At 32.1% G+C, this 280,884-nt stretch overlaps 42 protein-coding genes, 2 long non-coding RNA genes, 2 other non-coding genes and 1 pseudogene across 58 annotated transcripts in view; 22 read left to right on the forward strand and 25 right to left on the reverse strand.

Annotated features, from left to right (window-relative positions):
- Positions 1–2,442, reverse strand: part of LOC126670313 (uncharacterized) — a 3,159-nt gene extending 717 nt beyond the window's left edge. Inside the window, exons 1-4 of one of the 4 annotated variants that reach the window (XM_050364016.2) lie at positions 2,256–2,442; positions 1,900–2,022; positions 496–755; positions 85–172 (exon numbers count right to left, since the gene is read on the reverse strand). In XM_050364016.2, the coding sequence (XP_050219973.1) occupies positions 85–172; positions 496–755; positions 1,900–1,955 (404 nt within the window). In that variant the 5' untranslated portion in view covers positions 1,956–2,022; positions 2,256–2,442. Of the gene's footprint in view, positions 1–84; positions 173–495; positions 761–1,225; positions 1,360–1,899; positions 2,025–2,197 lie in introns of those variants that run through there. The other 3 variants (XM_050364015.2, XM_050364017.2, XM_050364014.2) reach the window with 3 other exon arrangements.
- Positions 2,443–3,481: 1,039 nt separating this feature from the next.
- Positions 3,482–6,888, reverse strand: LOC126670333 (phospholipase D alpha 1-like). The gene is made up of 4 exons (XM_050364035.2): positions 6,657–6,888; positions 6,464–6,535; positions 4,202–6,047; positions 3,482–4,076 (listed from the first exon to the last, which is right to left on the reverse strand). The coding sequence occupies exons 1-4, from the start codon at positions 6,744–6,746 to the stop codon at positions 3,640–3,642; spliced, it is 2,445 nt and encodes an 814-aa protein (XP_050219992.1). The 5' UTR covers positions 6,747–6,888; the 3' UTR covers positions 3,482–3,639.
- A 3,906-nt stretch (positions 6,889–10,794) lies between these two features.
- Positions 10,795–12,309, forward strand: LOC126667114 (ethylene-responsive transcription factor SHINE 2-like). Its single transcript, XM_050360084.2, has 2 exons — positions 10,795–11,069; positions 11,309–12,309. The coding sequence occupies exons 1-2, from the start codon at positions 10,990–10,992 to the stop codon at positions 11,838–11,840; spliced, it is 612 nt and encodes a 203-aa protein (XP_050216041.1). The 5' UTR covers positions 10,795–10,989; the 3' UTR covers positions 11,841–12,309.
- A 1,588-nt stretch (positions 12,310–13,897) lies between these two features.
- On the reverse strand, positions 13,898–18,706 carry LOC126667722 (RNA-dependent RNA polymerase 6). Its single transcript, XM_050360775.2, has 3 exons — positions 18,462–18,706; positions 15,318–18,039; positions 13,898–14,968 (listed from the first exon to the last, which is right to left on the reverse strand). The coding sequence occupies exons 1-3, from the start codon at positions 18,479–18,481 to the stop codon at positions 14,090–14,092; spliced, it is 3,621 nt and encodes a 1,206-aa protein (XP_050216732.1). The 5' UTR covers positions 18,482–18,706; the 3' UTR covers positions 13,898–14,089.
- A 6,186-nt stretch (positions 18,707–24,892) lies between these two features.
- LOC126670748 (SPX domain-containing protein 1-like) lies at positions 24,893–26,946 on the forward strand. The gene is made up of 3 exons (XM_050364568.2): positions 24,893–25,294; positions 25,754–25,880; positions 26,358–26,946. Exons 1-3 carry the CDS (start codon positions 24,995–24,997, stop codon positions 26,783–26,785), a joined length of 855 nt encoding a protein of 284 aa, XP_050220525.1. The 5' UTR covers positions 24,893–24,994; the 3' UTR covers positions 26,786–26,946.
- A 3,060-nt stretch (positions 26,947–30,006) lies between these two features.
- LOC126669505 (uncharacterized) lies at positions 30,007–31,404 on the forward strand. 3 transcript variants are annotated; one of them, XR_007638499.2, is made up of 2 exons: positions 30,007–30,325; positions 31,088–31,404. XR_007638499.2 is itself a non-coding variant. In XM_050362991.2 (2 exons), the coding sequence occupies exons 1-2, from the start codon at positions 30,323–30,325 to the stop codon at positions 31,355–31,357; spliced, it is 309 nt and encodes a 102-aa protein (XP_050218948.1). In that variant the 5' UTR covers positions 30,009–30,322; the 3' UTR covers positions 31,358–31,404. The 3 variants fall into 3 exon arrangements, 2 of the variants coding, with proteins under 2 accessions (XP_050218948.1, XP_050218949.1); XM_050362991.2 differs by having other exon boundaries at positions 30,009–30,361; XM_050362992.2 differs by having other exon boundaries at positions 30,009–30,356.
- Positions 31,405–32,892: 1,488 nt separating this feature from the next.
- LOC126670032 (uncharacterized) lies at positions 32,893–40,281 on the reverse strand. Of its 2 annotated transcripts, none has more exons than XR_007638623.2 (7): positions 40,196–40,281; positions 40,016–40,057; positions 35,021–35,077; positions 34,871–34,934; positions 34,237–34,306; positions 33,908–34,004; positions 32,893–33,093 (listed from the first exon to the last, which is right to left on the reverse strand). It is a non-coding gene; the product is annotated as an uncharacterized LOC126670032 (long non-coding RNA). The 2 variants fall into 2 exon arrangements; XR_008790096.1 differs by having other exon boundaries at positions 33,424–34,004.
- Positions 35,745–35,817, forward strand: TRNAR-CCU (transfer RNA arginine (anticodon CCU)). Its single transcript has one exon. It is a non-coding gene; the product is annotated as a tRNA-Arg (tRNA).
- A 1,429-nt stretch (positions 40,282–41,710) lies between the features above and the next one.
- On the forward strand, positions 41,711–42,819 carry LOC126667502 (probable carboxylesterase 17). The gene is made up of 2 exons (XM_050360490.2): positions 41,711–42,553; positions 42,655–42,819. The coding sequence occupies exons 1-2, from the start codon at positions 41,778–41,780 to the stop codon at positions 42,731–42,733; spliced, it is 855 nt and encodes a 284-aa protein (XP_050216447.1). The 5' UTR covers positions 41,711–41,777; the 3' UTR covers positions 42,734–42,819.
- A 262-nt stretch (positions 42,820–43,081) lies between these two features.
- LOC126667503 (protein BUNDLE SHEATH DEFECTIVE 2, chloroplastic-like) lies at positions 43,082–44,335 on the reverse strand. Its single transcript, XM_050360491.2, has 5 exons — positions 44,257–44,335; positions 44,054–44,142; positions 43,890–43,959; positions 43,394–43,490; positions 43,082–43,311 (listed from the first exon to the last, which is right to left on the reverse strand). Exons 1-5 carry the CDS (start codon positions 44,300–44,302, stop codon positions 43,233–43,235), a joined length of 381 nt encoding a protein of 126 aa, XP_050216448.1. The 5' UTR covers positions 44,303–44,335; the 3' UTR covers positions 43,082–43,232.
- A 112-nt stretch (positions 44,336–44,447) lies between these two features.
- Positions 44,448–49,154, forward strand: LOC126667501 (DEAD-box ATP-dependent RNA helicase 15). 2 transcript variants are annotated; one of them, XM_050360489.2, is made up of 12 exons: positions 44,448–44,591; positions 44,853–44,975; positions 45,310–45,410; positions 45,953–46,125; positions 46,237–46,468; positions 46,586–46,773; positions 47,218–47,274; positions 47,348–47,532; positions 48,159–48,303; positions 48,388–48,471; positions 48,558–48,621; positions 48,826–49,154. In XM_050360489.2, the coding sequence occupies exons 2-12, from the start codon at positions 44,860–44,862 to the stop codon at positions 48,834–48,836; spliced, it is 1,356 nt and encodes a 451-aa protein (XP_050216446.1). In that variant the 5' UTR covers positions 44,448–44,591; positions 44,853–44,859; the 3' UTR covers positions 48,837–49,154. The 2 variants fall into 2 exon arrangements, with proteins under 2 accessions (XP_050216446.1, XP_050216445.1); XM_050360488.2 differs by having other exon boundaries at positions 46,586–46,704.
- Positions 49,155–51,528: 2,374 nt separating this feature from the next.
- On the forward strand, positions 51,529–55,471 carry LOC126670542 (probable polygalacturonase At3g15720). Its single transcript, XM_050364293.1, has 8 exons — positions 51,529–51,660; positions 52,114–52,251; positions 52,810–52,960; positions 53,921–54,145; positions 54,214–54,295; positions 54,743–54,851; positions 54,942–55,058; positions 55,232–55,471. Exons 1-8 carry the CDS (start codon positions 51,529–51,531, stop codon positions 55,466–55,468), a joined length of 1,191 nt encoding a protein of 396 aa, XP_050220250.1. The 3' UTR covers positions 55,469–55,471.
- A 2,250-nt stretch (positions 55,472–57,721) lies between these two features.
- Positions 57,722–62,500, forward strand: LOC126670024 (probable polygalacturonase At3g15720). The gene is made up of 10 exons (XM_050363674.2): positions 57,722–57,785; positions 58,621–58,749; positions 58,891–59,028; positions 59,252–59,401; positions 59,712–59,738; positions 60,211–60,418; positions 60,545–60,626; positions 60,731–60,839; positions 61,555–61,668; positions 62,126–62,500. The coding sequence occupies exons 1-10, from the start codon at positions 57,783–57,785 to the stop codon at positions 62,354–62,356; spliced, it is 1,191 nt and encodes a 396-aa protein (XP_050219631.1). The 5' UTR covers positions 57,722–57,782; the 3' UTR covers positions 62,357–62,500.
- Positions 62,501–64,315: 1,815 nt separating this feature from the next.
- Positions 64,316–67,295, forward strand: LOC126668688 (uncharacterized). Its single transcript, XM_050361871.1, has 2 exons — positions 64,316–65,129; positions 67,132–67,295. The coding sequence occupies exons 1-2, from the start codon at positions 64,316–64,318 to the stop codon at positions 67,293–67,295; spliced, it is 978 nt and encodes a 325-aa protein (XP_050217828.1).
- Positions 67,296–68,399: 1,104 nt separating this feature from the next.
- TRNAG-UCC (transfer RNA glycine (anticodon UCC)) lies at positions 68,400–68,471 on the reverse strand. The gene has a single exon. It is a non-coding gene; the product is annotated as a tRNA-Gly (tRNA).
- Positions 68,472–86,833: 18,362 nt separating this feature from the next.
- Positions 86,834–88,386, forward strand: LOC126669003 (probable sugar phosphate/phosphate translocator At4g32390). Its single transcript, XM_050362279.2, has one exon. The coding sequence runs from the start codon at positions 86,999–87,001 to the stop codon at positions 88,052–88,054; it is 1,056 nt and encodes a 351-aa protein (XP_050218236.1). The 5' UTR covers positions 86,834–86,998; the 3' UTR covers positions 88,055–88,386.
- A 5,628-nt stretch (positions 88,387–94,014) lies between these two features.
- Positions 94,015–98,447, reverse strand: LOC126667282 (uncharacterized). The gene is made up of 4 exons (XM_050360253.2): positions 98,365–98,447; positions 98,089–98,245; positions 95,590–97,730; positions 94,015–95,402 (listed from the first exon to the last, which is right to left on the reverse strand). Exons 2-4 carry the CDS (start codon positions 98,228–98,230, stop codon positions 94,107–94,109), a joined length of 3,579 nt encoding a protein of 1,192 aa, XP_050216210.1. The 5' UTR covers positions 98,231–98,245; positions 98,365–98,447; the 3' UTR covers positions 94,015–94,106.
- On the reverse strand, positions 98,240–100,449 carry LOC126668689 (pentatricopeptide repeat-containing protein At5g48910-like). The gene is made up of 3 exons (XM_050361872.1): positions 98,890–100,449; positions 98,365–98,427; positions 98,240–98,245 (listed from the first exon to the last, which is right to left on the reverse strand). The coding sequence occupies exons 1-3, from the start codon at positions 100,447–100,449 to the stop codon at positions 98,240–98,242; spliced, it is 1,629 nt and encodes a 542-aa protein (XP_050217829.1).
- Positions 100,450–100,637: 188 nt separating this feature from the next.
- LOC126667283 (uncharacterized) lies at positions 100,638–105,388 on the forward strand. The gene is made up of 13 exons (XM_050360254.2): positions 100,638–100,979; positions 101,065–101,216; positions 101,294–101,439; positions 101,581–101,660; positions 101,859–102,116; positions 102,434–102,544; positions 102,812–102,934; positions 103,125–103,246; positions 103,326–103,395; positions 104,075–104,167; positions 104,393–104,520; positions 104,719–104,860; positions 104,955–105,388. The coding sequence occupies exons 1-13, from the start codon at positions 100,755–100,757 to the stop codon at positions 105,072–105,074; spliced, it is 1,770 nt and encodes a 589-aa protein (XP_050216211.1). The 5' UTR covers positions 100,638–100,754; the 3' UTR covers positions 105,075–105,388.
- Positions 105,389–105,690: 302 nt separating this feature from the next.
- LOC126667284 (adenine nucleotide transporter BT1, chloroplastic/mitochondrial) lies at positions 105,691–108,502 on the forward strand. The gene is made up of 3 exons (XM_050360255.2): positions 105,691–106,593; positions 107,626–107,787; positions 107,862–108,502. The coding sequence occupies exons 1-3, from the start codon at positions 106,102–106,104 to the stop codon at positions 108,333–108,335; spliced, it is 1,128 nt and encodes a 375-aa protein (XP_050216212.1). The 5' UTR covers positions 105,691–106,101; the 3' UTR covers positions 108,336–108,502.
- Positions 108,503–109,107: 605 nt separating this feature from the next.
- Positions 109,108–111,021, reverse strand: LOC126666795 (uncharacterized protein At2g34160-like). The gene is made up of 5 exons (XM_050359668.2): positions 110,744–111,021; positions 110,518–110,566; positions 110,305–110,367; positions 110,156–110,220; positions 109,108–109,371 (listed from the first exon to the last, which is right to left on the reverse strand). Exons 1-5 carry the CDS (start codon positions 110,867–110,869, stop codon positions 109,267–109,269), a joined length of 408 nt encoding a protein of 135 aa, XP_050215625.1. The 5' UTR covers positions 110,870–111,021; the 3' UTR covers positions 109,108–109,266.
- A 2,713-nt stretch (positions 111,022–113,734) lies between these two features.
- LOC126669675 (cellulose synthase A catalytic subunit 1 [UDP-forming]) lies at positions 113,735–120,162 on the reverse strand. The gene is made up of 14 exons (XM_050363200.2): positions 119,807–120,162; positions 118,766–118,961; positions 118,500–118,678; positions 117,951–118,071; positions 117,679–117,865; positions 117,242–117,508; positions 116,818–117,163; positions 116,557–116,694; positions 116,340–116,465; positions 115,868–116,080; positions 115,511–115,766; positions 115,167–115,363; positions 114,745–115,095; positions 113,735–114,643 (listed from the first exon to the last, which is right to left on the reverse strand). Exons 1-14 carry the CDS (start codon positions 119,885–119,887, stop codon positions 114,056–114,058), a joined length of 3,246 nt encoding a protein of 1,081 aa, XP_050219157.1. The 5' UTR covers positions 119,888–120,162; the 3' UTR covers positions 113,735–114,055.
- Positions 120,163–123,453: 3,291 nt separating this feature from the next.
- Positions 123,454–126,159, reverse strand: LOC126669684 (transcription factor HY5). Its single transcript, XM_050363216.2, has 4 exons — positions 125,992–126,159; positions 125,291–125,477; positions 125,005–125,161; positions 123,454–123,990 (listed from the first exon to the last, which is right to left on the reverse strand). Exons 1-4 carry the CDS (start codon positions 126,086–126,088, stop codon positions 123,922–123,924), a joined length of 510 nt encoding a protein of 169 aa, XP_050219173.1. The 5' UTR covers positions 126,089–126,159; the 3' UTR covers positions 123,454–123,921.
- Positions 126,160–127,729: 1,570 nt separating this feature from the next.
- On the reverse strand, positions 127,730–140,197 carry LOC126669685 (transcription factor HY5-like; annotated as a pseudogene).
- An 8,514-nt stretch (positions 140,198–148,711) lies between these two features.
- Positions 148,712–151,925, reverse strand: LOC126669676 (protein OVEREXPRESSOR OF CATIONIC PEROXIDASE 3). Of its 2 annotated transcripts, none has more exons than XM_050363202.2 (5): positions 151,551–151,925; positions 151,122–151,472; positions 150,723–151,034; positions 149,577–149,695; positions 148,712–149,129 (listed from the first exon to the last, which is right to left on the reverse strand). In XM_050363202.2, exons 1-5 carry the CDS (start codon positions 151,923–151,925, stop codon positions 148,793–148,795), a joined length of 1,494 nt encoding a protein of 497 aa, XP_050219159.1. In that variant the 3' UTR covers positions 148,712–148,792. The 2 variants fall into 2 exon arrangements, with proteins under 2 accessions (XP_050219159.1, XP_050219163.1); XM_050363206.2 differs by lacking the exon at positions 148,712–149,129 and adding an exon at positions 149,365–149,410.
- A 54-nt stretch (positions 151,926–151,979) lies between these two features.
- LOC126669683 (uncharacterized) lies at positions 151,980–154,008 on the forward strand. The gene is made up of 3 exons (XM_050363215.1): positions 151,980–152,155; positions 152,377–152,608; positions 153,477–154,008. The coding sequence occupies exons 1-3, from the start codon at positions 151,980–151,982 to the stop codon at positions 153,771–153,773; spliced, it is 705 nt and encodes a 234-aa protein (XP_050219172.1). The 3' UTR covers positions 153,774–154,008.
- Positions 154,009–154,599: 591 nt separating this feature from the next.
- LOC126669681 (UPF0481 protein At3g47200) lies at positions 154,600–156,000 on the forward strand. Its single transcript, XM_050363212.1, has one exon. It carries the CDS (start codon positions 154,600–154,602, stop codon positions 155,908–155,910), a length of 1,311 nt encoding a protein of 436 aa, XP_050219169.1. The 3' UTR covers positions 155,911–156,000.
- A 484-nt stretch (positions 156,001–156,484) lies between these two features.
- LOC126669682 (uncharacterized) lies at positions 156,485–160,081 on the reverse strand. Of its 2 annotated transcripts, none has more exons than XR_008790049.1 (2): positions 158,273–160,078; positions 156,485–158,139 (listed from the first exon to the last, which is right to left on the reverse strand). XR_008790049.1 is itself a non-coding variant. In XM_056104456.1 (2 exons), exon 1 carries the CDS (start codon positions 159,804–159,806, stop codon positions 158,547–158,549), a length of 1,260 nt encoding a protein of 419 aa, XP_055960431.1. In that variant the 5' UTR covers positions 159,807–160,081; the 3' UTR covers positions 156,485–158,139; positions 158,539–158,546. The 2 variants fall into 2 exon arrangements, 1 of the variants encoding a protein (XP_055960431.1); XM_056104456.1 differs by having other exon boundaries at positions 158,539–160,081.
- On the forward strand, positions 156,566–158,023 carry LOC126669680 (putative UPF0481 protein At3g02645). Its single transcript, XM_050363211.1, has one exon. The coding sequence runs from the start codon at positions 156,566–156,568 to the stop codon at positions 157,940–157,942; it is 1,377 nt and encodes a 458-aa protein (XP_050219168.1). The 3' UTR covers positions 157,943–158,023.
- A 107-nt stretch (positions 160,082–160,188) lies between the features above and the next one.
- On the forward strand, positions 160,189–163,303 carry LOC126669678 (ferrochelatase-2, chloroplastic-like). The gene is made up of 9 exons (XM_050363209.2): positions 160,189–160,337; positions 160,452–160,806; positions 160,889–161,032; positions 161,116–161,217; positions 161,336–161,439; positions 161,521–161,647; positions 161,734–161,886; positions 162,399–162,499; positions 162,906–163,303. The coding sequence occupies exons 1-9, from the start codon at positions 160,282–160,284 to the stop codon at positions 163,219–163,221; spliced, it is 1,458 nt and encodes a 485-aa protein (XP_050219166.1). The 5' UTR covers positions 160,189–160,281; the 3' UTR covers positions 163,222–163,303.
- Positions 163,304–163,374: 71 nt separating this feature from the next.
- On the reverse strand, positions 163,375–166,948 carry LOC126669677 (vacuolar-processing enzyme). Its single transcript, XM_050363208.2, has 9 exons — positions 166,681–166,948; positions 166,075–166,239; positions 165,813–165,969; positions 165,567–165,652; positions 165,276–165,475; positions 165,081–165,129; positions 164,685–164,894; positions 163,852–164,058; positions 163,375–163,750 (listed from the first exon to the last, which is right to left on the reverse strand). The coding sequence occupies exons 1-9, from the start codon at positions 166,888–166,890 to the stop codon at positions 163,568–163,570; spliced, it is 1,467 nt and encodes a 488-aa protein (XP_050219165.1). The 5' UTR covers positions 166,891–166,948; the 3' UTR covers positions 163,375–163,567.
- Positions 166,949–168,099: 1,151 nt separating this feature from the next.
- LOC130015131 (uncharacterized) lies at positions 168,100–171,959 on the forward strand. The gene is made up of 6 exons (XM_056104704.1): positions 168,100–168,968; positions 170,128–170,961; positions 171,045–171,335; positions 171,419–171,568; positions 171,754–171,844; positions 171,955–171,959. The coding sequence occupies exons 1-6, from the start codon at positions 168,672–168,674 to the stop codon at positions 171,957–171,959; spliced, it is 1,668 nt and encodes a 555-aa protein (XP_055960679.1). The 5' UTR covers positions 168,100–168,671.
- Positions 171,415–172,700, forward strand: LOC130015186 (uncharacterized). Its single transcript, XM_056104894.1, has 4 exons — positions 171,415–171,568; positions 171,754–171,834; positions 171,955–172,167; positions 172,343–172,700. Exons 3-4 carry the CDS (start codon positions 172,006–172,008, stop codon positions 172,652–172,654), a joined length of 474 nt encoding a protein of 157 aa, XP_055960869.1. The 5' UTR covers positions 171,415–171,568; positions 171,754–171,834; positions 171,955–172,005; the 3' UTR covers positions 172,655–172,700.
- A 23-nt stretch (positions 172,701–172,723) lies between these two features.
- Positions 172,724–174,977, forward strand: LOC126667551 (uncharacterized). The gene is made up of 7 exons (XM_056104705.1): positions 172,724–172,732; positions 172,814–173,083; positions 173,160–173,261; positions 173,352–173,578; positions 173,666–173,789; positions 174,093–174,610; positions 174,708–174,977. The coding sequence occupies exons 1-7, from the start codon at positions 172,724–172,726 to the stop codon at positions 174,868–174,870; spliced, it is 1,413 nt and encodes a 470-aa protein (XP_055960680.1). The 3' UTR covers positions 174,871–174,977.
- Positions 174,978–176,034: 1,057 nt separating this feature from the next.
- LOC126668690 (uncharacterized) lies at positions 176,035–179,129 on the reverse strand. The gene is made up of 4 exons (XM_050361873.2): positions 178,449–179,129; positions 177,727–178,300; positions 176,751–177,364; positions 176,035–176,469 (listed from the first exon to the last, which is right to left on the reverse strand). Exons 1-4 carry the CDS (start codon positions 179,079–179,081, stop codon positions 176,035–176,037), a joined length of 2,256 nt encoding a protein of 751 aa, XP_050217830.1. The 5' UTR covers positions 179,082–179,129.
- A 7,839-nt stretch (positions 179,130–186,968) lies between these two features.
- Positions 186,969–192,659, reverse strand: LOC126670442 (uncharacterized). Its single transcript, XM_050364175.2, has 6 exons — positions 192,210–192,659; positions 191,783–192,072; positions 191,598–191,687; positions 191,453–191,524; positions 191,141–191,257; positions 186,969–188,267 (listed from the first exon to the last, which is right to left on the reverse strand). Exons 1-6 carry the CDS (start codon positions 192,562–192,564, stop codon positions 187,185–187,187), a joined length of 2,007 nt encoding a protein of 668 aa, XP_050220132.1. The 5' UTR covers positions 192,565–192,659; the 3' UTR covers positions 186,969–187,184.
- Positions 192,660–194,697: 2,038 nt separating this feature from the next.
- On the reverse strand, positions 194,698–196,993 carry LOC126670067 (NADH dehydrogenase [ubiquinone] iron-sulfur protein 7, mitochondrial). The gene is made up of 2 exons (XM_050363723.2): positions 196,465–196,993; positions 194,698–195,225 (listed from the first exon to the last, which is right to left on the reverse strand). The coding sequence occupies exons 1-2, from the start codon at positions 196,878–196,880 to the stop codon at positions 194,991–194,993; spliced, it is 651 nt and encodes a 216-aa protein (XP_050219680.1). The 5' UTR covers positions 196,881–196,993; the 3' UTR covers positions 194,698–194,990.
- A 4,692-nt stretch (positions 196,994–201,685) lies between these two features.
- Positions 201,686–202,432, forward strand: LOC126668691 (secreted RxLR effector protein 161-like). The gene has a single exon (XM_050361874.1). The coding sequence runs from the start codon at positions 201,686–201,688 to the stop codon at positions 202,430–202,432; it is 747 nt and encodes a 248-aa protein (XP_050217831.1).
- An 801-nt stretch (positions 202,433–203,233) lies between these two features.
- Positions 203,234–206,408, forward strand: LOC126670484 (uncharacterized). Its single transcript, XM_050364226.2, has 5 exons — positions 203,234–204,167; positions 204,260–204,312; positions 204,784–204,950; positions 205,031–205,182; positions 205,537–206,408. The coding sequence occupies exons 1-5, from the start codon at positions 203,411–203,413 to the stop codon at positions 205,995–205,997; spliced, it is 1,590 nt and encodes a 529-aa protein (XP_050220183.1). The 5' UTR covers positions 203,234–203,410; the 3' UTR covers positions 205,998–206,408.
- A 7,206-nt stretch (positions 206,409–213,614) lies between these two features.
- LOC126668821 (protein NDL2) lies at positions 213,615–217,333 on the forward strand. The gene is made up of 11 exons (XM_050362021.2): positions 213,615–213,913; positions 214,516–214,615; positions 214,914–215,011; positions 215,158–215,246; positions 215,460–215,520; positions 215,608–215,694; positions 215,777–215,854; positions 215,935–215,991; positions 216,403–216,458; positions 216,607–216,742; positions 216,834–217,333. Exons 1-11 carry the CDS (start codon positions 213,848–213,850, stop codon positions 217,053–217,055), a joined length of 1,050 nt encoding a protein of 349 aa, XP_050217978.1. The 5' UTR covers positions 213,615–213,847; the 3' UTR covers positions 217,056–217,333.
- Positions 217,334–217,859: 526 nt separating this feature from the next.
- LOC126668822 (thiamine phosphate phosphatase-like protein) lies at positions 217,860–220,756 on the reverse strand. Its single transcript, XM_050362022.2, has 4 exons — positions 220,565–220,756; positions 220,348–220,469; positions 219,307–219,508; positions 217,860–218,559 (listed from the first exon to the last, which is right to left on the reverse strand). Exons 1-4 carry the CDS (start codon positions 220,700–220,702, stop codon positions 218,206–218,208), a joined length of 816 nt encoding a protein of 271 aa, XP_050217979.1. The 5' UTR covers positions 220,703–220,756; the 3' UTR covers positions 217,860–218,205.
- Positions 220,757–221,903: 1,147 nt separating this feature from the next.
- LOC126666624 (homeobox protein ATH1) lies at positions 221,904–225,993 on the reverse strand. The gene is made up of 6 exons (XM_050359450.2): positions 225,675–225,993; positions 225,152–225,196; positions 223,826–224,984; positions 223,062–223,408; positions 222,911–222,971; positions 221,904–222,286 (listed from the first exon to the last, which is right to left on the reverse strand). Exons 3-6 carry the CDS (start codon positions 224,825–224,827, stop codon positions 222,116–222,118), a joined length of 1,581 nt encoding a protein of 526 aa, XP_050215407.1. The 5' UTR covers positions 224,828–224,984; positions 225,152–225,196; positions 225,675–225,993; the 3' UTR covers positions 221,904–222,115.
- A 9,324-nt stretch (positions 225,994–235,317) lies between these two features.
- LOC126667018 (abscisic acid receptor PYL2) lies at positions 235,318–236,689 on the reverse strand. The gene has a single exon (XM_050359961.1). It carries the CDS (start codon positions 236,593–236,595, stop codon positions 236,029–236,031), a length of 567 nt encoding a protein of 188 aa, XP_050215918.1. The 5' UTR covers positions 236,596–236,689; the 3' UTR covers positions 235,318–236,028.
- A 12,487-nt stretch (positions 236,690–249,176) lies between these two features.
- Positions 249,177–251,379, reverse strand: LOC126669912 (transcription factor KUA1-like). Its single transcript, XM_050363554.2, has 3 exons — positions 250,865–251,379; positions 250,546–250,739; positions 249,177–249,544 (listed from the first exon to the last, which is right to left on the reverse strand). Exons 1-3 carry the CDS (start codon positions 251,172–251,174, stop codon positions 249,266–249,268), a joined length of 783 nt encoding a protein of 260 aa, XP_050219511.1. The 5' UTR covers positions 251,175–251,379; the 3' UTR covers positions 249,177–249,265.
- A 1,218-nt stretch (positions 251,380–252,597) lies between these two features.
- Positions 252,598–257,622, reverse strand: LOC126668692 (uncharacterized). 2 transcript variants are annotated; one of them, XR_008790083.1, is made up of 6 exons: positions 257,218–257,622; positions 256,245–256,365; positions 254,027–254,090; positions 253,622–253,676; positions 253,218–253,269; positions 252,598–252,848 (listed from the first exon to the last, which is right to left on the reverse strand). It is a non-coding gene; the product is annotated as an uncharacterized LOC126668692 (long non-coding RNA). The 2 variants fall into 2 exon arrangements; XR_008790084.1 differs by lacking the exon at positions 257,218–257,622 and adding an exon at positions 256,624–256,839.
- A 6,104-nt stretch (positions 257,623–263,726) lies between these two features.
- On the reverse strand, positions 263,727–271,478 carry LOC126668916 (K(+) efflux antiporter 6). Its single transcript, XM_050362146.2, has 21 exons — positions 271,081–271,478; positions 270,755–270,798; positions 270,368–270,426; positions 270,158–270,236; positions 270,019–270,080; positions 269,852–269,927; positions 269,636–269,710; positions 268,880–268,951; positions 268,706–268,789; positions 268,057–268,125; positions 267,868–267,945; positions 267,626–267,714; positions 266,892–266,988; positions 266,730–266,783; positions 266,077–266,172; positions 265,682–265,870; positions 265,468–265,545; positions 265,235–265,279; positions 264,301–264,390; positions 264,116–264,195; positions 263,727–263,975 (listed from the first exon to the last, which is right to left on the reverse strand). The coding sequence occupies exons 1-21, from the start codon at positions 271,310–271,312 to the stop codon at positions 263,951–263,953; spliced, it is 1,773 nt and encodes a 590-aa protein (XP_050218103.1). The 5' UTR covers positions 271,313–271,478; the 3' UTR covers positions 263,727–263,950.
- A 2,559-nt stretch (positions 271,479–274,037) lies between these two features.
- On the reverse strand, positions 274,038–278,490 carry LOC126669704 (histone deacetylase 2). Of its 3 annotated transcripts, none has more exons than XM_050363245.2 (13): positions 278,358–278,488; positions 278,211–278,266; positions 277,983–278,100; positions 277,516–277,578; positions 277,229–277,297; positions 276,990–277,156; positions 276,804–276,868; positions 276,671–276,717; positions 276,426–276,470; positions 276,283–276,333; positions 275,857–275,943; positions 275,112–275,199; positions 274,038–274,364 (listed from the first exon to the last, which is right to left on the reverse strand). In XM_050363245.2, exons 1-13 carry the CDS (start codon positions 278,460–278,462, stop codon positions 274,267–274,269), a joined length of 1,059 nt encoding a protein of 352 aa, XP_050219202.1. In that variant the 5' UTR covers positions 278,463–278,488; the 3' UTR covers positions 274,038–274,266. The 3 variants fall into 3 exon arrangements, 2 of the variants coding, with proteins under 2 accessions (XP_050219202.1, XP_050219201.1); XR_007638534.2 differs by adding an exon at positions 274,542–274,656 and having other exon boundaries at positions 274,253–274,364; positions 276,990–277,297; positions 278,358–278,490; XM_050363244.2 differs by having other exon boundaries at positions 276,990–277,297.
- Between the last annotated feature and the right edge of the window lie 2,394 nt (positions 278,491–280,884).

A 280,884-nucleotide genomic window follows, 5' to 3' on the forward strand; every position in this document is an offset into this window, starting at 1 on the left:
AGGTTTCTAACAGCCTCCATGCTTAAATGTCAACTAAAATTTTACAGCACATCAATGTTAAAGGGTGTAAAGTAAATATTCCACCTTATCGTAGGTTCTCGAACTTGCGTCTTGTTTGGTAACTTCTTATTTGAAAGCCATTGCTGCCTGCTTTGCTTCCAGAGAAGAAGACCTGCATCCAACAAGGCTTATATTACTTACAGTCATTTCATAGATACATCAACAACGCAAGAGACAAGAAAAACGGAAAATGGCTTTCACTCTTAATGCTTCAAACATATGAGTGGGAGATACGAAACAATCATGGAATATCGTTAAAGGGGCAGCTAATGAACAAAACTGTGTAATGCTGCAATTAATCAGAAATAAGATCCTTAGAGAGAGCTAAAATGATAAATCAAAAATATAGGGAACTGACGGAAATGTAATACTTAAACTGAACACACGGACACTTAACATGATGTAATATGTTGAAGAAGTTAATAAAATACTTGCCATGATTTACAAATTCAGAAGGATTGCTTGTGCTGCCAACGTCAGTGCAAGCATCTAACGGCTGATTCAATGCGCTGAGTGATGAAATGCTTCTTTGGGATTGTACTCCACTATAATCCATCTCACCTGCACTGGTAGTCCAAAAATCGTCAGTGATGTTATTATGTTGCTTTGCTGTTTGATCTTGATTTCTCAGTTGCTTTGATGGGTGATCAGCGGTGATACTTGTCAAAGGTTTTGCACAGCATCCAAAACAACCTCTGCTCTGTTACAAATGAGGTTTCACCACAATGTGATTAGCATCGAGCATCAAAGCATTAAACCAATACAATTGATATACAAATAATGACCTCAATATAGGTTTCAGATTCCAAATACAAAGCTGGAAATTAGCAAACGAAAGAATAATATATGCAAGAAAAAAATATGGACTCTGGTTGATTACATTGGCGTGCATCCAGTAGGAATTGAACCTACGAATTCGCCAAACTTGAATTACTAACAAAGTAGAGACTTTTGTGCATAGCAAATTAAAATGGGTGGAGGACGGCATAGAGAAGACTAACACTAGCCGAAAAAAAATATGGACTCTGGTTGATTATAATCTAACATTACATATAACATCCAGAGATTAATTGCTCAAAACCCACAACTGAAAAAAGTTCAGTTCAAAATAGGCCAAAGAGTATAGAGCTAAATTTTAAAAGAAAACGACTTTAAGTCAACCAACATTGAAAAAGGTCTTGCACTTGTTCTTCAACGATTCCATAGAAACAGACACGAGAGCCCGGAAACAAGAACAAGAAAACAATACAAACGAACAGCAGGGTTTCTTCTCAAAGCATTTCTGTGTTTTTGTAGAGAAACAATACATATTTCTTACAGAATCCAATGCCAAAGAATAACCCCTATCTATAGCATACTAGATTAACCTTTAGTTCAAGGAAGGAATTTAAATGCACAACAGAAAAGACACAGCTTGTTTCTTTCTTCACTCCATTTAATTAAGCTTGCTTACAGAATAAGCAAACTTGAAAAATTAAGATTCCAAACCAAGTAAAACAAAAAGTAAACTTGAACCACCAAGAGCACCCAGACCAAACACAGCACTTGGATACAGACACGGCGGAATGGTGTTTTTTTACAATTTCCTATACTAAAAATGAAGTTTTGTGTCCAAAACGCCAAGTTTCTGACACGTTTCTGATTTCGGAAACGTCGATTGAATAAAGTGCATATGCTACTTTACTTAGCACATAACTATAGGTGATCGAAATAGCTCAAACAAACAAGCTACAACAGCAAAAGCAAACACAAAGCTTTTTTTCTTTTTCTTGACAACCAAACAGAAAGTAAAGCCAAAAAACACAAGCTAGTACAAAAATAAAGAACAGAAAAGCTCACCCCATGCATGCAACAAGATGACAGATCCAAGGAGGAAGAACCCTACAGAGATGCATTCAGAAGCGCCTCAACAAAGATGTTAGCTTTGAACCCTTAAATCCAACAAGGAGATCACTAATAACCCTGCAACACAAACCAACCAAAACCAATCAAACCCAAATCCTAAAAAACCAACCTTTTTAACAAAAATTAAATCTTTAACTCAACACTAATAAGACCCAGAAACACAAATCATTCAAAAAACAAAACCCATAATTTTTTTCTCAATTTAATTAAAAAAAGAAGACTTTAATGAGACCTTAAAAATGGCATGATTGAATACAGAAATTAAAAATGAGAAGTTAAAGTATAATCACTGCTCCTCTCCTTCATGAAACAAGTTAGGATGCCCTCTGATTCAAACCAAAGGGCTCTTGCTTTTTCCTGCTTTACTTTTTTTTTTCTTTATGATTGAATTTTTTTTAATTCTGTTTGAATTGCCAGCTTAATTAAAAAAGATTTTAGCTGTAAGCAGTGAAAATTTTATCCAAAATCTTCTGGTACACCTGTTTCCTACTTTGCAACTACCGGAACTTGTGGGTCCTATATTTTGGATGCTCATCTTTGTTTTACTGTCGCCGTTACTTTTCTTCTCTCTCTACAGTTTTTAATTTATTTTAATAAAAAAAATTAAGTTACAAAATTATGCCATGATAATTTGTTTATAGATAAAATTTAAACTTTTGTAATGAATTGTAATTTTATGATCATCTTTAAAAATTGACAGTATCATTTGTATTAATTTTTCATAATTTTAAATTTTGATTGATTTTTATTTATATAGTGTGAATATAGAGATAACTTAATGGCAATCAGACTATTACAACAGTATAAATTTACCATAATCGAAATGAATTATGAATGACAAACTGATTTTTATTATCTTAAATAAAAAGAAAATTTAATGTTTTGTAAGTAAAGGACAAATTTAGTCTTTAAATTTAAAATTTAGAGTGAAATAATTTGTTTTCATTCATTTTGATTAATTAAGGATACTAATTTTAATTATATACTAAATAGGAAAATACTCTTTAATATTAGACTATTAATAATAAAATTAAATAATTCTGATCTCTAAATTTTTCCATATTGTATAATTTTTTTAATTGACATAAAAAAATACTATCTTAATTGATCAAAATAATTGAGAGTGATTATTCTAATAGGCTAATCATACAACGCAACCATCGCGCCATGTTATTTGTATAACAAACCAATAGTGTGTTATTCATGTGAAATTTTTAATGACTAAAAAATAAATAACAGTTAAAAAATTTCTTATCGCAAATGATCATTAACTTGTTGTAAATAAAGATAAACACTCATTTTGATATCGCATCATAAGTTGAGGGATCAAAATGACAATTTACTCTTACTTTTATTTTTAAATTAGCTTACTAATTCCATCCTGGACAAATGTTTTCTATATATGTAGTAGTTTTTTTTAGTTATTTCTAAATAAAGCTTGACTGTAAAAACTAGCAGTCAACTTAGATTACAATTCAAAAACTAAAGAAAGAGATGGATACCCACAAAGCAATAATAAAGCTAAAATTATTGCTATAAATGAAATTGATAAAGTGACAATAATTGAACTCAATAATTCTCTTTTTCTTCTTCATTTGGGCAGTACTGATATAAACAATTAATTTAAATGACAAAGTTCAATAACCATTCATTTTTTTAATTTAAATATAGAAGCTAAGTGGTGAGGATCGGAGGAAGATACTCCGATTTCGTGCCAAGAACACGAGCTTTCGTGTCAGGAAAATACTCAGTTCCAGGCAAATTCATAACAGTTCCATCGCCAGTGACTTCGACTGGATAGCGGAGAAGATGACCCACGAAATCCTGATGAAATGTTTCAGCTGCATAACTCTCCCATAGATCATCGGCGAGTTGATTCAATCTGTGGATACATTGCAGGCTTTCCGGATGTTGAAATGAGGGTTCAAGAAAACCAAGATGTTCGTACCATAATGCCATTCTGAAACCATATATTTGTCCCTTTGCAGGATTTTCTTGAGCTGCTATATGATTTGGCTGAAATGCTCCCATTGCTATCTCGGAATCTCTGGCGCCGTCCATTGATCTCTGGTTTATGTTTGCTGATCCTATGATTATGTATTCATCGTCAACTGAACAAAAAATCATTGTGTTAGATAGTGTACATGTCTGAAGTTTAAATCCTGACAGTTTAAAAAAAATGGTTTAATCCCCATTTTTCGTTTTGGCGTTTCTGTTTCGGTGTTGAGTAACTTACCGATCATCATCTTGGAGTGAACGTAGATCATGAACCGACGAGCCTGTTGAGCTCTTGCGTAATCAGAATCAGCCTCAGGTGTCTCTTCAGGTTGATATTCACCAATCTTCTTCGTCTCCCTGTTTCCGAGGCAGAAAAACGATAAGTATTCTCGAGGATGTGCTTCAAGTCCGTTTCGTTTAATGGCTTCAGAAATGTCAGAATACATCATCTCCATTGTTCTTCTTTGCCAGTCTAGTATTGCCTGAACAGATGCACTTTCAGGTATACCTTCAGGCCACATTGGGATCACGATGTAGACACTAAACCTTTCCCCTGCATCAATTTTACTAACAATCTTTAGAGATAGCTCCTTAGGGATGAGATTCAAAGCATTTATATCCTCCGTCTTGATATCTTTCGATTTCCATCCGAATGAGCTTCCGAGGAAATACTGATTTTCGATGTAGATGAAATTTTTGGCTCGCCGGATTGCGGTGATGTAAGCATCCTGAATGCTTCTGTCGATTATGTTATCCTTCCCGCTAACGAGCCCAACTGCTGCTGCCTCCTTAGGATCCTTAGGAAACCCGAAAACAGCTCCATCGTCGATGGATCGGAATAACTGGACATTCCAGGCCTCACTGTCTGTCGAAGGCACTGGTTGGATAGTTATTGCTTGAAGCTCGTTTAGCGGTATCAGGAATTTTTCGCCAACTTGCTTCTTCCATCTCTGCTCGAAATTGTAGAGTACATCCCACGCGATAGGTCCTTCTAGCTTGCAATGGATATCATGCCAAGGCTCCCTCGGACCGCCTTTTTTGATCGAGGATCCCGGAAAGTTGGGTTGATGGAAATCCTGATGATGAATTGTATCTAAAGTCTTGAAAAGATGATGATCTTGTGTATCATATCGTCCATCGCATAGATCGATTCCTCCGACGAAGCTGACAATAGACCTTCTCTGTGATGAACTATCGGGAGTTTCGGAATCAACAATAACCGTCTTCTGATGATGTGTAAACATAGTCGAGATTTCAAATCCTTGAATGATGCTTCGTCCATCGTCAGGATTACGAGGGCACAATACGCAATGAACATTCGTATTTCTGAAGTATTGTTCGGTTTCTTGATCATGAGTTGCCATTAGTCCATCTTTCTTGAATTCAGGAACATATGTTCTGTCATCCCAAACCAAGATCAGAACCCTAACACCTTCCTCGGCTTTTTTCTTCAGGATCTCGCCAAGTTTAAGCTCGCCTCTGGGTTTAGGCCTGTCAGGATCTCGAACCAAAGTGATTTCAGTGTACACAGACCAGCCTGTTATATAAATAAAATGCTTGGCATTCATGATTGAATCAAAAACATCTTCCCAGCATCTCTGAGCTTGGTAGCTTTTTCCCTGGAGCGGGATTCGAGGAATAAAGTTGTCTGGAACGTGAGCATCCTGATAAAACGTAACCTGACAGCCTTTTCGCTGATTAAAAAACGCGTACGGAACACCTTCGTTGTTGGGAGTTTTAATCCCTTGTGACCAATTACTATCTTGAGCCACATTCTGAAACTGCAGCTTCACATGAACCTTGGAACCAATCGGATTATGCTGCTCGTCGAGGATCTCGACCCAGCGATCGATTATATAGCCGTTGATGACGTCCTCCACGGGTAAATACGCTCGTCCGATTAAGGATGCACCAAGAACTTGATCATCTTTGACGGTAAAGATGAGATGTGAGATCATGTGGGCACAGTATATATGGAAGGACTCATACCACTGAGGATTGTGTTGGTGGTGTTCTAACATTCTTGTTCTTCCTACTCTTGCCTTGTCAAGATCCACTGTTGCATACAGTCCTGACCCAACAATCTACATTTCAACAATAAAAATATTAATTGATATGAGATTTTGGTGCTGTTTAAATGTGATGCAGAACAATAATTTTTAGGGGTATATGAAAGAAAAAAACCTCACCTTTCATCTTTTTAGCGATTTATCTTTATTTTAAAAATTTGGCACCAAACTGATCAATTTTTCATTTTTTTCATTTCCGGCCTAGAAATATATTTTATTTACTAAACGATACCATTTTTTGCAAATTGTAATGAAACAAATAATGAGATTGAATTGCAAAATGTCAAGAAGTGAAAAGTTAGAGCGTTTTTTACCAAGTTTTAGAAAGCGTGTTTAAATCGCTAAACATATGAAATATATGGCTAAAACTTTTAACTGGATTGAAATTGCGTGATCAAAATATTATCAAATCGAAAAGAATAAATATGTACCTGAGGCCTGCAAAGAACCACTCTCTTGATCTGCGATAGAAATCTTTTTCCATAATTTTGCTGCCGGGTACCCTCCAGATTTCAAGAAAATAAAGACAACACACAAAGGTAAAATGAGTCAATACATTTTAAAATCAAGATTTAACTGAACTATATATTGAAAAACTGTTACAGCTTAGAATAAATAACTTACCTTGCTGAAGAAGTTAAATCCACAGCCATTTTGCAATCTATCAACCTCGAATATTGTCACAGACAAGACGCCGTGGAGTAATCGCGGCATTCTTCGAAATCAAACTACGAAAAAATTAGCAAAACAGCAGCAACATATCCGTTTCAAGAAATCGATGATAAACTAGAGTAAAAGAATGCAAAAGATTTTAATACTTTTAATTAGATAAATTTGGAGGTTGTGATGCTATTAAGAGATTCTAGACAGGTTTTATAGTTATAATATTATATATATATATAGATTAAGAAACAAAAAGAATATAGTGTATTTTTTGTAAGAAGGAAGAGATTGATTTATCAAAAGGAAATCAATTTAGAATCAATTCTTATGAATTTTTTTTTGTGCCAAAGGCATTCTGTGGTATTACTTGTGCTGCTTTGCTGGTCATACTCTATGTGTTTGTATGTTCATTTTTTGTTATTTTGGTACACATTGTATGTTCATTTCTTTGTTAAGAACTAGTTTCGCATTACGTGCTATGCACGTGGCTCGTAACGTAACTCGTCAATGTATATATTAGTAAATTTATGTACATATTAATAAATTTATTATAATTATATCAATTTTTTATTTATAATTAATATTAAATTAGTTAAGAATTTTTGTAAAAGTAAATATAAATATAATATATTCGGTTATTAAATTTTTTTTTCATACTGAATTTATTCTTTTTTTTGGTTTTATAATAACCATAATTAAATATTTAACTTAATTTTATTAATAATATCTTTAAAAATAATAAGATAGAAATTTAAATAATAATATATTGACCAAATATAATATTTTAATTTTATAGTTTAATCAAACTAAAAGATAGGTATTCCTATTATTTTGGAGACAATATAGTTATTTTTTACATACTAAAAACTAAATTGAGATAATTTAGCTATCTATTCTAATTAGAACTTTAATTACAATGGTGATTAATTAAATAACTAATTAGTTAATGACTATAAAACCTTTATTTAGTAATAAACTGAAAAGGATTATTCAGTAAATTTGTCTGCCCCCCCCCCCCATCCGTGCTTTTAGATATAGTATAGATATAGATATAGATTAAGGAGTGTTTATCCCATACAACCGTTGCGCCACGTCATTATTACATCAAGCCAATGAGCATTTGCGATAGGGAATCTTTTAATTATTACTTATTTTTTTTATCATTCAATTTTCCACATGGCTAACGCACAATTGGTTTGTTGCACGAATGACATGGCGCAACGGTTGTGTGCAATAATTTTTCTAGATTAAGAGCAATTGCCAAGAAAGTAACCTAGATCGTATCTTTGTGCGCTCAAACTTTACCCGCTTAATTTTTTTAATTTTTAATTTTGTTTTGTCGGCTACCATCAACGATAAAAAAAATTAATTTTAAAGTCTCAATTTCAGTACTTCTTTATCGTTATTTTTCTTTCCAATCGTGATGAAAATTGAATTGGTTTCACTTATTGAGTACAAATACTAATATTGAAGACTAGTAGAAATGTTTCAATAATAAAGAAAGAGTTGGTTGGTAATAGATGTATTTCATTTTTGCAATAATTTAATTTTCTTTATTTATATTTTGATTAATTAAAAAAACTTATGTTTTATCTTTCTTTAATAAATATTTAATTTACCTTCCTATGCAGAAGTTTATTTTATTTTCCTTAGTAGAAGTCTAAAAGTATTTAATTATACTAATTTAGTAGAACAATCATGTAATTTGAATTTTAACTTTATTAGGCGATATACGAATGATGTTGTGCATATGCTTTCTTCAAATATCACGTTTAATGTCAAGTCAACCGTACCCTCTTCTGTGCTTTTTCATGGCGTAAACGGAACAACAGGGTAGGAAAAACCCGACTGACCTACGGCCAAGGCGGTCCGAGGGATGTTTCCAACTACATATTTATGGTAAAATTATCTTTCTACTTTTATTTTTACTAAGGTTTGACCAAATTAGTTTTATAAAATTTCAATATGATTTTCAAAATAAATAAATTAATATTACAGTGTCACCTTAGGGTCCTCATAAATATATTTCTACCATCTGTAGTAACTGCATATGTTATAGATTAATAAAACAAAATATTATTTCAAGAAAAAAGTCACTGCCAAAGAAATAGGGTTTAAGATTGGGCTCATGTTTGGTGATTTAGTGCTGCTCCTTTTTTTCAACATTCGAAGCTAAGATTTCATTTATAGTTCTGATGGGCTTGGCATTAACAAGTGGGTTATTAGCTCGTGTGGTGTCCAATCTTTACCTTTAGTATCAATTTAAAATAAAAACTTCAATTCATTTTAATGTGGTATTATAATTTTTTTTATCAGAGATAAAACTATTCTATGTTAGGTGTTAGCTAGGATTAGCAGTAATTTCATTTTTTTAAATCAGACGAAATAACTGTCTGCGGAAAGTCAAAGTCGAACTCCTGACCTCCAAATGTACAGAGAGAGACTTAGCCACTAGGCTGGGCCTTCAAGTACTTGTAAATTTAATTTACATTTCAAACAATAGCATTTAGACAAATTCAACCAATGATGTTGCAATCAAAGATAAATATGTTTGTCCAATTATCATACGTTATGTCCACATAATCAATCTAAATTTATTCGAGAACTATCGCCTGAAATATTAAATAAATTTCCGATGCCACTTTAATATGCATCGAGAGTTCCAGAATTAAATTAAAATTAGGGACAAAAGTTTATTATCGTACGGCTAATAACCATCATTTTCATCAGACATTGGATTTTTTTTTACTTAGACCATATCCATAAATAATTTATGAATTCAACCAATCAAATGTTGGAAAAAAAAAATGATTAAATACACTTCAATTTATTTCTACAAGTTGAAGCAAAAAAAAAAGAGTAGTACTGATAAATGTGGTTAACCAAAAAGGTTGACATAGCCAATGCCATGCATGCAATTCCAAACAAGTTTCAGCCACACCAATTATTATTTTCATAGACTTGGTCCTCTTCCATTAACTTTTCTTACAAATAAGTTTACTTTTGGTCTGTATTTCTTTCTAAAGTCAATCAACCTCCAACTGAACTTCACCAATCTTTTTATTTATTCTCTTGGCATGGCTAGGCCAACTTAATAAATATCCTTAATTTTTCACATAATTTGTAACTCTAATTTATAATTGGATTGTGATATATTTGTGAATAAAATATGTCAAAAGAAATTCTATTTTTGTATGTAAAAGTCTTGTTGAATTTTAACAAGTAATGGGTCATAAATCTCATGCAAAGCTCGATCAAGTTTTTTTTGGAATGCTAGTGCATGTATTTTGCTGGACCAGTGAATTCAGAATTTATTTCTATTTAATTATTGAAAAAGACATCATGTGTAATTATTGAAACCATATATATCAAGTATTTGTATGTCGACTGTGTTATCTAATATTAAACATTTTTACATATGTAGTGATGTAGTTAGAAATTGGAATTAAGAGGACCAAAATATAATATTTTTTATGCAATATGTAAAGATTAGAATTTATTAAATTAAGAGGGTCAATGTGTATTATTTTATTAAATAGCATGTAGTATAAATTAACATTAACTTTACTTAGGATTTTCTTAAATAAAGGGGTGTTTGTCCCGTTCACTGTAATGTAGCTCCGCTGGTGACAATATGTCATTTGGCTTAAAAAATGTTAAAAAGGGACCGATCCGTGCCTTCAAAATTATATACTAAAGAGTTATGAATCTCGGGAGCAAAGAAAATAAGACGGACATGGCCTCCTAACTTCCAAAAATTATCTAAATTAATATAGAAAATTAATGCACATAGCCATCGAGCCTCTCAACTTTTAAAAATTACCTCCCTATATATAACGTACATTCCGATTTGATACCCTAATGAAGTACTAATTCTAAGAGGCGGCTAACCTCTCCGAAAGGAAAATCTAAGCATTTAAGCTAGGCTAGGAGGATCTAATAAAACCGTATTTTAATTTTAATAATGTATATGGAACATGTAATGATATTTAAATTAACTGTGGGCACAAATGCATATAAGTTATAAACATCATTAAATTGAGTTGTTACGGAGGCAATAGGCAAAGGGTTTTGTAAAACAAAAGTGTAGGTGAAATCTTAATTGCAAACTTTAGACTTTTCAATCCAATTCACCGACAAAATATCACATTATAACATTAATAAATCTCTCTTCACATAATTTAGTACTCTCTCATTCACCTTTTTCATTTCCTCATCTCTCTAATATCAATCACTTAATCAATAAATCTCTGCAATTTTCTCATTCCACCATTAACATTATATCAACAAAAAAATGGTACACTCAAAAAAATTCAGAGGAGTCAGGCAGCGCCAGTGGGGCTCTTGGGTTTCAGAAATTCGCCACCCTTTACTGTAAGCTCACCAACTCGCATTAATATTACTAACTTCGAAATAAATAGTACGAAAACTTATCGAGTCCTCAGTTTCAAAACAGTTTCAGAGAGGTTTCGGCATTTCTTTTCCGTCCTAAAAAACACTTCTGAAACTCAAAAACTTAACATTTCTTAACCTATTCTTATAGAATATATTGTTTTACCATTTCTCGTTTTTATTCTACGTTTCATTATTTCGTATTTATTTTGTTGGTATAGGAAGAGGAGGATATGGCTAGGTACATTTGAGACAGCAGAGTTAGCAGCAAGAGCATATGATCAAGCAGCTATACTCATGAGTGGCCAAAATGCTAAAACTAATTTTCCTAGGAGTGATCTTGAAGAGACGATTACTTCTGAAGATAATAACGAGTCTACATCACTGTCTTCTTCTAAAGCTTTGTCTGAATTACTTAATACTAAGCTTAAAAAATGTTGTAATAAAGACCCATCTCGTGCTTCACTCACTTGTTTAAGGCTCGATAATGACAATTCTCATATCGGGGTATGGCAGAAGCATTCCGGCTCTCGTTCGACCTCAAATTGGGTCATGAAAGTCGAGCTCGGGAACACGAAGAAGAAACAAGTGATGGAAGAGGAAGGATCCTCCTCGTCGATATTATCATCAATATCGTCACTCACATCAGTATCATCGCCAACAACAACAGTTGGAACTGAATCTAGGGATAGTACAAATGAAGAAGATAGAATTGCAATGCAAATGATAGAAGAACTACTTAACTGGAATTAACAAGTTATACCTACCCAGTCAATGTCATGGTAACATTTATAGACGGATTTTCTATCCGGCAGAATCCGTCGGTTATCTGTTGTTTTCTAAAAGCGACTCACTTCACACGTCATCAGGTTTGTTGGAGCCTAGGCAATAAAAAATTGTCACCTCGCAAATGATATCAAAAACTCATATATAATATATAGTTTTATTGGTCTCTCAAGTATATATATATATTTGTATATGTAGTCATGTATTGCCTAATCAAAGCAAGGAAAATCAGGAATTATACACAAGTATGGAGATGGTGTATGTGATCTGTCACTTGGAATCTAAGATTTTTGTGATGAAAGATGCTTTATTATTCTGTAAATAGGGTTTGGAGTTATTGATGAGGGTGATAGAATGCTATCTCTCTGTCCTTGATATTAATGTAATAGACGATGAATCTTCTTAATAAGAAAGAAAAATATCCTTCCTTTGTTAATGTTGCCTCTTCCATATGAATATATTGATATGACGTAAATTATTATAAGTATATTGTCATTATAAGCATATTTGTGTAAAAACTAAAAGTTTATTGTAATATGTGATTTGTAAATACGCTATCTTTTAACTATTCTATAACAAAGATCAGATCATATTTGTCTAAGAATGAGGTTTTCACTTTCACTTTCCAGCGGTGCTTTAAAAACCAGACCGAGCGATGGCTACATCAGTGTGGCCACCGGCTCATGGTGTGCAACTGGTTCAACCAGTTAAATAAAAAAATAATATATTTATACAACATATAATATATAATATGTACACTTTTTATATAACAAGTCTACATATGTAAAATTTAAACACATACATGAAATTATAACTAGTAAAGGAATTGAAAAAACTAGTTATTATATCATATTCTAACTAGTAAATAAAAAACTATATAATCTTTAAGTTTTAACCGATTTCATGGTTTTCAATGCAAAGAGGTTGAACACTATTTCTAGTTTTTATGGAAGAATCAAATCGGACTAGCCTCCGGTTTGCGATTGAACCAGTTGAACCGGCCGGTACGATTCAATTCTTAAAACAAAAATATTTGCAGCAAAAATTCTTTATTTGAAAGAGAAATCCAACTAATAGGATGTGTGTGCTACTCAATCAAGTTGATGACAAATGAGAATGCAGGAGACCAATTAAATCTTCTAATTAACTAATTTTGGAAAGAAAATGAAGAATATTAAGGAAGATAATGACACAAGAAAAGTTTAGAAAGTAGAAACAAAACAAAGACAGATTACAAATTAGACAATCATACTACATAATAGCATCTCTTGCACAATGAATAGTAAAATAAATAAACATCAATAAATAAAAGGCACAAAGCAAAGTAGTTGGATGATCATAAATGAAGAAGAAGTTCAATCTATCAAAGAAATGAGCAATGTAGCTCTGGCATCTAAAAGAAAGGACACGTTAGCTAGGGATTTTGATGTAATTGGTAGGTGAATTGCAGTGAAGCAATTAGTTTTTCTTGTTGTTTTCCACTTGTCATTACTGTTGAAAGTAGTGCATGTTTCTCTATCAATCCTTTTCAAAGTAGGTCCTATGGTGTTTATGAAACTAAAATAGAGCCTAGAATCACTATGGGGCCAATGAACTATAAATCCTAGACTATATGCTTATGACAATTCACTCTAGTAGTGCACTACTAGATTAAAGCAAGTGTTAAAGAAGCATGAGTAATGTATATAAAAGATTAAAGAGCAAAGGGTTACAGCGGTCACCGCGTCGGGGTCAATTAACTCACACTTAGCAATTTTAATCAATTAGGGACAATAATACCCTCTAGTTTCAGGTAAAATTAACCCAAAATTGTACAAAATGAACATGTGATGACCCCATTTGGGATTTTTTGACCTAAAATTAAAAAGTATTGTCCCTAATTGATTAAAATGAAAGTGTGAGTTGATTAACCTGACTTACAAATTCAGGGACCTCAATGACCCTTTCTTCAGAGATTAAATGAGGGATCATGTACCTGTATAAGTTACTGATTGTAAAGGCTGACAAGGTTAAACCACAGAAGCTAGCATAATTCAGTTCCCTTCATAAAGAAGAAATCATGCACATTCCACAAAAGTATTTATTACTTCATCGTAAAGCTACAAGCTTTGCCAGCTAATGCATTGCAACTTGCACACAATACTATCAAGCATAACAATGGCAGAGTGGACTTGCGGCCACAAAGTATAGCAAAATATGGAGGCTTCGGATTCTGGTTAGATCCGATCACATAGATACTTCACCAGAGAGTTGATGGGCTTAGCAGTGTCAACGCCGTCACTTCCTCTACGCCTAATCTTGATCCGAGCAAGATAATCAGCTGCAATCCAAGCAAAGCTTAACATGGCTACACTGTCACCATCATCAGGATCTTGCAATTCCAGGGACTCATTTACCCATTTAGGATGGTAAGCAACTTGGTACCATGCTGATGCCTTATGCTCATAGTGCATGCTTTTCTCGTCTTCTGTGAGTTGCTCAAAATCCACATCCATCTTCTCGAATACTTGTCTGAACTCTTTCTTGAGCGAACTATAAGATTGCTTAAGCCGCTCTTTCAGTTCCCCTTGTTTCCTACTGTTGTACTTTGGCATGGACCAAATGTGACCAGTTACCAGCTCTTCTTCTCTTTTCACTTTATATTGCCCTAGAAGGCCTTTCACTTGCCCATCATACGAGCATTTCTGATCCCAAGCATCACGAATGTAGTCAGAAGATCCGGGCACCTCCAGATCTTTATCATAAGGAATATCAGCAGGCGCGAATTTGAGCTCAGAAGATAAAGCCTCTTCATCGTCATCATAAGCATCTTTGACCTGCCGATAGAGTCTTCCTAAAAGTTTGTGTGACGTGTAGGACTGATACTCCTCCTTGCCCATATAATCTGGATATAGCTTGGGTTTTAGATGTGGTGGCAAGGTTACAAGCTTCCCAGTCTTGGGGAAGTCGACAGCTGTGGCTGCTAACTCTGCCAGTTTTATGCAGTTCTCATCCAAAGCTCCATATTGACTCAAGTCAGCGTGAACAACATGGGCATTACAGATTGCCCCCAAACTCTCATTCACCATGTTTTTGGCAAAAAAATCTATAATGTCCTGCAAATTATACACAGACAGCTCAGATATCTCTGAAGTATGACAGGAAATTGCATTTCATGATGCCAATGATGAAAAATGCAAATGATGAACAAAACTAAACAAAGGAAACTATATTTTCATTATTCCATATAATGTACAATGAAGCTGCTTACTCAGAAGACCATACTGGAAGTTTTTTCCCTCGTAAGATATTTGATCACACATCTTTTACCAAAAACTTTAATGGGGCAGATAACAGAGAAATTTCAAGTTTCAAAGAGAGGAGAAGTATATATTATAACCTCAGAACAAAAACAAAATTATCCCTTAAACATCAAAGATAATATCCAACGAAAAAGATAATTACCTGACTACTGACAGCACGATTTAGCTGTTTGGCTTCTGCGGTATCATACTGCATTGGAGTCCAGCTCCTCTTGCTTGGAGGAATAAGGTTTTCATCCCAAGTCACAAAGTAAAGATCCCCATCAAGATCACTTCCAGAAGCTTCATTAGTGTGAGGTCTGTCGCCCTTCTGTGGAAAGACTAGACAATCATGCAAATGGTGTAGTTCAGGAGCATCAACTGCTTCCAAGATCCTTACATCACCTGGATGAAGACAAGGATTCTTAGCTATCACAACAATACCCTTGACTACTTGTAGATTTTTCTTCCTTTCACTAAACCTCGAGCCATGCTTCCAGAAACACCTCTCCAATGAGGGGATGGACACTTGGATAAAACACTGGCCTTGTTCAAGTACCCCTAGCTCGTCCAAGCAGCCCATCAACCATCTCCCGGAAGGAACAAAGATTCTAGCTTTTTCCCTAAGGCCCCAAAGTTGTGCAGCTCTTATACAAGTTAGCATTCCACGTAAATGAGGCTCCTTTTTTGGTTTAAAACCTGCACTCAACATTATTGCTGCAGTGGTACCTTGCTCAGCGCAAGATGCAGTAATGACATCAAATGCTACATCAGCGTCCACAAGCATCTGATTTAGTTTGGAGACCATAACGATCTGCATTTTCCAGAATATATCATCCGGAACATCCAATGTGGAAAGCAGTGTGATTATCTGCCTATTTAAGAAACCGGCCTGATATCTAGTCCAAGAACAAATCTCCAGGGTGGTATGGTTTGATTGGAATTTGTTCATGCTGGGCCTCAAAGACAGTCGGATTCCATCCCCTTGTGCCGGCCAGCAAGCCACAACTCCTTTACATCCAGCATATCTTATCTGGTAAGCGCATGGAGGATTAGTGTCCAATTTCAGCTTTTCTGCCACTTCCTTGGCAAGATCTGGCGCTATCATGCCGATGCCATCAGAGAAAACATAACCATTTCTCGTGACATCTGGAAGGTCAAACCTAGCCTCTCTTGATGGAACATTTACAGTTGCATATGTAGAGGAGAAACATTGGCCCATCCTGGCTGCACATTTTGCAATATTCTTGTTGGTGAACTTCCCCATCCAGTTCCTGATTTCGTTAGCACTAACTTTTCCATTTTCAGCAAAAAACCATGCCGATCGATCTCTTAATTGATTGGAAGAGAAAGCCAAAAATGAATACTTTCGACCACACAAGTAAAATCCATCATTCAGAATACTCCTCACCCTTTTGAATATTCCTGTCTTCTGGGAAAAGGAGATAGAAGTGATGTCCTTAACAATGGGGGCAGCATAATAGTTGAGAATCATTGCGTTCATTGTCTGCAAACCCTCATCCATAAAGGTAACTCTTAGGAATCTATCAGCAATATCTTTATATCTTCTCAAAACTCTATTGGAGAGCTCTACTTCAGGTGGAAGGCAATAGGCTCTTGTTGGAGTGATAGCCAACCGCCTAATCTCTACTATATCATCAAGCTTTGGGGGGCTCTTAAAGAGTTTGGGATTCTTCAGCAACCATTCTTGGACCATTTTTAGCCTCTTATAAGCATCAAACACAGGGCGCTTATAAGAACATATGTGTTTTAGTGCAGCTATATTTAAATCCGGAGAATGGTTTCTTAATAAATCAAAAAAACTATCAGAGAGTTGATGTTGATTGAATATACCTTTATGCATGACCGCATTCACTAGAAACACTACATCAAAAGCTATCTTTTCTTTGTGATGCATACAAAAGAAAGCATCTGATAAAGGAATCCCATATTCTGGTTCGTCTACAACACTAAGGGGTCGCTTAAGGGAGTCTTCACGCACCCTCCGTTCTTTTAGAAATGTCAAAGCCCTCTTTAACTTTCCACCATGACGAGGGGGGATCGAAACTAGATACGAGTTACATCGACCAATGGCTCCACTCGGTGTAAAATCAGTGGTCCGGATCCAAGGATCGTCGTCATCTAGCAAGTCAAAATTAACCAACACTTCAATGTCATCATCGGCAGTTCTATACCAGACCCTAGGTGCAGAGGCCAGCTGCAACAGAATAACATGACCTGACGTGGTGTCTGCATATTGTTTTATCTCATTGATATCTCTTACCAGAAACTCCAATTTAAAATCACATCTGATGACAGCACGCTCAGTTGTGCCTTTAAAAGAGAAGGCAGTGTCCCTTTTAAAACAGAACTTGCACGTCGCATCAAAAGGATCAACAAGAAACTCAACACCTGTTAACGGTCCTCTCCAGCCAACGAGGAACTCATCACGACTAACCAAGGTTCCAATCTCAACACGCACATTAGGTAATTTAAATGGAGGTATCGTTCTCCTCCTCAGATTCAAATGAAATGGATTTTCAGGGCCCAGACTGGCCTTTAAAGCCCTGCCGTTAAAGAAAAGCTCACAGCGCCCCGCTGCATCCATTGCCCAGGTAGCTGAATGGGGTGAGGCAAAATGCACAAATGCATGTGGCTCCACCTTCCTATAGCCATCCGCTCTTTGAATGACTGCAGTGTCAGTTATCTGAAAATTAGGATAGGACTCCGGAGGGGTCCAAGATGTCTTCAATCTACATCGCCAAACTTGCCCTACCGCATCTTCCAAATACGACACAAGATCTTTAGCAGTGACATCAATGTCAAATCCACCAAGACTAACTTGACTCACAATTACTTCCTTCTCCCTCCTCTCTGTCTTCATCCTACATTGCAGTTCAAATATATTCAAAATCTCAAAATTACAAAAATTAACAGATGGTAATCATTCTATAAGGAACAAAACTTTTAAACTATCTAATCTAATTGAATCCTTTATTTTTCGCTTGTGGGAGGAATTGAACCTGCTAGAACGCTGCCTAGCGTTTATACATTCATACCAGTTGACCTATAGCTCATTGGTAATCTAATTGAATACTAATTACCTAAAAATCAAAACTTTTAAAGATTGTCTCAGTGAATACTAATTACTTAAAGTACCCACCAACAGAAAACTATATACATTAATTAAACAAAAAAAAAAGAATAACATTAACTAATTTTTCTTGATCAACAATTTTACCAATCAAAAATTCACCCAATGCATAATCAAAAACAGACAATTCAATCAAAAATTCACCCAACTAACCTTTGAATTTCCTCTTGCATGCGTTGATCAAAGCAAGAACTGGGACCAACTTAGAAATGGGTTTGTCGTTTTAAGAGAAAAATAGGGATTAAACGCGTGAATGTGAGAGAAAGAAGAAGGACTAAATTGCATGAAATTTATAAATGTTTGAATTGGAACATTTTGTAGAGTGAATAATATGGACACCGTCACTGACTTAGAAGAGAAGTTGTTTGTTCTTTTCAAAGAGTGGCAGTGACAGTGTTTGCGCCTTTAGTTTATGCCTATATATATTTGGACAGAATCTTGAATTCAACGGCTGTGATTGACATGATCACTACTTTGTAGAGCCCACTCTGTTCAACAACTTCGCCGTGAAGTAGTGGCCAAGTGTACATTTTAAACCTTCATATTAGTCTTGATTTTTAACTTGGACACTTATAAATTTCTTATTTAAAAATTTAAAAATTAAACGATGCACTATTTTTAATAAAAAAATATTTTACTATTATCTTGCTGATAAATATTTGATTTTTTTGAAAATTAAAATTGTAAAGAATACAGATCAGGCCGTTTACTAATGTCACGTGTTGTCCGCGTCAATATAAATAGCTGCAAAATAAAAATCCAGTAAAAAAAGATCTATTTTATTATTTTTAGTAACATTATACGCTATTTTGCCGATGTGGGCCTAGTCTGAATGGTTAAGGCGTCTCTAAGTGCAGTGAGAGGTTGTGGGTTCGAATCACGCCTCGGTAACTAAATAGTAAATACTAACATGAGACTTTAAAGAGTCGATTTCCACCTTTGATAAAAAAAATATGCTATTTTTGAAATAAAAAAAATAAGGTTGAAATTGAAATTAAGCTAGACATGAAGGTTCAAATTGTATATTTAGCCTTAAGTATAAAAAAGAGCAGATTACTCTAAGACCACTCACGTTTGTCATAATTCACAATTTGTACCCTTTATTTGAAAAACGATTTGATACCTCAATTTTAATTTTTTAAACTATAAAACTCTTCTGTTAGTTCCGTTAATTATTTGATATTTACATTCAAACGATTTGATAGTTCAATTTTAATTATGTAACTGTAATAGCGGCTGACAAATGAACGGCAGATATTCTTGGAGGTTGATAGTCATTTTCATCGTATATAGAATAGGAATCAGTCTTGGGTGGAAGGATTTGGTACCTCACTTTTAATTTTTTGAATAATTTGGTACCTCATTTTCAAACGATTTGCAAACGATTTGGTACCTCATGTTTCATTCCATTAACAATTTGGTACCTATATTTAATAGACTGATTTTATAGTTTAAAAAATCAAAATTGAGGCATCAAATCGTTTGATTTCCAAACAAAGGGTATCAAACTGTGAATTATGACAAATGTAAGGGGTCTTAGAGTAATTTTTACAAAAAAAAATAGTAGCAGCAGCAGTTGTGGACTTAACTCGTGATCATGGACCTGCTAATCCAATCCAACCCAAATTCTTTTCTTCGACCCGGCCTAACATATATAAATATTTTACTCAATTTTACAATAAACTAAATTTATGTTTGATTTAAAATTATGATCTAATTGCATAGAGAACAACTAGAATTTTCATAAAATATTTTTATAAGGATTTTGTTCATCACACCGTCCATAGACAAAATTTATAAATTATAATACAATAAGAGTAGGTAATACAATTAATTAGAATTTTTTATTATTTATTGACATGTTATAAATTAATAAAGGATGGACATAATTTATATAAGAAAAGTTAATTTTATTTCATATTATCCTTTTAACTCGCATGAATAAAAAGCATGAATCAGTGATTGAAGAATCAGACATGATTGATCGATTTGATCGATTAAATTAAAATCAACCAAATGGTCCAAGTAATTTCTAAAAATAAAAAATTTCGTTTGATCATAATGCAACATAAGAAAAAGGTAAACTCAGACTGAAATTAGAAAACCATATAACTTTTAAAAATCAGTGGAACTTGCCGATTTTTTAATAATACAAATTTACAATAAATTTAGCGATATCAAATAGATTAGCTTTATTTTTTTTGATATTGCAAACCGTAAAAATTCTTAGCGGCCACATATACGGTATAGATTAGGTTTTTTTAATATATATATATATATATATATATATATATATATATATATATATAAATAATTTACTTAACTGATTGAATCAGAAAACGATGCGGTTTATGTGAAGACTTTTTCATTGTTAGGAAGGAAATTATGATATATTTTTTTTAATAATTGCAAAGGAGGAACATTTATGGAAAAATTGAATCCACGAACTAATAGTTTGTTACTCAACGCTTATTACAATCTTGTTTGGCACGAAAAACTAAAAAAAATTGAAATCTCAGAAAAATTATTAAAGATGCATATACTCACAAAATGTAAAATCAATTATAGAAAAAAAAAGTCATGAATGTAATTGTACCTTTGGAGGCCGAGAAGGCAGAGGAAGTGGAGTTGTACATTGTTTATCTGGCATGCTTTAACCGGTTACTTGATGTGTGAACTGGTTTGCACCGCTAGCATTGTTTTTCGGACAAGGTTGTGTTAGGATACGTGCTGTGTACACGTACTACCCTAAATCCATAGTTGCAATCGAACAGTTTTGATTACACGATTATCTAAAGGTTTTCAATTTTTTGCGGAAAGACATGGAAACATTTTATGTTTTCAAAACGCGAAAAACTTTTACTGTTTTTCCTAGGCTTGCTACGGGTTTCGGAACAACTATTCCCATTCCCTATCGCCGGTCTCGGCACGAGTTTCTGGGTGGAAATCGGTGTGTGACAATTTTATCGTTTGTCTTTCTTTATGACAGTTTTATTTGTCATTTTTTTGTGAAGCATTATTTTATAAAAGTTTTTTCCTACGGTGGATGTCATGACTGTATGATATCAAAAATCGGTGTGCAGGTGATGAAAAGGTTCTGATTGAAGAGTGTATTTTTCCAGCGAAACAATGTGATAATTTATTTTTTGTTTCCTTAAATAGATCTACGAATTAGATATAACATATGTTAGTGTAAAATGTTTGTTATTTGTCACATAATAAGATTTGATTTTTAAATCTTTCTGGTTTTCTTTAAAATGTATGTGTTTTATATTATGGAATTTCGCGTGGATTTGATGTGTTTTACATTGTTATTTTGAGTTTGTTTTATGCATATCTTTGATTGTTGAAGACTTTTTATTGATTGATAAAATTTCAGATTTAAGATTTTTGAAAATTAAAGTTTTTTTTTTTAAATTTTGTCACGACCCAATCTCAGAGCCGAGACCGGCGCTAGGGAATGGGAGTGGTTGCTCCGAAACCCGTAGCAAGCCTAAAAACGTAAAATAATTTTTCGCGAAACATAAACGTCATGCATGACATAGATAAACACGTATCATGCAGAAGCACACATGCCAGGCACATATATCCTCTGGCAGTCACAATATAAATAACGCAGCAAGCGTAAACGTTTAAAACTTTAAAACGTTAAAGTTATATTTACAGAAAACTACCCATACAAGCTGACGTACAAAACACTTATCTACTGCAGCTCTAAAAGTAAAGTACTGTTTCTTTACATACTCAAAAATACAGACTTCTGAAAGTAGGATAGAAGTCCGTTGCTTCAAAGCGTCTTTATCCCGAAAGGAAATCTGTGAGGGGTCAGTATATTGGGATATACTGAGTGAGTTCATACATTTACTAGTAAGTATTCAAATAAAACATAAAATCGTAATCAATCATATGCAGCCAAGTACAGGATCCGATTGAAACCTTAATCCTCAAACATACTAATAATCAATCGATCAACCTAATCATAAATATCAATCGCGAGTCCAACTCGCAGGTGGCCCAGCCACTAGATACGGGGACTTCCAGACTACACCGTAGCCGAGTTCACTCTGCGTATCGAAATTATAACCCAATCGTAAATTTCATATTCATCATCAGCTCCCAGCTGAGTTATATCAAAACTGGTGATCACACAGTCCTATTGTCGCCCAATAGGTAGCACGTTCCATCGGATCAATACTGGTTTCAAATCCAGCATATGCAATTCGTATAAAAGTTTCACATATAAAACATGCGATTCAATTAATAAGCAATATAAAATAATTGCTTAAATAAATACTTTAAAAGCAAATCGTATAAACTCACAGAAAACGCTTATCCAAAAATACGTCGGGGCTTTAGAAACGTCAAGCTTCCCGAGCTCCTGGTCCAGCTCCTTCTTGCCTCGCTGGATCTAAAACAATATCAAAACATTTGACTCACATCAGAATCCTATTCTAAGATTGACTCTAGACTCGAGACTCGACACATTTTACTTTCATTAATCGTCGTGCTTCTCACGCATATCCCACTAAACGATACCAAACTCGTTTACGGATCGCAAATTACTTCCAATTCAATCTTCTTATAACCTCATTAGGTTAACTACTATTCGATTTCCGATTCAATACGCGTAATTAATTCAATCGAAGTACGAAGACTCAGGGTGCGAGAATCGAAGGGTGCACGCTCGTGCAGGGAGGTACACGTTCGTGTACCATATGATGGTACACGTTCGTGTACCTTAGTACACGTTCGTGTACCACAGTACACGATCGTGTACAGTCGTGCACGATCCCCCGGAATCGATTTCCGGGGTTTCCGACCTGCTATATACGTAAAAACGCTCCAAACTCAGCTAAAACGCGTATTCTAAGCTCAAAACGCTATATATCAATCCTAAACTCGATAAAACGATAAAATCGTTTCGTGGCCTAAAACTTTGAATCGATATAACTTAAAATATAATCAACGAAACGGTAAAACGTCAAGCTTACCGTGATTCTCCTCGAGAGTACGATCAATTCGAGCTATTAAACGTCGAAAATGGACGAGAAACGGAATCGAGCGATGGAATCGTTTGAAACGAGCGAGAGAATGAAAGAAGTGAAGGAAGAGAGAATGAAGTATCTGGATCCTTCATCTGAAGGAAATGTTATATATATAACGGCTAATTTGCACTTTGGTCCTTGAAACTTTTCAAAAGTTTCAATTTAGTCCAAAACCTATTCAAAACTTACAATTTAGCCCCAAAATGTATCCACATCCAAATTGTCAAAATTAATTCCTTTAATCCCGCTAATTGACTCATTAAATTTTATTGTTGAATTTCCGATATAATTAAATTAAATTCTCTTTATTAATTTATCGGAAATCACGACACGTGACACGACGTAATTATCTTAAAATATTTTGGGGTATTACAAATTTTGATTGAAGTATATTCGAATATGAAATTAAATGAATTTCACTATAGAAGAAACTAGTGCTCGATATATATTCTCGGTCTATTCTACGCCGTAATTATTTTCTCGTGTAATCTTATAATCTTCATATTATTTGCTTCACTTTTAGTCTTGTTGATTAAGTATTAAATTTAATTATCAATGAGCTATAGATTAAATAATATAAGCAATGAGCAACATTCTGCCAAGATTGTATGTTCAATTTTTTTAAAGAACGCTTTCCTCCTCAATCATAAAAAAAAGTATTGGGTTTAATTTGTTTTCTTTAACATTTACTTAATCGAATGTATTTGGTTTAATATACACCAATGTAGTAATTCAATTTTATGTCACTATAATTAATCTAAAAAGACTTAGAGTTTTTTTTGTCAAACATAAACCTATTTTATTTGTTAGTGGAGATTAGTAAAAGTTAATTGTGTTATTATATATATATTTTTTAAATCAGCCTACTGGCTACTGAGGTCTGTATCGAACCCAATTTTAGAAGAATGTTTTAGAAGTTTTACCAAGCAGATCAAAATTTCCAATCAAATTAGAGAAGTTAATATATATTTAAGCAAATTATTATGATACCCCTCACATTTGACATAATTTACAATTTAGTCTTTCTTTTTTGAAAATCAAACAACATGATCCCTCATTTTTGTTTTTGTCAATGATTTATTCCTTCCGTCCATTTTTAGTGTTAATCAACGAAACTATACGGTCCCCCCACTTTTATTTTTTTCAACTATTTGGTCCCTCACTTTTGTTTTTGTCAACGATTTCGTCCCTCACATTTGAAAATTAATTTACTATCAAGTCCTTTAACTTCGTTGACTAACACTAAAAAGTAAAAATGGACAGAGGGACTAAACTGTTGACGGAAAAAAAGTGAGAGTCAATTTTTAAACAAGAGGGACTAAAACGTGAATTATGTCAAATGTGAAGGGCCTTGTAGTAATTTGCTTTATATATTTTTAATACTTTATAACATCAATTTTGATTAAACATATATTTTAAATATTTAATATTTTGATGTTAAAAATTTACAAATTAAAATATTTGTAGATAAACAAATTATCCAATTATTTCGAAAGATGTGAAAAGTTTAGTATATGCCTAATAATATCCAAAAGAATATTCTCCTTGTATTTATCCTGCATTACATTTATCCATCTTCTTCTTTTTTCTCCATTTTTTTCTTCCGATCCATCAAATAACAGTTAATAATCAGGTACGGAAATGAAATTCTGGAAGAGTTTGAGTATACTGATAGAGGACACGCTACCTGATTGGAGAGACAAATTCTTATCATATAAAGATTTGAAGAAACAATTGAAGCTTATTTATCCCAAAGACGGAGATAAACCGTTGAATAAACGGCGTAGATTGGACCCAGATCATGGCGACGGAAAATTGGACGGTGAGGATGAGGTGGTGACGAAGGAAGTGATTGATTTTATTAGAGTTTTGGAAGATGAGATGGAGAAGTTTAATTCCTTTATTGTTGAAAAAGAAGAAGATTTTGTTATCAAATGGAAGGTAATTTTTTTTTTGAAAATTTATTAGATTTTTCTACGGTTAGTTTTTATTATTTTTGATGTTAGATTAGAATTCAGAATATATGAGAGTTTTGATTTGTGAATTATGGAAATTTGTGTTTGGTATTTTAATTTTATGTGAAACAGATCATAAATTAGAAGGTTTTTGATTTATTTGTTTGAATAATTGAGAAAGAATAGAAACTATTATGTTTAACGTCAATTAACTCCCAAATTAGATCATTGCGGTTGCGGTCCCTGAATTCGTTTATTTTATACAATTTGGGAGTTAATTGATTTGACAAAATAGCTAACCGTGATTTAATTGACCCGGCGTATAAGTTGAAGGACTAGAATGACCTTTTGTTCAAATTCAATTCTTATGAATTCTTACTGTTTTAGACTTTTCTTCAAGAATTGCAAAGTGATTTACCAATTATGATGTAATGTTGTAATTCAGGAGCTGCAAGACGGTGCGAAAAAGGCGAAGGATTCGAATGAAGAGCTGATGAGAATAGGGAGGGAGATAGTTGATTTTCATGGAGAGATGGTTTTGTTGGAGAATTACAGTGCTCTTAATTATACAGGTATGCATAAATAAACTATTCAAATATTAAAGAAAATAATTGGTTTTTCTACTGTTTGTTTCCGTGTCAATGAGCTTACATAATTAACTAATGCCTGCAATTGGCAAGAGGTGTACATTAACTGCATACCATATATGTTTAGATGATGTTAAAGCGACAACTTGTGTTGCACGGAAACTTCACAGGTTCTACATTTTGGCGTTTGTTTCCGTTTCTAGGAATGCTTATAAAATGTCGAAACTTGTTCTTACAAAAAATACTGTTAGTCCGTTTCTTGTTTCCGACGTTTTTCGTTTTGCCGTTTCCATTTGAGTGCTACATAGGTGAAAACTTAGGGTTACTTATGCAGAACAACTGTTGATCCTTCAGTTGAAGAAAAAAAATTGTATTTTACATCATATGTTTTGTCTCAATCTGTTTAGTTTATTTTGCTTGCATGACATGGATTCAATTCTAAACTGGACATTTTACGTGCAGGACTGGTGAAGATATTAAAGAAATACGACAAGCTAAGTGGAGCTCTTGTCCGTTTGCCTTTCATCGAAAAAGTTATGCAGCAGCCTTTTTATAAAACTCATGTGCTTAACAAGCTCGTGAAGCAGTGTGAGGTGACGCTCGATCAAATCTTCTCGAAAAACGAATTATGTACCGCACATGAAGCAACGGAGGAGGAGGAGGAGGTTGGAGGTAAGGAGATGCCGCTTAAAGTTCCGAAAGAACTTGTGGAGATTGAAAATATGGAGAGCATGTACATGAAGCTGACATTATCGGCATTACGCGTACTAAAGGAGATCCGGAGCGGAAGCTCCACGGTGAACATGTTCTCGTTGCCCCCTTTGCAAAGTAATAATGCCGCGAAGGAGGATTGGAATACAGTTCCCGTCTTAGAACAAGCTGCCAAATAGGAACATGTTCTATTCCAAACTTTACCTTTCTGTACAAAAGAATTACCATTGGAAGAATGTTAGCAACTCTTTTTTTAGTCTTCTCCCTAATAATTGTGTAACCATGTTATCTGCTTTAGTTGTAACACAGTATTAAAATAATCTGAGGCATTACAATTTTATGGCGGTGTTTATCAGTTTTTGCAGTATCTTATTCTGGGTGGGTTTTGCTAGGATTACTTTGTTTTTAAACAAAGTAACATACTTTGTTTTTTAATTCAATAAAAAAATTACATGTGGCTTGATTTTTTTAAAAGCAACTTGTTGACCTGTTTAATAGGTTTTGTACCGGTAAATAATCTATTTAGGTCACTCATTTTTCATATAAGATTTATTTATATTCTTAAATTTATTTTTAATAGTACAAAAGTTTAAATAAGTATATAATATAAAATTAAAATTTATGTAAGATGTTATCATAAATTATAATTTTATCATGCCATAAAATTAAAATCTTACATATAATGTCAAAAACACTATTTGCAAAATATAATCTAAATATTTATGTTAAAAAAATTAATTGGTTTTTTGTATTTAAATCCGATCGTCAAAAATTCCGGAAATATTATAACTTAGCTCATTTTAATAATTTTTTATATAAATTAAACATTCAATAGTAAAATCTAAAACTTTGGCTAACAAGTTAGGAAAAAATTAAATTTACGTGAAATATGTCCCAATTTACGTGAAATATGTCCCAATTTCCGTGAAATATACCATAATTTCTGTGAAGATGTTTTGTCAAAAAAACAGCGTTAATCCATTTTTCATATTTCAATCCGATCGTGAAAAATTGCTGAAATATTACAAACTTAGCTCTTTCTAATAATTTTTATGGAGTTAAGGCATTTAATAATGAAATTTTAAAGTTTGGGTAACGAATTAAAAAACAATTCAAATTTACGTGAAATCTGCCCCGATTTACGTGAAATATGCCCCAATTTACGTGAAATGTGCTATAATTTTCGTGAAGTCGATTTATGGAATCAGAAAGAACTCAATGCTTTGTAATGCGTTTTTTATATTTCAATATGATCGAATAGCAATGTGACAACTTAGACTTCGGGTAACTAAATAGGAAGTTTTTAAGTTTACGTGAAAAGTGCCCATATTTACGTGAAACGTGCCTATTTTTACGCGCAATATGCCTATTTTTACGCGCATTTGATTTTTCGCCAAAAAAAAACTCACGGTTTATAATAAATCATGAGAAATAGTGGAAATATTACTAAATAAAATCATTTTAATAATTTTTAAATAGTTAAAACATTCAATAATAAACATCTTAGACTCCGGATAACTAAATAGGAAGTTTTAAAGTTTACGTGAAAAGTGCACATATTTACGTGGAATATGTCTATTTTTACGCGAAATATGCCTATTTTTACGCGAATTTGATTTTTCGCCTAAAAAAACTCACGGTCTACAATAAATCATGAGCAATAGTGAAAATATTACTAAATAAAATAATTTTAATGATTTTTAAATAGTTAAAACATTCAATAATAAACATCTTAAACTTCGGATAACTAAATATGAAGTTTTAAAGTTTACGTGAAAAGTGCACATATTTACGTGGAATATGTCTATTTTTACGCGAAATATGCCTATTTTTACGCGAATTTGATTTTTCGCCTAAAAAAACTCACGGTCTATAATAAATCATGAGCAATAGTGGAAATATTAAAAAATAAAATTATTTTAATGATTTTTAAATATTTAAAACATTCAATTATAACAACTTAGATTTCGGGTAACTAAATAGGAAGTTTTTAAGTTTACGTGAAAAGTGCCCATATTTACGTGAAACATGCCTATTTTTACGCGCAATATGCCTATTTTTACGCGCATTTGATTTTTCGCCAAAAAAAATTCACGGTCTCGAATGAATCATGAGAAATAGCGGGAATATTATAAATAAAATAATTTTAATGATTTTTAAATAGTTAAAACATTCAATAATAAATATCTTAGACTCCGGATAACTAAATAGGAAGTTTTAAAGTTTACGTGAAAAATGCACATATTTACGTGGAATATGTCTATTTTTACGCGAAATATGCCTATTTTTACGCGAATTTGATTTTTTACCTAAAAACGCTCACGGTCTATAATAAATCATGAGCAATAGTGGAAATATTACTAAATAAAATTATTTTAATAATTTTTAAATATTTAAAACATTCAATTATAACAACTTAGATTTCGGGTAACTGAATAGGAAGTTTTTAAGTTTACGTGAAAAGTGCTCATATTTACGTGAAACATGCCTATTTTTACGCGCAATATGCCTATTTTTACGCGCATTTGATTTTTCGCCAAAAAAAACTCACGGTCTCGAATGAATCATGAGAAATAGCGGGAATATTGTAAATAAAATAATTTTAATGATTTTTAAATAGTTAAAACATTCAATAATAAACATCTTAGACTCCGGATAACTAAATAGGAAGTTTTAAAGTTTACGTGAAAAGTGCACATATTTACGTGGAATATGTCTATTTTTACGCGAATTTGATTTTTCGCCTAAAAAAACTCAAGGTCTATCATAAATCATGAGCAATAGTGGAAATATTAAAAAATAAAATTATTTTAATGATTTTTAAATATTTAAAATATTCAATTATAACAACTTAGATTTCGGGTAACTAAATATGAAATTTTTAAGTTTACGTGAAAAGTGCCCATATTTACGTGAAACATGTCTATTTTTACGCGCAATATGCCTATTTTTACGCGCATTTGATTTTTCGCCAAAAAAAACTCACGGTCTCGAATGAATCATGAGAAATAGCGGGAATATTGTAAAAAAAATAATTTTAATGATTTTTAAATAGGAAATTTTTTAGAATCCGGGTAACTAAATAGGAAATTTTTTAGTTTACGTGAAAAGTGAAACTTTTTTACGTGAAATATGCCTTTTATCTCGGAAAATATGCTTAATTTTACGCGAATTTGATTTTTTTACGTGAAATATGTCCCAATTAATTCCAATTTAGTTACTTTAGCTCTTCAAGAGATATATAGATTTTTCAACATAATCTGTGGTGATTTTTATTCTATTGTTATGCACAGATAATTCGTAAGTTTCACATCAAACCTAAATGCAAGACCTTCAATTAAGCTATTTTTAAAGGGCTTTTTATACCTTTTACGATTATTTTTGCAACTTTTACTTTATACAGTACCTTCTTAATCTTTACATACACTACAGATTTGTTTTTCTTTTTTAGACTTATTTTCTAAATTCTTTTCTTTCCTATCATTTTGCCTATTTTGTTTCTTCTTTGGCAGTTTCTTTTATGTTCTTCACGTTCTCTTCAAATCAATCAACATATTGGTTTTCACATAGCAGATCTGGATAAAAAGAAGCGCTGAAGCAGCGGAATGGTAACGACGGTGACATAACCATGTGGAAGAAGTAACGGTGGCGGCAGCAAAATGATGAGGCAAAAAAAATGGCGGTGGCGGAACGACGATGAAGGCGGTGGCTGAACGATGGTGACGATAAAAGCTTCTGATGTGTTTTATTGTAAAGTTAATTTAGTTGCCATGTCTCTTTGATTATCTCTCTTTGTTTTTAGCTGGGTTTTTTAATTGATTAGTTTGATTCTTGAATTATTGCAGTAGCTAAAGTTCAAGAACTGTGTGTTTATGAGATCAATGAAGGGGATCGTGGACTTTTGAATTCTTGTTTTCATCATTTTTGAAAAGTTCTGCATCATTATGTTTGTATGGTGTGATTTAGGAACCTGAAGCTAATGTGTTAAAATTTAAAATACAGGGGGTTGGCTTGTTTGCTGCAGATGGCTTCTGTTGAGATTAAATATATATCTAGCATCGGTGCTCTTCCTCAATAGAAATTAGTTAATCATTTGATTTTCATTTTCATTTTTTTTCAAAGACTAAAATAATTAGGATGGGTGGTTCAGGTCTAAACGTGATGCAAGAAAATGATTAGCTTTTTTCTATTTTGTATTTTACACGCGTGAGAATGAATATCTGATGTTCTTGCAATTGTTTTGTTTATAATGGGTTTCTAATTAAATTGTTTTTATCTTATTTAACATAAATGTATTAAGAGGTTCTTATCATTTTTGCCTTGAATAAATGTGAGACCTAAACTCTGTCTTGCAATTTCATACTGAGCTTCCATTAGTGGAAAGAAAGTGCCTAGTGGTCGAGCATACATACAGTTGCACGAAAACTTTTCAAGCTAACCTTTTCTGAAAAATTGAACCTTCCACATTGTTGGATGTGCAGGTGGGAAAAGGGGTAAAGGAAGGGCTGGAAATGGGCGAGGTGTCCGTGGAGTGGATTTTGGTCTTGGTATTGGCTATAGCCTATAATCCAGAATCGAATAGTACTCCATCTCATGTTGTTCCAAGTCGAGCTACTCCAGTTAACTCAGCAAAGAAAGGGATGATGGCGCAATTTAAGAATAGTTCTGCTGCAACATCAAACTCTCATTTTGTTTTTCACTTTTTGCTTTTTGACTATAACAATAAATGTAATGATATTATTTACAATTAGTCATTTTAAATATGAATTATTAAAATTTATGAATAGTTATAATGTTATAGTATTGATTTTATGTTAATTTTTTGTTGATCTTGTGTTCATATTTTATTGATATTCAGTTGATAATTTATTGATTTTAACATTGACTAAAAAGACAAAATTGTATGGAATACAAATTAAAAAAAATTAAATTAAATTGAGACCGGATAATAGTAATACTAATTTTGTTAATCTTAGTTTAATATTTGGTTGATTTTATGTTGATAATATTGGTGAAAAAGACAACAATAATTTTAAATCATGGTAAATTTTACGATGTTGTTATTGTGTTGATTTAGTGTTTATTTTTGGTTGATACTCTGTTGATTTTTAGCATTGTTGAAAAAGATAATAATAATGTTGAACTATTATAATGTTATAATGTTGATCTTATGTTGATATTTTGTTGATCTTATATTAATATTTGGGTGATTTTCACATTAGCGAAGGAGACCACATTGTAAGTGAAGTCGTGAAAATAAAAAATGAAAATTAAACTGAAACAATGTTGAAAAAATAAAAATTAATGAAAAAAAATTAAAAAAATTAAATTAATTAGTTTATTACATGTTGTTGATTTTGTGTTGATTTTATATTGATATTGTGTTTATTTTCTCAACATTGTTTCTATTTAATTTAATTTATTTTATATATAATGTGGTTTTTTTTTTCTTTAATGCTAAAATCAACCAAATATCAACACAAAATCAACACAAGATCAACAACATTTAATAAATTGAGTAATATTAATTTTAAATATTTTTTATTTTTTTTAATATTGTTTTATCTTTATTTTTTGCTCACAATTAATCAGCATTTGTTATTTACCATATATATTAATTTTATTTTATTTTTCAAATATCAACATAATATCAACACAAATCAACAACATTTAATAAACCGAATAATATTAATATTTAAATCTTTTTTATACTAATTTTTACGTTTGTATATTTTTTTACCTTTATTTTTTGCTCATAATTAATCGATATTTATTATTTACCAAATATTTAGTTTTAATTGTTTTTAAGATATCAACATAAAATCAACACAAAATCAACCAAAAATCAACATGTGATAAACTAACTAATTTTTTTTAAATAACACTAATTTTTATTTTTCCGGCATTATTTCAATTTAATTTTTAATTTTTTTTAATTTTATTTCACGTACAAGATCATTTTTTACCAATATTAAACTCACCCTAATATCAATCGAACATTAACACAAATCAACAAAATGTCAACACAATATCAACACTATAATATTACAATAATTTGACATTATTATAATCTTTTTCATCAGTACTAAAATCAACATAATATCAACAAAATATCAACACTATAATATTACAATAATTTAACATTATTAGTATATTTTTCATCAATGCTAAAATAAAATATGAACTTAAAATTAACACAAAAAATAACATATCATTATCCTTATAAATGAAAAATAAAACAAAACCGGCAGTTGCAACATCTCTTTAGCATTCATGAGGCTAGAAATTAAATTAAGATAAAAAATCACACTAGAAAAATTATACTACTTTACATCACACCATAAATTTCTAATTTTTTGTGCAAAAGTTGATGTCCTTCTCATTATATCTATTTTTCATAGTCATTAGACAATATTTAAGAGTGGTATGCCTCCATATAATCAACTTTGTTGTCCTCCTTTGGCTCTCTAGTCTTCTTCTTCTTCGACTGTAGCAAAAATCATTCAATACAAGCATTAAAAAAACAAGACCAAATCTACAAATGATGCCAAACAAATAATCATAAGTCACGCCAAATCAAAAATCAATTGAAATAATTGTCACACATCACTTGTTCCAATTATTAGTAAAATAACATTAATCACCAGCTAATTTTAAGAATCTGGTGATGAAATAGTGCAGAAAATATATGGTTCTAGGTCTTGTTAACACAATGTGAAAAATCAAAAGGATACGTCACCGTTTTTAGCTAGAGTTGTCAATATAAACATCTAAAACAAACAGTATTCAATCAAAGAGAGATAATTCTAACAATCACCGCCGTCACTATCATGTTGAACACCGCCATCGTTTGCCCAATAACCGCCGCCGTCAGCCACAACACAACCCGTCGTCGCACAACCACCAGGCGGAATGTCGTCGCACCACCAACCCAAACGCTACCATTCCACTGCCATTTCAGAGATTGAATAGCTTGAAATTGTTTCCGATGATAATCTATTTAACCTCCATAAAATTGGATATTGCAGAAAGACATAGGCGGATCGCAGACGAAGAAGAGAGGAGTAAGAAGAGATCGATAATTTTTGAGAGAGAAATTGAAGCAGAAATCAAATGAAAGAGTTGTGACATCTATTTTCTTTCTATTTATACCAAGGTTAAAAAAGATAATATTCACTCCGCGTAAAGTAGTTTTGTGATGTGAAATTATGCTCCGTATAAAAGATAACCAAATGAAAAAGTTGGTTGTTGTTGTAAAAAGCCCTTTTTTAAATTTTGACTCTGAATGTCTAAAAGCCCACCAAATCCAAGATCTTTAACATTCTTGATCTTGGCATCATCAAATTTTTCCACAATATTACAAAACTTGCGCACTGCACAACGTGTCTCCAAATAACCCTGAAATATTTTATAAGCACATTAAAATTTAATTGCTTATGATGTTATATTTTTATAAATTAATTATAATAAGAACAATAAAACAAACAACATCCAAACATAACAAATATTCATCAAAATTGATATAACAAAAAATAATATTTGAAAAACATTAAAAATTAAAAATATATACTATTTAGTTTACAAAAAAATTCAATTAAAAATATACATATTTAGTTCAAAATGAGTATACCTTGGATGATGTCATATGCTCCATCTTTGTTTTAGAAGTTAATTCAACGACTTCCTTATCAATCATTGTTCTGCGTAATAAATACATTCATAATTAACTCAGCAAATTAAAATTAATCAAATATATGTAAAAAATCTACACTTCCATCACCACATTATCAAAAAAAAATAATATGTCATAATAATAAAGTTTAAAAAAAAAACTAAATAATGATAAGTCATAATAATATGGTTTGAAAAAGCTTAGTACTATGATCCTATTACACATGAAAATCATGATTATCATGTGTTTTTGAATTTACTATTAGATAATGGATTAACAAATCTTATGAAATAAAATTCTTTTACAAATCTAACTAATAAAACTGCAGTAGTTTATACTCGAGGTAATGTTTCTAACTCGATGAGTGATGAATCTTACCTCGAGTACAAACATCTGCAGATATGTTCCTACTCGAGGTAACCAGTTTACTCGCAGAGTATTCCAGTTACTCGAGTAAAAACATATTTGTGTAAGTTTTTACTCGTGATAAGGTTACATACTCGTCGAGTGTTACAACTTACCTCAAGTACGAACCTCTATAGATAACTGAGAGACATTAAGATTTAACAACATAGTTACAGTAATAATGTACCTTAATTGAAGACCAAGAATTTTCAAAGCCAAATTTGAAATTTGTTTGATAAATTTCTGCAACTCTATGACATTGAATTTAAAGAAGAATAAGAAAAATTTAAAGTTTCAGCAATATGTTTTCAGTAATAAAAAATCAAAAAAAAATTACCTAGGCAACAAATAGAGGAGGGGAAAATTATGGTTGTCGGTAGAATCGGTGAAAAGGCTGAAAAGGATGGCGCATCAAAGCAAACAAATCAAATACATAATCTGAGAATTAGGTAATATAATATCCTTAGTGAACTTAAATAGCAAAAAAAGAAAACACAAATTAATCAAAATTTAATTATTAAAAACGTAGTGTATCAAACACTGAAATCCAATCAACAAAAGCAATGTTATCGCTCAAACGATTACTAGAAGATCCAGTTGTTGTAATTTTATTCAAAATACTGATATATGTATAGCTTTTTCTATGCAAAATATTTTTAATTATAATCACTTTGGTTGTAATTAAAAGCAATACCTGATGATTATATGAAACGTAGACTGATTAAATGTCAAGTTGCTGAGAATTGTTCATGATCAAATAAGAAGTAGTTGTTGAAATTTTTTGAAATGAAAAAGCTGAGTTGATTAAGAATGATATAGAGTTTTGATATCGTGATTAAATGGTTATTTAAATACCAGTTTAATAGGTAGTAGGTCATTTTTTTATTTTTATTTTAACGGTGCCGATTAGATTTGTTAGATCGATGGCTAATATTAAAAACAAGTAAGATACTTTGTTAAAAAACAAAGTATCTGTAGAAGTGGTTTTGCTAGATCTTTGTTTTAGAAGAAACATCCAGAAATACTAGTTTTATAATTGTGTTCCTGTTAAAGAACAAGAAGCGCCTGTAGCTCAGTGGATAGAGCGTCTGTTTCCTAAGCAGAAGGTCGTAGGTTCGACCCCTATCTGGCGCGTATTTTTTTTAATTTTAAAACTGACCCATTTTTGGCATCTTATCCCTTCTTTCAAGGTATAAACTAGCTGGGTTAATTGTGAATGACTCAATGTCGATTTGTAAAAATTCGAGATGAACTCAAAATTTTAAGTCGAGCTATAGCTATTCGAGTTTGTTTAGGGGATTAGCTCGAGTTTGAATATCAATTAAAAAGATTTGCCACACTTGTTAGTTTAAACGAACTTCTTATATATATTCACTATATTGATTTTCATACCTTAAATTTAGGTGTATATTATTTGAATTGGCCGAATATTATACTCTACTAGCGTTAGGCCCGCGCGTTGCACGGTTTTCGTTTAATTTTTTTATTAATATTAATTTTTTTATTAATTTTAATTTAAAAAGTCTAATTAATAATTATAAAAATTCTATTTAATCTATATAAATTTTTAAATACTACATATTTTATATATCTAGAGACACAAACATATCTATGTATTACAAATTTTCTACAATACAAACAGATAAAAAAAATTAATATTAAAATTGTATATTAAAATTCTAAAAAATCATGATTTATTAAATTATTTTTAATTATATATAATATACTATATTTTTTTTTCATATTATATTAAATATAGACATGTACTATTTTTTATTATTTTCTTTACCAATCATTCTCAATTTTTAATTTTTTTATTAGAAAATAATAAATATTATGCATAATTGTCAAATTTTATATAGATTTATAATATTTTTTATTGAATGATTGTAGATATTTTAAAAAGATTGATAAGAATTTTAATCTCTATCTTTATCAAATCTTAAGAAATCTAATGTTTATAAGTTACCTTCATTAATACACATTACAGTCTTTGAATTTTAACAAAAGAATAGAAAAAAGAATATTTTCTTTTACTTTTAGATATTTTTCTGTTTGCTTTTGATGGTTTTTTTTATCTTAGTTTCTGTTGTACGAAAGATAATATTCAAATTCAAGTTCTAAAAATATTTTTATCAGAAATAGCAAGTGATAGTGATAACTGATAAGAAAGGGTCAACATTATTAATTACTACAATAGTGGTTTATGGGCAATTCAAAAGAATTTTAACATTAATGACATATTAAAAATTCCTTTTATATTTCCAATAGTAATTAGTAGTAAACCTAATGAAAAAAATGGTTTAATTATAGCAATTACTATAAAATAATGAACTACGTAAAGGCTGTCATAAGCTAAAATTAATTTTCTTATTCCTTTGTATTTTGAATCTTATAAAAATAAAATTAATCAATCAAAAAATCTGAATAAGTAAAGTTATCAAATTAATTGTTAAGTAATTGTAAATTTGTAACCATATGTGTGAAATATTTAATATAAAGTCATAAATTATCAATAATTATGTCAAACCACATTTATTATCAATTATTTATTAATTTTTAAGCATATATTAAGTTATATTGAATAATATTTTTTATTAATTAGAATAATTTTTATTTTTATTTTTATTTTGGGTTTATTGTTGAATACCAAACAAAAAGAAACAATGTAACAATTATAAAGTACGAGAAATTCTTAGGTAGACTCAGTCCACCACGTCATCCGTGGACTAAACCTAGGCTTATTCACCAAAAAATGCCAAACCTTTGCGTTTTGAGTCAGATTTAGCCAAACCTTTAAAAACCACCAGATTTAGCCAAACCTTATGTGTTATGTGTCAGTTGTAGCCATTTTTGAATCGAACCGAAATTGTTGTCCACATGTCATCCATGTCACCTACAACTCAGTAAAATTTGCTGACATGGCACATTCACTAACCCAACTTAATCAAACCAAATAATAAATCCAAAAACATCAAACCCAAATAAATCAAATTAATTATTAATTAATTACTAAAACTCATATTTCAATAATCTCAACATTATAATATTAAAAAAAATTCACCGTCATTTTAATTAATTTTAATCAATCAAAAATCGGCCGCCACCGAGACGCATACGAAAAACCAACCGCCGGAATAATTTTTCAATATAATTTCTGAAAAAATTAAATATTTTTTTTAAATTTTTTTTACAAAAAATCAGATCCACCATGGTGGTGGGTCTGTCAAAAAATGACAGACCCACCACCGGTGGGTCTGTGAGAACAGACCACCATCACCGGTGGATCTGTCACAGACCCACCGGTGATGGTGGGTCTGTTCTCACAGACCCACCGGCAATGGTGGGTCTGTTCTCACAGACCCACCATGGGTCTGTTTGAGAACAGACCCACCGTGGGTCTGTTTGAGAACAGACCCACCGGCAATGGTGGGTCTGTTCTCAAACAGACCCACCGTGGTGGTGGGTCTGTGAGAACAGACCCACCGATAATGGTGGGTCTGTTCTCACAGACCCACGGTGGGTCTGTTTGAGAACAGACCCACCATTGCCGGTGGGTCTGTTCTCAAACAGACCCACCGTGGTGGTGGGTCTGTCATTTTTTGACAGATCCACCACCACGGTGGGTCTGAATTTCGATAAAAAAAATTATTTAATTTTTTTAAAGAATATTTAAGCATCGAAAATTTTAATAACATTATTTAAAAAAAAATTAGCGGTAATTAATTTTTTTTATATTAATTTTAGATGATTTATATTTTTTATTTAACTAATTAAATTTAACTAAATTTATTAGTCGGCGTGAATTTTAATCGGAATAAAATAAAATATTGAGATAATTAATATTTATTTTAATTAAATATAATTTAAAATAAAAATTGAATTGATTTGAATTAGTTGAATTTGATTTTGTTTGATTTAGTGTTTGGTTTGGTTAGGTTTGGATTAGTGATTTGGAATGCCATGTCAGCTAGTTTTGCTAAGTTTGCAGTGACATGGATGACATGTAGGCACAAAATTCGGTTCGATTCAAAAATGGCTAAAAAAAAAACACAACATATAAGGTTTGGCTAAATCTGGTGGTTTTTAAAGGTTTGGCTAAATCTGACTCGAAACGCAAATGTTTGGCATTTTTTGGTGAATAAGCCCTAAACCTATCACATTATGACACGTCATTAAAATAATGGCACTATCGTAATTTACTATTTAAAAGTGTAAATAAGTAATAAATAAAATTACGATAGTGCCATTATTTTAATGACGTGTCATAATATGATAGGTTAGTCCACGGATGATGTGGTAGAATGAGTCTATCTAAGAATCTCTCTATAAAGTACATATAATACAAAATTGGTTTAGAAAGTGACATTAATTACGATATTAATTTACTTTATTCAACATATCATTTTAAATACAATTACTCAATAATTATGATAGTTAATGATGGTAATTGTCCTTTCTTATTTTATATATGATTTTTTTTTGTTTCTCTATTTCTGAATTTTAGTCACCTTTTATTTTTCACAAAAAAAAAAAAGAATTTAGTACATAGCATAATTAATTAATTTAATATATTTTTTATTTTAATCCATAACTAAAAAATTTAGTGTTAATAATCGAAGCAACATCAAATAAGATACAAATAATTTTACTAAATTATATTTGCAAATCAACTACTATCATCTCATCATACAAACAGGAAGAAGCAATTTAGAAGAAAAAAATGTTATTCAATTAGATTAAAAAAAACTAATTAATGCATTAAATTTGCCAATTTTTACCACATCAATTAACAATAAATATTTTAGCATTTTAAAAAAAAAACTATTATCAAAATATTATAGCAGTTTAAAGAAAAAAAAACATCACAAAATTTGATTAGAAAACAATTAGTACTTAAAATTCACCAATTTTTCCATATTAATTAAAAAGAAATTGTTTAGTGATTTTTAAGAAACAAATGTTATCAAATATGATTAGAAAATTAATCGATATATTAAATTCTCTAATATTACCATGTAAATTAAAAATAAATGTATAGAAATTTAAGAGAGAGAATATTGCCAAATTAGATTAACTAATCAATTTAATCTAATCATACTCGTTTATAAATAAAAAAATTTAACATATATGAGATGATTGTGAGAGAATCAAGTGTCCAAAAAAATCGATCTTGCTATACTAATCTAAAAGAAACGGTATAAAAATATCAATAGATAAATAAATATATATGAGAATTGTAATAATGTCTAATGTGAATCAAAGAAAATACTAATTGATAACAAAAGATTAAAACATTAAAATTTTAAAGGACGAAAGATGATGATAAAACCTTATGATTTTATTCACTATATTGAGCAAGTCTTTTTAATATCTGCATAAAATTGTTAGTTAGGACATAATATTTGAATAATAGAACAAAGAAAACAATTAGAACTCAGAAAATGTAAAACTAAAAACAATTATAGTGAAGAGAAAACTTACACTCAAAAAAAAAAAAGAGAAAACTTACCTGAGATTGTTGTAGCTCTTAGCTGAAGAAAAAAAGTATGAATATATATAATGGTGATATGAGTGTATATTAAAAAAAAATTTAATATCAATGAATGCATTAAATATGATAATTACTCTTACGTTTTTTTTTTTATCAAAGGCATAACTCCTCCTATTTTTTTGTGAGCTATTCAATTTATTAACTTTTGAATTCTCTTGGTTTAAAGTCTCAGATCACTAAAATATTATTAATTTTTTTATATATAATTGAATAAATTGATTGTTACCTTACTTACTATCAACCTATTATAGAAATATATTTTTCAAATTTCTTTTGTTACCTAATGATTTTATTAGTGACGTTTTATTATACCCCTCCGTCCCGTTTAAGAAGGGACAAATGAGTTTTGCACAAAGATTAATAAAATAAGACAATATTTTATTTTGTCATGTCTACCCATATTAGTTAGTATATTTTCTCCTAATAATAGAATAAATGTATTGTAAATTGAGTTGCATTTAATGCATATTGAAATAAGTAAAGGGGTAAAAGTGGAAGTTCAATATAAATTGGCACAGAAAACACGATATGACCTTCTTAGATGGGACAAAATAAAATTGGATATGTCCCTCCTTAAACGGGACGGAGGGAGTAGTATTTTTTTTTACCATAATCATGTCAATAAAGTTAACGTAATAGTTGAGTTACCATATTTTTTTAGGTAATGGTTGAATGTTAATTTTCGTTATTAATAAATATAGATGAAATAATGTAAAAATAATGTAAAAATAAAAAATAATATGAATATAGATAAATAAGTAAACAACAATATTTCCTCAAAAAAAATTAAACAACAATATAATCATTAAGACAATTATGATGGTATGCACATATTTAATTTAATATTATTTGAAAATTATATAAATACTCTAGAATGTAAAAAAAACTATTTATGGAAAAACATTTAATTGAATCCGATATGCATATATTGCTTTTACATTTTCCATAGTAAAACATATCAATAATGAGAGCATTAATGTGAAAATTAGAAGTAAAAGAAATAAATTAAAAAGAATATATGTATGAAAGTTACCAAATAAATGATTAGCCTATTATTATTAATATTTTTATTTCTAAATCAAGCTACCAATTTATGATAAAGATTAATAAATCAATCAATGTATAATTATTAAATTGTGAGAATAATGACTAAAGCAATTAAAGTAATATATTTTTAGGACGAATAAAAATGTGCCAAATGTCAACGTATCAAACTATGGGAAAAAATATCCTGCTTTATATATATATAGTAGATAGATTGCTAAACAAATTTAAATGCATAAAATATAATAATTTTTTAACAAGTATGAAACTCATTTGAGCTCGATTTCAATGCCCTTTTTATTTTTCAACTGCTAATAGTGATTTATGCGTGTCTAATGTCATTTAGATGATTCACCAAACACTAATTCACCCACCCACCCACCCAAATTGTCTCATACTCTTCTCTAACTAATGCATTTATTTACAATTCTCACACATATGCATTTATTTACAATTCTCACACATTTTTTCCATAGCCATAATAACACCAAAGAAAATGTCTTTAGTTGCAGAAGCATCTGATTTCCTCCAAGTCTTCTCCGACGGAACTGTAAAACGCTTTGCACCAGACATAGTCACATCTGCAATGCAACCAAAAAATGCATACAAATTCAAAGACCTTGTAATCCACCCATCAAAGCCTATAACTGCAAGACTATTCCTCCCTGAATCTTCTGAGCCCAAGCCATTTCCTGTTCTGGTTTACTTTCACGGCGGTGGCTTCTGCATTGGCTCAACCACATGGCTCGGTTACCACCACTTTCTAGGAGACTTGTCAGTCACTTCTCAGTCTATCATCCTCTCGATTGACTACCGTTTAGCCCCGGAGAATCGCCTTCCTATAGCTTATGAGGATTGTTATTCTTCACTTGAGTGGCTATCTCTTCAGGTTGGTAACGAACCTTGGCTCAAGCAAGCTGATCTCTCGCGTGTTTTCCTCTCCGGTGACAGCGCGGGAGGGAACATTGCTCACCATGTCGGTATGAGGGCGATACGGTGCAGAGTTCCTTGTGTTACAATCAAGGGGTTGTTGTTGATACATCCGTATTTTGGAAGCGAAAAAAGGACTGAGAAAGAGATGAGCGACGGAGCAGCGAGTGATGTTGAGATGAATGATATGTTTTGGGGATTAAGCCTGCCAGAAGGAGCGAATCGCGATTACTACGGGTGCAATTTCGAGATGCATTATGTGTCTGCAGCGGAATGGAGCGAGTTTCCGGCTGCGGTTGTTTACGTGGCTGGTTTGGACTTTTTGAAGGAAAGGGGAGTAATGTATGCAGGATTTTTAGGCAAGCAAAAGGTGAAAGAAGTGGAAGTGGTGGAAGCTGCGGATGAATCTCATGTTTTTCATGTGTTTCGTCCTGAATCTGAAGCAACTCGCTTGCTCCAACAACATATGACCAACTTCATCAAGAACCATTAGTAATTGCTGCTGATGATTATCACCAATGATATCAGAGATCTCATTAGAATTTTCATTTTCATTGTGTTTTGGTAATAATACTAGACATGAATTTAAGCAATTCCAATTCCAATAACATTCAATGTGTTTTGCAAATATACAAAATGAACACATTCACGACCGTGATGATCTAATTTGAAGGATAATTGACTTAAAATTAAAAAGTATGGTCTCTCATTCATTAAAATGGCTAGTTAATTGACCTTGACACGCAAGTTTAAGAACCAGGGCAACGTCCTGTTCTTTTTTTCTATATTCATATTAATTTAGTACTTATGTTGCACAAAAACTTCACAAGACATAACATTTCGCCATTTTGTTTTAATTTTTAGAAACACTTTGATAACTTCAAAATTCTATATTTACTACAAATTCTTATAAATAAAATCATTTTACAATTTTCCGTTTCCGTGTTTCCCTTTTCAGGGTTTTCGTTTCCGTGTTACGTACTTTATGATCATATCATCTAACTAGTTTCTAGCTAGCTATCTACTCATCATAAGTGCTCAAAAAACCACCAACGAAGCCAGCTCCATTGCAATCCCCACATAACACATCATTTTTCCCTCTACAAGATCAAGATTATTAACATAATCCAAATGCTAAAACTCTATTGAACTTTGAAATAGATAGAGAGCGAGAGGGATTACCCACAAAGCCAACAGGAATCACCAACTTTAAATTGTCCATTGAAGAAATCAACAGAGTTCACACCACTTCCTTTACATTGTGAACACAAAACTGCACCTGCCAACATCAAATTCACTCAATGGAGTTAAAACTTCTCGCGATTACTAAATTATAGGTATTTTACATTTCGGTTACCATCGTTTTATTTCTAACATTTTGGTAATTCAATTTCAAATTTCCCAAACGGGAGGTTACTATTGCAATTCTGGCCGGCCAATGATGCCTTATATGGCAACATAAAAGTTGGTAGCCACGTAACTTTTCATTGGCTGCATACGTTGAGAAAATAGAAATTGAATTATCAAAATGTTGTAAAATATAAAACGATGGTAACCGAAATGTAAAAATCTAACAACAAATTTTTTTTGATCCTCACTCCATCATGATGTTCCTATCAAAAAATTTGATTAAATTTTAAATCCAATTGCAATTAATTATAAACAGTAATTAATTTACCATTTCCATCGCAGTTAGTACAGATAACACTTTTTGGATTTGGCTTTGGATTTGAATCACTCGGTGCCGCCTATGAACAAACACAACATAATTAACAACTAAACTTTGAATTAATTAATTAAAAACATTTGAGAATTACTTTACATAAGTTACAAAAATCTAACCCTAATTTTCTTGAAACAACGTCTAGAATCAGCAACATACGTACGGACAAGCATCTCCTGTTTACCAGAATTTCCTCCATTAAATATCCCTAAACATCATCATTAACAAGAGATCAGTGTGCAATACTAAGCAGTATTAATTAATTAACTAATTAACCGAATTTAACTAATTATTAATGACAGATCAACAGAAATAAATATACCTGAAGCTAGCTGTAGTATCTGTAAGTTTAAGCATGGAGCAGCCATAGCCAGTTGATAAACTGACCGTTGGTTGGTGAATTTACATACTATAACGGATTAGATGGTAAATGGGCCGTGTAACGGTAATCATTGTAGGGCCTAGTGGGCTGGGTTAGGCCCATAACTCATGGAGGGGCATTTACGGGAACTCGAAAAAAAAAATATCGTTGAGGTCGTCGTGTTAAATATCATATTTTAGTTTAACAAATTCGTCTCTGTTTAGCTAACCATTTTCCTTTGCAGTGTACGAACCCTAATTTCTAGTACGGAATTTCATCTTCTGTAAGCTTCTCAGGTATTATTTTATGCATCTCTGCTTCATTCTAATTTTATGCTTACGATTTGTTCCTTTTTTTTAATTCTTATCAATTTTGAAACCCTATTTTTTGTGTATTTGCTCAATTGAAATGTTTTATTCCTTAGTTTTTTAAGGAAGATCTATGTCCATTTGTAATAGAATTTGATAGAAACTTTAATTTTGTGATTGTGATTTGTATAGTTTTTGAAAAGAAAAACACTAGCTTAGATCTAGTTTTGATTTTGTTAAATTTGATAGAAATAACATGGGAGAAACAAGGGACACCGAGGCTTACGAGGAGGAGCTTCTCGATTATGAGGAGGAGGAAGAGAAAGTCCCTGATCTTGTTGCTGCTAGAGTCAATGGCGAGTCCGCCAAGAAGTGAGTGTTGTAATTTGTTTTTTATTAGTTAGATTTATTTAGCTTTTGGAAGTAAAAGAAAAATTAACAGTGTTTTTGTGTTAATAACGAGTTCGTTGTTTTTATTGTAGCTGTTACTTTAATCATATGTTATGATGTATTGACTTTTGAATGTAATCGTTCTTGTAGATCCTTAATTTGAAAAGAGTTTGCTGTTGTTGTTAATTAGAGATTTCATGGTCATAGATTTTTCAAAAATTCATTTAAGGGGATGTAGAAGTTTATTGTTTATTGAAAAGAGCTCTTCTGCTAGCTTCTTTTGTTAATGGTATTATTTTTTTCCATTTGTGTTTAGGGGCTATGTTGGCATACACAGTTCCGGATTCAGAGACTTCTTGTTGAAACCAGAGCTTCTCCGGGCCATCGTCGACTCGGGATTTGAGCATCCTTCTGAAGGCAGATATTTGACTCCTTTTTCTCATCGTCTTTTGGAATCATTTTACCAGTTATTTGTCTTGTCCTATATCATATTCCATATTTGCCCCTTATTTGCCTCTTTGAAGCTTCCAGTTTAGTGTAATAGCCATATCAATTTAAATTTGACGCTTGTGATGTTGTGGATGATGCAGTTCCACGCTTTTATAGATAATCAACCTCATTTGTCATTAATGCTTTCTTCAACACAGATGTGTTTTTTTTTCTTTTCAAATTTAAGTAAAAACTTAATAACACAATTTTTTGTGTTTTGCTGGTCTTCGAAATATATTTTGGTTACTGCATTATGCATTGTTGCTTGATCAATCATTTTTGTTACTCCTATTTCAAGCCAATAATTAGTTATCTTGGTTTCTTTAAATTTTCAGGTAATTTAGCACTATCATACTCTTGATTTTGGAGCAGTATTCTGGTTTCGTAAACCTTACAATTAAAGGATCAGCAAGGTTATGTTTTACTTACCAAAGGTTCCTTGGATACAATTTTCTTTGGCTCTTCAATAGTTCAACATGAATGCATCCCTCAAGCCATCTTGGGCATGGATGTCATCTGCCAAGCTAAATCTGGAATGGGGAAGACGGCGGTTTTTGTTTTATCTACACTACAGCAAATTGAACCTACTGCTGGCCAAGTTATTGCTCTTGTTCTATGTCATACTAGGGAGTTGGCATACCAGGTATAATGCACTTCTACTCAAATTTGCTCAATAGAAGCATCAGTTGTTTTAGGATTTTATTTGACTTGATTGCTGATCTTTTCCCTGATCTGCTTGTTCTTTATTTGATAGATTTGTCACGAGTTCGAGAGGTTCAGCACATATCTACCTGATACAAAGGTTGCTGTTTTTTATGGCGGTGTTAATATCAAGAATCACAAAGATTTGTTGAAAAATGAATGCCCACATATTGTCGTCGGCACACCTGGAAGGATACTGGCACTGGCAAGAGATAAAGACCTCTCTTTGAAGAATGTGAGGCATTTTATCCTTGATGAATGTGACAAGATGCTTGAATCACTTGGTATGTGTTGTCCAACCTGTGCTACACTTCTCCTGAATTCTTTTTGGCTAATTTTTTTGGTGCAGTAATCCATGAGATTTTTATTTTTATAGTGGTTTGTACTTGTTTGTTTTGCAGACATGAGGAGAGATGTCCAGGAGATCTTCAAGATGACTCCACATGATAAGCAAGTTATGATGTTTTCTGCAACACTCAGCAAAGATATCCGCCCGGTTTGCAAAAAATTTATGCAAGATGTAATGTCCTATGGCCAGTTCTACTTCAATTTAGAAGTCTTATCTATTAATATTGCCAAATTTCTTCAAGTCTTCTAGATGCTACTATCCAGTTATATGTCATGAGTTGCTCTAGCCTGTCAATTAGGGAGAATTTTGGTTTTATTGGGTTAGAAATTATAGTATCTGAATGTTGAGTATCTGAAAGGCACATGCGTCGTTTCTGCATCCCTTTTCTTATTGTTTACTTTTAAAGTCTTTTAAATTAGGGCTTCGGAGTTCGGTAATGGGGCATGGTTGGGGAGAGATTGAGGAGAAAATAAGGAGTTATGGTTGGGTCTGTAACAGTAAAGAGAGTTTGTATTGAGTGGTAATGACACATCTTAGCTGTATGACATGCATCTGCAAGGAGACAGTTCAGATGAACCGGAATCTCAGCTCAAGGGATGCGAATCCATCATTCATTTCCTTCTGGATTGCATTAGCTTGAGGTAGGCTGCTAATATGATTTACTATGACATTTGTTCCTTTCAGCCTATGGAAATTTACGTTGATGATGAAGCCAAGTTGACCCTCCATGGTCTCGTGCAGGTATATATTTATTTGTTCTTCTTAATCGAACTGGTTTCTTGGTATCTTCTTACTTTAAAAATTGAAATGACAGCACTACATCAAATTGACTGAGCTGGAAAAGAACAGAAAGTTGAATGATCTTCTCGATGCACTGGACTTTAATCAAGTTGTTATCTTTGTAAAAAGTGTGAACAGAACAGCTGAGCTGAACAAGTTGCTTGTAGAATGCAATTTTCCATCAATTTGCATTCATTCTGGCATCTCACAAGAGGAAAGGTTGATCCATTTTGCTTTTGCTAGCGTTTGTTACTGTTTTGATTAAAAAGTATTGCGCGAGAGTTGCAGGTTATCCCTTATGGTTCTTTTTATCCTTGTATGTTCATTTTTTCACCCAAGTTTTATAAGGGGCTCTCCCCTTACTCAGCTTAAGGAAATGAGTGCCATTCTGTTCTTTGGCTGTTTATTTTCAGTTTTTTTTTTAAATTTAATTCTGGGGTTGTGGTGAGGTACCTTTGAGATAATATGGATCATGAGTTTCTGTTTCATTGCAGTGGAGGAGTCATTTTTAATTCTCATAGCTGCATGTACTTGTTTTTATGTTATTGCGTCTGTTGAAGTTACAAAATTGTACTGTTTGTTCTTTTGAAAAGGTTCAAGTTCAGTTTGTGATGATTGCTCTTTAACGAAATGTTGTATTAGCAGTTAACTTAGTTCTGTAATCTGATTTTGAAATTGAAGATTTAACATTGATCTTTTCTCCATATTATAGATTAGGATTTCTATAGTTTTCTTCCCATATTAGTCGATTGCATATTATGAGTGAATTGTTATCTTATGGGTTGTTTCTGCAAAATCAGATTATGCGTGTGTGAGGCTGAAATATAATGATTATTTGGTTGTAGGCTGACACGCTACAAGGGATTCAAGGAGGGTCATAAAAGAATTCTTGTGGCCACAGATTTAGTTGGTCGGGGAATTGATATTGAGCGGGTCAATATTGTTATCAATTATGACATGCCGGATTCTGCCGATACTTATCTGCACAGAGTGGGTTTCGTTGATTGTCTATCGTTCCGTTGCTCTTCATAGGTAACCTGCCTTGACCAGTTGATCTTACTTCTGCACTGACAGGTCGGTAGAGCTGGTAGATTTGGCACCAAGGGGCTTGCAATTACGTTTGTTTCATCTGCTTCGGACTCTGATGTTCTAAATCAGGTTAGGCATTATATAGCCTCTGGAGTCTGGTCACATATTGTAGTTGGTTCATTTCAGCTTTAATAAACTTCTGGATGATTTTGCAGGTTCAGGAGAGGTTCGAGGTGGATATAAAGGAGCTTCCAGAGCAGATAGATACATCTACATACAGTAAGTTGTTCTCACACTTGATATTTTTTATCTGCAAATTAATATTTCTATGCAATCTATTGCTGTTTTCAAAAGACTAACTATTTTATAAACTGCAAAGAGAAACTTTTCAGAAGACTATTCGTAACTCGTGATTTGTAATTCTTTGCACTCTGATGTGGTGTTTTAGCTAATTGATCAACTCTTATGTTTAATGTTTTGCAGTGCCGTCGTAATAGAAGGGCTCAAGAAGCAACAACCTGAAGGTTTGGAGGCAAAAACTGTATTGGCGCTAGAGGCCGTTATAATGTATGTTATAATCTGTTGAAGTGATCGTGTAGCATGTGTATTGGTATTTAGAATGCAAACGCTCCATTTCATTAGTTTCCGGTTACTCGGATAAACGAGAACTCTTAGTTGCCCTGCACATGGGCAATAGAGTAGACTTAAATTTTAGTTTGAGTTTATAGTTGACATGGATTTGGTATAGATCCATTGAATTGAGTTGTCTTGGTTAATTTGAATTGAGATATTTAAATCAAATCCATTGTGTAGTCTGGTACTTTTGAAAAAGTTCGGACTTGTATACCTGTTTTCCAGTTGAAGATGGAAAATATGAGCTTTTAGTGTTGAAAATTTCCAAATTGAAAATTAAAGAATAATTTTAAATTTTCCTTTTTGTATGCATTCTAATATATGATCACTGATTACTGTCGAGTGTCGAGCCATGCATGCGAGGGAAATTGGGATGTTAAGCAATACTTCAATCATGAGCTTGCAATTTGATAATCTGCTTATGATATATATTTATGCATATTTTATTTTAATTTGTTTCATTTTGCATTTCTGTAATTTATATCTAAAATTTGGATTAGGATTCTCTCAATCGATTGAAGATTATTTAAGATGTAGATTAGTGAACATAATTTATATTTTTTATTCAGATCTGTTTATTCTATAAGAAAATATATAGATTTATTGAACATGCCATAAGTTTTTTAGGTTTACTGCGGAATAATTTACCTCTGTAGTACAACTTTAATCCTCTTTATCAATTGAAATCTGTTAAAAAATCCATACGAATTGTAAGAATAATTTGTCCTTTATCATATCATTAAATCTGTTACTGAAAATTTTGGCTTAAAAAAGACGAACTAAAAACATATTTATCATTAAATCTATCGTAAAATCGATAAATTCTAGCAGTAGTCAGAAATCCACATCTCAGACTGAAAAAACAATATGGAAAATGTATTTGTTTGATGGCAGAAATAGGAAGTGTGGATTTACAGTGTGATGGCAGATCCTTTACTATATTTTCCAGATACAATTTAGATTCCACACCATTACAATGTTCAATCTTAGGAATGTTAATTCCGATTATAGCATAATCTTACTTGTTATAAAAAAATGTTACCACAAAAATAATAATCGAATTTCCTTATCAGCAATATTTTTTATTATTTGATTTGGAAATGAACAAGCTAGAATCCAAACTTGAAATCTAATGCATATATTATAATATCTTCACTATTAGATTGAATTCTGCTGAAAATCGATATTTTTTTTTGGTTATACCTTACTTACGAATGATATTCAATTCGTATCACCACATAATAATGCCACGGTCCTTAAAATCTCAAGTTACGTTAAATAAACCCGTTTGCCTTCAATATAATGAAAGCCAGTTTAATTAATGATTAATTTGTATATTTTATCTAGAAATGAGTGACTTTTATTATTTGGTAGTTGTAAATAATCACGTAATGTGTCACACATTAGACGATTCATAATCCTATGTGGTGGATTTGGTTATAATCTAAATATTTCTTTAATATATATAGTTATTGTATAAAAACTAGAGGTGAGCATAGACCAATGAACCGGTCCATGAGCGTTAACCGGTCCATAATATTATGAGTTCTAAATTTAAAAATCTAAACCTAAGATTAAAAAAAAAGGTTAACCATTTAATTGGCTAACCATTTAAAGTGATTTGATTTTTCGGTTTTGCTGTTTTAATCATAAAACCATTTAATCAATTAGGATTTTTGTCTCTGTAGATTAGAACATGTATTTTATTTTAATATTATACACGATAAATCACTGCTGACTGCTCTGATCTAATATACACGGAAAAAAAATCATAACTGGTTAAATGTTCATATGGCTAAAAACAGCATATATATATATAGTCAGGTTTGTGAATTATGGTGTTGTCGATGTCCACTATTTACTATTATAAATCTATATATTTTTATTTGTATTAGGTAATATTTAAAGGAAAATAAATTTCTTTCAAAATATTTTTCACATATAAATTCTCCTAAAATATAAATATATTGCTAAAAAAATATCTTTTGCATATATTTTTATGTTTTGGATTTTTTATGTGTTGACTAAAAAAAGTATTTTATTTTAATCATTAAAAAAATATAGGATATTTTATTTATAAACCGGCTAATCAGTAAACTGTGGTTTATTTATAACTCCAAATTTTAAACCTAAACCATTAACCAAAAGAATTAAAAGTTAAAAACCTAAACCTAAACTCTTGGACGGCTTGACTACATTTTCATGTTCGATTTTCAGTTTTCAATTTGGTTAATCGGTTTGATCGATTTTTTGCCCACCCCTACTAAAAACAATTAAGCCTTCTAAATTTCTTTTGCCAACTATAACAATATCTAAAAAGAAAAGTTTATGGTATGTTTTGATTAATTATAAATGCATTGGCCATCAAATATGATATGCACAACAATATTGGATTCTAAGAATGAACCTTGCCTCTTTTGTTCCTATACACAATCATTTTCCACATCTATATAAGTGTGGGATCAAGTGCCTTTCATAACATATTAATTTTGATTATTTTCTATCTTGCAATAACTAAATTCTTTTTGGGGGTTAAATATGCAATTCTTTTTAATGCAGGAGGCATTCCTTGCTTTTTTCCTTTTCTTTATTGCTGTGCCTAGTTTAGTTACTGAAGGTGCACCATCTATCTTTCAAGTAGCTGATTTTGGTGCTAAAGGAGATGGCCAAACTGATGATTCCAAGGTGAAATCTATCTTTTGTAATTTTTATGGATAATCAAATTAAATCATGAATTTTGGTACGAACTGTCTTTTTTTTTTTTACAATTCGGAACAATGACAAATTATTTGGCAAAACAATGCTTGCGTACGAGCCGGAACAATTTACATTTTGATGACAACATCAACATTTTCTTACTAAAAAATTATACGGTATTTTGAATTCTAAAAAACTAACAGATCGTAATTAATTTACCGAAACTAAAAGTTTATATTAAAATTGTAAAATACAACTAAACTTGATGATTTTGTTTTACAATAAAACCTTTTCTTTTTTTACTTTAAGAATTTGTTTTGCGATGAAATATGAAATACATGTGAACTAGTTAAAAATAAATGCTGGATTTGTTTTTGAAAAAAATAAATAAATGTTGGTTTAAATATCTAAAATTGACTTCTACAATTTTCTGTAATACAGGCATTTCTACAAGCATGGAATGCTACATGTGGAGCTAAGGATGTTGATCCCATCCTCAATATACCTTCAGGAAAAACATTTTTGTTACAACCTCTCAAATTCTCGGGTCCTTGCGCCTCCGGCAGTGTTCTTGTTAAGGTAAATAAACAAAATGATCGATCATGATATATAAAAATATATATAAATTTTTTATGTTGCACAAAATTTAAAATATTAAATCTAAAAAAATTTACAAAAACATATTTTTATACTTGAATAAATTTAAAACTTTCAGAGAACTTGTTTAGACACATAATCGAAATATCAAAATAACTTCATAAATTTTGTGCTAGCATACAGCCTGCTAATAGTTTTTAGGGTTAACTGTAAAATAAATCATAAATTTTTAGCGTATGTTATACTAATTTTAACACGAATTTTTAATATTTGACAATTTTAATTAGGAATTTATTATCTTTTTGTAATGATGAACATCAAGAATTTTTTTAAGACATAATATTAATATAGACAGCGGAATATATACTTATTCAACGCTTTTTAACGGAAAATTATTCTATTGTTTCGACTTACAAAAATCTTATAGCTTGTGTTTTTAATTGTCAAAATTATACTAAAACACTATAAAATTCATATTTTTGTTTGGAATTAGCCCTAGCTTTTACTTTACGCATATGAAATTTGTGTTGACGGGAACAGGTTGGCGGGAACATAGTTGCACCAAAAACAGTTTCTGCATGGGAAAAGACGGCATCAAATAGCTGGTTATTCTTCTCAGGTGTACGCAATCTTAGCATTGTCGGTTCCGGCCAAATCGACGGTCAGGGATCAGCTTGGTGGACTAAAACTCAACAATACAACGATTCAAATGCACGTTTAATCTATTTATTCTCCTTCTTAATTAGACCTTCAAAATTAAAAAAAATTAATGATGATTTTTTTTTTCCAGGCAATTAACGGAGAGAGTTCCGATCGACCAACAGTACGTGATTACTTTCACTATTGATAACTTTCAGGATTAAATTTCTAACCTATAGTATTTTATAGAATGGTTTATATTTAGAACGGCTATGATTTTTGGTTTATATTATATGTTTACCCGGATAACGAAATATTAGCTATAATTTACATATTTTAAGATTTTCAAGCTATATATTTTATTTGAAAATAAATCTTAAATTTTAAACGACATGACAAAATTAGGAAGACGCACATTTTCTTGGCTACGTAAATAAGTTTTATTTTGAATTCATTTAGTGATCTACCATTGTTGGTAAAATTAAAATTTAATTACTAAAATAAAATAAAAAAATTGGAAATTGTTTTGTAAAATACACTAACCCTAAAGAAATACTAACACAAACTTCCAAAACCAAAATAGAAGGATTTGTTTTTTGATATGCTTCATATATTTGAAAAACTATTGTGATATTAATTAGAGCTGTAAAGTTCAGAATTTAATTTTCAGTAAAATCAATTTAGAAAATTAAATTTATCAAAAATACTTCCTCTGTCCTAACAGAATTATCCATTTTTTATTTTTTTATTTGAAAACTCTTATTTATTTTCTTGCAAATAATATTTTTTGTATTAGTTTCATTTAAAATTCACTTAGAAGCTAGTCTCATTTATTGTTGTGTATTGAAATATGCAAGTAAATGAAAATTAATGACTATATCAAATAAAAGTGTAGTAAAAAAAGTAAAAAACAAGTTATAAAAATATAAAATATTAATTATGTTTTCAAAACTGTATGATAATAAAATAAAATAAAAAATTCTATTAAAACGGGAAAAATATAATAATATTTGTAACTTTTATTTGCAGGCTCTGCTCCTGGGAGGATGTGAAAATTTAAGAGTAACAGGCTTAACTCATATGAACAGTCCAAGAAATCATATATCAATAGATAGTTGCACAGGTGTTATTATCTCTAATCTTACTATAATTGCACCAGAGGATAGCCCTAATACTGATGGAATTGATATTATTCGATCAACTTATGTTCAGATTCAAGACTCTAATATTTCTACTGGTAATTTTTTATTAATTACTCTAATTAATTAATTAATAAAGTAATTAACACATTAATTTAATATGCAGGTGATGATTGTGTAGCTATCAATGGCAATAACTCTCATATCAGAATTCTCAATGTTTTTTGCGGCCCTGGTCACGGCATCAGGTTTGTTTCAAGAAACAATTTATACATGTAAATCAGTAAAATTAAAAGGGACAAAATTTAATATTTTCTATTATAACATAGAGTAATTGGAACTCATTGAAATTAAGAGAGTCGGTATATAATATTTTTATATACGTATTCGGTAGTTTGGTTCCGTTCGATATTGAAAAGGTCAAAAATCAATAGGTTTTTGAAGAAAGTAAAATCCAAAACTGAATTTAAGAGAGAAGGTTTGTTGTGAGTTTTTATTTTACTGGAATATATAAAAGAAAAATAAACAATGAAGATATGATAAATTTAGAAACTAACGATTTTATAACATAACATTTTATAAACTTTTATAACATATTAAAAATTTAATTTTAAGAAAATCATACATAGTCCGAATTTGTTAATTTTTCGGCCGGTTCGGTTTACCTATGAATGATACATATATGTGGATGGCAGTGTGGGAAGTTTAGGTGGAAAAGGAAGAATTGATAATGTGGAAGATGTATACGTCCACAATTGTACTTTCAATGGAACTCAAAATGGAGCAAGAATCAAAACATGGGAGGTATAATTAAACAATTATGCAATTAATTTCTTTTTGATGAATAATTAAATTTATGATCTCATTAACTAACTAATTCATTAATTAATTCAGGGTGGCCAAGGATTTGCAAGGAATATTTCTTTCTCTCAAATTACACTAATTGCAACTCAAAATCCTATAATCATTGACCAACATTACTGCAATGGTGAACACAACTGCGTAAATGGGGTAAACCACACTGCATTTTTCAGTTATACTACCAATTATATGAATTTAAATTTTTTCCGACGGATATTTTAGCGACGAAAAATTAGACTAATGCGGGAGGAAGATGGAAAAACAATCGCGGCTAATTAATTCTTCTTTAAGTTTTTATTTATTTGATTGAAATTAATTTGCAGACAACGGCGATAGCAGTAAGCGATGTAACGTATAGTGATTTCCGAGGAACTTCGTCGAAAGAGGAAGCGATTAGATTGGATTGCAGCGACATAAACGGCTGCACCAACGTTGTAATGAACACTGTCCAGATAACCCCATCAGACCCATCGATTAATAAAACTACTGCCTATTGCAATCATGCCAAAGGAATTTATAATAATGTTACACCTAGTGTCGGTTGTCTAACAAGATCGTGATCAAATTTATTTAATTCTCTTTTATATACACATTATACAAATTTAATTAGCTTCTTTTTCGTAGCTCATTTGTAATTGAGTCATAAATTAATAAACTCTACAACAAATTGTATTTCGTCGTAGAAAGTATTTCGCCACTGTATTTTTTTTCCTTTTGCATGATAACTATTCAATGATAATAATATCTTTATTTAGTTGACTCGATTAGTCTTCAATAGGCCACTATTCAGTGACTGCCAAGTGAACAAAATTATACTTAATTTATTAAAAGAGAAAAAACAAATATTATTGAAATTGATTTTTCCAAATTAGGTCATAACTGATATACTTAGAAGGTTTTATTAATGTTGATAAAACGATAAATTATTGGAATTTTTGAGTCATTGAGCAAAATAAATCGATAAATCAATATTTCTACTAATTCACTTTTGTTTAATTGTCATTAAGATTTTAGAATAAATAAACATTTTAGATTGGAAAATAAAAATAAACTAAAGAGATACGCAATTAAAAATTAGCCGTCAAACGAATAAATAATCTCACTCCTAAAAGATAAATAAATTCAATGATTGTTAAGGAAGGACGATAAAGTCATATATGATTACAAAATATGAAAGTAGAGTGCAATTATAATAATTACTATTTCTTGTAAAGGCTAAAATTTCATTGAAAACGTGAAAAATACATTTGAGTAAGCCATTCAATAAGAGAATGATGAGTACTGCAAAAGCAGTCATTGACAAAGGTTTTTCTAGCCACCAAAAAGGCAACCAATTACATTTACGAATTACAAACTGAAATTTAATTTTCGGAAATTAGAAAACTAGATTTTTGTAACTATTTCAGCATTTTTGTCGTTGATAGAGGAGGAATTAGCAGTATTAATACCATTCAAAATTAAATCATTATATCTTGTGAGTAACACCCCCTCTATCGATATCCGAAACGCCAAAGAGTATCATAATCGGTACCACTACGCCAATATAGAGCCCCATCCAAGATAATATTACTTGCAAAATCACTAACTAATCCAAATAGATAAAATGAAGCCATTAAAAAACTATTAGAAAAAATAATGAGACATAAAATAAAATAATACGGAAAAAATAAATTGAACCTTCGAAATCTCAAATATCAATTAATTTGCTATTTGGTTATCAAGAAACAGAGAAAAATTCAAAATCTCAAATATCAATTAATTGTAAAATCCTTTGACAAAAAAATTGTCCAAACCAGATTGTTTCAAATTATGTTAACAAGGTAGAACATGTAAAATTCATGTTGAAAAGAAATAAACTAGAAACCAAAAACTTGGCCGGTCGTCAAGTTTTTTGTCATTAACATATAAGTTGGGATTTGACTTCACTTTGAAATTTTCTTATTCATCATCCAATGATCAACTTAACACTTTCTATCACAAATAAATTGGTATTAATAGCAGTTGCATGAAGAATTATCAGATTAACTAATACACAAATCATGGACCATAAACAATTCAATATGTTCAGGCACCAGTTTTAATTTATCACTTTCAGTTTACGAAGAATTATCAAACTAAAAGATTTACAATTCTAAAGTTTATTCACTCCAAAAAGGATAAGGATTTAGAAAAAGATTGAATTACGTACCTGGCTTCGGTGCTCTAACAAATTGGCGACGGTTGACTTGTTGGACGGGGAGCAGAAGTGAAGTTGCAAAAAATAAATCATCTATCCAAATTTTGAAATTTAGGTTTCTACTTTGTGTCCATCGGATTAAAATTGGTGACTTTGAAAAAACTAAAATTTATACACTTTTAAATTCATTGTTGGTAATTCATATAATTGATGGCATTTCAAAAATTAATTAATATCAGTTAATTGTATTTTTAGAAAAGTTTTGTAGAAGAAAACAATTACGGAGAAGAATATTGCCCATTGTTACTCCGCACAACAATTTGAAAAGAAGAAACATGCATGCACTTATGTGGGCAACAACAAATAAAGGGAAAGATGGTGATGATGGCGGCCATAGTTAGTTATCCAATACATAAACCTTGAATTATTTAAAATAATACGTAAATAAATAAGATTCTACAATTTAAGATTTTGAGTTATAATAAACTTTTAGTTTTCTTGCAACACTAATCAAATCTTATCGGAATCCTAATCCTAGTTTCATACAACTATCATATTGTGTAAGGAGTTAACATTAAATCAAACTCTATTAATATATATATATATACTTAGCGATTCTAATACCTGGATCATAATTGTAAGATTCTGAACAAAAAAAAAATAGCTGGAATCAAGTTTCTGAATAGCAAACAAGCCATATGGTACGTAATCATTAAATTTATAACATATCGAATCTCCAAACCTTTTGTTATCTTTTTCCTATGTTTTTCTCATCGACTATGTACACGCTAGGAATCACAACATGTTGAATCGACACACACTATACATGATAAAAGACAAGAAAGCAAATTATATTGATAAGTAAATTAAGAGCATTTAAATATGCTGTATATTACTCTTATATATTTCAACGTAAATTTCTCAACCACAAGCACATTAGATAGAGACTGCATGAGCAGATGAGCTACACTTCTAAACAAAATAGACAATATTAGCTGAAATTTTATCATATAAACCAGAAACAATCTAGCTGCTTAAATAAAAACTATCAAGCCACTTGTAGTATTTACAGCAATAATTTGAAAGGCCTACATGTAGTATTTACAGCAATAATTTGATATTCTGGATGTATAAAGTTTGATATAATTTGATATTTTGGATGTATAAAGAGTTTGGTTTAGTCTAGTAATCTCTGTGTTCTTTGAACTAATTAGAGAGTGATCTAATTGGTTTTGCGAGATTTGGGTTCGAGTCTCGTGATCTCGAGTTCGAGTCTCCACCCGACCACATTCATCTATTTATATGTACTTTTTTATGTTCCTATAATATATATTTGGGAGAGTTGAAGCTAAATCAGTTGTATTTTATTTGATATTGCAAATTATGTATATTGGCACAACAATGGTCAAACAATTAATCAATGTTCTTATTAGTTGTTGATTAAATAAAATAAATAGAATCTTATAAATATGTTTGTTATTATAAATATGTTTGTTATAAAGTAAATGAATTTATTTTCTGTGTTTATGTATACAGAAGAATATACTAGTACCAATTCTGGTATTTTTCATCGCGACATCTACTCTAATCATTGCTGACGCCCAGACGAACTTTAACGTGACGGATTTTGGTGCCATTGGAGATGGTCGAACTGATAATTCCAAAGTAATTTAATCTCAAACTTTACTCATTTTTTTACATAGTAAATATTTTAAATATAAACTTATTTATCATAATTATGATACGTAGAGTATTGTTATTACTTTAATTATTTATTGTGGTACGATTTTTTTTTTTTTTGGAAAGGCATTCCTAAAGGCATGGTCAGCTGTATGTACAATTGAAGACATCGGCACACCGACGCTTATAATACCAGCAGGAACTTTTTTACTCAATCCTACCACATTCAAAGGTCCTTGCAAGTCTGCCGAAATTCATGTTCAGGTAATAATTCTGTAATTAAATTTAAAGTCAGCCAGTTTTGTTGGTGAATTCCGTCTGTTAATTTTTGATGCTAACTTGAAGTCTAATTTGCCAACGAAATTCGTAGGATAATAGTTCATCTAGTCTTTAAAAGCCTGGGTTTGATTCATATGTTTTGGGTGGGATCGACAATTATTCTTTAATTTTCACTGTGTCACTAATTAATAAATTAATTTTTTTACAGGTTTCCGGAAAAATAGTAGCTCCCAACAAAATTAGTGAATGGCCAAACAGATGTAAAACTCGATTTTGGCTACTTTTTCAAGGAGTAAGCGGTTTGACAATAGACGGATCTGGTACAATTGACGGTCAAGGGTCAGATTGGTGGAATAATGTAATCTTAATCTCTACTTATTAATTAATTTCTTCCTTCAAATTTAAAATTAATTTTATAAGTTCCAATTTTATTAAGCCAACATAATTACAAATATGACAGCCACAGCTATAACAGAATCATTCTCAGTTTAACGAATAGCAGGCCAAATAACCATTGTCTATGTACAAAGGGAGCTGAGAGTTGTGAAAACTGATACGAAAACTATCAAATCCATCTCCCTTCTCTTTTACGAATTAATTGAATTTTATTATCTATAATTATATTTTTATTTTAGATTAACGCTAACCTGATTTCATTTTCTTTACAGGCACAGAAAAATTGCAAAAGACCAAGGGTAAATACATTACTCTTTCATCTTATTATTGAATAGGTTATTATACAAAAATTGAAATTCATTTTTTGGTGTTTTGCAATTTTAATATAATTTTTTAATTTTAAATATTTATGATACAAAGAACTACCATTTTTTTACAAGAATATAACACTGTTGATCAATTTTTGAGAAATCTGTTTTTTATCATGGACATTGAAATATATATTTTCATATCCTTGTTTCGACTTTAGTATTTTTGATCGGAAAATTATTTAGTGTTCCGAATTAGGAAAAAAATAGTAGTTCATATTGTCAATTGCCAAAGTTGAAAGTTGTTTTAAAATTGTAAAATGTGCTAGAATTTAAATTCATAATTTGTTTATGATTACTCTTATTAAATTAAGAAGATACGCTTAATTCATCTTTATGTGCTAATTAATTCAAATTCGTAATCCTTATTCTCAACTAATTAATTATAAAAATATGATTGCAGGCATTGCAATTTCATAATTGTAATAAGCTCAAATTAAGTGGACTGACTCATATGAACAGCCCTAGAGTTCATATCGGTGTAAACGGTTGTCGAGGTGTCTCCTTCTCTAATCTTCAAATTTCAGCTCCTGAGAATAGCCCTAATACTGATGGAATCGATATCTCTAGCTCAACCAACGTTGAAATCTCCAATTCTACAATCGGAACTGGTATTAGTTTCGACTATAATTTTATATAATATAGTTAATTTTAGTATTTTTACATTATTACATTATTACATATATTCATGGCAAGTTTGATGTTTATTTTTCGTTAAATAATACCTAATTTTATAGGTGATGATTGTATTGCTATCAATGGAGGTTGCTCGCATTTCAGCATCAACAATATTATTTGTGGACCTGGTCATGGCATTAGGTTTGTTACTAAAAATTTAAAATTATTTTATGTGATTTGTACAGTGATTAAATTGATTTTTTTACTATATAATTAACTACTATAACTAATAAATTATATGATAGTATTGGAAGCTTAGGAGATAAAGGTCAACACGATGTTGTGGAGGATGTGCACGTGCGAAATTGTACATTCATCAGAACAATGAATGGCGTCAGAATTAAGACATGGCCGGTAATGATATCATAATAATTATGACTTTTACTTGCTATAGTATTATCTACATTATAAAAGATTGTTATTTGTGACCTTAAATTAAAATCTGCCAAAAAAGCCATTATAAATTACTTTCTGTAATGAAATTTAATTGTCATCGGCATTGTCAATTTTTATTTATGACGGATTTAATTAGGGCATCATAATTCTTTTTGATGAGAATTATAATTCGTCACAAATTATTGACAGATTTTTAATAAAAAAATCATAGCAACAAAATTTATGATCGATTTGTTGCATGGAATTTTATAAAACTGAGCGGTTATCTCTCATTTGTGAAGGAATTTATGAATTTTTTCGTCACATCTGTCATAACACGTTCAGTGTAAGTTAATCTCAAAATCTTGAGACAACGTTGTCAGTTTGGTTTTGGAATTCATGACAGATGTGACGAAAAAATTCATTCTAATGGTGTTATTAATAATTATGGAATTAGATTTTGAAGGAACAAATTGTGGAATTAGATTTTAAGATTAACGTTCAGTGTAAATTTTCGTCAAATTTAAAATGATCATTGCTTGACCTTTTTTTGGGTGGTAATAATCTATTTCAATACTTCAATAAATTTTGATATGCTATCATAAAAATGAATGATCCTACTTCTAATAATTAGCTGCTATTATCTTATATATACACATATATTATCGTTAATAATATAAAGTATTCTTTTCAGGGTGGAACTGGATATGCTAGGAATATTTCATTTGCTGGAATTATACTTAAAGATGCTAAACACCCAATAATTATAGACCAACATTACTGTAATGGCCACAAATGTGCAGAAAAGGTCAGTTTCTTTCTATGTATATTCTACATTAATCATTGTATAGGGGTGAACAAAATGTCCGACCACCGGGACTGATAATTTTTAGTCGGTTTGATTTGATTAAAATTTAAATTGGCATTAGTTTGTAAGTTTTTTGAATTCGGTTTTGGTTTTTATTTGAAAAACTGAAATTAACCTAACAACTGAATATTTAATTTTCTTATTTTTATTTGTATTTTTGTCGGTTTTAACCGAACCGACTGACATTTCAAAAAAAATTGGCTTTCTGTTTAGTTTCAATTTTTTTTATCGATTCGGTTTCGGTTAAATTTGAACTTATGTCTATCGATTTTGATATGGTCAATTGTCGGTTTGGGGAATTTTGTTTGGTTAAAACCGAACCGACCGAATGATCACCTCTAACTATATATGATCATATGATTAATCTTTTATTTTTTTTATGGTCTTAATATTGCAGAAAAAGGCAGTACAAGTGAGTGAAATAAGTTATATAGGAGTAGAAGGAACATCAGCAAGCAGACAAGCAATTACATTAGACTGTGCTAAAATTGGATGCGGAAGCATAATAATGGATCAAATTAACATTACTTCATCAAACCCTAGTCAAGACATTCACGCCGTTTGTAATAATGCCAACGGAAGATCTACCTCTACTACACCTCTTGTTCCGTGCCTAACGACTACTTAGATAGGGCATACGTGATTTTGTTCCAATTTTTTGACTATACAGTGATCAATGTAATTATCAAAAGAATTTAGGCGTTTTTCTTGAGATTTTTTCTTAATTACTCATGATGGGTTAATTTTTTGTGTGGTTACTAAAATATACGTGTATTTTTAAAGGATAATACCAACTTTTACATTTTGATAGCCGGATTTTAGTTTTATCAATAACGGTCATTAGATAAAAATGTACTTATGTGGCTAATGAAAACACGATGTCTTCTTAATTTACTGGTGATATGTCATTGTTATAAAATTAAATTTGAGTACCAAAATGTAAAATTTAAAGTGACTGTAATTGTTATGCAAAAGTTTTATAGATTGTTGACCATAAAATTTTTTAATTACAAATTATACAAAACGTACGGTAGGCATTGTTTGGCTGTATGCTATTTAGATTGGTAGCATATATGCAGTTTCAAATGACAGAATATATTCAATTAATTAGGGTTTATCCGAGGAAAACAGAAAAATATAACGTGTCTTGCATGCATGTTAATGGAACAAACTACTGGTCTAAACAATCTCAGAATTAATGTCTCTGATTCGCATGATTACACAGTTCTTAACTATGAGTATGATTTAGGGCATTTGTTCTTCTTTTAGACTTTTAATAACGTCTTCGAGCTTCAAAATGCTACTATAAGTCAATTAGAAGTTAGCTTTTAATGATGAACTTGGATTTACCCTAAGCTAGAATCCAATGTAACCACCTAATTCACATGTTTATTCTTTTTATGTTTAGTATTGATTTAAGGAAAGAATTCAGTAGTTATATATGTTAATAACTAATACTAAAAGCCACGATAAGGTTCGAACACGAGACGTTTTATACCTCTAGTTACTTCATGAAGTCTCGGGTTCGAGTCTCATCTTTCTTACAGATAAATTTATGTATTAAATTAATCTTATCAGAAAACCAAAGGGTCCATCAATGTAACTAACTTCATGGTGATTATGGCAGTAAATCAAGAGCATATAGACTAAACAAGAAAGTACACAACATCACCAGTTGTATTTACTTGTCATTTTGTTGGATTAAAGTTTTCTCTAATTATTGGACTATATAATTTTTTTATATAATAGTCACCATTATTTTATTTTATTACTTAACCTTTTATTTTTACAACGGAAAGTTACCATAACAATTCAGACTAAAAATTACTTATGTGGCAATAGACACGTTAGATAAACATATAAATTTATTAGCCACATAAGCAATTTTTAACTTTAATTAACTTTGAGTTTACATAAAAATGAAGTTTTATAATCAAAATATGACAAATAAAATAAGAACAAAGGGTCAACGTAGTCTTCAAACTGATGTCCCGAAGTCAAACAAGTATATTTTTTTCTTTTTGGATCAATTAAATCAATAAATTTGTATTTTCGGAATCAAATAAATTCATTTTAACTTTTTGAATCAATTAGACCCAAGACTCTTAAATTAGGGCAACTAACTGCAAAATTATACATCTCAAATGTGGATTTATTTGATTTTGAAATATAAATTTGAAAGTCTAATTGACTCAAGTGACTCATTTGACCCCGGAAATACAAACTTTAGGTCTAATTGAATCAAAAAGTTAAAATGGACTTATTTAATTCCGATCGTGTAAAAAACTTATAATTCAGTAATTGCAAATTTTCTAACCCTCATTTTGTTCCTTTTCTAAAGAAAAACCAGTACAAGCCACAGCAAAATAAGAAAGTCTATCTCCTATAAGCTTACACTAATCATGATTCTTAACGTGGCATAACTTTTCTGCCATTCTTAATCTGGATTCTTAAGTTTAATTTGAAATTTCTATGTGATTTCTCAAGAATATCAAATTTTAAAAATTTCAAGTATATAATCACCATACCTATACCTGTAATTTTCCACACACACTCTACACTATAATTTTATTAAATTTCTACTCCAATGCCTACAATTACTCTCGAAGAGCTTCACACCTATCATGCAATCGATCGAGAAATATTTTCTCGACTGCTTATACCTTTGTCGCGAAATCCCGCCGAATCTTTATTAGTCATGGCTTTATGGCTATGGCTGGAAGAAAAAGGTTACCCAAATATGATAGTAAAAATGAGAAGTCTATCAAATCTTTTGTTGAATGCTTTAGCCGACGAAGCTGTTTTGTGTCTGAAATGTCTCAAAGCCAACACTTTTCCAATGTCGTCGCCTAATATCCAGTCGTCGTCTAATATCCCACTTACTGCGAGAATTTTGGAAAAAAATATTTCTTTAGAAATTTTTTACCATAACAAATTCGTTGCAATTAGTGGGATCAAGAATTTTCTCAACACTGTTTGTTCTAAAATATTTACTGACATTTTGCAGCTTGTTTTAGCAGCAGAAAATGGGCCGTCGCCATTTCTTGCGATTCCTGGTTTTCCTCATCCGATATTCGGTAATGTTACTATAATTCCAAGATCCTTGGATTATAATTTTCCGACAGGAGGGTTATGGGGTTGGCATCCGACAAACAATAATGTTTCCGAAGATGAGAGGACGATGTTTCTGACGTTTTCGAGAGGCTTTTCTGTGACGAAAGAAGAAGTTACTGAGCTTTTCACAAGGTTACATGGACCGAATAGTGTTGTTTGTGTTCAAATGCAAGAAAATATCGTCGCCTTAAATGAGCAGCCTTTGTTTGCTAAAATGATATTGGATTCAATTACTACTGTTGATAAAATCCTGAATGGACGACGCATCGCCAAGTTTCGGATTAATGGTAAGCATATTTGGGCTCGGAAGTACGAACGCAGAGAGTAGATTTTTTCCTTTAAACTATTAATAATTGTCTACTTAATATTTCTTGAAATAAAAAAAATGTATCCACATTGATCTCCACTCGCCACTCAATAACTGTACGGCTTGATTATTACTTATATATGCAACTATGCAAGTATCTTTCAGTTTTAATTTATTCTGTTCTTGTTATATTTATTTGTGGTTGTTTCTCTTTTGTTTGGCATCTGTGGTGACGAAATTATTTGGTTTCACGTTTTTATCTGGCGACAAAGTTTTGACTTTGGCGATTGTATCACTTTAGATTTATTTTAAAACTTCCATTCGAGACTCTCTTTGGAACAATTTTAATTGTCTAATGGAATTTATTTGTTTATATAAAATTCATTTACAAACGAATTCCGCCATTTAGAATGAAAGAATACAAATTATAAAATGAAAATAAATTTTATATTTTTATATTTGAAATAAATTTTTAAATTCAATTATTTTTAATTTTGTTTCCGAACTAATCTTATAAGCATATTTATTAAAGATACTCAAAGATAGAAGTAACCAACTGCGATTATTTTATATTACAGATTTATTAATACTATATTAAATAAAAAATTTGAAATTAATGATATTCAAGTCACTGCTACAATTTTGATTTCCTAACTCTTAAGTCGTAGCCTTAATTGTGCGTAAACTCTCGAGTTTTGGATTTTTTTGCCACATTATGTGGCTTTAATGTACACTCTAAATTCATTAAAAAAAGACACTGCTACAATAACTAAAATATATAAAAATAATGTTTACTAACTTTAAAAATTAAAATAGCATGAGAAAAGGTGGAGATAGGGGTGAGCAACGGTCGGTTCGCTCACTGAACCGCCCAAAAATTCAAAACCGTTCGGTTTTTAAAAATTTCGGTCACCGAACCGTATTAACCAAAATTATATCAAAACTGAATTAACCAAACCGAAATATTTTGGTTCGGTTTGGTTTGGTTCGCTCAAAAACCGTAATATTTTTTATGTGATTTTTAGAAAGAAAAAAAAACAATTTTTTTAAAAAAATAGAAAGAAAATAGAGAAATTTTACCTAGAGAGTACATGTGGTTTAAATTAAATCTATATTTATCGTTTTTTATTATAAAACTATAAAAATAAACGAGCTTAATATATAAATGTGTGTATATAAAAGCTTAAAACAACGTAGTTTTGAAATACGGTTGATTTGGTTATTACGGTTATTTTTTTGTCAAAACCGTAAACCAAACCGAATAGTCAAAATTTTAAAAATTCGGACCGTAACCAAACCGTATTTTCAAATTATATTTTAGTTTGATTAATTCAGTTTAATTCAGTTCGATTTCGATTTTAACCGTTTAATGCTCACCCCTAGGTGGAGATGAAAATTAAGAAGAAGATAAGAAAGATAAACAAAAAAAAGAATATCAATAATAAAAATAAAATTTACAAAAATAAGGATAATTTAGTCAAATAAAATTGTTGTTTTGAGTTTGTAGAATTCATATGCAAATTCCACTTATTTTAGTTGCATTTACAATTTCTCAAATTATAACTAAATTCAATTGTAGGATTTCAATTCCGAAAATTGTATTAACTCATTATTCATTTCAAAGTTCAAAACACAGAAATTCATATAATTTTAAAAATTCATTTATTTTAAAGGGGGGCCTAATATCGAATTATAGTTTTGTGGTGTATTAATTTTGGAGATATCTAAGGCATTACTGTTTTGTAATTTAATTATGGAAGGTGTTGTAGGACAAATCGTGGTGGAGCTCCACACTTACGCTAACAAATTGTGGTGGGATGCTGATGGAAACCATATACGGCGAGCAAAACAAACCCAGATACAGCCAAGAGTTTAAATGGCACAGGCATTGTTCTTGAATCGGGAAAGGAAATTCAAATTCAACTTGAAGTATCCGTAGCATATGCAGTTTATTCATTAATGGCCATTCTATTGATATGTAGAATTAATTAGAATTAGCAAAGAAAACTTGTTGGGTGCTGGTAGATTTGGAAGTGTTTACGATTTAGATCCACCCGGGATTGTAGCAGTCAAGAAAATGTTTGCAACCTTGAGATCATTTCACTGCAATGGCAATGTAGTAACGGTTTTAAAACTGTTGCAATAGTATATACAAGAGTAAAGGATGATCATCGCGAGTGTTCTCTCGAGTTCCATTGAACTTGTGCTTTAGAATATTGTTGAGGAATAAGGCACAAGAACATAGTAAATTAGTTCCAAGGTTGGTGTCATGAAAATCAGTACGAATACATGTCCAACGGAAGTCTTGATCGCTACATAGGGAATAGCAAGATTACTCCACAGCCATTCTGAATCAGTCACAACAATGGTTGCTGGTTACGACAGAATCCTATGTTTTTACAGCTTTGATATGGTTGTGATTGAAGTTGTTTAGGGGCGAAGATCGAAATGCGATTTGAAAGAAGATAGTTTAGTAGATTATACACGGAATTCACATGAAAAGAATGCAGTAATGGAAGGAATCAATGCAAGAACAAGTTAATAACTGGTTGGACTTGCTTGCTCGCATCTTGATTCTAACTCTTATCCGAAGATAAGAAAAGTTGAGCAGATATTTTTTGAACCCTAATGAGAGTTTAAGGGAGCTACCTCAATCAACGCCTAATCAGTGTACATACCATCGCTATGTTCTTCAAATTCAAGCTCTACTAATTTTGGTATTAATTCATTGTTGTATCTATCATTGTCAATGGAAAGACAATGATACAATAATCAAAAATTATATTCAACTCGCTCGACCGAGTTTGGGATCGGTAAAGAATTGAAAATTTAATTCAACTCGACTCAATTTATTATTTGTTTAAACAATTAATATTTAGTATGAAATAAGAATATTACTATCAATGTGTATAATTATCAAGAATATAGAGGTAAATTATGTTTTAATTAAGCTCGTGAATCCGTCTAGCAGAATATTCCGTATTTCATACTCAGTTCGATAATTTTAGTCGATTGAGTAACTCGGACTTGACTAGATGAACATCAAATAAATTTTAGTATTTTTTTAAGTAATTTCTTGCTTGATAGTTAGTTGGCTCTTGATTCCATGCCTAAGATAACAGAAGTCCAATGATAACTTGGTGTAATTAACTCATTTTTCTGTTATTTTTTTCCCTAAATAATACCAAAAAAAATTGGTGTAATACTGAACTCATTTCTCTCTTTTCACTCCTAAATAGGATACAAAAAATGCGTCTGCCGGGAGTCGAACCCGGGTCTATTGCTTGGAAGGCAATTATCCTAACCGTTGGACTACAAACGCTTTTTTGATTATCTTATCGATTTATTTATAGACTAACTAAAAATACAACCCAGGAAGAGAATTCTAACAGAGTTCAATTAAAATCAAGGTTATGGCTTTATGAATAAACACACTAAATTTAATATTTTAACTTATTCTATATTTTCAATTTCAAATAGTCAAATATTTTTTTACCAAACCGGCTTCAATTGTTTCTTGTCATCTCATATCAAAAGGTAAAACAAGCCGAAATATCAAGTTGAAGATATTCTTCGAAACTATGATTTTAGTTTTAATTGATTTTTTGTGCCGATTTTGGCAGATAAAATGAATTTTTGTCAAAAATAATTCTATTTTTTTTTCACAAATTACATACGATGTTCTACAAGGGTTTCTACCATGAAACGGTATCTTTAGCCCATCTACATTCGGACTAATCGATTTATCTTTTACGATAGGTAAAATTCTAATATAAAATTTCTATGTATACAAATACACTGTAATTTTATTTAAATTAGGAAATCACTTTACCAATCTAATAGAATTGCATTAATTAATTTAGCTGCTCATATATTGTATTGGATTATCAAATTTGAGATGATTTTGCTGGTGAGTTGATGAACCTATAATGCTAGTATGCTACCGATTTACTGGGCTAATTCATGTAATGAAAAGATGAAAATCAAGGCCTAATACCATTTGCTGCTTGATAAAAAGAGAGAATTAGCCTAAATATTGTATTGAGCATAATTAATCTCAATATTACTTTAACAAAAATCCATTTAACGAAATACGGTTATTAAATTTCAAATTTGATTTATCAACTATTTGTTTGCATAAATATACTTTTGAAATTGCAAAATAAAGAGTCATTATTGATAACCTCTCATAATTGATTTATATGTTTCCATATCTTTTAAATTTTTCATAGATTCTTTCTATCTATTATCCTATTAATCAAATTTTTCCATTTTATTTTAAATTTAGGTTGAAATGACTCTCACGACAATTCCGCTACCACCAGTTTCATCAGTTGCCATTATTCCCATCCGCCACTGGCCACACCACAACAGCTCCATCTTCTTTAAGTCTCGCTATCCTCAAATACAACTGCAACTCCTTCTTTCACTCCTAAAATTTTGTCATTTTACGACGGATTTTTCCGTAGCTAAATTACCAAAATCCGTCGCTAATACGTTTAGCGACGGAGACAGATTAAATCCGTTGCTAATTATTTTCACGATGGAAAAAAAATTAGCGACGGAATTATAAAAATTTAGCGATGGATTTGAATCTGTCGCTAAATTTTTTAAATTAAAAAATCTGGATGGATTTTAATAAAATCGTAAAAAAAATTGTAAAAAAAATTAAATATAACTAAAAATATTTAATAATAATAATTTACGATGGATTTTAATAAAATCGTAAAAAAAATTATATTATTTAATTTGACACCCACCGTCATCCACGCACCCACGCTAGGTTATCCCCCGTCATTACCCCATGATTTTTGCAAACTTCCCAGTAGGCCACCCACATCCCTCCATTACTCACACTCAATCCTCTTTAATCCTAAAGTTCCCTCACGCGTAGCTCCATCTTAACCACTCATATTTTTATTCTATATCTATCTACATTATAATTAAATATAACTAAAAATAACAAATATTTACTCTAGCATATTAGAATATTTTTTTATAAGAATTATTTTAAATAATTATTTTTAAAAATAAATTAATAATTCTTTTCAATATTTTCAAAAAAAAAATTGATAAACTTTTTTATTTTTATTTTTAATTAATAATTTTTTTGAATATTTTGTTTTAAAATAACTTTTGTAAAATAAATATTTTTTTAAATAAAAAGTTAATATTATTATATTAATATTTTTAAATAAATATTTATTTTAAAATTTAATATATTTTAATAAACATTTTTTTAATTAAAAACTAATTTTTTTAAGTTAAAATTATTTTAAATTATTTTTAAATTTTTTAAAATATTTTGTTTTAAGATAACTTTTTAAACAAATAATTTTTTAAAATAAAAAATTAATATATTTTTTATATTAATATTTTTTAAATAAATATTTTTTTTAGAAAAATTTATATATTTTAATAAATATTTTTTAAATAAAAAATTAATTTTTTTATATAATTTTTTTATAAATAATTATTTAGTGAAGGATTTAGAAATCCGTTGCTAAATCTCCATATTTAGCGACGGAATTCTGAATCCATCGCTAAATCTGTATATTTAGCGACGAATTTCTAAGTCCGTTAAAATCCGTCGCTAAAATTGGCGAGATAACTTACGCCAATTTTTCGACGAAATTAGCGACGGATTCAAAATCATCTTTTACGGTGCACATACATGGAACCTAAAACAATCCCAATATATGCCGCCGTTGTCGTTTCACCGCTTTATCTGGGTTAATTCGAACTCTTTTACTTACCATTCGGGTTGCTTCTGGTGAAGGACTAGTAGGACGGCAGGACTTGGAGAAAAGGAATGGAGCAGCAAAAGAAGAAGGGAAGAAGAGAGGTGGCGGCCGTGGTGAAGAAAAAACAGGTGAAGAAATAGGTCAAATGGACAAAAGGGAAAAAATGTTCCTAAAAATTAATTAATCAGAGATAATTAGTAAGAAGGGGTGAAATAATACTAAAAAAACTATAATTTTATAATTGGTAAATATTTTAGACATTAAGGCTATTTTTTAATCTTTTTCTATTGCCACGTCAGTAAATTAACAATAGTCCGTCAAAATCATTGACAGAAGGGTTTTTTTGTTCAATTTAAAAACAACGAGGGTTTTTTTGTATCCAAAAATAATTTAAGAGCTGATATGTATTTTTGAGAAAATTTAGAGAATTTTTTTATACCTTTTGCAATTTAAAATATAAAAAGGCTTTTGGGATAAGGTTATTGATCGTGAGGGTACTTAAAATATCATATTTTTATAATTTAATCACTAAATTTTTATTTGTTTTATTTTTGTGGAATATTGATAATATAAATCCTAATGTTTCAATTTTGTATATCACACAATTTTTAAATCTTACAAAATATATCATAATTTTAAATCTTGCCAATTTATTACACCACAATTTTTATTTGTTTCATTTCTGTAAGGGATGGCAAAATAAATTTTGTACATATAGACCTCATATCATCTCAAAACGATATGCGTATATTTAAAAAAAAAATCAAAAAGAGGCTGGACCAAAATAGCAAAAGCTAAAGATGGTAACATATTTGAGAAAAACACTAAAATTGTGGGTAAAAAGGTCGATTTCGCCAAAATTAAATTGTAAGCAAAACGTTGTGAAAAAATGGCGCATTTTTTAAAATGAGGAAACCACAGAGAAAAGGCTCATCTCCTCAACTCAAGGATGAAAAATGGAGCATTGTTCTGAAAAGGGCACCACCGTTATTACCAAATGTGTGTAATCATTGTGTTTACAGGTATGTGATCATCTGTTGATTGAAATGCCTTATTTATTTGATTGAATTGATAATTTAATTTAGTGATTAAAGTTATGTAATAGATTACCTAGTTTCGCAATTCAAAAAAGAAAACCGGTAATTAGGTTCAAGGAACAGAGATCCTACTAGTACTTACTGTTAAAATATTGCATAATTAAGCTTCTTTATATCACTGTTTTAATTTAACCTCGATGCATGAATAGTTTGGCAATTGTCCTTGATGTTAGACTTCACCATTTGGATTTCAAATAGGAGAGATTACACTACTATCCCACAAACACTTACTGTTAGAAATTTACAATCTTTATTGCATTCTATATCACTGTTTTAATGTCGATGCACGGATAGTTTGTTAATTCTGGTTTGAGTGTGATCAAGATGGTTGAGATTGAGAGAAATGACTAAGTGCAGGTAAACCTTGTGTTCTAGTATATATCTAGTGAAGCAATTCTATATTTTCCATTTAAGCTTATGGAATAGTTTCCCTTGAGAAAAAAATATTTTGTTACTTAACATAGAGTGGATGTGTGGAAATCTCTTTTCTTTAGAAGTCCGGTACAACTATGTCTCGAGAATAATATACATTGGATAAATGTGTCAAATTGAACTTGCTACTGTCAGTTCCTTGAGGAAATCTGATCTTGTAATGTATGGCTGAGAACTGGGCATTTCAGGCTTGTGATGAAAGAGTTGCCAGCAGCTGTTTGCCCTGTGTATAGAGTTGGGTGGCCTTTCTTTAGCGTGATTTGCAATTACAACATGGACTTATATTCTTGTTTTGCTATAAATGTATTTCATTTTTCGGTTATCTGGTTCATTATGACAATCTATGAGTCATTTTTCGGTTTTTGTTCAAAGTTATGTAAATGCTTAACTTCTGCTTCTTATGATTAAGTTACTGATTATGAATGTTTAATCAGGATCCATTAATTTCAAACAATATTATCTTCCCACCAACTTGGATGTTCTGAGGAGATCATTACTATTGGCCCATTGCTGTTGTTCTCTCCCTTAATGTAGCACATTCAGATCATTTACCTTTAGGTTTTTCTTCCTCTTGAATCTTATTACTTAGTGATGGAACACTAAAAACAGAAATTATTATTCGTAAAATGGTTGAGAAAAATTTTAGGTGTATTAAAGTGCATGGTTTTCGTCATGCAATCTGTGAATTAACCATATCTAAGGACCTATCTAATATCTTAGATTAACTTAACATCCAACATTTGTAATTGAAGTCTATTTGGGTTTCTGTTAGATCACAGAAGGAACTAGATGAAGCCAAGTTGAAATTTGTATGTCCCTGATTAATGTGTTTTATCTTTGATATTGGCCACTACCATGCCTTGAACATAATATCCTGAACCGTAATGATCCTGTTCTTAGACTGGATTTTACAATTTCTGCATCTTTTTTCATCTAGTTTATTCTAGTAATTGGAAATGCTATGGTTTCTAGCATCTCATATGGTGTGCTTTGCATGTGCATGCCATAGTGTCATTGTCAACTTCAATTTACTATTGAATGGATTGACTAAATAAGTCAAATTTGTTTTTCATTTGGCTAAATATTAACCGTCTTAGCTGTGCACATTTTATGTTTGTTTAATTTCTTTGTACTTGCAGGTCGATCATGTTTTTTCCATAAATATTTACTAAGGGTTTCTTCAACTGGAAAATCGCCGCAGAGGTGTCACAAGAACTTCGTAAATTACCAAACCATGGTGTGCATATGATTTTAATGATAATAAACTTTTGAACTATTTAAACTTCTGTTGGCTTTTGTGATTATGCTGCGGTCATTTAGCTGGGGCATTCCATTAGATTTATGTTAACTGGTTTATTCTGCAGAAAAAAGATATTGAAGTAAGCTCAGAAGAATTGCTCTGAGGATTGGGATAATCCATGTGAAAGAGATATTCCGGTGAGTGGTTCTACTGATTTAATTTTGGCTTGCCTATAAAGACAACTATGTTGAATGAATATTTAGAGTACATTGCTTAAAAAATCAAGTACAAACTGATTATTATGCAAATCAAAATAAATTATAGGGTAACAGAAAGTTACATAACAAGTAGTGCTTGTAAAATAAAAGACATAACTATTAACTAGGTTGAATCCAACAACTTCGACTCTGTTCCCAGACATTGGGTGAAAAATAATCCATTGATAAATCACTGCCGAAAGTATGATATTTACTTGTATCAAGTGAATAGAATATCATTCTGTCAAACTTGTCGAGTCTTGAAAAGTATATCTTGTTCTCCATTCCTGGAATTTTTGCCATCATAGAGAAGCATGATGAATTATTAATGAACAACATGTGATGTCCCAAACTTTTAACTTCGATCCAAGTCTTCTTACACTGATCCAACTGAAAAACTAGCACTTTTCTTCCCGATTGACCCACAAAAACGGAGAGAATCTCTTTATCAAATTTTAAAAGATAGTTACGCTCATAATCTAAGCAAGGGCTATGAGGTTTAATAAGAACCTTCCACTAACAATTATCTTCTTTTATTCTAAATGTGCCTAATCTTCCCTTTTTATCTAAAAAATAGAACAAGTCATTTTGAATAACTGGAGTGTTGTTGCTTGGAATAAATTTTTTACCTATGGGATGGCGATTCCATCTATTATCCACCATACAAAAATATAAGATAGAGTAGTCGTGTTCCAAGCGATCTGCAATGCCAACAAATGAGCACTGGGATGAAGTTGGTGAGTATGAAAAGCCCATGCTCTGCAAGAAACCGAATTCAGTTCTGTCAGGAAGTTGGTGAATAATCTTTTTGAAAGGATTATAGCAGAAAACATATACGCCTTTTGTCATAAACAGCCATCCATCCTTGGAGAAAACGATTGTGCTATCCGACAGTGAGTCTGGAATTGCATCTTCCATATAATATGTTTCTGCCCTCTTCATGTCGATGAGGTTGATAGTTCCACTTTTGAAAAACATGAAGCATGGATAAAACATTTGACTGCTTTGTAAACCTATATTATTGGATGTCCAGTGGAGCGGAGGAGTTACCGACAGAAAATTCTTGCAAACTCGACGGAAGCATATATAATCGAATAGGAAAAGGCGTTCCCAAACAAGTGTTAGCACATCCAATGGCAAATCAGTAATCATACTTTCTCTGTCTTCTTCTTCTGGTCTTTGCTCGATGACTGCATTTTCTTCTTCATAATCTGTATTAAGCTCCTCTTGTTCAACTCTAGTATGATGGAGAAGTACTTTGCGTCCCTGATCCAATCTGAGATCTTCCGGCATCATCCAACATTGTACAGATTGTTGCTTTATTATATCATTGCAATACACATAAGTTGATCTACGTTGTTTTTCCAAGTTATAGCAAAAGACCTTATCATTTATGATGTAGCAAATGCATCCTGCTTCAATTCCTTTAAGATCATCACTTACTGAACACGACGTCGAGTAGTCGGTGCTCAAAAATAAAGCTCTATCCTCTAAACTTTCCACCTCTAGCCACTCCATTTTAGAGAAATCCAATTTGAAAACCTCTACATCTTCAATCTCTTCCCAACTTTTTCCACGAAAGCACAAATTTACGTACAAAAGTTGATCACATGATTCGACCATGTAATCTGAAAAATGCAATATTTGGCGAGGTTTTGGTAGATTTAGTTCTAAATCTTGTAGAAAAAACTCATCTATATGATTTATCTCTATCATGAAGATCTTTTCGAACAAAGAAGTTGCAACATATAATATCTCGTCGCACATAGAAAAAAGTTGAAAACCATCCTCATTTTCAGGTTCGACCCCAAAATCATGTGTGGTCCAGCTATGATCTTGAGGTCCACATGACACTATGCGCCGATTATAAGAATAAAAAAGAACCAACTTACTTTTGGGATGAGTTGGCGGTAGAGTGAGAATGGCCTTGTGTAAATGTAAATCACGTTGAAGGAAGGGTAGGTTGATGGTTTCAAGAGAAACTGGATTCCACAAACTGTATTGATATTCCCTATTTTCCAATATTGACCAGCCGAAGTAACTCCCCAGGATGGTGTTATGGTACAATTCTGTAATATTTCGAGTGTAATTTGCGCTGGTTTCTAAATTGTAAAAGGTTTGAGTTTTTGATATCATAACAAGCCAAGGAGTTGATGTTGGCGAAGGAATTGGAACTTTTAAATTCTCAGTTATATCACAAACTTTCTTGTTATCAATTTTACTGCATCGTCCTACCATCTTAGGACGAATATTTTGTTGTGATAAAAGACAGACAAAAATTTGTAGATTTGTTATTATGAAGCAGCAGCTAGTATGTCCGTATTTATATAACACTAGTTTCAGTTTCAGTGTCCCAGTAGGATTTCCAGCCCTCCACTCTCAGGCTTTTAGTTTTAACCTGAAAATATTAAAATAAAGATTTAAGTATTTTATATGATTTGATTTTCTTTGTCACAAAAGTATTTTATTCGATTTGATCTTCCCAATCACAAGAGGAATCCAAATTATAGTTTCACATTTAGAGCATCCCTAATGGACTCTCTAAAATTGTCAAACTCTTTAAATTAAAGAGTTTGATAATAAATTAGGAGTACAATGAACTCTCTATTCTTTATATTTAGAGTAGAGAGTAAAAATGGCTCTCCACATATAGAGAGTCATTTTCACTCTCTACTTCATTTTTCAAATAGTAAAATTTTAAATTTTAAAAAATAAGATGGTTATTTTTACTTTTAAATATTATATTTTTATTTTTAGTCAAAAATTGAATAAATAAATAAATAGATAATTAAATAAATAAAAATAATTTTATTAATATTTTATATTTTATATGAAAATAAAATAAAATTTAATATTAGAGAGGCAATTAATTTAATATATTTAATACTTTTTATTTTATTATTAATTATTAAAATTATATTCAATAAAAAACTAATATTAAAGAGTCCATTGGAGTGAAATTTTAAGTATCACTCTTTATTTTTAAGATGCTCTTTATTTTACAAAAGATGCTCTTTATTTTAAAAATACCATTGGGGATACTCTTAGTTTTGTCTCTTTGTTTTGACGTAAAAATATATTAAAATAAAAATTTAAGTATTTGATTTGATTTTCCTAGTCACAAAAGGAGTTGAAATTATAGTTTTATTTTACTTCTATGCGAGACTGACTAGAAAATATTTTGCATTTAATGTCTTAAAAACACCCGACCTTTTATCACATTTTCAATCTTACCATGATATTGAAAATCAGTCAATTTTACCTTATTTGCATTTTTCATTTCAATTGTACCGTGAAGCATAAAATTAATCTTTTTTTATTTGGCTAAAGTTAAAAAAAATCTCTAAATTAACCATTTTTGCATTAGATTAACTTTTTATATTAAATTGACCATTTTTAAAAAAAAATTTTGAACTTTTATCATATAAATAAAGGTCAATTTTATGTCTCAGGATACAATGAAATGAAAAAATATAAAATAGGATAAAATTAACAAATTTTCCACGTCAAGGTAGGATTGAAAAGGGGATGAAAGGTAAAAATTTTTTAAGGCATTAAGCCGCGTTGTAGTTACACAATGTATTTTTAATTTTTTTTTTCTAGTGAATCAAATGGAGTAACATAATTTTGCTTATCGATCAAGATGGTGGTGTCAGTTTACTATCCTTTTAAATATTCTTCTCTTCGTTGAAACTCGCGATACTACTATTCTAGTTGGCGAGAACGATCTTTAAATTATAATTTTAGATAAAATATAGAGTTGAGTAATTTAAACATATAGATTTTTTTAACATAATAATATAAATTTATGTCTTTTGATATTTTATGGAAAGTTCAGGAGCAAAAAGACCATTTATTTTAAGACCATCAATTTGGCAACCGGCAATTTAAAGATGATATGTTACAAATAATTTTTGGTACTCTTCAGCAAATTTTTAAAGGTTAATGCATAATTTAATCTCTAAATTATAGCACTTTATTTTCTGAATTTTATGATTTATTTTTGTTTTCTATAGAATTTTCCAGTTTTGTTTTTTCTATTTAGCCCCTTAACTTTCACTTTTATCAATAGCCGATGCTGGACAACTTTCATCACAACTGTGACAACTAGCAGTTCATTTTAGAACCGGATAAGCTGAAGGAAAGCAGAGTGACTCCCCTAAGAGCAAGGTTGTGATTGCAAACAGTGGCGAACTCCCACTGTAATTTGCTCCTTTTGCTCTTGTTTTTAATGGAAATAATTAGATTTATGTTTTGCCTTTTCTTTTATGGGCAAGCGTTGTAAAGCGCGTAATAGGCACTGTAAGTTTAATGTAAATTTTGAAAATATTTATAGTCGAAAAAAATTGTTGGTTGATGTCCAATGATGATAGTTGAAAAAAATCGTCCTAACTTAAAATGAATGACTTTTTAAAAAAAATGGACTTAATTGAATGTTTTTAAAATTTTATAATCAATTTATAAATTTAAAAGTTGATTTGGTCTTTTTAAACAATTTAGGAGTCAAATTGCAATTTTGTGCACCTAATTGTAAATTTTTTTTGTAAATTCGGGTGAATTTGTAATTTTTTGGATTAAATTAAAAAAATTAAAATATTTTAGAGGTCAATTTTAAATAGTTCATTTTAATTATTTACTAAATATTATTTTATTAGTTAATTATTTAATTTAAATATGAATTAATAGATGCCTCTTTTTTTGTCTGAAAGATTTTTATATCTCTTGGCTTTGATGACAAAAAGAAGCCAAACTACCAAATGAAAACACGGTTCTTTGAGAATCAAGAGATCTCTAAACCAGGGGCTCTTCATTTCAGAGAAATAAATGCTTCCATAATTAGCTATTATATACAGACTAATTCTACTCCAGTAAAAAGGTGTGGCCGATTTGAAGATCCGGTATTTAATTATTTTTGTGCTGGCTAGTTGTTCATAATACTTCATATGTATTTTGTCAAATAATGCATGCATGAATCAAAGCTTTATGGGTCTCACTTTTGGAAAATATATGCAGATGCAGGCTAAAAAAATTTTGTTATAATGGTAGAGTAGTTTTTTTTTATTTGGTTCATTTAGGTTTTGTTCTTTTGGATGACGTTACTATGTTTCTTTTACTCTAGTTTTAGGATGTCTCTAGATTTATTGACCTTAAAATACAATTTACATTATTTTTTATTTTTTATTTTTATTAGTAAGAAGGGGCAGTGGCGGAATCAGAAATTGTTTCCAGTCCGAGCTAAACAACATGCAATTAATAATATATAAATCATTTATATCATTATATGTGACTCTTTGGTTGATAAGGTTTCCTTTAAGCACATATGCACGTCTCACTCCATCTCTAATATTAATTTCGTGTTGATCAATCGAAATCCGATTTGCGTGATCCGCAATTATGCTTATAAGAATCAAACTCAACATGTGCTCTTTTTTCTCCCAAATTGGTACTCAAATTATCTTCTCCATCACAAGATTTGACATTTTTTGTCGTTCTGATAACAAATTTATCCATAACCTAAATTATATTATTTTGAATTTTTGATTAATTTTCATCAAATTATTTTCTAAAATATTCACAAAATATAGCCAAAAAATAAAATTTATCAATTATTTATCAACAAAAATAAAATGACAATAATGAAAATTATTTGCTTGTTGTAGTCTAAACACTTTTTTGATTTTTCGGTGAATAAATCAAGTTAAAGAATCTACAAAAATCAAGTTAATATAATTATTTCACAATATTTAACATATATAAACTAAATTTATTTGTACAAATAACTTTAAAAAAATATTACTTAATATGAATATTGTTTAATTTTGGAAGCGAATTTGTAATTAGAAAAATTAGGTTAGAAATTTTAAAAATTAGATTATAGAATTTAGTTGAAAAATCTAAGGAGTATATAAAAATTTGATGGTTTAATGAAGGATTTTATGGGATAAATTAAGGGTTTGATTGTGTAGTGGAAATGTGGGATTGGTGAAAATAATTTATTTTTCAAAAAGTGAAGAACGGGATAAATGAAGTAGCAGCAAGGGGACAAACTTGAATATTAAGGCCAAACGACTTGTTGTTTTGGTCTCAAAAAAATTGAAAAAAAGGAACCAAACGACTTGTCGGTTTGCCTTTTTAAAAACCTTAAGAAAAAGAAAGAAGACATAACGTCTTCTTCTTCAATTCCTGCGCACAGTTGCTGGCAGCCATGGCTTAACCTTCAGATCCACCTCCGGCTTCATCCAAACCAGTCCCGGTCCTTCCTTCCACTCTCCGTCGGCAGCCCTGGCTCGAGCCTACCCGAGCCTAAGGGTGGTTCCGCCTAGGGGTGTGCATTCGGTTTTTCGGTTCGGTTCGGAAGTGGAATTATCAAAACCGATCGGTTTTTTAAGAATTTTAAAACCGGTCGGAACTTTGAACAAAAAAATCGGTTCGGTTCGGTTCGGTTTTACCGAAATAGGAAAATAATTCTTTTTTCTTTAAATTTTACCCATAAAAAATTAAAATTAAATAAAAAAATTAAAAAAATTAAATTTAAAATTCAAATGTAAATCAATTGTGATGTTTTACACACAATAACACTTAAATATTAAAGAAAATAGTATTATTTTTTAAAAATAATAGTAATATTTCTATAAAAAATTAATAAATTTTAAAATATCGGTTTTTTCGGTTTTTAAAAACTCAAAACCGAACCGAACCGAGATGTATTAAAAAATCTTAATTCTAAAACCGAACCGGCGATTTTCGGTTTCGGTTCGGTTCGGTTTCGGTTCGGTTTTGCACACCCCTAGTTCCGCCCCTGAGAAGGGGTGTAAAATATACTAAAAAACTATAATTTTATAATTGGTAAATATTTTAGACATTAAGGCTATTATGAACCTTTTTCTATTGCCACGTTAGTAAATTAAGTAGTCCGTCAAAATCATTGACAGAAGGGTTTTTTTGTTCAATTTAAAAATAACGAGGGTTTTTTTGTACCCAAAAACATTTAAGGGCTTATATGTACTTTTAAGAAAAGTTAAAGGATTTTTTGTATCTTTTGCCTAAAAACAAAGTTGGTAACTTTTTTTTAATTCTTTTTTTTTCTAGTAAAATTTAAAATATTTTAATACATGTTGGGTGTTTGTTAAAAAGACCTGATCCAAAATGTCATAATCTTAATTAACTCATCAAGGTAGATGCATTATTAATTATTTTCTCCGGTAATGTTTAGTAGTGTCTGATTAATTAGTGCCCCTCCAACCCCAAAGCGTAGATGAGTTGGTAAGGCGCTTTTCTAGCTTAAGTGAGATCGCGGATTCGAACCGTACCCATATATGCAGCCGTTTAAAATTTAGAGTCAGAGTCTGCCTTCCGCAAGGGACCTACACGGCTCCAATGGGAATTAGTCTGAATGTGAAAGGTTTAAAAGTGTTGTCTTATAGCTGAGATCTGTTCAGAAAACTTCATGGACCTTGTAAAATAAAATTAATGCCCTCGGTGGGGAGAAATTCTACTCAAACAATAACGAAAGTTTACTAGTTTCTACATTGAAAGGGATTAAGGTTATTTATATTTCACTTCAACAAAATATTTTTTTTTTCTTTTATTTACTTTTGAAAATATATATTCTCTTAAAATTTACTCGACAAGGCATGAAGTAGAATATGCTTCGAAAAAATTTTAAAAATAAAAGAATGGTTTAAAATGACAAGGAACAAGATAGCAGGGAGAAAATGACAAAGCGGAAGACTTAAGATTCAACAAGTTAAATATGTCACAATTATAAGGACCACAAAGCAAGATATTAAAGAGACTTCTTAAGGGTTATTTATTGAAGTCTAATCACCATCTTGTTATCCAAGGGAGGCTGCCAAACCCATATTCAATTTTCATAAAAGTCTATTTAAATCTAAGTAGTTTGACTCAAAATGCACCGTCCCCAATTTTAAGGTCTCCGATCACAAAAGTTCCTTAACTTAATTTTCGATCACAAACCTGAATTTCAATTTCAAAATCACAAGAATCCTCTTTGCCCATAAAATAACTAAAATACCCCCTCAACTCGTTTAATTAAAAAAAAATCTAATTCCGTACAACCAACAAAACCAAACCTAAAACCATTTATAATCAAATCTAAAACTATCTAACCAAATCCGCTGCCACACACCCATTGAAAACCACTTTCGATATCCCACCACCCACCCACCGTCCAATTTTTTCCTGAAGGTCCGAGGAGCAGATCTGCTCCTCGAACCTTCAGAAAAAAACATTGGGCGGTGGGTGGGTGGTGCGGATATCCGAGGTGGTTTTCGGAGGGCGGTTGGGTGAGTGTCGATTTTAGGTTTGGTTGGATGATTTTAAGTTTAACTAGTGGGTCTAGATTTGGGTTATATGAAATTAGATTTTTAAAAATTAAATTATTTGAGGGGTATTTTAGTCATTTTTTGAAGAAAAAAAAGGACTTTCATGATTTTAAAATCGTAGTTCAGAGAGTTTTGTGATCAAAAAATGAACTTAGAGACTTTCGTGATCGGGACCTTAAAGTCAGGGGCGGTGGAAGATTTTAAGCCAAGTATTATAAACAAATTAAATTTATAAAAGTTATAAAGTTATAAATATAAATATAAATATAAATATAAAAATTGATAAAATTATAAATTATATTTTTTAAAAATATTCTTATATGTAAATAAATTATTTAAAGTCCGAAAACTATAGATCCAAATAATTCAAATAGTAGCAAAGATAAAATGATTTTTTTATTACTTTATAATAAAAAGTAAGTTTAATTTCTTATATTATACTATTACTGAACTAATAATGTTAATTCTATTTCTCCAAAATAAATAAAATATATCTATGAGGTAAATTTGACCATTAAAGTATGCGTAAAAGCTACATTAGAATTTGTTGAATTTTTTGGAACCATAAATCTTTATTTATGAGTTGACTCTAACTTGAAGGCATATATTTTTGTAGTAATATTTACTTGGGTCAAATTTATCAATAATCATTGATAGCACAAAAAATGAATTAGTAATATTTGAATTTGTTTGGAGTTGATATTTTAATAGTATAGGAGTATCAAATTAAATAAGGCCTGCAAATTGTGTACTGTCAAAAACACTATTTTAAAACTGTATTCCAGATTAAATAGGCTTCACAAGAATTTACAGCTCGATATATTCAATCAGTTTAACTCTGACTTTTTTATTAATAATAATTAAATTAAAAATATGAATTATTATAATTTTATTAATAAAAAATATGATGATATATCTAAAAAAAATATTAAATATGTCATCATATTAGAAAGCAGATTAAGAAATGATAAATTGCAGAATATGGTCCAAAAAAAATACTATAATAGAAAACAGATTAAGAAATGATAAATTGCAGAATATGGCTTAAACATGGAAATAAAATATAATAAAAATGGTATCCACTATCTAGCCATGAAGTCTCCATCTCTCAACTAATGTGAAGGATTTCTTCTGTAAATTATTGACTAATTCAATTAAATTATTTTGGTTAGGTATTTTATTATGGAAATTTTTTCTTTATTTCTTGTCTTTTATGATCTCATTTTCAAATACAGTTTGCATCTTAATGATTAATTAGAAAATTCAACTCAATAATGTGTACAGGTTATTTAAAAAATAACATAAAATTTGTAAATTTACTTCACACGATATATATATGTGAATAATATATAATCTCACAACTCATAAGCACATCTAATATTCCAACTAATTATTCTTAATCATCTTCTAAGCATATATCTATATATTTCGTATCCCATTTGTTTACCTCCCATTTTGGGATGAAAATATGTGAGTGTTCATATGTCAATATTGGTCCGTCACAATTAATTTGTTGAAAATTTTATTTCTCTTTATTTCTATTTAGGAAACATAATTTTTAATATTGACTATGAATATATAATTTGTAACAATTAATTGGACAGTCTAATTAGTTAATTTATAAATTAAACAATTATATTCAAATTCTAATTAATTTAATTGAAAATTTGTAGTCATAGTTGAACCAATTAAATAAATTCATATGAGCAATTTACGTCAGACCAGTCTAGATATAATTTTTTTAATTTGTATAATATTATGCCAAATTTTTTTTATTGGTAAGCCCATCCGGTTTCCAAAACTTCGTCCTGACTAATCCGGATCCGACCCGCGTCGCGCACCTGGCATGGTGGGTGAGTCTGCCAGTGGGAATTTTCTGCATTCACAAGGACTCGAACTCGAGACCTTGCTTAAGTGATATCAAGCCGCTTACCACTTGCACCAACTCCCATTGATATTATGCCACAAATTTTAACATATCTATGTTTAATGTTTTGCAGTTTCCTTTTATATAATTTGAAAACATTTAAGTAAATGTAAGTGACTTTTCATTTAAACAAATATAAAGTATCAAAGTCAAATTCAATGTAATTAAATTTCAGCCAAAATGTTTTAAATCCAGGATGATATTGTACTCGTTTATTTTATAGCTAAATGCAAATTAAATTGTGACTTTTAATGTGATTTGCAATTACAATACAAACTTCTAAAATTTAGCAAAATCGGTGTATAATTTTTACATTTTTACAAATAGGCACATGCAATACTTGTTTTTTCCAAAAAAAAAAACTCTGATGCAAACACATAAGAAACATAATTTTGGAAGCCATATAGTCGATATATTTTTTGGATAATTTTTGATCGGCCATCACTTTTTTTTGATATTTTTGATTTATTTTCGTAACTATTGAATTTTTTTAATTTTATTTTACGGTCTTGAGCCTTTTTGATATTTTATACCAAATTCATAAGGTATTTGACAAAAGCGAAAGCCGAAGCAAACTGGCAAAGAGACGACTGACGAGAGCTTTGAAAGTTAAAATTGTTGAATAGGCCCGCTCGTCACGTTAATTGCAACAACGCTACCTAGCAACATCCAAATGTCTAATGCGGGTGCACATGACAATTGCAAGCTTACACATGAAAATTGAAATATTACATAAATAAGGTTAAAAGCTTTTTAGATAACTAAACTTTCAAGTAATTTAAAAAGGAATATCGAACTTCAAATTATTTTCAATTTTATTTCATATTACTTTATTTATACGGCCATCTAATCAAAATATTTATAATGTTGGTATACGTTATCAAATTGTATATTTTATTTAAAAATAAATACTAGTTTAAGTGAGGTGTAACTATATTGTTGGTCATAATATTATAACTCGAACAACAACATTATTAAAATTAGGTCAGCAAGATTTAAAATTTGACAACTTTAAAAACTAAATTAAAATACGATATTCTTTTTAACATGATTAAAAAGTACAATCACATCTAGCAATTTTTTCGTAGAAATGGTCTTTATGTTAAGGTTGGAAAAAAATTAATTTTAAAAATTGTTACTTTAAAAAAACTAAATGTGTTTTTCTTATGAAAAATCATTTTTAGAAAATTAATATTATAATTTTGAAAAATAATTTAAACTAAATAATAAATTAATTGAAAATATAAAAGCGTTGTTTTTAATATAACCAATTAAGTTATAAAAAAGGTTATTAATCATAAAATAAAAACCAATTTTCATTACTGTCACTATAGGAGATAATAACTTTAGAAAAAACGGGAAGGAGCATTTTTTAGAAGCATAAGTTGGCTTAAAGGCCAAGATAACTTAATTGTGGAGTCGGATGCAATGGAGGTCATTTTGGAACTTCGCAATCCTAACCTCAAGGACTCGGAGATGTTAGTGGACGATTGTCTATTATTAGCTAAGCAGTTTCATAATCTTGTTTTTTCTTTTGTGAAGCGATCTGTGAATCAGGCTGCGCATGTAATGGTGCAAAATGCCCGTTCCATTTCAAGTTATCAGGAACGGTTTAACCATTTTTCAAAGTTTCTCGCTGATGTAACTGCTTATGATTTGATTTAATGAAATCAATTTCCCTTCCAAAAAAAACTTTAGAAAAACGAGAAGGAGCATTGTTGTTCAATCAAAATTTTAGTAACTTTAGATCATATTATATTTTAGTAGATAACGAGTATCTCATGAGATAAACTTGATATAGAATCGACATAATTATTTGATTGAAATCATCAAATATTTAACCCTTTGACGTTATAAAAAAATCAAGAAAATAATACTAATATAGTAAATAAATTATATGCTACTATTTTTCTTCAAGTTACCAAATCAATCTCCACAGATGCATCCATCACTTTAAAAAGGGAAAATTCCATAATTATATTCTCCGAATATACACTGCAACTACTTTATACTTAAACGACCAAGTAAATAATTAGATTAAATATTTGAAATAATTACATAGACGTATAATTTTAAACAATAATATACGAGCAAAGAGCTAACACGGTCTTTTAATTTGTGACTCAAGATCAAATAACTCACTTTCGAGTATTTTGATCAACTAAAGACAACATTTTTAATTTTCAAATTTATTTAGTATCCTTGTTTTTAGACCAATTAAGGATAAAGTTAGATAATTTTGAACCATGAACTTGCTCATATTGTATATTTTATCCGTAAAAAAATAAAAATAGAATTCTTAATTGATCAAAATGACTGAAAACGATATTTCATCATGCGTCACGAAGTTAAGGGATAATATTGACTTTTTTACTCAATAATATACATTATACACCTGGACCACCTAGAATGATAACTTTTCTGTCTTATTTTACCATGGATGCTTAGCGGGGATCCTCGTACATGGTGAATAACCAAATTCCAATTGATCACTTAAATATTTTTATTTAATAAATACGAATTTAATTTCCATTTAACTTTATAAATTGTATGAATATATAATTGGGGTAAAAAAGTAATTAAAGAGTTAAAAGAGGCCAAAGCAAAAACAAAGTAAAAAAAAAAACAAAGAAAGAGTCACAAGTCCGCTCAAACACCGCCACCTATCTCATCACTCCTAATTTAAAACATTTAATCACTCTCTTCTCCTCACAAACACAACGCCAAACCCTCTCCAATCTCAACCCTTTTCCTCTCCTCTCACCGCCGCCACAACCACCGTCACCACCCCCGCCTCCGCCGCCAAGATGGGCAAGGGTGGATCTTTAAGCGACAGCGTTTTGAAGAAGATCTTACTCTCCTACACCTATGTAGCAATCTGGATCTTCCTGTCATTCACAGTCATCGTCTACAACAAATACATCCTAGACAAAAAGATGTACAATTGGCCCTTCCCCATTTCTCTAACGATGATCCACATGTCGTTTTGTGCCACTTTAGCTGTCGTTCTTATCAAAGTTTTCAAAGTTGTGGAGCCGGTGACCATGTCTCGGGAGCTTTATTTATCCTCCGTTGTGCCCATTGGTGCCCTTTATTCTCTCAGTCTCTGGTTATCTAACTCTGCTTACATTTATTTATCTGTCTCTTTTATTCAGATGCTCAAAGCTTTGATGCCTGTGGCTGTGTATTCCATTGGGGTTTCTCTTAAAAGAGAGACTTTTAAGACTGATACCATGGTTAATATGTTGTCAATTTCTCTTGGTGTGGCTGTTGCTGCTTATGGGGAGGCTAGATTTGATTCGTGGGGTGTTTTTTTGCAATTGGGTGCTGTTGCTTTTGAAGCTACTAGGTTGGTTTTGATTCAAATCTTGCTCACTTCTAAGGGGATTACTCTTAATCCTATTACCTCTCTTTATTATGTTGCTCCTTGTTGTTTGGTTTTCTTGTTTATTCCTTGGATCTTTGTTGAGTACCCCATTTTGAAGGAGAGTTCGAGTTTCCATTTCGATTTTGTTGTTTTCGGGACCAATTCTTTCTGTGCTTTCGCTTTGAATCTTGCTGTGTTCTTGCTTGTTGGAAAGACCTCTGCTTTGACCATGAATGTGGCTGGTGTTGTTAAGGATTGGCTGTTGATTGCGTTTTCGTGGTCCGTTATTAAGGATACTGTTACCCCGATTAACCTCGTTGGATATGGACTTGCGTTTTTGGGTGTTGCGTACTACAATCATGCCAAATTGCAGGCATTGAAGGCTAAGGAGGCGCAGAAGAAGTCTCAACAGACCGACGAGGAGGAGGCTGGAAGATTGTTGGAGGAGAGGGAAGGAGAAGTAGTAGCGGGGAAGAGAAGCGAATCACAAGACTAAATCTTTACTTTAAGAGAGATAAATTTAGTTCTGATGTTGGATGGAGAGTATCGGAAAATAAGAGCAAAGGGAAGAAGATGCGGTGGTACTATGGTTCGGTCTTGGATGCAAAGGGAATGTAAGGCTGTCTCGGCTTTGATTTGCTCATTCGGTAATGATGTTTTATAGGTTTATGTTTGGTTATGCTAGTTATGGATGTTAGTAATGTTAGGGCTTTGAGATCCATATCTCAAATTCCCTGTATTTTTTCTTCTTTATTTTTGATCATTTATATTACTCTTGTTTATGTAGGAACCTTTATCATTTATGAACCTTTACTGCCTATTTATTCATATGTTATCATCTTACTCATGTAGATCTTTCACAATGTTATTGTGAATTTGCTATCTTCATTTCGTAGGTAAGCTATGAATCACATTTTGCATTGTTTTTAGTGTCTTCTTGTTTGTTTGTGCAAACTTTGGAAGTTGAAGGGTAAATAAAAAAGTGTCACTAATTTGGAAAGTTCAATGATGGTTTGGTAACAGAGTTACGGATATAAAGAATGCTGTTAGTGTGAAGGGAACTTTGCTAGTGGATAGCCGAGTTTATTAGGATGTAATTTGTGCACATTATTTGTTTGCTTCGACCTGTGGTTGAGAACTATGCATCTTATATGCTGCTGATGTTCATGTTGCTGAAGCTGAACATGGGCTAAGTGATGTGTTTGTGTGTGCGTATTCCTGCCCAATTTTTGACATGTTGTGAACGTTTATACTGTACAATCAATACATTTAGAGCATATTGAAGCAATAACTTCTAGTCGTAGATGATCTAAAGAGGTATGAATGTTTGATTTGTTTTAGTTTCGATGTCTCATGCCATAAGAGATGGACTTACAGAAGGTGCATCTTATAATTAGATTAGATAGCCAGAACAAAGATCGTTTTTTGAAATATGTATAATATTTCAGTGCTACCTATTCAGTCTTATGTTATTGTACCATTTGGTGATAATATGCTTTGGCATCATGATTATATGGCGACTCAAGTGGTTTCATAGCTTCACTTTCTTCTCCGGCAATGTGATTACCCTGTCCTAACAAGGCTCATTTGTTGACTTGGAAGAAATATATTGTAGGGGTGTCAAATTATACACCAATACGGGAAAATTATGGGTTAAAGTTGAAGTTAGACATGTTCTATTTAGGATACAACTTAAATATATCGTGTCGGGGTTGAATTGTGAAGCTGCAATCTAAAACGTATGTCGAATCATGTCAACCTGATTCAACACGCTATCAATAATTATGGGCTATTAATCAGCTATGGCACTCCAACTTAAGGTCCCCTATCACCAAACCCCCTGAACTTTCAAATCGGCCGCTAAACCCCCTAAACTTTACTTAATGATCAACTAAACCCCTTTTAGTCCAAAACCGCCCCAAAAAACCGCTCCAAGCCCCATATTTTCTCAAAAATGCCCAAAATGCCCCTAGAAAAACTAAGCCAACCCAATCCAACCAAGTCTAAAGTCACCCACCCAATTAAATCAAACATAATCCAACCAAATCATTAAATCACCAACCCACCCAAATCCAAACTCACCCACTCAACCAAATCAAAAAAATCCAACCAAAAATTAAATAAATTATTAATTTTTTTTACACATATTAAATAACTTTTTTAATAATAAATTATTAAATCCATCCAATGAAAAATTAAATAAAATATTATTTTCTATATCACATATTAATTTTTTTTTTAATAATAAAAATTTTAATCGGAAAAGACGAACGGGTAAACCGTTCGTCTTCTCCGGCAGTCCACCGGAGTGGACAGCCCCACCCACGAAGGTGGGTCTGTGATGAACAGACCCACCGTCGTGGTGGGTGTGTCACTGAACAGACCCACCACAACGGTGGGTCTGTGAACAGACCCACCATCGTGGTGGGTCTGTTCTTGAATAACAGACCCACCTCGTGGTGGGTCTGTTCCGTTTGGAACAGATCCACCACGAGGTGGATCTGTTCCGTTTGGAACAGACCCACCACGAAGGTGGATCTGTAAACGGAACAGATCCACCATGAAGGTGGATCTGTTCTTGAAGAACAGATCCACCTTCACCTTCGTGGTGGATCTGTTCCAAACAGAACAGACCCACCATGAAGGTGGGTCTGTTCTTGACAGACCCACCGCCGTGGTGGGTCTGTCCATTCCGGTGAACAGACCCACCGGTGGTCTGTTCACCGGATTAATAAATTTTAAATTTAAAAAAAAATCGAATTTTTTTTGTTAGTGGATGGGTAACGGTGGTTGGAAATTGTTGGTGGCGGCGGATAGCGCGTTCCGATGGAGTGGTATTTAATTGGATGCATTGCTCATTTTGGTTTGATTTGGTTGATTAAAAGGGTTATATTTAATTTGGTTGGATAAGTGGTTTTAGCCTTGATTAAATTGGGTGGGTTGGTTTGTTGGTTGAATGAATGGATTATCTTTAATTTGGTTGGATAAGTGATTTTAGGTTTGGTTAGATTGGGGTTGTCAGGTTTGTTTGTATTTTCTTATTGATCTGAAGGGTATTTTGGTCTATTTGGACTAAAAGGGGTTTAGTTGATCATTAAATAAAGTTTAGGGGGTTTAGCGGCCGATTTGAAAGTTCAGGGGGTTTGGTGATAGGGGACCTTAAGTTGGAGTGCCATAGTTGATTAATAGCCATAATTATGCTAAATACGTTGTGTTGCGTTTACTCATATTTGATCTACTTAAATAAATTGATTAAACACCTGTGTTTGTATGATCCATATTCGACCCATTTATAATAAATGAGTCGTGTCGCTATGACTCATAATTGGCTCACCATATTAAACTGACTGGCTCACCATATTAAACTGACTATAGGAATTGACATGCATAACCCATTTTTCGTGATGTGTTGGTGTTGACGCAATTACTAAATGTATTGCACTCGGTTGATTTTAATCATATTATTAGAGTGGATCGGTGCGATATAATAACCTTTTTTATTTTTCATTTTCTAGGAATACTATAATCGGATATATTTCAATTTATAAATAACAGAATTGTCCTTTTGCTAATGGAGAGGGTCGTGCTTCTAAAGTAGAGACAAAATGAGAGAAGATTGCTAGGCTGAACAAACCGACTTGACTTGCACCTTTCTTGTACGTTTAATATATAGCCGGCCATTTAGCACCTGTCAAAATTAAATTTATTCACCAGTTCAATAAATAACAAAATTGATCCTATCATTCATTCATTTACTAATGAACCAAGCCACACTACCAAGTTATGTTGTTCAACTAACCATTACTATAGTCATCAAATTGTACTGTGTCACCAGAAATCTTTACATGAACACACTCCATTCTTAAAATGGTGAAAACGGTTCCGGTCCCTCATTATTATTTCACGATTATAAATTTCGGAGATGAACTTGGAAGCATTGTGACAATCGCTGCAAACTCGCAAATTCTTCACAATTCTGATAGGGCTTCCAGGTGGAGTATTCAGAAGTGCAAAAGCAATAGCCAGTTTTTCGCTGTGTGTGTTCAATGTGTCTTCTTTATCTTCATCATCAGGCTAATAATCACCCACGGACCCTGACTTTAGGGGTACCTTACGCTAAACCAGAAAACATGTTGACTAAGGGCAGCGTTAAACATCATCTGCAGAACCAAGCTCCAACGATCGATATACCGAAATTTCCATCTTGATCAACCCGTCAGCAAAAAACTCTTGGTCGCTACTATCAAGAAGGAATCCTGTCAATGAACGGTAATACTTGTTGGTGTCTTGAAAATTCTTGGTAGAAGAATGAAACCTGTGCACTGACGATTCATCAAACTTCACTTCGATGTCATAAGGGCAGCTTCCGTTTGACAATGGGCCGAGACAAAACACTGTTATAATATTCCCATAAGAGCACTTCGTGTTGTTCAGAACAAACACAACGTCTGATTGTTCTTCTTGGAGAAGCAAACCCCTATCATGCATGTCCACAGAAACTGCAAATTTACGTCCAAAGTTAAATAGTGTGAGAATATCTTGATGCAACTCTTTGCAGTGAGCATAAATGGTTTCGGACGAGCCCTTCACATTGCACTCTGGAATCGGGCATGAACACTCTATAAAAGAGCAGTATTTCTCGTGATCTGTCTTCTCGTCGTAATTGAAGCTTTCTTGGCAACCATATACTCTGTTCTGGCAGTAAACCGTTAAAGACTCCACGACTGCTTCCATTATCCGACAGCGCATCGGTCCGATTGGCAAAGTGCAAGCATGACATTTACCCATCTTTACAGAGCAGGAGTTGCATGTTGCATGTCCATTCTGACACTGAAGAAAAGGAAAAGTTAGAAAATTAAGAATAACCTAAAGTGAATAAATATATAAATGATGTGGGGTCAAACCTGAATAATGGGAGGGCGTAGAGGTTCACAGCATACGGCACAGTCCATGAGTTCAAGATCAAACGAACGGACTCTATTTTCAGGCATTGCTGCGTTGTTTTGAAGATGAAGGCGAAAGTGGATCACTTTAAGTATGAATGATAAGTGTCTTTGTGTGTGTTAGTAAGTAAGCATGATTACATATTTAAAGAAGTTGGATAGATGTCTTTTCATATTCTTCACTTAAGCGGTGTGTTGTTTCCCAAGTGAGTGGATGTCATTAATGACGATTTTGGTTAATGAAAGGGTTCTTCTGAAGCCCCTTAAACAACATTAATGCTGATAAGACAAGTCAGTATGTATAATTAGCGATATTGGGCTGTAAAACATCATTAATAATTACTCTAGCATATTTAATTAATTGCTCTATCATAATTAAAAAAACACTGTCTGAAATTAAAAATTATTTAATTAAAATATGTAGCATTACAACCCATAATAATAATGAAGCAACATCATTTAATAATTATTCAATTTTTCCTCATGCAATGCAAGCCTACACTGCATCCTGCAACTGCACAAGCAGCACAAAAACCAAACTTCATGTTCCTGGTTGACCTCTCCAAGTCTGCACACTTGACCTCCATGTCCTTGATCTGGCCCTTCAGTATGTCTATCTCCATAAAAAGTAGACCGCTTTCCTCAAACAAGATTCCATTTTCATCGCGATACATCTCAATGGACTCCTTCAATCCCTGATTTTCGTCTATGTACATTTCATGGGACTCCTTCAATCCCTGGAACTCGTCCTTTTTAGCAGCAAGCAAACTTTTGGCCTCCTCCAGTTCAACAGTCATGACATGGAGGTCAAGTTTCAAGTTTCGGACCACCGACATTTGGTAAGGCATGTCATTCTCTAGCCAGGCAAAAAAATTACACTGATTCTGGACAAATTTAGTTCGAAAAAATAAAAGGCGAAGTAAGGTCAAAAAATTAATGTAAATTACTTACAGTTTGAATTTTTTTGTAAAGCACATGAATTACTTACAGTTCGCTTTGAACAAGCGTAAAATCTTCGAGTGGGGTTCCTATCCGTTGAAGAAATGTCTAGGCGACATGGGATTCCGCAATCGCAAACCACTTGTGCAGCTACTCCTTCCATTTTTGGTTGTAATTTTTGAGTTGAGTTGTAAGCGTTAAACACTGGATGAGTGGGGCTGGATGAGTTGTAGGCGGATATTTATGGGCCACACTGTGGGCCAAGGATGATTGGGTTGTTTTTCATAGGGGCTAGGTCTGTTATAATAATGAAATATTAGGGTCCATGATTGATCATATAAGAAAACAAAAGGGTCCATGATTGATTATTGCTAATACATGGAGGGCCGTAGGAGATATTATACTTTCACTCAAGCGTATGACAATAAAAGACAACCATAATCTGGCACAATTAAAGACAATCATAAACGAACTTCATTTACACAAATAAAAACCATTCAGAATAACATTTCCAACCATTTACATTTGCACATACACCACCGTACGCTTCTAAACACAACAAAGTTGGGGCATCTAGTAAAATATATCCATGTGTTGCCCAAAACAAAAAACGTTCCTTAACAAAAAGCACATGGTACAAAATATACATCCATCTGTTTTGTTGCACTACTTGTTCGTTGTTCGTTTCCTCAAACAGTCCCTGTATCGCGAAGGGACTTCTCGACCAGCAGGCCTCTTTCCTTTTCTCTTAGCAGCTCGAGCAGCTTGTGTAGAAGTGTCATGACTGGGTTCCCCTGCACCTTGCTGTTCAACCGAGGCTTGTTCTGTTGCAGAATAGGCTCCACTTAGGTGTACGCCAGACTCTCCTGTTGGGGCCTGCTCTCCAGTTCCAAACTCCCCACCTGGAACCTCCCCTGCATCTGGTGCTTCTCCCCCTGTTTCATCCCCTGCAGCTCTTGCTTCTGGCTGAGTGTCACCCCCACATGCAGCTTGGTCATTGTCCTTTTTGCACGTCCGTTTGTTGTGGCCAAATCGGTTACATTCACTGCATTTAACCTTCTGAAGCCCCTTACGTCCTAACTTTGCCCTCTTTGCATGGGCCTCCTGTACAGTCTGTTCATGTTGCTGCTCTAGCTCTTCCGCTTCCTTTCGTCTTACCGTCGATTTTCTACCCCGCTTCTTTGTTTGCACAGGCGAGGGAGGAACTATGATATGGAATGGATTTGGATCGGTTTCCCACATATCAGCCCCATTCAAAGGGTTGATAACATAGCTGTACACTTTTTGGTAGGTGGCTTTTGTGTAGCAGTCGTCCACATAGTTCTCTGGGACCTCATTGTTCTCATAAATACAGGGGCATGCGTGAACGCATGGAATCCCAGTGAGGTCCCAACGCCTACATGTGCAAGTCCTTTCATCCAAATTTACCACGAACTGACCTCCGGGACCTATAACTTGCACTTGAGGACTGCCGGCAGGGTGTGCGGTGTAATTCCAACCCTCTTCAATTATCTTGTCCAGTTTTTTCCTAATTTTAGGGCACAACCGCGAATTAATCTTGCTCCCAAAAATCTGTTTGTCATGGATCCGCCTCATCAGCTGAGTCCTAATCATTTCAAACATCGTCAAGATAGGTCTCGTCCTCGAAGTCAGTACATATTTATTGAAGGCCTCCGCTAAATTGTTCAGCAATATGTCACACTTGACTTGCGGCCTGAAATGTGCCCTGGACCAATGCTCCCTAGATCTCTCCTCAATCCAGTTGTAGCCCGCCGTATGAGTATTCTCCAAAACTTTCATGGCAGCATTCAATTTGGATGTGTAGGTTGCAATCCCAATGTTCCATATAAGCGGCTTTAAATGTTGCAAGTGGAAGGTGGTTCTGAAATTTGCCCACAGATGCCTCCAGCAATACCTGTGCTCTGAATGTGGAAAAAGCGCGTCCAGTGCATGTATGAGGCCCTGTAGAAGCACAAGTTAAAGACATTAACAAATGATCAACTGTGGACCCTAACGTTTAACAGATGATCAACTGTGGACCCTAACGTTTACTAAATGATCAACTATGGACCTTACTCATAAAAATGCACAACTATGGAAAGCAATTACCAGCTTATATAATGAATGTTCTGTTATGGAAAGCAATTACCTTCTGTTTGTCTGACATGAAGGTTGTCCTGTTGCCCAGATGCAAATCAGCCTTCAATAGCTCCAAAAACCACGTCCAGTTTTCAGTATTCTCAACCTTCACCCATGCCATAGCCAGAGGATACATGCAATCATTGGGGTCAATCCCAGTTGCAGATAGCAACTGACCCCCATACTTCCCCTTCAACCAGCAACCGTCCAGACAAACGATCTGCCTCAGCCCATTCCGGAAGGCATTCTTCATTCCAGCCAAGCACATGTACATACCCGCAAACTTTCCTCGAGGCTCTTTAAAATCCACTGTGCTCCCCGGATTGGTTCGAAGGACCTCCCTTCGGTAGTCATACAACTTAGCATACTGCCCATCCTCATCCCCCTCCAATTTTCTTACAGCCCTGAGTCGTGCTCTTCGTGCCGTCTGCACACTGATCTTCTGCTTCAGCTCCCGTGCAATCTTAGCAACAAACTGCTCAGGGTTGTAATCTGGATTGGCCCTAAACTCCTCCAAGAAACTCTCAGCCAGATAGGCACTGGTCATGTGGAAATTCGATCTTCTCTTCGGGCAAGTGTGTACCAAGTTCAGGGTCTTCACTAGGAATGTTTCATCATCCGGATCTGACATGTTTTGCTTGGATGCAAATATTTCAAACCGACACTTAGGTACATTGTCACTCTTGTCAAAGCACTTAGCCCTGACACGGGTCTTCTCGTTGACAGGAAAATGCAGTTGATACCTGTGTTTGATGCCCCACTGCCTACATGCTTTCTTGAATTGCTCTCTGTTCACGAATTGCAATCCATTCTTGAAGGTTGGATTTTCCATCTCTTTCTCCTCGTTGAACATCCTGAACTTCACCCGACCGTCACCGTCAGACTCGGAAGCCGTGTTGTTATCATCTGAAGCAATGTAGTCCGAGTCTACCTCCTCCTCCTGGTCGTCAGCTTCTGGATGTATAGTTCTATCAACGCCCCCCGGGCGAAATTCTGCCTGACTCTCTCCCCTTGGTCTCCCACCAGATCTCTGTGAAGATCCAACATCTACATCATCCTCATGTTGGGCATCTGGTCCCTCTTCAAAATATTGGCCCGTCGATCTAAGCTCCGTTATCAAATCGTCATCGTCGTCCCATATGTCGTAGTCTGGGTCGACGATGTAATCTTCGACATTTAGCTCGACGTCGTCAAGAGTTGGCTTCTCACCCTCATTCTTCCCCCTTTGACCGGAGTGTTCCTCTGCTTGAACCTCATTTTGGTCATCGTCATCAAACAGCCCCTCCATGCCCTCTAGCTCCTCAGCCATATCATCAAATAGACCCTGTGCCATCCTCTCTAGAGTTGAAGGGGGACAATCTGGCCCCCCTTCTGGCACCTCCCCCTCTTCAGTAACCTCTTCCAATCTGGCCTCAGACTCTTTCTCTGTCCCAACCACTTCTTCATGTTCATTTAAATTTAAACCCTCTGCCAGCCCCTCCTGCGCCTCATCCAGCCCCTCCTGAACCTCATCCAGCCCCTCCTGAACCTCATCCAGCCCCTCTTGCACCACATCTACAACTGCAGCCTGCACACCCTCTTCCAGCCCCGCTACTGCATCCTCCGGCTCTAATGCATCTATAACTGGTGCCTGCACATTGTTGCCGTGCCACTCAATCAACAAAACCCCCTCAATTTCTGGTAAAATCACAGGTGGCCCCTGATCTTGAACTGGTATATTCACCTCTACCCCTGGCCCAGCCTCCGGGTCCACAAGCTCCTCAATAACAACAGTACTAGGGGGGAGAGGAGGAGGCTCCAAGTCAAGCTTAATCTTTTCATGTAACTCTTTAATGTCCTTGACAGAATACTCCCTTACGTATACCTCAACAGACCCTGCCTTTAATCCTGTCACAGCCATTTCCCTGAAATCTTGTTCATGGTTTATCGCCTTTATCCCATCCCGGTATTCGATTCCCTTCGGACACCAATGGTAATCAACAATGGCTTTTCCGCCGTATAGCCTCCTACACCATGTGTCAAGGTTGGACATTTCAATCTCACCAATATGGTATATCCTTCTTTGAACTTCCCCACCATAATAGGCCAAGTCACCAAGATCCCCATGGTGATGTAAATTAATCTGGAATAATTTGCCCCCTCCTGGTGAAACTGCAAAAAGAGAAAATAACCAATGCATTCATTTCTAAAGCAAACCAACAAACCGCACAATTGGATACGCCCACCAACATAACAACGACAATAAATTCTCTATATCCTAAACAACCAACACAGCAACAATATTTAATTTTAAACAGGAACAGACCAACAATAAACTATTCATAAAACCAACACACCACAATAAAGTATTCACAAAGCCAACACAAAATCCAAATTTTCACCAAAAGCAAGCATATAAAGAAATATTATCACAAATGGACCCACAAAAATCATACTTCATTTTCAGCACACCAGTTCAACATAAGTGGTCCTAGAGGTTATGAGGTCAACATTTACACAAGTTTCGTACCTTCGACTACTTCTTGACTGCTTTCACTATCAGTATCATGGAGTTGTAAAGGGTTATCTCGACTATTTGACCCTTTTTCCCATCTCTTGTCTCTTTCACTTTGCCTTTCCCGCTCCCTTCGCTCTCGTTTTCTTTTCCCCATTTTTTCCCTTTACACCTGCCAACCACAAGGCTGTTAAAGTTATACATTACACGAACCAAATAACATAAACACAAACCCATTTTCAAAAATTCAAAAAAATTTCCATTTTCAAGAAATTATAAAATGTTACATACCCAGTTGCTAAGAAACGAAGAAAACCCAAGAAGACGATCAAGAAACCAAACCCTAACAGGAAACTAAGAAGGCGACGAAGAAACGATCAAGGCGAAGAAGAAACGAAGTAGGTACACGAAAAGAACAGAAAGGACGTTTTTTTTTGGGACAGAAATAAAATCAAATAAACTAAGGGAGAAGAAGAGGGAAAAGTTAAAAATGTTAGAGAGAGAAAGTGATTTTTAACCGAGCGGTAAAAATGATTTTTTTTTTTTTTTTTTTTTTTTGAAAAAAGTCAACCGACACAACCTTACACAGCCTTACACATTCTTACACATGTCTGACATGCATGCAGAGTGGCTTGCAGAGCCGTCAGTGAATATATCGTGCCACGTCATCATTTTGCCAAAATATCGGCGAGAAATGGGCTCAGGGGGTTTACGTGCAGCCGTCACAAAGAATAGGGGGTTTACTGATCGTTTTTTTTTATCAGGGGGTTTAGCGTAAGGTACCCCTAAAGTCAGGGTCCGTGGGTGATTATTAGCCTCATCATCAATATCAAGTAAAACCTCTGATGTAATTTGAACATACCCAGCCTGCTTCATCTTCCTTCCCATCTCATCTACCATTTCATATATTTCTTTGTTCTGCTCATGAGATTTATCTCCAACCACAAACTCGTAAATCTCATTGCCTAGCTCGATCATAGTGCTTCCGGGGATTTTCTTCATTCCTTTCTTGTCCATCAACTCTCTAATCTTCATCTTCTTTTCCCAATTGAACATTTTGGCATATATTTGAGAAAGTAATACATAGTTCGACTCATGCATAGGCTCATTTCTAATAAGCTCTCTAGTTATTGTTTCACCAAGCTTGAGTTTTCCGTGAGCACGACACCCGTTAATCAGCGTCCGACAGACAACCGCATTTGGCTCAATGGGCATTTTCCGAACAAATTCCAACGCCTCATTTACAAGCCCTGCCCTGCATAACATATCTACCATGCATCCATAATGCTCAATTTTAGGTTCAATACTAAAATTCTTTGTCATCAAATCAAAATACATTCTCCCCTTATCAACTAAACCCGAATGACTGCAAGCAGAGAGCAACCCGATAAACGCAACATCATCTGGCACCACCCCACTTTCTATCATCTCCTCAAACAATCCAACAGCTTCTAAACCACGACCGTGCATTGCGAAGCCAACGATCACGGAAGTCCAAGAAATAATGCTTCTCTCTTTCATATTCCTAAACAAATTAATAGCTTTATCAACTTCACCACACTTGGCAAACATATCAACCAATGCATTACAAAGCTCAACACTTTTTTGAACTCTCTCCATCTCAATATACAACTCTACCCACTTCCCTAACTCAAGAGCACCTAAATTACTACAAGCAGACAAAACAGCAACCATAGTAACCTCATCAGGCCGACAACCCCCTTCGACCTGCATCTCCCTAAACAATCCAATCGCGTCACTGCACATCCCCAAACGAGCATACCCACCAATCATCGCGCTCCACGACACACAATCTCTCTCACACATTTCATCAAACACCTTACGTGCAAATTCAACCCCATCAACCCCACAGCAATACACCCGCACCAGAGTATTCTTCACATGTCTATCATGATCAAGCCCAACTTTCAACACCAACCCATGAACAGACTTCCCTAAACTCAAGCACCCAACACCCGCACAAGCCTTAAGAACAAAAGGGTACGTGAATTTATTAGGTACAACATTAAATTCAAGCATAAGCTTATACATAGACACAGCTTTAACCTTGGAAAAATTACTCTGAGCATAAGCTCGAATAAATGTATTAAACAAAAATGTATCGTACAACCGGGTGTCGGAATCCGGCGAGAATATAAATGAAGAAGCATATTCAGTTGACTGGAGATCAGATGAAGCTGAAGTGAACCGAGTTAGAACTAATGGGTTGTTGGTCAGACCTAATTTAATGATTTGAGTTTGGATTTGAGTGAGTTTTGAAAAATTATTACAGTCATTGAGAAACACCAAACATTTTTGTTCTGCTTCTCTTGTATAATTATTACTCACTGTTACAGTTCGGACCAGCTTTTGCATTTCAAACGTAGAATTTCCTAGTGATGTGATTAACTAATAACAGTATTAACGGCTTCCCAGGATTAAGACAAACGACATCGTTTTGACAAGTGATTAGATTCTGATCCAACGGCTAGATATTAATCGACGTCAACAAATAAAGTATATATTCAAATACGTATCCACGTGGTGGGAAATTATAGAGCCACGTCAAATCAGTTTCGTCTTCTTCATTAATAAAGCTCACAGTTTTCTGTTCTCTGTATGTGATCTGATGCTGGTCGGTAATAAACTTAACAAAACGTCGCCGTTGTTATAGAAATAGAATGAGAAGAATCACCTCGATTTCTTCAATAATAATAAAATTAGGGTTTACGAAACCAAGAGTCCGATTTTACTCTCATGTTCCGTTAGGTCCATTGACACGCTACAAGAATTTGGTTGATGAAGGGCAGTTAAAGCATGATCCTTATCAAGAAAAAGTTGCATTTGAATTGGAAAAATTGCTGGGTAGATTGCAACAATATGAGAAAGATATGGAGGAGTATCATGTATTAATTTTGGATGTTTTTTATTTTAATTTAATATATGATGTACATTATGTACTTTGGTTAAATTTATGTAAATTTGGTGCAGGTGAAGCTTGCAAATTGGGAGAAAAATAGAGAGGATGAGAGGATGAAGCTTTTAATGGAAGAAGCTGAGCAGAAGCAGAAAGGAGGAGGGGATACTATGTGGACTTCATTCAAAAACCAAAGGAATAAACTTATTGAAAGATGGATGTTTAGGTATCTTTGATTATTTGTTATTGTCTTGAATTTTGTTTTTCTTTTTATTAATGGATTTTGGTTTCTTGAGTGATTAGGAAAAAGCCTTTAAATATGGAGGCTGGAGTAGGTAGATGGGTTTCATATTTAAATAGAGAAAGGAAATTGGACTCTGCTGTCGGTCGTCGTCCAATAGCTCCTCCAGCCCCGAAAGGACTTTACATATATGGCAATGTTGGGAGTGGTATGTTGCTAATCATATTTTGCCTCGGAATTATTGTTTGAGATTTTAAAGTGTTTGTCTTTAGATGTTTCTGCACTGTTAATTGGCATTTAGATATGTTCATTTGATCATATGCGTAAAATAGTAGCATGTGTATTGCAGGGAAGACTATGCTGATGGATATGTTTTATGCTGCCACTGAAGGCATTGTTAAACATCGACGAAGATACCACTTTCATGAGGTCAATCACTTATTTTCCCTCTTCATGCTGTGAAATTCATGGCAGGTGACAGAATACTGTATTGAAATATGAATGATATATTATTATTGTTAGTGTGATGCTATTATTGGTAATGGAAGCATAGTTACATGCTGTTTATTTACTTTCTATTTGAATGCGATTTGTGGAAGTGAGAATTAAAGTTTATGTTCCTTGTAGGCTATGCTGACTATAAATGAACGTATGCATAAGATATGGAAGAATCAAGTGGAGGAACAGTCTTTTCGGCCAAGTGCATCTAGCTGGATTATGAGTCTTCCATTTGATTCAAAAGTCAAGGAATGGCTAGCTGCAGAAGAAAAGTATAAGCGAGAAGTGCAGATGAAAAACATCCTTCCTGCTGTAGCAGATAAGTTTCTCGTAGACCGGCAAGCAGGTCAAAAGGGGGCTAGTATTCTTTGCTTTGATGAGATACAGGTACAAATAAATGCATCTTAAAAGGTCTATTTGTAGTTTGTCGTCAGTCGCAACACCTGATTCTGTTATCTTGCGTAATTTGTTTATTCCTCGGAAATCTTATCCTAGAAGTAGAAATTATATCAACCCAAACATGGTGTGCCACTGGTTGTTGATTGTTTTGCATATTCTCTTATCTTCTGTCTCTAATCTGTAGCAATAATTGCATGCTGGGAAGAGTTAGAAGTCATCATTACCTGCTAGCACTTGTTATGCAAAAGATAATAGATTTTGCAACTCATTTCAAATGACTTCAATTTTGTGATTGTATATTACAGACAGTTGATGTATTTGCTATTGTGGCCTTATCTGGAATTCTGAGCAGATTGTTGACTAATGGGACAGTTATTGTGGCCACGAGTAATCGAGCACCAGATGAGTTAAATCAGGTTGGTGGTTTGTGCTGCTAACTACTTAGCATCTTCTCAACCATTGATTTATTTACCACAAATTAGTCCCTCAACTTCCATTATCCGGGGAAATTACCAATGAAGATATATGTAGCTTAATCTGGCCTTTTAATAAAGTTTTGGATTAGAAACGCTTTTGGCGGGAACTCCATTGGCATTTACTTGCATATCAAAACAAGTACATTTTGGGTATGAAATTTGATGCTCAGCAAGTCTTCTTTTAATCTACATTTGTTGCAACTGTAGGATGGTATGCAGAGAGAGATCTTCCTGAAATTTGTCTCGAAATTGGAAGACCACTGTGAGATTGTTCTGATTGGAAGTGAGATTGATTATCGTCGCTTTATAGCTCAAAAATCTAAAACCCGGGTGAGATGCTAAGCAGCTTTACTCGGTTCCTTAGATATTCATGCATCATCTGCCTTGTCAAAGTAATGAATTGCCATAATTGGTTTTCAAACTTTCCAAAGTTAACGATAGAGTGGCATTGTGCAATCTCTCTCTTTATTTTGTGAATTTGTAACTAAATGGGTGCTTGAACTTATAACTGTATATGCAGGTTCACTATTACTGGCCATTGGAAAGTACTGCTGTGAAGGAGTTTGAGAAAATGTGGTATCATGTCACAGACCAGATTGGACAAGAAATCACCTCTGCTGCTATCCCAGTTATGTTTGGAAGGTACTTTTTAAACATTGTTGTTTATTTCTTATTAATTACATAATTGTTACTCAGTTTCAAAAAAAAAATCTGGAATTAGAAAGTTGGAGGTTCCTGAAAGCTGTAATGGTGTCGCAAAGTTCGGATTTGAGCATCTATGTGGACAGCCGGTATAGTACTCTTTCCATGAGTTTTATTATATTTTCTTCTGTTTTCTTTTTATCTCAATATGTGAGCAATGTGTTTAATTGTTTTAAAGTTATGCATGCTCATTAAAGATTGTCTTTATAATTTACCAAGCAAGTTTTTACTTTTGCCTTTTGAATAGACTTCTTGATATCCTGCAGGGACGAAGCCAGAAATTATTATAAAGGGGGCAAATTTTTATAGATTATAAATCTAGAATGACATCATGTATAATTATAAAAGTAAGGTGGGCAATACATGAATAAAAAATAATTAAATGTATAAGTTTATACTAGTTCGTATCTTTAGTAATAAGAAAAAAACAATTAAAGGTGGTAAATTGACCACCTAAAATAGAGAGTAGCTTCGCCCCTGATAGCATGTGAATTTTGTCTGAGAAAATATGATAGTAGCTTTATAATCCCAGTATCAAAGACTAAAATAAATCTAATTTCTCTAATAAAATTTGGACTTGAACATAAACTTTATCCTTGAAAAAAATATCTAGTTCCTCTTCTTCTATCAGCACTGTCATTTGAAATAAGATTACTATATGTTTCATCTTTTCTCTGTCAGTGGATGATTTATTCTGTTTATGTTTCATCTTTTCTCTGTCAGTGGATGATTTATTCCGTTGACTTGCATGTTTCTGATCAAATGCAGCTCGGTGCAGCAGATTATATTGCAGTTGCGAAAAATTATCACACTGTCTTCATATCTGAAATACCAATGATGAATATGGAAATCCGAGACAAGGTAAAAACTGTTTCCTTTTAAGCCATCTGAAGGAGGATACTGAATATGATGCCAAAATTTTATTCACACTGACCTCCGTCCCGTACATGCCTTCCCTTTCGATGATGTCGATCCACCCTGTTTTTCTTTAAACTTCAGATTGTCGAATTGTTTTCCTAGCTAAGACTGAAAATACTATATTTTATCCTTATTTTAACAATTATGTTTTTTTTTTTCACTTTTCAGGCACGTAGATTTATCACCCTCATAGATGAGTTATACAATCATCATTGCTGCCTATATTGTTCTGCAGCTTCTTCCATTGATGATCTATTTCAAGGAACTGAAGAGGGTAAACTCTTTGACTTAGAAAGGTATTAAAATCTAAAACAGATGGTCTTGATTAATCCAAATAGTTTATGATATCCAATCCTATCAGTCGTACGTAATTGAACATCCGAGTTTGCTAGTTTCTTTTTCTCTATTTAACTTGCATATGTCTACAATTATGTTAATCATTTTGAATAACAAGGTTTGTTATAATTTTGCTTGTTTACATTTTGGTGGCCCAGTTTTCAATTTGAAACAGAAATCGAAGGTGGAAAACTCCGCAGAGACGTTTTAGCAGAAGGAAGTGTGAGTTCTGGAGGTGCACCAACTGGCATAGTTTCCATGCTCTCAGGGCAAGAAGAAATGTTTGCATTCCGCCGAGCAGTAAGTCATGTTCCTGAATCCCGATCATGACTACTTAATTTACTACCCATTATTAGGATCCAAATTTTGTTAACAAACAAAAATGTCTCTGTAGGTTTCACGCTTGATCGAAATGCAGACGCCTTTATACCTCGAAGGAGTTAAACTACTTCATCCTTATTATCAAAGCGACCATCAAGGGTTGTCGTCTTTACAATCTCAAGCACTACTGTGAGCTGAACTCCAGCTCTAATCTTAAACTTGTACCGCAAGGTAACTATAAATCTGTATCCGAACTTAACAGTTCAGTTTCAGTATCACAGGCAGAGACAGGCTCATCAAAAGCTTGACTAAAAATGGGGAAGATGCGTCATCAAAGGCTATACATGTTACTCTTTTTCTTCATTTGTTTAATCAAAGCCAATAATAATTCTTACATTATTTATCATTGCAGTCAAATTGGGCAACTCCCAATTGAAAAAGTAATATTTATTTATTGTAAAGGAATTGCCTTTTCTATAGCTCATGACGAATCATACAAATTTTTTATTCCCTAAATCTCTAACAACAAATTCAAATCTTGTGGATGATTATCATGGTAATCTATTTGTTTTTATTATCTTAACATATTCCTTAAATTAACTAACAATTTAAATTTAAAAATAAATTCCAATTTTGGTAACGAGGTTAAACTAAATGGAAAATAAGATCACAAATGTGTTATATTCTTAAAATAGATGAAAAAAGCCTTTTAAAGAATATATTCCTAAATAAAAAGAAAATTGAGAATAAATTAGTAAAAAGGAAATAAAAAGAAATCTAAACAAGAAAGAGACAACCACCACCAATGACACTCTTCACTCACACACAGACTCCTTCAGCCCAAATGCAATAACCTAATTCTTCTACGCCTACCACCATTAAACTATTCTCTCTCTACCAATATTTAAACCCTGAACAAATGGAAAGGTAGAGAGAGAAACAAAACTCAGTCACCTACCCTCTAAACTTTCTCTCTCTAGATTGTTTTGTTGGTTTCTCAGAAAGTTTATACCTTTTTCATCTTCTCTTTGGTTTTCTCGTCCATTTTTTATTGAATTCTTCAATTACTCCCCTCCATTTCTCAAATTCTCCCCTGCCCATTTCACAAAAATGAATTTTCTGATGACCCATTTGTTAAAAATCTAATCTTTTCATTGATTGAGAGCTTATAAATTGTTCTATTTATAAGGTTTTTATTATTGGGTAGGCGAGAAATTCAGATGTTTGATGAAAATAGACCCGGGTTTCTCTCAATCTCTGGTTTGGATTCTCAATGGAGTTTCCAAGATGGGAGCTTTATTCCAGGTGGTGGGCTTTTTGCCAGTGTTAATCAGATGGGAATGGGATTCCCAAATCCAAGTGATAACAGCAGCTTGAAATCTTTATACAATGATTTGTTTGAAAAATATTTGTCTTTTGTTGGTGTTCAGGAGGAGGAGGGGACTGTGAAAAAGAAAAAGAATGGGCTGAAACTGAAGATTAAAGTTAAAAATCCTATGTTGAGACGGTTAGTTAGCGGCGGAATTGCTGGTGCTGTGTCTAGAACAGCTGTTGCTCCTTTGGAGACTATAAGGACTCATTTGATGGTGGGGAGTAGTGGCCATTCTAGTAGTGAAGTGTTTGATAATATCATGAAAACTGATGGATGGAAGGGTTTGTTTAGAGGCAATTTGGTTAATGTGATTCGGGTTGCGCCTAGTAAGGCCATTGAGGTAGTACATTTTCCTGATTATTTTGGTTTCTATTACTAATTAAGATGTTAATAGTTTTTAATGAACTGTGTGGTGGAAGTATATATTCTGCTGATTCATATTGTTGTTGGTGGAAATGATTTGAAAAGTATTTACCTTAATGAATTTTTGCTGTTTAGAATTGCCAAATTACATATTTAGTGGGAACATTTTGTATGTTCTGTTTCATTAATGTCATCCTTTGTTTGTTTCAGTTTAGTTGTTTGTTTTTTTCATAGTTTTAGAGAAGACAAAGAAGAGTGTCAACAATAGATGATGACTCATGAAACTGCTTAGGCTGTTTGTTTTTATTCTAATGTTGTTGCAAATTTGTGCAACATTGTAATTTTTTTTCTACTATTGAGCTGTGGTGGCTCTTTTATAATTATGTGAATGTTGTTTTATCCATTTCCATACTTCAGTTATTTAAAAACTTAATGTAAAGATGAATTTTATATTTTATGTGTGGATGTTGATATAAACATTCATAAATAGATTGTCGAGTGATAGTGCGTAGATGTACTTAGAGTGGCGTCTGGTTTTTTCATTCCTTTTAAGCTTGAATAATTAGCAGTCTTATAGAGTGAATTATAAATCTTGCTATCAATTGAAGTGGACAATGGATAAAAACAATGTTGAGTGGATCTATAGGGTTCATATTTAAGCATTTGATGCTTTTAAATTTGTTATTATCTGCTTGATGGCATTTCAACCGCGCAAACAACAAATTTTGTTATCACCAGCTTCAAACTACTAGAAGTGTTACCCTTCAGGTTCATAATAACTTTTAGCACTAAGTTTTTCTGAGCTAGGCTAAAAGCAAATAATTGATCACCAGTTATAGGAAAGTTATTGCTTTATGATATTCAGTAAACATTGTAAACTATGTGATACATGGCATAATGAAATTACTGTCTGTTTTCTTCAGTTAGATTAGAAATGGGCAACATTTAAAGCGAGTATCTAATTTCAGATGTTCATTATAATCTCACACTTAATTGGCTTTCATCTCAGCTGTTTGCATACGACACGGTTAATAAAGCTTTGTCGTCCAAACCTGGCGAGCAATCTAAACTCCCCCTTCCAGCCTCACTAATAGCTGGTGCTTGTGCTGGAGTGAGCTCAACTATCTGCACGTATCCGCTTGAATTGGTCAAGACGCGACTAACCATACAGGTAATGCACAAAACCCAGACTTAGAATTTAGATCTTTGAGCATGCATGTCGTTGAAGTCTTATGTTATATGCAGAGAGGGGTTTATGATGGTATAGTAGACGCATTCGTGAAAATACTGCGAGAAGAGGGTCCTGCTGAACTCTATCGAGGCTTAGCTCCTAGCCTCATTGGAGTTATTCCATATGCTGCAACAAATTACTTTGCTTACGACACATTACGGAAATCCTATCGGAAAATCTTTAAGCAGGAGAAGATTGGGAACATTGAAACCCTTTTAATCGGATCAGCAGCTGGAGCTATATCAAGTAGTGCAACTTTTCCGTTAGAGGTTGTTCGAAAGCACATGCAAGTTGGAGCTGTCAGCGGAAGACAGGTATACAAGAATGTATTTCATGCACTTGCAACCATTTTTGAGAAAGAAGGGATTCAGGGTTTGTATAAAGGGCTCGGTCCTAGCTGCATGAAGCTGGTACCTGCAGCTGGAATTGCTTTTATGTGCTATGAAGCGTGCAAGAAGATTCTTATCGAGGAAGATGAAGAGCAATAGTAGAGATAACAAAATAACATTTTCTGTTATGAAAACTGAGATGTTTTTTTTTGTTCACACACGAGAAGAAATGGTTTTGCAGTTTTTTAATTAGTTGATTTCTGCTTATGATTTCCCTTTTTGTTCAAAGAATAAACAGATCAAGTTTTGAAGAAGATTCAGCTAAATTGCAGTCTCCTCTCGTTTTTAATTATGTTACTGATATCATATTAAGGGATGGTTTGATAGGTAATTTTCACCAATGAACCCCCAATTATGCTCTCTTTTCTCCAACTGTCTCTAAAGTTCAAAACATAATCCAATCGTCCCTGTAAACTATACTTTTTTCTCTGACCTTCAAAGTTTAAAACATAATCCAACCGTCTCTGTATTTAGAATTTATATTCCCGACTGTCCATATCAATTTTTCTAATACTGCCAAGTTTTGCTGAAGTAGCATGCGTCTTGGTAGTCTGTATCATTAAAATATGTTGAATATCAAGCCACGAACCAAATCAGCAAAATTGAGTTTGTTAAAAATGAGGGCAAAATTGACTTTCTAAAAAATATGAGGGCAGGATGGTTGGGATATAATCTTTGGAAAAATGGGGTTTGGCATTAAGAAGTTTAACAAAAGAAAATGTTCTGTTAACATTTTTTTATTTTAGAATAAGTGGATATACAAAAATTGTAACAAAGGGTTTTAAAAAAATTGAAACAATTGGTATATACTTACAAACAAAATCAAGTCATAAAACTATCAAGACGATTAAAAAAATGGTCGGATATCAGATTGCGCAGAACTTGGAAATGAGACTTGATTTTTAAATGTGTTGCATAGCTTATACAAAACATCCTAGAAACATAATTATGAAACCTAATAATCTTGAAATCCACTCTAACAAAAGACTGTTATAGATGCCCAAAAATAAGAAAGCTGAAATTGGTATTCTCAAAGCTCGGCTCGGCTCTGTTCCTCGCCATCAACTCCTTCCTCTATAGCAGCAGCAGCCATCAACTCATCAAACTTCTCTGACTTCCCAAGCAAAATCTCAATCTACCAAGAGAAAAATCACATTGTAATTGTCTCACTCCCAAAGTAGAAAACATGGTGAGAAAATGAAAAGGAAATGGATGCTATTTATAAAACCGGCTAAATTGGTTTGCTCGGTACAAAATATATACACGCAATAATAAAGATGGAAAATAAAAACTAAAGGATATTTAAAAAACGGATACCTAACAATCAATTGATCTTTGGCTCTAATATCCAAATAACGTGAATGTTAATATACTTAGTAAAAACCAAAGCTTTACAACTGTTTCTTATATGCCAGGTTAGGTATCTCATGAATATGGAATATTAAGTGGAAATATTTTCCTAACAATGGCCAAAACATTTTATTTCAAAAACATTTTTAGATAATTAAGCTCTCCCCCTTCGCCATTGTCACTACTCGAACTTGACCCTGTTGGCTCCATAATTTTTGCATAAACATTAATCATATTTCGGCAATAATACAAGCAAATGGATGTTATTCCCACTAAAAGTTGAAATATTCCATTCTACTTGACATTATTTTTCAAGACTTTAAAGACAAAATAGTGCTCACAAAAGGGATTTTTTTTTTCATTTCAATCTCCTATATTTAAGTCGCCCCTAGATTTTTAAAATCCATCACTAAAGAAAACCCCAAGATACCATTTTAACCAAAACCACATTTTTAAAGTTAAAGCACCATCTCACAGAATTCTCTGCTACTATATGCTAGCATACTCATTTATCCAAAAGCCAAATCAAAGTTAACCGTAACTATATCATCTTTCGAGATTAGAACTACCTTAGCTTTTGGGACAGGTCGTCCTCCCGTTTCCTCTCTCATATCAACAGTGGAAGTCATGATCTCTGCAATATATCAAACAATACTAAGCTATGAAATTTTACATATTCAAAGTTTTTGCATGCTATGCTAGTAAAACGGAGTCTTACTCTTCTCAATAGCAAGACCATTATTCTTCAAAATCTCAGCAATTGTTACAACAGTTGCTATAGCTATAAAAACAAAATTCAAGTGTCAACACTAAACACTAAAATAACTCCAACAATAATAATACATTTTACAAATAATTCACTCTTTTGAGTATGCAAACTCATCCTGTTCAAGCAATATAAAAGAAAGCGAGCAAAATAAACGGAACATACCCATTCCAAGAGCAGAGAGTTCAACTTCAGTGTGTTGCTGCATGTATCTCTGCATAACAAATCAAAAAAATAAACTGAAATTCCTGAATAGATAAACCACTGATGCCCTAACATTTAATATGATAAGTAATAGTATAATCTAAAAAAATCATTGTAGTTCTCTTAATTGATTGACTCAGCACAATTTATACGCTACATAAAAACAAATGAAAGAAATGGATGATACCTTGGCGAGATTGACGTAGAAGAAGAGGGGTTTTTTGGTATTAGAGACTTGAATACGGTTCTTCTTGTTGTTTAACGATGCGTCATTAATGTTGATGTTAATTATTCCTTCTGTTATAACTTCCATTGCTCGATTACTCTACTCTTCTTCGTTGAGAATACTGTAATGAAACCCTAACTTTTCCTTACAAATCTCTGTAGAACAGGGAGGCTGCAATTCTAAAATTCGAATCAAATTCAATTTCAGCAAAATTAAATAGAAAACCCTGATTAGGGGTTTTTGCAACTGATTGTTGGTCGCAAACGACGACGTTTTCTCGATGGAAGTTATAATTTTTTATGTTTCTTCCAGTCACTCATTGTTGGATCGGGCCTCAATAGTTTGTGCTGATAAGCCCATGGACTACGGATGAGTCTGGCTGGTAACATCAAAAAATTACATTTTTCAGTTTATTTGAGGAATCAAAAAGGCAAAAGTATAAAAAAAACCTCTTGATTTCCAAATATATTCTTTAAGACGAAATATTTATGTTTATTTTTATCTAAAAAAGCGTTCACCTTTTATGCTTTACTAGCAAAAATGGTCGAGCGTTGCTTTGACTCTTTCCGACTAATCAAATAATTAAAATTGAATTAATATATTATGTTTTAAGTAAATTCTTATTAATAAACATTTGAATTTTTAACACATTTTATTAAAAAAAAATACATCGTTAAGGGTTGCATTAATAAAAAATTATTAAATTAAAGTAAAAAAAAATTATGCATACTACAAAATCTATTTAAGAGTATCATGTTTAAAATTTCTAATTTAAATTACATATTAAAGAAGTTAAAATCATAAAAGTATTGTAAAATGTATATTATTATATTCACAAAATATTAATTAGTAAAAAATTATTAACTTGTAAAATTTTATACATTAAAAATGCATTACTTTTTGGAAAATAATATATTATTTGTTTATAATAATTTAATTATGGTGTTGAAATTTTTTTTAAATTGATATTTGATGTTACTATGTAGAGAATATTTATTTTATTTTAAATTCTTTTAACTAATATGAGAAATAAAGTTTCTAATATAAGAATTTATTTACATTTATTTTTGTGAAAAAAAAAATTTACATTTTAGCAGCAACATGTAATTTTTTTATTCTTTACTTGTCTAAATTAATATTTATATATTATAGAATGATATCAAATTGAACCATTTTGGTCACAGTTATTTTTTTTTCTATTCTTAATTTGTATTTAATTTAAATTGTACTTTAGTTTTTTATTTTTTGACAATTAAATAGTGATAGAAAACACTCATGAATTAAAAGAGCTTTAAAATTAACAAATTATGATAAAAATGAGCTGAAAAAGACAAATTACTGTGAAATTTTAATTTATAAGAAAAGGTAATGAAAACATTAGTCTCATTTGCCATTTTCATATGTTCCAAAATAATAGTCATATTTAACTTTTTGTTGTAATTATTCTTGTATTACCTTTATATTGCCCTTAGTTATGATATTATTTTTGTTGGAATATTGTTAAGTGAAATACTTGAAAAACATAATGCATTAAATAAAATATTTCAAAAACTCATTTTGTTGATTTTTTTAACTATAAAAATGGTTATAAATTATTGATATTGACAATTATTAATTTAATTTTGTACTTTTTAATAATTATTTAATATTTGAATTTTTGAAAATTGAAAAATTGCACCATTGTAAGTTAAAACTATAACAATCATATTTTTTAATATGTTTGTTTTTAAGAATAGGATTATTATTTTGGGACGGAGTATATGTCTAATACGTGTATCTTTTTTCTTATGTGTTTTTCCTAGTTATATTTGCACTTCCAATTTTATTATAATTTATACTTTTACTATTATTTTGAAAATATAAAATGCATGAAAAGTTCGTTAAGCCCGTTATTTGCCGAAATTATTTTAGTTACTTTCATCACTTTATCATAATTATATAATAAAAAAATTATAAAGTTCAAAATTAAAATTAAGTATTTTATAAATTTTAAGTTTTAAATTTACTGCTGCATTCATTTTCTATAATAATTATTTTATCATTCCACAGTAATAGAATTTATTTATTTGGTATTATATTACTAAGATTTTATAATATTAAGTAATTAATTTTCTAAAAATGAAATAATTAACAAATAGAATTTAAGAATTAAAATGTAACTTTTAATATATAAAAGAACCAAATATATTATTCTCCATCTAATTTGATTTATTAGGCATTATTAGTAGAGATAATATTATAATAATCATTATCTAGTGTGTTTTGTTGACTTTAGTACTAACTACGGTTACACTCTATAATTTGATTTATTCTACTTTCTACATCTACTCTTTGCCCAAGCCATTATCAATTTGATATTGCTATTTCAGCTTCTGCCGTTTGACTCTTCATGTCGTATTTGTACATGTATCGCAGATATATATCAAATATCTTAAAAATACATCAGAAATAGATTTTCAATGATAAAGCGTAAAAAATTTAAGGTATAAAATGGAAAAAAATTAGAGCTTACAAAAATGTTTTATCGGTCTAGAATCGTCATTTATGTAAAATGTTATTTAATTGAGTATATAGTAAGAATTAAAAAAAATCAAGTAAATCTGCATGTTCTTACTTCTCATATTATTAATAAATACAAAAATGAAAAATTCATTTATTTTTAATTTTAAATTAACCTTTAATTTGTCATAAATTTGAAATTTAATGAAGTGTATGATTGAAATTTAAATTCAAAACAAATAAGAAACTATACTTGATCTTGATATATATATATTGTAGATATTTATATCCTTTGTTTGTTGTTTGGTTGATTACTTGGCTTACCATTTTATTTTATTTCATAGGACCGTAGGATTGCAATACCTTAAGCACTTAAACACAGGCAGAGAACTTAACTTGAGTTAAAATTCAGAGAATAGTTCCACATTTCTGAAATTCAATTTGCAATGAAAATACAAATAAAAAGGCCACACTATTCATAACCTTTATCAAAGAATAACATGAATTTATCTGAATTTCAGTACAAAACAGGTATCTATAAATTACTCTTACAATAACAGACAAACCGACACAGACACAAGTACAACTACTCACATTTTGGGGTGAAGATGACAACAAAACATAAATATTTATGACATGGAAGGGAGTTTTAAACCTGTCTTCTTCTTTGATCTAACTCCCTTCCATATGAATATATATAAGTTAACAAGAAGTTTATAGCCACCACTCTATATACAACAAGGCCAAGGCAAAATGACGGTGCAAAAAAACCTTCTAGCAGTTGATGCCACATTGACCATTTGCAGAAATCTTTGTTGGATCCGACGTGAACGGGTCAATTCTGACCCATAACAATGAGAAAATCGAAGCGAGCAGAATCGACCAAACAATGACGATGGTCGGTGTACGATTTTGCCGACCGAGTAAACCCTTCAAGAATGGATATAAATGGGCTACCACCCATAGAGCGAAAAACAACTTGCCGAACAGTGGACCCCATGACTGATAGCCGCTGTTAATGGCGTATGAAACACCAGCCACAATGCCTACTATGTTTATTATGAGAACTGTGGTCGGCGGGATGAGGAGTGATGTCCACTTGAACACGTAGAGTTCCGCAAAGTCCCCGTCCTCATCGGAAGCTTTTGAGGTGACAGTAAAGTTGGTATCGATCCCTGCAAGAACCTTTAAAAGTCCTTGGAATACAGCAAAAAGATGAGCTGATGTGCCACCGATGACCCAAAATTGTTCATTCCTCCACAAGTCTTCGATGCTGACTCCACTCCACCTCAGCTCAAGTATAGCAGTAGTGAAAATGGAAACGAAGAGGAGAATGAACCACATGCTAGCAAAGTTGCTTATCTGAAGAAAAAAAGATTCATAAGCTCCCATGATCAATGATATGTCCCAAGTTCTAAACTCTAATTTAACAATTGGTGAAAGTGAAATAAAAATGCAATTACCTCAGGAATAATAAATTTATTAGTTAGAAGGCAAAATGCAGGAAGCGTGCAGTAAGCAAGCAGAGGGATAGAGGTGAGTGGGTAGACGATGGTGTTAATGTACGCCAGCCTCTCCAAGAGCTTCAATCTTCCACTGTAGCCATACCATATGGGGCAATGCCTGCTCAGCAAGATCTCAATTGACCCCAAGGCCCACCGAAGGACCTGATTCAACCGATCAGAAAGATTGATAGGAGCAGATCCCTTAAACGCTGGACGTGGAGGCATACAGTAAATTGATATCCAACCACGCGCATGCATTTTGAAGCCAGTTAGAATATCTTCTGTGACGGAACCATAGATCCATCCAATCTGTCGGAATACAAAAAGAAAATCAGCTAATTTACACGCAGTCAAGAGGTGAGGAAGAAGGATGAAGTTACCTCTTTGCCCCATTCAGTCTTGTCTTCGTATCCACAGCTAATAACATGGATGGCTTCCTTAAGAAGTGTTGCCGGATTAGTTGATGCCGGAATGCCTCCCTGTTCCATGAAGGTGGCTGCAATAAATACTGGTGACTGACCAAAGCGCTTCTCTAGACTCTTCTGAGACATAAGAAGTGACCTCTCTTCATCATATCCTGCAGAGCATAAAGATAGAATATTAGAAAGATTCTATCACCACAAGTTTCAACCACAATGCTTTTTTGTTGACAAATGAATGATTAAATTTAGACAGACTAAAACGAAAAAACGCGAGAAATAAGTATATTCCATAAAGAACAAACCTTCAACACCCTCTTCAACATCTTCCATATTGAAAATGGGAGTAGTGGATTCAGTTCTTTTTAATCTCTTCTTGTCGCTGTATTTCTTATTACTACCTTTCTTTCTTGAGCCACAACAACTCTTGACAATAATGTTTGGTTCCAAATCTTCATCAGTCAAAACTGGATCATAACCATATAGTGCTTGCCTGTTGAAACAACAACCAGTTCCCACATAGACTGGACCTTGGATGCCATCTAACCCTTTCAAATTGATCTATTAACAATAAATCACAACACAAGTACAAGTCACTTAAAAGAAAATATAAAAACAAGGTAAAGTTTGGCAAAAAGAATGGCAAATTAACTGGTACATACATCAAAGAACACAATATTGCGATTAGCATATCGATCGTGCAAATCGATGCCATCGAAACGTTGTGGGAATTGTATATAGCATGTTTTCTTGCCATACGCAGGATCCATCATGAAGCACATTGCCTCTTTAATAGCTTTGCTGTTATTGAAGTAGTGATCACAATCGACATTCAAAAGATACGCACCATTGGTCAAGACGGCTGAAACTCGAATCTGCAAGAAACACAGGAAAACCAAATTAGAAGAAAATTTCAATATAAACCTTGTACGCCTGCTCATTCCATCTGTAAATCATTCATGTTAGACCAAATTTAAGGTGGTGATATATCCTTTTGCAGAAAAGGTAAATGGCAATTAACCAAAGAAATTAGTCACGGGCATACATCCAAACCAGTACTGTTAATACCATAAGATGACTAATCAGAGATCTGAATGAAGAAACGATAGAATAAGAAGCATATAAAGGACAAACCAATGCATTCATTGCTCCTGCTTTCTTGTGATGTTGGAAGCCAGGTCTCTTCTCACGAGAAACATAAACAAGTCGAGGCAATTCATTTCCATCTGTATCTAGACTCCCATTGTGCCCTAAGAACACCTGTTTTCCGCATGTAAAATATAGGTAAAATTATTAGTAAAAAATATGTGGAGAGAGAGTCACGTCTAAAACATAGGAAGGATGACAGTACCTGGATCATTCCCGGATGGTCCCTCGGATTATTTCCGGGCCAAGGAGTCCCATCCTGCATTGTCCAACCTTCTTCAGGCATCTTCTGAGCTTTAGCAACAAGTGCATTAATTCGCACCTTGAATTCTTCATATTCTCTCTGTAATGCACATTTACACTCACTTAAATAACAATGCTGACAACATTTGGAATTACTAAAATCCTCTTCAAACAAATAAATATAGACACAATGTATAATATTCAGTAAGTTGCTTCATGAAACCTTCATTGCTCGACGCTCTTTCACAAAAGAAGGTTGTATCTTGTCCTTCAGATAATCAATCTTCTGGGCAAAATAAAATTCAGGTGCCCTAGGCTCAATACTGTGCTTCTTGCAAAATGGCACCCACTTCCTAGCGAACTCGGACGTTTCAGAAAGCGCTTCAAAAGTCAGCATTGCTGAACCATCATCAGAAACATAGCAAGATACTTTGTCCACAGGGTAATCAACAGCAAGTATGGACAAGACTGTGTTAGCAGTAACAATTGGCGGTTCTTTAAGAGGATCCACTGTACTAACAAAGATGTCAACAGGTGCCAACTGGGATGGTTCACCTTCGCGATCATACCTGTAACACATAACTGTGATTAATAAGGTAAAATATAAACATATCCCAGTTACTGAAACTAAAATACAGTTCACCAACCTCAAAGCAAGCCTGTCAAGGTAGGTCTCACGATTGATTGGGCACCATTTTGGAAACTGATCCAGAAGCCAAGATAAAGCAAACCAAATCTCACAGATCACTGATGTTAGCCACAACCCGTACGCATTTTTAACCGGGTGAGTTACACGATATTGCATGAAAAATCCCAAAATAATAAGCCGGAGTATGATCACAATACGATATGGGGTCAGGTGAGAGGAAGAAATAGGCACCACACGACTCAAAGGTTGTCGAGCATCATCAGCCCTGGGGATAAGAAGAAATACACATGCAAAATGACTAATCAATATGGCATGCATCAAAATTTAAATGATTCTTTGCTAAAGTTTACATGTAATTGCACAATGTATAAACTAATCTCATCCTTCGCTTTAATCTCAAAGCAATGAGACTAAATTTTTACAAAAGAAGCTTACATTTGAAGCTCTTCGCCATTAGAACCTGTGCCTTCTATGTCTCCCTTTCCTTCACTGTATCTATTGGTCATCTGCATCATATTTTTCTCTTGTTTGAGTTTCCAACCTTCAACCCTCTCCTTCCAGTCAACATTGCCAAGTCCATAAGAATTTAAGTCCTTTGATGGATCAATAATCCTAACAGGAACTGCATCAGCAAAACACATGTTCAAGCCAAATAGTACCATTGAAACCTTTTAGGAATTCTTAAGTTAATTAAGCATATTCAGTACCTGGCTGCCTTGGATCAACATAAGGAGATGAGCTAACATGCTTTTCTGAAGGACCCAAAGGACCAGACGTAGTTCGTACAGACTGATTGTCAGGTGTATTACACGGAATTTCACCAGAAACCTAGCAATATGACAAAACAGTCAGCACAGTACCACAAAACTCAATACCAGAAACCTAACAGTTAAAGGTTATATGCTCTAGAGAAAACACTTTTTCCATGCTGGATAAAAGTGGAATTACAACTGTCCTTGCAAACAAGAACGACACATCAGCTCAGAAAATTAATTACAACAATAAATCTGCATGATAACAGCTCTACTACGGGGCAAGATTAAGAATATTGAGTGTAGGAAGTAGATCCATAGAGTTCAGAAATATGCAAGTCATTACTAATTCCCAGTGAATTCAATCCGACTCATTTCCTGCTACTCTTACACAGCTTTAGAATATTGTGTTCTAGACGATGTAATCAAAAAATGATTCCATAGCAAATTCAGTACATGATACACGAAAAGAAAAACTGCATGTTCGGTAGATATTCTACTTACCGACTGCCCATTTGTAAGAAGTGGAATCGGTCGCTGAGATTCATGTCTCGAGGATCCTGACATGTCCATATCATCACTCTGCCATTTTCTTGTCTTGCTATTACCCGGGGCATAATTAAACTCATTCTCAATATCATCAACATCATCCTCATCCTCATCTCCCTCTACGCGAGCACTCCCTGATAACCAGACAAAACCACCGTCGATACATGACAAAAAAAAATATTTTAAAAAGATCCAAAATGAACAACATCAAAAAAGCTAACCTTTGTGTCTTCTGTATCTTGTTTTGCATTGGGGGCAACACTGAGTACCATCTTTCCGCTCATATTCATAACAAGGACGACAAACCGGGAAAGCACACTCATTACAAGCAACAAAAATGTCACCAGTCGGCATAAGTTCAATATCATCCTTGCAGATTTGACAGGTTTGGCCATTCAGACCCTTAAGGGGTTTGGGCTGCATTAGTAAAAGAACAATGGTATAGTCAGATATCTGAAACTAAATAATCAGCTTTAATGTAACTACAATAAGCATAAAAATCAACATTTCATTCTAATTTTGATCATAGAAAGAAATTCAACTTCACATGAGGACACTTCATTCAATCATCGTTTCCTGTCTAGAAACATGCCAGAAACTTGGCGTTTCGGACACGGAACTTCATTTTTAACATAGAAAACATTAAAATAACAGAATTTGCCCTCAAATAAGTAACCAAATGGATATGATTTTTTAGGCTGATCCCATATCAAAATCACATCAATAAGAGAATCATTAAACTTTCGGATAAAGGAACAGCAATAAAGTTGAGTGACAAACTTCAAACCCAAATCAAACACTAAATTTTGGCTGTACAAACCACAAAAGGTCAAACTTTTGAGTTAAAAAGTCACTCTCAACCAACAACTCTCAAAAAACAAAGCCAAAACCGCATTTAAAATAAGAAGTCACTATTATCAGATAAGTTTGTTAAAACGAAAACTAAACGGATTCAAACCAAGACACCAAAAATAACTAAAGATCTAACAAAAATCCATTACCAGACAGGTATTAAACTAGATCTAAAGTGTAAACATGAGAATGCACATCAACCAGTTAACACTCAATACTCAATCAGTGAGAAGTAATTAAGAGTTAAGACCCACCACCTACTTAACTCAAGAAATGAAAAAGACACAAAATTTGAGCTAACAAAAGGCAATTTTCAGATCCATTTTATTAATACACAATCAAACTCAATTACTGTCACAGACAAAAACTTCTAAATTACAAAAAATAACGGATAAGAAAAAAAGACAAACCCCACTGTCGGAATCATGACGAATCCGGACTAGCTCATTTCTCCGGTAAGATCCGGCCACCATGCCAGCAGTTGCTTCCATGGTATGGGAAATTGAAGAAGAATCTTGATTCTTATTCAAAACAGCTGTAGATTTTTTTATCCGTTTGAATAGAGATAAACAGATCTAAAGAATGGAAATGCAAGTGAAATCCTGATCAATACGGCATCCGTCTCTCTCGTTGGAATATTTTAACAGTTTTAGAGAGAGAGAGTTTTTAGAGAGAGAAGTAGCAGCTGGGAGTTGTTCTTACAGCTATCTATCTAATGTATCTAAGAGATCTACTCTCTGTCTCTCACTCTCTCAGTCTTAAACTTAAGCTAACGATGCTTCCTGTCATTTTATTGTATTTTCTTTTGTGTAAATATTTTTTATAAATACATTTTGTTTGTCTTTATTCGGATAATCATGTGTATTTACCGGCTTCACCGGTTGTTATTCTATCACTTTGGCGCAGCTAGCTTGGCTTTAGCCTCGTGTTGTTTACACTTTCCACATCAAAAAAAACAAACAAATTTTACCGGTCAATATTATTATTTCATGAGATTATGCCCAAACAATTATTTTTTTCCTGAATGTTTTTAAAATAATTGTCATTTTAACTATTTTTACACAAATTAAAAATAATAATAAATAACCACTAAATTGTAGCTCAAATGGTATAAACATTCAACAAGACAGCAAAATGTTAAGGTCGTGGATTCAATTTCTCCCATAAAACTCCTCCTCTCAATTATAAAAAATAACTAAATTTATAAATAAATTATAAAATTAGCTCATTCTTTAAACTTATTTACATTTATATGATAATTGTTCGTTGTAATTTTATATTCTTTCAATGAATTAATAGGAAAAATATATGAAAAATAGTAATAAATGCTTTTTTAATATTATTAAGTGACGGGAATTATAAAACAACAAAAATTCTCCAACACCACAACTATTTCAAAATGTAAAGAGTAGCATTTTACTAAATTTCTCAATCGTAAAGAAATTCAAAGTTATATAAAAAATATAGAGAAAATAGTCATTTATATCCTTAAGGTTTGCCTTCATGAGCAAACAACCCTTTCAACGTTCAGAAAGTTTCAAATATGCTCCTAACGTCTGAAAAAGTGAACAACCATGCCTCCATTTTGACTAGTAAATGAGACGTCAGAGGTCTGATTGTCGAAATTTGGAGGCTTGATTGTTCATTTTTCAAGACGTTAGGGGCATATTTAATTTTCGGACATTGAGGATTTACTTGATCATAAAGGTGAACATTAGAAGCATAAATGATCCTTTTTTCAAAAATATAATGATATCAACATAGTTGAAACAAACAAACTCTAAAAAGTCCAAAGTCAAGGCCTACTCTCCTTGAGGTCCAAAATTAAACCAAAAACCCAAACTAGGAATCCTATCGTTCATAACCAAGATCAGAGAACATCAACAACTAATATACACCCCAAACACCGATAATAGCTCGACATCCATAGCCGAGATAATTTTTACCACGAGATCTTTAAATTTAAATAACATCTGGCCGAAACAATCAGTCCCAACATCGAACATACCGACAAATCTCCTAACTCGAAAATTGTCTAACAATAAAGACATTTAAAAGGGGATGTCTCGTACAATACTCATGTGTATCTCACTGGTAGCACAGAGAAAAAACAAATATGGCACGTCATCATGAATAATAACAAACATCAGCTTATTTGTTACAAATTGTGCTACATCACCATCCTCTATAATAAAAGATGAGTGATCCTTTTCACTCTTAGTTCCTCTTACTTTTCTCTTTTATTTCTTGTACTAATTTGATCGTTGGAGCGGCGTTCCAGAATACACTTCCAGCTTTGTTCTCACAAAATTTTCTCTCATCTCATGTGGGCTTTGGAAGACTTTTACGACGCAGATCATCTCCAATAATTTATGAGTTATTATATACTCTCCCTGTCCCAATAGAGTTGTCCACTTTGCCTTTATCACACAGTTTAAGAAAATAATTATTGTTTATGGATTTTATAAAAAAAATTACTTTTCTTGTCATACCCCTATTTAATATAGGGTACACTTGTAATATACTTTCAATTCACTTATTAGTAGATTTTAAATAGGGGTAATAGAGGAAAATTGGGTGTAAAAGTTGGTTACTTTTTGAAGGTGGACAAGAGTTTTGGGACAATTTTTTTTTTTCAAAGTGGAGAACTTTATTGGGACGGAGGGAGTATATTTTAACATTAATAAAACCATACCTAAATTTATGAAAATAATTATCTATAAGAGATAGTAAATAATATTAATATCAATGAATAACGATGGATCGACTAATAAAATAACATTAAATTAATTTAGAATTGATTGTATGATTTTGTAAAATTTATATATCAAACTATATAATTTTTTAAAAAAACCTTTATTTTATTTTATGTTGCTTATTTTAATATAAATTTTGTAATTATTTTTTCCCATGTAAATATTTAATTTTTCTAACTAAAGCAACTTTATCTTTATAATTCACATATTTTTATTTTCTTAGTTTCCTAACACTTTAATATTCAATTCTATTAATATTAATATGATTTTATATATTATTGTGAGATTACAAGAACCAACAAATTTTATAATTTATTTATATAATTTATACAAATTATTTTATTTCAAATTCTGGATTAAAATGATTTTTTTTTTGAATAAGGATTTGAATGAATTGTTGAATTTTAGCCTAATACAATCTGTCGGCTCAAGCGAAAGTAAGCTGTAAGAAGCCCAATCCAAAACGGCTCAAAAGTTACTTACGTGTAAGAGATCTAGTGTCACCCCGAAGAAGTCATCTGACTTTTTGATCAATTATCCAATTATATAATGACACGTGTTCAGACGTCCCCCAAATTTAACTTGATGTGTACAGTTAAATATTTATAGTGCTGTTAACAGGCTGTAGCGCGAATTACCGGTAATTGTCGGTAGTTTCATTAGCCATCTCTACTGCCTGTCGGTGGACTTAGTTCTTATTTTTAGGAAAAATTTCTACAAAAATTACTGCTTTAAAGAATTTGATTAAATTGAATCCCAACCAACTTTAAATTAATAAAAATGTCCGGAATTACCAGGTATATGGATTTGTGGGCGGTCCATATTCCGAAGTCTGACAATGATATTGAGTTTCGACTCACTAGAGTAAGTCCTCGTCATAAAAAAAAATGTTGTAAAAGTTAATTTACCATTTGAATTTATAATAAATACTTCATTTGTTTTTAATTGAAACAAATTGATATGCACTATTTGAATTTTTTTATTCTAAATTATAAACACTTGATTATTACTTTATTACGTAATTGTCAAATATGCATTAGTTACAATGGTATCTTTATACAAATGAACTCATACTATCTAACTAATTACAACATTTTTGACACTCATATTTTTTCGACACTGCCTATCAATTTAAAATTAGTTGAATAAATATAAAACTGGATATTTTAACATTTAAGTCCTTTTATAAAACAAAAAAGAATGAACTGAAGCAAGAGGTTTCATTTCTTATAGAGATTTATAAATTCATGCCAAACAGTTAACACATATTGTTTAATGATTGGAATTAGAAAGAAAATTGATTAAATTAGTAGAAACAACAGTTAAATCTTTGAAAATTTCCCCAAGTACAAATATTCACCAAGAAGACTACTGCAGAAAAGAAAACACATGCCGACACTCATACAAGAAAATTACCAAAGATTTTATCATTTGTTTATTACAGACAGCATCCTTGCTAATCTTCCTGTATACATAAGAGACACCTCAACAACTTCTCAACAAATTGCATACAAAATTATGCTTAACTAGTATCTTCGCGTGACATCACATGCCGAAATTCCATCCTTGCCATCAAACATCTTGTAGGGCCGTCACAACGCCACAACAATAAGCACATGCCGAAATGCTATACAGATTTTAAAAGCCAGCCGATCGAAGAAGAAGCATGAATAATTCCGGTGGTGATTCACATGCATCAGGATCAAAGCTTCGAGTGTATTGTACAAAACTCGTATTCTTTCGCAAGATCTGTCCTCTAGTTTTGTTTCTTACAAAGAGCCATCTCCATTAGTACTGCTGCTGCCTCCTCTTCTGGTCGCTGTCGTATTCTTCAATATCTGCAACAGAGCACCACCCAATTTTAAATTATTGCAGCTTTGAAAGTATCTCATAATCCACTGCATTTATGTTTCAACTCAATTATGCCATTCTTGAGTGACAGAATACCTACTTAAAAGACATTTCAACTATATACAATTGTACTTAATCATACATGTCACTAAAGTTTTGCTTAATTTAGCTACCCGAAACTGAAAACAACTACTTAGCAAACTCAATTAGATAAATCTTTGACATTTCTGGGATTTCATGCTGTCCATAAAAGCCGATTCACAAAGAAAGTATCAATTTTTTTATGTAGGTTGTGGAAATACTCCACCGAATAAATCTTGAAAAGGAATTCACTAGTAAAACATTTATGAAACTCAATTGAGCAGTGTCATAGGCTAATATGCAACTAGTCTTACGGAAATTTTATAGCATATGAAAACCAGCCAAGTCCAACGCCCAGACCAAAATTTTGCTCGTCGCTGTATTGTGGTTGGTAACCAGCAAATTATCAGAAATGTGAGGTCTTTGGGAACATAAATGCTATATAGCATTTTGACAAAGATGATGAACAAATGCGGTATGTCCCATGCATTACATTGATAGCAATTGGACATCACCAACCGAATATCTATAAAACAAATTTAACTTTGGTCCAGTTTGTTTTCATTTATGCTGAACCTTAATGATCTTTATAGACAGTTACCAAAAAATTATCAAATGAAAAATGTCATGACAATACAATTGTATATATGGATATGATGTGGGGACTCACCTACATATCCCATCAATACTTTAGCCAATGACCTTTCATTTTCATTTTCTTCGAACCTCTAGAATTTAAACATCCGGGATGATAGCCAATTACAGTTTTCAATTATGCATATTGTTACTCATATGACTTAAAGTAACATGGAACATATGTTCATCAAATATGACTTAACATGAATCATGTCATACCCCAAATGCCCGTGTGATGAAAGACTATACAGAATGATGGTAATAGTGATGAGATATCGACATACATGTCTAAGCATCTGATTCTCATTTTGTAATGTGGAAAGCTTCTCTTCAAGCTCCGAGTTCTTCTTTTCCAAGTCTTTAACTCTCGTTTCCAACTCACTTAAGTATGCCTTTTTTCTTTCCCTTGCTTGCTGAGCTGAAACTCTATTCCTCAGTAACCTAAATTCCAAATATTATCCCCGGTAAGAACACACTACATTAGGTATCGACATTCTTATACTCGATAAGGAGTTCAGTTGACCCCGCCTAAACAGCTAGAATGGGGCTAAATCCGTAAATTACTCTTACCTCTTCAACCTCTTGTTTTCTTTATCAGCTGGAGTCCTTCCTCTCTTTCTCTGACTCTGACCTTCCCCTAGAGTTTGAACACTGTCAGCACCGCCTACTGACCCGGTCTCACGACCAGAGGTTGCAGTTCCCATAGGCTCACCACCGAACTCCGGCACTCTCCTAATTTCCTCATCGCTCTCCATACCTGAAATTGCATCAATTTTGATTAAACAAAACAAAGCCTTGCATATCCAATTGCAAAATAAAAAATTACAACAGAAATAAGATTATGAAAAGTATGAATCATTACAAACATTGTCCAAAATTCCAGATGGGCACTTTCAAGATGACACAACGAGATCATGAACAATTACAAGTATGACAGCAATTCTACACAGTTTAAAGAATCTCACGGTAAACAAAACTCATAATCAAATTCACAAACTTTCCAATATACTAATAGATTACTGAATCATTAAATGAAAAAAAAATGAAACTTTCATAATCTTACACTACACGAAAATCAAAACTTTCAAGAGAACAGATCAAAAATTCCAAAATGAAACTCACCCAGAACACAAAATCTTGCACTTTACAAAACCCAGAAACAAATTCTCGAAAGAATCAGATTAGTAATTCAAAAGAAGAAGTAAAAACTTATAAATTTAACTTAAACTTAATAAACTTCAAAAAATATAGGGATCAGAATGAAATTAAACCTTCTTTGAGTTCAAGTTGAAGAGCAGAACTAGAAGATCTTTCACTGCTAGAAGGAAAGGAATTAGCAGCAATTGAACTCGTTGCTTGTTCTTGCATTGTGTTGTTCCAAGACAAATATATTAAAATGAACAAATTTATTTTTTTTCTTTTTATTACAAGGGAGAGACAGGAAAAGAGCGGGATATTAATGTCGCAGTGAGGGAATTTGCAAAGGGAAGTGTGCAGAGTGATTAGGAGCCCTTAGATTTCTATTTCATCCGACGATGGAAAGAGGATGATCGTGGACGAATATGAGCCATGACGAATTAAGTAAATCAAAGGATAGTGGGAAGTAAGCGTGGAGGAATGTAATTCGTTAGATCGTTTTTAATCGGACGGATTATAATGAATTTGGGACAGACATGCACTGTAATGATGCAAGATTAGAAACCATACTGCTTGCTGGTAGTACTAGTGGGTTATTTGGGATAGTACTAGAATTTCCTAATTTGGTTTCTCACGTGGGTATCATATGTTTTATCTGGAATTAATCTTATAAATAAAAACTTTAGATTTTTACATTTTATTAAGAGAATTGACCTGTATCTATATCAAGTCAATAAACATTCATAATAGTTTGCTTGGCTAACCTATAATTGGTATTGCACGAATGATATAATCCAACGGTTGTATTGTATAATTTTTCTTTTTATAATTATAATATTAGGACTAATGTTTAGTTTTAGAAATCAATTTTTAATTTCTGGTAATTTAAACTATAAATTGATGTTTAAAATTGATGTCTGTGTGTGTATTTACTGATATAATATGGTCGTTAAATTTTTTATCTTTCGGATTCACATCAGCAAAATATATCAACAAATCAATAAGCATTGTGAATTGTCTGAAATTCAAAATTGTTGTTCAAAATTATTAAAATTAAAAAATTTATATAATTCATTCATTAAAATTGATATTATTTATAATTAGTCCTTTAGTCAGTCGGTACGCATATGTAAGTTCTTAGAAAATGGAAATGAGCAATGCATGATAATAACAATCTCTATTAAAAATATTTATTCGGATTTAATGAGGATGAAATTTACAAATAATGAATAATATGGTATGCAGATAACATAAAGAACAAATAGTTGAAAGCAGCAGCAGCAACATGCTAATGATTACAGAAGAAGATCACTAATTGTGACCGGAAAGTATGCCTAACAGCCGGTTTCTATTTCCCGACCGGGATTTCGGAATGGGTAAACCTGAACGGTTTTCGGTGGCAGAGCCTTTACAAGAAGTTTGCTTCATTGCCGGCGTTGACAAGCTGCGAGGACAAGAACTGGGTGCATCAATGGAGCTGCTGCTGCTACAGTCCATGTTCCTAATGTTCGAACCACTTTGACATGGTCTTAGCTCTCTGTAATCTATCTTATCATTTCCTAACAAAAAGCTTTCATCCCATATTTCACCCGATGAACCTTGCCTCCGGAAAACCTTATTCGACCTTTGCAAAGTCGCCATACTCTCGAGCCTGTCACCAGTGAGTCGGTCTCCCTTGTTTTTACAGTTTGTGAAGCCGTGTACAAAAATGAATACTCCAAGCATATATATATATATACAGAGAGGAAGACAGGAAAAATGCCGAGGGAAGGACTAAGGAAAAAGGTCATCATATGGAATATTATGATGTTTTTACATTTTCATTAGAGTTTACATAGGTTTTAAAATTTGGCATATGTCATGACTCATGAATATTACAAAAATAAAGTCCATATATTTTATACAGAATCTACCAAACCAAGATATTTTCATTGACAGGTACCTGAAATGTGAACAGAGAATTACGAGTGGAGCAAACTCAACCTAAAAGCCTGAATTTTGTGGCTTTAATTGAGTGCAAAAGTAGATACTAAAGAGCTTCGTCAAAAAAAAAACATTTAAGATGATCTAAGAACACGGTATATTATACGAGTTCTCCCAATTTCCACTATCTGATAAAGGACAAATACACAGATAATTTCAACTTGAAGAGAGCTTCAGGAGCAGATCTTTGATATGGGAGACGTGTTTCAGGAACCTCATCTTCGTTGCGTTTATCTTCAAACCATTTAACCACTTTTTTTCGAGGCAGATTTGTCACTTGAACAATGCTGCTAACCATTGCATTCTGCATTTTGGTAAGCACATAGACAAAATTAGATAACAAATACTCTTTTAATAGTAATTCAATGAGGTTCTTCGATAGACATCAGCATTTCATATTCTTGGTTTCATCTAGAAACAATAGTTCATTGAGGTTGGTATACCACACGCATGAAAAAGAAATTGTAGAAAGAGACAACAGTAAGTTCACAACAGCTTAGTTTATGAAGAATGGCTTCTATTGTTAACGATTTGGAAATCCATATAGAACACACAATTCCAGAACCTTATTTGTTCGAAATTGAAGAAATCTAACAGTTTTCCAAGGATCGACATGAATTTATGTAATGTTAACCACACTAACTTTTGCCTAGCAAATCATTTAATATAGGCATACATTCCAATAAGAAATAGTATTATGTTGTAACACTTACAGTGGGTCTCTTTGTTCTTCTCTATACTCTTTCAAGAGTTTCAAGATGCACTTTCTTAATTCTTTTGTGAGCAGACCAGTCTCCCTCATAACATGAACTGGCAATTTTTTGTCCACATCAGCCTTCACATCCTCCACTGTTGTTACTTCCACCGGAGTGATTTCAATCGGTTTAGCTTCCGGCAACAGCGGCGCTGGTTCAGGTTCATCACGCAAACCAGCACTTAACATAACAAGATTTGGAGGTGGATCACGAAGCAACACAAGAACAACAGCCCTATCAAGACAAAGCTCAGCTGAAATGCCATTCCATCATCAAACAAACATCTTGTAGGGCCATCCTCGCTCCACAATAAGCACGTGCCGAAATGCTATACAGATTTTAAAAGCCAGCCGATCGAAGAACAAGCATGATATACAATTCGGGTGGTGATTCACATGCATCAGGATCAAAGCTTCGAGTTTATTGTACAAAACTCGTATTCTTTCGCAAGAACTGTACTCTAGTTTTGTTTCTCACAAAGAGCCATCTCCATTTGTACTGCTGCTGCCTCCTCTCCCGGTCGCTGTCGTATTCTTCAATATCTGCAATAGAATACCGCCCAATTTTAAGTTATCGCAGCTTTAAAAGTATCTCATAATTCACTGCATTTATGTTTCAACTCAATTATGTCATTCTTGAGTAACAGCATACCTACTTAAATGACATTTCAACTATATACAGTTTTAATTAATCATACATTTCGCTACCTGAAACTGTAAACAATTACCAAGCAAACTCACTTAGCTAAATCTTTGACATTTCTGGGATTCCATGCAGTTCATAAAAGGCAATTCACATAGAAAGTATCAGTTTTCTATGTAGGTTGTAGAAATACTCCACCGAATAAATCTTGCAAAGGAATCCGCTAGTAAAAAAATTTAGGAGACTCAGTTGTGCAGTATCATAGGCTAATATGTAACTAGTATTGTGGAAATTTTATAGCATATGAAAACCAGCCAAGTCCGAGGCTCAGACAAAAATATTGACAAAGATGATGAAGATGAACATATGCGGTATGCCCCATACATTACACTGATAGCAATTGGACATCACCAACAGAATATTTATAAACCAAATTAAATTTTGGTCCAGTTTGTTTTCATTTACGCCGAAGCTTTCTGATCTTCATAGACAGTTACCAAAATAATTATCAAATGAAAAATGTCATGACAATACAATTGCATATATGGATGATGTGGGGACTCACCTACATATCCCATCAATTTTTAGCCCATGACCATTCATTTTCATTTCTTTGAACCTCTAAAATTTAAACATGCGGGATGATAGCCAGTTACAGTTTTCGATTATGCACACGGTTACTCATACGACTTAAAGTAACACGAAACGTAAATTCATCATATACGACTTAACATGAAACCTGCCACACCTAAAGTGCACGTATTATGAAAGACGATATAGATAATGATGGTAATAGCGATGAAAAATCAACATACATGTCTAAGCATGTGAGTCTCATTTTGTAATGTGGAAAGCTTCTCTTCAAGCTCCGAGTTCCAACTCACCTAAGTATGCCTTTTTCCTTTCCCTTGCTTGCTGAGCTGAAACTCTATTCCTCAGTAACCTAAACTCCAAATATTATCCCGGGTAAGAACACGCTATGCTGGCCCCGCCAGAAACGGCTAGAAAGGGGTCAAATCCGTAAATTACTCTTACCTCTTTAGCCTCTTGTTTTCTTTATCAGCTGGAGTCCTTCCTCTCTCCGACTCTGACCTTCCCCTAGAGCTTGAACACTGTCAGCACCGCCTCACGAACAGTCCCGACAGGTTCACCACCGAATTCCGGCACTCTCCGAATTTCCTCATCACTCTCCTTACCTGAAATTACATCAATTTTGATTAAACAATAGAAATTTTTGCACATCCAATTGCAAAATAAAAAAATTTCAACAGAAATAAGAATATGAAAAAGATGAATCTTTACAAACATTGTCGATGGGCACTTTCAAGACCATGTAAAATTACAAGTATGACAACAATTCTACACAGTTTAAACAATCTTACAGTAACCAAAACTCATAATTAAATTCACAAACTTTCCAATATAACAGATGGATTTTATTTAAAAATCATTTAAAAATGAATTCTTGTGTTTGGTTTTTTATTAAATAAAATAAAATAAATTAAATATTGTGTTTTGAATGCAAATATAAATTTAAATTGTAAAAATTCAGTTGAACCAAGCACATATTCCGTAGAAATTCAATTAAATTCCATACAAATCGTGAAATTCATTTGAACCAAACAGTCCCTAAACCAATAAATAACTACACGATATTCAAAATTGAAACTCACCCAATATAGATCATTTAACTAAGGGAAAAGGGTCAGATACACCCCTAACGTTTGGCGTATAGGTCAAGTAAACCTCCAACGTTTGAAAAGGTGCAATTAGACCCCTCACGTTTTGAAAACGTTTCAATTTACCCCTTCACGCTAACACCGTTTCATTTGCCGTCTCTTTTTGCCAGCGTGTAAACTTGCCTGCTGACATGGATTAATCTCTTTGGCCAAATGACTGCTGACATGGCATATTTTGATAGAATCCCTAAAAAAATCCCTAACCTCCTTCTTCTTCTTCATTTTATTCCCAAATAATAACCCTAAATTGAAGAAACAGAGAAAATAATAAAAACAAAAATGCTATAAATGACATTAGAAAACTAATCTCTGCCTCAGCAAGGCTATGATGATATGCCGTTTGTGACTTGAAGAGAATTCCATTATTAATAATCCGTTTCTTGGCCTTCCTTGAAAGGATTGCAGCTGTGATTACAAGCCGAGAAAGGTATGCTTATAGTTATGCCTTCATACTAAAGGCATCATTGATATTTTTGAGAAGTTAGTTTAAGAATGAGGCTTTGGTGAGTTGGGAACAGTTTCTAAGGGTGGTTGACTTCCCATCTCTAATTGTTAGCGAAGCTAATGATTTCATTCCTACCATTTATATTACCAACAACCCTTTCAGAGAACAAACAAACAAACAAAACAAAACAATAAGCAAAAAATAAATTACGGATGCGTCAGCAGCTAGTGATTTAGCACTCTGTTTAGTATAAAAGGAAGAGGCTTTGCTCTCAGAGAATGGGATGGGTGTTCTTGCAGAGTGGTTGCCTCCCTTCTCCGAACTATTGTCGGAGCCGTTGATTTCATAATGTCCCATGTGTTCTTTTATATTCATGTCTGATTATTTAGGGTTATGATTTGGGGATAAAATGAGGAAGAAGAAGGTTAGGGATATTTTCAGTGATTCTATGAGTTTATGCCATGTCAGCAGTCGTTTGGCCAAAATTAATTCCATGTCAGCAGGCAAATTTACACGCTGGCAAAAAGAGACGACAAACGAAACGGTGTTAGCGTGAAGGGGTAAATTGAAACGTTTTCAAAACGTGAGGGGTCTAGTTGCACCTTTCCGAATGTTGGGGGCCTACTTGACCCATAGGCCAAACGTTAGGGGTGTATCTGACCCTTTTCCCTTTAACTAATTAACTACATCACTTATGGAAAAAAAAAGTCAGCCAAATGACTAAAAAAGGCCAAGTTTTATTGAAAGTTTCACAGAAGTCCAAATCTTTCAATTTTATCAAATTTGTCCTGAAATGCAAGATTTCGTTTCAATTATATCCAACTACTCAATTAGAAAAATCGCGTAACTAGACATAATTAAAATAAAATCCCGCGTTTCAGGACAAAATGGATAAATTTGAAAGGGTTGGACTTTTGTGAAATTTTCTTCAAAATTTTGACTTTTTTGTTATTTAAACAAAAAGTCCAATCTTTGGAACTATAAAATAAATACCCATTAAAAAAAATAGTTATTGATATACGAATAAAGGATCCTAACATGAAGATAATATAGTCTTTCTTCACCATCGTCAGCCTCATCGAACCACCGTCAAATCCATCAGAAACTGCCGCAGTTCTTTACTATATGTTGGAGGATTCACGGAGACGTCAACGATCACCCCACTTCTCTTGCATGTGACATATCGGTAATTGAATCGGAAAACACCGGCGAGTGATCAAACTAGTGGTGGTTCTGGCAAGAGAGAGAATCTGAAACCTCTGCTTCGGTTGATGTTGGATCGCAAATTTAGTACCCAAGTTTCATGGACAATATCTCATTAATCTCATACAACATATATCAAAATCAAAATAACCACCGCCAACCAACCCTTACCAAGTTCAGACAATTTGTTTGCTTTTATCGTTCAACTGCTTGTTATGGCGCGGTGACAGACAATAAGACGGTTGTTATTTTGATGGTGATTATGGCAGTTTTTGCGATTTTTCCACTTGATACGATTATGTTTCGGCCTCTGGTAAGCCGCTTTCTATGGCGAGTCCGGTTATGGATGTGGATGGTCGTGTTGATAAAGACGCTCTGGTGATTACGTGACCGGAATGAATAATTAAAAGTTACGCTGTGAACTATTGTGTGTTCTTGTTTGCCGGAAGAGAGAACCAAAATTTTGATTAAGGCATTCCTTTCACTTCAAGAGTCGGAACCAGTAACTTATTCCAATCAAACTATCAAAGGTCCGCTGATCATCTGTCTCGTTTTCGTTGGTAAGCCTGGTAAATGCTTCTTATTTACTTCTTTTCTAAATCAATGTATTATGGTGCTGTCATCTGTATCTTTTAACCATCATAATGATTTCAATTAACGCTAGAATAATGATACTGTTAATTGCCGATCACTTTAAAAATACCCTCAACAACCGGCTGCCTTGGTGCATGTAACCCTTAGAAAGGACATTATCCTCAAATTAAATACATGAATTAATAAAATCTCTACAGATACAAAGTTTTTACTTTAATTTCGAGGATTTTCTTATTAAATTTTCAGTCATTTAAACAACTTTTCCCTCTAGTCCATGAATTAAAAAAAATCATTGTTTTAGTTTTTTGATCATCATTCAATTGGATTCAAATACAAAATTTGTTTTTTCTTTGATTTCTGCATTGCATAACTTGGCAATGAAGTGTTGATGGGTATAGTTTTGATTATTTGTTGTACAACATTTTTTTATATCAATTTCATATGTTAAGAATCAAAACTAGTTTTAAATTTATAGTAATTGATAATTATTCCTAAAATTATAATTCGTTCTAAACTTTGGGTCATATGTTTGGTATTTTTGGTGGGTTTTAATTCTTTTATTAAGGTTAGATCACAATTTTTTATTAAATCATTATTTAGATTTTCTATTTAGTGTTTATGCCTTAAATCTACAATTGTTTATGATGATTGGTAAGTGAACTTGAATGCTAGTTTCCAGTGAAAGAGGGTGCCCCTCAGAACTACACCTACTTGATATCAATCGTAGAAGAAGATGCAGCAAATCCTATTAAGAATCAATTAATTAGTGGATTTGGAAGAGTAGGTGGGTATGGTTGTCGACCTTTTTTGTGTAAATTTGATTAGGGATTTGACAATAGTTTGTTTTTACATAATTATTGTACTCCTTGTGAGGTTATTGTATTTCATGTGAGGTTAAAATACTCCTTATGAGATTTTGTACTCATTGTGAGATTAAGATATTCTTGTGAGGTTTTGTACTCATTGTGAGGTTAAAGTAATCTTTGTGAGGTTAAAGTCCTCCTTATAAAGTTAAAGTATTCTTTATGAGATTAATATGTTTTATATTAGATTATTTCCTCTAATTCATAAGTTATGTATATGTATATAAATAAAGTTGTTCATAACCTAATTTTATAAAAATCAGTTTCAAAACAACATTATGTTTATATGGTTAGTATTATTTATACATATTATTTGAATTTTATTATCTATTGGTTTTTAGGTATTACATCGCTTGAATTTAGCACTGTAATCAATGAAGGTTATTGCTCAAATGTGATCTCTGCAATACAAATTAAGAAGAAACGACTGGCAGTAATAAAAGTCATAATTATTGATATTGTTCGCTTATTATTGTCCACATGTTAAGAGAGTGTGTAATTGGATAGCCTATGAAATGACTAATAAGTCCTTATATCCTCCTTTTTAGGAGTTGTTCAATAAATTCTGTAAATATACAGCATTTACTGCTGAGAAACATTATGTACTTCTATTTTCCCAAATCAATATAATTGTTAGTTTGACATTAAAAAAACTAATTAACTTCATCTGCAAATAAACGATCATTCCGCTACTTGTATCAATAGGAAGAGAGCTTATAAACTATTAGTTTACATGATTTAAGTTCTCCTACTGAAATTGATAATATTAAGAATGAAAAAAAACTCAAACCTGAAGCATTACTATGTGATTCATAACCAGCATGTTCATGAACGCTATTAGCTAAAGCTTGTTATGGCATCGGAAGCACAAAATTGCTACCTGCAACAACAGTTACTAAAAAAAACACCAAATTTTCATGTTATTGTCTTGAAGTGTAGAAAATTAAAAACTACAATACAAGTAAGAACTCACCTGAAGCAGCGTCTACCACACACGATGTATGCTGAGATCCCATTCATTTAAGTAATCTCTATACTTACTTGGTCAATCAGCCATGCTAGCCCGACTCTAGATTTTTTATGATCAAATGTAATTAAGCTCCGCAGCTTCAATTCATTTACTATACTAATTCCAAATTGTTCAGGTCTTAAGTCAGGGCGATGATAAGCTAAATAGTTCGGTCCAATTAGGATTATTCGAGAATAAAATATCCTCGAGGGTGTATTTATATTGTCACAATCAAAATATGACCTTCATTTGATCTACAAACATTAAAAAGCTACGAGTTCTAAATAGTCCTCTGCATCTTTTCAATCAAATCATTGCATTCTTACATGTACCTCTTTGATGGCCTCCTCCAACACCTTTTTAAAATCGATACTAATATATCTATGCTTAAGTGGTGCATGCAAAATTTGTGACCACTCAATTAAGAATGGGACCTACTGAGGCAACTCAATCGGAACCTCCTGAGAGGACCATAAAAGTGTGGATTTCAAAGAAGGCAAGTGCTCCATTAACAACTAGGCATCATAAAAATAGGTTAGTTGTTAAAGTTCAAGTAAAGAACAAGTTATTTGAAAATTTGAACAAATGGAAAAACAATTAAAAAATTAGTAGAGGAAAAAAATTACTTGAAGCAACCAAAAAGTTCCATGCTAAAAAAAAATTATTCTCAATTCTTGCATTTCTTATCAAACTAAGAAGTTGAGCTAGTAATGTAACTCCCCAAGCATATTCATCGAATTCATCGACTTTCTCTAAGAATAGTAGATAATTGTTGCTATTGTTGTACTTGATGTACTTGGAAAAATGAAAAAGCCCATAAAAGTAGATAATATAGACCGTAACGTAAAGTAAAAAAACTTCATCATCATATCCGATGTTTTTAAAAACATTTTTTAATTTACTTAGAAGCTAATTATAATCAATAAAAGTTACTTTAGGACTTACACACCCCAATAGTTTTGTATACGCATCATTTAAATCAGTTTTCTCAAAAATCATAACTAGCTTTCCATCAATTGGGAGGCCTGATGTATAATGAACATCCTAAAATCTGAGGGTTAGAATATTTTCCCCTATGGTGAGCAAATATTATCATCGTCACAAACAAATATTAAACAAACTTGAAACTGTAGCTTTTGGGAAGTATTAAAAAAATGTTTACAATTTTGAAAATGCTCAAATATTGTATTCTATCAACCCTTTTATTTAGGATTTAAAAATCTGGATAAGAAAAGTGGGCATGAGATCTTTAAAAAAACATATAAAAATAATTTGCATTTGAAACACAGAAACATTTAGAGGAGGAAGAAAGTAGGAAATGTAGAACTTGAATTGGACTTGGAGTGTTGATTTTAAAGTTTAAATTTTTCAACTAAATTTTGATACTGAAGAGATGATTAAGAACTTTTGATGTCCAAAAATTCGTTGTGGGCATGATATTGAAGAACGTAAGGTTCTATTGTCCATCGCCGGTTCCATAATGTTGCTGTGACGTTCCCAGCCATCGTTTCAAACGCAGCAGTTGTTCGTCTATCACAAGTTCCATCCTTTGCTGTTAATATGTCTTGATCATTTCTTGGTCCTAGCTATGCAATTGTTGTTGATGGTGCGCGTTGTGAATTGCAGGAATTGAATTTACATTTACCGGTGGCGAACTAGTCTAATTAGGTTTTAAAGTATTATGTTAATTAATTAATTAGGGTGCCATGTTGAGGGGGTATTTTTTACGGATGTTTCTAATTTTAGACCGATTTTTGTGTCAAGTTGAGGAGGTGAATTGATCGTTTTTTTTCCAAAAACATCACTTATATATCTCATGCCAGTGTTTTATTTTCATACCATTTATAGTTGTGCTTCCACCCTCATAACAACGAGGCTACAATGGTATGAAAATAGAACCTTACATTTTTTAATATCAGGCCCCGCAACCAATTCTTGGACATCAAAAGTTCTTAATCCTCTTTTCAGTATCGAAATTTAGTTGAAAAAATAAACTCTAAAATCAACACTCCAATTCTAATTCCAATTCTACTTTCCTACTTTCTTTCTCCTCTAAACGTCTCTGTGTTTCAAATACAAATTATTTTTATATATTTTTTAATACTCTATATATTTTTTCTTCGGTTTACGCAGATAAGATCCCATGCCCATTTTTCTTATCCGGATCGTTGAATCCCAGATAAAAAGGTTGCTAATAGAATATAACATTTGAGCATTTCTAAACTTGGCAACGTTTCGTTTTTTAATATTTTCCCAAAACTGTTGTTTTAAGTTTGTTCAACCTTCGTTTATGACGATGATAATATTTTTTTAACCAAAGGGAAAATGTTCTAACCCTCACACTTGAGGATGTTCATTATATATCAGGCCACCCAATTGATGGAAAACCAGTTGTGATTTCTGAAAAAACTTATTTAAATGATGCGTGTATAAAACTATTGAACTGTGTAAGTCCTAAAGGAACTTTTATTGATATAATTGGTCTCAAAGTAAATTAGAAAATGCTCCGAAAAACATCATATAATGATGATGAAGTGCTTTTACATTATGTTACGGCCTACATTATTTACTTTATGAACTATTTCATTTTTCCAAGTTCATCAAGTACAACAATAGCAACAATTTATCTACTATTCTTAGAGAAAATCGATGAATTCGATAAATATTATGCTTGGGAAGCTACATCGCTGGCTCAACTTCTTAGTTTGATAAGAAGTACAAGACTTGAAAAGAATTTTTTTTAGAATGAAGTTTGGTTGCTTAAAAAAAAAATTATCTTCTAATTCTTTAATTGTTTTTTTATTTGTTCAAATTTTCAACTAACTTGTTCTTTACTTGAACTTAACAACTAGCCTATTTATGATGCACTAGTTGTTTTTGATGGAGCGCTTGTCTTATCTGGCATCCACACTCTTATGTCCTCTCAGAAGATTCCAATTAAGTTGTCTCAACAGGTTCCGTTCTTAATTGAGTGGTCACAAATTTAAGCACATATATATTGGTATCGATTTTAAAAAGGTGTTAGAGGAGGCTATCGAAGAAGTACATAAATGCAATGATTTGATTGAAAAGGTACAAAAAACTATTTAGAACTCGCAACTTTTTAATGTTTGTAGATCAAATGGAGGTCATATTTTGATCGTAACGATACAAATGCACCCTTAAAAATGTTCGATTCTCGAACAATTCTAATTGGACTGAACTACTTAGTTTATCATCGTCTTAACTTATGTCCTCAACAATTTGAAATTAGTACAGTAGATGAATCAAAGCTGCGGAACTTGATTACATTTGATCATAAACCATCTAGAGCCGGGGCTAGCAAGCCTGATTGGCCAAATAAATATAGAGATTACTTAAATAAATGGGATCTCAGGCATACATCGTGTGTGGTAGATGCTGCTCTAGGTGAATTCTTGCCTGTTATCGTAGTTTTTAATCTTTCTACACTTCAAGACAATAACACTAAATTTGCTACTTCATTTTTTGGGTAAATGGTGTTGCAGGTAGTAGTTTTGTACTTCCACCGACCACAACAAGTTTCATTTATTGGCGTTCATGAACATGTTGGTTATGAATCACATAGTAATACTTCAAGTTTGAGTTTTTTTTTCATTATTAATACTATTATTAATATTATCAATTTCAGTAGGAGAATAATTGACTTAAATTATTTAACTAATAGTTTTTAAGCTATCTTCCTACTAATTCGAAAAACGGAATGATCTTTTAATTGTAAATGAAGTTAATTTTTTTTATGTCAAACTAACAATTCTATTGATTTGAAAAAATAGAAATACATAATGTTTCTCAGCGATAGATGTTGTAGTTAACAGAATTTACTAAATAACTCTTAAAAAGGAGGATATAAAGAGTTATTAGCCACTTTATGGGTTATTCAATTACATACTCGCTTAATAAGTGGACTATAATAAGCGAACGATATCAATAATTATGTCTTTTATTATTAAGAGTCTCCTTTTTACTATGTGTTGCATAGATCACTTTTAAGCAATCACCTTCCATGATTATATTGCTAAATCCAAGCGATGTAATACTTAATTATTTTTTACATAATTTTTTTTCTAATTTATAAGTTATGTACAGTACAGGTATATCAATGAATGTGTTTATCACTTGATTTGATAAAAATTAAATTTAAAAAACATTCAATCTTAATCATCGTATTTATGTGATAAAAATTATTTATGTATATTATTTTGAATTTTATTATTTATTATTGTATTTATTGGTTTTCAGTTATAAAATCGCTTGATATTAGGGAGCTAAAGAAAAGTTATATCGTCAGAGAAAATTCATATTGTTATATCATATGCCATTCGCTTATAATTGTTTTTAATTTTTGTTAAGCGAATGTATAGTTGAATGACCCACAAAATAGTTAAAATATCCGTATATTTTTTTATTAATCTTTCATTAATTAAAGCTTTGGCGGACAATTTTTTTCATAACAATGTAAGTTTGCTGCTTTAGTATAATTTTTATTTGACAAAAAAAAAAAACCTCACCCAAAACACAAAATTATGCAATTTACTAAACCCAGAACCAAATTCTTAAAAAGAACCAAATTCTTAGAAAGAACCATTTCAAAAGCACAAATCAAAGTTTAAAATCTAACAAAAAATTAAGACAAGAAAGAGAAAATAGAGGGATCAAATTGAAATTAAACCTTGTTTGACTTTAAGATGAAGAGCTGGAAGATCTTTCACTGCTAGAAGGGATTGAATTGGTTGCTTGTTCTTCTTGCATTGTATTATTATTTTGTTCGAAGACAAAAAATAATTAAAATTAACAGAAAATATTTTTTTTTGTGAGAAAATATAAATTTTATAGAAGGATATTATGTTGTAGTGAGAGATTTTTTTTAGCCGATGATAATATATAAATAAACGAACAACAACAATGTATTATAAAAATTATAAATGGAAATTACGTAGTAGCGACTAAAGTGATATAAGTGTTACCTTGATTTTGTAAAGCGCAGAACTAAAGTGTCGAGATAATTCAGAACAAGACGCAACAGCTCATACTTGATAATTTAAATTAAATAATAATATAAAGATCCAGTTTAATCTTATCTGATAGTAGAAAAGTACCACTAATTGACGATGAAGAGTAAAAAAAATATTAACAATTATAATTTAAATTAATATTATTTTTTAATATTTAGACTGATTTAGAAACACTCATAAAAGGAAACAAGGATGAAAGACATTTAAAAAATTGTCTTCAATCGCATTTTCATAATTTTGAAATATCCATAAAAATAAAAAAAATTGTAAGACACCATAAAAAATATTTATATAAAACTAAAAAACACAAACTTAAAACTATAAATTTTAATAATTTATTCTATAATTACAGTCATACAATTTCGAAAACTATTGCTATAATTACAATTTCGTACTTCTTAAAAATATGGTTATTGTACATTATTGAACGAATAACTATGATAATTCTGTAAATAATTGTTGAAGAGAGGTGGCAGGAATTTCCACGATATAGTTAGTGAATCATGCAATTCAATGTTACTGTAAACATATGATGGTGGTGGCGTTTCATGCAAACATGGGGTAAATAATATGGTGGTGGCGGTACGGTGACTGTGCTGGATAACTGCTCTCTTATCTCTATATATTTTCCATCACCATCAATTTATCTTACCAAACCTACTATTTCATGCAATTCAATGTTATGAGATATGTAAACATATTATTTTTCTAATAGAATCGGTCTCTATGTAGACAGTTACTTGCACTGTGCAAAACCGTTGTTTGCCTTTGACATGCAAACATGCGTGAGAATTAATCAAAGATGTTAATGAACTTTAGATAACCAAATTCGCAGTGATGTTGATTATCAGTCCACAGACAATTCAATAATCTTAAACTAATACTACACAAATATTATTGATAACACAAAATTTAAGTTAAAAAGGAGAAAAAAACAAATAAAAGTACTTATCTTTATGTTGCTTCCTTCTTAAAGATATTATTTTAACTGTTGAAGAAAACGGTTACTGAATTTCTCCATGGTTGATAGCAAAACATTCATGGTCCATCCATGGATGATTCCATCGTCTCTGCAACATTTGTTTTCATTGTGTGGAGACTCAAAAAATTTCGGTTACTTTGGGCTCAATTAGGGTTAAGACACAAAAAGAAAGAAACTAAAATCTTTAGAGTCAGGGAAAAGACACAACAGACTGACACGAATCAGTTATTTGCGGCAACATGCACTTATGTTGGCGACAGCAAATAAAGGGAAAGACGGTGATGACGGCGGCCACAGTTAATTTCAGAGACCGTGCATTTTTTGGCGATGTAGTCAGAGAATTTGCAAAGGGAAGTGTGCAAAGAAGTTAAGAGCCATTGGATTTGTGTTTCATCTGACGGTGAGAAGAGGGTGATCGTGGAGGAATACGAGCATAAATCGAAGGACAGCGGGAAATAAGCGTGGATAGATAATACATCGTTATCGTGAGGTCATGGATTGAAATATTTTTAAAAACATAGCGTGTTTATAATTATAATAGAAAAAATAACAAAATAACCAACAAAACACATGTCTTTTTCATCAAATACAAAATAACTTATAGACTTCACATCTGTACAATTATTTTAACATTAATACCAAAATTCTCTATTTGTTTTCACCCATACCATCTTACTCCTAATCTTACACGTGTCCCACCTTATTTCTTTAAGTGCACCAATATATTACCTCATTCCTCTTTTACTATCTCTACCCTCAGCTCCCCACGTGGCTTCTTCTTTTACCTAATTAACCAAACATAATTTCTACCCTGTGTCTAATCCTTGATAATGTTCTCATATACAACAAACATCACCGGGAGCAACAAACCGCACCACCACCATACGGCATATTCAATGGTAGACAATAAAAAGAGGCAACGACAACAGTCGTTGAAGAAAAAATGGCAGATTTAGAGGAGACGACGAAGGTTGCTCGTAAACGACGATGACAGATCTGGGTATGAGAGCGCTGGAGATCAGAGGTGGTTATTGCATTTTGGAAAAAAATGCTGCGCTATAAAAATAAGAATATATGTTTTAGCAAGATCATATAAGAAAAAAGATCATTGTTTGATCCAATAATACAAATGATAAAAAAGAAAAAAGAAAGGAATTTAATTCTTACAAATTATGATTAATGGAAGCAGAGAGTTTCAACTGATTAGGAACAGAAGCAGCGAAAAATATGGCCACCTAGTTTTGATTCTTCTATAATATATATAAAATTGGAACAGATACTTAAAGCCAGTCAAGAAAATTTGAAAAGTGTTTAGTTAATTTGTTTGTTTTGATTTTTATAATACAACAAAATTAGAAAGAAAGAAAAAAGAACGAAAGAGGAATTAGTTAGAAAGTCAACATATAATTTACACAAATGCAGCACCGATCATATACGATACATCTCCGATACATATACGATACATATCCGATACATATCAAAAATTGGTCCATCTTCAAATATTTGAAGTTAAAAATAAAAACACCCATAATACCAAAATTTGAACTTTTCTTCTATATTTCCATAATTATCTCAGCAGCCAAGCAACGCCCATGTTTTTTTTTTTTTGGACTTTAATTATAATCTGATTCTTTTTATTTATATAATGGATACATCTCCGATACATATTTGATACATCTTCAATATACATCTTTGATTCATTTTCGATAAATATTTTATTCATCTTCGACACATGATATATATTCGATCGTTCAAACACTTTTTCTTGTGTTTAGTTATTAGGTCACTTTTAGTTAAAATTCAATATTTTTATTGAAAATAACTTTTAATTTGCTAGTGAATATGAGAATGGCGATGTTACTTTTTTTATTCTTATTTTTTTTACGACTGTAGTGAAATTTGCGATACATATTTGGATTCATATTCGATACATCTCCGATACATATATGATGCATCTCTGATATATAATTTAGATCGTTCAGACAATTTTTTTTATTTTTTTATCGATTTAATTAAATCAACTGACTAATTCAATCGTTTTGTTATTATATTTTTAAAAATGGATACATCTCCGATACATTTTTTATTGAATTCTAATCGACTATAGTTAATTGTAATTCGAATATATTTTTAATACATCTCTAATACACAATTTATATATGATTGATACATATTTGATACATTAATTGAATGAACTAACTAATTTGATTGGCTCGTTTCTAAATTTAAAAAAGCTTATAATTAGTATTATTATATTTATTGTTTTATATTATTTAATCGGTTTGTTTCCATGATTTGACTGGAAATCCAAGGTGGAAGAAAGAAAAAAAAACGAGTATAAGTGTAAAATATTCGATAAATATTTGATACATCTCCGATATATATTTGATGCATCTCGGATACATAAGTAATACATTTTCGATACATAATTTATACGTGATATTTATTAAAAAATATATTAAACATGATAGATAAATTTTTTAAATGTACTTAATAGATACATCGTTGATACATAATTTATACACGATAGATATATTTTTAAATATTTTTAAATATACATAATAGCTACATTCTTACTAAATTTATACACGATATATATTTAAATAGATACATGATAGATACAGTTTTATTACATTTATTTTTTATACATATTTGATACATTTTGCGACGTATCAAATTTTTATTACATGTATTACATATGTATTTTAATATATATTTAATACGTATTCGATACATAATTTATACATGAGAAGTATATTATTCATGTATTAGACCCGTGTTCGGTATGTATGAACAATATTCGATAAATAATTAATAAAATCATTTTTAATACATATTTGATAAATCACATCTGTATTCGGTATTTATTAATAATATATTTGATAATTAAAAAATTATATCATCTGTATATTTTCATATTTTAAAATAATTTTTTAAAATTAAATTTAATAATTTTAAATTAAATTAAAATATTTTATTTTAAAAAAAAAAATGAAAGGACGGATCAGTCCTAAAATGAGCAGGTGTCTTTGGTGCACCTGCTAACTTCCTTGTGTGAGCATGTGCAAGTGCACATGTTCACCTACTTGCATAGTGCACCTGCTCACTCCCGTGTCAACAGGTGCATCAAGTGCACCTGCTGACTTGCTAATATCAACACATGGTGTTGATGAAACAATTCTAAAAAAATGGTGTTGATGAAAAGATTCTAATTTTTTGGTAAAGTGTGAAAATGGTAATTAGTTTTATGGTATTTTTGTTAGATTTTCATTATAATATACTCCCTCCGTCCCATTTAAAAAGAGACATATCCCATTTTTATTTGTCCTATTTAAAAAGGCCACATTGTATTTTTTGTGCCAATTTATATGAATTTTTCTTTTTTACCTCCTTTTCTCTTTCCATAATTAATGACTATAAGCTTATACACAAAATACAACACTATCATAAATAGAGATAAAATAAGAAAACACTATATTAATTAATGCTTTCTTAATATATGTGAAAAAGTCATTTGTCCCTTCTTAAACGGGACGGAGGGAGTACTATTTACTCCATCCCAATAAAATTGCCTTATCCTCCGTTCCAATATAATTGTCTATTTTATCTTATCGTACAGTTTAAAAAAAACAATCATTGTTTATAAATTTTATTTTTATTTTTTTTAATATCTTTATTTAATATAGAATTCACTTACAATTTATTTTTAATTTACTCATCAGTGGATTTTAAATAGTGATAATATAAAAAAATTGAGTGTACAAATTATTACTTTTAAAAATGGACAAGAATTTTAAGATAAAAAAAATTCTCAAAATGGACAATTCTATTGGAACGGAGGGAGCAATTTCTAATTTTTTCAATCCCAAATGTTAATTTGTAATATCTAGCTATCTATAACTATCTTATATGTGGAAAGAGGGGACATGTAAAATTACGATAATAGTTTTCATTAAGGATAAAATAAGTAAATAGAAATTTAAGTAATAAAGATAATATAAATAAATATATGATATATCAATAAAGAGTTTAACTCCAATTTATATTAAACAACGCCAAATCAGAGTTTAATTTGGGTAATATAATATAAAATATTGACGTAAGAATCTGACTAATATTGAATAGAAGTTTAATATCGAATAGAAGTCTAATATTGAATTAGAATATAAAATTGTAAGAATCTAATATTGAAAAAAAGTTTAATATTAAAGTTAATATAATAGGAGACTTAGGCTGTAATCGCTAGATAATTGAAATATCAATGTAAAATATTATGTTTTTGAAAATAGTGAAAACTGAAAAGAAAATGATTATCTTTTAATTAAAAAAGAAGAAGTTTTAATAGTAGTATTTGTTATTAGCTTAACAATACATATGATTTCAATATAACACGAGTCGGAGTGATTTGTTAGAAAGTTACATCTGATTAGGAATCACATTAATTTTGTTTCTTCCGAAATGTAGTTAAAGCCATATGGAAAAAAAATTCTAAATTCACAACAAATAATTAAAATAATAATAATTAATTAATGAAAAGGTTTAAACCTAAGCTAAAGAAACCATTATAATATTATAATTTTATTTATTTAATCCACACCAAAAAAAACATGTTTGATATTCACATAAATATGAAATTAAAATGGACAATACAATAAATCACAATAATATATAAATAATACTTATACAATGAATTTTTTAAAAAAATCAACTAATAAAATAATTTATAATAACTTGTTTAAAATTAATATTATATTTATAGTTTAATTGATATATTATATATAACGGGTCATATAAATATTGCTCATGTGCATAGCACGTAACTAAAAACTAAAATATATCATATTTAAAATTAATATATCGTATTTTATATATTAACGGGTTATAAAACTATAACTCACGTGCTACCGTTTTAAATTAAATAAAAAATAATTTATTAAAAACTAAATTATAATATTTACTAATTTTATTAATATTTAATATATATATCGGGACATTTATTCGCTCACGTGCGTAGCACGTGACGAATCGCTAGTACCAGTGTTTTAAAAACCGGACCGAACCGGCCGGCCGGTCGGACCGGTTGAATCGCGAACCAGCCAGTGGTCCGGTCTGAAACTTTGAAAAAACGGATCTTTTGGTTGGACTGGGTTGGATCGGTTGAACCGGAATGAACCGATAAAAAACCGGATGTTGAACCGGATCGGACCGGATTGAACCGGTATAAAACCGGTGAATCAGATTTTTTTTAAATTTTTTAAACCGGTTGAACCGGTCATTGAACCAGTTCAATCGGTTGAACCGGAAACCGGTGGCGTCACCGATTCGGCCACCGGTTCGGTTTTTAAAACACTGGCTAGTACTATATATAAGAGAACTGATTTGGGGGGAGGGGGGGCTCTTCTTAATATATTACTAAACTAGCGTTTCGCCACGTGCTACGCACGTGAGCGACATTTATATGACCAGTTATGTATATTAAATAAATTATTTAATTTTTATTTGATATTTAAATTTTCTAATATTTTTTAATTAGATTATATTTAAAAAATTATTCATATTTCTATACTAAAATTTAACCCTACCATTCTATGTGACGTGATTGATACCTATATGACTCGTTATATATATATATATATATATATATATATATATATATATATATATATATATATATATATATATATATATATATATATATATATATATATATATATATATGGCGACATTTATATGACCAGTTATGTATATTAAATGAATTATTTAATTTTTATTTGATATTTAAATTTTCTAATATTTTTTAATTAGATTATATTTAAAAAATTATTCATATTTCTATACTAAAATTAAACCCTACCATTCTATGTGACGTGATTGATACCTATATGACTCGTTATATATATATATATATATATATATATATATATATATATATATATATATATATATATATATATACAACAATTAAGTAATTGAATATAATAAATGATTATTATTTAATTTATTAAAGATTTTCAAGTTTTTAAAAACTTATAATTAAATTATCAATACTATAATAGTATTCTTTAATAAATTACTAATATGTTGTTAAAAGTATTTTTAAAAAAGTCTATTTTTAGAAAACAAATTATTTAAATATCATGAAATTGGAAATATATTTGGTCTTTTGGATTCTACAAATATTTGACAACTTGTACATTTGTGTTTATCAACTACATATCTATATATTATAACTGTATTTTGTTTTTTGGCTCGGCAATAATAAAAAGAAAAAAGTGTATAGTCAATTATTCAAATTTACTGCTTAACAAATGATAATATGACTGTAACTTAATGCAATTATTGAAAAAAACATCTTATTGTTTTTTTATTGTTAGAGTTATACTTAACATCTATTTTATATATATTTAATTCTGAAGTAGTTAAATTTGCTTTTCCTATTTAAATTAAATTTTTAATTAATTACTTTTATAATTTATTTTTTTATTTAAATTAATAGTATAATACATAATATATGACCCGCTATATATATTAAATATTATTTAGATTATTGAATATAATATTTTAAAAAATAACTTTTAAATTTTTTGTTTAAGTTAAAATTATAGTACGTTAGGATTATTTAAATGACTCGTTATTATATAATCTTTTCATTTTATATTAAAGTATTATAGTTTTTATTATTAAAATTAAAATTATTGTAAATAAGAAAAAGCGATCCTAACCTAACCCAATTATGCTTCTATTAGGAAAAAAAGACAATCCTAACCAGCAATGATTCAATTACTACGGTCAGTCTTACTTTTTATATTGAAATTGTTGTTTTTTTATTAAATTAAATTTGTACTTAATTACAATTCATTTTATTATTTTCTTAATAATTATACCCTTAATGAAACCTAATATCGTTAAATTTCTTAATTTATGGGTTAAAAAGTTTTATATTGTTGAACTACAGGCTTTTAACACTTCGGTTTCGTTCATTTTGTCTTTTATACTTTCATAACCCAATTTTTATTTTCAACAATGGAAGGTTACTCATTAAATACTAAAACATAATAAAATTAACATTTAATCATCTATAATTCTAATTAAAATAAATTACTTCTAATAAATTACTAATTTAATTATTATTTAATATTTTTTTATTTAAAATCTCTATAAAGATAAACTATTCCTAATTAACTATTATTTTAATAATCATTTGATATTTTATATTTAAATACAATTTGCAATTATAGAAATAATTATTAATTAAATATAAATATAATTTTTTAAATTCAATATAAATATAATTATTTGACGAGTCAAACTACGAGTCACGTGTAAAACACGTAAAGCGACACTAGTATTAGTAAAATTATATACACATGTTATTTATAATTTAAACTATTAAAAATCAAAAATTGACATTTGGACTGATAAAATTAAAAATTAGTATTATAATTATAAAAATACTAATATTATTATATTTATAATTATTCCTTTTATCAATGGTATGTATGGATATGAGAAAATGCATAATAATAATAATAATAAAAATAATAATAATAATAATAATAATCTCTATCAAAATTATTTATTCAGATTAAGTTTAATAAAAACTGGATAATAAAAAAAGTATGAAATAAATAAATGAAAGCAGCAGCAGCAACAACAACAACATGCCTATGATTACAGAATAAAATCACTACTTGTGACCGGAAAGTATCCCTAAAAGCAGATTTCTACTTCCCGACCGGGATTTCAGAATGGGTAAACCCGAATGGTTTTCGATGGCAGAGCCTTTACAAGAAGTTTGCTTCATTGCCGGCGTTGACAAGCTGCGAGGACAAGAACTTGGTGCAGCAATGGAGCTGCTGCTACAATCCATGTTTCTAATGTTCGAACCGCTTTGGCATGGTCTTAGCTCTTTGTAATCTGTCTTATCATCTCCTAACGAAAAACTTCCGTCCCATATTTCTCCCGATGAACCTTGCCTCCGGAAAACCTTACTCGACCTTTGCAAAGTTGCCATGCTCTTGAGCCTGTCACGAGTGAGTCGGTCTCCCTCGTTTTAACGGTTTGTAAAGCTGTGTACAAAAATGAATGCCCCAAGCATATATATATACAGAGAGGAAGACAGGAAAAATGCCTGAGGGAAGGACTAAGGAAAAAGGTCATCATATGGAATATTATTATGTTTTAACATCTTCATTAGAGTTTCCATAGGTTTTAAAATTTGGCATATGTCATGAATATTACAAAAATTAAGTCAATATATTTAATAAAGGATCTACCAAATCCAAGAAATTTTCATTGACGGTACCTGAAATGTGTACAGAGAAGTAGATACTAAAGAGCTTCGTCAAAAAGAAAACATTTAACTCATCTAAGAACACGGAATATTATACGAGTTCTCCCAGTTTCCACCATCTGATAAACGACAAATATACAGATAATTTCAACATGAAGAGACAGCTTCAGGATCAGACCTTTGATATGGGAGATGTGTTTCAGGAACCTCATCTTCATTGCGTTTATCTTCGAACCATTTAACCACTTTTTTCCGAGGCAGATTTGTCACTTGAACAATGCTGCTAACCATTGCATTCTGCATTTTGGTAAGCACATAGACAAAATTAGATAACAAATACTCTTTTAATAGTAATTCAATGAGCTTGTTCAATACACATCAAAACTTCAGATCCTTGGTTTCACATAGCAACAATAGTTCATCGAGGTTGGTATACCACATGCATGAAAAAAAAATTGTAGAAAGAAACAAGGGAAATTTAGCAAATACCTAAAAAACTAAAAATATTTGCAAAATTTAACTCATAAACTGAAAGTTTGCAAACGTACTTAAAAAATTTAAATATTTATTTTTTTACTCCACAGTTTCAAACCGTTTGAAACCCTAGTATAATTGTACAGTCGACCCTCTGATAATTAATATACATGGTGGACTGAAAATTTATTAATTATTAGAATTATTAATTTATAGAATACTTTATAAGACGTAATATTCAAATTGGTTCCCTAAATTTTTATTAATTATTAGAATTATTAATTTATAGAATATTAATTATTAGAGGGTTTACTGTATTCGAAAAATAACTTGAAACCGTTTTAAAATACAGTTTCAAATAGAGTTTCAAACGGTTTCAAAAAGTTTATAATTGACATTTTTGAACAGTAGTTTTAAAAAAAAAAGAGTATTTTTACAAATTCAGAGTAAAAAAATAAATTTTCGAAAAAAAGGTAAAAAAATAAATTTTCAAAAATGGAGTATTTTTACAAATATTTTAAAAAAACGGAGTATTTTCTGCAATTTCCCAAGAAACAACAGTAAGTTCACAACAGCTTAGTGATTTGGAAACCCATAGAAAACACACAAACCCCAGAACCTTATTTGTTCGAAATTGAAGAAATCTAACAGTTTTCCAAGGATCGGCATGAATTCGTGTAATTAACATGGTCAGCTAATGAAATCTGTTTATGATACTAAGTACTAACTTTTGCCAAACAAATCATTTAATGAAAGCACACATTGCAATAAGAACATACAACTAAGATTCACACTTTCCTATCATAAAAGCTGTTATATAAGTATAACAAAATGTTGTACTAACACTTACAGTGGGTCTCTTTGATCTTCTATATACTCTTTCAAGAGTTTCAAGATGTACTTTCTTAATTCTTTTATGAGCAGACCAGCTCTCCCTCATAACATGAACTGGCAATTTTTTGTCACCATCAGACTTCACATCCTCCACTGTCGTTATCTCCACCGGAGTAATTTCAATCGGTTTAGCTTCCGGCAATAGCGGCGCTGGTTCTGGCTCATCACGCAAACCAGCACTCAACATAACAAGATTCGGAGGGGGATCGCGAAGCAACTCAAGAACAACAGCCCTATCAAGACAAAGCTCAGCAGCAAGACTCTTAATCTACAACACCAAAAATAAATCAAATTCAGAAACTTTACTATTTCTCAAACTTTCATTAATTAAGGATAAGAGATGTAAGAAGCTCACACTAGTTTTCCGGCGACCATTCTTTAAAACACGAGCTAACCTTCGCATTTGCCAGTTCTTCAGCTTTACTGGTACTTCCTCCTCCTCCTCATCCACGTCATCGTCATCGTTATCGTGTTTCGTATCAGTTGCGTCCGAGCTCTGTAATTCAACATCCACGACATCGTCATCATCCTCACCAATTCCTAGCACAGCCTCTAACTCGCGTTGAAGTTGTTCGAAATCCTCTTCACTTATGTCTTCGTCATCTTCATCACTTCCGAATGATTTATCATTTTTTAGGTCTTCTTCCAGCATGTTGAAGAGCGCCTCAAATGCATCCTCATCTTCATCCTCCTTACTTGAATTTTTCTGCCATAATTCAATTACATAATTAATTTCATTTCTCTTGCTTCAAAATTAAGCCAAAATCACTTAATTCCTGCCTACCTTTTTTTTCTTCTTCGAATCAGAAGACGGAGAGACGTCAGAGTTCCGACTTCGCCGGCGAGAGAAAGCGAGTAGAGAAGTAGAAAGAGAGTGACGTGGGAGCAATAGACTGTACGGCCTTAGGTTTCCGGCGACGAATCGATTAGTTTGAAAAGACGGCCAGCTCTGTGGAGAGGCGAAAGCTTTCAGCGACGATGATAAAGCCAACGCCATTTTTTCTCCGATAATTCTACAGAGAACAGGGTTTATGCAAGAAAAAACAAAAACATCTTCGCCTCGTCTAAAACGGCAGCGTTTTAGTTTTGGTGATCTAAACAAAAATATAATAATTGGCAATAATAATAATAATGAGGAGAAGTTGCAGCAAGCATTCATAAATCAAATAAGCACCAGATCCATACTTTTTTGTCGTTGTGAATAATTCGATTAATGGCGACGAGAGCAACAGCAACAGCAACAGCGACGAAATCGGCGGCAACATCAGCGAGAACGGCAGCAACAGCACCGAGAACGGCAGCGTCGTCGAGAGGATGGGTGACAAATCTGCCATCAATAGCTTCTCGAATCTATTTCTTCCTCATCATTCTTCAGGTCCCTCTTTTCAGGTATACTAGAATTTTCATCATTTAATTTAACTCTTCTATTACCCAACTGTAGAATTAACGACCACTAATTTTATTTTCAAGTTACTTAAGTACTGAACCTTGTTAATTTTATTTATCAAGTAACTCAAGTTATAGTTCTTGCCTCTGAATTTTGTGGCAATAGCATTAGCAATGGAATTATAACTGTCAAACTGATCGATTTTCGATTTGTGAATATGCAGGATCCCTTGTAGATCTGGCATGTGCTCGACACCAATTCATGTCACATCTTCTCAATTGATTGCAAGTGATATCTTCCCTGTCCCTGTAGTCAAAGCTCTTCTTTACCCCGGAGCCGTCGTAAACGGACTTGTCAGAAACATGACTGTTCCGAGCTGGGATAACCTCTTGGATGTCTATAACTTGACCAATGCTACAGAAGCCCCTGCTGTAACCGATCTCCAGCGCTTAGAGGTTCTTTATTCTCTTCGACTTATGATATCTTTTTCTTAATGATCTCAAAAGTATGTTTTGTTTATTCTGAGAATGCAATTGTAACTTCTTGATGGCTTTATGTTCTGGTTATCTGATTATTTTTGTCTTTAAAGAGTGCTTGAAAGCTTATGGAAACTCATATTCTTGTTTATTCAGGGTGAAGTCAAGAAACTGAGAGTCTTAAATTACTCGGTTGATTTTCAAACATAAGCTCTAACACAATCTTGAATTTATTTGAAGAATGAAGTTTTGACTTCTTGATGGCTTTAAATTCAAGATATCTAATTATTGTAAGGGAAACTCATTTCCTTATTTTTTTCAGGGTAAAGTCAAGAAAATGCATTAGTTGATCTTTGAACATAAGTTCTAAACAATCTTAAATATATTTCAAGAATGCAATTTTGGCTTCTTGGTGGCTTTATATTCTAGTTTTCTGATTATCGTCTTTAAAGAATGCTTCAAAGCTTAGTGGAAATTATTTTCTTAAAGTCAAGAAACTGAAAATTTTAGAAGTAATCAGTTGATTGTCAAACGTAAGTTCTAAAGAATCTGAAAACAGATGACACCAGACCTACTTTTATTGAAGTCCTTGCATTTTTGTAAACTGCTCTTATGGAAAAGCTTGATCCTAAACTTCAAAATGCAGCAGTTACTTGTTGTTAAGGGGCAAATTCATCCTTCTGTTTAGTCTTGGTATAGTTGGTATTTGGTAATACGGTTTTCAGCACGAGTTGAATGGCCTCTTAATATGCCCGTGAGTTTTTATATGTTTAGACTATTATTCTGGCCAGCTTCTTCTGTTGATTTTATCAGTTTCTCTTATGTACCTCCGTCACTCTTTATTCAGGTCCTTGCAGGAAGCTATTTTTCTGTAGCAGGAGCACTCGTGGGCATTCTAAAACCTGGGAGGATGAGCATGTTTGGAACGCTTTTGGTAATTTGGGGCCTTGTCAAGGAAGGTATTTTAGGAAAGCCGGCGAATACAGACCCTTCTAAAGCTGTCTATGTTTACCCAACGATTGCGCTTGCTGTGATCTGTGCATTCTCATCTGTAAAGTATAACGTGAACAAAGTTACCAGAAAACCTCCTCCTCAACCTGTTGCAAAGCCTCTGAAGAGCTCCTCAAAATCTAAGCTGAAATGAGCTGATCACCTTTGGTACGGAATAGTTTTGCTTGTTTGTCAGGACTTCTCATTGTTGTTGAGTTCGAAGATAAAATTTGTACGTGTTTTTGCGCTATTATTTTGCAAGGGTAGTTAGTAGGCTCCCTGATGTATTGATCGGGTAAAATAGATTTCGATGGAGATGCTTTTTTTAATCTTTTTGGAAATGTTGAAGAGAAGGAATGAAAAATTTATGATATGAGTTGATTATCCAATGGCTACTGGATTTCAAAATTTGCATTCGTTTCGTTCATTTCAAGAAACAGATGATTACAAATGTAGATTCACATTAACGAAAATGTATCTAAAATCCTAAAATCTTTTCCAATTATAACAAAAATAAAATAAAATATATTAGTTTAGTTGACATTGTGTTAGTTATCATAATATTTTATATCAAGTACTTAACTAATTACTGCGAAATCGAACCATAAGAATACTTCAGCTAGTGATTCATTGGAACAAGTTCTGAAGCTTATTTATTTCTTGATTTGCCAAATTCAATATGTAAATCGCGGTTCCAACAACTTGTCATTTAATAAGACAAAACACCAGCTATTAGAAAAAGACTTCATAAAATGATTGGGCTCAATAGCATTGACTTGGGAGACTTATTCATGTTTCCATAGGCATTTTAGAGACGGAAAAATGCTAGGATCAGAGCACAAACCTTGAGATCTTCTCTGCAAAGCTAACTGGTTTCGGTCTACGTCCGCCTGTCTCGTCTCATCTACTTCCTTCTGTTTTCATCTTCCATCTCGCGTTCTAGACTAAGTCAACTCTTGCTGCATTCTGATCTGGTTCTGATGGAGATTCCAACAGAAGCGACCAATGGTGATGGCGTGTCAATTGATATTGACAATCCAACTGCGAGTCTTTTGTTAACCTCTATGAAAGGCAGGTTGGAAAATCTATCTCCTGTATCTTCAGAACGCTGTATTTACAGAGTTCCCAAAAGAATCCGAGATGTAAATGAGTATGCCTACACACCTCGACTAGTTTCAATTGGTCCTTTTCACCATGGCAAGGCTGACTTGAAAGCTATGGAAGAGCATAAATGGAGGCATTTGCAGAATTTTCTGAAGCAGACGAAGGTCAACTTGGATGAACTGGTAAAATTCATAACAGATCGCGAGGAAAGGGCGCGGAACTGTTATGCTGAGACCATTGAGATGACCAGCGATGAATTTGTGCAGATAATGATCGTTGACGCTACCTTCATCATTGACATATTGTTGGGAAGAGCTTTTCCTGAGTTAACATTCGCTATTGAATCAATTTATGATAGATCCAGCCTTATGTTTGACATATATCGCGACATGTTGTTGATTGAAAATCAGCTTCCCTACTTTATTCTTGGAGATGTCTTGGACTTTGCCAAAACCAAAGCTCCTTCTAGTTCAAGCCGGTGGCCTTCCATTCTTGACCTAACTTATGCCTACTTCGGTTGCTATGTGCAACTAGAATATGCTCCCCAATCTACGAAAAGCTCGGAAGTAAAGCATTTTGTTGACTTCCTCAGACTCTGGCATCGACCCATAAAACCAAGACAGCAACCAAAAGAGAGACAAAAATTTGAAGTGACTAGAAGCTTAACTGAGCTGCGTGAAGCTGGAGTCAAATTTAAGGTAGCATCAACAAGACACTTACTGGACATACAATTCATTGATGGCGTACTGGAAATACCCTTCATAAGGGTGAGTGAGATAACCGATGCACTTTTCCGGAATCTTATTGCATTAGAGCAGTGCCATTGTGAAGTTTCATACATAAGTGACTACATTGTGATCATGGATAGCCTTATAAACACTCCTCAGGATGTGGAATTACTGGTTAAGTACGGAATTATGAAGATCATGCTGGCTGACAATGCAGAAGCTTCAATGCTTTTCAACAACCTTGCCAAAGAAATACTATATGATTCCGAAGTGTTCTACTATTCTCGCCTCTGCGAAGACCTTAATGACTACTGCAAAGTCCGTTGGCATAAGTGGAAGGCGACACTGAAACATAATTACTTCAATACTCCATGGGCGGCCATTTCTGTCATTGCAGCAGTTATCCTTCTTGTGCTCACTTTCATACAGGCTGTGTGTTCCATTTTACAAGTCAAGTAATGTATCGTTCCACTTGCTTTCGTGTGTTCATATGAATCATATGTTACCATCATTTAACTCTCAGCCAATCTTTGATCACCATTTTCCCTCTGTTGCAAGCTTTGTTTGTTTGTTTCCTTTACGAGTGATTGTTTTTTGTATTTTTCCCATACGACTGTTACCATGTAGAATCTACTCGGTTCTAATGTCGCCATACAGCTGCATCCACATATGAAAAAGGGAGAAACAAAGATAACAGTTAATACAGTTTAACTTGCAAATAACTAATATGACAAAATCCATTAAAGAAAGATGAATTGTTCGTTTTCTTAGCAGATCAATTGTTCGTTTTTTTTTGATTTTTTCTTTGTTTCAATTGATGTACACTGTACTTTAGATTTTGAAACCCAAAAAAAGGTGAAGAGAATCATTTTTTAGAAAAAGAAAAAGAGAGACAGTGTTGCAAACATTTCTTTACAGAGTATTTATTATTGAGAATACTTTATTAAAGTACAGTGTTGTGTGTAATTTCATCGTCAATAAATGGCCAGAAAAAACTAAAGTTGAGAATTATTTGGGTAAGTAGACCCAGAAAAAAGAAAAGAAAATGCTAGAATCAGATTTAAACAGAAGCATAAAAGCTTGAGAACAGGTTCATTTCAATCTGTCTCATCTCATGTACTTCCTTCAGTCTCATATCCTATCTCGCCGAACTCAACTCTTGCTGCATTCTGATCTGGATCTGATGGAGGAGGTTACAAGAGAAATGGCCAACAATGTCTCAAGTGATTTTGAATATCCACAAGCCAGTCTGTTGCTAACCTCTATGAAAAGCAGGTTGGAAAATTTATCTGTTGTATCCTCAGAACGCTGTATTTATAGAGTTCCCAAAAAATTCCGAGATGTAAATGAGTACGCGTACACCCCTCGACTAGTTTCAATTGGTCCTTTTCACCATGGCAAGGGTGACTTGAAAGCTATGGAAGAGCACAAATGGAGGCATTTGCAGAATTTTCTGAAGCAGACCAATGTCAACTTGGATGATCTGGTACAAATCATAAAAGACAGCGAAGAAATGGCACGAAACTGTTATGCTGATACCATTGAGATGACCAGCGATGAATTTGTGCAGATAATGATTGTCGATGCCACCTTCATCATTGATATTTTATTGGGAACAGCTTTTCCTAAGTTAACATGTGCTATTGAATCAATATACAATAGATCCAACCTTATGTTTGACATATATCGCGACATGTTGTTGATTGAAAATCAGCTTCCCTACTTTATTCTTGGACATGTCTTGGACTTTGCCAATAGCAAAGCTCCTTCTAGTTCAATTCGGTGGCCTTCCATTCTTGACCTAACCCATGCCTACTTCGAATGCTATGTGCGACTAAAACGTGCTCCCCAATCTGTGGAAAGCTCAGAAGTAAAGCATTTTGTAGACTTCCTCAGACTCCGGCTTAGACCCATAAAACCAAGGCAGCTATCGAAATGGGGAGTGAAGTTTGAAGTGACTAGAAGCTTAACTGAGCTGCATGAAGCTGGAGTCAAATTTAAGGTAGCATCAACAGCACACTTACTGGACATACAATTTTCTGATGGCGTTCTGGAAATACCCTTCATAAGGGTGACTGAGATAACAGAAGTCCTTTTCCGGAATCTTATCGCACTTGAGCAGTGCCATTGTGAAGTTTCATACATTAGTGACTACATTGTGTTCATGGATACCCTTATAAACACTCCTAATGATGTGGAATTACTGGTTAAGTACGGAATTATGAAAATCATGCTGGCTGACAATGCAGAAGCTTCAATGCTTTTTAACAACCTTGCCAAAGAACTACTATATGATTCCGAAGTGTTCTACTATTCTCGCCTCTGCGGAGACCTTAATGACTACTGCAAAGTCCGTTGGCATAAGTGGAAGGCGACACTAAAACATAATTACTTCAATACTCCATGGGCGGCCATTTCTGTCATTGCAGCAGTTATTCTTCTTGTGCTCACTTTCATACAGGCTGTGTGTTCCATTTTACAGGTCAAGTAATGTATCATTCCACTTGCTTTCTTGTATTCATATGAATCTTATGGTACCATTATTTATCTCTCAGCCAATCTTTGATCACCATTTTTCCTCTATGCAAGCTTCGTTTATTTGTTTCCTTTACGAGTGATTGATTTTTGTATTTTTCCCATGCTACTGTTACCATGTAGAATCTACTCAGTTATAACGTCGCCATAGAGCTGCGTTCACATATGAAAAAGGGGGAAACAAACAATGATAACATTAATACAGTTTAACTTGCAAATAACTAATATAATAGTCAATTAAAGAAAGTTGAAGTGGAATCAACAAAACTCTCCTTATTTAACCTACTTTTAGTTGCAGAAGCTCATGTGATTTATGCAAAGCTTTATGACATGTTTGGAAACCATCTAACAAAGCAAGAGCAGAACATCCTTGTACAATGAACAGGCTTTTCATTTTAAGCAATACATAGAGATGAGTGCTCTGGAATTAAGGATTGATCTGTATTAAAAAGTTCGATAGAAAAGTAATAATAATGGGAACAACTCTATAACTTTCAGCTTGGAGCGATATGATCAATTCACGAACTTGAAACTGGTTTAGTTCTTTATTACCATTTTTGTCATAAACTGATACCATGAACAAAGAATAAGTTTCCTTTGTATGTGAGTGTCCTCTCCTTAGCCCCAACACACCACAGATGGCCTTGCAATTCCAGAACCCCTTTCATCCCTGACGTTTCCCATATAAACTTGTATAGTCCAAGAGCTCTGTCCAACTGCTTAAGCCCACTCCTAACCATATTCTCTTCATCCAAAGTCAAAATCCTTCCCATACACAAACAAAATTGAGTCCCATCACCACCACCATAAATTCCACCACATAAGTCAATTTCAATGTCCCTAACATATCCATATAGGTAATACGATAAAAGTGTGAACAAACAACGTGAGGAGTGACCGAGCGTCTTGGAAAGCTGCTTCTGCACCAGTCCTTCTTGATACCGTACCTCCTTAAATCCAATACCCTTATCAACCAGCAAATCCTTAATCTGAGACAAACCTTCTTTCATTACCTCAAGTTTCCCAAAATGATAAAGTAATTCTTGCTTACTTGCCAAACAACGGATGAGATCATTAAACATTTCAAGAAGATCTTCCCACTTACCAGAACAATGAGATTCAACACTTTTAGAGGTTCTGATACGCGTCCATGAAGTGCAGCCATGTTCTGAATTGTCAACATCAGCTAAGAACTTCAAACAGCTAGAAACTATCTGCTGCGCTATGTTATCATTCTCTTTTCCGGAATGTTTATAGCACAAGGAGTCCATATCCGACTTCAAACCATTCAGTGTCTCCTTAAGCGCACCCGTCCATATCCGATGCTGAGTTACCTGAGGGCATATCGTATGGCGAACCACCTTCCTCTGTTGCGCAGATACATTGAGGAAATTACTAATCTTGGTGAGTGAATTCACAACTATAGGCTCTCTTTCGCTTAATTCACGAAAACAATCAACCGGGTTGGCTGACAATGGTTTCATACTTTCCCTTAGATTTCTCTGAACCACCGGGGATCCAATAAAAACTCGTGCAAGCGACTTCAACGCGTGCATTTTTTCCGCAACACAATCATCCATAACGACAGAGCCATCATTAACATTAACCATCCTCCCATCAATCAAATCCACATTCTGTAACTCATGAGTCAATTTCACAATAGTTGGGTATGCTTTCTCATACCATTTTAAAGGCAAAGCTTCTCCATGGGAGTGATAATGACAACAAAACATCAAATGCAACGGGACGGCTCCATTAATCTCGGACAAATGGTAATAATTTGAACCAACCAGAAACTTATGGATGCGCCTATAGATCATAATTAAGTAACATAAAACCTAGACAGTATAATTACATTTCAGTGCGGCATTTCATCAAACAAGTAGCGGACGCACAGCACGAAACATTTACTTTACTTACAGATTTGTAAAGCGCCGCTCGATAAGACAGCAGCGGTGTATATTTTCTTTGTTGGGGCCGATCGGAAAATGAAGAACTGGGCAAGTCAAAGACAACGACTGTTCAGCTGCGTGTACTTTTATATTTTCTTTTAGGGGGTTTTTTTTGTCGTCACTGTTTCTATATTGGTCGCTAAAAGGAAAAATAAATAAAACTTACCAAATATGGTGGAGGAACTACTACGCTATACCCACCAACTTTGAACACGTATTATATATTTGACTTTCTAACTAATTCCAAACAAACAATTAAAAATCACATCTTCTTCTCCAGTTTTATTTCAATTTTTTCTTGACTTTGCCTTTCAATTTTATATATTAAAGAAGAATCGAAACCATGGTGGCCGCTTCGGTTCCTCATCAGTTGAATCTCTCTGCTTCCAATCATAAATTGTAAGCTTTGAATTTATTTGATTTTTTATTTTAATTTTCATTTGGATTCTTGGATCAATCGATGATGTTTTTTCTTATATGATCTCGTTAAAATATATACTCTTGTTTTTATAGGGCAAAATCTCCGTCCAGGCTCATCCCATCTGTATCTTGCCGCCGTTCCTCTGGGGAATTACAGAATCTTGATAAACAAGTTTCACGATCAGTTTTGTTTTCAAGTTGTAATTCAACTGCTAAATCCATTTCCATCAATGGAGCATCAAATCCACTCAGTTCAGCTCAAAAAAGAGATCACAACCCACAAATATTTTATGCCGCCTCAGCTGGAGTGTTGCCAATTACTGAGGAATTTGGTGAATCTCATTCACAAGCAATGGAAGAAAAAATTGGTGTGCTGCTTTTGAATCTTGGAGGGCCAGAAACACTTCATGATGTGCAGCCATTTTTGTTCAATTTGTTTGCTGATCCTGTATGCTAGTTCTCCCCTATTTGATTCTGTTTTGATCAATTTTTAGTTTTGTTTGGCGTTGTACTAATAGTATTTATAACAGGATATCATAAGACTTCCGAGGCTGTTTCGGTTTCTTCAGCGGCCTTTGGCGCAGTTAATTTCTGTTCTTCGTGCTCCTAAGAGTAAAGAAGGGTATGCTGCGATTGGAGGGGGATCGCCTTTGCGTAAAATAACCGACGAGCAGGTAAAATGCAAGTTGCTGAAATGTTTTTTTAGTTATGTTATTCGTTCAGCCCAGTTGATGTTCTGTTGTCGTTGTTGGCGCAGGCTAATGCGATTAAAATGGCCTTGGAAGCAAAGGGTATGTCTACAAATGTTTATGTAGGAATGCGGTATTGGTACCCATTTACTGAGGAGGCAATTCATCAGGTGAGACTTTTAAACATCTACTGAATTGGCATGTCTTTTAAAGTACATTGTGAATTTCATGAGCTGGTTTTATTATCTTGCAAATTTATAGTTTTTTTTATGTTGTTGTATCGGGAAGATCAAGAAGGACAGGATAACCAAGCTTGTCGTGCTGCCACTTTATCCACAGTTCTCCATCTCCACAACAGGGTCAAGCCTCCGTGTTCTTGAAGATATGTTCAGGTATTATATCCGAGTAAAATTAGCCAATTGTTATTTCATTCTTGACATTTTTCAACTCTCTTGATGTGAGTGATCTTGCAGAAAAGACACATATCTATCAAGAATGCCTGTTTGCATTATACGGTCATGGTATCAGAGAGAAGGTTACGTTAATTCTATGGCTGACTTGATCGGAACAGAGTTAAAGCAGTTTTCTAATCCAGAAGAGGTTAATATAACTGTTGCAGAGGTTTATTTTGCATGTTTTAATTTTGACTATGGAGATAAATCTTTTTTTCGTATGTGAAATTTCAGGTCACGATATTCTTCAGTGCACATGGAGTGCCAGTGAGTTATGTGGAGAATGCAGGAGATCCGTACAGAGATCAGATGGAGGACTGTATCGACCTAATCATGCAGGAACTAAAAGCTAGAGGATTTGACAATGACCATACTCTTGCTTATCAGGTTGGTTGCGTTATTTAAGTTCATAGCTTATGGCTTCTAGTTTTGTTCACTTTTGATAATGATAACCTTGTCCTATGGCAATTTTAATTTGGCTTAATGGCGTAATCATAAACTTTAGCGTGTTTTGCAAATTTAACATAAACTTTCAATTTTGGCAAATTAATACACAAACTTTAGATTTTTTGCAATTTTAGCACCGATCAATTTTCCTTCAAATAAATAGAGAAAAATGCTGATGTGGACGCCGGAACAGTGGTTATTCCGGTGTACACATCAGCATTTTTTTCACGAAAAATTGATCGTTGCTAAAATTGCCAAAAATCAAAAGTTTGTGTATTAGTTTGCCAAAATTGAAAGTTTATGTTAAATTTGCAAAACACGCTAAAGTTTGTGATTTTTTATGCAATCAATCCTTTTAATTTTGTATTCTTTTTTCTTGTCCGCATTACCGTGATTATTTTTATAGGTCTGCTTTAACTTTTTATCCGCTTTCCCATTTCTGTTATTTCCAGAGCCGAGTCGGGCCTGTACAATGGCTGAAACCCTACACTGATGAGGTTCTGGTTGAGCTTGGCCAGAAAGGTGTGAAGAACCTGCTAGCTGTTCCAGTAAGGTAGGCAAATAGTAACTTTACTTTATGCAAATTATTTGATAGTTTCAATTTATGTTGCACAAAAATAAAAATGTTGAAACGGGAAACTTGGGAACCGGAAACGGAAAAACCAGGGGTGGACCCAACCAGCTGAAGTAGCGACCGCCCCCCTATATATGTTTTTTGAAAAATATGGTTATTAGCCCCCCAATTTTTTTTAACAAAACAACCCCCATTCTAGAATTCTAGTTCCACCCATGGACAAAATTATGTTTTTAACTATAATAGGTTGGATAAAAAAAAAATTGAGTTTCAGAAGCATTTACAAATCATAGGATTTAATAAGTTTCCGTGCCACATAGGTTGTAGTAATTGACCGATTGATGTCGGTTCAAATGTATTTCCACTAACTACTTTGAATCTCTAGCTTTGTGAGTGAGCACATAGAGACTCTTGAAGAAATCGACATGGAATACAAGGAATTAGCACTTGAATCCGGCATTGAGAATTGGGGACGTGTACCGGCTCTGGGTTGCACTTCATCCTTCATCACAGATCTTGCAGATGCAGTGATAGAAGCTCTACCTTCGGCAGAAGCCATAGTAACCTCAAAAAGCACCTCTGAAGAAGCTGATTATGATCCTTTTAGATATGCAATCAAACTGCTGTTTGGCTCAGTCTTGGCGTTTGTCTTGCTTTTATCCCCAAAAATGTTCTTTGCATTCAGAAACCACCTTCTTTGAAGACAACTAAAGATACTACTACAGGTTTTTTGTATAAGGATATCTTTATCAGATAATAAAATATGAGGATGATTCTTGGTGAGTTTATGTATACGAGGCAAAATGCGAAATGGTACAAAATTAGATTGTATTAAGGAACAAATAGATATATCATTTATAAAACAGGTCGGAACATACATTCTTATATTCAGAAGACATGTTTATGTTACAATGCAATCTGGTAGATGCGATTCTAATTCTTATTTACATGGAAGCAATGACGATGACAATCATCAAAATACAGTACAACTGTATCTAAAAGCAAAGTACTGAAATATTATTACTATAAATATCAGACTTTATTCAATCATGCACTAAACCCCTTGTGAAGAGAGCTCCATGTACCAGATGGAAATGTGGCACAAGTTTGTGCTGATGCTTCGGTCATCTGTTCCTCGCGAATTCCAGCGTTGCAAAGGTTTGCAAAAGAACGCATGTGTTTCATACCGTACTGGGATATGGATCCGCAATGTGTCTCAAAGGTCCTTACCTGCACAATCAACAAAGGGGAAACAGTTTCTCAGAATTCAGAAAGAAAATTGTAATTGTCGTCAAATCTGCCATTGACGGGATATGACTTAGGAGCATTACCAAATTTTTAAGGCAATCCCAGTCATCAACAAGTGGTTTCCCAGCAGGACGAACAGCGCTCAGCACCTCTGATGCCTTTTTAAGTCCGAATAGGAGCTTCCCGATCAGTTTCACGCTGTGGTCTACATGCATTCGGTGAGACATTGCTTCAACAACCTGCTTCTGTGCTTCAACCTTCCTAGGAGAGCCCTCTGGGGCTTTGCGGTACTGCAGAAAGCATAAAGGGAATTTTATAGATTATTATGGATAAAATGCACAAGAGTTGATTGCTTTTGAAACCAATAAGGGTTCATTTCGTCCCTCCAACTTGGCACAAAAGATCAAAAGGGTCCAAGTTCGGAGTTTTGACAAACACCTTATCAATTTCAGGTCAATTACACCCAAGCCTGTCAGTCTTCATGGTCAAAGGTGTCAATTGACCTAAATTTGACAGGTTGTGGGTGTTTATGCTTCTGAAACACAGCACAATCTTGAAGATCATGTCCTAATCTCTATGGTGCACAGCTGATGCATAATTTCCCAAAAAAAAAGCATTTATAGTTAAACTTCTTTAGCAAAGATTGAGAATTATAATAAATTCGTTTATAGATAAGAACATGCTGTGAAAGTCTATGATCTGAACTCCATCCTATCATTTAGCATAGCCTAGTGCTAGTACTTAGGTAAGCTACCTTATAAATAATTATATAAGCATTTCAAAGGTTGCAGCATTATTTGCTATGGAGGTGAAGAGGTCAATCGTCTTTATCTTTTAAACTCGTTTAACAGCTCCAACTTTGCCACAATAACTCATGGATTTTAGAAACAATACATTAAAAAGGCGAGAAATATACCTTATCCCAGAAATGAACAAGATCAGCATCACGCTGGTTAACAGCTTTTGCAGGTAGCCTCAAGGAGTTCTCATCCACAAAACTGGAGTTATCATTAGCTGGATTGGTGCCCATATACATGAAGAGTGATTCTTTGTTAAGTCCTACGTCACCAAATTGCATGACATGAGACCCATAAGCAGAATTATCTGGTAAGGTCCTCCTTTTAACCTGCACATGAAGTATAATAAAACCACATGATGTTGTAGGCAAGTAAAACACCACAACCATATAAAAAAAAGAAAAGTGGCGTCATTTAGAATGTCCCCACTAGTTACTTTGGAGAAAACAAATAAGTTTAATGCCATTGGACCTTATTCCACATAAATAAAGTAAAATGCAGCTAAATTTACTAACCAGTTCATATTGTTGGTGCAAAGATTCTGTCCGCAAATTGTGTACATCGCTGTTGAAAAGGTTTGAACATATATATAAGAAAACAGCCATTGGAAAAATGTTTCTATAAACTTAATTTATTTTTCAACCATCCACTCACTTGGTAAACATTTTTTTTGTGTGTATATTTAATTTCACAGATAACACTCTGCTTACCTATCCTCCATCCAAGCAATACTATACAGGTCACCCAAACAGGTTTCATATTCTGGGGGTGGACTAGGATTCTCTCCAGGGCAGTAAGTTCCCCAACTGCTCTCTACAGCGTTTGACGCTGTAGTTGCATAAATATTCAGGCCTTCAGGAAGAAGGCCCTCAAAAACACTCCCAGATTCACAAGCTTCAAGATAGAACACCTGCAGTTTTGCAAATATAACTACTCGTAAAGATGCATGAAAGAGGTAGACAAAAAATATCTTCAGTTATGATTTGAGAGAGTGATTTTACCAAGCTTTTATAGGTCCCAGAAGCATGCTTCTTTTTTAAGACGTCATTCAGATCATTAGCGTATAGGTAAGGATTGGTAGGCATCCCTGATAATCAAACAACAATACGAATGATAAATACCAATTTTCAGACACAGAAACTGTAAAATTCTCATAATCATTGAGAAACTCAATGAATACGTAAACACCCCATGATAAAATGAACATCGCAACATTTTATTAATAGATCACTTCAATTGCTACTGACCTAGCACTCCAGGACCTCCATGATCAGTGTAATATATGAAAATATGATCGTTGGGACCACTATCGACAACTTTCCCGCTGCCACCCGTAAGAGCCGTTTTGTTTCCAAGGATAGCAGCAAAAAAATTATTGACATTGACATCTTCGCCAGTGTAATCCTGCAGTTGAGAAAACAGACCCGCTTATAAGAGAGAGAGAGCCTATTGTAAGCATAGTAAAATCGAAACTCGCGTTAAAGATTTGAAACGAAAGAAAATAAATACCTTTGGAACACCTTTGTAAACATCTTCACCGTTGGGACTGTTAATGATGATTCCTTTCCTTGGATTCTCTTCATTATCAGCAATATCATCATACATGAAAACAATTATATTTTCATCCTTTAAACCGCCTTTCTTCAGGAGTTGATAGGCATGACAAACATCAGCCTGAGGAAAACAAACCCAAATCATATATATAATTAATGATAATAACCAATATCAAGACAAAAATATATAAGCAAGTGACTCCAAGCTAACAAAAATTAATTCGTCACACACACACAAATTTACACATAACCACGGATTATGGCACGGACTGGAAATTAACAAAAATACTGCATGGATTTTAAAATATGAGAAATTTCGTTAGCTTCGTACCACTCAAGAACAATTCACTCACACCAAAAATAAATTAAAAAGCTCAAACTTGTACGTCTAAATAAAATAAAAGTTAACTGTAATTTAAAAATAAATAAAAATTAATTACTAAAAACTTGATCATCAAAAAAATAAAAGCTCAGCTATGAACACCAAAATTCAAAATTGATATATATGATATGATCAAAACCTTACACTATAGAAAATTCAAATTCAAAGAGCAATTATAACCTGGTGCCGGTAATTCCAGTAACCGTTAGATCCAGCAATCAAAACCGCCCATCTAGTCCCGGTCGTAGAATCATCGTCATTATTTTTACGGAAGAATCTAGAAGCTTCCGACGGCAACCGGATAACATCGTCGCCGATATTTCGGCTACATGAAACGACGCAGCATAGAGCTAAGAGAAGAACAATTACTACGCCGGAGACAAATCGCATCGTCACGGTGAGTTTTCCGGTGGTTTGATTGGTTGGTGATTACAGTTTAGAATAATCAGTTGGTGAGGTTTTAATTTATTTATTTATAGAGCCAAAGGTATGTGGCTGGTAAATTTTTAAAAAGTAACGGTGATGACGTGTACTTTTTACACTAAAGGGGTCCACATTTTGAACGGTTGAGATGGATTTAATCTGGGTCAAAAATGATCTGGGCGTTTAGATATGATTGGAAGATTCGGTTAAAGTGAGATATGGTGCAGCGAATTATGAATCCAGTTTGCTTTCAAGAGTGGGAAACTATTGTGTGCTATCATGGGGCCCACCATGATTACCGTTTAGAAATTTGTCGTTTAATTCAGGGAAAAGGTTTAATTTTATCCTTAAAAATTATAGTGAAGTAAATTTATCTAAACTTGACCCTCCAAATTTTAGAAACTGACTCAATTACGCGAAGTGAGATAAAAAAAAATTTAAAAGTATTATTATAATGATTTTAAGAAAATATTCTATTTATATTAGAACATTAATATATTATACATAATTTGGAAATTTTATATTAAGAATCATATTGCTTATTTGCTATGTATAACTGCATAGTTTATAAAAACAATACAACTAAATAAAACTAAAATCTCTTGAATAAAATTTTATTTTATTCATAGGAAATAATTAAAATAAATGGTTTATGTAAACTAAATTAACTAAATTTAAATAAAATAAACATTGTGAAGTTTATATTAATTAGAAAAATATTAAAAATATTTATCAAAACAATAAATTAAAAATACCATTAAAATATATAGTTTTTAAAAATGAGATTTTATTAGAAGTTAACTAATAAATTACTGATATGAAAAAAATATTTTTACAGGACGGAGGTAGTAGTTTAATAGCTTCATTGAAAAAGAAGAAGATTAAAGTACAGAAGTAATAGTCATATAACAACAAGTAAATATATAGTCTTTTAAATATACTAATCTAATAAAAAATAGAGAAATTTAGGGAATATACTCCAATTTATAAAATATTTAGAAATCCTACCTCATGCTGGAAAAGATATTGAAAATACTCTTCACTTTATGGACATTTATGTCTTTACTCACCTGGGCAGTTTTAATTGTGTTTATGCCTTGACAGTTTATGTTTTTACTCTCAGCTTTCAAATATTTATTTTTTTACTTCATGAGCAGTTATATCTCATTCCCTCTCTTTATTTCATTCTCTCTCCTCTCGTTTCTTCGCATTCTCATATTCCTTGTTACTGTTCGTCATTTTTCTTCGTTTTTGGCTCTGCGATTTTCGTTTTCGTTGATTGAGCAGTGGTTATCGGTGTTCTTACTCTGTTATCTGCGTTAGTGAGTATTGCTTCCCACTGTTTTCAATTATTTTGGTATATAATCGTTTTTTATGTTGTTTTAGGTTTTATTTTGATTATGTATTTGTGTAATGCTTAATTATTTGTCAATGCATTTCGTTTTCCTGATATTTTGTTGTTTTTATTACTGATTATTGTTTTTCATCGATTTTTATTCTTTGATTTTCGTTTTCGTTGATTAAGAAGTGGTTATCGGTTTACTTACTCTGTTCTTTGCGTTTTTTAGTAATTTTCTCAATTTTTCTGGCATTGTTTTTAGTTTTTGTTTTGATTTTTTGTTTTTTAAGGTTTTATTTTGATTATGTATTGTAAAATGCTCTTTGTTTGTCCATGCATGTGTTTGTATTTGATTTTTTGTTGTTTTTAATGATTGATTTTGTGTTTTAATTTCAGTTGAATCGACAGTATGAGTGAATCTGATTTAAATAAAACTGTAACTCAAATCATAAGGCAAATGAGAAAGCCTGATGATAGTGATGATCAATTGGAGAATGTAGTTGTGACTCCTGTTCGGAAAAGTTTAAGAATCAAAATGTCAAAGCCAGATGTTGTGAGTAAGAATGAGGAAAAAGCAATTGTGAAGAGAAAAGCAGTAAAAAAGTCTTCATCTGGTAAAAGAAAAGCAGAACCTGTTATATTAAAAAGAGATATTAAGATGAGAAGGCTTGGCAGTGATAATTTGAATAAAGATGATTCTCTTCAGGTATTTTAATATTATTTTTATTTGGTGATAATGTTATGACAATGTTTTTATATGTTAGTTGATAGCATGATGATAGTATATAAGGCTGTTATACATCAGTTGAAAATATGGTGGTATTTATATGTTAGTTGATAATATGATGATACATTTGCTAATATGATAATATGATGATAATTTATATATTGTAATATGATTATAGTTGATATGATTAATGGTGCTGTCATGTGTTAGTTTATATTATGATAATATGCTGATAGTGTTTTTATATGTTAGTTGATAACATGATGATAATAGATGATTCTGTTATATTTTTATTTGAACAAAATGATGGTTTTTTTTATGTTAGTTGATAATATGATGATACAATGCTAACATGATAATATGATGATAATTTATAGTATGCTATATGATTATATATCAGTTGAAAATATGATGGTATTTATATGTTAGCTGATAATATGATGATACATTGCTAATATGATAATATGATGATAATATATATATTTTAATATGATTATATTGATATGATTAATGGTGTTGTCATGTGTTAGTTTATATTATGATAATATGCTGATAGTGTTTATGATAATGTTTTTATATGTTAGTTGATAACATGATGATAATAGATGATTCTGTTATATTTTTAGTTGAACAAAATGATGGTTTTTTTATATTAGTTGATAATATGATGATACAATGCTAACATGATAATATGATGATAATTTATAAGATGCCATATGATTATAATTGATATGATTTATGGTGTTGTCATTTGTTAGTTTATATTATTATAATATGCTCATAGTTTTATGATTTAGTTCTAGCTGGAATTATAATTTGATGGTAATTTGTATACTACTGTTAAGATAATATGATGATTTTGGTATATCTCATTATGATAATGGTAACTTTTTTGTTTGATAAATGCTGATATGATTATATTATTTTATGTACTTGTATGATTTTATTATGATAAGTGTATGATAATTAAATGATAATAGCTTTTTGAGACATTAACTTATGATTTTTAAGCATGATTATCTGATTACAAAAGATAGATACTGTGATGATAACGTTATGATAATGTTATGATAATGCATTTTATTTTTTGTATTTACTACTGTTTACATATTTTTAATACTATTACTTTTTATTGCAGAAATTTGATCTGTTAATTGCTCCTACTAGTCGGTTCGTGGGAAAAGTTGGCAAGGCTTGTTCGATTGATGTGATAACTAATATTAATTCCAAGCTCAGTCCTGATCAAATGTCTATATTCAAGAGCAGTAGGTTTGGTGTGTTTCTGGGATTAGGAAAGGATGTATTGAGTCTTAGGCTTATACATTCTATACTTCTTAGGGAAGTTCATTATCCAGATATGTCCGAGCTTTGGTTTAATTTTGGTTCGCGTAACATGCGCTTTAGTCTGTATGAGTTTGGATTGGTTAGTGGTCTTGTTTGCGGTGGGGATGAGTCTAGATTTTCAAATTACTGTGATGGTGGAATCTTTTATGGTAAATTCTTTGGCGATGATAATAGAATTACTCGTCAGGTTATAGAAGCTAAGTTTAATGATGCAGTTTGGGATAATGATGATGATGCTGTGAAGTTTGCAAAGCTGTATTTTGTGCAATGTTTTCTGTTGGGCAGTCTTGAAAGTACATTGGTTGACAGTCGTTTCATTCACTTGTTGGACTGTCCAGATTTTGATGATTTTCCGTGGGGAAAATATTCATTTCAGTTATTCGTCCAGTCTACAAAGAACAAGCTTTGGACATTTCTGCAGGCTTCAAAACAATCTACTTTTTATCGACTGTATGGCTTCCCCCATGCCATTCAATTTTGGTTTTATGAAACCTTGACTACAGTTCCTGATTTTTTGTGTTCGTTGAGCAATGCTGCTGCGTTTCCTCGGTTTTTGCGCTGGAGTCCAAAGAATATTAAAAAGATTCAGAACTTTGATTTTAAAGTTTATGATGATCCAACTGAAAAGGTATAAATATTTTGCTTTAATTTACTTTTTAATTGTTTTTGCATTTTTAATCATTATATTATATATTGTATATTATATTGTAGGTTAAAGCTGGTCCAAATATTAAAGCAACTGATTTTGAGTTAAGTCAGAATATTGTGACTGGACTCAGTCATCAACACTTCATTGCTGCTTCCAGTTCGGATGACGAAAGTATTTTGGAAGTTGCTAAGTCTGCTTGCTCTGATTTTGTGAATGAACTTAAAGATTTGGTGTTTGACAGTGGTGTTGAATATTCTGATTTGGAGTTAGATATTCGAAAGCAGATTTATGATTCTATTGTGAATTTTGAAAACAACAAATTAACTGATATTTTCAAGGATAATTCTGGAGAGGTATGTTATGTTTTTTTATGATAAATATATGATAATTTCTTTTTTTATAATATAATATGTTTTTTTATTTTTTGTGAATGTAGGATGAAAATGTAGAAGAACAGATATATTCTTCTGATAATGATGTTGGTGATAGTTCTTCTAAGGATAATGATAATTCTTACAAGGAAGAAACTGAAAATGAAGAGCAACAATTTAATGATGAGGATGTTACTGTTTTAGATGGTGGAGAGGTAAATTTTTACTTGTAGTTTTCATAAATATGTATACTAATTAATGATAAGTGTATGATAATAGTAATTTATGTTAGATGTTATTTAAAATATGTTGATAATAATAATATGATGATACTGTAATGATAATATGATGATACTGTTATTTTCTGATATTTTTTAATGAAAGTTTTTTCTGTCTATAGATTGATGCTGAAGTACATGATCAATCCATTGCTGAGAATGTTTCTGGTCCTGAGAATGTTTCTGGTCTTGATAGTGGAAAGGTAAATTTTTGTTTTTTTTATAAGTTCCTATTATATATGATAACGACATGATAATGTGATGATAATTGTGTGATAATTATTAATGATAATACAGTCACATATTTGTGTATTTCTTTTTAGATTGATGCTGATGCTGATGATAATGCTCAAGATATTACTGTTGATGTTGAGATGGATGGTGTAGTGAATTACAATTCTGATAACTATCATCAAGAGTCTTCCGAGGTAGATAAAGCTAATGAGAATGTTGATGTTAATGTTGGGGTACATGATCATGTTGATCCTGCTGATGATCAATCCATTGAGCAAGTTGCTGATTTTGATAATGCAAAGGTAAATTGTTTATTATATATGCTTTATTGTTTTTTTAATTGTTATTGTTATAGTTTTTGATAAGCATATGATAATGTCTTTATATATTGTACTATTTTTTATTTTAATGATAACATGATGATAAGTATATGATAATTTGATGATAATTTAATTTTATACTTATATCTGTGTTTAGATTGATGCTGAATCCAATGCTCCAATTATTACTGGTGAAGTTGCTGCTGATGTTAATATGGATGAGCGATATGAAGAAGTTGGTGTTGCGAGTGGGGCTGTTGAGAAGGATACTGGTGGTATGGTAGAAGTTAATATTGTTAATGAAAATGAAGTTTTGGGAATTGGAGAGGCTGCTGGAAAAGATGGAGGAATGGGAGAGCTTGTAAGTAATGTTAATGTGCGTAGAACTGAATGTTTTGGATTTGGTTTTGATGCTATCGGTTCTGGAAGGGAATTCTCACAAAAGAAATATGTAATTGAGGTAATATGATAACTGTTAAATGCATTATAATTTTATGATAATAATATGATAACTGTATCATAATTGTATGATAATCTTATGATAATTGTATGAATCATAGTAAATGTATGATAATTATATGATAATATTATGATAACTGTATCATAATTGTGTTTTTTGCTTTAACAGAATGTTAACAAGAATGCTAATGAAGACGGTGATTCAAATTTAAAAAAACTGATGCAAGATGAAGTTGATAAGCTTGGTGATATCTGCAGTGATGAGTTTATAGTAAATCCATCTGATGTTGCTGCTGAAAATGTTACTGTAGCTGTTCCTTCTGAAAAGGCATCATTAGAGAATGTTAACTCTCAATCGGATGAGATAGCTGACCTGGCTTCTTCTGAGGCAGATATATTGAAGATTGTTAATACAATTTCTGCTTTTATTCCTGTTGAGGTATTTATTAAACAAATTTAGAATTGAGTTTTTTTTTGTTACAAATATATATTTATTTGTGTACTTTTATTTGCAGAAACAGTTGACTGAACCGGCTGATTTAGGTGAAAAACTTGATTTACCTAATATCATAGCTAAAAATGATGAAATAGTTGCTGTTCCGAAAAGTAGACAAAAAGTAATATACTTTATCATTCTTTTACTAAGTATCCTGTTTTGTTTTGTTTTGTTTTTTCAATTTTTCTAATTTTTTATGTATTTGTAACAGCTTGTTTTTAAAAGGAAACAAACTCTGAATCAGGCAGCAGCTGGATATGCACTTCTTGAAAGAGTGAAGAATTTAGATGCGCCTGAAAAAGTTGCAGCCGTTGGGAATGCTTTCGTAAATCATTGTCCTTTGTTGATTGAAAGTGTTCACGATATGTGTAATCAGTTCTGGCTTTCTGAATTCAATGATTGGATTGAAACTAATACATATAAGAAACCACATCCATGGTAAGTTAGTTGTTATTTGATTATTTTTATAATTTTTTCTTGCTTATATTAATTGCTTTGAATACTAATTTTGCTTTAATTTTATAGCGGTGAAATTTACTATCCGAGAGAAAAGATTTTACGGCCAGGATTCAGACTTGGTGGTGAGGGTATAACTATAAAAGATTTCTTTCATAAGCTGAATACACCCGGTGGTTATTTGGAATCGAGTGTAAGTAACATTTTAAATTTATATTTTTTATTATGATAAATACATGATACTGTCATGATAAGTATATGATAATTATTTTTATTTTCATTAATATACTGTTAACATTATAAATATTTTTTTTTATTATGATAAATAAATGATACTGTCATGATAAGTATATGATTACAAGCTTTTAATTTATTTTTGTGAACTTGGTATGTATATTGTTATAGTGTTTTTTTATGATAAGTTTATGATAATATTATGATAAGTAAATGTTACTGTTATAGTCTTTTCTTACATTCAGTTTGTTTCTTTCTTCAGCATATTGACTGTCTGTTTGCATACCTGAGGAAGAAGTGTAAATTTCTGAACAATAATTACACGGTTTGTGGAAACTGGTTTGACCAGTATATTCAAAACGGGTATAAACTGTATTTGGAGACTCAGAATCTTATTGAATTACCACAGTTTGAAGCAATATACAATTTCATAGTTGGAGAGGATGGACTTTATAAGAGGGCCTGGGGTGATGTCAAGCATGTGTTATTTCCGATTCACCTTAAAGTTGACGGCGAAAATAAGGACCATTTTATTCTTGGAAGGTTAAGTTTTGATGACAGAAATTTTTATGTGTATAACTCTTTGAGAAATGACTTATATGACGAGTTTGCACGTAATGCTATTACTGCATATTCAACGTTGTTGCCATTAATATTGGAATGTGTTGGATTTTATGATCGTGCTGATATCAACTTCTACTCTGATCATTATATTGGAAAGAATAAAAGTGATCCCTTTTCTTTTTCGTTTGTAGAAGATGTTCCTGTTCAACAAGATTCGTAAGTATTTTTTGCTTATCATTAGTTGTTATATTGTTTTTATTTAGTAGTTTTAAATTTTAAATTTATATTAACATGTTATTTAAAACTTATGCAGTGATTGTGGTGTGTATGCTGCTGCTTTTGCTGAATATCTGATTGAAGGTGAACGTATTCCTAGGGCTCTGCGTATTAAGCAAATACGTAACAGATATGCAGTTAACCTTTACATGTATGGTAGGTGGAAGAACAAGACTGGTTATATTTCTGAAGAAGACTAGTTGGAATTTGTTTATTTTTGGTAAAATTTAGATGTTTTTGTAAATGTTTTTTTGAACAATTATTGTAAGACAATATTTTTTTTAATATGAATTGTTGATTTACAGAATCAGTTTTTTTATATATGATAATGATATGATAATCTGTATGATAATCATATGATTACTCTATGATAATCATATGATAATGTAATTACAGATGTGTATCAGACTTATAGAAGAACTAATTTAATTTGATAAGTATATGATAATTGGTCATTTTAAGTTTTTAATTGTGTTATACAGATAAATATATGCTAAGGATGTGATTGAAGAGATTGCGGTGTATCCTGGAGTATCTTCATTTTGATCATATGTAATAGATAACTGGTACATTGTTTTGATGAAAATTGTAATTGATAGCTGGTACATTGTTTTGATGGTTTTATTTTTGTATGATTAACATATGATAATTCAGTGAGAAATGTATGATAATCTGTATGAACCATTTATTGTTTTTATAATGACTCTTTTTGCAGACTATTATATGATAATTTTATGATAAGGTTATGATAATTGTATGATAATGAAGACAGAATGATAATTGTAAGTAACAATTGTTCAACTTTTATAATATTTTTTAATAGGATCTGATAAGTACATGATAATCTAATGATAATTGTATGATAGTGTTGTTTATTTCACCTGACCAACGATTCAGTTATGAATTTTCTTATGATAATAATATGATAATTCAGTGAGAAATGTATGATAATCTGTATGACAACCATTTATTGTTTTTATAATTGCTATTTTTACAGACTATTATATGATAAGGTTATGATAATTAAGACAGAATGATGATTGTAAATAACAATTGTTTAACTTTATAATATTCTTTTAATAGGATCTGATAAGTACATGATAATCCAGTGATAACTGTATGATAGTGTTATTCATTTTACATTATCAATTATTCAGTTGTGAACATTTTGTTATGATAATAATATGATAATATATGATAATTTATATGACAATATAATAATTGTATGACAAATAATACAGTGAATGATAAGAAATTTATTAATTGAAAAATAGTACAGTAAATGTTTGAATTGAACACATAACAGTTCTATGATTGAATTGAACACATAACAGTTCTATGATTGAATTGAACACATAACAGTTCTATGATTTTTTTGGTATACCTCTACATGTTTTACGGTTATGCCCATAAAAGCCACATCTGTTACACTTGTTTTGAGTCTTTGGTTCGACTGAACCTTTGATTCTTCTTTTTTTTGGCCTTCCTGCTTTTATTCTGCCAAGTGGAGGTAAGACAGTTATATCTTCAATATCTGAGGGGATATCCCATGTGTCTTCTTTACCAACTGGATATACAATTTCTTGATATGTAGCAAGCATTTCTTCATTTCTGAAGTACTTTGAGCAATATTCATGTGGGTCTTGGTGCTTCTCATAGCATACAGCTGTAGCATGTTTACAAGGAAGCATATCTATTTGAAATTTGTTGCATGTGCAAGTCCTTTCCTTCATGTTAACTGTATAAGTGTCTTCCAATTCAACTACACTGAAAATGAATTCATCTGTTGTCCCATCCACCTGATAACCAGAATATAATGTTCATATTAGAATAATAATATGTGTTATGATAAGTGAATGATAGGTTAATGATACTCATATGATAATGTAAAATATATTTTATTTGATTCATCTGATAATCTGAATATAGGATTCAATATAGTATCATGATTTTTATGATATCAGTATGACAACATGTGTGTATGATAACTGAATGATAATTAATGACAGTTTGATGATGATGCAAAATATAAATAATGATGATATAATCAGATTAATAAGTCAAAAAAATAAAGATTTACCTTGAGTTGTAGGGATTCCAAATAATTTTCTCTAAGAAGAGTTTCATATTTAGTAGACAATACTGTGAAAGTTCCTTTTGCAAGATTTTTGTTGTTGCAGCTCCATCTTTGAACAAGGCTTCTTAAGTATTCCATAATCATCGTAACTGGTAATTCTCTTGCTCTGTTAACTGCTGCATTGAATGATTCTGCTGTATTAGATGTCATAATATTGTACCTTTTGTTCAAAGAATGTGAAACTGCCCACTTTTTAAATTCTATCCCCTTGAGATATTCTGTAACTTTTGGATTTGTGTTGCTCAGATCTGTCATATGAATATCGAATTCAGTTTTTGTATATGCTCTTGCTGCTGCCACGAAGATATCTTTAATTTCTTTATGTTTTTTTTTGAATTTGTACTTCACATTTTGCAGTAAATGATAGATGCAAATGTCATGCTGAACTTTTCCTTCAAACACACTCTCTACTGCCTTTTTGATGCTGTCATGTCTGTCAGAAATTATACACATTTCTTCTCTTATCCCAAAAACAGTTTTGATGTTAGAAAAAAACCAATTCCATGATGCATCATTTTCTGAATCAGTAATTGCAAATGCAAGTGGGAATATTTTTCCTGCAATTAAGAATAAAAAAATTAATATTATGAAACAATTTAAGATAATGATAATGTTATGATCATCTGATGATAATGTTATGATAATAGAACGATAAACTGTAATATAATGATACAGTTTATGATGATGGAAAAAAAGAGAGTGACAATTATATGATCATTTGATGATAATAGGATTATACAATTTATGATAATATAATGATAAAGTTAATGATAATAATTTTATACAGTTTATGATAATGACAATTATATGATCATCTAATGATAATGGGATGATACAGTTAATGATTATACAATGATACATTTTCTGATAATGTTATGACACAACTAAGATAATATGATGATAAATATAGTATTCTTACCAGCTGCGTTATGAGTTGAAGCTGAAAAAAGAGTACCTCCATATGCACCTTTTAAAAATGTCCCATCAACAATCATAATAGGTATACAGTGACTCCATCCAGTTATTGAAGCTTTCAGTGACATGAATGCATAGAGAAATGTATCATCCACATCTGTTTTTATATTTACAAATGAACCTGGATTTGTTTGCTTTATCATGTGCAAGTATCTTGGCAGTTGAGCAAATGAATTTTCTGGTTTCCCTCTTAAAAGCTCCAGTGCAATTTCTCTACATTTCCATGCCTTCCAGTAATCCAACTTAATGCGATACCCATTTCTCATATCTCTGATTATGTCATTAGGTGTATAAATTGTCTTGATATCCAAAAGATTTGGCTTTATGATTTTGGCTATGGTCTTTGAGCTGACATACTTATTTTCTCCCATTCTTTCTGCCAAAGAACATGTATGAAAATTATTAAATTTTCGCACTTGAAACATTTTTGTATGTCCAACTCTTGATGCATAAAAATTCCAATCACAAGAGTCATCGATGCATTTTAGCCGGTACTGTCTTTTGCAGGATTTTATCACCTGTTATTTTATCAGTTACAGATAAGATGAGCATATTATTAGTGTTTGATAATCGTATGATAATAAAATATATGATAAGCTGATAATGATATATAAAATACTTTTTTTAAAAAAGATTGTGTAAAATAAAAGTTTATTTAATATTTACCTTGTATTGAAAATGTTCTGATAGTCCATACATACTCATATCTGTTATTAGTGTTTCTTTGTCTATGAATATACCCCCTTCTTCTATTTTCTGATTTGCTTGTATTTTTCCAACATTAATTTCTTCAACATCTTCTTCTTGAAGATTATCTTGAAGGTCGCAAAGAAGATTGGCATATTCAATCATATCCAAATTTGTGTTAGATATTTCCTTTGATACATAGGACTGTTCATGCAGCTGTGATATGTTGTCTTCATAAACCAGGCTTGAACTTTTTTCTTTATTTGCAGCTGATGATGATGATGATTCCAGTAACCTGTTATATTCTGCCTCATTAAAAATAACACAAATTGGATATTTTGTGAAATTATTTTCCTTCTTCTTTAATTCCATATAAAATCTGAGACTTGCATCATCTCTAATTTTTATTGGAGGATAATCTTCACTTATTAGATATTGTATATCTAACTGAATTATACTTTCTTGTAGTTGCAATCGTTGATAGATTGTTTCAGTAAAATCTTTGAAAGTGCAGTCTGTTTCCAACAAAAGTCCCAATATCATGAAGTCAATATACTTTCCAGCTTCAGTCCATTTTCCATTATATTGCATTATCACTTGAATATTGTCCATTTCTGCAATTATAAATAGATAAGATAAGTAACATGTTGTGATAATGAGTTGATAACATGTTGTGATAATGAGTTGATAACATGTTGTGATAATGAGTTGATAACATGTTAATACCTATCAAGACAGTGATAATGAGATGATAACATGTTGTGATAATTAGTTGATAACATATTAATACCTATCTACACAGTGCTTTGTTATCATGAGAGTATACTTTTGTATGAAACGTATCAACTCATTATCACTATCATTATATTATCAACGCATTATCATTTTATCAACACAGTGATAATGAGCTGATAACATGTTGTGATAATGAGTTGATAACATATCGATACCTTTATCAACGCATTATCATTTTATCAACACAGCGATAATGAGTTGATAACATGTGGTGATAATGAGTTGATAACATATTAATAACTATCTACACAGTGATAACGAGTTGATAACATGTGGTGATAATGAGTTGATAACATGTTGTGATAATGAGTTGATAACATGTTAATACCTATCAAGACAGAGATAATGAGATGATAACATGTTGTGATAATGAGTTGATAACATATTAATACCTATCTACACAGTGCTTTGTTATCATGAGAGTATACTTTTGTATGAAACGTATCAACTCATTATCACTATCATTATATTATCAACGCATTATCATTTTATCAACACAGTGATAATGAGCTGATAACATGTTGTGATAATGAGTTGATAACATATCGATACCTTTATCAACGCATTATCATTTTATCAACACAGTGATAATGAGTTGATAACATGTGGTGATAATGAGTTGATAACATGTGGTGATAATGAGTTGATAACATATTAATAACTATCTACACAGTGATAACGAGTTGATAACATGTGGTGATAATGAGTTGATAACATATTAATACCTTTATCAACTCATTATCATTTTATCAAGACAGTGATAACGAGTTGATAACACGTTGACATATAATGTGTTGATAACATATTAATACCTATCTACACAGTGATATTGAGTTGATAACATGTTGTGATAATGAGTTGATAACATGTCGATACCTTTCATTTAAAATTTAGGAGTGCTCTGTTATCATGAGAGTATACTTTTATATGAAAGGTATCAACTCATTATCACTATGGATGTATTATCAACGCATTATCATTTTATCAACACAGTGATAATGAGCTGATAACATGTGGTGATAATGAGTTGATAACATATTAATACCTATCTATACAGTGATAATGAGTTGATATCATGTTCAAATCTATCAACATGTTATCAACTCATCATCACAACATATACTCTCATGATAACAAAGAACTCCTACTTATACTTGAAATCTACAACATGTTATCAACTCATTATCACAACATATACTCTCATGATAACAGACTACTTCAACTTATACTTTAAGTCTATCAACATGTTATCAACTTATTATCACAACAAAATTTTCAATATGTTATCAACTCATTATCAAAATATACTATCATGATAACATAACAGAGAGCTCCGAATTTTTATATATCAACTGATTATCAAAATATACTCTAACAGACTACTCAAACTATACTTGAAATCTATCAACATATCATCAACTGATTATCATACAATTTAATATCACTCGCAGATACGACACAATTCTATGCACATATTCTGACAGTTATCAAAATATCTCAAAAATTAGAAAACAGTTAATTACCTTGAAGAATCTATGATTTTCGAATATATGAATTTTTGATGAAGTTCTACTTATTCTTGAGATTAATAATTGAATACTTCAGCAAAACAGAATCGCGATGAAAGAATTTTAAACAAAATCGCTTTGAAAGAATTTTAAACAAAATCGCGAGCTTGAAGACGAGCTGAAGGAGGAGCTTTTAGAGAGAGAAAATTAGGTACAGAGAAAAAGAGATCTCGATGTGAGTGAAAGTGTCAGCTGGGAAAATAAATTTCTTATATAGTAGGAGTAAATTCATAAATAATAACATGTGGAGAGTAAAAACTTAAAAACGGAATAATCGTGATGTATTTTTTTCAACTTTTCCGCGCTGAGGTAATTTATCCTATTATTTTACTAATTTAGGTAAATACCTAATTTTCCCTAAAAAATACAATCAAATAATAACAATCGAAAAGGATTATAAAAAGCCCATATTAAATTAAAAACTTATTAAAATGATAAAATTAAAATAAATTTTATTTACATTATCTTCTCTAAAGATATTATTGGAAGTTTATATGCATTATAAAATTATTAAAAAAATAAAATTAGAATAAATAATTTTTAAAAAGTAGGAACTCATGATAAGACCATATTATTAGTCATTTCAATTATATAAATATATAAATTATATTGACGAGAAAATAAAATGAAATTACATTACTTATTTTTTTAACATAAATTTAATTAGCTATGTAAAATTATAAATCACATGTTATATAATTAAAAATCAATTCATAATTATGAGTGGAAAATTAGATTCATACAACTACAAGTACCTATTCGCACATTATTCCAGGAAATGGAAAATATCAGTATACATAAAAAGATTCTTCTGATGACATGCTACTTATAAGAGAATCAAATTCTTATCTTATAAGATGGAGACTGTAATAGAATCTCCTAGAATCAACGTATGCAAATACAAAATTGAATATTAGAGATGGAATAAGATAAGAGATTGATATAGTAACATTTTTATTTTATTTCTTTATCAAATTGGCTTAATCGTTGATTATTGTTACCCTTTCCTTTATTATTATTATTATTATTATTATTATTATTATTATAAGATTATTGAAATTTTATATCTTTAGCGATTTAAACTTAACACTTAAAAATTAGCATCCACAAACTCAATTTAAAAACATTCAAACCACGACATAATTTTTTAGCAGTTTTTAATGAACTGGCTCTGAATTACTGTATGTAACCGAAAATGCTATAAAAATAAGAGATGGATATTGTCAAGTTTAAAATAATATGGTTAAATAGATAATTAATTAAAAGAAACTTTACCAATGAGTTATAACTCAAACAGTATAAGCGTTGAGCAGCAAACTGTTAGGTCGCGGTTTCTATTCTTTCTACAAGTGCTCCCCCTTCCCTAATTATCCAAAAAAAAAAGTTAAGAGAAACTTTAATATAAAAATAACCTGTATCATCAATGCATATGTAGAAATTCAAGGTCTTACATAAGGGTGTGCACTAGATTTTTTGGTTTGGTTCAAAAGTAAAATTATCAAAATCGATCGGTTTTTTAAGAAATTAAAACCGAACTTTGAGAAAAAAAATCAGTTATGGTTCTATTTGGTTTTTGGTTTAACCAAAATAAAAAAAATAATAATTGTTTTTAAAAAATTTACTTATAAGAGATCAAAATTAAATAACAAAACTAAAGATCTTAAATTTAAAAATCAAATCTGAGTCAGATTATAATATTTTATGCATTTTAGAATTTAGATAATAGTATTATTTTTCGAAAAATTGTAGTAGTAATCTTTTTTAAATAAATTAATAAATTTATTTTTTTTGGTTTTTTAAAACTTAAAACCGAACCGAACTGAAATATATAAAAAATTCATAGTATTAAAATCGAACCATCCATTTTCAATTCAATTCAGTTTGATATTTCGGTGCGGTTCACTTTCTGCACATATCAATTTTATACATGTAGCAGCAAAAGTTGAATTATCTAGACAACAACATTCTATAATTCACAAAGGAAAAAAAAAAGATATTTATCAATTATACTTGATAAAAAATTATTAGATTCAGAATAGTATATATATATTAAGTGTATGTGGTTGAATTTCATTCATTTACACAGAAACAAAGTTCTCGTCACATCAGAGCACCTAACATCTTTAATTATTTTCAATCTCACGCCTGACGTTTTCCTGCAAATAATTGCACTCTTTCACCATAAATAATCTAGCCAAATGTTTAAAAGTTCGCCGGTGACCGAACTGAGATGTGCTACCCATTTATAGTTTCATCGGTTCACTCGATTCATCGTCAATTCAATCAATTACATAAAAAAAATATACACAGTATATAATAGATTATGCATGCATATTTACAATATCAAAAACTTATTCGATAATTACATTTTAACTAATAAATAAAAAATCTAATGATTTTATAATTTAATCGGTTTAATGATTTTTTTATTAGTATAGTTTTTTCAGTTGAAAATTGTAATTACATAAAAATTGGAGCGGTTTATATTAAGTTCCTGGTTAGTCCCGGTCACTTCTTAGAACACTGAGCTAGTGGCCATTTAATTCGCCTCCATTAATTTTCATGCCAAACTTTTTCTTTCAAACACAGAAAAGATAAAAGCATTGAATTAAATGGACAAAGGATCAATTTACCCCTCAACTTGCTCGAAATATCAAAATGGCCCCTATTCACAAAATTGGATCATATACACCCTACAATCTCATCCGCGTTTGATACACTCTCCATAAAAAAACTGTAAAAAATTGAAATAGTCCTTCTGATTCTTCAAATTAACGCTTGAAGATTTTCAAATAAAAAATAACTCTTATAATTTTAAAAATTCAAATTAGTACTTCTTATACTTTATTATACTCTTTCCAACCCTCAAACTCACCGCCACCGACATCCGCCGAAATCTACTGCCATCTTCGCATCCGCCGCCTTCTAAAAAAAGTGATGCTCCTCCTCGCCGGAGAAGAAGTTCTCCTTCTCGCCTGAAAAGGAGCGATCTGCTCTTTTTCAAACGACGATGAATACGAAGGCGATGATTTTCAATGAGTGTCAGAGTCGACGGTTAATCATAATTAATTTGTATTAAATTAGAATTAATTAATTTTAAATTAAGCTCAAGGTCGGAGTGGAGAAAGGAGGGCAGCAGTCGGTATCGATGGTCTGCATGCAGCGGAGACGCAGTTATATTGGATGGGTGAATTAATCCCGTTTTTCATAGTAGGAGGGGTGATATCTCACTCTCTTTGAGTATTTTTGACCAATTTTATAGAAGTGTTAGTTTGTTTGATCCACTCTCACGACCATGAGCTATTTTGGTCTTTCGTATCAAGTACGGGAGGTAAATTGATTCTTTGTTCGTTCAAAAATAAAGAAAAACTACTAGTAACAAATAAAAAAACTAGTATAGATGCAGTTACGCTTATAGTTGTATTGAAATTACGTTTCAGCAGGCAATGAATTTCATGTGTTCGTTAAAAAAAATGAATTTCATGTCAATATCTTCTGGACTTATATGAAAATGCTTATCATGGTTGAGAAACTTTTAGATAAATTCAGTACACCACGTCATCCGTGTATTGAGCCAATAATATTATAATACTTTATTAAAATAGGGGTATTCTTGTAACTCCGTTTATTATTTTTTAAAACTTTTGAATAATGATATTATAAGAATACTTTCATTATAATGAGGTGTTATAATGTTATTGGCTCAGTTCATGGATAACGTGGTGGACTGAGTCTACCTAAAAAATTCTCGCTCTCGTTTCTATTTTATGAGTATATACTTTCGGGTGATGAAGATTTCAATTTAAATTGGCTTAATGACTTAAAAATTTATAAATATTAATGTGCTTTACTATTTTAATACTAATTTTTGTTTTTGGCAAATCGGATACCAATTTTTGAATTTTTACAATTTAAAATATTGAGCGACTTTTTGTCAAAAAATGCTAATGTGGATACCGGAACAATGCTCGTTCTTGTATCCACGTTGGCATTTTTTGAAGAAAAATGGTATTTAAACTAATAAAAAAATTCATATATTAAGTCAAAATTAAAAACTCATATTAAAAAATCACACTAAAATTCATAATTTTTAAAATTAAGTTATTTAAATTTAAAAATATTATTTTGGTTTTCGTTGTCGATGTTTTCTATTTAAATCAAGCGAAGTGATATATGTATAAAGATATAGATCACTATATTAAGATAAAAATGTGAAAACAGATAGAAAAAAGTTGCAATTTTTTGAGATCTTATGTTTTAATTGAGTAACATTTCTTAAACTTTTAAAAATGATTATAAAATAATGGTGAGACAATATTAAGGTGCAACTAGATTTCGTTTTCATATGAGAGATAAATATTCCACAATCAAGATAAATGTATAATAGACTTACAATTTTGTTTTCTTTTAAATGAGTAATAATTTAGATATTTGGATACCAAAAATTATTTAACCCTTATTAATTAATCTAAATATTTGAAGAATTAATTATATAGGTAGAAAATTTGAAGAACTAATTATATAAGTAGAAAATATAAGTGTTGGCTCTAAAAATTGCTGATATGAAAAATAATTTTTAAAAATTAATTAAATATATAACTAAAATTATTCATATCGATATCTATATATTTACAGTAAAAAAATTAATTTAAATTTAAAAATTAATAAAATATTTAACTAAAAATCATTCCACACCAAAACGTCGATATGTTTCACTTTCATAATAAAGTTGTACGCATGTATTTGGACAATGAATTAAAAAAGGAAATTTCACATAGATTCAACATACCCCACAATACCACATTTATTTGTCAAACAAACAACGAATCATTTAAAGGCTGTTATTTTTTCCATCTAACAAAAAAAAGATAAATATACATATATGGACGAAATCCGTCCACATCGATAGAGAACGAAAGATCAATTAATTAGTAATAATAGAAAATTAAATGAATTAACAAGCAAGTAAAGTTATGACAATCATGAACTCTCTTCCTAAATTTTAAATTTCTAAAAACTTCAATCAAATTAATATTAAAAACCATTGTATAATTTGTCTTCATTAAACTAATTTGCAAGTCTTAAGACATTGGAAAGTTCAAATATTCCTCATCGATGCTAATATCACATTATCAAATTATAGCAAGCAAAGACAATTGAAAACACGGTTCTTATAGTTTTTGGGTTTTTTTTAAAAGTTATGATTTTTTATAAAACAGTTACCAAATTATAAAAATTAAAATTAAAATATTACTCTATAATTTTTTTCATAAAACAGTTACCTAGTTATTATCTTTTTACTAATAGATTACCAATTTATTATCCAATTATATATTTTTTTTATCCACATTATCAAGATGGTAATCTATTATTTCTCTATAATAGTTCAGTAACCTTTTGTAGATAAATTATAATTCGATAGTTGTTTTACAACTTTTTATAGTTTGGAACTATCTTGTAGCAACCATTTTATAACTTTTTATAATTCGGTAACTATTTTATAAAGAAAATATAATTCAACAATCACAAAAATTTATAACCTCTAGGTTTTTCAATTAATTTCCAATCAACCTTCAAAACAACATTAAAAATGAAAACAATTTCAGAACACATAATTTTTTAAAATTTGAAGGTCATATGCAACTATTCAAAATTTGAACGAAGCTATGGGAAGGTAAAATAGCTAACTACAATCATGAAAAGTAGCCAGCACATATGTTTAGGTAGTTTTTTAAAAACTAGACCAGACCGGTCAAACCAGTTAAACCAGAAATCAGCCCATGATAGATCCAAACTGTAAAAACACCTGGATCTTTTAATTGAATCAGATTAGACCGAATTGAACCAAATCGGACCGGCAAAAAAAACAAATGTTGAACAAATAAAAAACTTGATAACCAATAAATAAAAATCAGTTTTAGAGAAGTACACAAAATTTATAAACCCAAACACATTCATATTACTTGTTAATCCTAGTATTCTCTTGATAGGATCTAGATTTCCTTCTGAAAAACTTTTATGTGAAGAGAGGCACCTGAAAGTTTGGCGACTCAGTCATATTAATAGGAACTCAGAAAATAGCTCGAGAGTCTCTGCATTAACTCAAAAGCTTGATAACCAGTTTGAAGACTGAATATTAAGTTGCAAGAGAACAAAATATGCATAGAATATTAAGATAGGCTGGCTGATATCTCCACCAACATATTTAAAAATAACAAATAAAAAAGGAAAAACAAAAAAAGCTAAATAAGACGGTCTTGACACTTGAACAATAAGCCTAACTACACCTAACAGCATGAATTACAAAATAGCTTACCAGATCATAAAACACGAACAGATCAAAAGAACCACATCAGCTTTGTGGAGATGTTTTGGCAACTCCACTCTGTTGAGTAGGCTGAGCTGCTGGAGGATTACCATCACTAGGATATACTGCCGCCGGCTGAGAATAAGCACCACCATAAGAAGCGCTGTAAGGTGGCATCCCCTGACCATAACCTGATTGACCTGCTGGAGTGGAACCATAAGGTGCACCATACCCACCCTGCGAACCTGTTGTACTGTACCCAGATGATGGAGCCCGCTGCGCACCTGAATCTGGTTGAGCATATCCCGATGATGGTGTCTGAGAATGTGGATAACCAGAAGCAGGTTGACCATAAGCTCCATGCGTGCTAGGTGATTGTTGTGTTTGTCCGTAAACTGGGGGAGTAGTTGGAGGTTTCTGTGCTTGAGGGGGTCCATAGTTGGAGGCGTATCCAGGTTGGCTCCCATAACCACTTTGGGAAGTTGGGGGCACAGCATATCCTGGCTGCGTTCCTTGCGTCGGATAACTTGCTGGGTTTGGGCTAGGCTGTCCAGCAGCATAACCTGGCTGACTCGGAGCTTGAGTAGAGTCTCCTTGGGCCCCATATGAGGGAGTGTGCCCCTCTTGAGTCGCATTGGCCACACTACCATAACCTGGAGCAGAGGTATAGCCTTGCTGTTGATCGTAAGTTGGTGCTTGACCATAACCTGATTGAGAATACCCACCATAACCATCCTGACCATAGCCCTGTACATTCTGATTATAACCAGAAGCCTGTGGCTGGCTGTAATTATAGCCACTGTTATCTGCCGGAGCTACAGGACCACCAGTAGTCGGTTGTTGCTGTGAAGAAGCCTGCTGCTGGCTATAATAATCATAACCCTGACTAGTCTGCTGATTGGCTGAGGCATTCGACTGATCCCATGTGGACTGGGAGGGAGGATACCCTCCATAAGATGGTTGCGACATATTATACTGCTGTGATTGGCCAGGGTAGGCTCCGGGCTGCATATATCCATAACCAGGTTGCTGCATTTGAGGAGCTCCATGTTGACCCCAGCTTGGTGGCCGTGCTTGATATCCTTGTTGAGGATATCCTCCAGCCATTGATGTATTCCTCGCACGATCCTGCACAAAATTGTGTTCCACATAACCCAAGAGGACTATTTTCACAGGTGCCAGTGTATATACATATATTGCAAAACAAAATTTTTATGTTTACGCATGAACAATTAGGCAACTAAAGAACAAGCAAGTCTACATAAACAGATAAGCAAGTCTATATATCAATATAAACAAATAAGGAAGTCTATATATCAGTATAAACAAATAAGCAAGTCTATATATCAGTATAAACAAATAAGCAAGTCTCATTAGGGATTAATGGATCTCATATTTTACCAGAAGGAGCTTGAACCTACATACCGTACTTAGTTGGTGGAACTATTGAGTTACTCCAGCAGAAGCCCATCCTCTCCCTACTAGAAGTGAATGGGTACAAAAAGAGCCAAAATACTATACAAGCTTTACCACAGAAGTAAAGAGATATATCTCACTGCCACGAGCTGGCAATGAGTTCACATTATATGAAGTGTATGATACAGTATTCAATTGATGAGTTGTACTTGTAGCCAACAGAAGCATCAATATAGCAATAATGGCATACTTGAAATTAACCTATGTAGTTCCTTGATAATGAATTCACCATACGAGGGAAGGCAGATGGAGATGTATATATGTACAATAATTTAAAGTTTGCAAATTATATTAAAAAAATAGCATCGACATATAGAATAGTGATATAATACCTATCTAAATAACAATAACCCACCTGGTTGACTTACCTATGAAGTCCATATGTTCCATAAAAAAGCAAAATCAAAAGAAAAAAGGTGTATACTCTTCAAGAACAAAAAATAATAACAGAACAACATGCAGACAGCATTAACCCACAAAGTAGAAGAGGGCAATATGAGAATATGACAACCTGTTCTTGTGCACAAGTGATTGCAATTGGATAAGGCAATACCTAAGTTAATAAATTTGACATTGATAATGGGGAAGTAAAGAAAATAAGCTACATTTAAGAAAGAGTATGTATAACAAGTGTACCATCAATTAACAACAGAAATAGTTAACAGATAGCGTAGGATCCCCCCATAACAGAAAACTGACATAAAAGCCCTAATACGCATTCATACGAAATATATGGACGTTATAATGTAGGAGAAAGATAGCAAAATTTCACTTCAAATTCAAAAAGACGTCAAAATAAGTTTATAGTAAGATAAGGTGAGATAAAAACTATTAGCAATAAGTACGACACTTTGTAAGAGATTTTATGGAAACTCAATTAAAAACTGTAGGTACCTCCAATGCTCGCTACAAAAAGATGATCCAATTTAATAAGAATATACTTTCATGAGTGCACTAGATACTTTTACGCATAACAATATTTGCTAAACATAAAAAAGGGATTCGGAAGCATACCAGAGCAGTGTCGAGGGAACACCAACACAAAGGAATCAATCCATGTTGGTGTCACCAAATGTCCAACACTAATCCTACAATACTTCCCAATAACAGTATATCACAGCACATGATCAATAAATACATGTGGTTGCAGAATACCAAAATTTACAGAAACTATTCACTTGGGAATGCAGCCAGAAACCGTTTCAATATTAGGGCTCAAAGAACCAGAAGAAAATCATATTGTCCTACCAGCTAAATGCCAAAAGTAATCACTTGTTCTAAGCTATAAGGATTTCCTCTATCTCCCGATTTAATTGTATACATAAAGACCACCATCTCAAAGTATATACTGGCAGACACCAAGAATAGACATATAGAAAATTGTTGCAGTTGGCAAAATAACATAATAAGGGTTATGGAATAACATGATATATTCAAATACATATTAGAATAACACATTATTATGCGATCCGAGACCTAATGAAAAACTATGTAGCACCAGATTTCAATTAATAATCCAGAATAATAAGTATTGCAACTCCCTTTTTTCCAGATATACGTTCTACAAAACAGCACAAAAAATCTCATTCAGCTAAACTGTATAAGCCTGGAGGATCGTCAACCATAGATATCTGCAACTTTCTGATACTCAATAGTCCAATAAAGAAAGAACATAATTTCATATATCTAACCGAATATAAATAGTGAAATATCTCGTTAAGAGATTAATATTTGGACACAAGCCCTAATATTCAGCACGGGTATAAAAAGAGGCGACGAATAAACAGAATGGAAAAATTAGCATTTATTTCCTGCAAAGGAAGGAGGGTAAGTATATAAATTCTAGCGTATGGAGATAACTGATATGTTATAAAAAAAATATCAGAACCATAAAATTTGAAAAGCCAACCCAACTAAACGGATTTAGGTAGATGCTTAATGGAAATATCTAGGACAAGAAACGGGAACCTTACAAGAACTACGAACATGGACTTCATTAAGACAAACCAGAAGGTTTTAGAACATTTAAGCATACAAAGAGAAAAATATATGCCCAAAAAAGAGAATTACTCATCTAAGTATACCAAAGCATAAACCCCTTTAGTTCTGCATTTAAATACAACAGAACCAGCAAACCTATCCAAATATTAAGTACAATATCAAAAAATGCAACACTATTGAAAAGATTTTTCACTAGTACACAATAACCTTACGTGTTAGTTTCAGATCATAACAAACCAGACCTTACGTGTTAGTTTCAGATCATAACAAACCAGCAATAATATTTAGAATACCAACAGTGTTAATGAGGCTAAAAACAAAGCATACACGAAACAGGCAGTCACAATCATATTAAAAATGGGTAAACTCACAGCAATCGGAGCAAGTATGGATAAACAAAAGAGATTAGAAAACATTATGATATTAATCATGTCTTCAAAATGTATGATTTCCCCTAATTCAACATAAAACCACCTAAGAGTTGTATCGGACCAACTCTGCATACTATCAACAGCCAAGCATACCTCACTAATAGCTTCATTAACCAACTGTTTTGCAAGTTCAATCTGCTCACTCGTGCCCTCTATATGCACATTCCTCTCTGAAGATACATCACCTGGAGGTAGATGCAAAGGTATCACCTGAAGAAGATCAAGAACAAAAAAAGCAAATGTCTTAGATTGAGTTACCAGGAAGAACTATAGGGCAAGAATAACAACTTAAGGTCTATACTGAAAGAATGATGAGTTTTGAGATTACTAGACCAGCCGTACAGATAAGTGATCATTTTAGGAGATTGTCAATTAAAAACACTATGCTAAATAAAGGATATAAACCTGAATACGAGCTCCAGTCCTTGCTTGCATGTTCTTGATTGAGTCGCCTCCTTTACCAATTACCAGACCAACCTGGAATCATGAGCATATCCTTCAGTATCCTGAATTAAGGATATAGCAACCAAATATAGCATCTTTATTGTACCTTGTTATTAGGGATTTTCAGCACTAAATGTTCAGAACCACCTTGTCCTGTAAACCTTCTGGAAACTGTACCTGAACCCCCTGCATCCGCCTGGGCCAAACATTTCATAGCATAAGTTAGAAATTTTATCAATTTAGCACTTGCTACTTCTTAAGATTAAACAAACAATGACGAGCATGCTCTACCTCTGACAGAACTTCATTTATCAGCTGCTCAGCTTTCGCAATTTGTTCAGGATTACCCATGAGCTCTACAATCCTTGTTGTCGAACTAGGATCGGAATCCATGTCTCGGGTGACCTGTATCTTTGCTCCAGACTGAATCTGAAGATATTTGATAGTTTCTCCACCTTTTCCAATAATAACACCAACCCTACCATTTGGAATTTCAATCTTCTTGCTGGAACTTCCCATGTATGATGAGCCATAAGAAACAGGAATAGCAGACGCAGCTGAATTTGATTGAGACTTATAATCTGCATTTAATCACGAGTTCATATAATCAAATAAGCATCTTCAATATCTAGTTCTAGTAGTCCAAATAAGCATAAAACAGTAATTTATACAGCACAAAATCTAAAAAACAGATCCAACAAAAATCGAGGGAGCAAACCATTATGAGGAACAGAGCTAAACCCCTTGTTATTATCATAAGAATCAAAACCAGAAGCGCCGTTATTATCAACCCTAGCACGTTTAACTTCACCACCGCCACCGTCAGCTGGAGGTGGTGCGCCACTTAATAAGCGAGCGGCAATCTCCTGAACTTTTTGCTTTGCCAGCTGGATCTGATCAACAGGTGGAGGCACGCTGTTGTAACTAGGCGGGGCTTGAGTTGCATTCGGGGATGAGAAACCAGTAGGGCGGCGAGCAACCGGCGGTGGAGGCGGTGTTTGGTCGTCGTATTTGCGTTTGTTTACGGCAGTTGCGGTGTCTGTGACTGAAGAGTAATGAGATTCGTCCGCCATCGAGAGAGAATTTGGAAGAAGAAACCCTAAGGACTGGGAGAGGTTTGATCGAAGGATGTAATAACGGAAGAAGGAGAGTACGGAGGAGATATTAGGGTTTTATATATATGGAGGTCAAGGTGAGCACGTGATTATGTGATAAGAAAGCCACACTTTGTGGCTGGTTAATTACTCATACATCCATAATGTTTTTTTGTATTCCATATTTGCACTCCTGCGTACTTTTTATAATAAACAAATTTAATTATCGACTAATAAACAAGTTGAGCTATTGGCGAGTTGTTTGATGTCATCTAAAATAAAATTCATGGATCGATTCGGACATTTGGAGTCGAACTTGGACTTTAAGTATTCGAATTTCATCTTAAACTGAATTTGGATATCAAATGAAAAACATATGTGAAATTCGTGAGTTTAAACAAACTTTTTATATATGTGAAAAAAATTAACTTTTTTATTTAAATTCAATAAAAAAAACAAATTTATCATATTAATTTTAAAATATTAAATTATACTAATTTATTTTTTTAAAGAATTAATTGTAAAAAAATCATTAATTTCAGGTGAAAATCTGTGCTTTGCAAACGCTTATCATGAAATTGGGTAGGCTATTTAAAGTGGTCTAATGAAATGGGTAATCCTAGGTGCCATCATCATTTTCAAATTATTTGATCAATTTTTGTAATTTTACTGCGGACACCTGGCAAATTCTAGAGAACTAACAAATATTGACTCACATGACAATAAAATGAGACATAAAAATATGCGCTCAATAAAGCTCAAAACATCTCAAAATTGGGTTAATGTTCCGTGATTCGCTATACATCCTGTTTAAATGCTCAGAAAATAAAATGTTCAACAATGTTCTTGTCAAGCTTTAATGCCCTAATTCACAACTGTCAACATAAATAAGCGTTTGCAAAGCACATATTTGACAACATCAGTCAACCCGTTTTTTTTTTTACAAGTCAGAACACCTGCCTATTTTATGTTAATGTTCATACCTGTATTTTTTCAATGGAAAATAAATCAGTATTTTAATTTGTTAATATAAAAAATCGATAATTGATTTACCAAATTTAAGTTAGAGTTTATATAATTAAAAAAAGGCCTAATCACTCAAAAACCCCTCACCTTTAAATTTTTTTTTCAATTCTACCCCGACGTTGAAAATTTGTCAATTTTACCCACTTTTGATATTTTCCGTTTTCAATTGTACCCCAATATTTTAATTTTTATTAATTTTTTTACTTAAATGATGAAATCATTCAATTAATTAAGTCTAAACATGAAATTAAATTCTTTTTTATTCAAAAAAGTACAAATAAGTCCTTTATTTTTAAAAACTAACTAAAAACCATAATCAAATTAACACTAATTTAAATTCTTAATTAATTTAACTAAATTTAAATAAATTTTAAAAATATACAATTAATATATGCGAGACATGTAGAATGTTTTAAACAAATTTCCAAACGCAAAAGACGTTAATTTAATTTGTCAGGGTACAATTGAAACACAAAAATGCAAAATAGGGTAAAATTGACAAATTTGCAACGTCAGGGTATGATTGAAAAGGGGCTAAAAGGTCGGGGTTTTTTAAGACATTAGGCCTTAAAAAAAAAAGGTTTAAGAGTTTATTTATAAATCACACTAGAGTTTATAATTTAATTTCTATATGCATACGACAATAAAATCTAACAAATGTAAAAACTATTTTTTTTAATATATAATAATAAATCAAATCAAATCAAATTTATCGATTTAGTTCAATAATACAATTTGATTTAATTTTTACGCACTCTTACCCTTATATGCAAACTATTGATTTTTACATCTTCACATTTTGTCAACCAATGTTCATTTGTTGCATTTTCTTCTAAGTTTGAACCTTTTTTTCTTTAAAAATCAAAAGATAATTATGAGATTGAAAAAATTAGAAGCTTGTCTCAATCTCATGATCGCTAAGTTCCTTTTCTTTCTCTGGTCTATATAAATATCTATTCCAATTTCCAATCAACCTCCACCGAAGGAAAATCTTCCTTGGCTCACATCAAACCAGAGACTATTAACCGGGAAACTCTCTCTATTAGCTGCTTCAGAAAAGGATGCAGCTAATAGCTATATACAGAGTACAATAAAATAGAACTAAAAATAAAAGCCGTTTATTTGATCCCATTACAAAAAACAAAGCAACTTTCGGACAATTACACAAGCAATAACAAGTTTGTTTTACAGCAGGATATGCAGCAACCATAAAAACTAGGATCTAGAGAAGCTTTTTTGCAAATGCCGGAAAGGGACTCATATGACTAGTCAGAAATTCAGAGACAGTTTCTCCTTTTACGGAGCGCTTAAACACGTAATTGTACTTATTCAACCATAAAATATATGCTTATCTCTGCCAATAGTAACATAATATGAGCTCATCTGGTCCACCAATGAAGGAAATCCTTGCGCCGGTTGATCTTCTTCTGAAGCTGGAGTAAACCATAGAGCAAGGCCTCCGCAGTCGGTGGGCACCCCGGGACATAAATGTCTACAGGCACAATCCTGTCACAACCTCGAACAACAGAGTAGGAGTAGTGATAATATCCACCGCCATTTGCACAGCTGCCCATAGAAATGACCCATCTTGGCTCGGGCATTTGGTCATAAACCCTGTGAATAATTTTCAGCACAAGAATTACTGGAATGCCAAGTAAATCAAATCTAAGTAGTATGCTGATTATGCTATCAAGCAAGCTCCAATCATTCAACTATATAATTAAAAGAGAGAAATCTAAAGCTAAATGTTTCTGTCGAAAAAGAAATTGAGTAGTAGCTCTAGCTCAAACACAAAAAATGGATGCTTGTAAAGAATTACCCATAAGTATTAGTAAGCGTTAGCAATTGTGAATATTGGCATAACTTTATTAAATAAAGCAATGCCGCATACAGCAGAAACCAACAAAGGTTTATTTCACCCCTCCAACTTGGCACAAAATATCAAAAGAGTACATGCGGTTTTGGACAAAAAATCCACTGCTTGTCAATTTACACCTTAATTTGACATCAGTATTGATGGTCAAAAGTGTAAATTGACCATAATTTGATTTTTTTCCCAAAACCACAAACTTCGACTCTTTTAATCTTCTGTACCAAGTTGGAGGGGCGAAATGAACCTTTGTTGAACAGAAAACATAAACTAGCAAGCCCCGTGCACTTATGGTTTCCTCATACACCACTCTTGATCACCATCTCTCCTTCACCCACAAGCAAACCAATCATAACCCTAGCAACTTTTCAATTACGTTTCATCAACAGATGAGTCTTTTGACCCCTTCTTCAATCAACACAGCAAAGGTCCAAGCTTCGCCTAGTTAAAACCCACCGTCCCACAATTTGATAACACCATTTTGGTTTATTAAACTAGTATTGAACCTGAATACACAATGCCAATGTCTAAAGGACGCCTGAGCTCAAATCTAGCATGGATGCTACTACATACCTGACTTATGAATATCATGCATAGTGCTAACTCATATATAACATAGAGAAAATCTGGTCAGCAATGGGCAAACCGGGCTCGAGCTGATTATTGCAAAAAAAAAATGCAGATTTTATGCTAAACACATAATTCAAGGTAGAATGAATAGAGGGAACACCATAGCAAACTACACAAACCAATGCAGAAAATAAAATTAATCACTAACCCAATCAACATAACAATCCAATAGACAAGAACAGCATAATTATTAACCCAATCACTATTTCAATCCAATAGATAATAAAAACACAATAAAATCCAGCCAAAAGCTAATTCAATTTCACAAACCCTAGCAATTCACAGACAAACAATCAAACCCTAAAAAATCAATAGAAGATAAATAGAAGAGAAGGGTAATGATCACAACATACTTGCGAAGAGCAGGCGCCATCTTATTGGTAAGAGTACCAGCAACAATCATACAATCAGATTGACGCGGACTAGGTCTAAAAATGATACCAAAACGATCCAGATCGTAACGGGCAGCACCCGTATGCATCATTTCAACGGCGCAACAAGCCAGACCAAAAGTCATGGGCCAGATGGACCCACGGCGAGCCCAGTTCATGAGATCATCGACCTTCGAAATCACGTACTCCGCGGGCTTTGAAAGACCAGTCGGCGAAGATGTCGAAGGAGGCGGTGCGCGTGGGTACGGTGTTGGAGACGTTGCCGCATCGGGAGAGAGGGAAGGGAGGGTTGTGTGGAGAGATAGGGCGGTGGCGCGTTGGTGGTGGGAGAGGAGAGTCGGGAGGCGAGAGGCGGTGCTCCGAGTTATCATGGCCATCGTTGCCTTTGTTCTAGGAGAAATGGGTTTTTAATTTTGTGCTGCGTTTGGTTTGCTTGTTGTTTCTGTTGACGTGGGCAGAAACTTTTTGGTTGGGTTGATGCGGTTTGAGTCGTTTGACACTTCAGAAGTGTGTCGCTGTATAAACCGCATGAAATAGAATGGCTTAATCATCTAAAAGTACCTCATTTTTTCAATTTGTTTATTTATAGTCCCATCTTTTAAAATTTATATTTTAGTCTATTTTTAGTTTTCAGTTTCAATTGTAGCCACTTGTTTAAATTTGAGTGAAAATTTATCGTTTAAATTGCTTCATATTATTGTGAATTGCATTTTTAATATAAAAAATTAAACATAAAGTAATATGTGGGGCAAAATTTGAACTTTTTTTCATTTCAATTTAAAAAAATTGTCTACAATTGAAACAAAAATTGAAAAATCGGCTAAAACTAAGGGTTTGAAAAAATGAGGCCGTAAATGAAAAAAAAAGTCAAAAAATAGGATATTTTTTCTGATTATTAAGTCAAATAACATTATATAAAAGTTTATACTTTACTAGAGGATAATCGAGGTTTCAGAGTAATTATTTTATTAATCACAATATGTAAATAATTAAAAGTTAAAGATAAAACAATGGCATTTATTAATTGAATTATACATTATTTGATACATTATATTAAGATTCATGCCATATATGAGTAGTTGTAGACCAGTAAATTTTAAAGAAAAATTATATGACCTACCTCTTTTTTGAAATTATTTTCAAAAATATCTTATCAACTTTTGCCTTTTCAAGCGTGCTTTTTAAAAAAATTATATTTTCACAAATACGCTCGTTTTATCACGAGCCGAAATCTCGAGTCATGACCGGCGCTAAAGATTCTAAACTGCATTTTTAAATCAAAATAAGAACTACTGATCCATAAATAGAAGAGATATCTAATTAATCTAGAATACCATACCACTTGTTTAAGGGATAACTGTGAAAGAATAAAGCAAAACAAAAGTTCAGTGTCAAATTTTTATCCTTTAATATTAATTGAACAATTCAAAATTAAAAATAGGATTTGATATACATATAATCATGAAAATATATTACTACAGAATGTGAAATGAAACAAGCATCATACGCTATGTTAAGATATTAATAGGTTTATATTGTAAGGGTAGTATAGTATTTTTCCTTTATGTTTAGCTTAGCTTATATAAAAGCTTCTTATTTTGTTTTAAAATTTTAAAGCTTTCTCTTCTATTTGTTAGCCTCCATTGCTTTGTATCTAAAACTTCTATTCAATTAATGGTTTTGGATTTCTCCATTAATGTTATCATGGTACCAGAGCCAATTTTTCTCTCTTACCATTAGTTTAATCTCGTCCACAACTTCGCGGATCCAATCTTTGGCGATTTTTGTGATTGCGCGGCTGTTGATGCTAGTGATTATTTGGTAATTCGGAACTGTTGGTGAATTAATTTTGGTTGTCTGTTTGTCTGATTGCTCGTCTTTTGGGTTTGTTTTATCTGATTCGTTAATTCAATTTGTTAGTTTTCTATTGATTTCTTTTTAATATGGCTGAAACTAGAGATGATTCGCTTCAAGCAGTTAGTCTTCAGTTAGATGGTAAAAAATATGTGTATTGGAGTTATGTGATGAAAAATTTTCCGAAGGGTAAACAAAAGTGGGGTTATATTTCCGGTGCTTTTGTCAAGCCTGACGACGGCACAGCTGCTGATTATGTGTCTTTATTAGATAAGTGGCAAGTTGCTAATTCCAAGATTATTACTTGGATCAATAATTCTGTTAAGCACTCGATAGATACTCAATTAGCAAATATGAGACAACTAAGGAGGTTTGGGAACATTTAGCTAGACTGTACACACAGTCTAACTTTGCAAAACAGTACCAGTTGGAGTCTGATATTCGTGCTCTGCAGCAGAAAAGCATGAGTATTCAGAAATTTTATGATGTTATGACAGATTTGTGGGATCAGCTGGCTCTCACAAAATCTGCTGAATTACGAGCCTTTGGGCCTTATATTGCACGAAGAGAGGAGCAGAGATTGGTACAGTTTTTAATGGCTCTTCGTGATGAGTTTGAAGGACTTCGTGGGTCCATTATACATCGTCATCTGCTGCCTTCTGTTGATTCTGTTGTTAGTGAACTTTTGGCTGAAGAAATTCTTCTTAAGCCTTCTGTTGCAAAGAAAGTTTCTACGGTCTCTACTCCATCAGTCTTCGCCATGCCTCCACGACCCAATTTCAATTCGCAAGCTAGGCCTTATGGAACTGTTGCTCGTGATGAATGTAGTTTTTGTAAACAGAAAGGTCATTGGAAATCACAATGTCCAAAGTTGGGTAGAGAAAAACAACAATTTGCTCATCAATAGCCCCATCAGCAGCCTCAGCAATGGAGTTATCGACCGCCGGCTCCTCATAATGAACCTCCTCTTCTTCCTCGCCCTCACAATGCACTTACCACTTCTTCTTTAGATCCATCAATGATTGAGCAATTTCAGCAGTTCTTTGCATCTCAGCCGCATGCCATGTCAGCTTCATCTCAAATAGGTTTGTCATCTAGTTCGTCAGGTATATCTTCTTCCTCCTAGATTTTAGATTCTGGTGCTTCGAATCATATGTCACCTAACTTGTCATCTTTTACTTCTTTGACCCCTAAAGTTTCTGTTCCTGTTATGAGTGCTAGTGGTACACCTATGCCCTTGCAAGGTGTTGGTTCAGTTATTACACCTTCTTTGTCCTTATCAAATGTTTATCACATTCCTAGTCTTACTTTAAATCTTGCTTCTGTTGGTCAAATTTGTGATAATGGTTGCTTAGTTTCCTTCTCTTCTTCTGCTTGTTATGTTTAGGATCCAAAGTCTCATGAAGTGATTGGGACCGGCCTTAGGGAAGGAGGACTTTATATATTGGATCAGCTCAAAACTCCTAAGATTGCAGCTGCTGTTCCTAGTGTGGATGTTTCGTCTTTTCGTTTGAGTCAATCTTCTTTTGTGTTTTATTTGTGGCATTCTCGCCTTGGTCATGTCTCTAGGTCTCGATTACAATTTTTAGCGTCTACGGGAGTTTTAGGAGATTTGAAAACTCATGATATTTCTGATTGCAGTGGTTGTAAACTTGTAAAGTTCTCTGCTTTGCCTTTTCTTAAAAGTAATACATTTTCTATTGCACCTTTTGATCTTTTTCATTCTGATGTTTGGGGACCCTCTCCTGTTTTTACAAAGGGAGGCTCTCGTTATTATGTCTTTTTTATTGATGACTGCACTCGTTATTGTTGGATTTATCTTATGAAACGTTGCTCAGATTTTTTAGGCATCTATAATGAGTTTCGATCTCTTGTGAAAACTCAACATGCAACTGTTATTAAATGTTTTAGATGTGATTTAGGAGGCGAATATACTTCTCATGCTTTTAAGGAACTTCTTGCTTTAGATGGAACAATTTACCAAACTTCTTGCACTGATACTCCTGAACAAAACGGGGTTGCTGAAAGGAAACATGGGCATATTCTTGAGACTGCTAGGTCACTTTTGTTGTCTACTAGTGTTCCTAGTGAATTTTGGGGTGAGGAAGCTCTTACTTCTGTTTATTTGATTAATAGGATTCCTACTTCTCATAATTCTGGCTTATCTCCTTATGAGAGATTGTATGGTTGTCTACCAGATTATTCTTCTCTTCGTGTTTTTGGTTCTACATGCTTTGTTCTTCTTCCTCATGTTCAACGGAGTAAGTTAACTTCACGGTCTGCTATATGTGTATTTCTTGGTTATGGTGCAGGACAAAAGGGGTATCGTTGTTTTGATCCAGTCAGTCATAAGTTATATGTCTCTCGTCATGTTGTCTTTCTTGAACATATTCCTTATTTTACTATTCTTGACCGCTTTCACAGTATATCTATCCCTGATCTTGTTTGCATTGATCCTTTTACTGCTGATGAAGATGAGCTACCTCCTGCTTAGAATCCTGACACTCCTATTGGCCCCTCAACTACCCAATCACCTTCTAAGACGGCGGATACTACTGAACATCGATATCCTGTCTGAAATCGTAGTCTACTTGACAACCTGATTTTGATTATTCTTGTCTTTCTAGTTCATTTTCTTCATTCCTTGCTTCTATTCATTGTCTTTCTGAGCCTTCATCTTTCAAAGAGGCAGTTCTTGATCCTCTTTGGCAGCGTGCTATGGCTGAGAAGCGAACTGCTCTTCATCAAACCCATATATACTTGGGATTTAGTGTCTCTTCATGCAGGAAAACGTGCTATTGGTTCTCGTTGGGTCTATAAGATTAAAACAAAGTCTGATGGGTCTATTGAAAGATATAAAGCTCGTTTGGTGGCTAAGGGTTATTCTCATGGATATGGTATGGATTATGAGGAGACTTTTGCTCCTGTTGCAAAAATGACTACAGTTCGAACTCTTATTGCAGTTGCTTCTGTTCGCCATTGGGATATCACTCAAATGGATGTTAAAAATGCCTTTTTCAATGGCGACCTTCATGAAGAAGTCTATATGGTTCCTCCTCCTGGTATTGATCATCAACCTGGTGAAGTGTGCAAACTTAGAAAGACTTTTTATGGTCTTAAACAGGCTCCTTGTGCCTGGTTTGAGAAATTCTCTACTGTGATTACTTCTCTTGGTTTTTGCCCGAGTAACCATGATTTTTCTTTATTTGTCAAGTGTACCTCGGCTGGTCGAATTTTGCTTTCTCTTTATGTTGATGATATGATTATTACAGATGATGATGTTGTTGGGATTAGCTTGTTAAAGTCTGAGTTGACTTGAAGTTTTGCTATGAAAGACTTGGGTCCCCTTCGTTACTTATTGGGTATTGAAGTTGCGTCTTCTCCAAAAGGGTATCTTCTTTCTCAATCTAAGTATATTTCTGATATTTTTGAGCGTGCTCGCCTCTCTGATAATAAGACTGTTGATACTTCGATTGAGCTCAATGCTCGGTATTCTATTTCTGATCGGTCCCCTCTGCCAGATCCGAGTCTATATAGGACAGTTGTTGGAAGTTTGGTTTATCTCACTATCACTCGTCCTGATATTGCATATGTTGTTCACATTGTCAGTCAGTTTGTTACTTCTCCTACTACAGTTCATTGGGCTGCTGTTCTTCGTATTTTGATATATCTTCGTGGAACTCAGTTTCAGACTCTCTTGCTTTCATCTACTTCATCTTTAGAGTCATGTGCTTACTCTGATGCTGATTGGGCGGGTGATCCTATTGACCGCAAATCCACTACTGGCTTCTTTATTTTTCTAGGCGATTCTCTTATCTCTTGGAAAAGTAAGAAGCATGATGTTATATCTCGGTCTTCAACTGAGGCCGAATATCGTGCTATGACTTATACTACTTGTGAAATAGTTTGGTTGCGATGGTTGCTTGCTGATATGGGTGTTTATTTGCGGCGACCAACTCCTTTACATTGTGATAATAAGAGTGCAATTCACATAACTCAATTTTTCATGAATGGATTAAGCATATTGAGATTGATTGTCATATTACTCGCCATCATCTTCAGAATGGCACATTGACGTTGCCCTTTGTCTCTTATTCCTTACAGCTTGCAGATTTGTTTACCATATCATTGTCCTCTTCGCGCTTTCGTTTTTTGACTGACAAACTCTCGATGCTTATAGCTATCGCATCATGAGTTCGAGGAGGGATGTTAAGATATTAATAGTTTTCTATTGTAAGGGTAGTATAGTATTTTGCTTTATGTTTAGCTTAGCCTATATAAAGGCTTCTTATTTTGTTTTAGGGTTTTAAGGCTTTCCCTTCTATTTGTTAGCCTCCATTGCTTTGTATTTAAAACTTCTATTCAATCAATGGTTTGGATTTCTCCATTAATGTTATCACGCTAGACCATCTCCTCTCTCTTTTGTTGATGCTAACAATTGAAATTAGGGTTTTCTTGTATAGTGATCGAACATCAAATAAAGCTCATGTAGAAAGTAACCTCAAAAGAAATACTAAGACTATATTTTTAAACAACCATATTATCATCGTCAAATTAATTGAGGTAAAAGAAATAGTCTGAATATTGAAGATTGTTTTTGAAAAAAAAAAACAAATGGCAAAATAGATAAATTTTTATAAACAGAAATGAAAAAACAGTAAATAAGGGTAAAAAATGATAAAACACGTTATAATTTTTAAAATAAAGAGTTTGTTTGGTTTTTTAGATGTAGAGAGCTAAAAAAACTCTCTATTTATATGTTTAAAAATAGAAAGTTCATTGGAACTACTTTTTATAATTATATTTTTTAATATAATTTTTTTTTAATTATAAAGAGTTTATAGTGGATGCTCCCATATGCAAATTCAAAATGCAAGTCATTTACCAAAAGGTCCTTATTTCCCTCCTCTCTTTCCCCCTCTCCTTTCAGAAAATTCCGCACATTTAGGGTTTCATAGTTCTCCCCACTAACCTTCTTCCCCCATTTCACTCACAGGATAATCAAAATTACTCTGTTCCCTTTTCAATTTCCTCTTCGGTTTTGGCGATAATCATGAACCAAATACCAAACCAAAGCCAAACCGACGAAGCTTTACAGTCCATGATCAAAGAATCAATTCACCGATTTTCAACCGAATACAGAAAAGGCACAACCGATTTTTCAAATTTTACCTCCATTTTCTCCCGTTTTCTAACTAATTTACCCGACCCACCACTCGAAATCATCTGGTTTTACTCCGGCTTAACTTTTCACTCTGCACAATTAACCACCCAAAACCCTTCAGTTTTAGTAACTGCTAAAGAATTATTTCAGCTACTAGTTTCTTGCACTTCTTCTTGCAATGCGGTTAAGAAAATCGCGGTACTCGCTCCGGTAATTTCCGAGCTGAATAATTTAGTTTGTATTAGGAAACAATGTGTACAAGAAATTGATATTTTGTTAGAAGTGATTGAGAATTATATTAGCATTTGTTGCTGTAGCTTGAATTTTGAGGATGTTAGCGATTTTAATTTTTGTTGTATTGATGTAGTGTGCATTTGGGTGATTGATAAAATTAGTGAGAATAGTCAGTTTAGTGAGGCTTTGAGAGTGTTTTTTCCATTGGTTAGTGATGGAATTCGCAAAGGGATTTATAACGAGGGACGTGAGGTTGGGATCGGGTATTTGGCCGGGATCGTTATGAGTGAAATATTCTTGTTGAGATTGTGCTTGAAGTTTCAGTTGGGCGTTTCTGGATTGAAGTTCGAGAAAGTATTGCGTGATTTGGCATTTCAAATGATGAGCGCATTTCGAAGTTATTACTATATTGGTGAGGAATATAACTGGCATTATGATTACTTAATTGCTTAAGTTTTAAGCTCAGTGATATTGTTAATAATTACTGATTTTGGAAAATGGCAGAAAGCATTCTAAGGATGCTGTTGGAGCCAGTATTGCCTGTAACGACCCTACTAGTTAGTATTTTCACTTTAGTTAAATATGCTTCTCTTTTATTCCATTTCAATTAAATGGTTTGTTTATGGTATAAAAGCTAGACTTGTTAAGGAATAGCCTTTTGCACAACTTCTACGCGTGTTGCAAATATCTTGGAAATATGTGATGCCCCAGTCATTTGAGGATAATTTGAGGATAATGCCATTTAGCTCTGCTTCATATGATATAAGCCGTAGTTGGTTAAGCATAAAATGATACACACAATCTTATTTCATACTTGATAATTGCAAAACTTATTAAATTTGATTATTAACTTGGATTGTAATTGTCGACTGGAATGAACTTCTAGTGAGGTATATGCAGGTCATGCCACAAAACATGGTGAATTATGCTACATCCTGTAATACGATGTTTATTTGTCCATAGTTTTCATTTAGTGATTAATCCCGTTGAGGAACTGAAGCTGTCCTGTTTTATTCTTTCTGTTTCAGAACTCCAAAGATGAAGTTAATTTGCGACAAATTCTGTATGATCTTGCAATCAAAATAAACCTTTTCTGTCTTGGTCCTCAAAAGGGGATTCATCTACCTGATGGGCGCTTGAAAGATCTTGCCATAATATGGTTGTTTGCTGCTGACAATGGCATACGCGTTTTGAGGTAAGGAGATTGAAGTTTGTGGCATACATGTTTATTGGATCATGTCATCTAATTCATCCTTTGATTTGATTGGAACATAGGGAAACTGGTGACAAAACCAGGGTCATTTCTTATCTACAAGCCTTCTCTGAATCTCGTCTACCATCTGAGTTGATTAACTGCATCACTGATATGCCTGGCGTACGGAATAAAACAAGTATACCAAAAGTTTCCACTCCTCTAGCTCTTATCAGTGAGTTCCTCTTTTATCTCTACCCTTTTGGTCTTACTACCTTCTCAGAGGTTTGGCACCTCTTGCAATGTCTTGTCTGGTTATGATTCTCAGAATGCATGTTATGGTATGGAGAAGCTTTTTCATATCATTGTTAAAGTGGAGGATTAAATTACTTGACGGGCTGTCTTTTGGGTACAATGTGACATCGCCTTCTATACTGAAAGACGTCGACTTTGATTGCTAAATGTACAACTTTGGTAGGAGCTAGTTAGAGAGGAGCTACCTTTTTTTTAACTCTTCATCATTTTCAGATGTTTTTAGTGCAGTTGTAATTGGTATTTATCTGATATAAGGAGAGTTCAAATTTTCCAGGGTGGCTACTAATTGTCGAGGATCACGGTGTAAAAGTATTTGATAATGATGCCTCAAAGATCTATGCAAAAACCATCATCTCTAAATCAAGAATAGAGTATGGTTTCTTCATAAACAAGCTGGGTGGTAAGAGTTTGGTTGAGAATAGCTTCTCTTGTGGTTGTAGAGTGGATAAAGAGGGCGATAAGGTTGATGGTGATCTACATATGGCTGATTCTGAGGGCAGTATGTGTTTTACTACTCCAGGTGTGTCTAAAGCTGCTGCAACTAATGAGATGAGGAAACGCAAAGAAGAGAGAAAAAGTGAAGGGGATAAACAAGTTAAGTTTCTCAAATGTCATCGTAATGACAACTCAATGACGGAGAAACTTTCTCCATTGGATGATTACGATGCTTTGAGCAGCGGGAGCGAAGTGGACGATTTAGTCTCCGATGATAACATGGTATGTATGGAGCAATAATATGGATGAATGTGAATATGCTAGTTTAGGAGCTAAATAAACAGTCCAAATAGTATATATGTAACAAGGAGGATTCTTATAGACAGTGTTCATTAAAAATTCATGGACATAATCAATCAAATGTTAGAAAATAAAAAATCAAATAGAAAAATATAAGAATTTCCTAAAATTTGATTGGTTGTGATCGTGCATTTTGAGTGTACTTAACTTAGATAAGAATTTTCCATGTAACCAAATCATCTTTGGTGGTTGTATTTTGGTAGATTTTATGCTTTTGGATTTTTAGAAGATGACAAATAGTTGCTTTCAGTAGATTTTACACTTCTTATTCTGAAAGTAAGAGCTTCTGATTCAATCTGGTACTGAAAAAGCCATTTTGACATCCAATGATGAGTTATTTAGTTATTGTCAGCATGGAATTTTACTAGAAAAGTTATGAATTTCAATTTGATATCCAACTCAAAATAAACTCATTGAAGTAATCATGTAGTGTTGGTAAGTTGAGCTATATTTGGGTTAGATTGGATCATGATGATATGATATCGATATTAGGTAATTTTGTTTACTGTCACTCAAAAAATTGGACTACAACTGTATAAAATAAGTTGAGCTAAAACAAAATTTTAACCTATGTTATTTATTTTTATCTATTCATATTGACTCTATGTATATACTTTAGTTTTAAATTGATAGATATTTTAGGATAAATATAGTTATTAATGTTTTTTTTAGTTAAACTGAGTTAATTTATAAATAGATATCAATCTTATCTTTTTTTAATAAAGTGATAATTATTTTTTTGTATCATTTAGTTTTCTTAATGTATTTCACTATCATTAATGAAGGGATACATGACAATTGTTTATTAAAGGAAAAATTTGAGTGACTACAATTTAAAATAAAAAAATTGAAATTGTGGCTATTAATATGAGACGAAAAGAGTACTTATCAAATGACTCATTAATATATATTCCATCCATTTTTCAATAACTATACAAAGAAATTTGTATCAATCAATAGATGACATTTTACTACTTTTAGATGATTTTTATAATTATATTTTAAATTCACCTTTCCTATTAAATTATTTCATTAATAATCAATTTAATTTGTAAAGTTAAACTCTTTACTATTAGCTTAATCAATATAGTTGTATTGTATTAACCTTCGTATAACCTAATTTTTTTTTGATGTATTAGCAATTTATTTTAGACGAGTAACTATAAAAGAACGGGATTATTTTTAAAATACCTCACTTTTCAAATATATTTACAATAAATTTGTCAATTTTTTCATAATTTTCCACTCTACACTAACAACAAACATATCTACAAAAATATCTACAAAAATATCTACTATATATAGAAGTATTATATCATTTTAAGTTAAAATTTTAAATAGCCACACTATCTTTTCTCTCTCCCAGTTGTTTTTCTGTTCGTCTCTTTCGTTTGTTTTTCCGTTCGTGCTTCCGTTCGTCTACTTCCGATGAGTTTCTCGTCTCTTTCGATGGCTTTTCCGTTCGTCTCTTCCATTCGCGCTATGAATTTCTCAACATCGTTTTTAAATTTTTTATAATTTTTTAGATTTTTTGTGATGATTTAAATATTTTGTAAATAAATTATTATAGATCTATGATTTTTTTGTTTATAAAATTATTTTATTATTAATATAATTATTTTGTTTTTCTCATATTCGTAGATTTGTTTATTTATTTTAATGCTACTGATTTTGTAAAGAACGAATTGATTTATATTTGCAGTGTTTTTATAATGTATTTACGTTATATTGTATTTTTGGTGTATTTATAGTGTATTTTTGGTGTTTTCAGTAAATTTATGTTTTTTTGATGTATTTCTGCCGCTTTATAGTTTATCTATACTGTATTTGCAGTGCTTATGGTGCATTTGCAGTATTTTTATGGTATACACCATAAAACACTACAAAATGCCATAAATACACTATATATACACTATAAAAACACTAAAAAAACACAATAAGTACATTACAATACACCTTTGTTATACTAAACGATATGATAAAAAGATAAAAATAAAATACCAGAAAAAAAAATCATTAAAAAGTGAAAGTAGGTATTTGTAAAATTTAAAAAAAAAGAAGGTATTTTTTAAAAAAAAATAGGAAAATAAAGTTAAAAAAAATAATATAAATTTTAAATAAAATAAAAAATAGTATAGCGTAAGAAATTCCCTCTAATAAAAAACGGAAGAAGTATATTTAATTATTTTAATAGTTATTGGTTTTACTATGGGTAACCATGTTCCGAATTTTTCTAGAAAAAATAACTGGATTGCTAAACACCGCCCTTTTTTACTTAGCACCGCACAACCACATTACATTTTTGCCCTTTTCACTTTTTGAATAGAAAACCAACTCATAAACAAAAAACATAAATCCTCTCAACTCATTCAACTCTATTCAAATTCATATTTTACGAAAATGTCGGATTCCGAACGAGATGAAAATCGCCATAATCTTCTAAATGAATCTGCAAAATATAAATACTTACGTTTAACAAATCGTAATAATATGTAATACAAAGTCGTAATAATATGCAATAAAAAATCACTGTAATTATTAAAAAAAAATCATTTTAACTTTTTTTTTTAAAAAAAAAAATTAATTTTTGGCCGCGACGTTTCGGTCGCGGCTGGAAAAGGGGGACGCCGGCGTCCTCTCCAGAAGAGTGGACGCCGGCGTTCGGCGTCCCCTCTAGAGGAGGGGACGCCAATTTTCGCCGAACGTCCTCTCCAGAAGAGGGGACGCCGAAAATTGGCGTCCCCTCCTCTAGAGGGGACATTGGTTTTCGGCGTCCCCTCTTCTGGAGAGGACGCCGAACGTCCTCTCTAGAAGAGAGGACGCCGAAAATTGGCGTCCCCTCCTTTAGAGGGGACGTTGGTTTTCACGTCCTCTCCTCTGGAGAGGACGCCGAATTCCAGCGTCCCTTCCTCTGGAGAGGACGTGAAACGCAATCGTCCCCCTTTAAAAATTTTAAATAAAAATTTAAAAAAACTATTTTTTATCTCGGAAAAGCCGGAAAAACTTGTTTCCGAACGTCGATATTCGTTTCCCGACGAATTATACTCGTTATCCGTCATTTTACTCGACTTTTTACGTAGTTGTTCGAGTGTGTTCGAATGAGTTAAGAGAACTTTTTTTTTGAAATTTTGCTAGAGGGGCAGAAATGTCTTTTGCCTGTGCGGTGCTAAGTAAAAGCGGGCGGCGAATAGCAATACCCAAAAATAAAATAAAAGAGCCCAGTTTTAATGTTATTCTTCTCTAAATAAATAAAAGAAGCAAAATTTTGAACAAAAGAACAGCATTAATAGTACATTGATGAGCTGGTGGCCTGAGAGAAGGCGTGAAATATCCTGCCGACACATATTGGTTGTTTTTTTTCCATTTACATCATCAATTAAATTTTTCTTTGAAAGCCTACACTTATTATTATTTAATTTTAGTTTTTATATTCATTTAATAAAGGTTAGTATAAAATAAATGTGATATAACGACATTTTTATCTATTTATATGGAATAGTTGTCGAAATCTTCCGGGAAAATTTTATTTATTTAAGGATTAGTAAACTCTAACTTAATTTTAAACTCAAATTGATTAATTTTTTTAAGCTTGTTGAAATTTAATTTGTTAATCACCGAAAATCTGATTGGAATCTTAATAAAATCTTAAAAAAGCTAATGCTTAACCTAAATACGAATGTAACATTATAAATGTGGAGTTGATATTTTGCTTATTAAGAGATGATAATGTGGTCTGTATTACAATTCTACATCAATTCTTTTGATAGATTGCATTGGTACCGACCAGTAACCAACAAATTAATTATTTTATTTAAAATATAGTATCATTTTCGAGTGTGTTTCTAAAATTGGATAAAAATTCAGTAATTTCATAACTTTTTAACTTTTTAAATAATTAAATTTTTTGGATATAGAAAAACTATACCCGAAAATACGGACAATAAAGAAAGTACTAAACAATGCCATTCCAACGAAAAAGAGTGCTATAAAAAATGACTTCAATCATCATCATCTCCAATCGATTTGCATTGCATTTCATGATTAAAAAAACTTTGGTTACGGAAAAGAAAAACAAACATAAATTAAAGAACCCAAAAATAAATAAATCACATTAAACAAATTTGGCTTAAGATAGCAAATGCTTCGTGGCATATCTACATAAGCCCATTTAACTTTGACGTGAGAGTCACGACAGCCCTAAAAGTAGGATACAAGCCATTGAAACCTCACCAACTCTTTCATCTTTTTTTTTGCTTACCTGGACATTAATGACACGTAGGCTTAGCCTTTGTGATCACTTTATTTCATTTAATATTAAATAAACCTAATTTTACAAAATATAATTATATGTATTTATAATTTCTGATTTTTTGTGATATAAGAAAATCCAATTGGATTTTGTACTTCAATAATTGCTAGGAAATAAATGAATATATTGAAAAGAAAAACTTAGGTTAGTACAATAGTTCTCATGTATGCTATGTTAACATGTCGGTGCCAATTATCATATTCTATTAATTGGCTAATATTGGCACTTTTTCAAAAAAAAAAATTAGTCATGGATTTTATAAATTGTAAGTTAATACAAATTTTACCGTCAATGAATATATATATATTAAGCTCATTTGAATAAATAAAACTTACATTTTTAGTCTTTTTTTAATTTTCTCATTTTTCATGGATTTGGACTTCACATATGGAGAGTAAATCAAGTAAAAATATTATAACCAATATGTTGTGTCATGATTATGACTTAAATAATGGATTAAAAACAAAAATAAACGTTAATACAAGTTTAAATTAAGAAATCACAAAAATAAGTGATTGTGTATGCGTTGTTGGTACAATGATAATGATGTCAATATGAAATTTGGAACTAATGAAGTGTATATTATTTAATATTCCTAGTCAAATGATTCCAAAATGTGTTGAGGAATATATTTTTATACATGTTATAATCCTTTCAAATTTTAATATTCAGAAATAAACCAAATATTATAATTTCAAGCAAAACACTCTCTAAAAAATCACAATAAATTAGCGACAAATTTTCCATCTCCGATGAATTGCATATTTAGCAACGGAAATAATAAAATTGGACGAAAAGTTATTATTGTGAAATTAGCTTTAAAATGATTGTCTGATAAATAAAACAATTGGAATTAGGAATTAATAAACTAATTTAGAGTCCGAATCATGAAGAGAATTTAATTATTTTTAGATGAAGTAATTGAAAGTTGAAACTAACACAATGGTGACCTTATATCTAAATGAGAATTAGCATCACACAACACGAGCAATTTTTTTTTTTATTTTTGTGTGGGTTAAGGTGGCAATTTCATTTCTTAATTTTAGAAAACGTTTTGTTTATTATTCAAAAATATTTTCAGAAACGTTTCCTAACAAAGACCTGAAAAGGCAAGCATTGATCAAGAGGAACTTGTCTGGTGAATGTTAATGACACATACCAACTCGGCTAATAATCACCTACAGCCCCTGATTTTAGGGGTATCTTACGACAAACCCCCTGATAAAAAAAAACGATCAGTAAACCCCCTAATCTTTCCATCCCGTTTCTGGATTTGTATGTTAAGTTTAATTAACTTATACTTTTATCATTTTAATCAATTAAAAAATATATTTTATATTTCATGTAAAACACGGATAAAATTGTACAAAATGAATAAACTTAAATATCGGAATAGCCCAGTTTTTATTAATTGACATAAAAAAAACATTATCCTTAATTAATATGAAAATAATTAAGAGTATCGTTCTTAATTAAACAAAATAAATCAATGTGAATTAATTGATTATGATGCACAAATTTAAAAACGGCAATAAACTTTTGGTTCTTTTATTATTCATTGAGCCCATATATCTTTATGATTTTTTTATTTACTAAAAAAAACTAAGTTTTTATCTAAAATAATAATAATAATAACTTTTCGTCTAAATATGATATGATCGCATAGAAATTTGAATTCAAAATCTTATACAATTTTCATAGAAAAATATGAATCTGATTATTCGCTGGTAAATCAAAATGATCACATTTTAATTTTTTAAAACATTTCATGCAATTAATGGACCCCTACTTTAATACTACTATTTCTATGATGTTTCAACTAAGAAGTAAGAACCCTGTGGCTGAAAGAGGGACTTTGTATCTCTCAAACAATTTTTTTTGCACTGCTTCCTTTTGAACAATGATTGTCAGGGCATATTTGAAATTAATGTTTAGAAAAAAATGTAAAAATTTTCCCATTTGTTTGTATTAATTAAATATTTTTTTATTTTTAAAAATGTTTTATTATTTATTTCTATTTGATTTTTTAAATTTGACCGTGCTAGATATTTTCTTTAATATAAGTCAGCATTAACTGTAATTTGTGTCTTGTATCAAATTGCATCATGAATATAACATATTTTGTCAAAGAAAAATCATGAATACACTCCAAATTGCCAACTCTACCATATAAATGAGTAATATGATATCCAAATTGCCATTTATACCCCAAACAACTGAACAAGTGAATGAACATGTTTAGAACTGAAAATCAGTCATTTATTTTAATAAAAAAAAATCTTCAGTTCATAATAACCAAATAATTATATATCTTTTCAGAGACTAAAAGAAATTAAAATCTAACCAAATAACTGATTTTTTTTAAATAGATGTTGAAAAGCTAACGACTGCATTAACCATAACAATATGCAATAAAGACAAATTAAACTAAACAGAATTTAATTTGTTTCATAAAATAAAATAAATGTAAAATCAATACAGGAAAATGCCAATATACAGAACAAGAATAGAGTCAAAAATCATATAACCAATTAAATCCAAGCTCTTTGCCATATTTGGTGAAAAAAAAACTAACAAGAGAATTCCAAAATGTTGCTAATTAGTCCTTTAAAATTTTATAATTAACTCTCTAATTGTACAAATAAAGGCTAGAATCTAACAATACTTTATGAACTCAAGTTTTAGGTAAGGCGCAATTTAATGCAACAATTAATTTTTTTGGATCATGTAACTAATCTAACCAACATATTAATGGTTAAAATTGTGTTTTCACCAAATAGTTATAAATACTCTTTTAAACTATGATTTTTTCATTTAAAATTTTACCTATAAATAGCTTTTATATGAACATTACTTTACATCTAATATTGTTTTTCTAATCAAATTACTTTGAAATTTTCTTCATGAAAATGAAACTTTTAAACAATACACAAAATTACGTCATACTTTTTATTTTCCACCATTAATTAGTCTTTAATTAAATAGTTTTTTCGCTTAGTATATACTATTGTTAACCAATAAGCATGCAAAATAGTCAATGAGTCAACAAATTTAAAAATAGAAAAAACAAAACAAAATTTTGAAATATAGATTTTGTTTTCTTTTATTCAAACAGGGGCAAAATGGTAAAATATGGAAAACTGTCGGCTCTATTTAATCATGGTTAAATATAACCAGAGTGAGAGGTTACCTTACCTTACCTCTATTATAGTACGGATCGCTCGTGACTCGTGAGTTGCTAATTCGAGCGTCGGTGACTCTGTTAAATTTAATTTCATTTTAAAGAGAGAAAAAAAAGATTAAATAGAAAGAGAAAATAAATACAGAGAAAGCGAGAGAGATAGAGATTTGATATATATAAAAAGGCTATGGAAGAAGAAGAAGCAAACGGCAACAACATTGCAACAAACGCATTTTTTCAGAATTGAATTTTTTTAGAGAGAGAAGGAAATTTTTAGAGAGAGAATTTGAAGAGATTAGAATGGGAGATTCAAGCGACTCGTCGTCTTCCTCTGTTTCTATTGACGTGGAAACTCTCTCCGGAAAGGTAATTAAGAACGAATTACATTCACATTGACGAAGCAAATGTGTTTTGATTGCGTGTTTGGTTGCTGAGAAAATTGTGCGGAAATGAAATGAAATGATAATTTGTTTTTTTCATAAATGCGAATAGCATTTTTTGAAATTGTTGCAGCTTTTTATTTAATGTCTTGTAACAAATATCATGTTTAGATAAGTTATCTTGTGCTTTATTATGCAGCAAATTGAATGAAATTATGAATGATATGTATTTTTTTAAAGCTAATTTGAGGTTTGTTAGTATAATTAACTGTACTGGCTAGTTGTTTCGAATTCGGAGTATAATAAAAATCTTATTGCGTAGATGATCAAAATTTGGTTAGGCTTCATGAGGAAGTAATTTTTGCACATGCAAATCATTCGGTTAGCATTGGCAGAATAATTATTTGATCAGTCAAGTTTTTAATACCGTTTATTTTTTCAAAATTAGTTCATAACAATCCTACACACTTGCTTTATGATAATTCTAATATTTGAAAAAAAATGAATTTCGGATATTTAGGTAAGGTGATAGCTGTTAAGTTGTGTTTATAATGGAGTGAAGAAATAATTTGGTGAATTTTCTTGCAGGAATTTTTTGTTAAGACTCGCTATGGATGTGTATCTGTTTCTGTATATGGAGACCAGGACAAGCCAGCTCTTATTACATATCCTGATTTAGCTTTAAATTGTGAGTATACCACTAGAAAGAATTATTGACCAAACGGTCACGTAATTGTGGAGAGATGTGGAAGTTTTGATTGTGTTATCATTAAAATTCTGGCTTCCAGATAGCTGTTGAATGCTAATTCTGGTTCTATCTAGAATTTCTAGTTTTGGATTAAAAGTTTCAAGGATATATATGGAAATTTCTTTGTTTGCTTGCTCTATTTATTGTTAATTTAGAGGGAAATATGATTGGCAATGATTGCTTTTTCCGGAAAGTACCAACTGGACTCCAACTTAAACTTTGTCTTTGTATGCAACAGATATGTCCTGCTTTCAAGGTTTATTTTTTTGTCCGGAAGCATACTCTTTGCTCCTTCACAATTTTTGCGTATACCACATTAATCCTCCTGGGCATGAGGTTTGTAGCTTGATCACTTCATTATAAAATCCGGTTGTAGTGCATTTTTTAACAAAAATGCCTGCGGCTGTTGTAATTATCTTTATTGGTGAATACTCCACCTCTATTTGTTTCTTATTTGGCACTTTCTTCAAGAACTATTGCAGTTAGGAGCTGCCGCAATTAGCCTTGACGAACCTGTGCTTTCTGTTGATGATTTGGCTGACCAAATACTAGAGATTCTCAATTATTTTGGGTAATCATGTTACTCACAAACTTAAACTTCTCTTTTAAATTTTGGCTGACTAGAAGTTTGCTATACAGCATTGTCTTCTGCTTCAGATGCATTGTGCAATAATTTTTCTCATTCCTCTTGAATATCCCCAATATCACGGCCTCTTTTAATTTGCTTATTTGGTGAATACAAGGAAACAATCTTATTTTGTTCATCCATCATTTCCCTTTTCAGACTTGGAGCGGTGATGTGTATGGGAGTCACAGCCGGAGCTTATGTTCTTACTCTTTTTGCTGTATGCTTCTTGACTTATTTGTTAATGATACTGAGTTATTTTTGACTCATGGATTCACCGATCTTGATTTTGTCTAACTTGCAACAGATGAAACACAGGCAGCGTGTTCTTGGTTTGATACTCATTTCTCCCCTTTGCCAAGAACCCTCATGGACAGAATGGTTATGTAATAAGGTTTCTTTTCCTGGACCTTTTTCGAATTGTTGATTGATATATGAGTAATCTTTTTCTAACACAATATATTTATCTATTGCAGGTGATTTCCAACTTATTGTACTATTATGGCATGTGTGGAGTGGTTAAAGAGTTGTTGCTGAAGCGGTATTTTAGCAAGGTACATTAGTCCTAGTTTATTCAAAGGTTATGTCAATACAGAATGAGTGTTTATTGATTAGTTCTAATTGGTGATACCAGGAAGCTCGTGGTAATGCTCAAGTACCAGAATCGGATCTAGTCCAGGCATGCAAAAGAGTTAGTCCTTTACCTCATTTATAAATGTATTTATTTATGATATTCCCTCCGAACTAAAAAGACAAAAGAATTCCATTTTAGGTGTGCCAGAAGATATAAAATTTTATTTTTCTGGTTGTTGGTTGGTGTTAGTTAAACTATAAACTATCAAAATACCCTTACTAATATATATATAATATGAGTGTCACCACATGATATTAAACTCTCACATCAACTTGTTGACTGGATTATTCGATTCATGTAAATTACACTATTATTAACTCGTAATAACACGATAAAGATATTTTTTAGGAAGAATATAGCAAGTCAACTAGGATAAACTAATTCCTTATTTTGTGTGTAAAACGGAGGGAACAATCTGCTAACTGACGAACAAAAAAAACCAACTCATATAGTTTTTTCTTTTGCTAGTTGCTGGACGAAAGGCAGAGTTCAAATGTTTGGAGGTTTCTTGAAGCATTGAACGGGTAATGGCTGTTCCTTATATACTTTTTTTTTCCCTTTCTAATTCGCAATATTGACACATGTAAATGTGTTCTTTTCCTAGAAATAGGGTCACAGGTTGTTGTGCCTTCATGTTTTGATTTGAAATTGTTAAAACTGCCTCTCTTGCAGGAGACCGGACATCAGTGAAGGACTGAGAAAGCTACATTGTCGTTCTCTTATATTTGTCGGGGAGAATTCCCCATTTCATTCCGAGGCTGTCCACATGACATCAAAACTAGACCGAAGATATAGCGCTTTAGTTGAGGTACGCAACAAAGTTTCTCTATATCCAAGTATTTAAGTTTTGCATGAACGTAAAATTGTTTTCTTTACACTGAAAACGTTGGGACCTTTAGGTTCAGGCATGCGGATCCATGGTTACCGAGGAGCAGCCCCACGCAATGTTAATACCATTGGAATACTTTCTCATGGGATACGGTATGTACAGACCACCTAAGTTAAGTGTCAGTCCCCGAAGTCCATTGAGTCCGCTGTGCATTTCTCCCGAGCTCCTATCTCCAGAAAGTATGGGGTTGAAGTTAAAACCGATAAAAACACGAATGAACTTGCAAGTCTGAAAATATTCGGATAGATGAAGAAAATAAACCTTTTTTGTAATCTATTTATTGTATTTTCTTCTACGGAACGGGTGATCGGGAAATGGTAGAAGAATGTAGATAGAGTAGAAAGAGGAAAAAGTACAGGTGATGATAGTAAAAAGAAGAAAGAAGAGATCGATATTCTTTCATTTGTAAACATGTGTTAGTTAAGGATTGAGTTACTTGTAATAATCTTTTTACATTGATAAGCAAGTGATAATAATAATAGTAGTAATAAAGAGTGGACGTTGTTGGCTTATGCTTTGTCAGAATGGCTTATTCGTCGTTAAAATTGCGCATTTTGCTTTTCTTACAAACCTTCACTTATTCTGCGACTTTTAGGTTTGATGATGTGTGTTGTTGGTGGGAATATTAGAATGTCTCTTTCTCTAATTCTTATTTAGTGATTAGATGAACCTTTGGTTGTTGACACTAAATTATTATATTGATTTGTGTAATACTTACGAATGTTTTGTTATAAAATACTTGTTATTTAATAAATTAAAGGAAGGTGTTTCTTTAATTTTTTTAAACTTGTTATTGAAGAATGGGTTCTGAACTTTTACATCGGATCAATTAATTTCCAGTTAGCCATTTTAGTCAACTAAAGACAATTTTCTTTAATTTTAGGCCAATTAAATCTCCAATTTTCTTTCCTAAAAAAAAATCTCCAAAATATATAAAATGAACGCGCTCACGAGATGTGATGATCCCATTTGGGAGTTAATTGATATAATATTAGTGAATATTATATCTAATTGATTAAAATAGCTAAGGCTTAAATGCATAAATTTAAGGACCATAATGGTTCTTTATTCATTTATTATTTATTTAATGTCACTTACAATGAACGATTCTATTTTTCAAGTCATATAATATAAAATACTTAGTCGATGCATTTTATCATATAAAATCACTTTCCATGAAAATCACCATCACTTTCTTATGAAAATTATTACAGTTGCAAATCAGACCCTAACACGACATCTTTCAGCATATTTAATATCTTCATTAGGGATGTACTTGAACCGAACAAAACCAAACTTTTAAAGAATTAATTCGATTTGGTTATTTCAGCTTAGCTTATATTAGAAGCTACGGTTTGGATTGATTTGGTTTTTGCACATCCTTAGCTACTAGTTCCAAGATTTATGGTATATGAATCATGGGTAGAGATTAAATTTGTCTGAGATTTACAGTCAACAACCGGTAAATCACTTGTTATATTGACTTTGGTGGTGATTAAATTGAGCAGTCTTGTGCCAAGTTCTTCACCATCACTCCATTCTTGGATATCAGCCTTAATAAGGGTTGTATTGTTAGAAATAAATTCACATAGTGGAAATTTCTCCCTTGGCATCACAAAATCTCCTTGTCCAAGCTTTAATGTTGCACAAATATCAGGAGTTCCATCACCAACATAAATCATGCATTTTCCTTCTCCATCAGAAATAGAAGCTCTAATTTTATCAATCACCAGGCCCTGTTCATTTAAAAACTTGTTTCATGAATTAATTGAGAGGATAATTTGCAAGTACAGTCCCTCAACTTTCTTCTTCTTATGTTATAGTGTTTTTTCTTTGATTTGTAATAATAAAATCTTTCAACTTTGATTTTATTGCAGTAAAAATCTCCAACTTTAGTAATTTTAAATAATAAATTTATTTTTCAATTTAAAACCACGTGGTTCTACATCAGTGCCACATCAATTATCCGTGATTGGATATTTTTTTATCATTGAAATATCCTAATATCAGGAACGTCTTATTGGTTTGTTGCACTAATAACGTACTGCTACGTAGAGTAATTATTCTAAAAGCAATTGGTGTAGTGAGATTAATTTCGAGGGATTTATCGTTAGAAATAAAAAAGAAAGACTACAATAAGTAGGTGTGTGCCCGAACTGAACTAGTCAAAAAATCAAATAAAAAATGGCCGGTTCGGTTCGTATTATAAAACTTTAAAATTTTTGGTTCGGCTTTAAATTTGTAAAAACCAAAAAACCAAAAATATTATTATTATATGTGCATTTAATACTAGAATATATAATACGTTACAAACTGACTTAGATTTGATTTCTAAATTTAATACCTTTTATATAAAATCAAACCGAACCAAATCGTATCATCTTAATTGAATTCTGCCTATTAAATCGAGTCGATTACCGGTTTGCCCACCCGTGATAATGAGCATGATGAATGAAATAGGTTAAGGAAAGAAATGGACTAGCCTTGCACATGTTAGGAGGGCAGATGGTGCAGCCATGAGAAAATGATTTAGAATGATGGTACTGTGAGATTCTAAGCCTGTTGTCTGCATCAACATAAGCTGGGTTTGTGTATATTTCAGAGAAGTAGGGCATAAGTCCATAATGTTCCAAAATTGTCTCGATAAAGAAAGTGTTTGCATCACTTACTATCCTCAAATCACTCCTGCAAATATATAAATAAGATCATATTGCACAATAAAGTATATAGATATAGACATGAGATGAACCTAATCTCGAGTATATTCATAAGCTATTCGAGATTAATTTGAAATTCAATGTTGATCGAGCCAAGTTTGAGTTTTAGTTGATCGAGTCCATTGTATAATCGAGTTCAAGCATCGATGGTTAAGTTTTTGAGTCTAATCGATTTTTTATTAATTTACTTTGTTATCCTTTATAATAATATATAAGTCCAATGAATCAAACAATTCAAACCTTTTTGATTTTTTTTAATACTAATTAAAGCTCTAAAACATTGTAATTTTAGTTTAGTTTCAAACGTTAGCAATTTTGTCAATTTGCTTATTGGACTAAAATCACATAAATTTAATGCTTTTGTTAGGATTGCAAAAGATCAGAACGAGTTCATAAATTCTATATCGGCATGATTTTTTAACAACATGAAGGCCACGTAAGATTAGGTACACGCTATTAGATCAATTGGACGAAATTGACTAGAATCACTACGAGTTTTAAAATTGGACTAAAATTATAAAATATTAAAGCTTTGATTAGAATCATAAAAATAAAAAAAGTTGAATTTTATGATTCGTTAGTTTTTATATATATTTACTATAACATCTTATTTTTTTTCTTTCTAAATTTTAATTCTTTTAACTATTTATACACAGTCGAGTTGAGTTTTAGTTATCCAATAAAACTCGAGCGTCTAAAATAATTAAAACTCGATCAAATTTGAGTTGAATTTCGACCTTTAAATCTGAAAATCAAGTTCCAATTTGACAGTATTTCGACTCGACTCTCCGTGTACTAATTACATACCCAGAAGCATGGGCAAATTGAATTGCAGAGATAATGTTGGGATGAATTGGAATTTGTTTCAAGCACTCAGAAATATCCTCAACTGTCTTGTTGCGGGAGTGAAGCTCCATCATCATTTGATCCTATAAATTAATAAACAAAAAACTGTAAATGACAATAAATTAGGTTAAACTGAATCAAAATGCAATAATAAATGAAAGAAATAAAAAAAGGAAACCATTAGAGAGTTCCAGGGCAAGGTAGGAAGAAGACGAAGAAAAGCGTCATTAACGCCGAGCTGTTCAACCACCCAATTATCGGAATCCCAATCAATGAGGGTCTTGTCGAAGTCAAAAACCAACACTAATCTTGCCATTAACAGAGCTAGTTTCTGTATACAGATTAAGTTTTAAGTGTAAATTTATGGCGAGGAAGATGAAGTATTTATATGGGGATTTTAGTGTGATTACAGCTTATAGATCACTAACAAACAAGGTGCATGTGCATGTACATGTACTAGTGGTCATTAGTGCTGAATCTTTCATAAAATAAGTTATAATGCACTTGCTTTTTTTAAAGTCAATAGCTATATTAATTTGAGACAATACTTATAAAAGATTTTAGAATTAGATTCTCTGGGTGCATTCGTACGATGATCTCTTGATTTAAGTGATGCCGCATGTTTAAACTCGACGAACAAAAACTAATTTGAACATGAAAGATTTAAACGGGACATCATGTAGTTGTTTAAAATATCTCATTGTTAAACTTGTAAAGAAAAAGATTATGTTAATTACACTACTAAAAAAACATTTTTTTACCAATTGATAATGACCCAAATCTGTCGATGATAAGGCTCACAATCGATAATCAACGGGAAAAAGGTACCACTGATCAATCGGTTCGGTACCCCCTCGTTGATAACTCTTTCCAAAATTGTTAACGGCCAAATTGTTGGTAGAGTATTGGAAAATTGTCGACAAACAAGTTGTAAGCGATCATCGGCTACACAAAATATTTACCAATAAAATACTCGTCAATAATCTTTCGATAATTAGTGTAAAATTTCCGATATATACTAAATAAATATTTTTAAGGTATTCAACATCATAGAATTATGAACTTTTTACGAATAGAGTGACATGTAATATAATTGATAAGAATCCAATCTATAAAAGATACTACGAACTTTGTGTTAATTATACAAAAAAATAACATTCTTATTCGGACATCAAAAAATATAAAAAATGACAAATAAAAGGCTAAACCCATTAATTTGAAAGTCCCTGTACTTTAAACTTATTTTCCGGAAATCCTTATACTTTAATTTTATATTATTTGGTCTCTCTATTTACCTATTTTTCGATTTTCAGGTCTTTTTATAGTTTTTTCCAATCCTTCTTACAATTTTTTTCCTTCAGTCACATAAAAGGACATAAAAATTGAAAAATAAGTAAGTACAAGGACCAAATAATATAAAATTGAAATATAAGGACCTCCAAAAAAAAAAATGCAAGGGAGGTTGAGGTATTGGAGTGCTTTCATCACTTATTAGTTTTACAAATTGACAGACAATGAGCAAACAAAATACAATCAGCATTGCATTTTAGATCAATTGTTCAATGAGACAGCTTAATTAAAAGATGATTTGACAATCCCTATCGAACTCCCAATCTTTATGGAAGTATTTATATACACTTTTGTATCCAACTTAATGGATTCCACCAAAATATTAAACTAATTAATAATGGTTTCTCCCATCACAATATTTTATATATTTTCTCAACCTTTAATTCATATTGAATCTTAAATTGCTGATGCTAATGTGATTTCTAAAATTGGTGATGCTTCCAACTCCCTCCTCATTCTGAAGAGCCTTTCTCTTGTTCATCTCGGCATACATTTCCTCGATCATCGGTTTCCATACCCGAACTCGTGCATTAATGAACCAGTTCGAAACCTGATCACATAATCAAACAATTGGGATACAAGTGATGATCTTAAGAAAAACTATAAATCACTAACTAATAGTACATATTGCAACCTATGTTACACGGAAACAGAAATGTCGAAATTTGATTTAGATGATTATATATGTTCTTATTTTTGACCAAAATGACAAATGTATCTTTCAAAAAAATTATGACACTTCGATATGTCAATTTTATAATTTTTGACAAATATATTTAATCTTCCATTAAACATATCCTCGAACATATAACCTTCATTATATACCCAAATAACTCTTTCTAAACTGAAATGAAAAACCAGTTATATAATAATCATTCATGGTATCAAAACTAAAATCTTCAACTATAAAAATAAATCCCAAAAATAGACCTTATTGTCACAAATTGAAAGTTAGATATAATTATCACAGATCCTAAAATCTGAAGGATCAGATTGTCACAATTTCTTTTGGGGAATATATTTGTAAAGATATGGATATATATGTAAAATTATTTTACCTACAGAGTTGACGAGTTTTAGAAGCAGTTTCGGAACAAAATGCAAAAACATAAAAAATCGACAAGTTTCCGTGCAACATAACTTGCAAGGTAACAGACAAGCCTTCATATTATACCTGGCTTCTAGTCAGCCCACTTTTTACTGCAAGCAAATGTTTCTCTGCATCTTTTGGATACCTGACAAACAAATATGTGTTCATGCCAATGCTTATAATGCAATCCATTACTGTTACTTTAATTCGGGCGAAAAATAAAATGCATGCTTACGGGTGAAGGAAGTTCTGAAACATCCATGTCCGTAGCACGGAGACGGATTTTTCGGGCAAGCCACGCTGGGGTCTCCAAAGCTGATGTTCTCTCTTCTTCAGTTGCTGCAGGGTCCATTGCTTTTGCAAATAGCAACTTTCAAGAGACCCTTCAGTTTCATGTGCACCTTCATGTGCTCCTATAGCAAGGATTTGATTGCTGATCCTCTCCCTGAGGCCTTTGTACAAGACGGAAATCGTTTGGAGAGCAAAACGAGTGTGTATCTGAGGGTCTAATTCGGTTGCAGCATGGAATGCAGAGACAACCGTGTGTACCTCATCCAAACATTGGCTGTATCGGTCATCAACCTGAGTGAAAAATTAGCATAGCAATTATGCAGGGTTAGCATACGCATAATATTAGTCCAACTGAAAAACAAAAAGACAGGTTTTAGCGAAATGGCAACCTATGTTGCATGGAGAACCATGAATCTACATTTTCTACAAGATTAGGTTGTAAATATAAAGATTCACAAGTTCTTTTAAAAATGGAAATGAAAGGCTGAAAAGCTAGACTCAACAAGTTTCCATGCAATATAGATGACAACACAATTAGCTCCAATAAGAGTTTAGATTTTTTTTTTTTTTTTGTATTTTCACTTTCGATGGAACTTGATTGATCCTGCATTGTAGCATACAATCCAGTTTCAGGAAAACAAAACATTATTGTCATCAACAACACAAGTTATAGCAACAAAATGGTTCACTAATACTTGATGAACATACCACTTGAAGTAGGGTAAGCAATTGTGTCTTTTTTGCTTCCATAGCTCGTTTTTGAAGTGCAGGATCAATTTGAGATTCAAATCCCTCATCCACATCATCGGAACCTATCAGACGCATCCCTCTCTCCATCGGGCGACTCGAAGAGAATGACATATTTGACCCCATCTTGATCCCGCCAGCTGAAAAGATCATTGGGTCAAAATTTTCCAGTGAAAATCTTGCAATTTGTGCAAGTATCTCCTGCATAACCTGAAGATATCTCGATCCGGAAATAACTTGCGAGAATTGACCAGCCCCATAGGAGCCACAACTTAGAGAAAGCTCCTTACTGTCTGAAGAACTTAGTTCTGATCCTACAATTGATTCCTTGAAGCAATGACGTGTTACGTCGGAGCAACTTATCTCCGAGCATTGATCAGGGATTTGAGTCCCGTTTATAGCAGAAGGTTGAGATGTTGCTAAACTTAAAGACAGCTCATTGCTAAAGTTGCAGCGACCATAAACATGATCATTAGCATTTACGTTACCAAATACTTCATCACAACCATAACGCATTGAGGAAGAAATCGAAGAATTCAAACCATTAGAAAAGTTGTAATTTCCGAAAACCTCCAAAGGATACATTGAAGGTTCTGCAATTGCTAAGCTGCTTAGATTTTCTTGAAGACCAATCCTTGATTCCACAAGAGTAGCTACTGCAGGACCACAATTCGGTGTTCCACCGACAAATTGCTCATGGAACTCGGATTCTCTTGCAACATTCCTCCCTAATGATGTAACTAACCCTTCTGCATTTGCAATTGCAGCTCGATCATCAGTATCAATAGGATGTCCTTGAAATGTAGAAAGCATTGCATATCCATTCAATGCGCGGTATTGGTTATTAAGATCAAAGGAATCAAAATGTACAAGCGAGTCTGAAGCTATCTGTGACCTAATTCCTTCAATGGTAAGTGAACTTTCTCCGCCGGCCATATCTAAAAACAAACGATTCTCCATCATACCATGTGATAAACAAAATCACACAATTTTCTTATGAATTGTTTGTCAACTTCTCAACACAGTTGTTTTTACTCCTCTAAACTCTTTCTTGAACAACAGAACACACTAATAGAGATCATTTGCATCATCTAAATAACTGTTGCACAATAAAATCCACCTGGAAATTTTTCAATAAAGTAGAAAGTTATAATCCAAACTTAATCCAGATCATTCACATCACACTCCAAATAATTAAAGCAAAATCTAATAACTTACAAACTGAAGCAGACAACCACATAAAAAAACTAAACAAAAGCTGAGTTAAAGACATTGAAGATGACCAACCTTCAAGAATTTCCATGTAGATTCATGGGATTTCCCAAAGCAGGCCTGAGAGGAGACAATAATCAAACACAAAGTAGACAAACTGATAAAAGTTCGTATCAAAGATGATTGACACTACTATATATAAACTACAGCAATGGCAAGCTGTTTTAATATAATATTATCTTGAAATCATTGGTTTTTCTTTCTCCATGAAAGAATATGATTAAAACACAGAGCAAACAGTACCAACTTTGGTTTCTTCTTTAAAACAATTAATAAATCAGCAGAGAGTCACACATTGTACATCCCAAAAAAGAGTAAAAAAAAAGTAAGTTAACTTGATCAGAAAAAAGTTAGTGTTTTTTCCCCTTCAATGAACCAAACCCCAAGAAACTCAGATTTTCAGAACCCATTTTAATAAAGCTTCAAAAAACACCAAAATGGTATTCAAAAATAAAAATAAAAAGAGTTTGGTGCAGTGAACTGTGGCATGCATGGACCCAGTTCATTAAAGAGTAAAAACAAGAAGAGAAAATTTAACTCTGTGGTGCAGCAATGCCACTTATTTTGCTCTGTTGCAGGCTTTAGAATTAAAGGGCCCATCATTTGTTTGTCGTCGTCTTCATCACCACCTCTCATTATCTGCTTCATCACTGCAATTATAATCATCACAATCAAAATATCTGGATTCTCTCTGTTCAAACTCCTGTTCATGCCAGGGTTTCTGATCACCTCCACCATTTTGAAGAACCCACAAAATAAAAATTAAAAATAAACTAAAAAGTTTGTTTGTTTTTTTTCCTTTTTTGTTTTAGCTATTTTAAGGCTTCACTACAAGCTAATGTTTTGATGAGAAAGATGAGTAAATTTAGTAAATAGAAAAGTACACTTTCTTTTCAGAATCTAACAATTATACCCTCAAACAAACCAAGTTTTTTTTTTTTTTAAACATTTATTTGGTTGAAGGTACATAAGATTTTTTTAAACGTATATTTATTATAAGATGATATCTTTAAAATTTTTACATTCAACTAATTTCCACTCAATTAGAAGGGAAATTCTTACCTGATCCATGGATTTTCCATGTACCTTCCAATGAGGTGTTAGAAAATTTAATATAATTTTCTCTCTCTTCTGATTATTTTCTCTTTCTTCTCATTTCTCTAACACCTTATTGGATAAATTTATGAATTTTTCATGAACCAGATTTAGGTAAGAACTTCCCCAATTAAAAATAATAAAATTCTAATTTTAAATTTTAAATAGATACATACATGATTACCGAACATACAAATTTATTTAAATAAAAAAAAGGTCTTATTAATTCACATGCATTTTGAAAACTTCCTTTCTTTTTGCTTTGCAAACAAAAAAAGAGAACTGTTTTGGCAGTGTACTTTATTTAGAATGATGCAAGCAAAAGCAAAAAATGATGAGAAAATCTTGTAGGTATAGAGAAAATCTTTGAATAAATTTTACAGAAGCAATTACGAGGCTAATCTATGCTACCACTGTTACGGGTGCTGTTCATCATACGGTTTATTAAATTTATTACAGAGGATGATCATAATTAAAGAAGAGATTTTGATGTAACAGTACTGTTTATATGTATCATCATGATCTGGTAGGTAATCTTTAATTATGATCATCTCTTATCTTATCTGTTGTTGGATCTTCATTTTTATTTTTTTGCTTTAATTAATTGAACAACTGCAGAATCTTGAAATACTTATGGGTAGGTGTTTTTAGGATCTATTATTTTTTTGAACTGTACAGCGTTGTTGTTGTAATAAATTACTAATAATTAGGGTTTGACAAAAAAATGAAAGCAAGTGTAGTGATTGATGTTACAAGCAATAGTTTATTTGGGATTTGCAGCAATGAGTTGCTCTTCTTGATCTAAAAACCTTACTGACTGACGGATTATTACTACTCGGTGTGTTCTTGGGGTTCTTTGGTAGAACTAAAAGATAGCAGTATAATTGGTTCTTAACTTTTTGTATTATGAAATTAAATTTAATTAATTAATTTTTTTTCAATTTCGATCATATAAATTTAAATGAATAAAAAAAATTGAAGCTGATTATTTACATTTGGCAAAAATACTGAAAACTCCCCCACCTTTGAACTTTTTTCCAATTCCACCACCATATAGGAGAGTTTTCAATTGCACCCTATTTAGGGTTTTCAATTTTCATTTGTACCCCAAAATAAAAAAAATTGACAATTTAATTAATTTAATGATAAAATTATTAAAACCAACTAAATAGAGGGATTGTATCATTATTTTTTCCATTTGAAAAAAAAACAAATAAATTAGTATATGAAGGATTAATTTAAACTTTTTTCTAAATAAAAAAAGGTTATTTTAGTCAATTGGGGTACAGACGAAAATTAAAAACCCTAAATAGGGTGTAATTGAAAATTTTTCTACGTGGTGGTGCAATTGAAAACAAAGTTAAAGGTGAGGGGTTTTTAAGTATTTTTGCCTTTACATTTATATTGGTAATGTAGTGATAACACATTATAGGGACGAAACAACCTCACCAGCATGTAATAAAGTTATATATTTTTTTTAAATATTAATAGGTGAAAGAAGATCTAATTGAATTTATTGTGCAAAATTATGGATCAAAATCATTAATCTCTAACACATAATTATCTTTTCATATCTTACCGGGAAAGTTGAATTTAAAATAAAAACGAAAGTGTTATGTGTGAAATGGATGAATGTGGAGAGTTTGTGGTTTTTACCGCATTGTTTAGAAAAACTCAATTTATTGAGTTTATAAATTTGGTCTTTTTCATTTAAGTTTGGACTCTAAAAAGTATTCGGCCGTTTTATAAATGGGTTAGGAGTTATATCCTTCTCAATTTACCATACACGATGTCACGAGTTTGGATTTTCTAACCAACGATCTGTAACTTCTCTCGAACAAGTTACTGGTCAGACTCTCTTGAAATGTTATGCACAATTTAAGTGGAAGTAATCGTAATATGGCTAAAAGTATGTGAGCTTCTATTTACTTGATGAAAGCCATGATTACAAAAAATTTGGATTTTGAGGATTTCCTGGATATTTTACAAATGAGGTTTTGAGGCTATATGTACTCCTCCACTTTCTCAATAAATGGTTCTTATTCTATCTTTTAGAACTATTTACATTATCTTATATAATGTAAGATGTATTATATAATACCTTATAGAGAATTCTAAAGCATTTTGGATTAGTCTAAAGAATTTTAGATAATTTCGGTATAGTCTCGTAAAGAAACTTCTAGAATGCTCTGGAGGATTTTAGAATGTCCCGGAGGATCCATTCCGGAAGATTCTAGAATATTCCGGAATATAATATTTCTAGAATATTCTGGAGGATTCTGGAACATGAGATCCAAGCGTGTTTCGGAGAAATTCAGGACATAACCTCCATCATGTGTGAAGAATTGTACGGCACATGACAGTGCGCGCCGGCCTGGTTGGTTCGGTTCAGGAACTTTATTTTTTGATTACTAAAATAGTTTTATTTATTAAATAAGAAACAACTTTTATTTTGAATCACGACACATCCACTACTAAAAAACAGCCAAAATCCGTCGCTAAATGGCTAAATTCCGTCGCTAAACTCGATTCCATCTTAAATCCAATTGGTATCAAGTGCAGGTGTCCAACTAACATATAAACACAAATCTATTCACACACACAAACAATATGGGATTTCCCACTTTAACACTCTCCCTCACGCGTAGCGTGTTCGGGACGAGCAACAAAATTCCCCCTCACGCGCATCCCACGTGGGGCGGGCCAAACTCAAATTGTGTAAATGGACAAGGCTCTTATACCATGTTATATTCCATCTTAAAATCAATTGGTGTTAAGTGGAGGTGCCCAACTAATATATAAACACAAGTACATTCACACACACAAATAATGTGAGATTTTCCACTTCAACACGACGGATTAGCGACGGAATCTCAAACATTTTGCGACTGATTTAAAAAAATTAGCGACAGATTTATTTAAAATAAAATAAAAGTAATTAACTTTTTAATTAAAATCGTAAAATGAATTATTTAATGAGTCACTCACCGTCACACACACACCCGCTATACACCATACACTATCACTCACCCTCAATTTTCACAAATTTTCCAACTTCCCAGTAGGTCACCCATCCTACACATTGCTCCCATCCAATCCTCTTTAACTTTGTAATTTTTCCGCGCGTACCTCCATTTTAACCAAGTCAGATTCCTGTTATATATCTATAAATATTATATTTAAATAATAACTGAAAGTAATAAAACGTTACTCCTGCAATTTACTTCCGTATTATAAAATAATTATTTTTAAATTAAATAATTAATAAATTATTTTTTTAATAATTATTTTAATATAAAAACAACAACTTATTACTTTTATACTTTACTCCCGCATTCTAATATAATAATTTTTTTAATAAATAATAATCTTTTCCAAATAATAATTTTTTAATAAATAGTTATTTTTTCTAAATAATTATTTTGTTGACAAATAATATTTTTTAGTAAATAATAATTTTTTTAATGAATCATTATTTTTTTAATAAATCATTATTTTTTTAATAAATTATTTTTATAATTAATATTATTTTAATTAATAAATATTTTTTAATTATAATTTTTTAATAAAACTTCACTTTTAGCGACAAATTTTGTAATTGGTTGGAGATGCCCTAAAAATCCACATGTTTCAACATATTTTTTTTTTAAAAACTGCATAAATGAAAAACTATTAAAAATGTTAAATCAAGAACTAATAATTGATCAGTTACTATAAAAGGTGTGTTCGTAAAAATTAAAAATAAAACCATCTATGCACGCACCAATTTTAGAAGATAAGAAATTATTAATAGGAGTAGAAATACTCCTATATTCTACGTGTTTTATATGTCATATATATGTGCATTTGACATTTGTTTTGAGATTCTTTGTACTTATTTTGTTTTGTTTGAGCATCTCAGTCATAATGGAGGAGTTTTTCATGATATTCAAGTTATTTGGAAACCATTGGGATCATAATTGACGTTTAAAGGAGAGTTGTGCGAAGATCTGATGAAAATAGATGCCGACAATTTTCTACTTGTGAATTTGACCATGCTGTATTTATTGAAGATTTTGTAATATTTAGAGACCTCAATTAATTTTGTGTTTTTTATAATAAATAAAATAGACATCTTAAGCTTTCCGTAAAATCAAGAACCAGCTCACTCTGACGTGTCTACAAGGAGTTATGAGGTTTTGAAATTAGAGGTCCTACGGCAGAAAAAGTGTCGCGACGCGAAAGCCATTCTCACGTCGCGACGAACATTTCAGACCCCAAAAGTGGATTTTGCGTGATGGCAGCGCGACGCGACACTAACAGGTCCAAATGTCAGTTTTTGACCTTTTTGACATGTTTTATCATTCCGGGGCCAATTATGACATGGATTACATCGGAAATACACAAAAGAAGATTCAAAACCCTATTTTGAGATAAAAAAAACATATAAATATCATCCATTAACACCTTGCAAGGGGTTCGCGTAATCTTAGATTATACCAAAAATATTAGACTAGCATATTTTTAGTTCTTGTTCATCGTTTACTATTATTTTCTGGATTATTCAACAATATTATATTGAGAATCAAGCGACAAAAGTACGGTGATTTTTGAAAGATCATTGATTATTATAACCTTTAAAACTATGAATTCTATTTATATTATTGTTATGTTTTTCATGATTATGAGTAGCTAAACCCATCGTGGGGATTATTAATTGGATTTATGTTTGTTTAAACAAATTGGATTTACGGGTTATTGTTTATACTAATTTTACTTATTGTTCTTAATGCTTAGGCTAAATTGATCACTTAGCCTATGCCGTGTATTTTAGTTTTAGATCAGGAGAGTAAAATTGAAATAGACCAATATAATTAAGAACGTAAGAGTTAATTGCGCGAGAGTGAATTAACGAGTGCGTGCTCTTAGGGTTTACTTCATAAACATTAACTGATTAGTAATTAGGTTAATCATTATTCGAGAATGAGTAATTAGCCTATTATTAGTTCGTTGTATGTTTTTGCCTGTAATTGCTTGAGAGTGAATTTTAGGTGTTTCTGATTAAGCCGAACCTTAGTAGAACAATCCAATCCATAACATATATCGAATAAACAACATAATAAAAGTTAATAATCCCTACTTTTTCCATTAGTGTTAAAACCGCAATTTAATTACAGCGTTAGTTTCTTTTAATTTACAATAGTTTAATTCTGTCTTTTAATTTATTTAATCAAACCAAAAATATCTTTTCGACTATTCAAATCGAGTTTTCTAACTAGTTGTATCTAAAAGCTTTCTCTGTGGGTACGATATTTGGACTTGGCAGTCTGTATTACAAGTTGGCATACGTACGCTTGTGTATTTTTACCAATAATTATTTTATTTAAGAATATATTATACAATATATTTTATATATTTAAGTTTTAATAGATCTCCTAAAGACAAGTTGGTGTTCGCCACTATACTAGTTAATTAGTGGTTAAAATTAGTTTCAAAAAGTAGGATCTCTTAACAGGCATCCGAATATACATTTTTTTTAAAGATGGGTCTTGTTAAATTAATTCCAAACTTGAATATAATAATATTTAATGTAACTATAACATCAATTGAGTTAGACCTTGCCACGATTCAGGAACCGCCGGTTACGATTCTATCCGGCAATTTACGGGTCAATAAAAATGTGAATCGTCTCGGAACCGTCTAAGAAGCCCAAAACAGCCGGTTTAGAAGCTGCCGATTCTGGTTCACGGTTCTGGCCGGTTCCAAAAATTAAATTAACTAAAATTTTATTTAAATTAGTATTAAATAATTTTTATATCAACGATTAAAATTTGAACTAAATTGATAAATTCATTAGTACTATTTGATTACTTTCTTTAGCCTTAATTAAGACTTGAATATATAAATATGATCAAATGATAACTTATTCTAAGCAATATGAGATATTTCATCAATTGTTGTTTTTATTAAGAGTACAATCCCACATGAAAAAAATATAAAAAATATATAAATATAAGATGTATAAATATGATATCCATATATCTAAGAGTTCCATTATTAGTGAGTTTAAATGATAAATTTTTATTATATTTGAATTTCATATAATATTAAAAAAATGGTTTTTATTATACTTAAATATATGTTTAATATATTTAAATTTAAAAATATTCAAATTTTTACGGTTTGGACCCGGATCCGGCGGTTCTAAACCGATTTATCCGGTTCCAAAAATGTTGAAACGGCCTGGAACTGACCTTTCACCGGTTCTGGTCCAACTTTTGTCCGGTTTCGGTTTTGACCGGTTCCAGGCCGGGTTTGACGGGCTCGTTCCTCGTGAACCGGCCCATCGCCATGTCTAAATTGAGCTATACAACATTAAATCATTTCCATAGTCAAATGTTAGATACAAGTCTTGATACATTTATTCCTAAAAATAAAATAAAAAAGGTAAATGACCATGAAGAGAGCACATCATTTTTCCTTTTTTTTCCCCACTTTTGAATATTCACGAGAAGAAGTGCATCACGGAGATAATACATAGCACTTCTCTTTTCATTATTTAGGTCATGCAAACACAAAGGAATAAGTAAAGCTAAAGATCCATAAATAATATATGTACGTGAATTCCAATTAAAAGTGATGAAAAAAATAAAGATATACGGATGCCTTGTTATCTTATACTTTATTTTCTGGATTACTAAATACCGCCCCTACACTTTATCCTTTTGCCCTTTTTCCTATTTTTATACAAAACTAAAACCTTTCAATTCATTTAAATTAAAATCATATTCTACGTGACTGTCCCCCTCCAGGGGGCTGTTTCCGGCTGCAACCGGAAACGTCGCAGCCGAGTTTTTTTGTTAAAAAAAAATATAGATTTTTTTTGTAATTTTAGTTATTTTAGAAACTTAATCGATTTAATATTTACTGAATATTAGTAGTATGGCTTAATATATTTTCGTACGGCTGAATCTGTGACCGAAAAAGACCGATCGCTGTAATCAATTTCGTCACCGACAAAATTTTCTAAATGAACTTGCACAACATAAATAATTACGTTTAACAATTTATAAAATTTAAAACAATTTTTTTAATAAATATACTGCCGGCGGCGATATTGTTCACCGCCGCCGGCAGAAGAGGGGGACGTCCCTCCGTTTATAATTCGTCGGATAATGTTTATCGACGTTTGGAAATAAATTTTTCCGATTTTTCCGAAAACAAAAAAACTTTTTTTTTTATTTTCAATAATATTGGAGGGACGTCCCGGAGGGATAAGGTCGGGGACGTCCCTCCAATAATGTAAATGATCACAATAATAAAAATAGATCATCAAGCTTCCCTTATCACATGTTTTCATCAAGTTGTTCAAAAGTCTCCTTAAGCCGTTTATCTTTGTCACTGTTTCTTCATTTCTTAGAAAATATCAAACGATTGCTTTTAGCTATCTATTTTTTTTTTTTATCACCAACTACTAATAAGATCAAACATAAATTTTAAAATTGAACTAAATACAAATTAAATTATAAATTTAAAAATACTTTTCAATTACAACACTAACTTTAATATATAATTTAAATTTAAAACATTATTGGAGGGACGTCCCCGACCGGAGGGATAATGTCAAACACGAACTATTATTTTTTTACAATTCGAGACACCAATTACTTTTTTGATGAGAAAATATTGGCGTAGGCACTGGAATAATGTATATTATGGGTTCACATTAATATTTTTTATCAAAAAAATATGATGAATTGTGGAAATATTGTTTGATATTGGTAAAATTTAAAACATTATATTGTAATTGCAAAATATGTCAAAATTTGCAATATATTTTATAATTATTCCTTTAAATTGTGGTTTATCATTTTAATTCGATACATGCAAGTGTATCATTTGCAGATACTGGTATCGTTTTTTAATTAATATGACAATAAAACTTAAATAAATACGGAGTTGATTTTTTCTTTTCAGCTCATAATTAGTCAAAATTAAGTGTATCTAAATTTTAAGCTAATCAGTTAAAAAGTTATGAAATTTGTCTTTTATTACCGGATCAATCAAGTGTATTCATGTCGAATAAGACACGTTTAGGATAATTTTGTCTCAATTTATAAAATTAATGAATCAAATTGTTTAATATAAATTTGTTAAAAGGATTAAAGTTATGATATATAAGATTATTTTGCCAAAAAAAAATATTGATACACTAGTATATAGAATATTCGATAAAAAAAATTAATAACAACCTTCCACTATCACAAGTTTTCATCCATATATAGACATTAATTTTTATTCTTGTGCTAGTTACAATCAATTTTAGTATCAAATGCTTTCTTAATATTTTAAAATAGCAAATATTATAATTTTTTTTTTTTATCTAAAACGACAACTATTTTACAAGAAAAAGAGTAGTATATTCGAAAAAACAAATTAAGACATTATAATCTTCACTAGAAAATCATCAACCTTCCACCATCACATGTTTAAGACATTATAATTTTCACTAAAAGTCTCCATAAGCAATTTATCTTTGTCCTTATAACTTTTTTATTTCTACCGATGATCTATAGCTCAAACGGTATAAGCATTTAACAACATTTTACTAAGGTCGTGAATTCAATTTCTCCCATAAGTATTACCCTCTCCAGTTATTAAAAGAAACTTTTTATTTTTATTTTCTCTACTTATTTTTACATTTTCATTTAATGTAATAAAAATCCTTTTTATTGTCTAACAAATTAAGACTGATCATTCATACCCATCATGAGTCTCATAAACAAATACACAGAAACAATGTCAGCAGTTTCCTGTAAAGGAAAAAATCAAACTTTATTTTTATTCTTATAGCATATTTTATTAAGACTACACGAAAACTTATACAAAAAATGTTCCCCTCCTATTATTAGTAAGCTAATTTATATAATAATAGAATGAGATAAGCTGTCACTGTACACAATCTTTTATATTATAAATGTATAGTTGTATTATTGTATATATGTTCTATATATATGTACAAATTTCCGATAGAGATCAAAAAGACAAAAAAAAAAGTAAAATTAAATTAAAGAGAAAGGAAAATGATAAGTGATTCCATCATCATATATGCAATTGAACTTTCTTTTTTACTTATTGTGGAGAAATTTATGACGGTTCAAGCAATAGCCCATAATCCATATAACTGAAACTTAACCAATAATATATAATAAAACAACAAAAAAGACTACTAAAATATACAAACCAATACCAACTGCCTAACCATCAACCAATAACAATAATAGTAGAGAAAACGAAAGAATAATTTAAAAATTAATTGATTTCTTTAAATAAAAACCAACTTGCAAAAGCCGATTCTGACCACTGTGATACCAAAAGAATCTTGACATCATCACCACCGCCACCACCCTTCCGCCTGCTGCTGCCATTATCATTCCCACTACTACGGATTAAAGTTTTATGCAGTTACCAAATTTATAAACATTTTATAAAAAGTCATCAAAATTTTCATTTTGTTATATTATGGCAACTCAATTTCTATTTTTTTCAACAATTAGAGGTTATCTAATCAATTTCCGTCATTAATTATCTATGCGTTCGATGGATTGTCTACGCGGCATAATTGATATCCGGTAATCAGTTGGCCGTATAGATAATTATTGACCAGAATTGATTAGATAACTTTCCATTGTTGGAAAAATAAAAATTTAATTATTAAAATATAACAAATGAAACATTCCGATGACCGTTTTATAAAACAGTATATAATTCAGTAACCGGAAAAATATTTAACCCCAACCACGCTACCATTGTTATGACTATTGATGACCATGCAGAGAAGCCATTGCTACAACAGCAAGCTTTTGAAGATTCAACTTAACAACAGTGTCAACGAACATTTTTGTATCTTCACCAGTATTTCCTTGCGGTATATCAACTACATAAGACTCTAAAACTATTGTATAAACCTTCCCATCATTATTAATAAACTCATTAACAGAAGTAACAGAACAATAATTATTTAACCTATGTTCACCACCCACAACCCTAAAACTTAAAATATGTTTCTCATCGTCAAGAATCTCTAACCTTTCCGTACTCGTCGAAGCCGGTAAACCAGAAACCACCGTAACCTCTCTGATACTACCGACTCCACCGTCGCCTCTCATATTGCAGCTTTTTATGAAGTGTTTGTATTTTTGAGGATTCTCAAAGCTTCGAACCAATGGCCAAACGACTCGAGCCGGTGCGTCAATGCGTTGAGTTATTAATGAGGTGCATGCGTCCGATACTGGTTCGAATTTGTGATATGTTTTCACTAGCGGTTTGAGTTCGGCGTATTCTTCTTGGGTTAGGCCGTGCGGCGGAGATCGGCCGGGTTCCATGGCGGAAGAAGGAAATATAGAGAAATTGAAGATTTTGTTAGGGTTAGGGTTCAAGAAAAGTTTAGCTGAAGAAAAACTGAAAAGAGTGAGTGATGATAAAGACTAAAGAGAGTTTAAATTGTGAAGAAGGGTATTTGTTTTTGGACAAATATGTCCTTGGCAGTTTATTTATTTAACAGATCTTTGTCATTGCTAAGTTTGTCTTTTTCTTAAAATGGCATTAAGTTCTAATTAGAGAGAATTAAGGGTGTGGTGGTCCATTAACTTTATGAGGAAAGTGTTTGTCATTAAGTCTAAGATTAAGCATACATTTATAGGGTTTGCCTTTAACTTTTTAATTAATTAAGCATAAATTGATGGTTTAAAAATGAAGTTTTATTGAGTGTTTAATCTTTTGGGAACATGACAAAAGACAATTGTAGAAGATGGAGCAATTACCAAGGATTTTCAATTTTTTTTTTCAATTTGGGAGTAGTAATATTATTATCAAATAAAAAATTTATAGAGTAAATCATTAACGGATTCCTACATGAAGAACTTGCTAGATTTTGACTACGCAATTATTTATGTCCTTGATTTGGTTTTTTAATTGGTTATCTTCGAGAAGATCCAATTTTAAATTTTGTACAAGTTTGGAATATTATTAGCATGTATCTAGTAATTGATTAGATTCTGCATAACACATGATATACAGACAATTCTGCATAAAAAATACACGTATAGATGTGAATATGGAAATTGCATTCGAAACGCTTCCTCCATCTCAAAAATATAAAAAAGTTAACCACAAATCAAATTTATTTAACAAACGAATACAATTATGACTTATTTAGGAATCATTCATAATTTTTTATCAAATTCATATTTCAATTAACATAAACATGCCGAACATCAATATGTTCAAATTTAGATTGTTCAAAGAAATAATTATAAAATTAGGCTCCGATATTCAGTTTATTTTGAGCTGGATACCGAACCCTTCTAAGCATATATGTTCATTTATAGCCATAGTAACAGTGTTCAGATAATGAAATTAACTAAAATTAAAAACACTAAGATCAAGAATCTTTTTTGGTAACCCTTATTTTCTATTAATCAGAATGAAGGGGAAAATAGTACTAAACCTTTCCATAATGGCAAGAGGTAATTAATGTAAAATCATAGGGACAACATCGGAAATGAAGGAAGAGAAATATGAAAAGGAAGAAAAGAGTGGAAAGTGGGAGATTGGTGGATCATGTGACTTCCCTAACAAACTCCCGCGTGATCTTTAACTTCACTTTCAACCCTATTGGCCCATCCACATATATTGCACAAATTTTAAGGGAAAAGGATTATTTATGCCCCTAAAGTTTAGCTTTATAATCAAACAGGCCCTCAACGTTCAGAAAAATTCAAATATACCTCTAATATCTTAAAAAATGAACAATTAGACCCCCTATTTTGACTTATAAATGAGACGTTGGGGGCCTGATTCTCGAAATTGGAGAGCTTGGTTGTTCATTTTTCAAGACGTTAAGGGCATATTTGAACCTTTTTGGACGTTGAGGGCTTACTTGATTTTAAAGACAAACCTTAACGGCATAAATGACCCCTTTTCCAAATTTTAATTCTTGTGCTAACTCCAATTAGTTATACATTACATATAATTTAGGAACAAAGGGTCAACGCGCCCCCTAAACTTGTAACACGAGGTCATCTAACCCAATTTATACTTGTTTGAGCAACTAACCCCAGAACTCTTTATTTTTGGGTCAAATAACCCATAATTATATTTTTAAAACGCGTAAAATATAAATCGAAGGTAAGGTATGCAAATTAACAATTAGATACTTTCCTAATTGTTGCGATATAATTATTCTAAATTTATTTTTCGAAATAAAAATATAAATTATGGGGTTATTTGACCCAAAAATGAAAAGTTTCAGGGTTAGTTGCTCAAACAAGTATAAATTGGGTTAGATGACCCCGTGTTACAAGTTCAGGGGGCGCGTTGACCCTTTGTTCTATAATTTAGTGGTTAACCTCGTTAAAATTCATTATTAATTCACAAATTTTATGCGTAAATTGTTACAGATATTTCTTTTAAGACGAAGTTTGCTAGTGCTTTTGTAGTACAGTGGTTATAGTCACAGACATCTTGGTAAAAGGTCTCATGTTCGAATTTTACTCCTCCTTTCTAATTATCAAAAAAAAAAGGTGAAGTTTAAATTATCAGTATTATAGACATATATATTTTACAACGCATTAACATAAAATGTTTTAATTAAGTGAATTTATGAAATATTAATTAAGTTAATTTGCTCACCTTCTCAAGCAATATTTTTCTGTAGAGTAGTTAGAAAGTAAACTTGCATTGTCTTATTATACGCGTCCCCTGAACTTGTGACACGAGGTCATCTAACCCAATTTATATTCTTTTGAGCAAATAATCGCAAAACTCTATTTTTGGGTCAGATAATCCCATAATTGTATTTTTAAAATGCGTAAAATACAAATCGAAAGTGAGGGATGTAAAAAAGTAATTAAATACTTTGCTAATTGCTGCGATATAATTATCTTAAATCTATTTTTTGAAATAAAAATATATATTATGGGGTTATTTGACCCAAAAATGAAGAGTTTTGGGGTTAGTTTCTTAAAAAATTATAAATTGGATTAAATTATCCCGTGTCACAAGTTCAAGGGGCGCGTTGACCCTTTGTTCAATAAAGAACAGTATATTTTTTGACTTTTTATTTAATCGCCAGATTATATTTTATTTATAGATCTATAACCAATTTAATATTGAAAAATATACTATTCTATTAACATCCGATTGAATATAAACCATATAATATTTTTCAAAATATTATAGTCCATATCGAAGGGTACATATGCATGGTTAAGGTCATATAATAAAACCCTATTTACGCAAAGTTTAGAAACATATTTGGAAACAGCAGGGGTGTAACAGAGTCGAGCCGAGTCGAGTCGAAACACTGCTAAACTCGAGCTCGACTCGACTCTAAAATTTGAAATTCAAAACTCATCTCGAAATCGATCGAGTTTTATTTAGGAGTTCGAGCTCGAATTCAATAAAATAATTGAAATTCGAACTCGACTCGACTCAACTCTAGTATCTATATAAATATTTAAAATAATATTTTGATATTTAAAAAAGTATTATTATAAATATATATAAATATAAAGGATAAAAAGATAAATTACCGAAACTCAATTAGGCTCGCGAGCTCATCGAGTCAAATATTTTGGAGTTCGAATTCGACTCGATAACTAATTCGCGTAGCTCGAATTCGAACTCAATCAATATGAGTCGAGTCGATTTCGAATATTTTTCGAGTCAATTTCGAGCAACTCGCGAGTTAGCTCGACTCCATTACACCCCTAGGAAACATATATCTTTTGAATGCAAATTTAAATACAAATATAAAAGTTGAAAAAGATATACTATGAAGTAATTCAGGACGATCTGATTGATTAGGAAAAAACAGAAAAAGCTGTTGTGACAGCATGTAAGTACTATAATACTTGTTTATCAAAAAAGAACTTCACAAAATAAAAACAAAATAACATATCAAACTAAAATATATATTAGATTATAAAAAAAAGTATATTCACATATTTAACAATATATATATATATATATATATATATATATATATATATATATATTATATTGGGCGAATCTCTCGAACGACGCGTTTTATCCTAGTCTTCAGGGGATTCGGCCGTATCTTTGTGATTCGGTCTATTCCTTTGATTAAGGCGGATCTCCTGAATTCGGTCCTAAATATTATTTAGCTTTCAGCTCTTTGGTAAAACGCAATGTTATCTTCGAGAACGAATCCAGTGCGACTCGACCTCATTATAGTTATGGTGGGATTCAGTATCCATCAATTAATGTTTAAATTTTATTTTTACTTAAATTGTAATTCATCATACTCATTTACTTAAGTGAGACAGTGGATTTCAAACCGTAATTATATATTCGACAATTTAAAATTTAGAACTATAATTTTACGTTATGTAATAGATTTATCTTATTTAAAGTTTATTTGAATATAAAAAATTTAAAGGTTGTTATTTATAGTTGAAACTAGTGCAGTATACTTTGTACTTAAAATTTAAGCTAAATCCATTTTAAGGTCCTTAAACTTTCATTTTTTGATTTATCATGTCCTTCAATTTTTATTTAGTTTTCTCAAATCCTTAAAATTTTATTTTTTGGTTCATCAGGTCTCTCAACTTATATTTGACTTTCTCAGGTCCTTAAATTTTTATTTTTTGGTTCATTAGGTCCTTAAACGAAAATCCATTTAAAGATCCAATGAACCAAAAAATAAACAATTAAGGACTTGAGTAAGACAAATAAAATTTGAAAGACCTGATGAATCAAAAAATGAAAGTTTAAGGAACTGAAAGTCAAATAGAAATTGAGAGATCTAATGAACCAAAAATGTAGAATTTAAAGACCTTAAAATAGATTTAGCCTATAATTTAAGTGTCTCCATATATACATATATTCCACATAGTGCCTAACATGCATGTTAACTTGAGTTTTTATAAGACTAAACAAGCTTCGAAGCTTCAAAACTACGCACACAAAGTTGACCAATTTTCAAAATACCTTATTTTTTAGTATATTTATAATAAATTTAGTTATCTTTTTATAATTTTCCATTCTATACTAATAAGAAATATATTTACAAAAATACCTATTACAATATATAAAAGTTTTATTTTATTTTAGATTAAAATTTTATATAGTCACACTCTTTTTTCTCTTTCTTTCTTTCAAAATTCTCTCTTCTTTTGTTTCTTATTTTCCGTTTGATTTTCCATTTGTCTCTTCCGGTTGCTTTTTCGTTCGTCTTTCCCGTTCGTTTTTCATTCATGCTTCTGTTCGTCTACTTCCGATTAGTTCCTCGTCTCTGCCGGTCGTTTTTCCGTTCATCTCTTACGTTTGCACTATGAATTTCGCGACATCATTTTTAGATTTTTAAAATTTTTTGTAATGATTTAAACATTTTGTAAATAAATTATTGTAAATCTATGATTTTTTTTGTTTATAAAATTGTTCTATTGTTTATATAATTATTTTGTCTTTCTCTTATTTATAGATTTGTTTGTTTATTTTAAGTTTAATGGCAAAAAAAAAACCCAAACCTTTATGACTTGTTGTAATTTTATCCAAATCTTTTAATTTTTGCAATATATCCAAATTGCACTATTTTGTTGCAATAATAGTCAAATTGCACTTTTTATGTGAATTTTTTTGACCTCCAATAGATGAATTAGCTGCCGTTATTATATCAACATTTTCAAAACGAACCCCTTTGCCATTTCTTGGGAATTTTACTATATTATTATACATCAAAAAATAATAATAGCCTAATATTTTAATTGGAAACAACAAGTTTGAGCATCAATTTGGCTATTATTGCAAAAAAAAAATGCAATTTGGATATTATTGCAAAAATTAAAAGGTTTGGATAAAATTGCAACAAGTCCTAAAGGTTTGGGTTTTTTCACCATTAGACCTTTATTTTAATGCTACTGATTTTATAAATAATGATTTGATTTATGGTGTATTTGCAGTGTTTTTATAAAATATTTACGTTATAGTGTATTTATAGTGTTTTTCTGATGTTTTCGGTATATCTATGTTTTTTTGGTGTATTTTTGTCCTTTTTAGTATATCTATAATGCATTTGCATTGTTTATGGTGTATTTGCAGTGTTTATGGTGTATTTGCAGTGTTTATGGTGTATTTGCAGTGTTTTTATGGTATACACCATAAAAACACTACAAAAATATCATAAATACACTATATATACACTATTGTTACACTATAAAAACATCATAATTACACTAAAAATACAATAAATGCACTATAATATACCACCATAGTTAGACTAAAAATACGATAAAAAAATAAAAAAGATACCAGAAAAAAAAATCTATAAGAAAAGATAATAAATTATTAAAAAGTGAAAAAAATATTTTTGAAATTAAAAAAAAATATTTCCGCATAAAAAAAAGTTAGAAAAATAAAGACAAAAAAAATATAAAGTTGTAAATAAAATAGAAAATAGTACAGTATAGGAAATTCCCTCTAATTTTAATAGATATATAATATTTTATATTTTATAATGATTTTTATTTTCAAATTATCATATAAATAAGTTAAATGACTAAAAAGTATTTTATTTATATTAGTTAGACTATTTTTTTTTATTTGGAGCTTTTGATAATTTATATAAATTATAAAATCATCAGCTATTATTTAATTTTCTATTTTTTATAAAAATAAATAACTAAAACTTATAAAAGAACTCTATAAATTAATTTAACCTAATATAAGCTATACGTTTCATTTTTACTTTCTCTAATTAAATGATTTTTAGTATTAAATCATTTCTTTCTTTAAAAAATATATTATATCCATTAATAATTATAAAGATTTTTTTCTTTCTTTTAATTAATGTTGTCAGACCTGACCCGATGATCAAACCATTAACAATAATGAGTTAAGGGTTTAAGGTTCAACCAAAATCCAACTGAAATAGTTTTGAGACCAAGAACAAAGTTTTTTTCTCTCCAAAAAAGAGATAGTCTTTTTCTGATTTTCAGAACGTCCCTTCCCCATGGATATTTCCTCACTATGTCAAGCATTGTCTCTCTCGGATGATGAAGATGTGGTGGTATGCGATCTTGGTGAGAAAGCTAGAACAGCAGGTGAACAGAAGGTGGCTCTTTCCCTCATGGGAAAAGTGCTGGCCACAAAGAGAGTAAACCGAGAAGGATTCATTTCGACGGTGAGCTTCTTGTGGAAAACTAAGAAGCAACTCTCAGTAGAGATGGTTGGAGAGAATGCGTTTGTTTTTCATTTTGAATCCATAGAAGATAAGAGAAGAGTGGCTGCAGGAGGTCCATGGACGTTCAACGAAAGCTTGATTGTGGTGGAGGAACCAACAGGTGTAGGAGACCATCTGGGAATGAAATTTGACAAGGCGTCGTTCTGGATTCAGATCCATAACCTGCCATTGATGTGCATGAACAAGGAAGCCGGACTGTCGTTGGGAGGGCAACTAGGAGTGGTGGAGAAAGTTGACCCCGGTGCAACCGGGGATTGTCTGGGGAAATATCTGAGAGTTAGGGTTAAGATTGACGTCATAAAACCACTGAAGAGAGGGCTGAAGGTTAATGTGGATGATCTGGGAACGGTGGTAGTGGCATTATTAAGATATGAAAGGCTCCCGGAGTTATGTTATAATTGTGGCATACTGGGTCATCCAGTGCTGGAATGTAGTGCAACTGAAAGCAGAAATTCGACAGGATACCGGTATAATGACTCCATTCGAGCAGGAAGTCTGTTGGGCCAGGGAGGGAGGCAGAAAAGAAGCAGAGGAAATGGAGTCCTCGCCGGAGACGGAGGGGAAAAAGGAAATTTTCAGGCAGCGGTAAAACCGATGCAGGGAGAGGGTGAAGAGGGTGTGGGCAGCGTGATTAAGGGAAGGATAATGGAAGCTGGCCAACCTAGTCCTGGGATTCCGGAATTAGATAAGGAAAAAGAAGAGAAGTCTGGCGAGACTAGGGGAACGCTGCTAAAAGCTTTGGACCTGATTGAGGTTAACATCGGTCAGGACTCTAGCCTGAATTTAAGGGAGAAGGGGGCGCGAAGTAAGGGTAAATTCAAATATGGTGCGGATGGGCCAAGTGGGCTCAAATTGAAAGCCAAGGAAAAAGGGGTTAAGAAGCCCACTGGAAAAGGTGGAGGTTTGAAAAAGGCCCATAATGGGCCAAAGGGAAGGAGAAGGCCTTTTGAGGATATCTCTAATATGGTTAGGGCACAGGAAGGTGCAGAAGGAACAGTCAGTGAAAAAGAAACAGAGGAGAGCAACAAATCAGAGGCATTATCCAAGTCCTTGGACTATGCCGCTGATGAGATGGTGGAAGAAACGACGGGGGCGGTCTCTGCTAAGCAGAGCCGCCAAGCATTATGAAAATATTCAACTGGAACGTTCAGGGATTGGGCTCCCTTCGAACGTTCCAAAACTTAAAGGATCATGTGAGAGTGATCAAGCCCAATCTGGTGTTTCTTATGGAGACTAGAATGCGCACAAGCAAATTGGAGAGCATAAGGGTTCAATTGAAGATGGAAGGATGTGTGGGTGTTGACTGTGAAGGAAAGAGTGGAGGGCTGGCACTTTTTTGGGATGAACTGGTAGACGTCTCAGTGTTAAGCTATTCTAAATTTTATATAGATTGCATGGTGACAGATGAGAAACAAAGGAGATGGAGGTATACGGGGTTTTATGGAAACCCAGTCCAGTCTCAGAGGGTTCACTCATGGACGCTGATGAGAAGGCTGTGTGGGCTGGTTACTTGCCCCTGGATATGCGGTGGTGATTTCAACGAGATACTTAAAGAATCAGAGAAGGCCGGTGGCAACAAAAGACAAGCTTATTTGATGAATAATTTCCAGCAATGCCTCAATGATTGCAATCTCCTAGATGTGATCAATGCTGAGAAAGGCTTTACCTGGTGGTGCAATAGAGGGCAAGGGCTGATTAGAGAAAAGCTAGATCGATTTCTAATTAACCTGGATTGGGAAGAACTCTTTCCTGACCATCAAGTCCAATTATTGGATTTTTGGGGCTCTGATCATCGGCCAGTGGTCATGAGTGGTGAGAAGGAGAATCATTTTGGAGGGGCTAAAAAGAGGAGGAGTGGGTGTAGATACCATTTTGAGGAAGCTTGGACTTTGAAAGAGGATTTGAAGCAGGTGGTGGAAGATGCTTGGCGTGGGGACAACAGAATTAGAGACATAAAGGATGTTCCTGGGAGATTGAAGCAGTGTGCGAAAATTTTCTCCAAGTGGGGCAAAGAAAATTTGGGAAACCTCGCTGGGGAAATAGCAAGAAAAAAGGGGGAGCTGAAAGAGTTGCTGGAGTCCAGAGATTTAAACATCCCTTTCAGTGTGATAAAGAAGGTGGAGGATCAGCTGGAGGAGATTCAACATCAGGAGGAGGTAAAGTGGAAGCAACGGGCCAGAGTTGAATGGCTGAGGCATGGGGACAGAAATACGCGGTTTTTCCACTTGAAAGCCTCTAAACGGAAGGCAAGAAACAGAATACAAGGCCCGAGAGATGAAGAAGGTCGGTGGAGAGAAGATCCGGAGGAGGTAGCTGCCATTATTCAAGGGTACTTCTCCAAAATCTTTGAATCATCCAACCCAACCTCCGAGGAGATAGTTGCTGTTACGAATCACGTGACCAACTTTGTCAGTGAAGGAACGAATGATATGCTCTGCAGGAGGTTTACAGAGATGGAAGTAGAGAATGCTATCAAGCTAATGCCGGCCACAAAAGCTCCAGGGAGTGATGGCTTCCCTGCATTATTTTACCAGAAGTATTGGGAGCTTATTGGAGGAGAAATCACTAAGGTATGTCTTTCATTCTTAAACGATAGTGGGAGTATTAACTGCATAAATGATACTGTGATAACTCTTATACCTAAAATTAAAAAGCCTGAAAGTATGAACCACTTTAGACCAATAAGCCTATGTAATGTTATTTATAAAATAATTTCTAAGGTCTTAGCAAATAGACTTTGGAAAGCTTTAGATGAAGTCATCGACCAGGCCCAGAGTGCTTTTGTGCCGGGAAGACAAATCGTTGATAACGCTCTGGTCGGGTTTGAATGTATCCATATGATGAAGAGATCCCATAAAAAACAGAATGGCCCCATTGCGTTAAAGCTGGACATGTCGAAGGCCTACGATCGTGTAGAATGGAGATTCGTGGCTGCAATGATGTCCAAGATGAAGTTTAGAGAGGAATGGATTGATAAAGTTATGAAGTGTCTGAACTCTGTGCATTTCTCTTTCAATCTGAATGGGGAAATCAGAGGAAGAATTGTACCAGGAAGAGGACTCCGGCAGGGAGATCCTCTGTCTCCATACCTGTTCCTAATATGTGGGCAAGGCCTGTCCTGTTTAATCAATAATGCAATGTCTTTAGGAAGGATTCAGGGGGTCAGATTTGGACCGGACTGCAGTATCTCCCATCTATTCTTCGCGGACGACAGTCTGCTCTTTGCCAGAGCAAATACAGAGGAATGTGAAGTGATAAAGCACATCCTGGAGTCCTATGGCAAAGCATCCGGCCAAGTAATCAATTTTGACAAATCGGCAGTGTGCTTCGGGAAAGGATCTAGCCCTGTTCTTCAGGCCAAGATCCAACAAGTGCTACAAGTTCCCATCGTCAAGTGTCATGAGAAATATTTGGGGCTCCCTGCAGCAGTGGGAAGGAAAAAAGGGGAGAGCTTTAAAGACATAAAGGAGAGAGTCAAGCAAAAACTCCAAGGTTGGAAGGGTAACTTGTTCTCTGGAGGGGGAAAGGAGGTACTGCTGAAAGCAGTAATTCAGGCCATCCCTTCGTACTTTATGAATTGCTTTAGGATTCCAAAAACCTTGATTAGAGAGCTGGAGAGTCTATGCAATAAATTTTGGTGGGGGAGTAAGGAAGGGGATAAAAAGATCCACTGGGCAAGTTGGTGGAAGCTCTGTAGTCCAAAGAGTAGGGGTGGTTTGGGATTCAAGAACCTCGAATGCTCCAATAGAAGTCTACTCGCCAAGCAAGGATGGAGAATCCTGTGCTACCCGGATAGTGTATTGGCAAAGGTTTATAAATGCAGGTATTTCAAAGACTCAGGGTTTATGAATGCCAATTGTCCCAGGACATCATCTTTCACTTGGAAGAGCATAATATGGGGAAGAGATATCCTGACAGAAGGTATGCGATGGAGGGTAGGGAATGGCGAAAACATAAGGGTCTATAAAGACAAGTGGATCCCTAAAGAAAAATCCTTCAAAATTCAGAGCAACCCTGTTCTGAACCTTGACCTGAGAGTGGGAGAGCTGATGGATGGAATAGGGCGCTGGAATCACTCCTTGATTGATGCACATTTTGAGGAAGAGGAAGCCTCATCGATTAAACAGATCCCCCTATCAAACTTAGCCCTTGAGGATTGCATGAGATGGCACTATGATAAAATGGGGAAGTATACTGTGAGAAGTGGATATTCGGTAGCTTGTGGGATGTTAGAAAACCCTTCAGGGTCTGATGATACGAGGCAGCTGAGATGGTGGAACAGTTTCTGGAAACTAAAGCTGCCACCAAAAGTCAAAATGTTTGTGTGGAGGTGTTATCATAACTGGATCCCAGTTAGTGTAAATTTAATCCGTAGGGGTATGAACATTGAGGACAGGTGCCGGATCTGCGGAAGGGAAAGTGAATCAGCAATTCACGCTCTCTGGTTTTGTAAACGGGCGACAAAGGCTTGGAGGTGTTGGGAGAAAGCAACCGGATTAAAGCCAGATCACATGTGGAGCATGCAGGACCTCATTTCCAAAGCCTTTAATAGTCTTACTAATCCAGATTTTCTGATTTTTTGTGCTATGCTGTGGTTAATCTGGTATAATAGGAATTGCACACTGTTTAAGCAGGTAACAAAACCAGAAGATCAAATCCTGGAGTGGGCGTGTGCTTATGTTGAGGATTATAAAAGTGCTAATAGCAGTGCTCATGGGATGGGGAGATTGCAGAAGCGCAGTGCCTCAGTAGACAGAAGGTGGATTCCTCCCAAGCCGGGTGAATATGTTGTGAATGTGGATGCAGGAATCAGACAACATGACAATCAACACAGCACGGGGGCGGTAGTGAGGGATACCAATGGTCGAGTGGTAGCTGCTGGATTCAGAAAGTATGACTGTAAGGTGGATGCTGAATTAGGAGAAGCATATGCAATCAGGGATGGGATAAGCCTGGCGATGGAATGCAATCTAACTCCTTTCATTGTCTCTTCAGACGCAAAAGTTGTAGTGGATGCTTTCAACAGGGAGATCTTGCCTTGTAATGATGTTGGGGTTATTGCTCATGATTGCAAGATAGAAGTTAAGAGGGGCAGATGCAAAGGCTTTAATTTTGTCCATAGAACAGGGAATGAAGCAGCTCATGTTTTAGCAGGAATGGCTTTTAGAAGCCCAGATCAATTCTCTGTATGGGTGGGGTGTGTCCCCCCAGAAATACATCACATTGTACTGGCTGATATTGCAGCTTTAAATTAATGCAATCTTATATTTCAAAAAAAAAAAAAAATATCAAATACTGTTATATTTATAATTAATTTGAGAATGAGTGTTATAACAACAACAACAACTAGTTAATTAGTATATAAACTGATCTAATGGTTCTCTATGCGGTATACAACTCCCGTTGAGCTGGATTTACCGGTTTAATTGTTCCAAATCAATCCGGTTTGATGAAAAAACAACCAGTTCTTGAAAGAAAACTTATTAATGCTGCCCGAACTGGTGACCTTACCAGTTTTTAGTTTTTCCGGTCGAACCAACCTGTCTGGTTTGGGTTTGGCAATAATGCTTTTACCTATTAAGTATAGAACTCCTCTCCTTCTATCTTGAATTAAAGGCTTCGCCCCGAGGTGCCATATTCACAATAAACATATATGATTGCTCACATATTTCAATTATAAGACAAATACTATAAGGCATGTGAGGGTAAGTACTTCATAAATTTATTTAATTTAAGGATGAAATATATATCTAACTTGAACTATCATGTGACGATAAGTCCTCACATAATTAGGTCACCAGAACATATTTTTTAGTTTGATCTGATGAAATTGGAGCAGCAAGTTTCAGCTCTAAATCTGGTGCTGCACATTGACCATAGCCATCAAAACAAGTAGGCTCAGACCCGATTAATGGATCATTATTCGGAAATCTTGAACCATTTTTTAATCCTAACTCGGTGGAGTAAGAACGAGAAGCCGATGCAGCTTCTGAACTGATCTTCAATGCTAATCCAGATAAAAAGCTACGTTCGTTTGGCTCATAAATTGATGATCGGAAACTGCCCATCTGAAAAAAATATAATAAAAATGGGAAACAAAAACAATAGGTTAAAACTTCTTATGGATAAACTATAGAATTTCTACATAATGGTAATCGAATTTTAATTTCTATATTTAATTAATCAAACTTATATTTTCCTAGCAACGAAGGGCAGCTAAATGATTTTTCGTATTTTTCGATTTACGTGAACGACAAAAATAGAATATTTAATATATCATAAGTTCTAATAAGTTATTAAATAGTAGTAATTTATTTCAAAATGAATACTAACATAACTAAATAACGTCCATAAGATTGAAAAGCCTCTCATTTTTCTGTTATCCATGTAATTTAATTATGTTTGTTGCATGACAAACTTTACAAAGTTATCTATATCTTCTAAGTTTAAGTTTTTTATGTTTCAATCTCTAATATATTCATCTTGTTCTATCACTAAAAATTAATAAATCATTTTTCGTTGATGAAAAAAAATAGATGTCTGGTTTATCTAAATTAAAAAAAAAATGTAGTAATATATAAAAGGCTTTTCAAATTGGACATAATCATTAATATAAAGGTTACTATATATAAAAGGCCTAATCATTTTTTAAATTTAATTTTTTGCGTTTTTATCAATTAGGACCAAATTTTTTAATTTTTACAATTATATCCAATTTGAAAATATTTTGTTGCAATTATGGTCAAAATTTTAAATTTTATTTTTTAAAATCCAAAACCTTTCAATTTTCATCAATCGCGACTATAAGTTTATATCAACTCTTTTCAGAAGTTAGACAATTTTTTAAAATTTGATCGTAATTGATAAAAGATGTAAAGGTTTGGATTTAAAGAAATAAAACTCAAATTTTTTGCCATAATTGCAAAAAAAAACTTTCAAATTAAAAATAATTATAAAAATTAAAAAATTTGGTCGTAATTGATAGAAAGTGTAAAGGTTTGGGTTTAAAAAATGATTAGGCCTATATAAAAAACAAAAGATGATGAAAATATGTAGAAAAGATTATTACATCGAAGAGGCTATGACGGCGTTTTGTTTTGTGGAAGGAATTTAGCCTAAGGAAAAATTTCTGAGCATGACTTGCTACTTGGGTTGGTGTTCTTGTTGTTACAAAATTCCTCGAAATGCCTCTCCAGTCACCTTTTCCTAGCTTTTTAAGCCCTACCAGAAAAATCTGATGCTCTTCTGCTGTCCATGCCAAACCTATGCATACATAAATAACAAAAACATCACAAAAATGTTTATTATTATGTTTTGCGCATTCTGCCGTGAGTTCAATTTATTCCACAAACGCTCCGTTTCCAGTAGTAATACAGAAGAAAGCTGACCTTTTTTTCTCTCATTGGAGAGATATCGACCAGAGAATTTAATATCCGCATTTTCTTGGATAGTCATTAGTGAAGAAGATTTAGAAGAAACTGTGGCAATGAGAACAGAAGAGCAAGAAGAAGAAGATGGTGAAGAAGACAGGCAATCCACGGTACTAAAACCATTGTTCATCAAAGAAAATTCAGAAGAAGAGTTATTAATGTCAAGCTTTACTCCAAATAATTTGAGACTTTTACTTTCTTTCAGCTGAAATTTGCAAGTTCTTGAATTGTGCCCTACTTCCCCACATTTTGAACATTTCCTTCCCATTTTCGTTAATACCTTCTCAAATTCCAAATGCTACTATAAATATAAGGCAAAATATATACTAACATATGAATCTTGAAAATGAAATTATAAGTAAGAATTGGGTTTTTTTTCTTTCTTAAATTCTTTTAGCTGAGTTTTCCACCAAACATTTCTAATTATTTTCTTTAAAAAAAAGCTTATCCTATATAAGCTACATAGATGAAGGAGGTGGGGGGGACCTTGGATCTTATTTATTCATTTACTCGTACATATACAAACTTACCCAAAAAAAAGGTATGCAATAAGAAATTTTTTTAGGTGAACCAAGTCCATCACGTAGGATTATGAACCATTTATTTAATATGCGACACGTGGCGTGATTATTTACATGAGCCAATTAATGAAATACACATTAATTCTAAATAAAACACATCAAATAATATAATTGTGCCTTTCATTAATTGGCTCATGTAAATAACCACGTCACATGTCACGTATTAAATGGATGGTTCATAATCTTATGTGATGAACTTGGTTCACTTAAGAATTTCTCAATAAGAGTATTAAATGGATGGTTTATAATACTACGTGGGGAACTTGGTTAACAAATATACATTAATTTCTTGCTGACGTCCACTCTTATATGTAGGAATCGCAGATAGTTCTTTGGGTGTAACTATTATATGTAAATAAATTAGATCTCATTGATTGAAATTTCTTCAGCATATACTAATGATCATTATTTTACTGAATTAGGGTTTGATAGGAGAAGATGGTATGTAGTGAAAATTAGGATTTGAAGTGGAGACAAAATTAGTCAGGTGTCAATTGTGATATATTATCAGTTTCCACCTGAGAAGCACGGAAATTTCGACAAAATTGTATTTTCCGTTTCGGAAACCGGAAACTCTTGGACACCCGTACGAAATGTTTCAGGCCGTTTCTATAAATAATAAAAATTAAAAATTTGTAAAAAAAATTAAAGTTATTACCATAAATAAAAAAATCTAACTAGTTACCCATAAAATTTACATTCGCATTGCCCACACTACAACAGATTAAGTCTATAGGGGCGGTTTTAATTGACTGTAGGGGCGGTTTAAACCGCCTCTACAAAATTTAGAGATGGTTTCCAAAACCGTCTCATGTGTGTCGCCGATGTAGCCGTAGCTACATTATAGCGACGTTTTTTCCCAGTGCCGGGGTATGATCAAAAGTAGTGGCGGTTTTGTAGGGGCGGTTATAACCGCCCCTACAAGCTAATATGACTTATTATCTCTGTATGTTGGGGCGGTTTTGACCACCAATTTAAGTGTGTTCATAGGGGCGGTTAGAACCGTCCCTATGAGTTGAAATAATTTGAAATTTTCATTTTGTGTTTTAATATAGTTTCGGTTCCTAATAAAACGGTCATATTATATAAAACATCAGTAAAATATAAAACTCAAAATGTTAATAGTGAAAAATATATATATTTTGAAATTACAATATCTACTTTATATACTTAAATTAATATATTCAGTTACACTAACTAAATCCAGATTCATCAAAAAATACTAACTAAATCCAAAAACACCTATAAGGCTACAACTATATATTTAAGCTAATTTATTTCTACTTTAAATCTATCAGCTTTTGATCTCCGGTCTTCTGTGAGTCTTCAAGTTGATCTCATCTTTGACAACATAGCAAGTCCTACATTTATGAGAAAAATATGGATTAGAATCACATACTTAACAATGCCAATATGCATACACCATATCTTATTTAACTTCCTTAGACCAAGCCAAAAGATGAATAAGAAAACAATAATTCTGGATAGTAGATTTCATATCAAGACCATATCTAACCCAAATAAAGAAAATTAGAATTAAATAGAATCTTAATATAAACGAACAATGAGCCTAGAGAATAAATTAAGAGGATCCCTACTATTGAAACTGTAGTTTCTAGTCATTAGCACATTCAATCATATGAGACAAATACTAGAATTAACCTGTCTTGAAAATGAACTAGGATAATATTTAGCATTTGTTCTGCAAGTGGAAGTAATATGATAATCACCTGATATCTATTGCCAGCAACTTGGCACATTTCCACCATTGCAATATACCTCCTGCAAAATAAGAGAAATCATCAATCATTAATTTTTTTAAAAAGATGATAATGATCATTCACGTTGATTAGGATGCACAAATTAACAACTCCATATCAAGACATAAAAAAGTATAATCGAGTACCTAACTCATTCAGTTATATTAAAAAAATGAATATATTAACTTACAAAACAATAAAATAAAAAGATGAGCAGTTACATTTTTTTAACTAAAGATCAAAACATTTCACATCATGTTGACCATGCATTGGTTATCTTATTATCTCTATATTCATTAAACATACTCCGACTAAATACTTTGCTACTACCATATAACTATATGATAAAGAAATCAATATTTCTGCAAAAATACCTGGAGTCTGAATTGGAAGGCCTTTGGAGAGTCCTTCTTCTAAAGCCAGTGCTCCCTGCATTCAGCATGAAAGATGTCAATTTGCCTAACAAATTACCTCTGTATTATTTTAGTATAACAAACATTTGATTAGTAAGATTTTAGCATCTGAGGTTGTTCAATGCCTACTGCCTATAATAATTATGTATATATTACCAATATTTTTCCAAGAAAAAAGTAAAATGACAGATAATGTACATTATGATCGACTTCAGAATTGAAACCACAAAAATAAACAAACCACAAGTAAAGCATGTCAGGCTAAACTCTCCAACTCCATGTGACTGACCAATCCAGTAAATGAATGAATGCACTGACAACTAAATTAATCAACAATAAGATAAATAATACATGATCATAGCATACCTTGATTGTTCATATGCAAGTTTGCGATCAACCCCTTCTTATACTGTTTAGTTTCATATGATTTCTGCAACCATTAAAGACATTAAATTTATAGGCAAGTTGCAATGACTCTCATTGCTAATAGCTGAAATAAAGCTCAAGCTGACATCAAAATAATCTAGATAATGATAAGAACAAAAGATAATTATATAAAATCCATAACAATGCAAGTATATAAAATCCATAAGAATGATCCTCGGGTAACCATCGCCTATGACCCATATAACAGTGCTTGCCACCATTATGTAACCATCTTGAATGGGTAGACTCGGCACAACAAGGACATGCAAACTCTCCTTTGGTACTCCAACCAGACAAGTTGGCATATGCAGGAAAATCATTTATGGTCCACATCAATATAGCCCGCATTCGAAAAATTTGTTGTGTAGAAGCATCATAAGCATCTACCCCTTCCCATAATTCATGCAACTCTCGAATAAGAGGTTGCAAGTAAGTATCAATAGCATTCCCAGGACCTTTCTCACCTGGAATAATCATTGATAGAATAAAAGAGGATTGCTTCATGCAAATCCAAGGTGACATATTGTAATTGACCAACACAACTGGCCAAGTGCTATATGACGTGCTCATAGTTCTGAAGGGATTAAAACCATCACTAGCAAGAGCAAGCCTTATATTCCGAGGATCGCTAGAAAAATCTGAATATCTATCATCAATAGCTTTCCATGCATCTCCATCTGCAGGATGTCTAAGCTTATCATCTTGTTTACGACCCTCTTTATGCCATAACATGTTTTTGGAGGTTTTAGTTGAGGCATACAACCTTTTAAGTCTAGGTACTAAAGGGAAGTAACGTAAAACTTTTGCTGGCCTTTTCTTGGCAGTGAAAGAAGAAGATTGAGCAGCATTAGTTGTATCATTTTGATTACTTCCTTTACCAACTGCCCATCTTGAAGCCCCACATGTACGACACAAATCTTGATTTTCAGTATCACCCCAATACAACATGCAGTGATTAGGACAAGCATGGATCTTTTTGTAATCCAGTCCTAATGCATGAATGACTTTCTTAGCTTGATAAAAAGACTTAGGCAATGACGCGCCTCCAGGAAATGCATCAAGTAACAACTCAAGTAACATTGTAAATGACTTTTCAGTCCACCCATGCAAGCATTTTAAATGATACAAATGCAAGATAAAGGATAGACTAGAAAATGTCTTGCAACCTGGATATAATTCTTCATCTGCAGATTTCATCAGTTTCACAAAATTAATGTTTTCCTCACTACAAGCTTCATGATGTATTCCTTCAGTTTCTATGTCTATATCATCATTTTCTGTTTCCACCTCATTTTCATCAAGATTAAAAACCCTATCAGTATCTAATGGAACCTCATTGGTCTTCTCAACCACATTGAAAGCATCATGTAACAACCCACTTATATCATCTGACATCCACGGATTCGACTTAGGCATATTGCAATCTTGAGCAGATTCCACTTTATCAGTGTGGAAAATGTTCAAACTAGCAGATGAATTATCATTGGTAAAATCAATCTCTCCATGAACTAACCATCGTGTGTACCCTTTCAAAAAACCATCACAGACCAAATGTACTTCAACTTCATTGTAGGTCTGCAAACAACGATTGACACAATTTCTACACGGGCACATAATTCTTCCATCTTCTGATGCATGATGGAAAGCAAAATCGAGGAAGAACTTCACCCCACTTCTATATAAATCACTGTGTCTCGGTTGGACCATCCAACTTTTGTCCACCAACCAACTCATCGAAATAAAATATTAAATTGTTTAAAAACTTAAATGAAGCAGCAGACAGATGTTAACTAGGAAAATTCGGCATTGACCTTGCTAATTCAAATTCAGCTAGATTCCTAAAACAGAAATGAGTTTGCAGGTCTCAAACTCAAGTTAAAGATTATGCAGGTGAGTTTTAATGTTGATAACTGCTTACCTAACAAAAAGGAATGGATTTATTACAATATTGGTACAAAACAAATAGAATAGAAAACAAATACAAGTTACAGCTACATGTTTCCATTTTTCACTAAAGAAACTTCAAATAAGCACTAAAGATTCAAAAACTGACATATTTAGTAAACTCCAACATCCTAAGTTTGATTCAACACAGAATACTACAGATTCATCATCAGAACATATACTTAAAACAACATAAAAATATATTTATAAGTACCTTTAGAAGAAGATATAGAGAACAAATCGACAACGAATAGAGAAAGGGAGAATGAATCGGCAACGAATAGCGAAAGGGGGAACAAATCGGCAACAAATAGCAGCTGAGAAAAATCCTTCACCTGAAAGAAAATCAAAATCAGCTATAAAATCAAAATAAATTAATAAACTGTAAACATTAAAAAAAAATCTATCATGGTCTAAAATATACTAATAACAAAGCATATCAAAGCTTATATATTTGAGTTGCTCAGACTGTAACTTTCAAACATATAGCACATATTACCACTATAGGTAAAATGACTCCAGGAGACATGAAAGTCCAGAGAAGACATAAAAAATCCAAATGTGCAATAATTAAGAACATAAACAAAAAGTACCTGATTTAGCTTTGCTACTTGAAAGTGTCAAAAGTAGGAGGAAACTAATCAAGTAATAAAGCAACCACTAAGAGATATGAATAAAATGATGAATGACCCGAAAAAAGAAAATGAGAAGAGTAAAGGACCTGAAAGTGTCAAAAGTATAATGCCATCATGCTTCTTCAAAGATGTTATACAGGGATTCATATTATATTAATATTAACATACCAAGTTAAAATTTAGAAATCTTAAAATTTGAATGATAATTAGACAATTAGGGTATTACAAACCAGTTCATTCTCATTCAAACATAATCACATCTAAATTGGTATAAACACAAAATTTATTTAGAAAATACTAAACATTAATCTCATTTCCATATTAAATATATTTTCAAACAGAATTGTTAAGTTGAAATGAATTTCAATGAACAAAACGAAGAAACGGCAGTAGAAATATAAAGTAAGAGGACACAAAAATTAAAAGATAAGAGCAATGTATTAAACCTAAAACAAAATCAAAATTAATTGATTAAAACCTAAAATAAAATTAAAATTAATTGATTAAAACCTAAAACAAAAATCAAAATCAACTTTAATCTTGCTTCTATACCTCAATTGATGAAAAAATCATGTGGCAATCTAAAAATTATAGCTTCAGATCCAATTTTGACCTAAAAATCCATTAAAAAAACATTCCTTGGATATTCGTTTGATCTTCACCATCGAACTAGATCCCAAGATGCTCCATTAATGGAAGAAGATGAGAGAAAATTCAAAAGATCGTATTTCTAAAACATTTAAAATTTATGGTTGAAGCAGAGAGAACAAAAGATTTTGAGTAAATCATATTTCTAAAACCTATTCACTTCATTTATGTTTCCTTTTTTACCCTTAGTATATGTAGAGACGGTCTAAACCATCTTTATATACCTACGAAAATTAGAACTGCCTCTACTTAACGCCGTTCGTTTTACTTCAATAGAAAAAAGAGACGTTTATATAAACCATCTCTGCTAATTCGTTGCTAAAACCAACATTTGGTGTAGTGCCACAATACATTAAATATACTATATTTATAAAATTTTAAATATTTAGTATATTAAAATGAATTATTTTATTAATTATCATAAATATTTAGATAATATTTTTATAAATATATCCCTATATTTTTGTTATTTAAACGTTTCCCCCACGTTTCGTATAATTCATTTTGAAAAACTTTCGTTTTCCCGTGTCCGTTTCGTATCATTTCCGTTTCCCGTTTCCGTTTCCGTGCTACCTAGGTTGCCACACATTAAATTTTTAACAGTGTTAGAATTTCAAAAATTACGGTTACTAAAGTATAGGCTTTCAACATTTCAATCACCATAGTCTATATTTTGTATATTTTAGTAATGTAATTTGTATTTTCTCAACCATCTGAGATTAAGCAACTCTCTATCTAAAATTTTGCTTTCCCGTCTTTTTTAAAAAAATTCTTCATCTTCATCTTTTGAAGGGGGAGTAGATGATTATCCTGTTTCGATAGGAAATAATCACCAATCATCTCTGTCCGTAAATACTTAATAATATATAGTTTTGTCTTTATTTAATAAAATCTCTACATTATATAACTCTCCGATATGAAGTTTATCATTTTCCTGAAAGAATTTTTTATGGTTTTATGTTTAGTGTGTGGTTTGTTTATTTCTTAGATCTTTCAAGAATTTTTAGTGCCTGTTCAGGTTTTAGAGTCAATTTCATGTAAATCTAAGATTTTGAAGTGTTATCTATCTAACTTATGAGAATTTAATGGACATAGGAAATTAAATTTCAATGGATTTAGCGGTTTCAAGGCCTAATAGAAAGTGTTTCAAAATCAAGACTCTCGCACACAAGAGGATGTTTTTCATCGTGTGTGTCCCAATATAGCAATCTTAGCAAGATCCACAATTTGAATCTTCTCATTTTCGATTAGTTTGTTATTCGTTTCCTTTGTTTGTTTTGCTTGTTTCCTTTGTTGTTTTTTTAAGTATTTGATAGATTAGAGTTAGAAAGATCAAATAGTTAAATTTTATCATATGACTTTTTAAATTGTCTTTAATCTGTGATAGATACCAATAAGTTATAGATCAAATCAAATAATAAAAGAAAAAGGTCTACACAATTTAAAGAGTCGTCAAAAACTAAAGGAAAAAAATTACGATATTAAATTGTCTGACCAGCAATCTGCCAGGTCGTGGTTCATTTTTTCGCACAAACACCTCCTTTCTCAATTATTAAATTTTTTTTTATCATAAATGAAGATGTATTTGTTAAAAGAATATGGATATAAATATTAAGATATAAATGCTTAAATAAAATAATATTCGATATAAAAATAATATATATAGAGTATTCTTTCTTGCATAAATTGAAGTAAAGATATTACAAAAATACTAAATAGTATAAACTACTATTTTAGTGTTTTGGGTTATAGATATTCTTAGATGCATAATTTATTTAAATACTTATATTTTATATCACTTATTTATCAAATTTAAATATTTATTCATATTAAATTTAGTTTTCATGGATCTTTAAATATTATAAATCTGAAGTTAATTAGTATAATAATATTCTGTATAAGTTAATATTATTGATCAACTTTTTTATTTTTAAAAAATGTAATTCAACATATATATATTATTTCGCATGTTTTTTTTAAGAAATTAAATGAAAAATCTAAAATATATAAAACAACAAATCTTACGTGACAGTATATTAATTTTGAGTTATATATATATTAATGGTTGGGATAAAGATGTGGTGGAAATAGCAACAGCAAATTAAATCCAATGGAATAATCTAAAAAATTTGTTTTTCTTTTTGACAAACATCTTTTTGGAGCTATACATTATTTTATGTAGAGGACATATATAGTCCCCACTCTGTAATTTATTTTTGTCCCCACTCTTGGCATTGCATGCTTTGATCTTCTTCAATTTTCTTATTTTCGATACAAGCACAAATTAAATCCAATAACATGTACTATATTATATATTTTGTTGGTACAAAGGAATATGTACAATAATTTTTTAAATATAGGGATTATACCATATATTTTTAGAAAATATAACATTAAAAAGATATTAGTATTTTACTATATAATGAAATTCAACCGTGTACATTATTTATCTAAGAGTCTCTTTTGAACTGCATGTCAAATATTTATCTATAAAGTAGGGCTTGTTTTATATAGGCTTAACCCCTGAAAAACACCCCACCTTTCAATCCCCTTTCGTTTGTACCCTCACCTTTCAAAATTTCCAATTTTACCCAAATTATCACCTTTCATTTTCAATTGCACCCTAAAAGTATTAAATTGGGCTTTTGTCACTAAAAAAAAGTTCAAATCGATACTTTATATTTTAATTCATGTTCTAAATAGTCCTTAATGTTTAAATTTCAACAACAAAACTGTATTTAATGATATTTTTAATTGATTTATATTTTATATAAAAAAATTTAACTTTTAAAATTTTAGGAAATATGGTTTTATTGTTGAAATTTAAACATTGAGGACTATTTAAAATATGAATTAAATTATAAATTATCGATTTGAATTTTTTTATAGTGAAAAAGAGCTAATTTAATATTTTTAGGGTGCAATTGAAAATGAAAGGTGGAAATTTGGGTAAAATTGGAGATTTTGAAAAGGTGGGGGGTTTTTCAGGGGCTTAGCCTTTTATATAATATAGTGTATACATTTTAATATGTTTTAATTTAATGAATTTGATTTGAAGAATCCAAATTGCTATGAGGAAAATCCAGTGCATGTTTGATTTCCTGGACTTGAAATCAAATAGATTGTACGTGTGTCTGAAATAACTTTTAAAGGAAAGTGACATGTCAACAATCATGGAATCATGTCAAAGGAGAGCCCTGACATTGAATAATGTTCATTAGACTCCATTTTTCTATTGTTTGATTAATGCAAAAATATTAAGAACTAAGGTTGTGTAATATGGTTCAGATTATGAAAAATGTGATTAGCTTAATAAGAAAAGAAACTAGGGGTTTTTTTTTTAATAAAAAATATCTTTCAGCTTAGTGTTTGCAACAATACGCTCAATTTTTCATATTGCAAAAATACGTTCTTTTTTTCATTATTTTTTACCAAGATACGTTTTTGGTAGATCATTGGTAGATTATTTGTAAATCGTTGATAGATTGGAAAAGGAGCGTATTTTTGCAAAAAAAGCCAAATAGAAAACATATTTCTCAACAAAAAAATTCAGTAGCGTATTTTTGTAAAAATCGCACAGGTGCAATTTCCTCAAGAAACTATCGAATCAAGAACAAATATATAGACAAGAAGAATACGAAGAAATTGGAGAAAAGCATGCATTGTGTTATCTATCCTTTTATTTGGTTGATTCGTTATTTTTAATGGCAATTGACATAGACGAGACGAGTTAGTTCAAATAGTAAGAACCTCTCATGTGAAATCAGTGGTGAAGCCACTTTTTGCATATTTTTTAACTATTGAATATATTAATTGATTTATATATTTAATTTCTTTTTAATAGAGTAGTACCCATCTTCATGATTGATATAAAGTCTTTTCCTCTAAAAACAATTCTGGCTTCTTCCCTGCCTAAGACTAATAAGTCTTGGATTTATGAGTACCATGAAGTAAGTAGTGACATCCTTTAATCATTTTGGCTTAATTACTTAAAAAAACCCCACCTTTAATCTTTATTTCGTTTATACCCTGATCTAGAAAAACTGTCACATATACCCTTGACGTTGTCATTATGTTTCGCCTCTACCCCAAATTTCAAAAAAAAAATGATTTATTAAAAACAACTAAATTTAAGGGTTATTTTATACCTTTTTCTATTAAAAAATGTACAAACTAATACTTCATCTTTAAAAACGTTCAAATAAGTCCTAAAATTAATTAATTTTTTTAATTTAAATAAAATAAATAAATAAAATAACATAGTTTTATTAAGTCCTATTTATAACCGTACTCCTATTTAAAAAAACCGCTAATATCATTTTTACGGAAATAAGCTCCTTCCTCCATGGACTCCTCCATCCATGGAGGAAGGAGCTGCTCCTTCCTCCATGTGAGGAAGGAGCTCGCACTGCTCCTTCCTCACATGGAGGAAGGAGCAGATCTGCTTCTTCCTCCATGTGAGGAAGGAGCAGATCTGCTCCTTCCTCACATGGAGGAAGGAGCAGCGTGCTCCTTCCTCCATGAGGAAGGAGCAGCGTGCTCCTTCCTCCATGAGGAAGGAGCAGCGTCCTCCTTCCTCATGGAGGAAGGAGCTGCGAGCTCCTTCCTCCATGGAAGGAAGGAGAAGCTCCTCCACCCATGGAGGAGGAGCTATTTTTTTTAATTTTTTTTTAAAAAAAAATTAAAAATAAATTTTAAAATTAAAGTACGGTATTATGTTGAAATTAATTAGTCCGATGTAAAAAAATTTACGGTTTTTTATTTTTAACAAATTATTGATAATTAATATAAATTAAATTATTATTATTAGTTGAATCTTTTAAAGAAGAAGGTGTTTTTGTATAATTAATAACATTGACGTGTAATTAGAATATATGCTAAAAATGAAGGATTATTTTAAACTCTTTTTCAAATGAAAAGAGATCAATTTAATACCTCGAGGGTACAGGCGAAACATAATGACAACGTCAAGGGTATATGTGACAGTTTTTCTAGGTCAGGGTATAAACGAAATAAAGATTGAAGGTGGAGGTTTTTTAAGTAATTAAGCCAATCATTTTTGTTTTTTTTTACAATTAAATAATCTTTCATTAATATCAAACAGTTATAAATATAAGAATTCAGAAAGAATATAATATTTTTAAGGGTTCATCACCAAAAAAAAACCCCACCTTTTAGCCCATTTTCAAATGCACCCTGACGTTGCAATTTTGTCAGGATGCATTTGATCTCTTCTCCATTTAAAAAAAGTTAAAATAAATCATTCATTTTTAACTTTTTGTGTGGAAAACAGTTCAAACGAGTACTTTATAAGGGTTACTATGAATTTTTTCCGAGTGAAAAAGAGTCCAATTTGATTTTGAGGGTGGAATTGAAACTCCAAGGTGCAAATTAGGGTGCAACTGACAAAATTGCAACGTCAGGGTGCAACTGAAAAGGGGTTACAAGGTGGGTTTTTTTTTGTGATTAAACCTATTTCTAATGATCTGACATGAAATAAGATGTAAAACCTTAATTCGCAGAGCGCCTTACAATATAAAAATAAAAATTACATAACTGCTCTATCACAATAAGAACCAATTTTTCTCTGTCTAACAGAAAACTCACCAAACTCACGAATCCTTCATAAAAAAGAAAAACAAACCTTTTATATAGAAAGGACAACAAACTTTCGTAAAGAAAAACAATCAATTTAATAAGATATCAAAAAAAAACTAATATAACCTATAAACGATTTTATCGTCAGTCTTGAAAGATCTTAATCTACTTATGATTCTTGATTTGTATTTATATTGAAATTAACGCGCCTCGTCGATAGAGTTACCAACAAAAATGACAAAGATAAAAAGGAATCGGCTATTTATTTTATTTTAAAACAATAAAAAGATAAATGGCTACAGCCAACGGTAATAAATCATTGACGGCAGCCGAAGCGAAAAATAAGATCATTTTTGGTTTGAAATACAAATTAAAAAAGATAGTACTACACACATGCGGAGTTTTAGCTTGTTCCAAAAATTTCAGACATTGTACTATATTTTGTATTGTAGCTTTCTAACAAAAATTATGGATTATATTGAGTGTAAAGAGGTGAATTTTTTTTTCAGTTCTTTTAAAAACAAAATTCAAACAAAACAAAAAATGTTTTGAACATCTAGTCATTTAAATTTAGAAGATTGTTTGAAACTGCAGAGCAGTTTAATCCAGACAATGAAGTGTTTGAAATTTAGATACAACTTGCAAGCAATATCATTCAATATAAGCATTGTACTATTTTATGCAAATTTAAATAAGTTTAATATGAGCAAATTATAAAAATTTAAACCAAGAATAAAAATAACAAAATCAGCAAAATATAAAAAATGTAAATGTCAAAACAGAATTCAGGCTGAGCGAAGTTCTTTCAAGCAAAATTGGGTATAAATTTCTAATAATGAAATAATAAGCTTCATCTGATGAATTTTACAATTTCTTTGAACATCAAATATGAATTGTTAGCAGTTTGATTCTAGATACAAGCTTAATTTTGACTATGATACAAAGAAGAACAAGGGGAAAAAGACGTGGCAGAAAAAAAAATGGTTATCTAAATCACAAGTAAAGCTCCAAGTCAGTCTTTATGGCAGTTAGATTACTTTTACCTTGTTCTTGCATCTCCAAGGCTGAAAGTCCGTAATAGTTCCGTTAGCAACATACAACAGACAAAATTCCAATAATAGCCTTGTATGAGGGGGAAAATTGGGCAGAACACAACATTTTTTTGTGGAAGAAACTTGAATTAACATTTATGTACAGATCTTACGAGTCGTGAGGTTCTTGGATGATTAGAGTAATCCGCTGTTTACCACTGTCGGAGCGGAAGTTCTCTCCTTTCAATCCAATCTGGAAGTCAAAATGTCATTCAGGATAACATTACATTTCTTTTATTAACGGAAAATAACATTACCTTAACAGACTTAAGAAATAGGTTCCAAACAGAGCACTTACCTCAACAGAACTGTCGGGTGGAAACCATCGTAGAAGCACCCCAAGATGTGTCACGGCAGGAATTAGCTTGAAAAGAAGAGGAGTTGTTACCTGAAAGATGGGTGACCAATGTCAACTATGAGAGTAACATTATTTAAAGTAAACAACAACAAAGAGAATTTTTCACTCCTATTACTCCAAGAATAGCTGTACACCTTTTCATGCGCAAAATGCTGATACAGTTTTACATTAAAGCTTGGAAAAATGAATTTATATAGTCATAAGTGTAACTCATAACTTTGTCAGTTTTGACATATTCCTAAAAAAAGTTGCATAGTATGGTTCGTTAATTTTGCAAATTGGACAAATATATTCAAGACATGTCTAAATCCTAACCCTAAACCATAGCTTTGATTGTATTGAAAATGAAAATAATTGTCACAACTCGTCAAATTGACGGATAGGACTGTACCAGTTTTCTTTAGGATATAATTGTCACAACTCGTCAAATATCTGTCAAAGTGGTTGAAATTGTGGATATTAAAGCTTTCATTACAATTACAGTCAGACGTCTAGAAAACTTAATGCACATGCTACATGCACATCGATGCAGGTTCACATATTATCCTTTGTCTACATAAACTTATCACATTTCTACAATCAAATCACTGTCTCTTGTCCACTGCCTCGGATGAGTAAACAATAAACATCATGAAAAGAACTAATTTGCCACTTCAGTTCCTTTCAAGGAGAGAGTAGAAAGTTACGACCACCCCAAAAAAAAAAAACACAACCAAATGCCCCAAGAATTTTTGCCAAAAAGGCGATATGGCTTTCTACTCTTAATAATCAGCAACATACAAGGGAGACTAAACCCCAAATGTGAAACCGAAAAACAGAAAGGCTATTAAATTGTCAAAAATAATTCAAAGATCCAAGCAAACAAGTATCATACCAGGCTAAGAGCTGTTGTCCCAAGAAGAAGCAGGTAAACCTTCCCCTGAAATTTGACCAAACCATTAGTTATACAAAAGCTGACAAAATTCCCTTTTAAGAAAGTGTCATACGCCACGGTCTAACAGAATACATAAAACAACTATATTTGAAATTCTCATTATCTCCTTCTCAAAGCAAAGGGAGGATTTCCTTTCAATAATTATCACAATGATCTGCAACAGCAGCACTGACCTCAACTAGATGAAGATTAGAAGCACGACTGAGAAGTACAAAAGCAAATTCACCAATTTGAGCTAGAGACATTCCGACCTAAAGGTTTATACTCCCTCAGCCGGTTAGAAGATGAAAAAGCTATAAAATATCCAAAAAATAAAAAGAACAGAGAGCCCCAGAGAGAGAGAGAGAGAGTACATACAAGCCAACCAAAAAGGAAAAGAAATCTTACCAGTAGTGCAGTCTTGTTATTATAACCAAATCCCTTAACAACTGTAGTGAATATGGTTGTCTTTATGATTATGACTAATATAACAGATGCAAGCAATATATCGACATGATTCCAGAGAAAATGAACATTTATTAGCATTCCGATGCTGGATAGGAAGAGAGCAGCAAAAATATTGCGAATGGGTTCTATCTGCACAAGAAGCAAAACTTCAGAGTTGGAATGGCATAGAGATAGTTTATGAACTTTTAAATGTTATAGTCCTGTTGAAATGCATGCTTGTAAGTTAAATTCTGAAAACCGCCTCAACAGGACTTCTCAACACCATTGTGTTGTATCCATAGATATACATAAATTTACATATTTTTACTATTCTAATAATCAGATTGTGACTTTACCTGTTCTAACGTATGTTGAGCAAGGTCAGTTGTTGATATCATCACCCCAGCAGCAAATGATCCCAATTCTAAACTTAGGCCCAGCTTATCACTACACTGAAATGATACAAAATATTAGATATTAGTACCACTAAACAAGCGATTTAATCATTTAAAATGAGTGTAAACTTCAATAATTCAAAAGAGCATTGAAATGCAGACTTAATACTAGGTGAAATAAAATTTGTCAATTATGCGAGCAGGTCAAAGACCGTTAACATGTAGAGTTCATCAATAACTGTATATAGATAATGTGTCCAGAGCACTTATAAGTTATATGTCTGCATATTAAGATCATTCCATTAAGAACCACCAATACCAAATCGCAGTGGATACTTCTATTTTTGTGATTTTAATCATTAGAAACACAACCAAATTCAAAAATTATATATACATAATTCATATTCGTAATTGAAGTAATTCAGGGATCCTTATATAAAGAAAATAATAATTTAAATAGCACGATTCGATAACATGAAGCATCTGTAGTTGCTGTGTGGATATGTAAATTATACAGAACAGGAATGGAAGATAGCTGATAAGTACTTAAGGAATGTATAAACAAGTAGATGCCAGAACTCCTCAGATATCAAGAATAAATAAATGAAACAAACCCAAGCTATAAGTAAGCAGAATGCTACTGATGCCAACTGATAGAGCTCGTTTGTCTGCATAAATTAGAATTAGCCATAAAAAGTTACTACTCAGACACTTATTTTCAGAATTCTTCACCAGAAAAACTTTTAGGTCATCATTTGAACCAAATATTTACATACCTCTGATGATAGGCTCATCATAAGTTTGAGAAAACGAGGGACACCAGTACGGGCTGCTATTGACAAGACAGCTAAAAATGCAATCAACACTACCAACCTGATAAAGGAAAAGAGCAAGAACATTATAATAGACACGTGATATTAATGCATACATGCATCTCTGGATTAAAAAGAAGATAGGAAAACTTCATGATTAATTTTAAATTGCTACTACCAACCTAACCACTGAGGACACCAGTAAGTGTACCAATTTATTTTGAAACAAAATAGCCCTATTTTAGCCAAGAAGCCCTACTTTAGCCAAGAAGCATGCATGCAGGGAAATATCCATTTTCAAAACAAATACTCAACACTGAACTCTTAGCAGAATAGATTAATTTTGTAAATAAAGCTGACTTAAAATTACTTAAATTAGATGATGATCCATCAGTTTCTTTTACCAAACACTTTTACAAGATTAAGCCAGGGGCAGAATGAGAGAGGCAAAATGAGAACGAGATGACAAAAAAATTCCTACTTTACAATTTTTGATTTTTTTAAAATCCTCGTTTAAGCAGCAGTTCTATGATAACAAAAGCAGACACATGGCTCGCTTGTCCAAATCCAAAAAGTGGTTAACTTAGCAGATCCAAACTCATGTATTTGCTTAGCTCATTCAAGCCACTTATTAACTCAGGGTTATGAGGTAAATCTTCCCTTGGGTATTTAGTAAATCTGTTAAGTTTTTTACTTACAATTTAGCCATGGACATTACTCCTTGAAGAACACCAGAAGTTCCACCAAGAACTGGAAGTAAAGCAAACAGCAATCCAGCAGCGCAATCCTGAATGACCAGAATTTTATCAAGGCTCATTAGTTAAGGGAGACAAAAAAATACACAATTTAAATTGATAACTCAAATACCAAAAGCACTAGTATCAGACTCACAGAGGTGATTCAAGAAAGCGCCATTAGTACAAGGATAACAACTTAATACCTGCAGAATAAGGGTCCCAATGGTGACTTGTCCATGAAGGGAATTTATAGAATTCTTTTCCATCAGAAACTTCAAAACCTGGGCCAGGCCAATTAAAGAGTTTTTTCAGCAATGAGCAGTGAATAATTTTTTTTTGCATAGATCCACTTGTCTTGTTTGTAAAGAGAAAGATCTGAAGGTCTTAATTACCACTGCTGTTGAAGACATTGAAAGAAAAGCACCAACAAATACACCTTCCGAAGGTTTAGCACCACATAACTGCAAACATCACACAGTCAGAACAACAGCATTTAGAATAAAGAACTTTACATAGTATGGCCTACATGGGCTGCATAAGAATTATGGCTTAACATCTCTAATGAGTTGACATCTTAATGTTTCTGGCATACTACAAACAAAAACGAAGGTGGGATAAATATCTTTCAACTTCAAGTTGTTTGCTTATACGAATGGCTTTTACTTGGATAATTATCTCATGAAGTCATAAAAACAAGTTGCAACTGTCTCAGGCAAGCAATTTAGGAACCAGCATGCAATATTTGTTTTATGATCCCATTATGACACCAACTACAGAAATGGTATACCAGTACAAACTTAGTTGTGAATCTAAAGATCCAAAGGAAATACCAACAGTTAGACAAGGCATGCAAATATGAGATTATTTGTAAACTTTAGCCAATTCAAGTTGTTTATTTTCATCCTATATGACATTTCAGTATGGAACTTGTTCATGGAGATTTAAATGAACATCCAATTGTGGTACGCATGTAAGGGTGCTTTCACATAAAACATAGCACAGAAAATGACATAAAATTCCTAGTAACTTTAGTAGACATACCATGGCAGTAATTCCGCATAGAAACATAAATAATAAAATTTGGAGAAGACCTCCTAAAATAGCAACAGCTCGAACAACTTTAAGCTGCATTTGAGGATGATGAAGTTTGAAACTAGAGATCAACTACGATTTTCAAAGGAAAAGGAACAAGAAGAAGCAAGTGAAAGAACTTACTTTTGTTGTTGAAAATTCTAGGCCCAATGCAAAGAGGAGAAAAATAACACCAAATTGGGCCACAGTCTCAACCTGCAGCCATGAAATTTGTGATGCTAACATGCAAAGTGAACATATGAAAATACTCTATATCAGAAAGTAAGACATCAAACTAACAAATTGGTAGCAGAGAAAAACCATTTTGAATCATCAAAACATCAAAGACAAAAATTAATTTAACAGCAATTTTTTACTAATACTACAAACGAAATGGGTTAGCTCAAGTGATAAGAGCTCCCCACCTAAGGACCAGTAGGTCTTGGATTCGAGTCAATCATAGGGATAGAAGTGAAATCCTCTAATACTCTTTAAGGAAAGATAAAGAAAAAAAACTAATACTACAAGTCTACAACAAAGGCAAAATACTGGCCACTAAAACTTCAGCTAAATATTCTATAACCGTTTCATTGCAGTGATAGCTCACTAATTCATGTCATGTGCACAGACAAATAAAAAAAAAATTGCATATCAGATCAAGGTTGATCCTAAAAAACTCAGAATGATACAATCAACTGAACTTGTTATCTTATAATTATTTCTAAATAGACTAAGGGCATATCTTATAACATGATTATATCAAAATGTTTGGTCATTGATGCATTCAAGACTCTTTCAAGATATTTAATACAATATTAAGGCAAAGAAACCATTCACGAAGATTCTAGCGGGATTACAGAAAGTAAGTATTTTTCAACGATTTGTAATAGGACCACATACTTGAACCATTTCACTGACAAAGTTAAAACCTCCAGGCCCGATAACAGATCCTGCTAGCAAATATCCAGTAATAACCTGTAAAGTGTCAACATTAGAAACTGTTCAATAACAAAGAATATGCTCAGATTATTTGGAGATTGGCATGCCCAGACATTTGAATTATATCCTAGCATTGCAGTTTGTCATTAAGTAAGCTTAGATCAAATATGATCAGACCGGTTGTCCAGCACAGGCAAACGCAATGCCACCACAGGTTGCAGATACAATGACGACAACCAAATCCGATATCAATCTACAAAGCGAGAAGTAGATAAGTGCATATCAGGTTATCAGCTAAGTACAGGAAAGTGATAAAATTGAACTACAACAATTAGGAAGCCTACCTCAGGTCAAGCTGCAGCACTGGATACTTTGATTTAAAATTAGATATAATGAAGACATTGTCCTGAAAAAGAGAACTCCCTGTTTCAGCCACAGTAACGTTATCAACATTGCGAGGCTTCTAATTTAAAAAAAGAATACCTTTCTATCTATCAATGTTGGGGTATCTTCAACACCATTCTCATTGTCCAAATTGAAAACATTATGGAGTTTAAAGGATCTACAATTAAACTCAGAAAGGGAAAGTCTTAGACAATGTGACTCATATTTCTTCTAAATACGCTAGCCAATTTTCAGCCTTAAATAAAATAACGAAAACAATCAAGTATTTTGCAGAGCATAAAGTAATACTTTTCCTCTTTGGTATCATTTTTCTTCGGTTTAACTCTGGCTACAGTTTCCAAAACTGCCTGAACAAGGCAAGAGATATAAGAGTTCAGCAAACTTCAAATAAAAAATATGACACAAATGAAGCCAGAAAAACAGTAAACAAATGCTTTGCATCAAGGCAAAATTCTATCTATTGAAACTAAATAAATTTTCTCCTGGAGAAAGATTTTATCATAGTCAACAGAACACGGCACCTTAGTAATAAACTTAAGATTGCACTTCAATTTCAAATAATATAGTATCAGATTCTCAAAAAAGTAATGCTAAACTTCATTTAAATTAGTATAAACCTATAAACAAGAACATACACCTGATATGTAACTCAATCAGAACCATAACACCACCAACCTGCTGGTCAGCTACACTGTTGTTGAAGCTTTTAGAATCAGTTGCTGCACAATATAAAATTGACAACTCTTTCAGATCTTAAAAAACAAAACTGAAGTAGATATTCTACAATTTCATTCAACTACGTCACAGAAGATCTTCAATTGCAGTTAGCTAGCAAAATCAAATAATAAATAAATAAAATCTCAACCTAAACTAATAAGACTAAATCAAATTGAAAGCTACTTACAATAATAACTAAATTAAGCTTAGATAATCTGTAATTAAGTTATTAACCTCTAAATCACAAAAAACAATGAAGCAGTACTTAAAGTAAAGAAATATACCGTCGTTTTGTTCATTTTCAGAGTCAGGAAACTCTCGTTGAAGAGCATCGTCAATGATTTTAGCGAACGTGCCTTCTTTAGGTTTGGAAAAAGAATCGGAAGAATTCGAAGCAGCTGCTGTAACATTAGCAGTGAGCTCCTCCAGCTGATCTAACTCGGTGAGTTCATGAGCGAGTGAGAAAGATGCGAAGAGTAGAAGAAACAGAATTAGTAAAAAAGCTCGTATTAACATTTTTTTATGTAAACAAAAAATGTTCGATGTTGACGAAGAAGAGAATAGCAGTTGAGTAGAGTTGAGTGATTAAGAAACACAGAAGAGAAAAGGTCAAAATAGAGTCATAAATTGCTAACAAAACAATCAAGCTTTAAGATTAATAGCTATGCGGATCTAATAAGCAATAATTGTTTTTTTGAGGGGCTAAATTGTTTTTGTTTTTAATTTCAAGTGGTTAATTATTGCTATTGTTAGCCTCCATAAGATACATACGTCAACCGCAATTATCATCCACGAAATTCTTTGTTTTTATGGTATAAAAGGAATTGATGCAATGTTGTCTGACTGAATGTTCATACTTCTTTTGAGAAAATAATTGATGATTTTAATAAAGATTCTATTTCACTGTAAGGAACTTTGCTTTTAAATTAATTTGTTTCTATTTTAATAATCTTTTTAATTAATTTTTTTATATTCTCCATTTTAAAGTATACCATTTTCAACATAATTCATAAAATAATCATTACTAATTAATTAAAATAAATACTTTTTTTAAATGAGAACATAGATACTGTATATCTAGTAAATGATACGAGTTAAGAAAATAAAATAAAAATTATTCACTCCGTTAATGTTTTATAATCTATTTCGATGGAACAATCACATATGCTTTTTTTCTAATATGTTTATTGATAGATTGAATCCATCTCATAATCATATCACATGTAATCAAGTTCAAAAGAACTAGAATATCTCTATCTTAAAAGATTTAAATGCATCTAGCTTAAAATAAAGAAATTAATGGTCAATGAAAAATTGTAAAGAACGTAATATTTAATGACCAGTATCTAGTCAACTTAAAAAGGGAGATATGGTATTGGAAATCTTTGTCAATGGTTTTATCTTATATGACAAAATTTCACATAGGGCGCCTTTAAACTTACCGATTCAGCTATTGATAAATAATTTAATGATGTTAAGCACATTTTAACAATTTTTGAAAGCCAACGGCAATCTTTATATTAATATAGTATATCTCAGACATGTTGGTTAGTGTTTACTGTTTACGCTTCTTCCCAAAAATATGGCATAATAAATTGGAACAATTTATTACCGTAAGTATATCATAATTTGCATGAGGACAGTTAACAAAGAACACATTGATTAAAGGATTTTTACAAGTTTTGTTTATGATCCCTACATTTTTATTTGGTGTTATTTGGTTCTTTAACTTTATATTTTTTATTTATCTGATCACTGAACATTCATTTATTTTTATGTCCCTGAATTTTGATTTTTGTTTTCTCAGATCCTCAAAAATATAAAATTAAAGGATCAGATAAATAAAAGAACACAAAATTGAAGGATCAGATAAAGAAAAAATATAAAGTTAAGAGACCAAATAAGCTCAAATGAAAGTTTAAGAATCAAATAAAAATCGAAAGTTAAAGAATCAGATAATGTCTAAATGAATGTTTAAGGATCAGATATCCGTAAAACTGAGGGATTTTAAAATGGGTTAATCGTTGATTAAAGAAATATATCCTGAAACACTAATAGAACTTATTCTATTTTTTCAAGTAAAGAATCAATCCGGCTCTCGAATTTTTATCTATAAATCAAATAAAACATTTTTAATTTTTTTAGTCAATTAAATTTTAAAATTTATATTTCAATAAATTTTGAGATCCAATTAACAAAAAAAGTTAAAAATGACTAATTTGATCCAAGAGAATTTTTGGAATCTAATTAATATAAAAAATTAAAAATAATTTAGTTGACCGCGAAACACAAACTTGATTCTTTTCTCCTTTTTGTTATTTGAAGGATTCGTTGAAAGCTTGAATTTACTAATAGTCAATGGAACTAAGAAAAAGAACATGATACTAGGTTTAGATACACCGTCTTTATAGAACAATTACCCGATACAGGCAGACAAGGGAGCTAATAAATTAACAAAAGGATTTGAAGGGAAAGCTGGGGACGAAAGCATATAAGCCTCTAATAATTTCAGATGCACCACTGAAAGCTGGCACATCATTGGCTGAATTGCAACCAACTATTCGGTAGGACCCTTCAGTTTTGCCGACATTGATTGCAACCTCTCACCACCTACCAACCTCTCCCTTATGACACCATGACCACTCTAACTCTTTGGTGAAGATTTTACTCTCTCAGTTTTGATTGCATCATGAAGGCACTCTCATTACTCATAACAGCCAGCACCATTTCATCTACTTGCATTCATAGCTCCATAATGTCAATAAGCTGCTCGGCTTATCGATCCATCCGTAGTGTGCGTTTCAATTTATACAGCTATAAAATTCGATCCATAATCTTACTCCTTCTCACTTATCAGTTATCACTAGTATTTTGTAATAACAGCTGATATTACACTTGCAAAACAAGCCATTAACACAAACTTCCAACTTCGGCAATTTTAAAACACAACTGTCGTTTTTCTTTTTTATAATTTGGAACACAACACAATTTTCCTATAAAATACTGATTTGGACGCAGAACATGGCATGTAAAGAGTTACATATCAGCATTTCTTATTAAAAAATTACTTATCGTCCAAATTACAAATAAATTAATACAGTGTGTTTTAAATTGCCCAAGTTGAAACATTGTGTTTTTATTGCAAAACACGCTAAAGTTCGTGATTTGTTTTGGAATTAAACCTATTTAACAATAATGGTGAGGTGAAAAAAATGAGTTCACTTTCTCTGCGATTAAACGGTAAGCATAAATATGTTAGGTAATTAGCGAATACTTACTTGCAACTCAATACAATACAATGTACTAACCGTTCTCTGTAATATATAACTCTCTTTGCTGTACACAATTTTCTTACTGATTACATTTATGACCACAACTATCAGAAAACAGGCTCATTCGCAAGTCCAAAATCAAGAAATTCATACCAGTATTAAGTGTGGCTGTTTAGCCTCCTTTGAGCAGATCATGATTTACCTGGAGCTGGAAATGCTTAAATCAATCAAGCATTTTTTTGAGAGATTTGCTATCGAATCTGAAATAACTCTGGCACTGGACTTCATATAACCACCTGAAACGAGAAAATAAAATACCAAACTATATTATCTGTTACTCCAAGAAATTCTAAGGATCTAATCTAACTAAAATTTAAATGTGAGACGAATCAGCTATTTACATCACAATGCGACAAATAATTTGTAAACCATACTAAAAAGTACTGAACAAAATATGTAATTTTCATGTTTACTTTGCTTGTATTGCCTCTGATTTTCTTTATCTAATATATTAATACAGCCCAGCAGATAAAATGAGGAGGAGTTTGTTTCGTCTTCACCGCATAGGCCAGGGGATGAAATTGTCCTCTGAAATGGAGAAAAGCATGAAAACCACAGCTTGTTCCCAGTTTAATGTTACTATACATGGTAAATATGCTTGACAATCTAGAGAATACGCGTGGTATATCTCTATAAAGTTCCAGGTTATATTCCAATTAAAAATATGCATTTCCAGTGACCATAATGATGCAATTCAGAAAATTTTCAGCTTTCTTATTAGAAAAAATTGATCAGGATTTAACAGATAGATTTCATCTCTGCAGGGAAGCAAGAAAAATCAAAAGGCTGAGACTCAGTCCCCTAAGTCAATAAGACTTGAAAAGCACAATGATCAATAGATACTTTATTGACAACAGCTAATCCCTCTCGATGAACTTGGCTGCTGAAGTTAAGAATTTAGAATACCGAGTAGCCAGAAGTTGGGCACACACAACTGTGGAGCCGTATGAAATGTACAAATATTCTTAGGAAAATCCAGGTACCTGATGTAAGCATGACAAGAGGGGCATTCTTTTCACGAGCAAACCTGAAGACCTTCTCATCTCTAGCAGTTATTCCATCAGGAGTCACCTGCATCAAGGAATCATGAGCTGTTAACATTATTATTATTGCTCATAATCTTTATGAAAGTTCAAAAAAAAAAAAAAACTTTATGAAAGTAGAAAAGTTACAGTGATATGATAAATAGAAACAAAAAAATGATTTTCAATGCTGAAGCTAATCTTGGTTATATTTTGCCTTTGGATTTTGTTTTCTTTAATTTTTATACATAATAAAGCAAGAAGCTAAACTGTTCCATTAATTCAATCACAGGCATCATAGAATTAAGCGCCTCCTTTCCAGTTTCCACGAGTTTGTTTTTTCCTCTATTTTCATACGGATCACTATATGTAAAAACCTGTAAGTTTTTGACACCAAATATGTTATCGATACATTTGACAGAATCATATCTTGAGATCTGTCTCTAAAAGATTGGAAAACTGGGAAAAATTCAAACACTACTAAATAAAGGTCTTATTTCAATTGTAAATTATTTTCTCTATTTTGAAAATGTAACTTCAATCGAGGTAATTATCAGATTAGTAAAGGTCAAAATGACCTATAAACTGCAGATCAACGACACTTTCAACAGATTTGTCAACACCATAGGATCAGACTGGTCATAAAATGATCACAGGTAATATTGATCAATGTTTCCGCTGGAACCAGATAGAAAGGTAATACTACCTTTAGCCTGCCTAATGGATCTCCATCTAGGATATCTGTGCCAGCATTGTAGACCACTAACTCAGGATCAAACTTTTGTCCAGCAACCTATTATTAATATTCAAATCAGATATTCATTGAAAGAAACAATGTAAGAACAGATAACTACCGGTTCCAGAAACAAATGCATCATTTCTCACAAGTAGACTATAAAACAAGAAAAAAAAATATATGAGCAAAACAAACTGTATCACTTTTCTTTTTCTTTTTTGGAAATTAGCTTCATCACAATTGAATATTTAACATGATGGTAAACATAGAAAACATAACACTAAAGACGAGTAACGATATAAGTAATATAAAAACTGCATAAGGAATTATAAAGGTGGAAATCCAGCCAGAATGAGAGCAAAGCATAATCAAGTAAAAGTGAGTATAATTGTGTACCTCAAGTGCTTCATTTAAAACCCTCAAGTACTCATCTGTTGTGGTCCCACTCTGTTTAATTATCAGAGCAAACAACATACTATATTGGGACAAGGACAAAATTATTTAACTCATTTTTTACTGAGAAAATACTGATGGCTTACCTGTATCTCAACCTTCTGGTCGATATTTTTCCTGGCTGCATAATCCTGCCAAATAAACACCCACATACAGATAATCAATACAGTAACAATCATAGAGGAAAAGCATATAATGTTTATCTGATATCAACAGTGATATTAAAACAAATGAAAGCCAGAAAGTGATCAAAGATATTATTCATATGAATATGGGTATTTATAAACTTAAGAAGGAAAATAAATATCCAAGTATAGATTGCTGAACTTACAAATGGATATATTCCAGGATTGTACATATCAAGGATATAAACTCGGCCTTCCGAAAAAGACATCCAAAGCAATCAGTCAGATCCATAAAGAAGATTAATTCTAAGAACCACGAGGATAATTACAGAGCCATACTATCATGATAAAAATCCATTTCATGGCCATTTCCTTGATGTGCATCAAGGTCAACTATCATTATCCTGTAAGTTGCAGCAGATATTTAGTATAGACTCCATCATAAAAAGGAATTCAGACTTCAGACTAAATTTCCAATAAAAAGAGCAAGAATTTCATCTATTTCATCAGAGCTGCAGGTTATACCTTGATATATTCAACCGGACAAATGCAAAATGTATGCAAAGCGAAATGTCTGCGTACGCACAAAATCCACCACCTTTCTCACTAGAACAGTGATGAAACCCTCCCCCAACATTGATGGCCCATCCTCGCTCTTTTGCAAGCTTAGCTGCCAAGATGGTTCCTCCTACCTGTAGAAAAAAAAAATTACAATATTCCAATTTCCCGTAAACTACAAAAAAAAATTGCAGAAGAGGATGCACCTGTTTGCGAAAGGGAAAAAGAACTTTCTTCTGCACGAGACCATTAGGAAATATTGCAACTGGAGGAACCTGTTATTTTATAGCTCTGAATCAGCAAATGATCTTAAAAAGATAGCAACACAAATTGCAACTGCAAATGGAGACAATGGTCAAATGCTATACATCTAATTGAATTTTCTTTGCGTTAAAACATCCAAATAGATAAAAAGTAGATAAAATTCAGCACATTGCAAAGGAAATAATCTAAAAAAAAAACTAGTAGGACGAATAAGAGAATGGCACATCACCTCGATTATTGAGGCAACATTTGAACTGCTATTTAGACTACTCAAGTATGACTCCGAATGGACCTGTTAAAGATAGCCAAAAAGTAAAATGCATAAGCACTATACGCATTCCCATGACAGTGTTCGAAAGTCTAAAAGCTCAAGACTATGAATTCCGTTTCATATGTTTGAAACTCAAGAAATTGCAGAATTCAATCATTGTAACATTAAAGAAAATTATGATAATGTAAAAGAATTTAAAAGAAATGATAACAGAAGTTATATATCTTTGCAAAAACTCAATCAAATTCTCGCACATGATTCCCAACAAGGCCTATCGCTTAGTTAACGCTGATCTTCCATCATAAGCTAACGATTAGTTCAGTATAGTTTTTCTTTTATTTTATTTGCTTCAGTTACATATCCTCCTAACAATTTACTAACTATGACAGTTCAAAGTACTAAACAAGGCAGTATAAACAAATTACCACAAGGAGATCATCCTTTGACGCTTCAAGCGGCTCAACAATACAGTTTTTGTCCAAAACGCCCTCCGTGGTTAAAAATCGGCAAACACGGCCCCATTTTGATGAATCAAATGGATGTCTACACAGTTAAAAAAAAAACTAAAATCATTCATGAACTCCAAATGTAAAACCGAACTCAAATTAAAACGATCAAACGTTTAATAAAACAATAAATAATGAACAACTTACAGCTTCTCAATGCCGAGAAACGATATATCATAACTTGACGAGTAAATTAACGGAACCTGTTCGACAAATTAACACTCCACAATCAAATTCAACAGCACATTAATTTTTTTCTTGCAAAAAATTAATGATTAGGTGGACGGAAATGACCTTGGCGATAGGGATATCGAAATAGAGCTTGCTAGAGACGATGCGGTTATGACGGAGAGTAGCAGCATCAGCACCGCTGCTAGTTGACGAAGAGGAGGAGGACATATTGTTGTTTTTGTTTGTTTTAGTTATATAATAATAATAAAGTACATAAACATGAAATCAAATCGCAAATGAAGCTGATGGGCAACAGATGGAAGAAAATGAAGATCACTTGCTTTAAGATTAGAACCCATGATTATGATAGGTTTTTTTGGAAAGAAGCAATTTGAGGCATTTCTTCACCATCCATTATGGCCTTACCATTGTCAACCGCCTCCTCCGCGGCGGTTACTCCATCAAAATTATTGTTCATATTCAAAGCAAAAAGGAGGATTTGCTTCTCCAAACATTCAATAACATCCCACATTTGGTGATTATCTCATTTCCGAAGATTGTTCGATTCCGGTAATGTTACTAGCCCTATTTAGTTTAAAGATTTAATTTTAGTTTTTTTGCATATTTAGATTAACTTTTTGCTATTCTCTTGTAAAATCATACATTTAGTTGATATGAGTTTATCGAATTCGTTTTCTTGTTCGTGTTCATTGACTCACCGACCAACTTTCACTTCATTTCAATTTGAAATAACTGTCATTTCGTTTATGAAAATGAAAAAATAATTATTTGTTTCTTTCATGTAAGACCAAAATTTTATATGTTGTACATCATTTCCTTAATATCTATGGAAGTGATCTGGATATTCTTTCAGTACTATTAATGATGTTTTTTTATACTTTATCTCACTTTAGTTTCTTACGTTTAATTCCTGTTTTTTTAGAGTTTCATATATTTATCTGCAACTTTTGTCTAAATGCACAGACTAGTGTGTGATGGTTCATAAATTTATTTTCATGGCAAATATGAATAGGATTTTAAGTATGTAATTTTAAAAAATTAAAAATAAATCTTAAATTTCCCTATTTCGTCACGTTGTTTGATTACTTGAATTGACAATGTGATATAAATTTTATACCCGTCGATTTTGTGCCGTTCTTTTACGTATGTACGTTGCTTCTGTTCGATCATGAACGAGTTTTGCCATAATTGAAAGAGAATTGGGTCCTAAATATGGTTCACGTGAAGGTACTGTTCTCATTTTCCAAAATTTGTCTTTTGATTAATTAATGGTATTAATTATTTAGACTACATGCAATTGACAGAAGTTAGAAACGGGCCCTTTCTAGTAGAGAATCAATTTGTTTTCTTTCTTTATCATATTCATACGCCATAATGTCAAGGAAGTAACAGCGGAGGATCTTCTTCTCCATATGTCTTTATCATTTGTTTTCATAATGGTAAGTGGTAACTGTTTTCTCTTTTTAATTAGTTATTTACTTTTGAAGATAATAACTGCTTTTATTGTTAATCTTTTAAGTTATCATCAATTACATGAATTGCCAACAATAAATTAAAACCGTTAGATTTGCTTTTTTATAGTAATTATATTAGATTTGTTGCAAATAATTTCCTTTCTCACAAATCATCCACTTGAATATTATTCAACTTTCGTGTAGTTGCTTCAATTTTGCATAAGATTTTACATTTTTATTTAAATCGGTTTTTTTTAACAAAAAATGTGTTTTTAATTTTTAATTTTCAATTTTTGAATTCATATTTTATGTATTTCATCATTCATTGCTATTAATCAAATGCACAAATATCTTGAGCTATTATAAGGCGAATTCTAACGAGGATATTAAATATATTGGTGTACTTCGTTTGAGGTTTTGTACTCCTTGTGAGGTTAATGTACTCCTTGTGAGGTTATTGTACTCCTTGTGACGTTTTGTACTCCTTGTGAGGTTATTGTACTCCTTGTGAGGTTATTGTACTCCTTGTGAGGTTTTGTACTCTTTGTGAGGTTATTGTACTCCTTGTGAGGTTATTGTACTCCTTGTGAGGTTTTGTACTCCTTGTGAGGTTATCGTACTTTTTGTGAAGTTATGTACTCTTTGTTAGGTTATTGTATTCCTTATGAGATTCTGCATTATTCGAAATAATGTTTTGGATTAATTGACAATTTTTAGTTTAAATAGTATATCTAATTACCTTGTATGATCATGCTACTTCTTATCAAAGTAATTTGATAGTATAATTAGATTATCCTCAAGAGAGAATAACCGTTTCATGAATTAGAAACCGATCCGTATCCATAACCACTAAGTGGTGACAAAATTATTATTTTCTTTTTCAGAATTTGGTACTAAAATTATATGTTTTTTTATTATTTATATATTGACTATGTAAAATTAGTATAAAATTGACTTTTTTATTTTAATTTTTTTAATAAAAGTGTAACATATAAAGTGTCTTGAAATTTGAAAAAACATTTTTAAGTATCATTATAGTAAGTGGTTTTTGACAGATCAAATTCATTTGAATTATTATTTACTAATTGGTGTTCTTGATTAATATATTTGTTTTCTCTATATATTTTATTATGAGTTTTTTTATCATAAACATTATAGACGATGGAACATTAACT

Source organism: Mercurialis annua, linkage group LG2, assembly GCF_937616625.2.
Source record: "Mercurialis annua linkage group LG2, ddMerAnnu1.2, whole genome shotgun sequence".
Classification (NCBI taxonomy): domain Eukaryota; kingdom Viridiplantae; phylum Streptophyta; class Magnoliopsida; order Malpighiales; family Euphorbiaceae; genus Mercurialis; species Mercurialis annua.

Excerpts from the sequence above, each read along its gene's own strand:
- LOC126668688 (XM_050361871.1), top strand. The coding sequence starts at position 64,316 with ATGCCTACAATTACTCTCGAAGAGCTTCACACCTATCATGCAATCGAT. Across the intron at positions 65,130-67,131 it reads CGCCAAGTTTCGGATTAATG|AATTAATTAGAATTAGCAAA; the intron begins GTAAGCATATTT and ends ATTGATATGTAG.
- LOC126669912 (XM_050363554.2), bottom strand. The coding sequence starts at position 251,174 with ATGGGAAGGAAATGTTCAAAATGTGGGGAAGTAGGGCACAATTCAAGA. Across the intron at positions 250,740-250,864 it reads CTCCAATGAGAGAAAAAAAG|GTTTGGCATGGACAGCAGAA; the intron begins GTCAGCTTTCTT and ends ATGTATGCATAG. Across the intron at positions 249,545-250,545 it reads GCCGTCATAGCCTCTTCGAT|ATGGGCAGTTTCCGATCATC; the intron begins GTAATAATCTTT and ends TATTTTTTTCAG.
- LOC126670024 (XM_050363674.2), top strand. Across the intron at positions 59,029-59,251 it reads CTGCCGAAATTCATGTTCAG|GTTTCCGGAAAAATAGTAGC; the intron begins GTAATAATTCTG and ends ATTTTTTTACAG. Across the intron at positions 59,402-59,711 it reads GGTCAGATTGGTGGAATAAT|GCACAGAAAAATTGCAAAAG; the intron begins GTAATCTTAATC and ends TTTTCTTTACAG.
- LOC126669704 (XM_050363244.2), bottom strand. The coding sequence starts at position 278,462 with ATGTCCTCCTCCTCTTCGTCAACTAGCAGCGGTGCTGATGCTGCTACT. Across the intron at positions 276,471-276,670 it reads ATCCTGGAATATATCCATTT|GATTATGCAGCCAGGAAAAA; the intron begins GTAAGTTCAGCA and ends TTTATTTGGCAG. Across the intron at positions 274,365-275,111 it reads TCTTGTCATGCTTACATCAG|GTGGTTATATGAAGTCCAGT; the intron begins GTACCTGGATTT and ends TTCTCGTTTCAG.
- LOC126666624 (XM_050359450.2), bottom strand. The coding sequence starts at position 224,827 with ATGATGGAGAATCGTTTGTTTTTAGATATGGCCGGCGGAGAAAGTTCA. Across the intron at positions 223,409-223,825 it reads TGCTTACCCTACTTCAAGTG|GTTGATGACCGATACAGCCA; the intron begins GTATGTTCATCA and ends TTTTTCACTCAG. Across the intron at positions 222,972-223,061 it reads TTTCAGAACTTCCTTCACCC|GTATCCAAAAGATGCAGAGA; the intron begins GTAAGCATGCAT and ends TTTGTTTGTCAG.
- LOC126670542 (XM_050364293.1), top strand. The coding sequence starts at position 51,529 with ATGCAGGAGGCATTCCTTGCTTTTTTCCTTTTCTTTATTGCTGTGCCT. Across the intron at positions 52,252-52,809 it reads CCGGCAGTGTTCTTGTTAAG|GTTGGCGGGAACATAGTTGC; the intron begins GTAAATAAACAA and ends TGACGGGAACAG. Across the intron at positions 52,961-53,920 it reads AGCTTGGTGGACTAAAACTC|GTAACTTTTATTTGCAGGCT; the intron begins AACAATACAACG and ends ATAATAATATTT.
- LOC126668916 (XM_050362146.2), bottom strand. The coding sequence starts at position 271,312 with ATGTTAATACGAGCTTTTTTACTAATTCTGTTTCTTCTACTCTTCGCA. Across the intron at positions 268,126-268,705 it reads TATGCGGAATTACTGCCATG|TTATGTGGTGCTAAACCTTC; the intron begins GTATGTCTACTA and ends TGATGTTTGCAG. Across the intron at positions 264,391-265,234 it reads GGACAACAGCTCTTAGCCTG|GTAACAACTCCTCTTCTTTT; the intron begins GTATGATACTTG and ends CCCATCTTTCAG.
- LOC126667282 (XM_050360253.2), bottom strand. The coding sequence starts at position 98,230 with ATGGGGAAAAGAAAACGAGAGCGAAGGGAGCGGGAAAGGCAAAGTGAA. Across the intron at positions 97,731-98,088 it reads CAGTCAAGAAGTAGTCGAAG|TTTCACCAGGAGGGGGCAAA; the intron begins GTACGAAACTTG and ends CTCTTTTTGCAG. Across the intron at positions 95,403-95,589 it reads TCATGTCAGACAAACAGAAG|GGCCTCATACATGCACTGGA; the intron begins GTAATTGCTTTC and ends GTGCTTCTACAG.
- LOC126669505 (XM_050362991.2), top strand. The coding sequence starts at position 30,323 with ATGGTGACGATAAAAGCTTCTGATGTGTTTTATTGTAAA. Across the intron at positions 30,362-31,087 it reads CTGATGTGTTTTATTGTAAA|GTGGGAAAAGGGGTAAAGGA; the intron begins GTTAATTTAGTT and ends TTGGATGTGCAG.
- LOC126669675 (XM_050363200.2), bottom strand. The coding sequence starts at position 119,887 with ATGGAAGCAACTGCTGGCATGGTGGCCGGATCTTACCGGAGAAATGAG. Across the intron at positions 117,164-117,241 it reads CTTGACAGGCTTGCTTTGAG|GTATGATCGCGAAGGTGAAC; the intron begins GTTGGTGAACTG and ends TATGTGTTACAG. Across the intron at positions 116,081-116,339 it reads CAGGAGCAATGAATGCATTG|ATTCGAGTTTCAGCCGTCTT; the intron begins GTTTGTCCTTTA and ends TGTTTCTTGCAG.
- LOC126669682 (XM_056104456.1), bottom strand. The coding sequence starts at position 159,806 with ATGATCTATAGGCGCATCCATAAGTTTCTGGTTGGTTCAAATTATTAC.
- LOC126669683 (XM_050363215.1), top strand. The coding sequence starts at position 151,980 with ATGGCGACGAGAGCAACAGCAACAGCAACAGCGACGAAATCGGCGGCA. Across the intron at positions 152,156-152,376 it reads CTTCAGGTCCCTCTTTTCAG|GATCCCTTGTAGATCTGGCA; the intron begins GTATACTAGAAT and ends GTGAATATGCAG. Across the intron at positions 152,609-153,476 it reads CCGATCTCCAGCGCTTAGAG|GTCCTTGCAGGAAGCTATTT; the intron begins GTTCTTTATTCT and ends CTCTTTATTCAG.
- LOC126669676 (XM_050363202.2), bottom strand. The coding sequence starts at position 151,925 with ATGAATGCTTGCTGCAACTTCTCCTCATTATTATTATTATTGCCAATT. Across the intron at positions 151,473-151,550 it reads ATTCGAAGAAGAAAAAAAAG|AAAAATTCAAGTAAGGAGGA; the intron begins GTAGGCAGGAAT and ends GAATTATGGCAG. Across the intron at positions 149,130-149,576 it reads ACACATCTCCCATATCAAAG|GCTCAAGAGCATGGCAACTT; the intron begins GTCTGATCCTGA and ends CACTCGTGACAG.
- LOC126667283 (XM_050360254.2), top strand. The coding sequence starts at position 100,755 with ATGAGAAGAATCACCTCGATTTCTTCAATAATAATAAAATTAGGGTTT. Across the intron at positions 101,217-101,293 it reads ATTGAAAGATGGATGTTTAG|GAAAAAGCCTTTAAATATGG; the intron begins GTATCTTTGATT and ends TTGAGTGATTAG. Across the intron at positions 102,935-103,124 it reads CTCAAAAATCTAAAACCCGG|GTTCACTATTACTGGCCATT; the intron begins GTGAGATGCTAA and ends CTGTATATGCAG.
- LOC130015186 (XM_056104894.1), top strand. The coding sequence starts at position 172,006 with ATGGATGGTGTAGTGAATTACAATTCTGATAACTATCATCAAGAGTCT. Across the intron at positions 172,168-172,342 it reads CTGATTTTGATAATGCAAAG|ATTGATGCTGAATCCAATGC; the intron begins GTAAATTGTTTA and ends ATCTGTGTTTAG.
- LOC126666795 (XM_050359668.2), bottom strand. The coding sequence starts at position 110,869 with ATGGAAGTTATAACAGAAGGAATAATTAACATCAACATTAATGACGCA. Across the intron at positions 110,368-110,517 it reads ACTCTCTGCTCTTGGAATGG|CTATAGCAACTGTTGTAACA; the intron begins GTATGTTCCGTT and ends TTGTTTTTATAG. Across the intron at positions 110,221-110,304 it reads TGGTCTTGCTATTGAGAAGA|AGATCATGACTTCCACTGTT; the intron begins GTAAGACTCCGT and ends GATATATTGCAG.
- LOC126668821 (XM_050362021.2), top strand. The coding sequence starts at position 213,848 with ATGGGAGATTCAAGCGACTCGTCGTCTTCCTCTGTTTCTATTGACGTG. Across the intron at positions 215,992-216,402 it reads TAGTCCAGGCATGCAAAAGA|TTGCTGGACGAAAGGCAGAG; the intron begins GTTAGTCCTTTA and ends TTCTTTTGCTAG. Across the intron at positions 216,743-216,833 it reads GATATAGCGCTTTAGTTGAG|GTTCAGGCATGCGGATCCAT; the intron begins GTACGCAACAAA and ends TGGGACCTTTAG.
- LOC126667551 (XM_056104705.1), top strand. Across the intron at positions 173,084-173,159 it reads CTGCTTTTATTCCTGTTGAG|AAACAGTTGACTGAACCGGC; the intron begins GTATTTATTAAA and ends TTTTATTTGCAG. Across the intron at positions 174,611-174,707 it reads GTTCCTGTTCAACAAGATTC|TGATTGTGGTGTGTATGCTG; the intron begins GTAAGTATTTTT and ends AAACTTATGCAG.
- LOC130015131 (XM_056104704.1), top strand. The coding sequence starts at position 168,672 with ATGAGTGAATCTGATTTAAATAAAACTGTAACTCAAATCATAAGGCAA. Across the intron at positions 168,969-170,127 it reads ATAAAGATGATTCTCTTCAG|AAATTTGATCTGTTAATTGC; the intron begins GTATTTTAATAT and ends TTTTTATTGCAG. Across the intron at positions 170,962-171,044 it reads ATGATGATCCAACTGAAAAG|GTTAAAGCTGGTCCAAATAT; the intron begins GTATAAATATTT and ends ATTATATTGTAG.
- LOC126670484 (XM_050364226.2), top strand. The coding sequence starts at position 203,411 with ATGAACCAAATACCAAACCAAAGCCAAACCGACGAAGCTTTACAGTCC. Across the intron at positions 204,168-204,259 it reads TCGAAGTTATTACTATATTG|AAAGCATTCTAAGGATGCTG; the intron begins GTGAGGAATATA and ends GGAAAATGGCAG. Across the intron at positions 204,313-204,783 it reads TGCCTGTAACGACCCTACTA|AACTCCAAAGATGAAGTTAA; the intron begins GTTAGTATTTTC and ends TTTCTGTTTCAG.
- LOC126667501 (XM_050360489.2), top strand. The coding sequence starts at position 44,860 with ATGGGAGAAACAAGGGACACCGAGGCTTACGAGGAGGAGCTTCTCGAT. Across the intron at positions 46,774-47,217 it reads ATATTGCCAAATTTCTTCAA|CCTATGGAAATTTACGTTGA; the intron begins GTCTTCTAGATG and ends TGTTCCTTTCAG. Across the intron at positions 47,533-48,158 it reads GGCATCTCACAAGAGGAAAG|GCTGACACGCTACAAGGGAT; the intron begins GTTGATCCATTT and ends ATTTGGTTGTAG.
- LOC126667722 (XM_050360775.2), bottom strand. The coding sequence starts at position 18,481 with ATGCAAGAGGAAATTCAAAG. Across the intron at positions 18,040-18,461 it reads ATGCAAGAGGAAATTCAAAG|GATGAAGACAGAGAGGAGGG; the intron begins GTTAGTTGGGTG and ends ACTGCAATGTAG. Across the intron at positions 14,969-15,317 it reads ATCGTGCTGTCAGTAGTCAG|GACATTATAGATTTTTTTGC; the intron begins GTAATTATCTTT and ends TATAATTTGCAG.
- LOC126668691 (XM_050361874.1), top strand. The coding sequence starts at position 201,686 with ATGAAAGACTTGGGTCCCCTTCGTTACTTATTGGGTATTGAAGTTGCG.
- LOC126669681 (XM_050363212.1), top strand. The coding sequence starts at position 154,600 with ATGGAGATTCCAACAGAAGCGACCAATGGTGATGGCGTGTCAATTGAT.
- LOC126668822 (XM_050362022.2), bottom strand. The coding sequence starts at position 220,702 with ATGGCAAGATTAGTGTTGGTTTTTGACTTCGACAAGACCCTCATTGAT. Across the intron at positions 220,470-220,564 it reads TGCCCTGGAACTCTCTAATG|GATCAAATGATGATGGAGCT; the intron begins GTTTCCTTTTTT and ends ATTAATTTATAG. Across the intron at positions 219,509-220,347 it reads CAATTTGCCCATGCTTCTGG|GAGTGATTTGAGGATAGTAA; the intron begins GTATGTAATTAG and ends ATATATTTGCAG.
- LOC126667114 (XM_050360084.2), top strand. The coding sequence starts at position 10,990 with ATGGTACACTCAAAAAAATTCAGAGGAGTCAGGCAGCGCCAGTGGGGC. Across the intron at positions 11,070-11,308 it reads GAAATTCGCCACCCTTTACT|GAAGAGGAGGATATGGCTAG; the intron begins GTAAGCTCACCA and ends TTGTTGGTATAG.
- LOC126667018 (XM_050359961.1), bottom strand. The coding sequence starts at position 236,595 with ATGGAACCCGGCCGATCTCCGCCGCACGGCCTAACCCAAGAAGAATAC.
- LOC126669003 (XM_050362279.2), top strand. The coding sequence starts at position 86,999 with ATGGGCAAGGGTGGATCTTTAAGCGACAGCGTTTTGAAGAAGATCTTA.
- LOC126670748 (XM_050364568.2), top strand. The coding sequence starts at position 24,995 with ATGAAATTCTGGAAGAGTTTGAGTATACTGATAGAGGACACGCTACCT. Across the intron at positions 25,295-25,753 it reads ATTTTGTTATCAAATGGAAG|GAGCTGCAAGACGGTGCGAA; the intron begins GTAATTTTTTTT and ends GTTGTAATTCAG. Across the intron at positions 25,881-26,357 it reads CAGTGCTCTTAATTATACAG|GACTGGTGAAGATATTAAAG; the intron begins GTATGCATAAAT and ends TTTTACGTGCAG.
- LOC126670333 (XM_050364035.2), bottom strand. The coding sequence starts at position 6,746 with ATGCCGCGATTACTCCACGGCGTCTTGTCTGTGACAATATTCGAGGTT. Across the intron at positions 6,536-6,656 it reads GATTTAACTTCTTCAGCAAG|GGTACCCGGCAGCAAAATTA; the intron begins GTAAGTTATTTA and ends TGAAATCTGGAG. Across the intron at positions 6,048-6,463 it reads TGGTTCTTTGCAGGCCTCAG|ATTGTTGGGTCAGGACTGTA; the intron begins GTACATATTTAT and ends GTTGAAATGTAG.
- LOC126670067 (XM_050363723.2), bottom strand. The coding sequence starts at position 196,880 with ATGGCCATGATAACTCGGAGCACCGCCTCTCGCCTCCCGACTCTCCTC. Across the intron at positions 195,226-196,464 it reads ATGGCGCCTGCTCTTCGCAA|GGTTTATGACCAAATGCCCG; the intron begins GTATGTTGTGAT and ends AATTATTCACAG.
- LOC126670442 (XM_050364175.2), bottom strand. The coding sequence starts at position 192,564 with ATGGCGGACGAATCTCATTACTCTTCAGTCACAGACACCGCAACTGCC. Across the intron at positions 191,688-191,782 it reads TAAATGAAGTTCTGTCAGAG|GCGGATGCAGGGGGTTCAGG; the intron begins GTAGAGCATGCT and ends TGTTTGGCCCAG. Across the intron at positions 191,258-191,452 it reads GGACTGGAGCTCGTATTCAG|GTGATACCTTTGCATCTACC; the intron begins GTTTATATCCTT and ends GATCTTCTTCAG.
- LOC126668689 (XM_050361872.1), bottom strand. The coding sequence starts at position 100,449 with ATGCAAAAGCTGGTCCGAACTGTAACAGTGAGTAATAATTATACAAGA. Across the intron at positions 98,428-98,889 it reads TACTTGATATTGATGATGAG|TTTCCTGTTAGGGTTTGGTT; the intron begins GCTAATAATCAC and ends TCGCCTTCTTAG.
- LOC126667284 (XM_050360255.2), top strand. The coding sequence starts at position 106,102 with ATGTTTGATGAAAATAGACCCGGGTTTCTCTCAATCTCTGGTTTGGAT. Across the intron at positions 106,594-107,625 it reads CGCCTAGTAAGGCCATTGAG|CTGTTTGCATACGACACGGT; the intron begins GTAGTACATTTT and ends CTTTCATCTCAG. Across the intron at positions 107,788-107,861 it reads AGACGCGACTAACCATACAG|AGAGGGGTTTATGATGGTAT; the intron begins GTAATGCACAAA and ends TGTTATATGCAG.
- LOC126667503 (XM_050360491.2), bottom strand. The coding sequence starts at position 44,302 with ATGGCTGCTCCATGCTTAAACTTACAGATACTACAGCTAGCTTCAG. Across the intron at positions 44,143-44,256 it reads GATACTACAGCTAGCTTCAG|GGATATTTAATGGAGGAAAT; the intron begins GTATATTTATTT and ends GATGATGTTTAG. Across the intron at positions 43,960-44,053 it reads GTTGTTTCAAGAAAATTAGG|GCGGCACCGAGTGATTCAAA; the intron begins GTTAGATTTTTG and ends GTTTGTTCATAG.
- LOC126669678 (XM_050363209.2), top strand. The coding sequence starts at position 160,282 with ATGGTGGCCGCTTCGGTTCCTCATCAGTTGAATCTCTCTGCTTCCAAT. Across the intron at positions 161,440-161,520 it reads GTTCTTGAAGATATGTTCAG|AAAAGACACATATCTATCAA; the intron begins GTATTATATCCG and ends GTGATCTTGCAG. Across the intron at positions 162,500-162,905 it reads CTGCTAGCTGTTCCAGTAAG|CTTTGTGAGTGAGCACATAG; the intron begins GTAGGCAAATAG and ends TTGAATCTCTAG.
- LOC126669684 (XM_050363216.2), bottom strand. The coding sequence starts at position 126,088 with ATGCAAGAACAAGCAACGAGTTCAATTGCTGCTAATTCCTTTCCTTCT. Across the intron at positions 125,478-125,991 it reads TCAACTTGAACTCAAAGAAG|GTATGGAGAGCGATGAGGAA; the intron begins GTTTAATTTCAT and ends ATGCAATTTCAG. Across the intron at positions 123,991-125,004 it reads AGAATCAGATGCTTAGACAT|ATATTGAAGAATACGACAGC; the intron begins GTATGTCGATAT and ends GCTCTGTTGCAG.
- LOC126669680 (XM_050363211.1), top strand. The coding sequence starts at position 156,566 with ATGTACTTCCTTCAGTCTCATATCCTATCTCGCCGAACTCAACTCTTG.
- LOC126667502 (XM_050360490.2), top strand. The coding sequence starts at position 41,778 with ATGTCTTTAGTTGCAGAAGCATCTGATTTCCTCCAAGTCTTCTCCGAC. Across the intron at positions 42,554-42,654 it reads TTGAAGGAAAGGGGAGTAAT|CAACTCGCTTGCTCCAACAA; the intron begins GTATGCAGGATT and ends CTGAATCTGAAG.
- LOC126668690 (XM_050361873.2), bottom strand. The coding sequence starts at position 179,081 with ATGGACAATATTCAAGTGATAATGCAATATAATGGAAAATGGACTGAA. Across the intron at positions 178,301-178,448 it reads CAGAACATTTTCAATACAAG|GTGATAAAATCCTGCAAAAG; the intron begins GTAAATATTAAA and ends ATAAAATAACAG. Across the intron at positions 176,470-176,750 it reads TGGAATCCCTACAACTCAAG|GTGGATGGGACAACAGATGA; the intron begins GTAAATCTTTAT and ends TCTGGTTATCAG.
- LOC126669677 (XM_050363208.2), bottom strand. The coding sequence starts at position 166,890 with ATGCGATTTGTCTCCGGCGTAGTAATTGTTCTTCTCTTAGCTCTATGC. Across the intron at positions 165,130-165,275 it reads ATTGCTTGGATGGAGGATAG|CGATGTACACAATTTGCGGA; the intron begins GTAAGCAGAGTG and ends CCTTTTCAACAG. Across the intron at positions 163,751-163,851 it reads GGGATTGCCTTAAAAATTTG|GTAAGGACCTTTGAGACACA; the intron begins GTAATGCTCCTA and ends TTGATTGTGCAG.